Source organism: Calonectris borealis, chromosome 12, assembly GCF_964195595.1.
Source record: "Calonectris borealis chromosome 12, bCalBor7.hap1.2, whole genome shotgun sequence".
NCBI lineage: Eukaryota > Metazoa > Chordata > Aves > Procellariiformes > Procellariidae > Calonectris > Calonectris borealis.
Window position 1 is genome coordinate 1,263,516 of NC_134323.1, and position 266,668 is coordinate 1,530,183.

Below are 266,668 nucleotides of genomic sequence, written 5' to 3' on the forward strand. Positions count from 1 at the left end.
GCTCTGGGGAAGATGTGAGACCAATCTACAAGATCCCAATGCTGTAGAGGCACCTGGGGACCATTCAGGTTGAAGAGGATCTGGCAGGGCTCTACTCCTAGCCCCGTCAGGAGGAGCAGGGTCAGCAATGGTTCCAGATCAGGTTGCCCAGGGCTTGAACCAGACCTCAAAAACCTCCCGGGAACCTGCGGTCTTCCCAGGTCCCCGTTTCAATGCTTGACTGTCCTCACAATCAATTTTTTGTCAATGTGGCACCTCCCCTCTATACGTGCCATGCCCTGTATACTGCATGCCCCCACCCCCACAACTACCCGACTGCGTGACCGGAGCACGGTCGCCATGTAGTGAAAACCTTCCCTGCATCTCTTAGCCATGACCTTGTCCCCTCGGACCCAGGCAAAGGTCTTGCAGCCATTACGTCCCCCAGCAAGGAAGCCGGGGGGGCTTTGGTCACCACTCCAGCAGCCACCTCTCCCACCACCCCCAGCCAGCTCCCTCTCCCCCACACCCCCTTCTTGGCCTGAGCCTTTTGCAGCTCCCTGCTCTCTCCACACCAGCGGCTGAGGTCTCAGGCCCACTTGCAGGGATCAAGGCTGCGCCAGGGGGGCCAAGGCCTCATGGTACTGCAGCACCATTGTGCTACAGTGAGGAGGGGCAGTGAGGGGGGGGCTGGAGGGCCCTTACGGTCCCAGCCCCCTCGGACCCCCCCGCCCGGCCCTGCCCTTCCCTGCCCTGTCCCGGCGCAGGCCTTCCATCCCAGCCCCGCAGCAGGGCTGGCACTCCTAAAATGGCGGCTCCCTGCCCGGCTTCAGCCCGGCCTCGTCACGTGGCCGCCGTGTCCCGTCATTGCATCAGCCGGCGGGTGGCCCTCCCCTAAGGCCGGCCGGGAGGAGGGGGCGGGGCTGATCCGGAGCGACGGCCGTGGCAGCCAATCGAGAGCTGGCGCACGGCGTTGCGCCGGGGAGGGGCGGAGCGGAGCGGAGCGGGCGCTGCGGCGGGGCCGGTGGTGCGGAGCGAGGGGCGGCGGCGGCGGCGGCCGGGGAGGTAGGGCCTGAGGGGCCTCCGCTGGGGCCTGAGGGGCCGCCGGCCTTCGGGGGTTGCCTCCACGGGCCGGCCGCCTCCTCTGGCCCGGCTGGGTCCCCCCGGGCCGAGGGGAGACGGCCCGGCAGGGCAGGGGGCCGGGCCGGGGCGGGAGGGTGGCGGTGCCGCTGGTCTCCTCAGCCAGGGCCGCGGGGGAATGCCTGTCTGCCGGCTCTCCGGCGGCTCTCCACCCGCTGTGCCCTTGCCTCTCCTTGGGCACTTCAGACCGGGTGGTGTCAGGGCAGGGGCCCTGGTGTGCCCGGGAGCCACCGCTGGCCGAGTCCTTCCCTCCTCGGGTCCTTCCCTCCTCCAGCGACTCGCTGGCTTTAGTCGTGTCAGGAATTATCGTCCCTCAGCGCCGGAGCAGGCTGCTGGGAGCTGGGCCCTCCAGGGACCTGCATTGCGCTCCATCGGCAGAGCTTTATGTACCCGTTAGGATATACAGGAGGTGCTGACTTCCAAACTGTCACCTCCAAACCATCGCCTGTCACTGGTATGCGTATGACGATGCGGTTCCTCGCAGGGAAGGTTTCCAGGCATCCCTGGAGCTGACCCTGCTTTGAGCAGGGGCGGTGGATAAGGTGATATTCAGAGGTCATTTCCAAGCTCAGCCATTCTATGATCCTGTGATTTAATCACCCTGAATGATTTTAGGCATTAGCAATCCTCCCCCTCCCCTGTGTCCCTGGCAAGGCAGACATAACCTCTTAATAAATTCAGTATCCAGGTGAACTTGGTATTTTAAAAACCCATGTTTTCAAAGAATAAGTAACTTGAGCTCAAGCTCTAGAAATCAGGGAGGTTGGGGGAGAGGAAGTTTGGGTTTGGGTCAGCACCGTTTGGGGTGGACCGATGGTTAAGCTGAGGAGTCGGTGAGAGGAGTTATCAATGTGGGGAGACCCTTTCGGGAGATGGAGGCAATGACCCTGGTGTTACTGCTTGAGCTGGCACCATGCAAGAGCCTTGTTTGTTGTTGTTTCTTCAGACTGCACCAAGGCCTTGGCGCTTTCCCTTCCGCTTGCTTTGGGCAGCTGTGAGTTGTAGCTTCAAGATGGAAGCGACGCTAACAGCTAGCCAGATCCGGCAACGGTTTATTGACTTCTTCAAGGAAAACAAGCATACTTATGTGCACTCGTCTTCTACAATCCCCCTGGATGACCCCACACTGCTCTTTGCTAATGCTGGTATGAATCAGGTAGGATTCCCACTCTGATATTGTGGTCCTTATGAACATATCCTGTAGCAGTTGAAACCTGTGAAGGTCTTTGCAGAGCTGTTTGTGTGGAAAATTATTGTTGTTTTCTCCATCTTCCTTCACAAAGAGGTGGTTGGTGTGTCTGCTGGAGTCCTCTGCGCTCTGGCAAAAGTGGCAAGAGCACTGGGAGAGGTTCCTGTGTCTGCTGGGCTGACTGTGCAGCGATGGGAGCACTGCCAGTCTTCCTTCCTTGACCCTTTGTATCACAGCTAGTCCTGGCACAAATGACTAATGGTATCTTTAAAGAGTGCTTGGGGCTGGGCTGCTCAAAGGACTCTACTGGAGATCAGCACACAGTTTTCACTGACTTTTTTCTGGTCGGCTGGGAATCTGGCTACTTCCAGTCCCTTTGGAAGTCCTGGGGTTTGGTAGGCTTCAGGAACACGTGCGTGTCTGGGAGCACTAGGTTATAGGCAGTGCTGCAGCCTCCTCGCACGCAGGAGACAGCAGGCTTCTTGTTTCTGAAAGCTGCCTTGGGTATGTCCAGGCTAGTGGTATCGTGACATAGATAACACTGTTGCTTGCAACATTTGGAGACAGGCTTTTAGTGCCTTTCTTGATTGCCCTTTTTTTCTTTCCTCTCAGTTCAAACCCATCTTCCTCAATACTATCGACCCCTCGCACCCACTCGCTAAACTGAACAGAGCTACCAACACTCAGAAGTGCATCCGAGCAGGGGGCAAGCACAATGACCTGGACGACGTCGGGAAAGATGTCTACCACCACACCTTCTTCGAGATGTTGGGGTCCTGGTCCTTTGGGGATTATTTCAAGGTAAAATAGGCTAGGTGCAGCTCTGAATCTCATGCACAAAGTTACCCGTCTCTATGAACTCAGCAGAGCAATTGCCAAGAGGAAGGAGAATGTCGTGGCACAAAGTGGTTCCTAAGGTGTGTGTGGCTCCTTTGGAATAAATGAGCTTGGAAGCTGCCCGGACCCTGCAGAATGTTTTGAGATTAATTACTTAAGGTTTACAAAGCTGATTATATTAACTCTGCCAATTTGGAGTCTTCAGGCAGAGGTTTTAGTGGCTGTCCTGGAGCTGTGGGGAGTTGCATGTGCTGTGCAACTACGATGGACCTCAAACAGGAGTGATTATAAAATTACAACATCCTTTCCGAAGCGTCTTGCTAGTGTAGGGTTCATATTCACAAAGGTGATGTTAAGAATACAGATAACAGCAGAATTCAAAGGCCTTTTTGGGGCATGCTAGGAGTTAACTTGGCTGTGTCTGGAAAGCCATATCAGATGTTTCTTGTGCCCTATTCACAGCATATAGTGGTTTACCTATTTCTTATGCCAAAAGTCTTTTGGCTGTTTCTTTGTAGAGAGCTGCTGATACTTACACTAGCCGGTACTCTGCATGTGCAGGTGCTGCACATTGAAGAGAAACTCTGTTTGCATTCGCTTGCTGACCTCATCTTCCCTTTTGCAGGAACTTGCTTGTAAACTGGCACTGGACCTTCTCACCAAGGAGTTCGGCATCCCTGCTGAAAGACTCTATGTCACTTACTTTGGTGGCAATGAGGCTGCAGGACTGCAACCAGACCTGGAGTGCAAGCAGATATGGTTGAATTTGGGGTAAGGCCTTTAAGTGAGGAAGGTGCATGTTTTGATGAGCAATAGTCATTCAGAGAAGGATAGCAAAGCACATGTAACAGGAGGTTTTAACAAAACTGAAGTGTCACAAATAATGTTTGCAGGGTGGCGGAGCTGCAAAGCCAAAGGGAAGTGCTGGTATTAGATAGAAGAAACTGAGAGCTTTCATTTCAAAATCTCTTGTGTAAGCTTAAGAACATAAGAAGTGCCCTGCCGGGTCGGATCGATGGTGTGTCCAGCCCAGGGTGCTGCCTCTGACAGCAGTTGAGAAGATGCTGTTCAGAGAAAGCAGACATTCCTGATTGTGGCCTGCACTCTGCTTTCCTCCTCCCATCCCAGCATCCACAGTTACTGGGTTAGTTCGTAGAGGGTGATCCATCTGTTCCCCTTAGCCTGTGTTTGGGGCCCTGCTCCTTCAGAGTACGTCTGATTCTGTTTTGAACTGCTTGGACTTTTCTAAATCTCAGTCGTAGTCTCCCACCCAGCCTTGTCCTCTCCAAATTGAAGAGTCCTACTCTTTTCTGTACTCTCTTTGTAAGGCAGATGTTCCACCCCAAGGTAGTTTTAGTTGCCCTCCTCTATACATTTGCTTCTTCTACCTCACCCTCCCTGAGTTGAGGAAGCAAGAACCGCACACAACACTCAAGCTGTGGGTGGGCCAAAGCTTGATGTAGCAGTGAAACGATGCCTTTGGTCTCGTGGCTGTAGTCCCCTCTGAACCCTGCCACTGACCCCGTGTCACTCCTCTACGCTGTGGGGCCAAACCTGCCTCGCGTGCATTAAAGTCGGAGATCCGCCTGTCTTCTTGCTGGTGGCTTTGCTGAGGTGTTATGTAGGCCTCTGCCTCCATCTGGGGCCAGTGCTGGGTGCTGACGCTCGCCTGATCCTCCTCAGCAGGGAACCTGGGTGGCAGGATCTTAGATTGGTCTGGGTCAGGACCCTGACGATTCCTCTGCTCATCCAGGGAATCAGTGAGCTGAGATTTCTCTGGTATAGCCCTTGGTTGGGGGAATTCTTGCCTTTCTGTAAGTCTCTGTTGTTCAAGAAGAGTTTCTTGTTCCAGGCTGGCTGAGGGCAGGATTCTGCCTGGCAATATGAAGGATAACTTCTGGGAAATGGGAGACACAGGCCCCTGTGGCCCTTGCAGTGAGATCCACTATGACCGAATCGGGGACAGAGATGCTTCGCACCTGGTCAATCAGGATGACCCCAACGTCCTGGAGATCTGGAACCTGGTGTTCATACAGTTCAATAGGTGAGCCAGACCTGCTGCCCTCCCCAGGCTGCTCCGGCTCGGCGTGGGAGGTTGCTCGGACTCCGTACTCTCTTAATTACCCCTGGCTTGCTCGCCATTCCCTCTTGCCCAGGAGCTGTGCGCTTTGTGATGCTCTGTCCCCTGACCCACCTGTACAGAAGAGGTTGGTCTCACTGGCTTTGGGGACAGACTGGAAGTATTTTCTCAGTTCATCTGCCAGGAGTTCAGTAGGGAATAAGTGCCATCCTGCTCTGGGTCCAAGTTGTCATTGAGGGTCTTGTTAACTATATTTCATCAAAGTTGTCCTTTGTGTGGCTTGTGTATGGGCCCGTGTCATAAACCTGATGGAGGAAAATCTCTTGGAGATGAGGAGAGAGATGGGGTTTCCTCTGCAGAGCGTAACATCTGTAACAGCTCATCTTTCTTTTTGTGGCTGGGCAGGGAAGCTGATGGGACACTGAAACCTCTTCCTAAGAAAAGTATTGATACTGGGATGGGCCTGGAGAGGCTGGTCTCTGTGCTGCAGAACAAGATGTCCAACTATGACACCGACCTTTTCCTTCCTTACTTTGAAGCCATCCAAAAGGTACAAACTGGGGAGTCTGGGTCTGGGCCTGACCCAGCTGCAGCCATTCCCTGAATCCCAGGGGAGATGCGTGGGGCTGGTCGGACAGGGCAGTTATGTCTGCAGGCCTCTGCTTTCCCAGCTGCTGCGAGCCCCACGGGTTTGTACTTTGCTGAGGGTAGGAATGCAGGCTGGCACAGTAACTGCTGCCATGGGGCATGTTTCCAGGGGAAAACATGGGACAATGAGCGGTGCAGCTTTCCCAGGTGTTTCCTGTGAACTGCCGTGATGGCACACTCCTTGCTTCTCTCCGAGTGGGAGATGCTCTGCTGTCCCGTGGGCCGAGGGCCATCTTTTTGCCATGTGGTGGAGAGCATGTGGTGCTGCTGACCCAGAATCAGGGTTTGTCTTTCAGTCTCCCACCTGGAACATGCTGATCTGTAGAAAATCTGCCATAAACCATGACAGTCACTTGCAGAACCAGTGTGCTGTTGCTGCATCTTACTGGGTGGGGGCCATGTTGCCAGTGCTGGGAACTCTGTGTGCAAGTCCAAGCCTTTTTTTGCTCCATGGAAGGGGCAGAGCTTCCTGGCTGCAGATCGTGTTGGAAAAAAATGCAGGGAAAAGAGCCCAGGCTCCTGCTGCCTCTGAAAGGGATGAGGTGCGGAGCTCCAGAGTTGGAATTAGAGGGCTGCCTTTCTTCGATGTTAAAACCACTGGCTGGACACAGCCCCTGTGTCCTTGTCTGCCTTCCTGCAGTGTGCTGGGAGCCTGGCTGTAGGGACTGTGCCCATGGTGACAGGCTTACACCACGTGCAAGCACTGCTTTGTCATAGTGCTGTCTTTCTCTTGGGTATGGATAAAACACCCCAAAAGAGGGAAGCTGGGACCCTCTCCCATATGACAGAATTTGAAGTTTCTTGGCTGGGCAGGTTATGCCAGGCCGGAGTCTGTGGCTGCGGGCAGTGGGATGGGGCTGGCTTCTGAGACGCTTCCCTGTTGTTCTGCCGTGTTGCTGCTCCCTGCTGTCTGTAATTGTCCCCTTTGCCCACCGCCTTCTCCTCTCTGCGCAGGGCACGGGCGCCAGGCCGTACATGGGGCAGGTTGGTGCTGAGGACGCCGACGGTATAGACATGGCCTACCGCGTGCTGGCTGACCACGCACGGACCATCACGCTGGCCCTTTCTGATGGGGGCAGGCCTGACAACACTGGCAGAGGGTAAGAAGGGAGCTGCCGCAGTGCTCCCATTCTGTTCAGCACGTCTTCCCTGAGGGGTCTGGGATCTCATGTGTCTCTGGGATGTCTTTGGATTCATCATTGAAGCAGCGGATAGCAGTGTTTGCTCAGTATATTTGACACTTGAATCCCTGTAGCAAGGTCTGCCCGATAGGCCAAGACACACAGGTCTGAGGGTTCTTGTGAGTACCAGTCCTGCTGTGTCAGCCCCCAGAAATCATCACTGTGGGCAGACAGCCACAAAACCCTGCTTGGTGCAGTGCTGCTGTCAAAAAAAAAAAAAAACCAATAAAGTTTGGGGCGGGGGGCTGTGCTGTGGGTGCCACTGGACTCACAGGACTGACTCGTAAGCAGACAGTGAGTCTGGGTCACGGAGCTGGGGCCTGGCACCTCACCTCTGGCTTGCTGCTGGTGTGAGCAGCTACCTGAGAGGAAATGTGGGGAGAGAACCCTGGTCCTGGGAGGGGGTGCTGGCAGGTGGATGCTGGTGGGTCCCCTGAGAACGGCTCAGATGTGTAACGTTTGCATGAGGGGCTCTGCTATTCCCTAGGTATGTGCTGAGGCGGATTCTCCGACGGGCTGTGCGCTACTCCCATGAGAAGCTCCATGCCCCCAAGGGTTTCTTTGCTACTCTGGTTGATGTGGTGGTGCAGTCACTGGTAAGTTCTTCCCCAGCTCCACTGTAGCTGCTGAAGACTTCCTCTGCTGCCGTGTGCAGATCTCCATGCTGAAGGACTAATCCTCTTGGGTCTGCAGGGAGATGCCTTTCCTGAGCTGAAGAAGGACCCAGATATGGTGAAGGACATAATCAATGAAGAAGAGGATCAGTTCCTGAAAACACTCAGCAGAGGACGTCGCATCCTGGACAGGAAGATCCAGAGCCTGGGAGACAGTAAAACCATCCCTGGTAAGGCTGTGACTTCTGTCTGGATGCACCAAAAGGCATTTATCATCTGGGACTGAGATGGGGCTCAGCTGGGCTGGGAACTGAGAGATGGTGGAAGGTGTGAGGGACAGAGTTGGAGTCAAAAGACTGTTGCTGAGAGCTGGGCCACCCCTCTCTCCTCTGGCTTGCGTTCCCTTGCTCAGGTTTCTAAGCTGCCCGGACACAACACGATAGTGTGATCCCCGTGCTGTCAGTGAGGAGCCTTTTTGATGGTCACGTTCAGCAGACCTGTTCCCTGACCTGCCATAGCTCTGAGCCAGTTGGGTGGGACAGAGCCAGCTGGAGAGCGGGGAAAGGAGCCGTGTCTCACGGTACAGGACTGCTCTGCTTTTTCTCTGAAGGTGATACTGCCTGGCTGCTGTATGACACCTATGGTTTTCCTGCGGATCTCACTGGGCTGATTGCAGAGGAGAAGGGCCTTGTTGTGGACATGGAGGGCTTTGAAGAAGAGCGGAAAAATGCACAGGTAGGTAACAGCTCCAGGGGGAGCTGGTCTGAGTGAGCAGGGAGAATTCCTTTCCTTGTAGTTTGAGTCATGAGTCTGGTCCTTTCTTACTGGGTCTGCTCACACCCCTTGTGCCCCGGTGGAAGGACCAGGGCACGGCACCGCAGTTGTTGTGGGACATATCTTTTCTGAGCAGCTGGGGCTGGTTCTGTTTGCTAACACTGTGACGCCCGGGGTCTCAAGCTCAGCCTTCAGACAGTTGGTGGAGTGCTGGGAGCACCTCCCCACTGTCCTGTTCTGGATAGGGAAGTTTGGGACTTCCCTGCCCGGGAGCAGTGTCCAGGCAGACCTGCAGCTTGGGTGCCTCTCCCAACAGTTTGCTGCAGCAGCAGGGAGCGGCATCGACCAGCTGGCTGGGTACTTGCCTTGCTCTTGCTGGGCTCAGGCCTGCTTTGTCTGAATGCTGGTAGCGCTGGAACAGCCTGCTCTGAAGTCAGAAAAGTCGGGAGCGCTCCAACTGCTGGCACACAGCTTCCCAGAGCAAACTGAATGAAGGAGCTCTCAGGGATGTGAGTGAGGTGTGCAACTAGGCTGGTGTGCACGGGCCAGTGCTGAGGTGGGTTTTCTCAAACTTTGGTGCTTGTCGTTGGCAGCTCAAATCCCAAGGGAAGGGTGCCGGCGGGGAGGACCTCCTCATGCTGGACATCTATGCCATCGAAGAGCTAAGGGCCCGAGGGCTGGAGGTGACTGATGACTCGCCAAAATACAGCTATGCTTCAGATCAGAGTGGTGCCTATGGTATGAAAAAAACCTTCTCGGCATCATCCTCTGCTGCCAAACCCTTCCTGGCATGTACCCTCAACAAGATCCCCTCTGGGCTCACCTTTCCTGGGACATGGAGGTGGGAGTGGAAACATGCGCAGGTGAATAGCCTGCCTGTAACAAATCGAGCAGGGAAAGAGAAGGGCAGACTGTTCAAGGGCTGCTGTACTCTTTAGGTCCGTTGTTGCCAACTTAAGGGAATTCCTGTTCCCTGCAGCTTTGTGTCTGCACACTCCTATGTTTGTGTTTCCTACTTGCTCCTTTGCCAGTGCCGCAGGAGACTGCAGTTTCTGTTTGGTCTGTTAGAGGGTCCTCGGCCCACTTGCTCTGGCTCTTGCTGCTAATTCTTCAATTTGTTGGAGTTTCAGGAGGTCCCAGGCTTGTAGCAGCACACATGGTTGACTTTTACCGCATAAGTGTGAAAGGAGCTGACAATCCCTGCTCTCCCTTGGAGAGCACTGAATGAAATTCCCTCTTGTCCAACTAACGATTGCCCTAGTTCTTTCTCCTTACCCCCTGCAAATGTGGCTGCCATGAGCTCCTGCAATAGCTGGGAGGTGTTGCTATGAAGTTCTGCTCCCGTGTGGTGTCTGCAAAGTTTTCCTGTTTTACTGACACTGCCTGTCATCCTGGTGACAGATTTTGGGAGCCTCGTGGCCACAGTGAAAGCCATCCGCAGGGAGAAGAAGTTTGTGGAGGAGGTATCCACTGGCCAGGAGTGTGGGATAGTGCTGGACCGGACCTGCTTCTACGCCGAGCAGGGTGGGCAGATCTATGATGAGGGCTACATGGTCAAGGACGATGACGGCAGGGAGGATGTGAGTGGGCCTGAGAGCCTTTCGCTAGACTCGGTCTGACCTGGGGTCTGGGCAGGTGTGTGCAGAGAGGAAGGGGCCAAGCAAGCTCCAGCAATTTCCTGTCCGTGGCAGGTGTCAGGCATGGCACAGGTTTCCTTCTCGGGAGTGCAGCATGGCACAGATGTGCTGGAGTTTTGTTCCCCTTGCTTCTTGGGGAACTGAACTCTGTGCTGCAGCGTCAGGCTGTCGCCAGAACGTGGGTGCCTGCGGTGGTGGTGCTGGGATTGCTGTGCGGAAGGACAGAGCTTTTGAGCCGTGATGGGGAGCTGAAGTGGGGAGCTCTTTCAGCCCTGCTGTGCCCCATAAGCATGCTCCACCTTCATTCTCTTCTCTGCTTTGTGGCTCTGTGTGCTGTGCCTGGGGACACTCGGCTTTCTCCTGTCACACACACCAGTCTGGCTTCTCAGCTGAGACCTTTCCAGTTGCAGCTCAGACCTGTGGCTGGACTGTCTGTCTCCCCTTGGCTCTTGCCCTGCTCACCAGGTGCGTTTCCCCCTTTGTACAGAAAACAGAATTCACGGTGAAGAACGTGCAGGTCCGAGGAGGTTACGTGCTTCACGTAGGAACTCTATATGGAAGCTTGAAAGTAGGAGATCAGGTCCACCTGTTTATTGACGAGGTGAGTTCAGACATGGTATAACAGATGGCCTCATCTCTTTTCCCTGGATTTTGTCTCCTTTGTTGCCATTGGTGCCACTTGGGTGGCCTGGAGTTTGGGGCCTGCTTTCCCTGTGGCACACGATGGAGGCAAGCAGTGCGACCCTTCCAGTCTGGCTGACGCAAGGTCTCTGCTGCCTGGCACCTGGCTTTCTCTTACCACGAGGCAGATAACGCCCCGCTGGCTCAGAGCCAGGCTCGCTGGGTTTTGCTGACCAGCAGCAGAAACACGTTTTGGGTCACGGCTGGGAGGTGGAGCCGATATGGTGCTCCACTGCGTTGTGGATGACAGTGGAGAGCCTGGGCTGTCTGCCCCGCTCCGGACGTTGCTCCAGTGGGCTCAGCCTTGCTGAGTGAGTGCTGGGTTGAGCCTCGTCTGCAAAATGCATTTCCCTTCCCTATAGAGGCCATACCTATGGAGCAGGAGGGAAAGCTCCCATCTTGCAGTGCTTTTCCCTGCTGAGTGTCTGTGACCTGCTCTGTCCTTGGCCTCTCTCCAGACAGGCCTAACAAGGGGACTGCCAGGGAAAAGCCATGTACAAATTTGGTGGGGAACAAGCTGAGGCTCCAAGGCAGCAAGCATGATAAGTTGTTTCTGGTCTCCTGAGCTAGTTTAGGTTTCTGCTGGAGCAGCATGTTAACCTCCACTTCTGCTGCTGGAGGTGGTCTTGGCTCCGCAGTGCGGGACCCCATCTAACAGCGGCTTCCTCCATCAGACCAGGCGGAGGCCAGTCATGAGCAACCACACGGCCACCCACATCCTCAACTTCGCCCTGCGCTCAGTGTTGGGGGAAGCTGACCAGAGAGGGTCGCTGGTCGCGCCGGACAGGCTGCGGTTCGACTTCACAGCCAAGGGAGCCTTATCGACCCAGGAAATCAAGAAGGTCGAAGGGATCGCCAACCAGATGATTGAGGAGGCAAAGGTGGGTGCGGCTGATGGGTTGGATATACTCGGGGGGGGGGAAAAATACCTTGAGTCAAGTTTTTGGATGATCTGGGGTGCTGGATATTTGGCCCAGCAGGAGTCTTCTGAGCTGCTGATGCAGCACTGTGCATCACCTCAGAGGATTTTGAGGGGGAAAACTCCATGTAGACTGTTCTGTTCATTGGTACCGAGCCCTCTCTAGGGTTGAAGCGGTTCCCTGCCTGCTCTAGTGTCACATTAGCTACAAGAGCAAAGAAGTTTGGCAGAGCAGGCCTGGTTGGATTTACAGTGTAAACCCAGACCCTCCAGTGATGTTCTCAACGGTGAGAGAGTTCCTCTGTCTGGTGCCAGCCCTGTGTCAGAACAGACCCTGGAGGACCCTGTGCTCTGCTCAGGAGTCTGTGGTTAGAAAGCATTCGAATGCACAGGAGCACGGTAGGTCTGAGCAGGCAATGGTATCAGGAATTTTGAAGATGGGGCATCTGTCAATGACTTGAGGATCCCTGCAGCTCAACAAACCCCAGCACAGGGGAGGGGTGTAACTTCCCTTTTAGGACGTTTCAGAATAAGTCTGGATTCCCTGGGAACGCAGGCCCTCAGTCACAGCTGACAGGACCGGCTCTTACCTGCATCCCTTTCCTGTCCTGCAGACTGTGTATGCCAAGGACTGCCCTCTCGCAGCAGCCAAAGCTATCCAAGGACTGCGGGCAGTTTTTGACGAGACCTACCCCGATCCTGTCCGTGTGGTCTCGATTGGCATCCCCGTGGAGGAGCTGCTGGCTGACCCCTCTGGCCCCGCAGGCTCCATCGCTTCTATTGAGTTCTGCGGAGGGACGTGAGTATCTGGAGAGGCCGTGGAAGGCGGCGGGGTGGCTGAAAGGGAGTCCCTGGGGAGCCCGAGCTCCTGAGGGCTGTTGTGAGTGCTGTGGGCGTATGCTGGGCACAGCCAGGGCAGAGCTGGAGGTGGTGATGATGATGTGCCTTTGCATTCCCAGTCCTGAGTCAAGCCGCGTTTCAAATCAGCCTTTGCAGGCAGGGAAATTGCCTGTGTGCTCTACCTGCCCACACGCATATTCTTTGGCAGTGCTGGGAACGTAGCCCTTGCCACCCTTTCCTCGCTCATTTGCTTTTAACGGCTAGGTTGGGTTTTCTGCCTGTCCCCACGCTTGCTGTATCTCCGTGGCAGGGTGGTTTTCTTGTTTCCATGCTGATTCCTGCTGAGATGAGAAGTGCACTTCTAACTCTTTCTTGTTGTGGGTCTTTCTGGGTTCTTTCCAAAGGCACTTGCAGAACTCCAGCCATGCTGGCCCCTTTGTGATTGTTTCAGAAGAAGCAATTGCTAAAGGCATCCGGAGGATAGTTGCAGTCACCGGGGCCGAAGCTCGGAAGGTAAGGGGAGGCAGGAGAGATCCTCTGTGAAATCCCACATACTAACCCTGTGCCAAGGTTCCTTTCGTTCAAATTTGCACAGTATCTCTGTTGGGATACTCAGCACCAGGGAGAATTGGCGTGAGTGTCTGAGGGACTTGTGGAGAAGGATGCTGCTGTTAGCGAAGGCTGTGCTACCGTCAGAGGAGAGAGCTGGGAGGGAAGGGGAGAAAGTCTCAGCTGTAGCTGTTGTATTAGTGTGGCAGAAAGGCCTGGGGGGGTCCGTGAGGTGGCTGCAGGCTTAGCTCAGTTCCTTTGCAGAATGGACTGCAGATCTAGAGCCCGCAGCAGCTGGCAAGATTGGCAGAAGAGTTGTGCAGTCTGAGAACCCAGTCCTCTGCTGCAGGAGGCAGGTGGCTTTGGTCCTGGGCTTCCTAGAGTGGGAGAAGGAGCTTGGTGAGGAGATGGTTTTCTCTTTTTGGAGGATCTCGGCATTCCTTCTGGCAAAGAAGAGTCTGGGGGCCTGTCTGCCAACATCACGCCCTGGTTCTGGTCAAGTGCTGCCTGCTTTGGCTCTGCTCCTTCCCAAGGAGTTACTGAACTCCATCCTGGGGCTACAGTATTCTTCACCCCTTCTCATGGTGGTGGCCAAGAGCCCAGCCTGCTAAATCTCCTGCATGACTTAACTCGGATTTTATTCTGCTAGGCCCTCAGGAAAGTCGACAGCCTCAGGAAACTGTTGTCAGCCCTGGAGGCCAAGGTGAAGGTCCAGACCGCTCCCAACAAGGATGTGCAGAAGGAGATCACGGATCTCAGTGAGGTGAGGATGGTAGCAGTGCTCTGCCTTCCCAAAGTGAGTGGGACCCTGATTGCCAGCACTGGGGGGGTGTTAATGAGGCGCAAGTTCAGCTTTCTGCTCCTGTCTGAACAGCGGTCCCAGCCCTGTGTCCTGTGGGTGCTGCAGCCAGCACCTCATGCCTGAGTTGTCGGGCCCTTGGGAGAGGAGGGGAGGTTCATGAGTGTGGTGCAGCATCCCCTGCCTCTGCCATGGTCGCCGATACCTCTAACCCTCTCCACCCACTCCTGTTTTGCAGACACTGGCCACTGCTGTTATCCCACAGTGGCAGAAAGATGAACTGAGAGAGGCTGTTAAAGCGCTGAAGAAAGTTATGGATGACCTGGACCGAGCAAGCAAAGCTGACATCCAGAAACGAGTGAGCTCTGGGCGGGAGTAAAGGACAGTGTGGGAGGGCTGCGGGGGGCTCCCTTGGGAGCTCCACTTGTGTCCAATGTGGAAGGGAGCTGAGCTGTGGGGATGCCCCTCGCTCTGTTCAGCCTTCCAGCCTCTCCTGCGCCCTCCCAGGGCATGGCTGCCTCCACGCCTGTTCCCTGGGCTGAAGCGCCTGCAGCACGTCTCGGAAGTTGGGGTGCTCCTGCCCTAACGGTGCCCCTGGGTGCACGGTATGGGTGGTGCGTGGTTCTTCCTCCTAGATGTGTGTGCTCTAGCATCTAACCGCTGTTGTCCTCAGGTGCTGGAGAAGACCAAGCAAGTCATTGAGAGTCACCCTAACCAGCCGTTGGTCATCATGGAAATGGAAAATGGAGCCTCAGCAAAGGTATGGGGAGGCCTGGTCTCCTCGACAACCTTCCTGGTGCCTGAGGAGCAGTTGGGTGGTCTCTGTTCACTTGAGGAGGTGGTGCCGTGTTGCAGAGCTGTCTCTCTTGCCTCCTGAGCAGCGGCTAGTGAAGAGGGGGAGGACCACTGGGATACTCTCTGCGTCCCACCTCGTGGACTAACACATGGGTTTGCCGGGTTGGGGGGGTCTTGACCATTTGCTGAGCTTCCAGACCTGGGGGTGGATAGGGACCCCAGTAGAAATCACATTGTGTCCCAGGTAAGACCCATCCCGGAGCAGTCACAACACGGAAATGCAGGCTTAAGGAACGCTGGACAGCAGCTCTGCCAAGCCACGGAGGTCGTGATGCTTGTGGCTGTTGCAGATCAGCTCTGGTAACGGTGTCCTGGGCTGCGTGTGTGGACAGGGCCAGGCCAGAGAGCTGCTCCCCAGCTCCTGAGCACTGTCTGCTGCAGCAAGGTTCAATTTTTTCTCTGGCCAGGGCTGAAACTGCTCCTTCCCTCCTCCACGCACAAGTTAAGTTCCTTTCTGAGCGATTTCTGTTGTGAATAAAAGCTCCCTTGTGTGCGCTGTGCCGCAGTGCTGAGCCCAGCAAGTGCCAGGCAGCGGGGGCTGATCGTGCCCTGACGTACACTCAAGTTTTAATGCCCTATTTAAATTTCCGCTCCATGAGTCTTGGAGCTGATCCTGCTTGCAGACGCCTGCTCCCTCTCTGTGGCCGTCCCCATCTCCACAATGCCAGCGCTCCTGCTCACCGCGGGTGCCAACGCAGCGTTCTCCCTGGCAGAAGGGTGTATCCCGGGGGATGGCGGTGCCGGCAGCCCGGGGAGCTGCGTATTCCCTATCCAGCTAGAGCAGCACGGCTTTGCTCGCTGGAGGGCCTGCTCCCAGAGCTCTGTGCTGCTTTGTACTGTCTATGCGAGCAAAGGATGACGATCTCCTTGGGAATAACGGGATGTGTGACAGTCTTCCCGGTTTCTCCAGCGTGCCTGCTGTGTCTGATAACCCTTGCAGCTTCTTCACGCTGCAGTTGAGTCCTCCTGACTCGCTGCAGAACAGCGGCTCCCCCGTGCTGGGAGCTCACGTTGCAGAGCAGAACGTTTTCCCCTCCAGCCCATACACTCGGGCAAAGGTTCACTTGCTTTGGGGCTGCACGGCCACTCATTCTGCCAGTTCCCAGATAACTGAAGGTGGGGAAAAATAAAAGCAGCTCCTCACTCCTGCCTCCTTGTAGCTGTGAGGGGATGCAGCCAGGGCTTGTGTCCCCTGCAAGGCTTCTGCATAGCCGGGGATGTGAAGATCGCTGGTGTTTGGGAGAAGGAGCACTGCAGGGTGGTTTAATGCAAGTCCAGATGTCCGAGGTCTCTCTTGGGGGCTGGAGCAGGGCTGGTTGCGAGCAGGGGGAAGGTGTACTGCAACGACTTTGTCCTCCTACAGGCCCTGAACGAATCTCTGAAGCTCTTCAAGACTTACTCCCCCCAGACCGCCACCATGCTCTTCACTGTAGATAACGAAGCTGGCAGAATCACCTGCCTGTGCCAAGTACCCCAGGTAACGCCCAGACTCTGCCTCTGCCTTTCTCTGAGCCTCAGTGCAGGGTCTGCAGCCTGCAGGCAGGAACTATCTAACACTACACAGCCAGAACTCGTTTGGGCTGGCAAGGGCCGTGACCCTTGTGCCTTGGGTTGTCATCAGGCTGCAGAGGGGTGGAAGAGACGTGCTCTGCAAACGGGGAAGGGGGAAGAGCCAGGACTTAATGCGGTTGTAGGCGTGGGGGCAGGTAGGCTGCCCCTGGGCTGCTGGCCCAGCTCTTCTCCAGGAGATGCACTTGGAAGAGCTTTGTCCTGTTGTACCATGCCCGTGGACCCTCCTCCCTCACTGCCGGCTGGGTTGAGGTCGAGCTGCCTCTTTTTCTGTTTCTTTTCCTACCCAGGAGACCGCAAAGAAGGGCCTGAAGGCCAGCCAGTGGGTGCAGGAGGTGTCTGGCTTGATGGACGGCAAAGGCGGTGGGAAGGACGTCTCTGCGCAGGCTACGGGCAAGAACGTGGGCTGCTTGCAGGAGGCCCTGAAACTGGCCACGGACTTTGCCAGGCTCCGGCTGGGGGAGCTGAAGAACTGACGGGGTGGGGGGGGGTCACCGGCACCCCTCTCCCCTCCCGCCCGTCCCCTGCCTGCTGCTGAGCCGCCACCCCCGCCGTTCCTATGAATAAAGGCCGCCTGCCCTGCGCGCTGCCGCCTCGCCTCTGCTTACGGGGGCGGGCCGGGCCGGGCTCCTCCTCCTCCTGCCTGTCCCTGCCTGCTCCTGCCTGTTTTCTCCGCCGAGCATGCCGCTGGATCACCGCCGCCTGCGGGGCCCGGAGGAGTCGCAGCCGCCGGCGGTGTGGGCAGCGGCCGGGGGGGGTGAGGAGGAGGAGGAGGAGGAGGAGGATGCGGCGCCGCGGGACCCCTGCGCCCTGCGGCCGCTCTTCGCCCGGGCCGGGCTGCTGAGCCAGGCGGAGGGCTCGGCCTACGTGGAGCTGGGCGGCGGCACCAAGGTGCTCTGCGCCGCGTGGGGCCCGCGGGAGGCGGCCGAGCCCGGCGCGGCGGTGGCGGCGGGAGGGGGGCGGCTGCTCTGCGAGTTCCGCCGGGCCCCCTTCGCCGGGCGCGGGGCGCGGTGGCGGCCGGGCTCGGCGGCGGAGCGGGAGGCCGAGCGGGAAGCGGCGGCGGCCTTGCGGGAAGCGCTGGAACCGGCGGTGCGGCTGGCCCGGTACCCGCGGGCTCGCCTGGCCGTCAGCGCCTTGCTGCTGCAGGACGGCGGCTCCGCGCTGGCCGCCGCCATCAGCGCCGCTGCCCTGGCCCTGGCCGATGCCGGGGTGGAGATGTACGATCTGGCGGTGGGCTGCGCCCTGTGCCGGGCCCCCGGCCCCGCCGCCCCTTGGATGCTGCAGCCCGGGGAGCCCGAGGAGCGCCGTGCCGTCGCCCGGCTCACCGTGGCTCTTCTGCCCGCCCTTAACCAGGTGTCGGCGGTGCTGGGCGGCGGGCAGGGCAGCCCTCCCGACGCCTGGGCGCAGGCGCTGCGCCTCGGCCTCGACGGCTGCCACCGCCTCTACCCCGTGCTGCGGCAGAGCCTGCTGCGGGCCGCCCGACGCCGCAATGCCGCCGCTGCCACCACTGCCTGAGCGCCGGTGATGCCCGGGTGTCCCTGTCTGGGGATGGAGTCATCTCCCAGAGCGCATCCAAGCTGTCCTCGGTGCTGCCGGAGACCCCCGGAGCCTGCCTGATCACGCTGCCGCAGGCACCCCGGAGCCTGCCCAAGCCAGCCCTTGCGCTGCCGGGGACCCCCCGGAGCTGCCCGCACAGCTGGAGGCCCAAGAAACCTGCCTGAAGACGCTGTAGCCTGCCTCTCCCCCACCGCCGGAGAGCCCCCAAAGCAGCCCCCACACTGCCCGAGCACCCCAGCGCCTGCCTGAGGAGCCCCCGTGCCGCGGGAGACCCCTCCCAAGTGGCCCTGCGGGAACCACACGCTGCCAGAGCCCCCCAAGAACAGCCTCCATACTGCCTCAGCTGCCAGAGCCTGCCTGCGCCAGCCCCACGCTGCCGGACCCTGCCTGAGACCTCCCTCCAAGGAGCTGCCCGCACTGTGGGACCCCACACCCCACCCCGGGGTGGCCCTGGCACCAGGGCCAAGACCCTCGCACCGAGCTGCCCGCCACGCCCATCCACGCAGGCAGGGTCCAGGCAGCACCGGGCAGGAACCACAGCGTGGCGCAGACTGCACATCCCTTGGACTTCCTGCCCAAGCAGCGCTTCAGGGTGGCAGAATTGTGTTTTGTTGAGGTTTTTTTTATAATAAATCAGGTTTTTCTGGTGAGTCTTCTGCCTGCGTGGCTCTGCTGGGGCCTGTGCCAGCTGCGGGCAGAGGTGGAAGGATGCACTTGCGGTGGCTGGCTGCCAGGCATCGGGGTCACCCCCCTCTGCTCCCACTGTCCTTCCTGGAGGGGTGCGGAGGGAGCCGGGCGCTGCCTTGGGGTCCGGTTATTCCTGGGGATGGAGAGGAGCTGGTCCTGTCTGCTCAGCTGCACCGTGCCGGGCTGGTAGGGAATATTCTGGGTAAAGGCGGTGATTAATGTTTCCATTGAGAAACGGGGGAGAGCTGCGCTCCTCCTGCCTCTGGGTTGAGTTGCGGGGAAGGCAGCATCCTAGAAAGCCCCCAGAGCCTAGGGCTATGTCAGGCAGCACACAAAACTGGGTGCAAAAATTACACGTGCGCTTCAGACGGTTAAAAACTGCATCGGAGTCGAATAACCAGAGAAAAGAAATACAAATTATTTTTCTTTCCAACACAATACACTCTTTTACCAGAGCAAATTAGAAATACAGAACAACTTCCTACCAGCGAGAGAAGGACAACCTAGAAACGAGGGACACCGAACCGAGACGCAACGCTGGGGAGCGCGGGGAGGGGGGACCGTGACTTCCTCGGGCGCAGGCGAGGAGCCCTGGCAAAGCCGCTCACGGGAGCCCTGCTGACTGCAAACGTGATCCGGGGCTGAGAACAGCCCGCGGTAAACCAGTAAGGAAAACCCATTTGTGAGCAGGGGTGGACTGGGAGCAATTGGGTTTGCATCATCCTGCTGCTGGCCCTGCAAGCCGGTGGCGGAGCTGGGTTCAGCACCACCCCTCCATCCCAAAATCCCACGAAAGCCCCTTGGAGCTCTCTCAGGGTGGTCCCTCCTTCCCGTGGCATCACGGTGGGATGCTGAGCAGCTCCGAAAGCTTTCCTGGGCTGTCCCCACGGCTGCTGAACCAATTCCCGGGGCGGGGGGATCTGAAGCATGGAGGCAGCGGGTGGGCTTGCAGGGCAGGGGAGGTTGGGATGCGACCTGTGCCGTAGGAGCTGGGAGCCCCGGGGTGCTTTCTCTGCGCCCCACAGCACCCTATGGGTGGGGGGATGCTGGCACGCAAGGCAGCCGGGATTTGGGATGCTCCTTTGGGATATGGTCCTTTTTATTTTTGCTCCTCCCCTCCCTCCCCCGGCCACGTCTGCTTATCCCTAGGTCTAAAAACAGGAGGAAAAAGAAAACAAGCGCACTCGAACACAAAGACTTCTCTCGCCGCGGCTGGCCGGCGTCTCGCAGGGGTGGGACGTGGGGCTGCCGGCGCCGGCGGCAGGGGATGGCCGTGCCGAGAGCGGGCACCTGGCGTCGTGCGTGGCACTAGCTGGAAGCCTCAAAAGAAATACGAACACAAGACGGGAAGGGTTGGCCACGCGGGGAGGCCACGGCATCCCAGTCCGTCTACTGGCTCCCCTCGGGGTCCGACATGTGGTTTTTCACCTGCAAGGAGAAACGCGCAGGGCGGCCGTCCTCTGGTGTGCCTGGGCAGCAGGATCAAACCCAGCGCCCTGCCTGGCACGGGGCCCCCCCGGGGTCCCGCACCCAGCTGGGGGATGCGGGTGCAGGAGCAGCAGCTTTGATAAAAGGTATTTCTACTCCGAGGGGTTTTTTTTTTTTTTGCAGCCTGTTGCTGCAGTAATGCACACCCAGGGGGTTGCTGCTGGGTGCTGGGGGCTGTCCCGGAGGCTCGGGGGACCCTGATGGAGCATCTCCTCTGCTCCGGGCATCCCCCACCAGGACCAACGCGGGCAGCAAGCGGGGATGAATTTTAGGAAAGCAGAGAGCCCGGCGCAGGATCTGGCCCTCCTCTTACCGTCTCCTCCGTGTCTGTGCTCTCCTCGGCGCTGTCGATGTTGCGCAGGTTGCTGTGCCCGTCAGCTCCCGTCCCCTCCTTCCCCCGCGGCTCCCGTGACCCCTCTCCCGCTGGGGACGGTGACTCTGCCCCCGTCTCTACCCTCTTCTTCTCGCTCTCCTTGGATCCTGCAAGGACAGAGACAGCAGAAATTTGGGGTACAGGGCAAACATCAGCCCTGTCCTCGCAGGGTCCCCTCGTGCCAAAGGGCCGGACTCTGCCCTGCCAGCCCGGGGAAGGGGGAGGACGCAGGGAATTTGCCCAGCTCGAGATGCCCAGCTCCCTCCTGGCCACGCAGGGAGGGATCCCTTACACCCAGCTCGGGGTCCAGCGTGCCCGCAGGCTGCCCGGCATGGACACACGGGTGTCGGAGGGTCTACGCCCGTCCCCTCACCCGCGAGACGCTCTCTCCGCTGGTCCATGCGGTCCAGGCTCTCCAGCAGACTGTCCACCTGCGCCTTGATCTGGCTCAGCTCCCCCTTGATGGAGTGCAGCTCTTCAGCCCGCACTGCGGGGAGAGGAGCCCGTTAAGATCCCACCCTGCCCTACAGCCTGCCCCGAGCCGGGGGAACACGCCATCCCGGGGAGCCGGAGCATCCTCCTCTCCGGAGCATCCTCAGGGAACGGGGACGGGTCCAGGGGACAGCCACCAGCCCAGCGCAGTCCAGGCTGTGTCTGCTGGAGCTGGGTCAGCACCGAGCGGGACCTTCGGGCACCGGCACTGCTCTAACGCACCGAGACGCGAGGGCTGAGCCTCCTCTTCCTCCCAGCCCCATCGCGCTTACACTTTGTCCGTCCCGCCGTGGAGCTGGTGCTGCTCCTCGCCCCGGGCTGGGGGCTGAGGCTGCTTTTGCCTCCCGCTCCCACGTGAGTTCGTCTGGTCTTGACCGGGATGCGGTTAATGAGGGGGGGGATCTTCTGGTACTCGTACACCCTGCAAGGGCACAAAAGCACGGCGGCGTGAGCGCGGCCCCGGAGGCGCAGGAGCAGCCCCTGCCAGCCAGGAGAGCGTCTCTCGTGGTGAAGGACCCCCAAGCTGGGCATTGCCCAGCCCACGCGCTGCCCCTGCCCCATGAACCCCATCCCCAAGGCCCCCAGATCGGGGAAGCTGCGGCAACCGAGCCTCTCCCGGCGGCGAGGGGACGGATGCCTGGGGACACGCTGCTTTTTGCCTTCGGCAGAGGCGCGACCGCACGCCAAACCCCCGTGTGCTCAGCCCACCCCGCTCCCGGGATGCCGCGCTCACCGGTACGGGAAGTCGTCCCTGTAGAGATCGTAGTCCAGGTCGCAGTTACTGCTGCAGGAGGGAGGGAGAGGAGGACAAGTCACCGGCTCTGCGGGGCCACGGACGCCGTGGAGCAGCCACAGCTGGGCGCAGCAGGGCACCCACCTGGCACCCATCCCCAGGGAGCAGGAGACATCCCGGAGGGTGCCGGGGCTGCAGCACATCCCGGGGAGGTGGCTGCGCCCTGGCAGGGGTTTGCCCTGGTGCCAAGCGAGGGGGATGGAGAGAGCCCCCCGGGGTGGCAGCAGCAGGCTCTGCTCTCAGGGAGCCGCATTTAGAGAACCCTGATGTTAAATTTCATGGTCCTGGCTCCGCGCGCACGCTGCCGGCTCGCTCGCCTCCAAATTAAGAAGCGATCTGTCAACTGATCGCCTCCAATGCGGGCAGCCGACGTGCCGGTAATAAATCATGCGCCGTGGACCAGAAGCAGCGGGGAGGAGGAGGAGGAGGAGGAGGAGGAAAGATGCTGAAGCTCATTTTGCTGCTTCAGCTCTTGCGGAGTCAGGGAGCGTAGGATTAAGCCTAACCCGAGGAGAGACAAAGCCGCGCTCAGAGCATCGCTGGGAGCGGACAGCCTTCCCCAGCCACGCCGCCGGGAATGGGGGGACCAGGACGAGGTCCCCCAGGGCTCCACATTTTGCTGCAGATGAGCCTGTTGCCGCGGGACCGATGCTGGAGCTCGGGGGGAGCTGAAGGTCTGCTGGGGGGGCTAATGGGCAACCTGGGCTGTTAGCCCCCGCCCCAGGCTTGCCCAGCCCAGGAGGCAGCTCGGAGCCCGTCACAGGGCAAAGGCACCCCCAGCCCTGCTGCCACCCTGCCTTTGGGTGGGATTAGTCAAGAATAATCCGCACGGGGTGCAGCCCACAAGCGCCAGCCCTCCTGGGAAGGGCGAGCCGGCAGCCCCGGGGTGCCAGGACCCGCCTGCTCCTGTTCTTTGCACCGGGGGATATTTTGGGAGCTTTCGGTCCAGCCTCGCTGCCCTCCCAAGTTTCCATCGCTGTGATGGGGACGGTGAGTCCTTCGCATCCCCACCTCCCGCCAGTCACCCGGGGAAGAAGGTCACAACCTGCCCGGGGGAAGAGGGGAACGGGCAGCCGGAGAGGAGTCCCAGCCCACGCACGGGGCACAGGGAAGGTGTGTGGTGGTGCATTCATACCCCCGCTTTCTTCCCGGAGCCCATGCCGAAAGGGACGGGGATGCCACAGGCCACCCCCCGCCGTGGGACCACCAGTGGCTCCGTGAGACACCCGGTCTTGGGGTCCAGCGCCCAGCCAGGGACACAGCAAGGGTTTTCCCGGCTCAGCTTTTTGCTCAGAGCATCCCCCGGGAAGAGCAAAAGCGGCGGCTGCCACGCTCCAGCGGCCCGAGGGGACCGGCGGTCCCTGCCCTGCCAGCGCTGCATCCCTCCGGTGCCATGGCAACGGGCAGAGCAATTAGTTCAATCAGGGCGTTCGCAAAAAGCTCTCTAACGAGACAGATGGAGCCCGGCTCCGGTCCCCTCCTCACCACGTGCCTGCAGAGCTGGGGAGCCGAAAGCGTGCAGGGATGGGGGGGACCTGCTCTTCTGCTACCATGGGTGCCACCATCACCTACTGCCATCGTCAGGACCATCCCACCCCCGTGTGCCCCTGCAGGGGTGTCGGTCCCCCGAGGACCAGCGTTTAAAGGCCACAACTGCAACCAACACCGACATCTCTGACAGGCGTGGAGACCACGGGGCTCTGCTCTTCTCCCGGCGCCTTCAGATGGGAAGGGGGATCCCTCCACCCCACCGGCAACACGCACCGGGTGGGACCCGGCGAGGACTCCAGCCGCCACCGGTGCAGCCAGGCGATGCTCCGAGAGCCCCATCGGGATGGGGCAGGGACATCGCGCGGACCCACGTCCACCACCGCGGGCAGGCGGCTGGAATAGTCGCAGGAGCGAGCGATGGAGAGCAGGGGGAGGAAGAGGAGCCAGGCGTGGGCCAGTCCCCAGCCCGAACTGGTCCCCCCCGGCGCAGCCCCCGCCCCCCGCGCCGGCACTCACTGGTACAGGCTGCTGCCGTGCTGCCGCTTCTGGCCCAGCCTGGCCCGGCTCGGCTTGGGTTCCCTGGCCATGTCCAGATCTGAGGGGACAGAGAGGAGGGGGATGAGCGCTGGGAAGAAAAGGGGATGCCAACACGCTACCCCACACGGATGCGTCTCCAGCACCGGCTTCCCGGGGGCTCCCGGCCACGCTCCTCTCCTGGCTGGAGGAATCCCACTCCAGAGCATCCACGGGACGAGCCGAGGCCGGCAGCTCTCTCTAGATTTAAGCTTTTGGAGAAGGACAGGAGCAGCCCAGGGTTGTGCTGGGACACGGAGCTGCTCCGCCAGCAGCCTCTTCCCACGGGTGCCCCACGCACAGCGCTGCCCCGTCCCCACGAGCCCGTGCCCGTCTGAGGACAGGCAGGCTCCAATTAAGGTGGCAGAAAGCATCTCTGATGATGAGGGTAATTAATCCCCAGAGACGTTTCCCACCATCGTGGCGAATCCGCCTTTGCTGTCGCTCCTGCCGGGCAGCTTGGCCATTTTTTGGAGAGCCCCAGGCCAAGTGGGATGCCAGCGAGTGCCGCCCACCACGGACGGGTGCCGGGGATGGGGGAAGCCCCGCACCCAGCCGCTTCGTGCTCCCCAAGGCTGCCAAGATGCGCGCGATGCCCAGATGCGGGGCAGAGATGCCTCCGAGGCGCGGCTTGGCGATGCCGCGTTACACCTCCCTGGTGATGCTCTTCACCCCTTCTTTAGGATTTCACAGCCAATGTCCATATAAAGACCGGCTTGAATCTATTTTCTCAGTATATGTTTACAAGCCACGTTTAAAAGCTTTAGTAACATCTCCATATATTTAATTTTGTAATTTGGGGAGCCCCAAAACCTCTCTGGGCCCCGGAGTAGGAGCCGGTGGGTGAGATGTTGAGGTCTCCCTCTTGCACGTTCCCCCTTGGCCATGGTAAGGCCCACGGGTGACACTGTGGATGCCACTGCAAGCCTGAGCTGAAGCTTCCCGAGTCCTCTGGGAACACGCCAGCTCATCGGGGAGGTCTCGACCTCCCCAGGATCACGGACACCGGCCACGGGTCCCCTCCTGCCCCGCATCTGCCGGAGCAAGGTCCCTCCATCCCTGCGGAGGAGAGGGCTTCTGAGCGAGATGCGAGCAGAAGGAACCTGGCCGTTGTTTGCTTTCCAGGCTGTCACCTTGCGTGAGGCAGACTGCGGGCTGGCTCTGATCTGGGGGTGAGCGCCACTCCCCCTGCGCGCCGGGTAACGCTGGCACCCATTTTCTGGGGGTGCAGCCAAGCACCCCTGGGGACGGCCGAGCTCGGGGCCGGAGCCCACCGTTGCCATCCCTCTCTCCAGCCCATCACGCCCGTCTGGCAGAGCCACCCGCTCCCCTCCCTGCCAGCGGGACGCAGACCTCAGCGCCCCGCCAGGGACCCCAGCCATGGCCAGGCACCCTGTCACAGGCCACCTGCAGCGAGGGGACTGTCCTGCTGGGGCAGGGGACCCGGGCCAGCAGGGCTCCATCACCCCGGGGCCATCGGCCCTGAGCCTGGGCTGCCTTCCCTGTAATGGCAGTGGGGGCATCCCAGTACTGGGAGAACACCCTTGTCCTTGGGGGAGGTAATGGTATTGGGGGGTAATGGTATGGGGGGCATCCCAATACTGGGAAGACATCCCTGTCCTGGGGGTGTAATGGTATGGGGGGCATCCCAGTACTGGGAGAACATCCTTGTCCTGGGGGGGGTAATGATATGGGAGGGCAATGGTGTAGGGGCATCCCAGTACCAGGAGGACATCCCTGTCCTGGGGGCAATGGTGTGGGGGCATCCCAGTACTGGGAGGACGTACCTGACCTGGGGGTAATGGTGTGGGGGGCATCCCAGTACCGGGGGGACATCCCAGGCCTGGGGAGGGACCGGTGGGGGTGGGGGGCAGCCCGGCAGCGGGAGGCGGCCCTGCCCGGGGTGGGAGGCCACGGAGCGGGGGCCGTACGGGCGGCAGACGGCTGGCTGCCGGGGGAGCCCTGCCCCGGGCGGGGCTGCCGGTGCCGGGCGAGCATCCCGGTGCCGGAGCATCTCCCGGGAGGGGGGGGCGGTGTGGGAAGAGGGCCGATCCCGGAGGGGAGCCGGGGGGGGGGTGCAGAGGGCCGGGCCTGGGTCGGTACTCACATCTCCAGCCCGCGTCCCCGCTGCCGAAGAGCGTCATCCCCCCGCAGCCCCGGCGGCCCCGGCAGCCCCGGCCCCGCAGCCCCCGCAGCCCCGCCGCTCCGGCCCGAGCGCGCCGCCACCGGGCCCTACCACCGCCGGCCGGGGAGGGGGGGACCGCGGGCCGCACCACTGCCGCACGGCGCGGGGGGGGGAGCCGCCACGCCCCGCCACGCCCGCGCCACGCCCGCGCCACGCCCCCCTCCCCCGGGCGCAGCCCTGCTCTATTGCAGCAGCGCTGCCTGTCCCTGCCTGCACGCACTGCTGCCGGCAGCGCGGGGCCGGGGGCTCGCCCTTCCCCCTGGTTGTGGCTGTACGGACGGGGCTGCCGTGCTGGACCACCCCCATCCTCACCCTCACCCTCACCATCACCACATCCTCATCCGCATCCCCATCCCCATCCCCATCCTCATCCCATCCCCATCCCATCCCCATCCTCATCCCCATCCCCATCCCCATCCCCATCCTCATCCCATCCCCATCCCCATCCTCATCCCATCCCCATCCCCATCCCCATCCCCATCCCCATCCTCATCCCATCCCCATCCTCATCCCCATCCCCATCCTCATCCCCATCCTCATCCCATCCCCATCCCCATCCCCATCCCCATCCCCATCCCCATCCTCATCCCATCCCCATCCTCATCCTCATCCCCATCCCCACCCGCATCCCCACCCCACCCCCATCCTCACGCCCACCCCCGGCTGGGGCGGGCTGTCCGGAAGGGAGGACGGCAGCCGCGGGAGGTGCCTCCCCAGCTCTGCAGCGGGAAGGTCCCCGCAGGGTGCCAGCTTGGGGCCGGCAGTGCCGTGTCCCCTCCAGAGGCACCCAACACCCACCGGCGCTGGGGGCACAGGCTTGCACCCAGCACGTGGGGTGCCACGGCTTGGGGCCGTCCTGGGGCTGGAAGAAGCAACTTTTGGCTAAGGCCACCCCTCCAAAACATCCCCAGGGTGCTGGGGACACGAGCTCGGCCAGGAGCTGGTCCTGCCTCCTCCAACCCCAGCACCTGCTCCAGGGATGGAGCTGGAGGTACCACCCAGCGCGGGCAGGATGCGGGCCATGGCAGAGCGAGAGCCTGGTGGGTCTGGGGGAAGACAAGAAGACAAACGGCTCTTCCCGAGGGAGAGGAGGTCTTTATTAACCCCGGCAGATGGGGAGGGACCGGGTGATGGTGAGGAACCGGGTGATGATGCAGGACCAGGTGATGGTGAGGAACCCGCGGTGCCAGGCTCGGAGCTGAGCCCAGCCCTCACCCTGAGGTCTGCGCCCCCCAGAAGCCCCCCTTGGCTCCCCATCGCATCGGGACCGCAGTCCGGACACAGCCCAGCTGCCAGTTCAGGAGGAGGGTGCTGTTGGACCCGGCTGTTGCGGGGGCACCTCCCTGGGGGCTGTCACAGCGCCACGGTGACAGAGGAAGGTGAGGGGCAGAAGACGACGCTGCGTCGGGGATGCTGACGTAGAGCACGCGCCCTTCTCGCCAGGTCCCAGCGCCAAGGGGTCCCCTCAGCCCCGTCCCCTGTTTGGGGGGGTCCTCCTGAGCCATGGTCCGGGCTTGGCACGGCACCGGCGTCCCCCTGAGCCATGGGCTCGGCACAGCAGCCAGCGCTGGCCGGTGCCCGGGGCTGCCGGCTCAGGGGTCCCGCTGCCACAGGGAGATGTGCTCCTGGGCTGTGACGGGATGCGGAGAGTCAGTGCCCCCCGCGCCAGGAAGGGGTCCGGGCAGGGCTGGCAGCAGGGCACAGACCCGGCAGAGCCAGGAGCCAGCACCACCGGGGCTCAGCACCCCCGGGAAGGTGCGGGAGGGCTCCCGGCCGCTCACTCACCGAACTGGCAGATGTACCGGTTTCGGGTCTTGCAGCGCTGGTCGTTCCAGTTGAAGGCAGCCGACGCTTGCATCTCCACGCAGTTCCCAAACCTGCGCCCCGGCAGGAGGGTGCTGAAGCCAGCCAGCGCGGTGGCACAGCGGTGACGCCGCGCAGAGGTCGGGTGTCCTCTGGATCCAGCGGGCACTTACCCCTGGTTGTCCGGCTGCCCGAAAGCGAAGCTGGTGAAGGAGGACGGCTCGCCCACGTCCCAGCGGAAGGAAGCCTTGGACGTCTTGTAGGTGAGACCTGGCGGAGCAGGAGACGGGGTGGCACATCCACCCGCAGCCTGGGCACCCCGCACCCTGCCCGCTGCCGTCACTCACCGATCCAGAAGTTCCCGGTCTCGAAATCGGTGTCTGTCACCCTGTTACCGGTCTCCAAGCGGCTGAGGTAGAAAGCCAGGATGTCCTGGACCTTCTGGTTTCCGATCTGGGCCAGCATCGCCCCTTTCTCCTGCGGAGTCAGCCCCAAACCCGTGGCCCAGACCCACGCCAGGCAGCGGAGAGATGCCCGGGGGGACAATGAGCACGGGTGGCATTTTTCAGCTGCAAAGAGATGGCCGGAGCGGCCCGGGGGCTCACCTGGCACTTGATTTTGGCCCCGTAGTAGGTGTCGGCCTCGGGGGACACCATGAAGCAGTCGCCGTCTATCCGCACGTCGCAGGCGTGGAAAGGGAACCGAATCTTCGCTGGGGACACAGGCAGGCGCAGGTGGGTCCCTGCGCCGGCAGAGCCGGGCCCACCGGAGGACCCTTAGCCCCGCGCCGGGGGTCCCTGCCTGCAGATCCCCGCTGCCGCCCCGAAGCAGCGCGGGCGGGCGCAGACTCACTGCCGCACTCGGCTCCGCCGTAGCCGACGTCGCAGAGGCAGGAGCACTCCTCCTTCCTGAACTTCCCGTGGAGGCACTGCCCGCTGCACCTCACTGCGGGCAAGGCGCTGCGTTAGCTGGCGGAGGGCTCGGCGGGGGCCTTGCGCTGCACTGCTAACGCATGCGAGGAGCTGACCTGGTGCACGCACGTGCTGCACCACTGCACGCAGGCAGGTACCGAGCAGACCATGAATGCTGTACCCACCATGCCCATGCATGCGCTGCACTGACCCTGTGCCTGCATGCACTGCACGCACATGCACTGCGCCAGCCATGCACTCGCATGCACTGCGCTGGACCTGTGCACACATGCACTGCACCGACACTGCACATGCATGCACTGTACTGTCCATGCACACGCATGCGCTGCACCTACCCTGTGCATGCATGCACTGACCTTGTGCATGCATGCACTACACCAGCCATGCAAACACACGCAGTGCACTGACCCTGCATGTGCATGCACTGTACTGTCCATGCACACACATGCACTGCACCAACCCTATGCATGCCTGCATTGCACTGGCCATGCACATGCATGCACTGCACCAACCCTGTGCACACATGCGCTGCACTGACACTGCACACACATGCACTGCACCCACCCTGTGCACGCATGCATTGCACAGGCCATGCACACGCATGCGCTGCACCAACCCTTTGCACGCATGCACTGCGCTGGCCATGCACATGCATCCCCAGAGGCGAGGGGAGGCAGGGGTTGTGCGGGTGCCCCTCTCACCTTGGCAGTACCTGCCCGTGTAGCCGGGGGGACAGGCGCACTGGCAGCTGCTCATGTCGAGGCGCCCGCTGTTCCTGCAGCTCATGCGACAGGGGTTCCTGGGCACCTCTGGGCGCAGCAGAGAGGCGGCGCGGGCGTCAAGGGCTGCGGCATGGCCGGGGGGCCGCGCAGGGGCCGGGGGGCCGGCGGGGACTCACCGCAGAGCCCGCCACCGTGGTCCCAGGACTTGAAGCAGCCGGAGAGGCCGGCGGTGCAGAGGGAGCACCAGGGCCCCTGCTTGTAGGGCAGGACGGGCGTCCCCGCCACCTCCCAGTTGCCCCTGTGCCCGCAGGCAGCTGGAGGTGGTGGCCCCGCCTGGCCCAGCCCCCTGCCCCGCCCACACAGCCAAGCCACACCCCTTTCTGGGGCAAGGCCCCGCCCACACCGCCGAGCCCCATCCACTTCCAAAGCACAGCCCCGCCTGCATTTCTCAGCCACGCCCACTTCCAGGGCTCAACCCCGCCCACATTTCCCAGCCACGCCCACTTACAGGGCTCAGCCCCGCCCACAGCGCACAGCCCCACCCGCTGCCAGCGCAAGGCCACACCCACATTCCCAGCCTCCACGGCAAGGCTCCGCCCCCACGCCCTCACCATGCACCCACATAGGCCAGCCCCCACCCCCTCGGACACACCCCTGTAGAAACCCCGCCCACACCGGGGGGAGGGCTTCTCCCAGCCCCGCCCACCCCAGGGCCATCAGTTCCCCTTGACACCCCACCCACACTTCCCAGCCCCGCCCACTCATGCCAAAACCCCACCCCCCCGCGCTGAGCCCCACCCCTTCCCGCTCAGGCCCCGCCCCCGGCAGCCCCTTACCCCGGGGAGTAGGCGCAGGCGAAGGCCTCGCGGGGGCCATGGCCGCCGGTGCAGAGGTGCCGGCCGCAGCCCAGCCGCCCCGCCGTGGCCCACACCAGCTGCGAGAGAGTGTCTGTCACCCCGGTCCCCGGACCCCCCCCGGGTCCCCCATGTCCCCCCCCTACCCCCCCGTGTGCCCACCTGGGTGTAATGGCGGCAGGTGGCATTGCTGGCGCAGCGCCCCGTCCCGTAGTCGTAGCGTTGGCCCTCGGCGAACCAGCGCTCCAGCACGGCCCCGAAGCCCCCGGCGCCCGCCGGCAGCAGGGCCTCGCTCCAGCCCAGCTGCGGGGCCGGCGGCGGAGCGGGGCCCTCCAGGCAGCCGGCCGCCCGCGCCCCCGCCAGCCGCCCCAGCTCCTCGCTCCACTCCTGCGGGAGCGCGGCCAGCGCCGTGAGCCACTGAGGGTCCCCAGCTCCGACGGGGGGATGCTGGGGACAGTGGGGAACCGCCCAGGGGGTGTTTGGGGACCATCAAGGGGGTCTGTCCAGGGAATGATTGGGGAACATGGGGGATGCTGCAAGGGACCCCAGGGGACCAGCCCTGCCCTGGGTGTGTGCAGGTGTGGGGTGATCGGGGGACATCGAGGGGCATCACAGGACACGGGGGACACCCCAGGGGACCAGCCCTGCCCTGGGTGTGTGCAGGTGTGGGGTGATCGGGGGACATCAAGGAGCATCACAGGACACAGGGGACACCCCAGGGGACCAGCCCAGCCCTTGGTGTGCACAGGTGGGTGGTGGTTGGGGGTATCCAGGGCTATCATGGGGAATGGGGGACCCCACAGGGGACCCCAAGGGATCAGCCTTGTCCTTGGTGTGCACAGGTGTGGGGTGATCAGGGGGGACATCAAGGAGCATCACAGGACATGGGGGACACTCCAGGGGACCAGCACTGACCTTGGTGTATGCAGCTGTGGGATAACTGGGAGACATCGAGGGCCATCATAGGACGTGGGGGACCCCACACGGGACCCCAGGGAACCAGCCTTGTCTTTGGTGTGTGCGGTGTGGGGCGATCAGGGGACATCAAGGAGCACCACAGGACATGGGGACACCCCAGGGGACCAGCCCAGCCCTTGGTGCGTGCAGGTGTGAGGTGATCGGGGGACATCGAGGGGCATCACAGGATGTGGGGGACACCCCAGGGGACCAGCCCTGCCCTTGGTGTGCACAGGTGTGGGGTCATCAGGGGACACCAAGGGCCATCATGGGGCAGGGAGGACCCCATGGAGAGGTCCCCAAGGGACCAGCCCTGCCCTTGGTGTTTGCTGGGTCTATCAGTGCCGGTGGCACGTCCTTCCCCAGGGGCCCCATGCCGGCCAGCTCTTCTGCTTCATTAGCTTGTTAACGAACTACCGTGTGGCACCCATGGGAGGTGGATGGGACATCCAAGGTGGGGGGGGGGACCCAAGGCGGGGGGACTCACCAGCTTCTGCATGTTGGCGGCAGGGGGCTGCACTTTGCTCCTCAGCTTGTTGTGCAGCGAGAGCACCAGGAAGGTCTCCTTCATGCTGAGAGCTGGGGGGGGACAGCAGGGGATGGGGCCAAGGGGGCCGTGGGGTGTGGGTGCCTTCCCCGTATCCCCGGCAGCGGCCGGACCCTTCCCCCCACGGCCCCCCGAAGGGTCCGGCCGCCGCCGGGGATACGGGGAAGGCACCCGGGTCTCCATGGAGACTCGAGGGGAGAGAAGAAAGCGCTTTTGGGCTGGGAGTACAAAAGGGGCAGGGGCCGGGGGGGGTCCAGCCCACTGAGCCCCCGTCTCGCATGGGTGGGCTGAGACCGCCAGGAATGTAGCCGTCCCCCCACCCCTGCCTCTGTCCTGCCAGCACCCAGACCCCACCGAGCTGGCCCCATCGCTAGCCCCCCCATCACCAGCCCCATGCCCCCCATCCCATCACCAGCCCCAGACTCTCCCCAGCCCCACTGCATCACCAGCTCCATCCCATCACCAGCTTCAGCCCCCCCCAGCCCCATCCCCACCAGCTCCATCCCATCCCCATCCTCGGCCCCTCCATCCCCACCCCATCACCAGCTCCATCCCATCACCAGCTTCAGCCCCCCCCAGTCCCATCCCATCACCAGCTCCATCCCATCCCCATCCTCGGCCCCTCCATCCCCACCCCATCCCCAGCCTCAGCCCCCCCCAGCCCCATCCCATCACCAGCCCCATGCCCCCCCCTCCCAGCCCCATCCCATTCCATCCCCAGCCCCATCCCATCACCAGCCCCATGCCCCCCCTCCCAGTCCCATCCCACCCCATTCCATCCCCAGCCCCCATGACCCACTGAGACCCCCCCCCCCCATTGCCATCCCTGGGTGCTCATCACCCACCCAGCCCCCTGCCTGCCTGGCCTGGCCCCAGGGGACAGCGCTCAGGGTGCACCCACCCTCCAAACCAGCTGCCCCCCAGCCCTGCTGCCAGCAGCAGACCCCCCCCCCAGCCCCTCTTCGAATTACCTCCCGGAGCCAGCACGGAAAACTTCTCCGGAGCATCCGACCCCGTCTCACCCACCCTCCACGCCAGGAGGTTGCAAACCAGCAGCACCAAGAGCTTCATGCCTGGGGTGGGGGGAAACCAGACCCCCACGGCTCCAGAGGGAGAATTCGGGAGAGACGAGCCCTGGCGTCGGGGCGAGCTCGGCCGCGCGCTCCTGCGCGCTTGTGCGTGCTGGTGTGTGTGTCTGGTTGCAGGATTTGATCCTATTCAGGACTCCAGACAGGCACCGCTGGGCAGCTCGAACAAAAGCTTGACGGGTGAGTAATGGCTCTGTCAAAACAGTTGCTCGCTGGCGCGAACACGGCAGACAACTCCCGGGGCCCCGGGCTGCAGACCCGCCGGGATACCCCGCAGCGGGGTCGGCCCCCCGTGCTCTGCTCCAGCCCTGCCGCCGAGCTGGGGTTGGGATGGGAAGGCAGGCAGGAGCGGGGGTCCCAAGCGACACCCACTTTGGGGTGCTGGGAGGTTGGATGCCAAAGGGCTGGGGGCAGCTCAGGCGGCTCCCGCCGCCGGCTTTGCTCCTGCCCCATGAATTAAACATGCCGGGGAGGTAACGCACACCATCACGGGCACCAAGCCAAATACCCGCTCCGGCGAGCTGGGCAGCATGGTTACGGGGTGGGAGGATGCGAGGGCTGGGGGCCGGCGGCGGGAGGGATGGCGGGTTCGGGGGGGGCACGTCTCAGCAGGCGCTCAGGGTCGGGCAGGGGTCCTGGAGCCCACGCTGCTCGGGGGGCTCAGTAGCAACCCCGATGGCTCTGCCCCAGGTGCGTGGGCTTCAGACATCCCCGCTCGGGGGTGGCTGGGGGACAGGCACATGCTGCCATGCCCCCTCCTCTGGGCTGTCAGGGGCGGGAGGGACTGGGAGCATCCCACCCACCAGCTATGGGGGCTGAGCTGGGTGTCAGCAGAAATCCAGCTCTGAATGCCTTCAGTTCCCTCGCCCTAACCCTGGCCTGAACCCCGGCCCTAATGCTAATGCCAACCCCAAGCCCCATCCAAACCCTCCTGTTCATTTGGACCCAAACCCTTGGCACCAGTCCTAAACCTAACCCTATCCCTAGCACAAAACCTGACCTTAGCCCTAACCGTGAATCTAATGCTAATCCCAACCCTAACCCTAATGCTAACCTCAACCTTAATCCTAACCCTAATGTTAACCCGAACTCTAACCCTTACCCTAATGCTAAGCCTAACTCTAACCCTAACTCTAATGCTAACCTCAATCCTAACCCTAATGCTGACCCTAAAATTAACCCTGACCCTAATGTTAATGCCGACCCTAACGCCAACCTGCACCCCAACTCCAGGCTGCAGCAGAGCCCTGGGTCCCGCTTTAAGCTCCCGCCGTGGCTGAGCTCACCCCAGCAAAGCCGTGCCGAGGCCGGTGAGTCCGCGGCGCTGCCGGGCTGCCCTCCTCGGCAGCCCCAGCCCCACCGGAGTCGGACCCCGGCGCCAACCCGAAATCCATCCCTTGTCCCAGGAGACTTTCCCACGCTTAGCAAACACACGGGATTATCCTCGTCCTGCACCCCCGCGTGCCGGGGAGCCCCGGAGCCGTGGCTGGCCATGGGGGGAGCCCGGCACCGCCGGTACCGCGGCAAGTGCCGTGACAGCCACCGCCTGGCCCCGGCATCTGCTGGCCCTGTGACATGAAAGGCCCCAAAGCCTCTGATGTGCGGAGAGGGAAGGGAAGGGAGAGGCTGGCGCCAGTGCCAAGGGGAAATTTTCCTACGGCTCAGCCTCGGCCAGGGGAAAAACCAACAAACACACGGGCACGCGCCGTGGATAAATCCCAGCGAGCAGAGGAGCGCGGCTGCGAGCCAGCAGGGCAGAAACGGCCGGCCGGCGTCTCGTCCCTGCAGCTGCGTGGCCAGAGCCAGCCCCGGCGCGATGCTCCTGGTCCCGCTGCCAGCCTGGCTGGCCCTGGGCATCCTGCAGCTGCCCCTCGGCAGCACCCAGGTGAGGACCCTCACGGCCCCCCCTCCAGCCCCCTTGCAGACCCCTCAGCACCCACCTGGCACACCCCAGCGTGCCGTCACTGCCCTGGGGTGGGGGGTACAGCACGGCCACGGTGCCCGCAGGGCTGCCCAGGGCCAGGGGGGGACGGTGGTGGGGTTTTCCCCTGCAGCAGTGAGATGCTAAACCCACCCGGGGCATCCGAGCCGCTCCTCAGCATCCAAGTGCCAGGGCAGGACCGGGCTGAGGGGCTGAGGCTGGAGCAGACACGGAGGCAGGGGCAGACCCCGCACTGGGATGGGAGGAAGGGGGTCCTGGGCATGCAAACCAACCCCAAATATGCTACCTGTTTAGGAGGGCCCCCCTGGGCTGCGGCAGGGTGGCGGGGGAGCCCGGCGGGTGATGGGGATGTCCTTGCGTCCCCCCAGGAGTGCCTGAGCCAGCAGCAGGCGCTCAGCGCGGTGCGGCAGATGCAGAAGCTGCTGGCGGCACAGGAGGCTGCCCACCTGCGGGGCACGCGCGGTCTCCGGCAGCAGCTCTCCGTCCTCCAGAGCCGCCTCCAGAGACAGGCCACCAAACACAACGGTAACCCTGGCCAGGTCACCGCCACGGGGGTGACATCCCCACGGGGCCAGCTTGGACCCCCGGGCCCCCCAGCGAGCAGCCTGGGCAAGGGACCCCCAGCTCCTCACCGGGGCTGGCGTCGGCTCCAGCCTGGCGATGTCCGTCCTCACCCGTGTCTGTCTGTCCGCAGAGACCTGTCCGCAGCCGGCAGTGCCCCTGAACGGACGGATGCTGGGCCGGAGCGTGCGGGTGGGCCATGACGTTCACTTCGTCTGCGACGCCGGCTTCCGGCTGGTGGGCTCGGAGACGCGCGCCTGCCGGCACGACCGCACGTGGAGCGGCACCCAGCCCTTCTGCAGAAGTGAAGTGGAGTGGGGTCGGGGTGCCGTGGGCTCAGCCCTGCCTGGGGGCTCCTCCGTCAGCCCGAGCCGCGGGGTCCCATCGCTTTGCTCCCCTGGCTGCAGGGAGAGCAGCCCAGAGGCTGCAGCAATGGGCAGCGAGGCTGGGAAGCAGGATGGGGTGGGGATGCGCTTCTCCAGCTGATGTTCATGAGCTCCTTCTCCCTAGGTATTGATGACTGCTCCAGCAACCCGTGTGCCAACAGCGGGACCTGCGTGGATGGCAACCAGAGCTACACGTGCCTCTGTCCCCAGGGCTGGTCAGGCCCCAGCTGCCAGAGCCCCACGTCCGCCTGTAGGTGCTCGGGTTTGGGCTGCGGAGAACGGGGATGCTCATGGGGACAGCACCCAGCCACGCTGCGCCCGTCTCCCCCTTCCCTGGCAGTCCCCCGGGACCTCAGCCCCCACCCATCTCCCCGTGCCCCCCACCCCAGCAGTGACACCCGCTCCCTTCTGCAGACTGGGTGACGCTGAGCAATGCCTCCTTCAGCCGCCAGCCCCGCTGTGCCGAGGGCCGCCCGGGCTCCCGGCGCTGCAGCTGCGATGCCGGCTTCCAGATGCGAGCCGGCGGTGTGTGCCATGGTAAAAGGGTGGTGAGGATGGCGGGGGGGGGGGAAACTGAGGCTTGGCATTGACGGGAGCCTCAGCCATGCCCCGCCTGTCCCCCCAGACATCGACGAGTGCCAGCTCTTCCAGTCCAGCCCCCAGACCCGGCTTTGCCTCCATGACTGCATCAACCTCCCCGGCTCCTACCGCTGCCTCTGCCCCCCCGGCTACCTGCTCCATGCCGACCGCAACGCCTGCGAGGGTAAGAGCGACGGGTGCAGGGCAGGGAGCATCCCACGGGACCAGGGGTGCGGCGGGGAGCAGCAAGGACAGCCCTGCTCACCCCGTGTCACCACCCCAGATGTGAACGAGTGCGCCGGGAAGCAGCACAACTGCACCCAGGGCGACCTTTGCATCAACACCTTCGGGGGCCATCGCTGCGTGCGCCCCAAGTGCCCCCCGCCGCGCCACAACACCAGCTACGTCAAGACCTCTGCCTTGTGAGTACCGTGCATGGCTCGGGCTGCATCGTGCTCTTTACCCCAGGTGATGGGTCCTGCGGTGCCCTGGGGACCATGTCATGTCACCCAGCGGCAGCAAGGAGAGTGCCAGCCAGTGCTGGTAGCAAACTGCCACGCGGGGTGCCCGGGTGTGCTCGGCACGCTCCCCAATGGTCTCAGGATGCCTGTGGCTGGGGGTGCAGGTGGGAGCACCCCAATACATGGTGGCTTTATCCAGGACCCCAACCTCCCAGAGCCTGGGGGGAACGACACCATTTCCCCTCCGCTGCACATCCACGCGGTGCCATCGGCTGCCATCGAGCAGGCAAAACCCCCCTGGTCCCACTCTTGAGACTAAATCGCTTTGTGGCTGAGCTCAAGTGGAGCATCCCTGCTCCGGACAAGTTCCTCTGCGGGAGGCACATCTGAGCCTGGCTCCATCCCTGGCTGGGACTGTAGTACTCCCGGTCCCAGCCTCGGAGCGTGACCCAGAGCTGCGTCCCTGCGAGGCATGGCGTTTGCCTGGCAGAGGCAGGGATGGAACAGAGATCCGATGCCGGGCACACTCGGATGTGGCTGTCTTGGGTTGCTCTGCCACAGGACCGGCAGTGGGGCTGGAGATGCTGCCTGCGGCATGGGCTAGGCTTGTTCGCAAGGATGCGGGCAGCTCCCTGAGAGCCAAACCACGGCACTGAGCGGTCGTACCCCTTCTCTCCCGGCAGCCAGTGCGAGAGGAACCCCTGCCCCATGGAGAGCCGAGCCTGCCGCCTGGCCGCCACCTCCATCTCCTTCCACTACCTGCCACTGCAGGCCAACCGCACTGTGCCCCGCGTCCTCTTCAAGATGTCCACCACCCGCTTCGTGGGCGACAGCCTGCGCTTCACCATCATGGGCGGCCGGGGCCAGGGCGTCTTCGCCGTGCGGCGCTCCGACCGGCAGACGGGAGAGCTGGTGCTCACCAGCCCCGTGGCAGGGCCAGCCACGCTGGAGGTGGAGCTGGAGATGAGCGAGTTCTCCCGCAAGGTCCTCCTGGGCAAGCACATCTTCAAAGTCACAGTCTTTGTGTCCCCATATGAGTTTTGATCCCCTTCGGAGGCGGGTGTGGGGCCAAGCCAGGGTCTCTCCTGGGGAATGATGGAGCGGGTTCAGCTCAGTGGTCCCAGTTCTTGTCCCACTGGAGACACCCCTCTCCCGAAATGCTTGCTCATGGCTGGTAAGGCAAAGCCACCCCAGCAAAAATGGTGCCCGTCGCAAAGGCTGCAAGGAAAACCCTGCGGGCAATGGGGGGACCAGCCTGGGGGTGCCTGCTTCTGGCAGCCCCCCTCCTCTCTGCCTGCACGGCACATGGACGGGCACGGCAGAGCGAGCCGACGGCACGAGTGCAGGTCTGGCTCCTTGTATCTTGTAACTTCTAAATAAAAGAAAAGCGGCTGTAGGAAGGGTGTCCTCCTTGCTCTATGCCTGCAGCGTGGGAGCAGCCCCGTGCTCCTGGGGCAAGGCTCCTGGGGAGAACTGGGGGCTGTGGTAACAGCAGGGTCCCCTTGCAGATCTTGGGGTGCCAGTAGAGCTGTCAAGCCCACCCAGGATCACGCACTGTCCATGTCCCTCCCAGCACCACTGTTCCCGGGGGCCACGCTGAAGAGCCCCCCAGTGCAGGACTGGGAGATGGGCTGAACATGCTGCCCTGCCCGTCCTGCAGAGCCAAGGCTTGTCCCCAGCCCCATTGGCAGGCGCCAAGAAAGCGCAGCGGGGCTCCCTGGCACCAGGTGAGCAGGGGACAGCAACCGGGGGCCGTGCTTCTTCGCGGCCATGAGATTTCCCTCTGCAACAGCTCTGACAGGAGCCAACCGGACGGGCGGTCAAAGCTGCAGCTCGGCAGCTCGCCGAGCGCTTGAGCTGTTCCCCTGCTCCCGACTCGAGGAGGGTGGGCAGCGAGGACAAAAGACGTAGCCCCCCACGCTCCTTCGGCAGCCCTTGCCACCGCCAGCACGGCCAGACCCCTGCGCAAGGAGAGCTGCCAGAGGTTGAAAAGGTGACGAGGGCCTTTGGGGACAGCAAGCGAAGGACATGCTGCCCCCGGGACACCCTTCCCTCCGCACACAGAAGCCTTCTTAGGTGAGTGTCTGGCCGGCCCGTGCCGGTGCCCCTTGCACAAAGCAGCCGCTGTGCACAGACCGCAGGCGGCTCATAAAGACCTCCTTATGCACCCGTGGCCGGCACTGCCACCAGCTCTGCTCGCCAGCTCCTGGGGCTCGGCACGGCCGCTTTGCTGGAGGAGGGGGAAAAGCCTCCCCGGGGGCAGCAGAGCTGTGGGCTGGGCCGTGCTGCGTCACGAAAATCCGCAGCTGGCCTGTGCCAACCGAGGAGAGAGGCTGGGACGCAAAGCAGAGAATTACAAGGGTAAATATTTATTCCTGCACACGAGGCGTCCCAGCCAAACTGGGCACCTCAAATGTGGTTTTGCACAGGTTTCTTATACCCTTCAAACCTACCAAACAGAATCAGATATAGGAAGATCATGTGAGCCAAATATTAAGTTTCTACATTCTGCATATTACCAAATAAATCTAAAAAAACCACCTGCAAAAAACTTTCACATCCATTCCTACATCTATTCTAAGGTGTTCTAGCAATTGATGCTCCAAGTGCAGTTGAAAACGGCCCAGTCACACGTTTACATTGGTAAATCACAGTGACATGAAGGTTTTAGGTTGATTCAAACCTTCAGGTACAACACGACTTGACTGATCACTAACACCCACACGACTGATTACTAATCACAGTAAAACTTTGCAAAACAACAATATTTTTCCAGCATTCTTGCTGCTTGCCTATTGATCCAGACGTCCCCGGAGTTACTGATCTACGATGCCAGACGACGCTGGGAGGGTTTCAAAGCCGTGTCAGGGGGGCTGCCAGGCCAGCGTTGGGTATCCTTTATCCTTCACCTCTACGCTTCCGCGAAGCAAAGTCCTTATTTCCACGGCCGGGCTGCCCTTTCATTTGTTTTACTTAAACACAGACCAAAGCCTCTGGTAAAATTCCACTCCCTCCTTACATCGCAGCGTATAAGCTGATTAATACATTTTCGTGCTATAAAGACCGCTTGATATATTAGTTAGGAAAGGGAATTTTCCTAACAGCTTGCAGCCCCCAGGTGTGGGGTCCTCGCTGGGCCCGCAGGCCCCGGGCCCGGGGCCTGCGGGCCCAGCGAGGGGCCCCACACCCGGGCTCACGTCGGAGCGAGGCCTCGCTCCTTCCCGCCCTGCTCCGCGGAGGGGCCGGATCGCGCCCCGGCGTTTTTTGTCGCTTGCGCCCCGCCGTAGCCCCGTCCGTTACCATGGCGACGGGCCCAGCGGCCTGAGCCCGCGGAGAAGCCGGGAGCTGCCGCATCGGTCTCAGCTGGGGGCCCCGCTACCCGCCCGGGCATGAGGCGGGTACGGGGCCGCTCTCAACCGCCTCTGCGGGGAGAAGGTGAGGAAAAGGAGGTAGCGGAGCCGCGGGAGGGGTCTACCCGGCCCTCCCCAGAGCGGCTGCCCGGGACCCCGCTCTCCCGGCCCGGCCCCCGGTGCCTGCCCGTACGTCCCCGGGAGGTGCCGGTCCTCCAGCGCGGCTGGCTGCATGCTCCCTCCCGCTGCCCAGCGCTGGGCTGACCGGTGGCTGAATATGCGAAGGGGTGAACCTGATAACTCCCGGCTGACTTATAGTTAACTAGTATAGTTAACTACCAGCGTCAACTCAGTTACCTCTCCTCTCTCTACGGTGACGGAGTAAGCCCTGATGGTGACTTCGTGCCCTGTGTTTTATATTCGGTGTTCTCTGTAACTGGGTAGAACAGAGTGCTGGGCATACCCACAGCGTAGGGCACCCTGCCGGGAAGGGGAGATGCTGTATCCTCGAGTCTCTTCACATATAGCTTTGGTTTTCATCAGTATCGGTGGATAATCAGTGCATCAGCTACAGGAGAAGCCGTCGAGTCGTAAGGGAAAGGCAAGAGGAACTTCGCTTCTGAAACGGGACAGACGAAGCGTTACAACGGCTTTCTCCCTTCTCAAGAGTCTGTTACCAGACAGACACTGCTGTGGGATGACGGCAGCCTTACCGATAGTTTAGCCAGCTTTAGTCGCAGTTCACCATGTAAAAAATTCTGTCGAATTGTACCAAAGCTTTTGACATTAAATAACATAACGTTAAAACCATCTGGTGGTATAAAACAGTAAAGTCTTGCAGCAAAACAGGGATTCCAGGGTCTGGGTGGACTTGGCTCCCTGGGCCAGGTTTTTATTAGGAGAAGGGAGAAACGTAGGAGTTTCTTCAAGTAATCTGAGTGTTTTTTGTAACAGGTACTTCAAAGTGATGTGCAAGCAAGCTTTCAACAACCTAATGCGAAGAATATCACATCGTTAGTAACTATTTCTCATCACTGGTGAGCCAGTTGCCATGTGGCAATTTGAAATGTGAATGCAGGCAGATACTGCTAATTTCTTCAAAGACTGAAGTTAGGATTTTTTTTTTCCAGCCTGCTTGTTGCTAAGGCTGTGCTGATGAGCATAAATTACATTCTTTTGTATTCTTACCCACTACTTCTCTACCTGTTGACCCCAAAAAACATTTCCAGCCCTTTGCCGGGAATGATGCAGGACTGTTGGTGTACCAAGACCTGAATCGTTCTGCTCGCTCTTTCAGCACATTGGCATGCTTGCTGTCTTCCAGCCCTTCGGCATTTTTCTGGTACTGGAACCATTATGAAAAATACCGCAAGTGAGCTAGAGACCTCCACCTTTTCTTTCAACACGCTCGTGTGCAAGTTAATCAGACTAACTGAAGTTGCTTACCCTGTTAGATGTTAATTTAACATCGTCTTTGGTTACTAAGGAACAGTGAGCATGGTGCAGAGGTACCTCAAGTCAGCTCAGGTCTGGCAGGGCTTCTTAGTGCCGGTTTTGCGATTCTACCCCTGACCTGCTGCCTGTATTGTACTCCCTAGTATATCTGTTGCACCCGAGTTTTCCGTGAAGCAGAGCAGCCCAACTCTCTGTTGTTAAAAACTCATCCTGGCTCCGTGGCAAGCGAAAAGCAACAGCTAATAACCCAACACAAATTGAAAAAAGGAGAAATCACTTCTGAGCTCGTAGCTGTTGTGCAAACATCAGGAACTTTCCAGGTTATGGTTCGTAACTCATCTTTGCAGTTAAATCTTGCTTTCTTCTGCCAGGAGTCCAGACATTGTAGGACAGCTGAATAATCAAGCTGCTTCCTGCATGGATGTCCTGCATACGTAACTTTCTGTTCTTCTAGCAACAGTCTGCTTTATACTTGTGTTGTGGAGTAACTCCTACTTCTTTTCTCCTTTTTGTCATTAAATTATCAGTTCACTTTTTCAGTTTCTAGTCTTTCCACTTCCTTTGTTGCTGACAAAGGAGTCTCTGTTTTCTTGGATGCTGTGTAGTGCTAAATGGCGGCTCCAGACCACGTGGGGCCACCCGCTCTCACTACACTTCTCTGCACTAGCTGGAAGGAAAACATGGCATATGTGAGACGGGTGAAAGCATTTGTTCTGCCGACATCCATAACAGCGTTCTGACATGAACACATCCCCAGACCACAGCATATCATACTCCATCTCCGGACTGCCACCAAAATACCCTCTTTGCTCTTTTTACTTAATTTAGGTCTAGATCCATTCAAAGAGTGGCAAAACCTGCAAGTTTCTCTTAGCTGAAAGTTTGGGGTGTTGTTGTTTCACGCAGACATCAGCACTTGCTTTTAGAGTGTGTAATTGTTTTTTCCCTTTTGTTACTATCAGTCACAAATCCCCTGTGCAGAGAGAAGTCTCTCCTCAGGCGTGTCGTCATTTTAGTCTCTGCAACTTTCTGTCCACCTTAGAGCATATCTCCAGGACCGGGGCTCAGTCACAATATTCTTGTATCACATATTTTTTGTTTTCCATTTTTGATTTCTGTAGATGAATATCTGCAATAAACCTCCTAATAAGACAGCTCCAGAGAATTTGGGCGAAACTGTTCCGGAGGTGCAGGTCCAACGTGCTCGAAGGAATGGCTGGAGCTGGCCTCTGCACCTTTTCCAGATTATTGCCTGGTTGCTGTACCTCTTCTTTGCGCTGGTTGGCTTTGGAATCCTGGTTCCTCTCCTGCCCCGCCACTGGCTGCCCGCTGGCTATATCGTATCCTTTGGTCAAGAGGAGAACATGGACTGTAATAAACTAGCAGTGGGATTTTTTAAAAACTACCTAAGTTGTTAGGTAGCATAGAAAGCATAGGAGAAAGCAGCTGAGTCAGAATCTTTTTCTGAACTGTAACCATAATCTTGATCTTTTCCTGTCTATAAAAAAACAGTTATTTTGAGATCCTCTCTGCCCTTCAACTTTAGGTAGGTCACTAATGTTCTGCTTGTCTCCTTCATCACTCTCTGTTAAGGTTACTATCTTTGCCTCCGAGGCTCTTCTGCTGTCTACTTCTGCCTATGTGTCTCCTTTGCTTTATATTAGTCTTCTACAAGTGTGCTGCAGGGTTTGAGGGAAGTCGTACTAAAAAAGCCCCTCCGGAAACATCCTTGCCACGATGGGCAGCCACACCTCCCTGTGCTGACTGAATGAGTCTTAAAAGGCAGCTTTATATGTTTATGATTATACGGTGTGGTTGCTTGTGATAGCTGGCAGTTGATCTTCTCCCAGGGCACTCCCCTCTCCTCGGTAGAAAATCTGTGAGTGAAAGACAAGGTGGTGTAGTGTGAACCTCAGAGGAGAGGTCTGCTTGGGACAGTCTTGAGCAGCAGTTTAATACACGTCTAACTGTCCTCTAAATGTGGGTGGTATCAGAAGATGAGGTGCTTATACTGTGAAGGCGTCTTATGTGCTGCCCAGCAAAGCCTAACTCAGCCCAGCCTGATGCGTTTTCCACCTCCTGTCCTCAACCCCCCTCCCTAGAGCTGTGCGCGCTTGCTGCGGGAGAGGGACTGGGAAGGAGAGGGACTAGAGATGGGGTGTGCTGGGGAGCCATCCCAGTGCTCCCAGTGCCACATTGTACTGTCACCTGTGGCCAGGGAAGGCCAGGCCCTGGCTCCTGGTGGACTAGATTGTCTGGGGAGTGGCAGACTGGAAGAGGGTATCCCGAGATTTGAATTTAGTACTTAACAAGCTGGTGAGGGTTTATAATTTGTGAACAAGTGTTTGCTTTTGTCATCTCTCCAGTAACATCTTCCTAGTGAAAATAAAATTGGCTAAGTGGCTCAGTGCCACTTAGTGCTTTCTTAGCAGAACCAGATAACCAAGAAATATTATAGAGAGAATCTTGGGAAAAGTTCTGAAGAGATGGGATATGCACTTACATCATTTATACATCTGATTTATGTATGTCCATGGAGCCTTTGATACGTTTGAGATGCTTTTGCTTATCATTGTTTGAGTTACACCTGTGTGATTTAGGCATTAATGTCATTAGCTCACAGTGGTCTTACGTCTACTTATCTTACCCAAATCCTTGGTATTACCACGGTTCAAACCTCGTGAATTTGTCTACCAAATATCGTCATAACTCAATCTAAAGTCACTCTAATTCAACAGATCAATGTGTCCCAAAGTTTTACTACCAGTTAATAAAGCACTAATGTCTCTTTTGTGTCAAAGGCAAATCCCTTCCCGTTCTGCTACACCAGTCATCAGAGCTCCAGTCAGCTAGACCTCTCAAAGACCTCCTTTTTTTCCTTACTACGCTGCTCTGTTTTCCACAGGCCTTAGTATGATCAATGATGTGCACATCTGGGTGTATAACAAATAAACCAGAAGGTTAATTTTTGCATGCACGCTCATTTAGTTGCAGTATATTGAGAAGCAAACTCTTGAGCACAGTGGTTCTCCAGGCATGCAGGGTTGCTGCTTTGTATTTCTATATTCTTACATATTTGTATATTCTTTCCAAATATCGGCAGTTACTTCAGGCGTCTCATCAAAAGTACTGCTAAGGCATATTTGCTCTCACTTGCTACTGATTTAGAAGTAAGAATCCAAACAGGTAATATTTCAAGAAAGAATGACAAATCCTGGATACCGTCTGTCAGTAAATTGTGTAGGAGCTTACTTTAAAGGGTTGATCCTCTTCCTTGGGATTCTGACTAAGGAAAAGGAAAGCGAAGTGATCAGTACTAATTCCTTGATGTGACTTTTTTTTTTTTTCTTGGAAGTTTGGTCTTGTGAAGGGGCCTGTGCGTGGCCTTAACTGACTGTTCCTTTCCAAGGAGCTTGTATGAAACATGGACCCCCGTCAACAGTCTGCATCTGGGGTCAGATTCTGGTAAGTAAAGGTAATTTTTAAAAACTCCTGTGCTAGGAAGGACATTTTCATGAGGCAGAGTAGTACATAATAAGGAGGGTTGTTCCTGTAGATTTAGTTATCTTTTTCCAGAGGATATGTATTACAGCGCAAATGTGTTTGTTAATAAAGCTCACATTAATGTGCTGCAATCAGTTATATGGTGATTTCTAATTCTAAGCCATATATTTCTCATCTGTGTGGGCTTTGTGTATTAAGGATAAAAATATATGCATTAAATCACTCATAGAATCCTTAACTGTGTACTTCAGTGTCCAGGAGTGTGTTTTATCTACCATTTAGTTGTTCATCTTACTGCAGTCTCCATTGATCCTGCGGATGCAAATGTGCGAGAAAAAAACTATCTAGGGCCTCTGGCCACCTTCAATCGTAATCAACATGCACATGTCATTGAAAACCATCATTGCCATGTCTGTGATGTAGATGTGTAAGTATCTTCTCTTTTCTTTCTACTACTCTGTCTCCTTCACCATTACACTTCACCATTAGTCTTTAACGTTAGACTGTGAGATTGAAACTGAGCCCCTGAAGCTCCATAGCGCGAGTTAAACTTCATCCTGTGGCAGGGTTCAGTTAGTTGGGTAGGTCCCCGCTGTCAAATGTGCGCGTGGTTCTGTGTTTTATTTAATTGCTCACATGTTGTGTGGAGAGGACTGTACCGTTCTGTGTTATCCGGATATTGGTGTTTGACCTGACAACGTGTAACTTGTGCGCGTGTGCTTGTATCTGGCTAGATGCTAATACGGTACCAGGAAATGCTTGGAGGGCAGGCACCAAGATCAAGCTTTGTAGAACTGCTAAAGAGTTTCAAGTAGGAAATCAATGATCTCCAAATTAGAAATCACACAGTGCATTGAAAGGCAAATTTTGCAGTGTTTGGGATTGTGGTCCGGTGATGGCCGATATGGCCAATACGTTTGGGTGTTGAAGTATTCCTGATGTAGAAGGTTTTCTTGCTATTGCCGGGATCTCTACTGCTGTATCCCCATGTATTTGTGTCACTGGAAAGTCATGGTAATAAGCTGGTGCTGCCACGCTAACACCACCCTTTCTTTGGCAGGAGTGCCAAGTCAAAGCACTGTGGAACTTGCAACAAGTGTGTGTGTGGCTTTGATCACCACTGCAAATGGCTCAACAACTGTGTGGGAGAGAGGAATTACTGGTAAGACCCTGGCATTGTGACAGGAGCACAACACTGCATCAATAATGTCGCCCCTTCTCTTCCCAAGATTCTCCTGCATCTCAGTCCTGTCTGTACTCAGCCACACAGAACCACTTTTCTTTCAGACCCTGGCTGAATAAAATCAGTCATGAGAAAACTAGATGGAAAATGCAAGCATGATTATGACCTTCAAATAACCAGGGATAAAACTCCTACACTTAGAATTTTGTAGCTGAACATCTACGAGTGAAAACAGAGACCGTAAATCTTATTATCTGATATCAGGAAAAGCTTATGGGATGTTAAATGGGTGTCCTTAATGCTTCTGAGCGCTGGAGAGGGAATAGAACCATGACCGTGCTTTTCCCTTCTCTGAATCAACCTGCATCCAGATTGCATGCTTTCCCTACGAGACTTGCCAACTGGCAGGAGTTACAGCAGGCACCTCTAATCTGTGCCAGGTTTAAGATAAAGAAGGAGGCTATCACTGATTGTTGCTTCTCAGTTTACTTTCTTGCACTAAAACCACATGGAAAGTAAAGAGTTGTTGCTGCTGGGTGCCTTCAGATTTTGTGCAGGGAGCTCTTTGTCTGTCCTAGATATACTGGACTGTTTTGTAACCACGGTTGCTCTAAAGGGTCACAGTTTAGTCCCTCAGGGTAACAAATCAGAAGTAAGATGTTAACCGGTATCGATCATAAGTGTAAGAAAGCGTCACAGAAATTTGGGATAGCTGTCTATGTCTTTATTAGAGGCTGGGGTTTTGAATTGTATGTGTGATGTTATTGAAGCCACTCAGACTTCTCACCTTCTTGGCAGGCTCTTTTTGAATAGCGTGCTGTCTGCCATTCTGGGCCTTGGGCTTCTGCTGCTCGTCGCTTGCTACGTCTTTGTGGAGTTCTTCATTGACCCCATGATGCTTCGCTCCGACCGGCACTTTGATGGTACTAGCAGTGCTTCCGTTGAGCATCCCGTGAATCAGCCAGCATATCTCCATATGGGATTGGATTCTGTGGGCTCTCCCACTGAGGAGGAACTCCATTCCTTACTCCTTCAATTTTATATTTCTGCAAGAATATCTCTGCTCAGCTGGACGGAATGTCTTTCCTTCCAGAGCTGACTAACTGCTCTTCTTAAAGGCCTTGCAGACACAATTTCTTAGGCCTCCAGTGCATAATGGGTCTGCAGCTACTTTGAGTCAACAATATTTCCAGCTGTAAAGTTTAGTTAGAGGTATTTAATACCTGGACAATGTACTTACCTCCAACTCTTTTTGTTTTACAGCTCTGAAGAACCACACGGACCGCTGGTTTGCGTTTCTTCCTGCAGCTCCTGTTGAGACTCGGGCATCTGCCATTTTGGTCACGGCTGGGATTTTTATTCTTCTGAGCCTAATGACTGTGATCCTTCTAGGCCACCTCTTGACCTTTCACATCTATCTCAGTAGGTATTATGTTCCTGCCATCTGCATCCCCGTTTCTTTTTCACTTAGCTCCTTCTGCTCATTCTGCATTCACTGAGTGTTCACCCGTGTCACAAATATACCCACATTGTGCAAGTTTGCCATTGAAAAGGCAGAAAATTCGGGTTTAACATTATACTTCTGATTTTCCCCCAGTACCAGGTAGGCTTATCAGTGCATGTGCAATGTGGGGCTTGCGTCGGGCCTGTGCGTTCATGTGTCTAAGCTGTGTTATCCTGCAACTGAAAGCACGTGGGAGTGTGGCAGAGAGGCCAGGTGGGATGAACCGCTTAATTCCAGCTCAGTGCCAGCGATGGCAGATTCAGATTGGCTCCGCGTATGGGCTTTTGTGAGTCCCTTCACTGTGCTCCCCAGTACTTCTGTTGTGTGAGAGAGCCTGTTTGTCCGTTACCCCAGAGAAATGTGGATGGTGTTGATCTAAATTTCTAATAAGAGGCCTGACGTCCAAGTCAAGGTCCCTTTACAGAAGTTGTACCGTATCGGCGCAAAAAGACTTGTGGAACTCAGAGGAAGAGGTTTTCAGAAAGGCTCCTCATTAGATCTCCTACTTGTTGTTCTGACAAGAAGGGATATTTATGTTTGTTTATGTACAGATGGGCATCAGAAACCTTTTTTCAGCCATGGTCTAAAATGAAGCCAATGCTATTTGGCTGCCTGACGTAAGTCATGATGAGAAGAGATCTTACGCTTGCAGTAGTCGGTGGTGCCAAAACTAGGGAAGAAGGGATGTGGTGGAAGAGAAATGAGGACGGCGGGTACAGAGGATCCTTGGATGGATTTCTAGGTTGTCAGTTAACAGCGATGCTCGTGCCAACACAAACTAGGTCAGCACAAACCAGTGCAGCTCCAGATGCAAAATAGTTGCACTGCTGTACTGTAGCATTTGATTGGTGAGTGTTCCTCAGCTGGCATTACCCCTACAGTCAGTGAGGTCACTCACCGTCGTTTTCCTATTACAGCCTCTTTGAGCTTAACTCAAATTTGGTCACGCTGTGATCTTGCTTTCTTGGTGGAATTGAAAGTTGACTTTGCTGGGTTAATGGCAATGCCTGGAGATCTCAAAGGTCGATCTAGCACTGTAGGAAGACTAAAAGCATAACAAAGCTGGGGCCGCTCCAGGAAGATTTCTTTTGGATGAAAAAGAAAGGATTATTTGGTTTAGTACTGAGCGGTATTTATCCTGTCTTTGTGTACAACTTCCACAAGAGGGTGCTCCCTCCTTGGGATAAAGACATACTCTCTCGTGTCAAACAGAAACGTGCACGTTACACGAGTTCTGCTCTGGGTTTGGGGGATTTTTTGCTGCTGTTGTCTTGGGGTGATTTTTTTTTCCTCTTTCAGAATAAATTTTGAGCCAAATTAACTTTTATTTCTGGCCCGATTTTAAATCTTGATGACTTACATGGAAACAGAATTTAATTGTTGTTAATTTTTGTTAACATTTTATTACATTAAAATCCACTACCCTGTTGAAACTGCTTCCAGCTGTGCAGAAGTGCAGTGTGTAAGTCCTTCCTTAAAAGGAGTGATGTTACCATATTGAAGCCTATATTGTGTGTTACATATGAGTATGCATTACACTTGCAGCTGGGATTCGGGGAGATAGACAAAGTGTGTCTGGTTTAAGTTCCTCTTATCTCACACCTGTAATTGTCAATAGTCTCATCTGAATGCTTTCAGGTAGACAGTGTTGGAATGAACTGTCTAACCTCTTTTGGGACTAAAAATACAGTTTACCAATTAAAACGTAATTACTGTTCATAAGTATTTCTTCATAAACCTTTTTTTTTTAAATAATTAAATTACAGAAAGAAAATAGCACCCCTGTGAGTGCTATTGCCTTTAGCTTCACATAAAAAAACCTGGCTTAAGTCAGGTATGACTATGAAAATTTTCGAATCTAGTTTTGTTATAAGCACAGTGAAATTTTCAGAATTACTGTCCTGATTTTAATTACTCACTTCTATCACTCAAAAGGAAGAAAGTAGGTTATTCTCAAAATAGTAGGTCCATGTATTCAAAATTACCAGTCTTGACTGAGACTCAGTTCTAGAGGCATTCAGTGAAGCATGGCACTTCAGAAGTTTGGAGGGAGGATATTTTTTTTTTCTTCAACACCAAGAGGCCAATAGTAAGCAGAATAAAAAGAGAAAAATAGTAGGGAATATAGGAAGAGAATATAGGAAAGGATATGGGGCTCTTCACAGGCTATGATTATATATTGCACAGTATGTGCTGCAGTGTTACCTGGCCAGACAAATGCAGTATTTTTTAACTAACTAGCTCTATTAAAATATTTTAAAAGTTACACTGTTAAGTATGCAGAAATCAACAAACTCTAAATTAAAAATGGTTTATAGCCCTTTGCTTATGAAGCAATATTCTGTTTCTCAAATAAAGCATACGGTACCGTTCTAGGAGCATTTGCCAGCACCCTGCACTGTCCCCATTAAATGCATTTACCAATCACTTGGCTGCAGACTCACATTCATTTTTATGCTCTGTCTTCCTGGCCAAATGGATCTTGAATTCTTACTTCTTCATAAGGTCATCGCTTTAACAGGAGGGGCACCTTCTCCTCTGCTCTCCCCCACTTCCCTGTGAAGTAGTCCTGTGTTTAGGGCATGGTTTTGAGAGGTAAGATATTACTGATACAAATGTCTTCAGGCAGAGGAAGGATTTTAGTCTGGATGTCCCATATCCTAGGCATCTGCTTTAACTACCATGCTTCCGTAAAAGGAAGGATGACTACCAGGCTGCGCACTAAAAACCTTCAGCATCCATTTCTGGGTTTTGTGCTCTAAAAATACTTACCGTAACAGGGTCATTGTGGGAGGAATGTCTGAGTTTTGGATCCTTGTAACGTTTTGAGTCTCATGAAGAAACCAAGCTGCTCAGAAACGTCACATGCTTTTGGTCGTTCATGGAAGCAGATGTGTCTGTGTGGTGGACCTTAAGAGCACATAAACTCAGGCACATGTAGACTCTGGGCACATCTGTTTGGCACAAGGCAAGCTGTGCATTTGATGCTCACTGTTTTGGACAGTAAGTGTCTCAATCTCCTCTACGGAACACACTAAAGTGCTGAATTTCTTTTCTCCATTAGCATCCCATACCTTCTGACTACTCACTGAGCTTTCTTTATGATACAGATCTTACTCTTAATGGGTACGAATAATGGATTTGCTCTGAAATGAGCTGAACAATTACTACGGTATAGAAGGCTTTACCCTCTATATGAGGCTTCAGAGGAATAGTGGGACTATGAGGAAGTGTGATGATGACAATAAAGGGTATGGTAAGATATACAATGCAAGGGTAGTTTTGGCTTAGAGTATCAGTCTTTTCGTGTTTATAGTTACTATTTGATTGTGTAGTTATTCAGACTGTTTGTACAAGTGTAATCAGGGAGTGGCCTTTCCTGCACTGACAGCTCTCTTTCTTTCCTCCCAGTGTGGAACAAATTGACTACGTACGAGTACATCCTGCAGCAGCGTCCCCAGCAAGAGGCGAAAGAGGTGGACAAGCAACTGGAGTCTTGTCCCTCCCAAGTGAAACCCAGTCAGGTACTCGTCGTACTTTCAGTCCATTTCTCAAAAACAGCCTCGCTTGTCCACCGTGTAAAATTTGCTTCACTTTTGCGAGCTCCAAATTTCAGAGGCGGTTGCTAAAGATAAGACTTTAGAGGTACTTTGGTGGAGTTGAGAAGGATGTGAGAGAGTGTAATTCGATGAACTCTTCAGGCGTAAGCAAGTCCTGCTTTCAAAGGAATCAATCCCACCCACTCTCTTCCTCCACCACTTGTTTTGGGCCCTGCACTATCTATTCTCTTCTGCCAGCGCAGCTGTTCGTTACAGTCATGCAGTGAACAGGGTGGGGGAACTCATCTGGGTAAGAATAAACTTTATTAAAAAAAATAGTTGAGCTCGTGTTTAGCTGGCCCAGCTCCCTCCCATTTGGTTCACCAAGCAGTCGCATAAATGCCTGTGTCAGCACGAACGAGGGTGGCTGCAGAGTGGGAAGGGTCCTGTCACTGGAAAGGACAGGACCATCTGTTTCGGTGGCAGGGCACGTCTTGCTGGCTTATGGGAGCGGTATCGCAGGTCGTGATTGAAAGTGAGACAGGCTCCAAGGCTGGAGAAACTGGGGCTAATCATCGAGCAGCTAATAATGCCAAATAGTTTAACCATCTTGAAAAGGAAAAGGACACCAATAGTGTTCAGAAAAGACCCAGATATCTGCTTTTCTTTGAATTGAGTCTACGTAGTAATAAAGGTCCTTGTGATTACCATGATGTTGATCTGTATCTCTGTAGAAAGACTTCTACAAGCTGTTTAATGATATTACACTCTGCAGTGGCATATATATTCTGCTATGAATTGAGCTGTTCAGTGTAATTTATTTTGCTGCAAGGCAGCTCTATCCCTGGAGTTACTCAAAATTTGACTGGACAAATTTTGTACGGGCTTTGATGGGGAGTTGGACTAGAAACTTCCAGAAATTCTTCCTAGTCCAAATTATTCTGCGATTCTGTGAACCCATGTAACTCTATTTAGCTTTATGCAAGTAAGCTGCCTACTATACAACCACTTTTATATTTCATAAGAAATTAATTAAATCCAAGCTTCATGCAAGCATTCTGTGTAGAGATACTGGGATCTCTCTGGACTCATTCTTAGTTCTTCCCTATCAAAGCAAAGGGGTAAATGAGCTAATTCCCTTTCGTATAATATGGAGACCCTAGCTTTTTGTATATATTTTTTTACTGCCTTGGAAAAGTTGAACTTTCAGTTTAAACAGAGGTTTCCATAACAACAAAAATATTTGGCACTTTGTCTCATAGAGCTTTGCTTACCAGGAAAATTAAAACAATAATAAAGCATTAGCTCTAATCATTTCCTAGTTACTGAATTTTGATTGATACTGAAAATATATTTGAACAGGGGTGGACTCTGTGTGTGTGCACATTTGGGATGTAGCCATCAATGATGTTCTCCTGTCTGCGCTGGTGCTTATCTAGATATGTGTGAATATGGTTAATTTGAAGCAGCAAGCCTGGAAGAAGCAGGGTGAAAACGAGTGCTGTGTTTCAGGACTGCAGTTAGTACCTCGGGGAACAAGAAAGACTGGATGATGCCCAGTAACATTGTTAAGAAAAATGTTAACCCACCAGATTTTCCTTGTTTCTTACATAGCAACCAGAGATAAACACAAACAAATAGATTGGAGTAGGAGTACACCAAGTGACTTGCCTTTTGTAAGCTGTGTTGATTACAGCCTTCTTTAGCTTGAACACAGAAATCCTTTGTAATTGATCCAAGATGTTGCAAGCATAAAATGGAAATTATCCTCTTCCCACTTTTGTCTTAACTGTTCATTCATTTTAGGGAGTAAGTACATGCATTTCCCCTTTAATCCTTGTTTTTGAGCCTTATTCAGGCTTGGGTGTTGGTTTTGGCTTCAGTTTTCCATGTTTGTCTGTGGTTAAGTCTTTGGCTATGTTCAGGTTAAAGGATTCTTGTTCAGGTTAAAAGATTCTTATGTGTGTGTAGAATCCTTCTCAGAATATGCACAAAGTAAAAGCCCTAATTTTGCACACTTAAGTAGTTCAGATGTCACAAAGAATGCAAAACAGTTGGACATATACAGCCTTTGCCTCTACTACTATACCCAAAGCAGCATATGCAAGTAACAGTTTTTTCTGTAGGCAGTTGCATAGCAGTCCGAAGAAATATAAACTAAACCAAAAACAATGCTTTAATGCATAATTGCTGGCTTTCATAGTGAGGCCAGCTGGGATGTGATTTTTTTCACATTCCTAAAGCTTTGAACTTGCTTTGGACACTGATTCAGGTTGGTGGGGTTTGATTTTAAATAATAAACATGGATTTTACTCAGCTTCCCTCACATTTTCAGTATTGTTGCTCTCTTCCAATGTCTGGTTAAGATGAACCTAGTCTTCACTCTCAGCCTCAACACTTGCAACAGACGCACTTTCCCTGGGACAAGAACCGTTTTTTTCTGTTCGGTTCTGCCTCCCCTCCAGCCAGACAACATTTCAGGGCACTGGCTGTCGCTGAAGTGGATGGTAAGAGCAGCTGCAGCGGGCAAGGGAGCTGAATTCATCCTGAAGTTGTAACCATGGAACTTGGGGTGGGCACAGCTGGTATTCAGCCTCTAGAGGAGGTCTGAGCATGACCAGGATTTACAATGAACTCTGTCGATTGAGCAGTCTGTTTCCAGCAAGAGTAAAAGCTGAATCCTAACAACCCATCTGGAAAGGGTAGGTTTGTCTTGCTGTCGCAGTTGAGGGATGCTGGCTGTCCTGCTAACAACTGTGGGAGCGGAGGGAGGCTGGGACTCTGCGCTGCGGTTGTCGGTTTTGTCACACTGAGAGAACATTGTATTTTCTACTGATCGAGTCTTCTTCCATTTGCTTCTGCTAGTCAGCTCTAATGGTTTACTTTATTTATGTGGCTGATTTGGTTATACATAATTTATAGAAGGCTGAAATGGACAAAATGGATTTTAAAAAGCTCTTTCATTCCCTGCTTGGAAAGAAGTTGTTCATGATATTCTCAAGATGTATCATTTATTCATCTCCTTCGAAATGCCAGTCCTGCAGCCCTGTTTGTATGCTGTGGACATTGAATCCTACTCGTTTTCAGTTACTCTGCGCAGTCTTATGAGGATGTCTCCTGCTGCAGCTCATTTCAGTCACGGCGTGCTTTCCTCTGGAAAGAGGTGACACGAGACTGTGTCTGGTCTCCTTCAGTTGTGACTCAGGTGCATGAGGCTTGAATGTAAATGTTAAGAATTTGGTCCCCACAGAGATTGGAGGAAACATTTATGTACATTTGGTGTTCAGTCGATGATGAGCAATGATCTGACTTGAATTACAAGTTCTATTTGAAATACACGTGGTCAATTTCTGCAGATTATTAATCCTGCACTTGGATAAACCCTGCCTATAATAGCCCCAAATAGCATAATTCTCAAATCAGAAAGTTCTAATGTTTGGGATTGCTAAACCAATTCCCTTCAAATTTGATGTTACCACCTATAAAACAGCTGCAAATTCCTTTCCTTTTTCTTTACAAGACCAGTTAAACTCAGAGCATGTTACAAAAGGCAAAAGGCCTGGAGTCTTTCCAGTTTGGCAACTCTTTTATCTAACAATCACACGAGTACTGAGACTCCAGACGTTGATGCCAAGATGTTCAAAAGCAACTAGTAATTTTGGAAGTATCTCTTCTGGCGTGTACAGAAGGCTGGCCAAAGTTGATCAGACCAGCGTGCTGGCTCTGACGCTGGCCAGCTGTGGATGCTGAGAAAGAGTGCAGGAGCTGTAGTCCCCAGTACCCTCTCCCAGCACTTGGCAATAGGTGTTAGGGGCTTCTGGAGCACAGAGCTTCGAACGGCTTTGTATTTGCTGGCTTCTCACACAAACCTTTATCATTCCTTCTTGAATCCATGTAACGTTTAGCACCTGCAGCATCCTATGGCAGGAGCTTATTTCCATGCTGTGTCAAAATTGCAGCCTTTCTTCTGTTTCTTTTGAAACTGCTACCTGATTTTTTTCATTTGATGCTCCCTAAATGTTGCGTTAGAGAGATGGTAAACAATTATTCCCCATTTGCTTTCTCCACTCATATCTGCCCTGAGTATTTCCTCTCCTGACTGAAGAGCCCTGGCCCATTAAGCTGTTTCTTGTACAGAAACTGCTCCACACCTTTCATTGGTCCTGTCGCTCTTCTCTGTACCTTCTTCCAGGTCTTCTGTGGGGGAAGATGCTGGAACACTGTAGAGAATCCAGTGTCCAGGCTGCCAATTAATTTATTCAGGAACATGAAACTATTTTCTTTTTTTTTTTTTTTTTTATGCCTTTCCTTTTTATGCCTGTCATCTGAAATGATTTCTTGGCTGCCACTGAATGTGCAGCTCCATGAATTCTTTTCTAGTTCAGAGACCATTGCTTTGTATGTAAAGTTTACACTACTGGTCCCACATGCATCACTTTACAACTAGCAATATTGATTTTCATGTACCATTTTATCACCCCATAATTCAACACTGGAATCTTCTCCAACTCTTTGCGGCTGGCATTCATTTTTATTGCCATACATAAGGGAGTATCATCGCCAGACTTCATCTCACTGTTCTGCTCTTTGGTCGATTGCTTATGAATTTGTGGAAGTGCAGAGGCCCTGGGTCTCTCAGGAACCCATTTGTGGGACGTCCAACTTTGACTTCATTTTCTCAAGTTTGCAGATCAGGCTGTTGAGACAAACAGGTCTTCGTGAGCTTGTTTAAGCTTTTTTGGAAGCTAATGCCTATCGCATTTATCATCCCTCCATCTTTAGCACCTAAAAGTTGCCTTAAAATATATGTGTGTCTTTGTTGCGCATTAAAATGTTTAAGAGGAAATTGTCTTGCTAATTATTCAAGTTTAAGAGCAGCTGAAAAGTAGTGTCAAGGTTCTCCTGAGCACGGTTTATCCTTTTTGACAACGCGGCTTCATACCCTGCATCACTTGGTACTCTGACCATCTTAACCGTGTCCTTTTGAGGGAGAACTGGGAGCCCTTTTCTGTAATGCAGACACTCGGATTTGGGAGATTTGTTGAGTCATCTTATATGTTTATGAAAGTATGCAATTTTGAAGTTCAGGATGGCATTACTCATCTATATCTAAGGCAAATGAGCAATATATCACATGCTTTTTTAAAAAACAGCAGTTATTAGCCATACAGATTCACACAAGAAACAGAGAATACTTTACGTTTTGCATGCTTTCATTTTCCTCATCTTCATTTTCAATTTAAAAGAAGTTTTTTGCATTCACTGCTTAGCTTCTATGATTGAACTGTATAACTAATGGAGGCTTTAAGTGATATTTTGAATGTGGTCCCAAGAAATTATTAAGCTGGTCTCCGTAAGTGTGATTTGGTTTTGAGTCAATGAAATACTGGCTGGACTAAATGAATGAATCAGAGACTTCTAATTGTCTCAATCTTGGTTTTCCATCTTAAGCAGCAGATTCCTGCTGAGTTTCAGCTGTGCTAGCTGTAAGGACAGAAAATGTCTGGCATGTGGCTGAGGAAGGAGGAAGAAGACATCTCTGTAGTGAAATCCCTCTTCTCCACTCTGTGTCCATATTGGTCTGAAAATGTTAATTTTTTTTTTTTCCAGGAAGCAGACTTTTTTTCAGGTAACCCTGGCTATACAGACCCTGGTATTCAAGTAGAGGAATTCTCAACAGTAACTTCAGGAAAAGGGTGAGTAAAGTCATAGATAGGAGTCTCCCAGCAGCATGTATGGTGAATGGGAAATTGTCATCAAAGTCACTGATGGACCCTAAGACAAAAGTACTTAGGAGGATAGGGAGCACCAATGTTTTGACCAAGGCATGGAGAAATCTTTGAGTTTCAGGAGTGTAAATACCTGCAGGAGTACTTGCCTCCCGTCCCCTGGGAAAATATCTTTCCTAGAATACTCTGTTTAGTCTGTTTTGTATTAAAATTACTTTAAAGCTGCCTGATTTGTCCTGTAATTCCTATATCGAGCTCATTATAGTTACATGATTTCAGGTTGTCGAGAGATGAATCACAACAGCAAAGTTTATAACACGGGCAAGCACTCGTGGGAAAACAGCATCCTCGTCTCTTAATTAATCCTTGCCTATTAACTCATGTCCCTGGGGAAGGGAGAAAAAACCCTTCATATTTTGCACAGTTGCGCAGGGAAAGTTACCCTGCAGTCCTGCTGGGAATGCTGGGCATGGTGGGGGATGCTTCAGTCAGGCCGATGTGTATGTGCAAGCGAAGTGGGCATCAGAGTTAAGTCATGTCTAAGGGAAGCATCTTGTATACGCGCCGTCTGTTTTAGCTTTTCAAAGCTCTACGTCCGCAATGATGAAGCTGACTCCGAGCAGAACTCCTCCCCTGACCTCCCATCTCTTCACTTTGCGGTCCCTTCTCAGGTAAGCAGGAGACTTGCTGCATGCCATATACTCTCCTGTCTCAGCTCACACGTATATATTCTGTAGCTCCCCCATAAGCTCGCAGCTCAGCTCTAATACAGCTGTAATACAACGTCTTGCTGCTCCAGTGCCATTCGGTGACTGTATCTTTACTGCTTTGTTGATCTAACAAGCTGTGCATGTTTCTGTAGAGCAAAATCCAACAGTTTATACGTTCAAATGTGGAAGTTAAAGCATCTGCCCAGGGGAAGCCTGAGTGTATGAAACAGCCGTCCAAAGTCAAGTTTTCTGTACTCTTGATATTCACGTACCTACGTCCAGATGCTCTGCCCCCTTGCTCAAGTGGCAGGTGGTGGTGCTCTCCCTCTTTCCTCCAGGCTTATTGATCACAGTCTTGTCATCTAGATGATAAGAAAAAATCCTTTTCAACTATACTTGTATTTTGGACCAGAGCTGTCTCTCTCTTGGGATGTCCTGTGCTATGTGACTTTTGGTCCCCCCTTCTAGTTTGACTCTAGAAATGCATTTGTCCAGCTGTCTCTCATACATCCTCCAGCTGTAAAGGTACCTACACACAGAGAATCGCTGTACACAGATAATGTGTGTGTTCATTAAATACCTGTTCTCTATCATTGCTTTAGAGTAACTCAGTCTTAAACTATAAAATATTCTTGGTCTTTGGTCATACCTAATGCTCATTATTAAAAATAGGAGGAATTAAAGAGAGGTAGCAATTAAAAAAACTCTCTCATTACTTTGGGCTGTTGAAGTGACTTCCCTTCTCTTGGGCCACTTGCTTTCACAGCAACAGAAAAAAAGAAGAAAGAAGACGCATAAAGCTTCTTCCTCAGCAACGGATGGCAGATCTAAAACACACGCCAGACCTTGGCCCTCTTTCCCAGATCCCCAGTCAGGTGAGAGTGCACCAGTCAGCTGCTTTGCTTCTGGTTTCTGGTTGCTGGCACACAGAATTGAAGTGCGTCATGAAAACCCAGCACTGGCAGAAAGTTAACTTGCCTAAGAAGGGAAAATGAGTGCTTCTGAGTGCTTGGAGGTACTCTAAAATGATCAGATTTGGGTACACTGCTGAGTGTAGAATTCTGTACATTTTCATATCTAATTTTGCATAAATATATGTATGATTTTCTTTAACACTAGTGGATCAGCCATGTCAGAGTTTCTGGGCTTGTTGATGTCTTTGTGGGGCTGAGGGCTTGCTCTCTCTCAAGCTTTCTTCTCCCTTTCTTTCCATCTGTAGACTTCCCAGCCACGGCTGCTGCCACCTCATCTTCCCACAGCCTTCGCCTCTTAGTTCCAGCTTTTCCTCTGAGACCTGCTGTGCCCCCCAGCAGCATCGGCCTCATCCAGGCGGCGGGACCCCCAGCTGACTATCACTCAGAGTCCGCCGAGTCCATGGATGAGATTCCTGTGGCTCAGACTCGCCTTGGCAGCACGGCCCTTCATGGGCCTCCTAAGAACAGCTCAAGCAACTCTCAAGACTATCCCTTGTCCACAGGCGATCCCAGAGGTAACAGGAACAAGAATCTGTATTCTGGGCACAAGGTAAAAAGGAAAAGCTGCCGGCAAGACAGGCGTGTGGAACAAGACCTGGAACTTTTTTCTAAGATTCCTGCTGTGTTTGTAAGTAAGAGCAGTGGAGAACCTCATGTCTCTCAGCCCCAGCCCAGTGACAGCACATCTGAGCCACACCACAGAAAATGCACCAGCAAGCAGCACGTGGGCAGACATGATCCATCCTTTAAGGACATAAGGACAAACACCACAGCGGCCTAATGATCAGCTTTCTAAAGCCATAGCCTTTCGGGACAAGGCAAGAGGTTCTCTTTCTATTTGTATCTTGCTGTTCAAAAATCTTGACTCCGGTGACTCGTCTTTCTCCCTGGAGGTAGCAGCGTCCCTGTACCTGACGCTCTCCATCTTGCAGCAGAACCAGCTGACAGGCAGTAAAAACCCCGCTGCATCACTGTTTCTGGCTGCTGCCTCTTCCTACGCCAGGAGTGCCCCCGAGCCCAGTTCCACTCTCCTTGTCAAGGGGGAACAGTCTCCCCTGATCGGGCTGTGCCCAGGGCTGCTGCTGGTTAAGGACCGCAGCGTTAGTACCCCGTAGAGTGCTGAGGGACTCGTCCCTGCTCTGTGTGCCTGCCGTCAGACTGCGGTGAGACGTTTCTCATGCGCGACCAAAGGCAAGAGGCAATAAGGCGACAAACCTGAGGTAGGCGTGTTGCTAGAGGGAACTGGCGTGCTTTCAATAGGAAGGGGCCGTACCCTCCTGGCCCCCTGCACGTTTGTACTGCAGCAACTTTCTGGGAGAGTGCGTGGGGAAGAACAAGGCTGCATCTCTGCTCTTCCCTGCACCCTGAAAACGAGATTTCCCATCTGCCTACACCCTGTCAGTGTGCAGGGGCTTCAGCAGGTGGTCAGGGAGTAACCTCAGGATTGCCCTGTCCCTATACCGCTTTCCACTGTGCACCCCCAAGCCAGGTTCACCAGCATGTGTTCTGTACGGCAGCGTAGTTTGACCTGCTCCACCTTCCCCGCAGCCTGGCGTGCCCCACAGTGCAGCTTTCTCATCGGAAGCTCTGGGATACCGCAGGTCCTGAAACCTTTCCATTTCCTGGGCTGCCAGATCCATGTTAGTTCACAGCCAAGCCTGGAGCTTCTGTATTGCAGGAAAATCCCGCACCAGGCACTGGGGCACATAGCCAGTGCCTCGAGTCGCAGCACCCTGTGCTGGTGGTGAGAAGCAGAGAGCTGTCTGGGCTGCCGAGCTACAGCGCCTCGGCTTTCCCTGCCCTCTTGGCTTCCCCAGGCAGCGTGTCCCGTTTCAAATTCCTGGCTGAGCGCTGCGGCCGGGGCTGCCAGCAAGCCCAGATCTGCCCAGCAGCCAGCCAGCCTCAGAGCCCGGGATAGCAGCTACGCAGACATCCCGACGGGCCTTGCCACCAGCATGGATGTGCCTGACACCATTTGTCATTTGGCAGCCGCGGCACCGGCACAGCCCCGGCTTCCCCGGCACAGCCGGCGCCCTGAGCAGCTGGCTTGGCCGGTTGTACCATTTCTGGACAGGCGCCCGGCGCTGCACACTGCCGGCGTGTGTGAACACATAGGTGCACCAGCAGAGAAGAGGAAGCCTGGGAAGTCTTCATCGCCCTACCAAATGTTTTGATGCGCGGAAACCACAAACAACCCTTTCTCCAGACTACAGTGGGCGCAGGTTAGGGAAGGACAAGACAAAGCACGGTCCTACGTGAGTCGAGCTAAGCTGTTCCTCCCCTTGCCTAGCTCAGTCTGCTGGCGTTCATCAGAAATGGTTCAGAACAGGACGGGATGTCTGGGGACAAATGCTCTTTGGCCACAGCCAACACGGGACAGGCAGGCTGGACTCCCAGCTTTGATGTATGCACTTCCCAGCCTGGCTGTTGTCCGTCATCCCAGTGCTCACACTGGCTTCCGTGCTGCTCCGAGGTGCACGCAAAGTCCACTTCCCTGGAGCTTCAGCCCCAGACAGTTTTCCTTCTGGAGAGCTCACTTCAGCAGAGAGAGGCAGGAGGGCACCTACTGTATGTTGAAAGCCTCTGCCCATTCCAGTAGCACCCCTGAATGCGGGCAGCTGGCCCAGCTCCCTTGGGAAGCACCCCAGCACTATCACCTGGCCCCCACCACGCTGTGTGGTGCTTATGCAGTGGACGTTTTGAGTAGCGCTTGCCTTCAAGGAGAAGGCAAAGTGCTGTAGCTGCTCCTGGAAACACCTGATCCTTGCAGAGCTGAAGCTGGAGTAGGGGAGTCCTCCCTTGGCTGAAGGGTTTATGGGGTAAGTGTGGCTCAGAGACAGGACCATCCAGGCCAAGCACTCCCTGGGACAGTCCTTGGGGAATTCTGGCAAGGCAGCATCGATACGATCACTGACCCCGGGCTTCTTTAAAGGGCTGTTTTACCATCCTCCTCTGATTTTTGACTCCTGAAAGAGCTGGAATGAGGAGCCTTGACTCTTCATTGAATTACTCTTCATTGAATGAACCATTGCTCCGCAGAAGTGAAGTCTCATGTAGCTGTTGATGTCATTGTGTCTCAATTTGCCAGGGTTGCCCCTGTGGTCACGCTCCTTGCAGCTCCCCTCGTGCTGTGGCCAGTGGTACCCGCCGGCAGTGTGACCCTCTGGAAAAGCAGGGCGTCTGCTCACTGAGGGATCCAGGTTAGACAAAGTCCTTCCAGTTGTTTCTCCTCATGTCTGCCATCGTCCAAGGAAACTACACCCTGCAGTAATGCTGGGCTCAGGGTTTTCAGAGGCCAGCTGTCCCTCCACCCAGAAAGCGTTGGTAATTTCTCTCCAGCAGGTGCCCCTGAGCAGACCTCATGTGTTTTCTCACCCTTTGTCCGTGCAGAACCTGTCCCAAAGTCATGTACGGAGCTTTTTAGTAGCTCTGTCCACAATAAAATTTTCTATGCCCTTTGCTAAATAGTTTCCTCCTTTTTTGCAGTCGTTCATTTATCTGCCCAGTTGATGGTCCCCCCAACTTTTCCCTGCACCTCTGATGTCCCAGCTGGGCTTAACCTGTCTGGGGGTGACAGTGGTCCCCTCTCCGTAGGGCCCTATGGATGTTAGATGGGACTGCCTTCCCCGAGGGGTAGGGGGTAGACCACCTTCTCCAGGAGGAACGTAACTCCAGCCGGGTTTCTGTGCTGCAGCAGGGGAGCACCACGGGGAGGAGGCCGGTCCGGCTGTGCACCACGCTGCAGGAAGGCTGCTGCGCCCTTTGGGGTGAGTGGAGCTGGGTTTCCTGGTCTATCAGATGTCCAGGGAAAGAAAGGTCCGGCATGTCCCGAGGTGGCAGGTTCTGAGCACAAGCTGGGAAGGAAGGGGATGTCCTACACTTTGCTGGGACGTGACCTCCTCCAGGAGCAGAGGGCTCACCCTCAGGTTCACCATTTAGTTGCCCTCCCCTTCCCAGGCTGTGCTCACCTGCCTGTTGTCCTACTGAGAACAGCCCGTAAACCCCAAATTCTCCTGCCACGCACACAGACACCCACCCGAGAAGGGTCTCTGCCCCAGAGTCCCTGATAACCAGTGCAGAGCCCCACACGCTGCTGGGCTGTACTGGTTCTGTCCTGCCCTGCAGGCTTCTCCACAAGGAGTGGGAGCTCACGCTTTTTGTTGGAGGCCAACAGGATGCCCTGGGCACCCTGATTTGGGGGGTAGGAAAGACATCCTTCTGCTGCCTTCAGCTGAGACATGGAACATTTTCTCCACTACGTCGAGTGCTGGAGGAGACAGAATAAATCAAGGCTGCAAAACGTGCAATGCCTCGTCCGTGCGTTGGGGCAGCTGGATGCTGAGCGAAGAGCCAGGCCCCAGCAGGACGGGCTCCCAGCGCTGCCACCATTGGACTCTGATCTCCTGAACTTCACGGGCGGCAGGCAGGATCATGTGTGCCGCGTGGTGTTAGATTTTGGCTGGGTTTTGTGTTTTCACCACAACCACGTTAAAGGAGGACTGTTGAAGATGCGTATTGGGCACCCAAGAGTGAAAGTGGTGACACAGAGATGGTTTTAGCTCCTGGGCGAACTGCTCTCTGCCCCAGATCAGTTCCCAGCAAGGATGAACCTTGCAAATGCAGTTGAGCATCTCAGCTGAGCTGCTCCATGCCGGGAGGGCCTTTTGCAGATGCTGCTTTGCAATATGCACGTGTTCTTAGGACCCCGGCTTTGGGTGCTGTGTGTGGTGTCCCACAGAGCCCTGGAAGTTTTCCATGGCAGGGAGCTGGCACCTTTCCAGGATGGTGACACCAGAGCCAGGCACAGCCTGGGCTCAACTCTTTCCCCACCTCCTTTCTGTCCTTTTGGGACCCTAATGCTGATACCTGGGGGGTTCAGGTGCCGAGGGTGTTTCTGCTGCCCGGGCGAGGCTCACGGCTGCTGCACTGGCTGAGGAAGCTCCATAGCAGACCTGTGGCAGCAACCAAAAGGAAGAAGTCACATTAGGGTACCGCCACAGAGGCCGGCGTGTGGGCAGAGCGGTCCTGGCCACCACACCAGAGGATCCCAGTGACCGCGAGCTAAGCCCTTGCTACAACCCGAGGCCATCGGAGAGCTGGGTAAGGTGACAGCAGACCTCCTGATGCCTTCAGCTCCCCATCACTGCAGAAACATTGAGGTCCGGCATCCCTGAGCACCTTCTCCAGCACTAAATAAAAGGTTTTTTGCCCGGGCACGGACTCTCCCATCAGCAGGAGGCAGCGCCCTGGACTGGCCATTCCCACCATGAGCCGCTGCGGCTTTTCATCAGGAACAAGCAGTGCATTTGCAGGATGGTGACAGCTTTCTGGAGTCCTCTAAAATCATAAATCCTGGACCCTGGCCACTTGCCAGCGGCTGTGCCAGGCCTCGCAGCGCGTTCCTCTCTCAGCCTTGGCGTGGGACGTACGCCCTGCTTGCTTTCATCTTCAGGTGTGACTCAAGTTTCTTAGTTTTCTCTTTGAAGTCAAGGGGACTTTCCTTTGGGAAATGATTTTTGGTGAGTCTGTTCCTGGGCTCTGTTTTCCACACGTCCTGAGAGCATCTCAAGGGGCTCCCTTGAATTGCAGGGAGGGAGAAGGAAGCTCCTGCCTTTCCCCCCTCCTCTCTGCCCTGTGCTGTGCATGGCAGCCGGGACCCCCGCTCGAGCAGCAGACCCCCCTCGGCTCTGCGCGCCGCTGGCACACCCGGGCACGCACACACGCACGCCGCGATCGCGCCGCTCGTCAGCCGCAGCTAAGCCCCCGTTAATGCCTTGTGGACACGCTGTTGCTGGGGTTACCGTATACATATTGCACAACCTCCGAAACACTTCCCTCTGTTTTGTAGCAACTTGCGCTAGAGAAGCAGCGTTCCCGCATAACCTCATCCCACCCCAGATGCGGCCGAGCCAGCGACTCATTCCTGAAACAAGATGACTCCGGGGAGCCTGCGGTGCCCAGCCCCCAGGGAGGCGAGAGGCAAAGAGGACGGAGGGTGAGCGCAGAGGGTGCTCCAGGTTGCGCTTGTGCTCCTGTGCAAGCTCTGAGCTGCACCCTGGAGCAGTCACAGCACTCCAGGACTCTGTGTGAAGGTAGGGAGACGGGCATGGTCCTAGCAGGAACAAGCCCGGCATCTGAAGCCATGTCTCGGTGACACCTCAGTGTGTCTCGGGTAAGTGCTGGAGTTAAGCGGCTCAGTAACCTCTGAGACAGCCTGGGAACATCCTGAGCTTCATTGGAAATTGCAAGAAGGGAAATGTCCCCGGGGAGCTGAGCACTGAGCCGTGTCCCTGCTCCTCCACCACCCCACAGGACCTGTGCAACCTCCTCCTCAGCTCCTGCCCGCGCCACGGGCTCCGGACCAAGTCACAGCCTCCTCCCGGGCTTCCTTTTCCGGGCTGCAGGAGGAACAGCAAGAGCTGGCCAAGGCCTGTGCTCCGTCCCAACAGGGCTGTCATGGTGACAACAAATGCACAACAAACCCCGGCCCTTAGGAACCGAAACCTGACCTGCTCAACCCGACCCCGTGGGGCAACTCGCCAGCCCTGGCTTGGTGCCCCCCGCTCGCCCAGCTCTCCCCACGGGCCGCCTCTTGGCTCTTCGGGCTCTGCGGCCCCCGGGGCCGGCTGGAGCTCCAGCAGAAGAGCTGCCGACGTGCCCAGCCGCAGCTCAGCCCCTGCCTGCTGCCAGCTCGGTGAATCTGGGCTCTTGTGCTGCCTGCTGCTGCCAAGCCCTGCCAGAGCGGCTGCGGGCTGCGTGCTCCGGCCGGCGTTACCTGGGCTCCTCTCCCGGAGCCGTCAGCTGGAAGCAGAGCCAAAGACAGCTGCTTCGGTGGGGAGCTGCAGGGCAAGCTAAGGACAAGGCTGTACCTTCAGCAAGACTTAACCACCCTCCTCGATATGGCAGCCCCAATTATTGCCCTCTCCTTAAAGCAGAGAGCAGGCGAGCAGCTCTTCCCCACTTTCTGCGGGGTGGGCCGACAGCCCTAGGTCCTTGCTGGCCTGGGTGGAGACTGGATTAAATTCCCACTTCACAACCAGCCACTGTAACCTCTGAGCCTCTGCACTATGGGACCTGGTTTCATATTTTATGAAGAGCTGGAAGCACGCGTCTTCAGGACAGAGTCCTCCTGGTGCCACCTCCTCCGTGCAGCTCTCTGGCCATGTCTGAGCTCTACCAGGACAAGCTGGATGGAGGAGAAAGACTCGTTGGTGAAGTCTGCCCGGACGCTGGCATCAGGCTGGTCCAACCCTACTAGTTGAGCCTCCACACCTGTCCTGCCCACCCGTGACTGTCCCCTCTGGGATGTCCTTGCCACCTGGCAGCCATGGGTTGACACCCTGCCTCTGGCTGGGCTGTGAAACAGCAGCTCCTGACAATGGAGGGGTCACAACGCTGCTTGGGGGACACGACAAAGTGGGGTCCTTCGTGTGGCTGTGACCATCTGGGGCTACCCAAAGCAGCCAAGTCCTGTGGCATGCCTGCATCCTCTGACACCAGCCCTGGCACTCACCCCCGAGGCGGGAGGTAAAGTTAGTGATCCCAAATCACAGACTCGCAGAGTTGGCTGGTGGTCGCCTCTGGAGGTCTCCAGACCCTGCTCCAAGCCAGGGCCAGTACGAGCGCATTGCTCAGGGCTTTGTCCAGTCAACGGTTGGCAGCAAGGTCCCAGCAGAGGACACGTGCCCCTCAGCCAAGAGGGGGGAGATTGCCACAGGGGCCGTACCCCAAAGCAAAGGGCTCTGGGTGCAAGAGCAGAACTGATACCCCTGGGGCAGCTCAGCCATGGGGACACCCGTGTTTGTCCTTGCCCTGCAGCTCCTCTGCACAGGGACCAGGGCAGACAGAGACCGCAGGCTGCCAAAGGCTGCCTGTGGTGTTCGAGCTGCTGCCCAGCTGCTGATTTACCTGCAGGGCCCTGCAGCAAACGGCACGCTGCATCCCCTCGGTGCGAACAACTCCTGGTGATGCTGCCGCTGGCTGTGCACGGTGCCCTGCGCCCGCCGGAGCGAGGCCGGGGAGTGCCAGGAGAGCGCCGAGGTGGGAGCGGGTTCTGGGCGAACAGCTGAGGTGGGGCCGTGAGTAAGTGATGTGGGTTGTGCCGGGACTCCATGGCAACCACAATATTTGGGTGCTGCTTCAGCCCACAGCACCCGCCGGGAGCCTCACGTGGTCGGGCTCCAGGAAGCCAGCAGCCGCGATGGGCAGCGCTGGCATGTGGCTGGCTGCCCGCAGGGTTGCTCCATGGGTGTCCCCCTGGGCTGTGCAGAGGGGACAGGTGCCCGTCGCCATGCCTGGCATGCCAGGACAGTTGGCATCTGTCCCCACAGCCTGGGCAGTGGCCTTTGGTCCATGGTGTTACCCACTGAGAGGGGCTGGTTCCTCTACGGAGGGGCACGCTGGCCATGTGGGGCAGGGGACAGGGCTGTGGGGCAGAGCATAGGGGAGGTGCCAGGGGGGAGCCTGCGGTGGCAGGGTGGTGGAGGAACCTCCTGGGGTGATGGAGGGGCCTCCTGGTGCGATGGAGAGACCTCAGGGGGTGACGGAGGGGCTTCGTGGGGTGATGGAGGGGCCTCCTGGCGTGATGGAGGGACTCAAGGGGTGGTGGAGGGGCTTCACGGGGTGGTGCAGGGGCTTTGTGGGGTAATAGAGGGGCCTCGTGGGGTGCCGGTAGGGCCTCGTGGGGTGATGGAGGGGCTTCGTGGGGTGATGGAGGGGCCTCATGTGGTGAAGGAGGGGCTTCGTGGGGTGGCGGAGGGCGTCCCAGAGGTGGTCCGTGACGGCGGCCCGGGCTCCGTCTCCCCGCCCCGAGGGCGCTCCCCGGCCGTGCGCGGCCCGGGGGAGGCGGGAGGGGGCGGCCCGCGGCCCCTCCCGTCGCCATGGCGGTGCCTTAAACAGGCGGCGGCGGCCGCCCCCCCCGCCTCAGAGCGCGGCGCCGGAGGTGAGTGACTGAGCCAGCCAGGGCGGCCGCGGCGGAGCCGGGACCCCCCCGCCCCGGGGCGCGGCGGCAGCGGGACCCCCCGGACCCCCGGCTCCCGCCGCTGCCCGTCTCAGGGCCGGTGCGCGGGGGCGGGGGGGGGGACCGAGGGGCTGCGCGGGGCGGGGGCCGCCCTGCCCCGGCACCCCCCAGCTCCTGGGCGGGGACGGTCCCGGCTCCGTGCTGCGGGGCCGGGCAGGGCGGTGCGGGGCCGCCCCTCCGGGGCCCGGGGCGGTGGGTGCCCCGCGGGAGCCCCGGGACAGGCGGGGGCGAGCGGGGACCAGCGGCTTCCCCGCCCCGCCGCTCCTCCTTAGCGACGGTCGCCAAGCAACGCCGCTCCTCCTTAGCGACGGTTGCCAGGCAACGCCGCTCCTCCCTAGCGACGGTCGCCAGGCAGCGCGAAGGCCGGCGGCGCAGCAGCCGAGCCCGTTGCTCCTTCGTGCCCGCTCTCTGGCTCTTGCCAAGGCCCCGGGGGGCCCATCCCGGCCCCCGCCGCCCGGGCACCGGGCGAGGTACGCGCTCTGCACCTCGGGGTGCTGGAGCCACACCCGGGTACCGCTGCGCCCGGTCCTGGCCGAGGTGCTGTGGGTGCTCAGCGCGTGGCGAGGGATGCTGAGCTGGCAGGGCGAGGCTGGCGAGGCGACGGCAGGCGAGGAGCCGGGATGGGGCAGCGGCCACAGTGCTGTGCCAGGGCGCAGAGGACCGTCTGCGACTTGTCACCCCAGGGCCACTGGCTGCGGGGCACCATGTTTGGCCCAGCCCTGGGGGGCAGGTCGCAGAGCTGGGGTGCTGCCAGCTCCACGCAGGGGGATGCGGTCGTTGGCAGAGCCAGCGGGCAGGGGAGAGGTGGGCTGGACGCAGGCAGCGGTGCCGTTTCTCATCATCAGCGAGCAGGAGGAAGGCGGCCGCATTGCGTCATTCCCAGAGAGTGCTCCCGAGGGGACGGGCCGATGCGCTCACTCCTCGCCAGCCCCTGGAGCCGACAGCCTCACCGGGAACCTCCATCCCCCAAGACACATCTCGGCTGTTGGCCTCGGGGCTTGTCAGCCTGCCCGCACCCCACGCCCGCAGGCTCTGCCAACGCCCCGCTTCTGCCGCAGTCCCTCTGCCCTCACTGGCCCTCCTCCTCCTGCCCTCGCGGAGCTGAGAGCAGAGCCGGCTGAGCTCCGCCGGTGCTGCCAGCCAGAGCCCGGGCAGTAACGGGCCCCTCTGCCCCGCGTCCTGCAGCCCCATGGCCGGGAGCGCTGAGATGGCGTCCCTGGAAGAGAGCTTCCGCAAATTCGCCATCTACGGTGACACCAAGGCTACGGGGCAAGAAATGAACGGGAAGAACTGGGCCAAGCTGTGCAAAGACTGCAAAGTCACTGACGGCAAAAGCGTCACCAGCACCGACGTGGACATCGTCTTCTCCAAGGTGAAGTAAGTGACTTGGTTTTTCGGGGCCTCCAGTCGCTCGGAGGCTGGGGACACCCTTGCGGTGTGGGCAGGGTGGCGGTGCCTGGGAGCGGTGGTCCCCGGGGAGGTGTGGTACCCCGGCTGCGTGCCCAGGCCGTCCATTCCCATGTTGCGCTCGGCGGGTGCTGCCCTGCGGCGTCCTGCCTTCAGGGAGTTTGAGGGACTGCTTTTGCAAGACCTGATAATAAATTAATCCAAATTTGGGGCGGGGGGGAGGCTCAGATTTTGGTGCAGAGGCTGTGCCCCTGCTCCCGCTCCCAGGTGTCAGGGTGGGCCTGGCCAGTCCTGCCAGGTTCCCGTCTAGCAAGAAGGTGCCGCAGGGAGCAGAGGAGGGTGCTCAGGGGTGTCCTGCGTGACGTGGCACAGCCCATCCCTGGGCCTGGCCAGCCCACACCGGAGCTTGGCAAGGACTCTGGTCTTTGCTCCTCAGAGGTCACAGGGGCAACTGAAGAGATAAAGGCACCTGGGGCTGTTTTCAGGGCCCCTGAGGACACGCTGACACCCAATGCTCCGCACCAGGGTGCAGGAGCAAGGATGGGTGGAGAACCTGCTCCCTCTGCACCCTCTGTCCAGGCATCCCCTTGTTCCCTGGTGGGGCCAGGAGGGTCTGAGCTCCGGGCGGTTTTCCGCACGTAAAAGGGTGGGTTGCTGTGCTGCCCCGGAGACAAGGAACGGGTGCTTGTGGGAGAGACGCTCTGTGCACCTCCTTCCGAATTTGACCAGAGAGGGACTGATGCCTGCCAGGGGAGAGAGGGTGCTGGGCATCCCGTGCAGGCTGGGAGCAGTGGGAGTGGATGCATGTCCCCTCCTGTCACCAGCACCCAAGTCCCAGGTCACTTCCATGCAGGGGTGAGGTTTTTAGCATCAACGACTTTAACAGCATGGGGCTGAAAAGCTCCTGGAGCTCAGCACCGGCTGTGCCCAGCCCAACCCATTCAGCCAGGGATTGCCCTGGCCGTAGCTGCGTTTCGGAGGCGGGCGAGGGGCCCGAGGCTGCTGGAGGACAAATCCGGGGTCTCCCTGACGCAGCTCATCCCACTGCAGCCCCGTTTGGAGGCGCAACCTGAAGAGGTGCTGATGGCAGCCTGGGTTTTGTGCTTGCAGGGGGAAGACAGCTCGCGTCATCAACTACGAGGAGTTCAAGAAGGCGCTGGAGGAGCTGGCCTCCAAGAGATTTAAGGACAAGAGCAAAGAGGAGGCGTACGAAGCCATCTGCCAGCTGGTGGCAGGGAAGGAGCCCATTAACGTGGGCGTCACGGTGAGTGAAAAGCCCCTCGACCGCTGGGAACAGGAGGGATGGTCAGGAGGGGAGGATGAAGTTTCCAGGGGACCACATGGTCCTGGGTGGGCTGGGGGGTCTGGAGGTTGGACGGGGGGCACGGCAGGGTCTTCAGTGGGTGTCAGGAGCTTGCGTGGGGCAAGGGATGAAGGGGATGGGGCATGTTCTTGACTCCCGTGTCCCATCTCCCCACTGCAGAAAGCCAAGACGGTGGGGGCCGTGGAGAGGCTGACGGACACCTCCAAGTACACGGGCTCCCACAAGGAGCGCTTTGACGAGAGCGGCAAGGGCAAGGGCAAGAGCGGGCGGGAGAACATTGTGGACACCAGCGGCTACGTCAGTGCCTACAAGAACGCAGGCACCTACGATGCCAAAGTGAAAAAGTAGGGACGGGTGCCCATGGCACCCACCGCCCCGGTCCCTGCACGTCGGCCAGTGCTCACGTCAGCCTTGGGACATGCCCGCGTGACGTGGGGCCCGGGACGCTGCGCTGGGGCCAGCCTCAGGCTGGCGGGATGTCGGCCGCCCAGCGCTGATGTGATTGGGAAGTTGCCGGGCTGCATGCTCTGCCCCAGCGTTCTGTCTGTCCCCCCTGTGCTGTGAACCCCTCAGACCCTCCTGTCCCCCCATGCTGTCACCCCTAGCCCCCCGCCACCGGCAGCGCCTGCCGTACTAACAGCACTGCTCCTCAGGGCTCCCCTGCCCCGCTGGCACCCAGACCTTCCCTACCTCAGCCCCGGCTTTCGGGGCACCCTCCCTGCCAGTCCCACCGGTGACCGCAGCCTGTCTTCCCTGCAGACCTCCCGGGGACCTGCCTTAACCCCGCACCAGTTACACCACAGCCGCCTCCTTCCTTCCACACCGGTGCCTGCCTGTGCAGTGCCCTCGCCACGGGGCTGCCCGGCTTTGCCGCTTGCCTGGCACCGCAGGAGGTGCCGTTAGTGCCGGTGCTGCCGGGATGCTCCCAGCCTGGCCCCGGGATGCACCCAGGGAGAGCTTGGTGTTGCCCGGCCGTTGGCAAAGGTCTCTGACCTGAACCCCCGTGGCCTCCCACTGCCTTCGTGAAGCCCAAACCAAAGGATGCTGCAGACCCACGCTGTAACCCGGCTCTGCAATAAAACCCCGTCCGCACTGATGCCCCCGGTCTGGTTGTGTTCAGCGGGATCGAGCAGCGAGACCCCCTTTGCCCGCTCGCCCACCCGGCCGGTGGGAGGCTCGGCTGGCCGTGCCACCCCAGGGCAGCTGTGCCGTGGGCTCGGCCCTGGCCGCCAGCGCTTTTGGCAGCTCCTGGCTGGCCCCGAGTTGCCTGAGCAACTGCAGGCACACAAACACGAGCGCCTGGCTCCCGCTCCTGCTCTGTTTGCAACCAAACACACGAGCTCCTGGTAACGATTCCTGGGAACAGGCTGGGCTCCGGGATGGGACGGCGGCTCCGGGATGGGGTGGCTACTGCTGCGGGTGCTTGGGTGCACAAGGCTGGGTGCAAGTGCTGCCATCCTGATCCCAGGCACGGGCAGAGCCTGCTGCAGTGCTACCTGGGTGGCAGTGCCAGGTTTTCCAGCCAGATTCCCACCTCTGCGGTCATCTGTTCGGAGCCGGGCTCCCTCAATAACCCACGGGGGTTATTTCACAGGTGCCTCAGCTGTGGCGCTGGCACTGCCCACGCCGCGAGGGATGTGCTGGGGGCACGTGTGTGGCTTGGGTGGGCTTTCTCCCTGCCATTGCACAGCCCTGCACCTTCTGCATCCTAGTCACCTGCTTTTTAAAACACAGGAGAAGGAAGACGTTGTATTCTTCTGGGCTGGTTTCAGCCTTGCCCTCAGTGAGGGTCTACCAGTAAGTGTCTACCAGTGGCAGCTGGGGGTGAGGGCAGGGGGGATATTAGCCCTCCTTTGAGCAGGTCCGAGGGAGTTCGTGGCTGTCTGGAGCGTGGAAACGCTCTTTCCAAGATCCAACGTTCCTCCTTCGAAAAGTTGTGGCTGATAGGGGCTTTAACCCTTTCTGACTCCATTGCCCAGCTGCAAAAATAAGGTGCAAAATTCCCAGGGCAAGGCTGTCCTGCATTGCCTCGTGCTCCGTGGAGGTGCCATCCACAGCCCCACCCTTGTGCGCAGACTTGGAGGCCTTGCAAAGGAAGAACATTTTGTGAAGGGTGAGCAGGCCAGGCCCGGTGGGACTCATCCCCTGCCTGTACGTGGCACCGGTCAGGGCCTGGTGGTGGAGCAAAGGGGGGTACCCGTGTCAGGGCAGCTCTGAAGGGGAGCTGTGGGTGCTGACATGCTTTTGATACCAGGAAATCAAGCCCAGGAAGGAGATTTCTGCCTGGTTTTAAGCTTGCATGTGGCAAGAGCAGCAGCTCTGGCATCCCCGTGTTCAGCAGCAGAGCACGGCATTCGGGACCAGCAGTCGTTCCTTCCCCAGCTGCTCACCCCACCTCTGCCTCTGAGGCTGGGGACCTCAGCAGCTGCACTGTCCACCTAACAGCTGCTGAACGCCCACGGTTTGCGAGCCAGCAAGGAGGGTGGATGGGTCCTCACTTGGAGTTACCTCCGTAAGTTCATCTAGAAGCAAGGGGAGGTGCCACCGCTCAGGTGATGGAGCAGCCAGGGCAGGGACTGCGGGACCTCGCCCCAAACAGTCAGCTCGGCCGAGCCTTACCATCAGTCGGTTGCATCCTGCGCTGAATCCTGAACAGAAGCAGCTTCTTTGCAGCCTGTGAAGCCATGGCAGGGGTCACGCAGCGGCTAGCAGTTCCCACGCACTGCCAAACCACCCAGCCTAAAGGTGGTTTACCTGCTCCAGCTCCTTTTCAAGTTCTCCACTGCTCACTCCACAGCTTACACGGGACTTTCCCCCTCCGACCTTCTCCTTGTTCGCAAGGAGGCAGCTCCAGCGCGTGCTGTTCCCTGCATGGGGACAGGGCTGGGTGGTGAGGGTAGCAATGGTCAGACCACTCTGGCCAGACTGGTTGGTACCTCCTAGTCTGGTATCTTGGTCCTCCCAAACCAGCCTCAGGAGAATTAGTGCTGGCAAAGACCCAGCAGGATCTAATGGCTGCAAAATGCCTAAGATCAACCTGAAAAGAAGTCAGTCTTCCCCTGAAGTGATGGGAACAGCTTCCTGGGAACAAGAAGACATTGGTTCGGGTCTTCATCAAAAATGGAAAACTTTCTTTCTGTGCGTGTGTACAAGGCTCGCCCTGTTCATCCTTGCAGGAGGGTGTGAAGGCCCTTTAGAAAAAGCATCTGAAGTACCGTGGCTGTGAGCTGCATTACAGGTACGTCACGCAGTCCCTATGCATGGGCGAAGCCAGGTGGAGACATGGCTTCGAGGGGAGGTAAGTGCAAGGAACATGGCCTTTAAACGTCAGTCTTCATGACTATGTGGACAGGAAAGCAGAGGTCCCCAGGACGTTGGCACTGGAGCACAAGACGGATCAGGAGAGGCCAAGCTGGGGTGCTCAGCCCTCGAGAAGACCATAGCCTGAAGGAACTTCAGGGGACCAGCAGCTCCGGCTGTTTTCCCAGTGAAGCGTGAAGTGGTGCCACAGGCTGCTGAGACAGAAGAGACCTTAAAATATTAGTTGCAGAACTACTTTCTGTGATGAAAAGTGACACAGCCCCGAAAAAAAGGGCTTGCAGCCATTTCCCCTGTGCTAATGAGTTTGCTCTGGCCAGGCATTGCTCTGAGGCTGGCTCCACACCAGCTCAGGAAAGACATTTTGCAGCCAGCGTGTAATTCTCTCACAGTGGAGGAGCCAGCGGCGGAAGGTGTCTCAGCCAGTATTTATGTTGTTTGCATTGATCCAAGCCCCAGACGTGAAGTTTTTTCTCCTTCCCATTTGTTTCTTCCCCTTGGTCACTCTCCGGCTCCGCTCCCGCAGTAGAGGGGCACATCAGACCTTGCCCCCAACCCTGCCACCACAAACATTCACCTGCTCCACCATTTTGGACAAACCCAGACCCTCTTACAGGCTGATGTCCCAGTTTGCCAGTGAGACGTGCAGCCCAGAAGGCTCAGATGCGCGGTTATGATGAATTTAGCTGTAAAATGTGTTCTCTGCCCCCAAGGTCACTTCCCTAGAGAGTTTCTAAAATCGTCTGGGGTCACATCTGATGTGCTTCACACTTGGACAGCAAGTTGCGTGCCTGGGATGAGGGATCTGGCTCCTCTGAGAGGTCATTTTTCTCTGGGATGAGTGGTTTGACCAGACATACTGATGAGGACTGATCACTGTTCCTCAAGGACGTAGATGCATTCCTAGAAGAGCGAGGCAGTGGATGCCAATAAGCCCAGCGAGGTCTTATCCTTTCTGTCCCTGTGTAGGAGTGCCAGGAAGTGCTTATAGATGTTGTTGTTCCAAAAAACTGCTCCCCCAGCGAGCATCCCTCTGCAGAGCGTATTGTGCTGGTACAGTGCAGATCCTTGGTCTCACGCCAGGCAAAACAGCTTCCCTATCGAGCTGTACCTGCGCTGCCTTCCCCAGTACTTTTCCATTTCACTGCTAGTCTGATGGACAACGTTTTCCAAAATACACAGCCTAGGCTGTAAATCGTGTTCAGACGAGATTCAGAGAGCAGCCTGTATCCCGCTGGGTCAGGCACTTTCTCAGAGGTATACATCTACACCTGGGGCTAGAATTTCAAATCCTTGCGTCAGCGCCCTGAGATATTGGTTTGACTGTGAATGTTACATGCAATACTTCATCGCCAGCTACGTGTTGCCAGTGCTGTGCTGGAGTATTGATTCAGTACCATTTTAGAGGGAATTCAATTAACTAAATTACCATCTTCCCAGCATGGCATGGTTTCAGATAAAATGTTATTATACAGGAGCCATCCCCTCTTTTTGTTAATATAACAACTGCAGCAGAAGTGTAAGAACACAGGGGAGGATAGAAGCAGGAAGATGCAGAGAAATAAAAAAAAAAAAGCAAGGATTAGATTCACCAGGTTTAAATACAGCATGAGATTTCATATAAGATAAAACCGAACACAATCCATATTTAATGTCTATTTTGTTCCCTGTACAGAGGACAATTGCATAATTGCTCTGAACTGCAGCACTGACCAGAGCCGTGTGCTGATGGTACCGATGCAGTTCTTCCTGGTGGGGATGATGTCTCATGACTGGTGCATTTCTCAGCTGGAAGAGGTGTTTTGTGAACAGTGTGGCTGCTCTCTTTAGTCAACTGCTGCAGGAGGTCGGTTTGTGGACACTAAAGACCTGGGTGAGATTGTTGCGGAAAAAAAATTAAATGGTGAGCATGCATTCAGGAGAGTGAACCCGCTATAAAGGTTTTTTTCCAAAACTGATACACTGATTTCCATTCATTCAAAATCACATTTCAAAATGTTTGTACTTAGAGCTCTAAGCTTTGAGCTCTGTATTTCAAGATGACTACAACTACAGCTATGATTCATTTTAAGATTTCATGCATAGCTGGCTTACAATGGTTAATAACTGATAGAAACCGTTCAAAGAGATTGATAGCATGTGCTAAGACAGCTGGAAGCACATCAGTGGAGTGCTGTGATTGCAAAAGGCAAGTCTCGCGCGCGTTTTGACCTGAGATACTTTTTCTAAAAAAAGCAGTTTCATCAGACCCAGAATATTCCTGACTTTCCGCTCACCGAACTGGCATTTTCATAACTTGGCTTGAAAGTCTGTAACCAGTTCCAGCCTCCTGAAGCGTACAATGTGCGCTAATGATCACCAAAATAGCTCGCTCATGTGTCCAAGCCCTGAATTCATCCTTTTGCCACCAGTGCCGGGGTATTAGAAGAATTACACGACTTAGGTGGGGGACAGGCAAGCTCTGTACCCTACCTGAGACTGGCCCATACCTCTGGCTGTCCTGCAGAAGAGCCCCAGTCTCCTGAAATCTGGTAAGTTGTTTCACTTCCAGTCTTAGAAATTCCACCTGGGAACTCAGCCGGTCATTTTTCCAAAGCAACTCATCTAAAGGAAACGCAGGGAGAAGGTTGAGCTTACAAGTACTGCCGTACCGAGCATCTTTCTAACAGGCAGGGCTGTTCTGAGAGACAAAAGGGGACTGTGGGATCCAGCGGCTGGAGGTTATGCTCAACAAAAAATCTCCAGAGCAGCCTGTGAGGGGGTGGAACAGTCTTTGTTACCCAAAGTCTTTAAAACTCAGGGCTGTAGGAGTGGCTAAAGCCCATCCCGCAGTTCAGTGCTTCCTGACCCTGCAGCATCCAGGGCACAGAACCGCGTGGCCTCTGCTCCAGGGCAGGTCAGAGGAGATGCTCGAACCTCCTTGGCCACCCAACCTGTGAGGCTATCTCAGATTACATCGCTCCTGTTACCTTTTATACCGGCCATTGAAGTGTGCTGGACAAATGGGGATGAAGGTTTGGACCGCTGTCAGTTTGCCTGTCTGAGGGCAAGGACAGACTGAAAATAATGATAATCACATAATAATGATAATCACATTCAGTTTGTAGGAAAGCTTGGTTTGGTCCTTCAGCAATCCAGGTATCCATCCTATGATGTTCCCAGTTCTTATTACCTTACAGTAATCTTGTTCTCGCTGTACAGTGAATCAAAGCTCCTAGAAAAGGCATATATGGCATAGTTGGCACTGGCATAACACGACTATCGTTGCATTGTGTCAGTCCTTGTGAGCCTTATAAAGCCACATCAGCCACCATTTACTTGAGGCCCAGGGGGCTATAAAGGAATCCTTCTGTTTTGCCCTACTGTATGCGGGTGTTTGATTTCTTGAGATGCGATATCTAGAAGCAGCAGCCCGATCCATCTCCTGTAACGTGGAAGCTGATACGCAGCTCTCCTCCAGCCCTTCACCCAGCTGCTGCATCAGATAATCTGTTTGTGATGAGACAAGACAAAAGAAAACAAATCAAAAATCCCCAAAATCACAAATCAAAGGGTCACAAATGTTAAGAGAAATGAATCACACTTCTACAGCTTTGCCAGTGCCTGGTAAGTCCCTGAGAGCCTTTCCAGCGATGCTGGTGAGCCCTCTGAAGAGTGATAAATGACAATGAGCGTAACATGGTGTGAGTTTAAGTGAACCCTTATGTCACTGCTTTGAAGTATTTCTTTGAAACACACTTCTAAATAAAAAAAGACATTTTCAAAGCATTTCCTGCATAGGTGTGCAAAAAAAAAACAACCCTAAACAAACAGTAAAATCTGAAACACAAAAAGATTTTCATGCATTTTGGCAGGGAGCTTAGGTGAGGTCAGAAAACAAATCTAAACAGAAATGTTTCTATGGAATTTTTTTTTCTTCTGAGACCTAATTGGAAGCAGATTTTAGCTTTGGATTTAAACATTTCCCTGCAGCATCTGCAATGCTATCCCTACATTACGCATTTTAGTCTCAAGGACCACGAGTTTGAGGCTGTTGAGCAGAGGAGGGAAAAAGCCAGCATCCTCCTGCTCATGTCATTGCCACAGGTTTAGCCAGTGGTCTTGGGAAAGTCATGCGGCCGGAATCTCCTCGGGTTTTTACCCAGTAGACTTCAAGATAAATTACAATATCAAGAAACCCCCATCCATTGATTTCCAGCTTTCTGCCCTCATAAATCCAGCGTTTCTTGCTCCACTGAGACAGAGCTTTGAGAAGAGTGTGGAGCTCGGGGGGGTTAACACCACAACTGGATGAGCTTGGGTTCTTCTCTAGGTGGACCGTGTAGACTTTGAACTCCTGTCAGGGTGGGTATCTCATTCAGGCCAGACATCTCATTTCCTGACTCAGTGCGTTAGAGTAAAGCAAGATCCACCGAGAAAAAGATGACCGGTTTTCCACTGGATCAAGAGTCCGGTTTGATGTGAAGCACCCCGCAGCCATGAGTTTGTTAAATCCAACCTGAGGAAGGGAGCAGGAGCACAGCTGGAGGCAGCCTAGGGGACCAGGACCTGTGGCAGGCTGCAGTGCGATCATATTGAGTAAAACATAAAACAGCAGCCCAAACGCATGTGCAACATCTGGGACACGCAGAAATTTGAACAACTATGGCACTTGGCCCTGAAGATGGCCCTGAAGATCATCCAGAGGATGACAAATGTTGCTAGAAGTCTTGCTATGGAGTGGACGGACCCAGATCTTTCCAGGGTTGGACAGGAGACAAAATCGGTATGAACAGGTCGGCGGAGGGCGGCAGATGAGTGTTTGCCGTTTGCTTCTTTTCCCGGGAACCAGGAGGGGCCAGCTGACAGCTGAACAGCTCCTCTGCGCGGCAGCTGCCTGGCCAGCACGGACGGCGGCGGGGGGTTTCAATGCGAAACGCTTAGCTGAATATCCATAAAAATCCATAGGCACCGTCTAAAGACGGGACCCGTCCGACAGCAAAGCTTTTGAACTGTCAATGGATTCACGTTGCACAGGCTGGAGAGGACAACGGTGACCAGCCATTTGTTTACACAGTATTTATTTATGGATGGCATAATAAAATTATCCTTATTTTATGTTTTATTTTTCAGAAAACAAACTCTCCCCTTTTCCCCCTTACGCCAAAATATAGTCTGGCAGCCCTTCCTTCACCCTCCCTAATAGATCTGTCATCTAAAAACACCCAACAGTGCTGCAATACTGTTGTGAATTTTTTTGCAGGCAAGTCTACCAGGAGAGGACGGCAGAGAAACCGGCAACTCCGAAATCAAAAACCTGACACAAAAACCTGCCTCAGTAGCAGCCTCCAAACTGCTGTCTGGGGAGATTATTAATAAAGCAATTAAATAAAGTTGTCTTCATGCCACCTGAGACTTCCATTAATAACACGCAGAGCTGATAATGGGTGAACCTAAGTACATGCTAAAGATGTATAATCCCGTTGGTGAGAAGTGACACAGTCCCAGGATGCAGTTATTATTTCACACATTTATTTATATATTAACATTTACTATATAAATTATTAATCATAGAATCATAGAACAGTTTGGGTTGGAAGGGACCTGTAAAGGTCATCAGGTCCAACCCCCCTGCCATGGGCAGGGACATCTTCAACCAGATCAGGTTGCTCAGAGCCCCGTCCAACCTGACCTTGAATGTTGCCAGGGATGGGGCATCTACCACCTCTCTGGGCAACCTGTGCCAGTGTCTCACCACACTCATCGTAAAAAATTTCTTCCATATGTCTAGTCTAAATCTACCCTCTTTTAGTTTAAAACCATTCTCCCTTGTCCTGTCCTTGCTAAAAAGTCTGTCCCCATCTTTCTTATAAGCCCCCTTTAAGTACTGAAAGGTCTTCCCAGAGCCTTCTCTTCTCCAGGCTGAACAACCCCAACTCTCTCAGCCTTTCTTCACAGCAGAGATGTTCCATCCCCCTGATCATCTTTGTGGCCTCCTCTGGACCCGCTCCCACAGGTCCATGTCTGTCCTGTGCTGAGGACCCCAGAGCTGGACGCAGCACTGCAGGGGGGGGTCTCACCAGAGCAGAGCAGAGGGGCAGAATCCCCCCCGTCGCCCTGCTGGCCACGCTGCTGGTGATGCAGCCCAGGATAGGGTTGGCCTTCTGGGCTGTGAGCGCACATTGCCGGCTCATGTCCAGCTTTTCCTCCACCAGTACCCCCAAGTCCTTCTCGGCAGGGCTGCTCTCCATCCCTTCATCCCCCAGCCTGTGTTGATACCAGGGGTTGCCCCGACCCAGGTGCAGGACCTTGCACTTGGCCTTGTTGAATCTGAGGTTCACACAGGCCCACTTCTCCAGCTTGTCCAGGTCCCTCTGGATGGCATCCTGTTCCTCAGGCATGTCGACCACACCACTCAGCCTGGTGTCATCTGCAAACTTGCTGAGGGTGCACCTGATCCCACTGTCTACGTCATTGATGAAATATTAAGCAGTACTGGTCCCGATACGGACCCCTGTGGGACACCACTCATCACCGATCTCCATCAGGACATTGAGCCATTGACCACTACCCTCTGGATGTGACCATCCAGCCAATTCCTCACCCACCAGACAGTCCACCCATCAAATCCATACCTCTCCAATTTAGAGAGAAGGATGCTATGGGGAACCGTGTCAAAGGCCTTACAGAGGTCCGGATAGACGACATCTGTAGCCTTTCCCATGTCCACTGATGTAGTCACTCCATCATAGAAGGCCACTAGATTGGTCAGGCAGGACTTGCCCTTGGTGAAGCCATGCTGGCTGTCTCGAATCACCTCCCTGTCCTCCATGTGCCTTAGCATAGCTTCCAGGAGGATCTGTTCCATGATCTTCCCAGGCACAGAGGTGAGACTAATATATATATAATTCATATATTAACATGTGGAGTTAGCCTGCATTCATATTGATGCTCTTTTAATGCTGACCTTGTCCCCAGAGAAAGCTTAAAAATACTGATGAGCACTCCTGTATTTTTATCTAAAGCCCTCCTTAAATTATTTAAAAAAAAAAACCCTAAAAATCCTGCGTGTTAACAATGATTAGTCAAGTAATGAGCTGTCATAGTCCAGATTTCCTTGGCTTTTTTTATTCCTTGGGTCTTGCTTCTCACCTGTTTCCTATTTTATCTAAGAGAAACGACACAAACAGCATCTAATTAACATAGTCTGTCACATTACCATTGTGTTAATTGGCTTCTAAGATAAATTGCAGCCCTGCCCCTTCTTCTGGGGCTTTGGGAGGCTTGGCCCTTGCAGTAGGATGGTGCCTTCCTTGTAGGGATCCTTGTTTGGGAGCTCCCTGGTTCTGGGGCTGTCATGGAGGTCACAAAACCTTTAAGTGCAGGTAAAATAGACAGTGAAGTACCTCGTGGTGACGGATTTTAAAACCGAGCCTGTCCACAGCACTGTCAGCTTTATATTAAAAGAGCAGCAGTATGCTGTTTATAACTAAAGCACTGAATTTAAATGGGTCTGATCACCAAGTGTACAAACAACTTTGGGTGCTACGCTTTCACTGACTGGTATAAAATTGAGCATCTTTGTTCCTGAATCACTTCTGAAACTGGAATTTGCTTGGCTTTGGGGGTTTTTTTTGTGGTTTTTGTTTTGGGTTTGGGTTTGTTTGTTTGTTTGTTTTAAAGAGCCCTGAAGTCTGCCTTGGTCACTGCGGTCCAGGACGTGCTCGTCCTTCTTCTGCCTGTGGGTGCTCACCCGGTCCAGCACCCAGGATGGGAAGGCGAGCCAAAACCAGCCGTGCTTGCCCATACACCCACTTCATGCCATCAACTTGCAAATTCAAGCACGACGAGAAGTTGTGACCCCCTTTTACCTTCCGTCATGCCCACAGGACCAGACTGCAAAGCAATAAGCTCAGCAGGAAGGCTTAATTATAAAGCCACCAGAAAAAACACTGATGTTCGAATCACTATTTTCAGCAATAACGGAAGAAATGCAAAGCCAAACCGAGCTGCAGCTCCCTCGAGATCCCTTCTTTGTATTTCACAGAGTTCTCCTGTTGACTTTTGTGTTGGGTCGTCTCATTTACTGGGTCAAATACCACGTTAACCCTTTCGCTGCTGCTGCTTCTGCAGAACTGCGGCAGCTCGGAGAGACGCAGCGGCAACCGATCCTGGCACATGTTTTAATTAATCTTCATAGCTGTAACTCGTGTTTGATCAGAAGTCACTGAGACAGTAAAAAAAGAATCCCTTTGGTGTTACATTGTATTTTCTGTTGTGGGTTTTATTGTGGTTTGTAGTACAAGTGGTGCTTGAGTTCTTTGAGCCAATACTCCTAGCAATGGCGCACGCTCGTATTTTGCGGTGAGTCGTTCAGTAGCGGTAACTACAGGATTACCACCGTTTTTTAGTTGACTTGCTGGCTCAATTAATCTTTGTCCTAACGACGGGAAGTTTACGAAGCTTAAACTGTGAGAACTGGAACTGGGAGGAATTCACCTTCTCCGGCCTCAACCGCCAAGGTGGGCGTCGCGACCCTGCAAACGAACGCAGCTAACGACCCCCCCGTGGGGAGAGAGAGGCCTTCCCACAGCAGGTAGGCGGCAAAAGGTTGTAATTATAATTCGTTAATCACGCTATCGCGGCATCCTTGGGGTGCGTGAGCTGCCTCCGCTCCGGCTTTAAACATGGCTCTGCAGGGACGGGTAACCTTGGCCTGCTCGTCTGCCCCCCCATCACCCCAAGCCCCTCAGCTGCACCCCCTACCCCAATTACCAGGTTCCTGTCACCCACCACCCCACCTTGTCCCCCAGCCCTGTCACCCTCATCACGCCCAGGGAGTCCCCCATGGGTCTCTCGCCCGTTGCCTAGCAACGCCGCCATGCACTGCGGCCTAGGCCGCCATGTTAGGACCGGCCTGGGGACCTGCGGCCTGCTGAGGGGAGGCAGGAGGGAACGGGCCTCCCCTCACAGACCCTCCCTGGGCCCGGGGGAGCGGGCAGGCCCGGCAAGGGGGGCCCCCCACGCCGGGCCTGCCCGCTCCCCCGGGCCCAGGTGTCCATTGTGGGTTGCCTGGAAGAAGCTGCCCTCTCTCCCCAAGGAAAGCCGGCAGCCTGTGTTTCACAACCCTCCCCATGAAGGTTGCAAATAAAAAAACTATAGCAAAACCCCCCCCCCCCAAAAAAAAAAAACCACCCGGACCATTTCTTCCTATTTTAAGTGAGTTAGACCAAGTCCTGATGTGATGGAGAGGCACGAGACGTGGCTGGGAGCAGGGGATGGGAGAAGGATGCGAGCTTGGCGCTGATGCCCATAAAATGGCAGCCTGAGATGAGTGAATTGCCTTGTCTGGAAGTCGTTTTCTTGGAGCAATGGTACGGATGAGTGGGTTTTGGTGGTGCTGGCCCTCTTCCCCTGGCCCCCAACATTGGAAAGGAGCTTTAGAAATATCAAGATTTTAGTATGCTGTTGTTTTTCTCTTAAACATCTTAATCTTTCTTGCTTGAACAGGTGGTGGGTTTTTTTATGTGTTATATTCAAATATTTAATTTGTTTTGAAATTGCTGGGTAGTATCAGTGTTAAGAAGTTGATGATATCTATGAAAAAGTCTCGGCTAAGCATTCTTCGAGGGCAAGGTAATTGTGGTTCTCCATCACTGTCAAGAGTGACCAGCAGCACCTTCATCATGATTATGAGCTCTCTCTAGAAGCTACAAAGTTCAATTCTTGCATTCATTAAGAGCGGGGTTTTTTTTCCCATCCCTTTCCAGATTTCCTTTTGACTCCCTTTTCTGTAGCCACTGGTATGAGAAATAGCCTAAAAACATTCCAGACATCAGGTATCGTTTTCTACCATGGTTCTTCCTGCTGCAAGAATGGTGTTCTCCATCGCCAGTACAAACCCTGCCTCCTTGGCTTTGGAGGCTAGCTGCTGTGGCAAAGGCAGGCAGGCTTTTTTGTTTTTCAGCCTTGAATTGACTTTTCCATCCGTTTTAGTAGGCCACAGACTAATGCACATCTCAGTGTGATACAATAACATGAAAAAATTGGCTACAGACCTTAACTGTGTGTTCTTGTCCCACTTGAGGTGAATTTTCTCTGCTTAGCTGACAGCCACCTATGTGCTTACCAAGCATCCTTTCACCATGGACAATTATTTTCTTTCCTGTCTCGTCAAGAGGATTGTGACCTACATAGTAATAAATATCTGCATCTTAAAATAGTAACTAACTGTATAGAATGGTGTGTCCATAGGCACACAGGTTGTGTGGAAAGGTATACGATATTTATTTGCATTTTATTACTTTTATTTGAATATTTAAGGAGGACGTTCGTCATATTTCATTTGCTGTTCTGTGTAACAAATTCAGTATACATGTAGACCGGGTTGTTCGAAGGTTTAACTGTAAGTATTACATTATGTAAAACCTTGCAATTTGCTGACTTGTCATGACCCATGACCATAAACATCTATTAACTAAGAAATGTGCGTGCACAAGTGAATGGGAAGGTAATGCTCTGGGCCATTTGCCCCATGCTTTATTTTTTGTCAAGCTATCATGGAATGGAAAATAAAATGCAAAGCCCAATGGAGTTTTAAAATAAATTGTCACATTTTTTCAGAGTTTACAGGTTCATTCTTGACTCTTGATATGTTTTCCTCTTCTGTTTGAAGGAACTGAGAGCATTATGGAATCTGCAGAAGAAGAGTTAATTAATTTTAATGTCGGTGGCTGGTATTTCTCAATTCCCAAAAGTAAAGTCGCTCAGTTTCCGGAATCTTTGTTGTGGAAAGAAGCTTCTCTACAAGATCAGTCTGAAAATCTAAGATTATTTATTGACCAAGATGGTTTTATATTTAGGCACCTTCATTATTACATGCAGACTTCAAAATTATCTTTTTTCAGCTGTGCTGAATTGAACTTACTGTATGAGCAAGCATTAATTTTGCAGCTGACACCTTTATTACAGGTAAAGTGGGATATTCTATGTGGCTTTTCTACAACTTTTTCATTCTTAGATAATATTGTCTGTAGAAGGATATCAAGGAGTTTGCTTATATCACTTTATCAATGCTTGCGATAGGTATCCAAACAAATAATTGCCACGTTCAACAAATCTGCCTCAGCTGGCGAGTACAGAAAATGTTACAAATTTGATGCTTGACCTTTCTGTAAGAGCTCATTCAACAGTCATTACTTGCTTTTTAAACCAAATTTAAAGAAAGCAGAGACTTTTATCTGCCAGCTGTTGTGCTTTATGACAATTATACTGATTGATCTTGCTGAATATTAATAAGAAGAAGGTGAGTCTGCCCAAAAACAAATTCATCCCAGTGGGACACCGCTGAATTCACTACCCTGTCAATGGGCAAATGACGATTCTTCCTCTCCTCCTATTCTGTAGCTGCATAAACAGAAATGTTAAATGGATGTTTGTAAAGAATATTTAATTTATTATTTAGCTACAAGTATTTTTTGTTATAATTGCAGTGTAGTTTTGCATTGTGCCAGTGAAGGCTGAGTCCTGGCTGGATGAAATGTGCGTTTTTGTACATTAATATTTGCGTTTCCCCTAAGTTTAGTCTAAACTCTGCATTTCTTTTGGTTTCTAATACTTTTTTGTGGAATTGTCTCAAAGATGCTATTATGCTTGATATTTTTAGCCCAAAATATTAATATTTTGTGTTTAACATGAACACTTTCGGATTTTCTTTTAGGACTGTGTTTAAAGATGTAACATCTCCAAATAGGTTGGGAGAGGAACCAAACCTCAGTAGTCTGTTGTATTAACAAACCGTATATGATCACGTTTAACATGGATCTGTTGTGGTATGGCCAGGAACACATTCCACTGAACTAGAATTCTTGTATTTTCGGGCTTTTAAGTGCTTGTCAGTCTAACCGTATTAATTCATGAAGGTATTTTACGCATGTGCTTTAGAAGTCATAATTGTGGCTCTAAAGTTACTTTGTACTTAATATCCTACAACAGTATGTAACCATTTGTTCCAAGTTTAAATTAATTTCTTTATCATTCAGTAAAAGATTAGGAAATACAGACTGTTAAACATTCCTATCACTGAGCCAAACATCGATTTCCCTTTCTAATAATTGAATTTGTACAGCTTATCATAAACATAAAGATGTTACTAAGAAGAGCACAAAAGGTCTTTCAGGCTTTGGGTCAGGTTCTTGACTATTTCTGTTGTTGTACACTCTTACACATGCCAGTGTGCTGTCTTGAATTCCAGAGCTAGAATACAAGGAAGTGCCATTAAAACTCAAATGTTGAAAAATAGTTGGCTTTTTTGAAATACATGAATGGCACTAATTATGTTACAAGTTCTAATAAATGTTCTCTACAAGTTCATTCCATTTACCTTGAGGTACCTAAAACTTAGGAATGTATTTGTTCTTGTCTGTGTACAATATTCCATGGCATATTTTAGTAGATGTGAAGTACAGCATGGCATGCATTAGACTCTTTCCCTTAGCTGCTTTTGATTTTTGGATTAATTATTTGAATTGAAGTAGTAAATAGAAAAACTTTACGTATCTTGACAGATTTTAGATAATTTGAGGGAGGAGAAATATAATTTACATGTCCAGCCTGCAGATACACCAGCAGCTGAAAGAACATCTCTGAATTACTGGAGAACACGAAAATGTACCAGCAAGCCATCAGAGATTCCTCCTAACAGCCCAGCATTCACAGGTAAGTGTCCCAACTGACAAATTCTTTTGCATCCTTAGGAATGCCTAGAGAATGTTGTCAGTTGTTGTCAGCCAGGAACATTTGAGAGTCTTGCAAAGTTTATTTTTTGTGATTTTTTTTTTTTTTATTAGTTACCTTTATTTTAAAAAAAGGAAACCCCATGCAAATGTTTATTTATTTGTGCTGGGCTGTAAGTCTTCATCCTTTGGTGAACATTAAATGTTGCACAAGATTAATGCACTTTCATTGGCTTTGCTATACCAGTCAGATCGCCAAAGTGTATATCCGAGTTCCGTTTTTCTTATGTCTTGATTTTTCTCTGATTTTCTTTGCCTAGGGTTACATGAAAGAGCTCCCCTAGGGCTAGTGGATACACCTTTACTAGATACGGAAGATGAAGTGAACTACTGTTTTTTGCCACTAGATTTGGTGGCAAAATATCCTGTACTAGTTAAGGACGACAATTTGCTGTGGCTGCTTGAGAATGCAGCCCTGATCGAGTGCGAGTGCAGTGAGTTCCGCTTCATAGGTAACTGTTCTTTCTTATTATTATTCTGACATGTTTAAATAATTTTTTACATTAAACTGTTTCTGTCTATCTTCAATAATACTTCTTTAGAGATCAGAGTCTTGTAATCTTTCAGTTTTGGTTTGGTTTTGCTGTGTGCCAGTTATACTGCCCTGTTTATCAATCAATAACCAAAGCCTCTACCAGGTGCCTCTCAGAGTTCATGTACCTAAATTTACCCACTTATGGCTCTACTTATTTGGGTTTTATTAATCCAGCAGTTTTCTGAACTAAAATGCATTAATAGCATCAGGTACCAGAACTGCTGTTAACACTTGGTAATTAAGGTAGACAAAATTTATGTGGTTACTCTAAATCCCTACTTGATCTTGTATCATCTTTTCACTAGTAAAAAATCATGTTTCATTCATTAAATAATCTTCCAGCTTCAAAAAAAGACAAGTACTTCTCAAAAGTATGGCAGAATCACACACCTCCTCCATCAACATAGTATTTCATCCTCTGTGAACTCAGTTAAGATGAGATAGATAAGAAATTGCTGCAGTTTTGCTCTGCCAGTCCTCTGACGTTAGCATAGAGGAAAACACATGATTAAATGCACAGTGGGATGGGACTGTGCCTAGGGGGGGAAAAGCAGCCAAACAAACAGAAAACCTCTTACATGAATCTCTCAGGCTGCTGCGATAAACAAAACTAATGAAATTCTGTGCTTCCCCTGTCGTTTATACTGCGTCTGATCTCCTCTGCTATAAACCTTGGTTTTAGGATTGTGTTTTCAAAGACAAAGTGTTCCCTGCTGTCCATTTACCTGCTGTGTAAATGTGCGTATGTGAACAGTAATACTGACGGAAATGATAAGAACCTATTTTTGCTAGATATGAGCAGTGGACAGAAGATGTCAACACACACTTTCTATGCTTTATTTTTATTTTCAAGTTAATTTTCTTCGCTCAGAGAAGATGTTGTTGCCTGATGACTTCTCTAACATAGATGTCTTGGAGGAAGAAGTTTTAATTCTGGGAATTCCTGAGCTTATAGATGCTGTGAAGATCTACAGAGGTAATATAATACACATAGCTATATATTTTCTTCCTTATATGCATTGGGTTTAATGTTATCTTGTGAAATTGGGTGTTTGAAATGGAAATTATATTGAGATGATCAACACTGAGATACCATAAATTGTTGAAAACAGTGGAAAATACAGTGGTGATTATTAACCGCTGACCTTCTGCAGCGCAGTCTTGACCTCCTTTCCTTGCAGGCAGCTGCTCCGCGGTGTCCCCCACCACGGCGGGGTACAGGGGACGGCGGGGGACGGCTGTGGCAGAGGGGTCCCCGCCGCGGTCCCCGCTCTATGCCATGGCGCTGGGGCTGCTGGCCAACTACCCCGATTCGGCTCTGGGACAGCTCCGCGTGGGCAGCAACCTGGGCAGGAGCCGCCTGCACCTCTCCGGCGACGGCGTCCTCTTCCAGCACGCCAGGTACCCACCCTGCCTTCATATAGGCAATAGCAACATAACTTAAGGTTCTTTCAAAAGGCTGTCTAACGAGTTTTGTAATTGAAAAGGAGTCCTGTTCTCGGCAGCTTGTCTTTTCGAATTTGTATTCATTTTCAGTTAAACTTGCAGGTGACTATAATTATGCGAGTTGGCATTCTTCTGTTCTATTGTAGGCTGGTAAACCTAAAATTCCAAAGTAGTGTACGTAAATTCTTTAGTGATCCCATGTTCTTAAAATGTAAGATTTACCATTCATTCAGAAAACTTTGTACGGGATTTTCAAAAGCATCTGAATGCCCGTGGGTACAGGCTTTTCTGAAGCCACAGAAAAACTCGTACTGCTGTGTCTAGTCCAACAAAGAAAGTAAACTTCTGAATGCTGTGGTTTAACTTGATCCTTTGAGACATACTTCTCCATATTGTTAGCATTATTGCTCAGACTTACCACACCAATATACTGGTTTAATAAAATCCCTATTGTATAGGAAAATGGCTCCTTAGTGAAGCATTAGCACCTCCTTCCTGAAATCGGTGAAAATGTAAATGTAGAGATCAGACATCTTTGCTGTGACAGAGGGATTTTTTTTTTTTTAAATGCGGACACTCACTAGGTGAGTCATAAAGCTAGCCATTAAAATACACTTTTTAATACTCTATTAAAAAGCCGGTACCATTTTCTTTCACCTGCTTGTTGTGATTTGAATTAAGAAAAGAAAACCAAAAGAAATCACAATGAATCCAGTTGGTTGTGATTCGAACCTGCCACGCAATTAGACGCTCAGCCACACATATTTCCATCAACTATAGCTTGAAGAACTTCCTGCACCTTTTAACCATCTTTAAACGTAACACGAACAGATAATCCCCAGCCTGTAAAGAGCGACAGAAAGACAACAGGAAGGTCAAACACACGGTCAGCTCATCTCTGCCCCTCGCATCTTGTCTGCACTTGCTGTTGGCACTAGTGTAGGAGAAATACCGTATTAAAAGCTTTATTCAAAACTATTGCAGATCATTATTTGATGGCTCCATTGCGATAGCTTTATTTGTTGATGTTGGATTGCTCTCAATATAAAAATGATGTGGAAAGTTACGAGTAAAGCTCAGTAGGTGCAAAAAAAAATTTTAGGAGAATTCATATTTCCTGACTTGTACTCATTAAAAATAAGGAGTAAAAATATAAAGCAAGGAGAAAAAGTTTAATGATTTCCTCTTCTTTTGGATAGGAATTGGCTGGGAACTTGCCGACTTCCTCTCACTGAAAATATTTCTGAAATCCAAGAGCTCTGTATTTATTTGGACAAAAGAGACACCACATACGAGCCAATGAAAGATGCTTTAAAGCGCTATCTGAAACAACAGGTGCCAGCAGAGAGCAGGGATTATAGTAAGTCAAGATTTCTCAAGAACTCTTTCATTTTAAAGTAGAATGAGCAGTGTTGCCTGAATACAATTGATCAGTCAATGATTTACATCTCCTTTTGAGGGACTGTTACAGTACAAAAATAACCTGAAGGTCTCACTGACTGACAATGTTGTTATTGTGTAGCCTGTTGGATAACACCTGCTAGAAAAAATAACTCTGTGACACAAATGTCTTAGCAGTAAATGATGGTCCAGTTGTACAGATGCTACGGAAGATGGATAGTCCCATTATAGTAGCTACATCAGACAAGCATATGCTAGTTTGCTCATTGTTTAGAGATAGTAGAATCTATTTTTATAATTATCCATAGCCCTATAAATAATTTCTTTAAGAGCATGACTTGCCTGTATCTTCTGTAAAGGCCTGGGCTATTGTAAGAAACAAAATTCTTCATGTTGGAGCCCTTTTCAAAGTTAGGGTTTTTTTTTTTAACAATTTCTTTTGAATGCAAATGTATTTTGATTTTCCTAAAACAGTATCCCAGGACTGACTTACTATCAATAGTAATGTGAACCATATTGTTAATTATTTCAACAGAAACTTTCCCAGATTTTTGTTGCCACACTAAGGTAAGATGTGGGCTGAACCCAGACTGAAATCTATCCAAAGCCGTTACATTATTTCTGCTCTCTGTGCATAATTGCTCTTTGAGGCTTGTACCTGTCCTGATACTGTCACCTTCAAAGGAAATAACGAAGTGGGGCTCTTGCAAGGATGGAAAATGGTGCAGTAGCTCTGTTACAGGTTGCCCTGGACTTCCACTAGCTTTACATTTCCTGACAAGCTGAGTCTTCATTTTCAAAGACCTTTCAGATTTCCCCCTGATTTCCAATACTTTACAAGTAAATTATTTCTTTCTGTGGCAATGTAACAGTATACTTAGATTCACCCACCTTAGGTGACATAAATGTGCCTGCTCAGTAGAGCAAGCATCACTATGCTAATGCGTATAGCCTTCTTGCTATTATCATTTTTTAACCTATGGAGGAGAGGCGGGTTGGCTGCAGCGTGGATGGACCAAGTTGCCTGCTATTGGGACATTACATCCTGACTTGCCTTTGGCTTGCGGTTGCGTATGACCCCTAAACAAAACATGAGAGTTCCAGCTCTGTGTGCATAGAGTACACTCTATTACTTCACTATTTCAAGGAGTTATTATCTGCAATATTTTGATGTAAAATCTCATCTCATATTAACTTGGTATTATCTATAACAAAGTAATTACTACTTGCAGTTATTTTAGTTGTGACCTTTCCATCTGTTACTCCATCTCTAGACACAGACTGGACAGCGGAAGTATCCGTATGCTCGCTCCATCAGATTGTGAAAGTTTATGTAGGAAGTAACTGGTATGAAACTTACTTCCAGACTTTATTGAAGGTATGGATAATTAATTGTCTTTGCATTGCCTTCACATGAATCTTCCTAGAGAGAATTTATAATTCTACAGACTAGAATCTATATTTCTAGTCATAATAATTATTAGAATGGTTTTGACTTGAAAACTTGGCATTATCAGAGCTTCACATGTAGACTGGGCATTTTATACTAAGGGAAGTATGTTCAAGTACCTGAGGGAAATAAATCTTGGACTTCCCAAGAAAGTACTTTCTGGGCTAATAATACAAGTATTTTGATTAATAATATAAATAGGCTTGGTGGAACTGGTTTAATTCTTTTACTGAGAAAGGAAAAATCCTGTGTGGATTTCTTTCTCTCTATAACACCAGAAATCTGGTCTTAATGTATTTTTATTTCTGTAGTACCCAGAGCTGCTGTCAAATGACAAGAAAGTCTGTTGGATCACGTATGGTCAAAGTCTTCTAATCCATGGAGATGGGCAAATGTTTCGGCACGTTCTCAACTTTCTAAGACTTGGGAAATTGTTTTTGCCAGCTGAATTTAAGTAAGTGGAGTGAATTCTTGTGCTTCTTTTAGATGGCTGTAGGGGAAGCAAGCATGGAGATTTGTCTTCTGATTTTCATAGAAATATTATCCAAAAGAATTAAAACTTTTCTTTTTAGTCCTGAAGTAAACTATTCTATCTAAACATAAATTATTGGGATTTAAAGATTGTGAGGTATGTTTTTGTTTCAGTATGTATGCCTTTATTTTAATGATTGATATGCCAAACACTTGTACTGCAGGGTATGTTACAGATCGGTGCATTATGTGCACACCTTCAGCAAAAAGGAAAATGTTTTTGTTGACGAGATCATTGCATCCCTCTTCAGATTTTTGCCTTTTTATATGGCAGGGACAGCGAAGTCTGCCTAGCCCAGCTGAAAAATACTCCACCTGCTCCCTCTACTGGTGTCTCTGTTCTAATGCTGAAAAATATATCTTCCAAAACTGCAGTGGTACAGGAATGGAGGAACACGGGGTGCCTAAAGAGGAGAGGGCACTCTCCCTCCACACACGCGTCAATCTATTAGGTCTCTAAATCTTATCAATCATCAGAAATTGAGGTGGCTTAAAACACCAGTCTCCTAAGGATATTCCTTCAACGTGTTTCGCTCAGAACCGACCCTTTGGTGCCATGGCTTCTTGTAGCAGTTTCCCTGCTTCTGCCACCACTACGTTACAATTTTTTGCATTCAGCAGTGAAGGTCTGCCTGGCATCAGAAGACCTTTTGATCTCTTCAGTTCTCGAAGCCCTTGTCTGTTGGATCGTTTCTAGTAGGCAGAATATCTTCACTACAGATCACCAGCTGATGTGGTCATTTTTAGCACATGTAGCTGTTTCCACCAGAAGTATGTATTTTCATTCTTTTCCCCAAAGTCAATAGAACAGTGGCTTCTTTGATAGAATAACCACTGGTCGCTTTCATGTCTGTCATCAAAGGCATAGGCAGCCAGATGTCAGACCCTACAGTTATATCTATAGAAGCAAGCTAAGTATGTCTGGGAAGTTTCTGGTCTTTCTGCCAGTGATCTGCTTTAACCTCCTGGAGATGGTGGCTTCACTCCCCCTCTCCACTGCAAACATCATCCGAATGGCCAAACCAAGCCATTGGTGTAAATTGGGTAGGACCAAGCGCAATGCTAATAGCTTCCTAGCAGAGATGATCATCGAACCCATGAACCCTCTTTATGGGATTCCCTATGGAAAATGCCATGGTGAATTTTCCACAAGAGAAAAGTGTCGTGAGTGTCACAGAGCAGAGTAGGATTCCCGCTTCTCAGAATAAGGTTTTATCATCAATACCCATGGTTAATTAAAGAAAAAACAGGAGAAAAAAAAAAAAAGAGGGGACAGAGGTTTTCACTTAACTCGTAGAAGGGCAATAACTGGAAAAAGTATTGAAAATAGCAAGTTCCACAAAGATTCAGAGGGGTGCTGCTGAACACCTCTGGTATAGGAGCTCATTTATTTTGGTTGCACCTTTTCAAAAGTGTACCATCTATTTTGGGGTTCCTGACACAAAATTAAGATTCCATGGAAGTCAATGAAAAGATTTCTATCAATTTCAATAAAACCAGATTTTTTTTTCTCATTGTTTGGATGCCAGACGTCAAACAGAAAAAAAAAATGGTTTGGGTACTTTTCAGTATTTAAAATGATAGGCTATTTGTCCATCTGCTAAAAGAAAAATCACTTGTGTGAATGCATCTTTCATTTTGTGTAGTGACTGCCTAAGCTTCCAAAATTAATATATATTTGGAAAGGTTAATCTGGTAAGATTGTTTTTTAGCAATTTTACAGTTCAGTTTATTTACAACTTACAGAGAATGGCCTCTCTTTTGTCAAGAAGCAGAGGAGTACCAGATCCCTTCTCTTTTAGAGGCACTTTATCACTCTGATGCATACAGGTAGATAAAAATTCTCTTCTTTTTCTTTTCTGTCGTATAATGTCCTTTCATCTGATCTAGCAGTGTTTGTCCTTTGAAAGGAGCACAATTTTCTCCTTTCCTTCTGAAACACAGCCACTGGAGGATGAGCAATTCCACTATCTTTTGGGCTACATTTTTTCCCATCAGCTATTTGGGTACTGGAACAGCAACAGAATAGTCCCCAGTCAGGCAACTGAGAGACCTCCCTAAGTCCAGATATTGAGAATATTGCAGTGCACGCTGAAAACCATTGTACAGAGACACCAGACTGAGCAGAGACAGTCTGATTTATTAGCTTTGGCTCAGCCCTGGCTTTGCCAAGCCCCAGCTGGTTTCTGCAGACCCACTGGAGGATTTGCCAGCACTGCAGAGTGTAGAACGGCGTATCTTTGGTGCAGCATCACAGAAAAGGATTGAGACCAGCTGGAATTTAAATCTAGACAAATTAATGTTGAAAATAAGCCATAACTTTTTGTATATTAATTCATCATTGAACATTTTCTCAGAGACTTATTTCTCCATTGCTGACAACTTTAAAAATAAGATTGGATTTTTTCTGAAAGATATTTTGCTATTAAAACAGGAATTAGCATTTGGTGTTACTTGGAGACCAGGCCTCATAATCGCAGTGGTCTTCTCTGGCCTCATAAAATCTGTGAATCTGCAAACACTAGTGTTTTTTTCTCTAGTGTGCTCATTAGAGGGATGGACAAAATGTTAAAATGTAGGCCTGTTGGAAAGTCCACAGAACTGAGACATTTCAACTCCTGAATGCAGAGTACTTTAGAAGGCGACCTAGCATGGCCCTTCTCTTCAGTGTTTTTCTGAGAGCTCTAGAAGTTAGTGGATTCTTACTTAGGCCACTCACATTTAGGCATTTTAAAATCAAAATATATCCATTAAAATCCTCCCAGAAGATCATGAGTCACTATGGCAGGTTCTGAAATACCAATGCTATGGGCTGTTTGCATCAGGATTTCCAACCTCACTCTACTGCCACGAGCAGTAGTAGGACACACTAGTGGTAGCTACCAGCATCCCACCAGTGGTGACAGCAGGTCCTGGATTTTATCGTAGATCTCTATGAAGCAGAAATCCTAAATGTTGTTCTCCCACTTCCTCATCCCAGTGCAGGAGCCTAACCTCACATTCCTATACCCGCAGAGCAAGAGGAGGATGTCAGAGGAACTCTACATGTGAATGACAAAATTTTACATTCCCTGGGAGGTTTTAGCTAAGGACTAGTGCCACTCTAACATAGACTCTTCCACTGCTCTTTGGTGCTTTCCCATCAGGGATCGTGCCAGCATCTCTATCATATACACCAAAGGCCTCTAACAAAGTAAAACAACTGGGGATTGGTCTCTAGAATTCTTTGCTGGATCATTGGTCAGCTCCATAGGCAATCTTACCAAATCTCTGCCTATAGGAGACAGAGAGCAGCAGCTACCCTGTGCTTCCAGAGTTGTTTCACCTTTTCAGAAGCTGCTGTGCAGCTCAGGCCGTCACTGTCAGGAGCTGAGTTTCTTAAGTGGACTCAAAATTCAATTTTGAAATCACGAATGTAGAGGGTAGACCTGAATCTGAATAGCTTGCTCCCCAAAGTGCCTAGAACCTCTTCACAAAAAAAACAAAAGAAAAACTCCAAATCTGACGTCAGGTAGACACGGCTTACATAAACCCATTGGTCAAGGTTTTGTGAATGCTGGAGGAGAGACGAGAAATCATTTTTGTCTCCTGTGTATCTGCAGCATCACATTTCAGAAATTCTCATCACAGGTGGGCGATGAAAACTCCTGGTCCTTTGCTGCCCCTGTGTTGTGTAGAGTGACAAGTGCGAACTCCTTCCATTCCCCCGTAGTTTAGAAGTAACTCATAACAACGAATGTGATACACACAGATCCACTGGTGACTGGAAGTCCTGGCAGCTCCTTTTACAGATTGACTGGTTTTTGCCCCTGGACAAAGTTCTTTAATAATTGTAAATATTCATTTTCTAGATTATGGATCCAAAACAATGAATTGCACAATGAAATTTATTTTCCATGCAGAAGATTAAGTATTGTATCTTGGAATGAAGAACATGAGTTCAGCAAAGACCCAAAAGAAGTAAGATTTGATTTTCAGAATATGTTGCCATAAAGCACTTCTAAAAGCAATCTGAACTAGAAAAGTGCCAAATTTAAATTCCCCAGTACCATTTTGCTTTTTTTCCTCTCCGAAATCACCTACAAAATGAGTCTTGGAAATCTCTCTCTATAAAAAAAGAACATCTTCATTTTAAAGAGCCAGGCTTTGAGCATCAAGACATCAGCAATAGACATTCTGTTTGCATACCACAAAAACATGAGAGAGCTCCTTCTATAAAGAGATAATTTAGGTGGAGATCCACACTTAATTCCCCAGTAGGTTTCAAGGCAGGGTGCTTTAGCACTGCCTGAATGCTGGGCTTTTACTTCTGTTTTTATCCAATGGCCGCATGCTGTAAAGTCATACTGTCCAAAGCATAAGGTCAAGATCCTCTGGTCTGTGTTATCTTGGCCTACACCCCACAAGCCCACGCTCTTTTAGATTCTGCTTTTGGTCTTGTGATTCGCATTCCTGGTTACTTAGGGAGCCCCTGTCCCCAAGGGTGGGAAGCGTTTTCATGCAGACTTAAGTGTGGCTTGGAAACTGGGGCACTTCGCTGGGTCCTGACCCCTCTGGGCAAGGAGCACCCAGAAGCCGAATCTCCTGGTTCCTCGGTAGCAGAGACAGGAGCAGCAAGCTTAAGCAGCGCACTCAGGCAAGATAGCATCCTACAGAAACTTTGTAGTCCTTGAAGTCAGTGGAAGGGGGAAAAGGACCTTCTGCTCAAGTCTTTGAATACTTTTAGTCCTTAGTTGGACACCAGCAGCTGGAAGTTGCCTTCAGTCTACTAGAGAAAGGCAAAATGCAGGTGCTGCCTCTGTAGCATTTACCTCCTGATCTCAAACTGTTCCACCCTGTCGCTTAACACTGGTGTTAACGTGCTAGAGGGGTTGCACAGCTTGCTTTAACTTGCCAAACGATCTTTCTTGTACAGAATGTGCTGCTGTCAGGTCAGATAATCAAAATTGTCTTAGTTGTAGCAGTAGCAGGGGTGTTGAGGTGCTGCTTGTGTGCCTTGGCCACTCCAGTGTCTATCTCCAGGTTTAGCAAAATTCAGTGATAGGATCTGAGGTGATTCAGGACAGCGTAACATCAGCGCTGAGTTATCAGGGCAGGGTTTGGAGAGCCTTAAGGCACTGTATTCCCCCAGAAGTAAGAATGCATTTTCCAGGATTAAGAACTCAATCCTTAAATGCTTGTCTTATAATAAGTAAAATACATCAGTTATTAGGAAAGGCAAAACTTACACTTCGTTCCATGTCAATTAGAAATAACAACATTTCATTGTATTTTTAGGTGTATTCATGTGCACCTGTGGATTCCAGTAAATCCTATATTAATACATGGAGTAATATAAAAGATCTGAAGGGAAAGCAAGGTACCAGTGGGGATAAGACAAAGTATTCCAGAGTGATTTCACAGGTGAGAGGGACAAAGCGGAGGAATACACTTGGAGGATACGATGCATCCTCAGACAGCCTGGTAAACTCCAGCTATTACAAACATTTGTTAAGCCCTCCGAGGAAGAGAGGAATGAGAAGCAATTTAACAAAGAAAGTAGAAAGTAAAGACTCAGCAAGTCACATCCAGAAATTAATTTCCCTGGTAAAGGAATGGGACGCGGTGAGCTCCACGAGGTGTGATTTTCAGCACGTGAGAACGTCTGACGGTTGTATCACGGCGAGTGTATCTCAGTGCAACACTCCTGAAAAGGAGAGGGGTGTCAAAGCTCCTATTGCCTCTTCTCCTGGGAAAATAGGCTTTACAGTTCAAGGAAACAATCGCTTTACCCAACACGAAGTCGGGGCTGAAAGAAAGCAGCCGGAGCAATATGCGTTCACACAGAGTTTGCCAGTTGCTCCAAGTGCTGGAACGTATCGATTCAGCACCATAAAAACTACTCCCGCAGTAGGAAACAATGCAGAGGATATAAACAGGGAGCAACCAGAAGGTAAATGACTGGTTTGTGATTGTTGTTTTCAAAAATGATGGAAGTAATTAACTAAATGACTTGTATAAATAAGATACTTCGATCATGCTGATGAATTCGGAGTGACAGTTTCAACCTTTTCTTGTTCTCCTGCTCATAGAAAGTGTTTCCAGCGAAGGAAGAGGCAAGACCTTGCAAATGAAACTCATCCCTATGAAAGACAGTGAGTTGGTCGCCAGCTGCTAAGGAAGGGCTGGATTTTACTGCTTGTTTATGCAGAGTTTAATACTAAAAGTGTGTTTGCCAGAAAGGCGGAGCTGCTTTTAGATTCACAGGCATTAATGAGTTGTTCTTTAATTGGCTCCTTGTGCCTCTGCCTTTAGAGCTGTGCAAGGAACAGTGAAGCTGGTTTAATGTGCTTAAGTTATCCAGTCAGTTACAGAAATCTGTAATTTAGCATAAAGACTGAAAGATTTTTATGCTGAACCCAGAAGTTTCCACAGAAAGGTGTAGGACTTAAAAAGATTTACATGATTAGCCAAGACACTAAACGCAAACTCAAGAAAGCTCAGTGGAAAGTCTCAGTTCTGACACCCCGAGAAGGATGTGATTTACCCTGTAGCGCTTCCACCGTGGGTAACGCGGCAGGCTTTCACAGAACTGTTGGCAAAGCAAAATGCATTAATAATGATTGTGGATGTTTTTGTTACTATAGCAGTGCAAGCCAGGTTATTATTTTCATAGAAAAAACCCTCTTTCATACCCCATGAAAGCCTCCCAGACTGAATCATGCTCGGGTTCCGTTAAGCTGTACGTAATGGTTACTCTGTCTGAATTTTCCACGTGAAAGAGGGAAGTAGAGAAGACCTGTAATGTTATACCTAAGATTGCAAATTATTTGGTGTAAAAGTTGTCATTTACTGTCTAGTGATGTATCGCCTTACCTGGCAAAACATCACGACAGAATAAAGACAGAACAAGGCGTAACTTTAAGGAGAAGATGACAATATTGTGGTCATACTTACAAATGTGTTTATCCCGTTACTACCGATCCAGGCTTTGCTGTAAAACTCAACCTGTGTTCATCCACAGAAACAAGGGACAGCAAACAAACGGACGCGGTTCTGGCAGACCACAGAAATGTGGGATTGATTCTTAAAGTTGAACACCCTCCGGTTTTAGGCAGTGATGGCTTTTGTACAAGCAATGAAGAGAGTGTTGTTTATGGCGCTCTGCCGGATGGCAGCCAGCTGGATACTCCAAACACTCGTGCATCCAAAGGTAAGGACTGTAAACAGCTCTAGGATCTTGCCGCAGACTTTTTAGTATGAAAACCATTCTCTCCGTCATGGTTTGTGTCAGTTCTGACTAGCTGAGAAGCTAAGGTTATCGCAGCCGAACCGCTGCTTACATTTAATTCTTCAGAACAGCTGGGCAGCAGCTGCCTAACCTAGCAGTGCCTTGAATATTCACCAATGAAGCTCTTTAATGCGTCAGGAAAGGTCTGAAATGGTCTGCAGACCATGCAATGGTCTGAAATCTACTGTTTTTATTCAGGCAAACTCTTACACTGAGCTCAGGTTTGAACACTGGCTGCTAGGACTCAGTTGCCGTAAAACCTTCGACAGGAAAGGCGCTAAAGAAGCCAAAGGCTGGATAACGGACATGGCGACTGCTGAAACCGCAGCCTTTTTTTCCCTAATGCATTTGTGTTCTTTCAACTGTTCCTTGTAGATACAGTTTTTGTTAGCTTTGCTCTCTCACGTGAGGAGATATTTTACGCCAGGAAGTGTCACTTTTTCCTGACCGATGTCATCCTGGACTCCATAAGGCAGAAGGATCCCAAAGAAATCACAGCCAAAGTCGGGACCCTCGTGAACAGGCTTTGGGTGGGTACAAGTCCCTGACAGCCCGGGTGAGCCGTGCTTGCTCAGCTTCCCCAGGCCGTCGGTGGGCTGGCAGGAGTCAGAAACTTGGCTCTTCACCTTCGGACCAGCTGCCCGGCTGCCGCGGGAGCCACGGCGCTGAGCGGGGGGATGGTTTCAGGCAGAATCGCGAAGGCCGGAAGGGGAGCGCGGGGCTGCTCAGCGCGAGGGCAGTGGCGGGGTGCCGGGAGTCTCTCCAGGTCCCTTTTTTAAAACCAAGGGTCACCCCCTCCCCGAAGCAGAGGGCTGGAGAGCCAGGCTGGGGCAGGCTAGCGGCTAAGGCACCCCTGGAGCCGTGAAGAGGTTCAGTCGCTCCTGCAGCGATTAAGAAATAAACAGCAGTGTGTCCTGCCCCCAGCGTCACGGCAGCCTCCCGCTGTCTGTGCACTGCGGCGCGCTGCGGGGTTGTGGCAGAAATAAAGGCCCGCCCTGCAGGGACCAGGAATTTCTGGGGTTTTTTTAATTTGCATTGGAAGTAGCGGGTCTCACCCGCACCCCACACCCCCTCCCCAGCAGTCCTGCTTTAAGAGCACCCACCAGAAGCACTTTTCTTCTCCCCTGGAGAGGGGGGAAGGTGCAAGGAGAGGGACTTGGGAGAGCGTGCCCTCTGTGCATGGTGTCTGCAACTGATTCCAGCCCTGCTACCTCCCACCAGTCCTTTTTAACCTTACTAATAATTAACCCTGGCCAAGGCCGGCCTGGGAACTTCTCCCTCCAAGGGGTAATTTCACTAACACGGGGAGTGCTGCTCCCTGGCAGAAGCTGGGCACTCGTCGGCGCTCCCGCCTGTTGATCTGACCGTGTCGTGTTCTGTCTTTTAGACTCAGCAGATCACACCCAGGGAGTTTGTTGCTGATTTGCTGAACACAGAGTATTTTAAAGGGGACAGAAATGTTCACGAAGAGCTACTTCAGTGGGTGGACGTAAGTAGCGTTTGCCACCAGGTGATGCTGTACGGCTGAGCATTTTTTCTTCCAAACGCTGTTGGCTTTCTCTTTAAACTCGTTCACCGTTCCCAGTTGTTTGCACTGCGAGGTAAGGGGGAGGGGGGACATTTTAGAGGACAAATTGACTAATGTCATGTATAGTCTTAATAAATTGGGCTGCTAATTTAGATTGCCCACAAAAAGCGGGCAAAGGCATTCTAGGTCTGTTAAGAACTGGAAAGAGCTGGTGATGCTGCTGTTCTGCCATGATTTAACGGTGGCCTCGGTTTTGTGCTTTTTCAGTTTACCCTGCCATTTGCATGGAAGTACAGCCGCTGCCTCAACTTACTGATCCGGAGAGGGTTTGCTAGATCGGTCTCATACTTTGCCTTGGCAATGTAAGTTCACAGAACGTTAATAAAAATTTGACCCAGCTGCTTTTTGAAACGTTTTTATTTTCTTGTGGCAGGCGAGGAGGGTACGCACCTCATCCGCTGCTTAAGAAAAAGCCTTTTTGCTCAGCTGCCTTTTAACTTTGAACAGTGACTTTGTTCGGTCAGGAATCGTTGTAGCTGCCTTCTGCTTTAGGTAACGGAGGAGGAGATGTCTGACGTCTTTATTAGTGACGTGTGGGGTTTATTTAACAGAAGACAATGCTTTCACAAGAGGGGGGGCAGCAGTTGGGCAAAAGCTTTTCACCTCCCCGGGGCCTTATGTAGCCAAATGAACAAAAGAATCCCCTCTTTCTGCTAACATATTTGTTAATATTATTTGCCCAATAAAATCAGAATAATAATCAGAGGTCTAGAGCAGTTACTTCATGTTTTAAGCACGTTGTGCAGACGTGGCACTTCGCTCTTCCCCTTTTAAAAGCTCTGCAGCTCTGGGGAGGAGAGCTGATGCTCCTCATCACATGAACTCGAGCGAGTCACCCTCACTTTCATCCTAAAAAACATTTCAATCTCCCACCAGTTTTTGAGAGTATTTAGATGCCCCAGGGAAAACCGCTCTTCTCAACGCACACCTGCTGCTTCTTCTGCAGCCCAGGTTCCTGTGCTGAAATCAGGACACAATGCAAACAAGATTCATATAAAGAAAATAACCTTTATTAGACAAATCAATTAAACCCTGAAAAAATAGTGTCAGGTAAACATTACTAAAGGTTTTTCCAGCAATGCAGAAACCTTTGAAACTGAGAAATTCAGGAAGTTTCATGTTCCTCTTGTTGCATTAGTAAATTCTCTCCCTCTTGTGACATGAGCTATTGCTGTCTTGACAGCCCAAAAATCTTGCATTAACTTAGCAATTGTTTTAAAATAGTAACTTCTAAAATCTTCCCTGTGCAAGTTTCCCGCACAATTTTATACAAAGGTGTCAAACTGTGTTCTCTTTGCAGTCTAAAAAAAGAACAGGGTTTAAAAAACATCCAGCTTATTAAAAATAAACAAGTGTTTTATGTACAGTACAGGAATTTCCAAACTTGCAGGAGCACGGTGTGTGTACGCAGAGGGGAACTCTGAGGCTGAACATCCCAGACCACAGCACCGCACTGCCGAGGGCCAGGCAGCTCCCCCCGCAGCAGCTACGGGGAGAAAACTGCGGTTCAATAAATTACTGCTCCATCATCTTCCTCAGGCTAAACGTGAGACCACCGCCCCCCATCTGGGGGAGCCTGATTTACAGCACCTCATGAACCAGGAGTAAACAGGAGCTTGGCAGCAAGTAACTATGGTTTCCAAAAATGCTAATTTTCATTTCCTCAGGAACACAGAGAGCGTGTCACAGCCACGGCGTGAGCTTTGACGTCACTCACGAATAGGCAACCTTGGAACACAGGGCACGTTTGTCCTCCAGTTACGTCGCGCTACTTCAGACCATATGCGTTCAAGGTTCGGCATTATAATCAACCCATTACACTCAAAACCTGTTGGTCTCAGATGCCACCACTATCCAAAGCTCCTCAAACAAGCCACTACAGTGGGACTGAAGTACCTGGAGAGGGGCCGAGTCAGAGGCAAAGCAAGCAGCCAGTCCCTGTCACCCCAAAACCCGGGGCACGCTGGAGTTTGAACTTTGCCACCCGCACCCTGCCCCAACGGAGAGAGAGAGAGAGAGACTGGCCGCTGGGACAGCAGCTACACGGGTAAGTGGCTTCAATTAGAGCCAGGAAATGTGGCGATTTGTGCCTTCTGCCCTCCGCCAGACAGCTGCCTCGCCGTCACGCCTCTGCTGGCTGCTCTGAACTCCCTGCTCTGTCTCGGCCTTCCCACCGGCACCGGGGAAGTCTCCACTTGCTGGTGCCTGGGATCTTCCCCCTCCCCTGGGGAACACGCGCAGGTTTACGTGGTTCAGCTGGCGGTTGGTTAGTGCAGAAATTGCACAGGGAGAGGCTGACAGATGGTTAAGACAGAGAGAAGCTCAGCACTGAGGCACTGGAAGAATCATCTGAAGAAACAATTCACTGTAACAATGAAATTGCTTTTATTAAAACAGAAGTGTTAAGCCAAGAAAATAAATTATTGCTATGATAGACATATTTAGAACATAAGGAAGGACGTTAAATCTTGAGCTCCAGGTCAATATAACCCTGATACAGAAAGTTACACTACTTTTCTTAAATACCTCGGTTTCTCTTCATGCCCTTCCAAAAACTTTATAAAATGTGCAGCTTACAGAACAAATAGTAACAGAGTCACTTGTAACAAAAATCTGTACAGCTCATAGCTTTAAAAATAATACATTTTTTTTTTCCAAACTGCTATTTTACTTATTACTCATAAATATAGGGCTAACAAGTTTTGAATGCCCAAGGTCCCATCCAACACCAAAGCTATTACGTGTAGTTGACAGAAACCTTCTTGGGACTTCCCCCCAGCCAGAGGTCAGGTTTTGGACTGTTTGAAAGAGCCTGATTATGTATTTAAAAAAAAAAAAAAAATCTTCATAGGTGAAGACTGTCTCCTTCTGCTGGTCAGAGGCCTGGGGTCTTCAGTGAGTTTGAAATGGCAATCAAACCTGGAACACAGCACCGCGCAATGGGTTAGACTGGCTGCACTCCCGTGAGGTGGCAGGATCCCACAGGTCCCTCTGCCCGGCCAGCAGTGGTTTTGCAAAACATTTGAAAACCACCGTTTGTCAGAGCTGCGTTTTGGTGGGGAAAGAACATTTTACTGGAAGAGCCTTGCAGGAGAAGTGCGGCTCTTCCCCCACGTGGAGGGCTGCCTCTGCACCTCAGGACTCGCCCACAGGTTACGTGTTGCTGTCCCAGCAGCAGCGGGCCAGCAAATCCCGCTGCTTCTGTGGCCACTTCAAAGATCTCATCTGTGACCCCCCCAAGAAGGGGCTCTGGCTCTTAAATTTTAACCTTGGCTGGTTCTGTTTAGCTGGTTATGAACTCCCGCACCTGCAGATCACAAGCCGTGGGCCTGCGTGCTTGTAACACCCCCACGGTGCCAACCCTACGAGTCATCTACCACCCTGTGCCTTGGCCACTGAAGCCCTAATCCTGCCTCTCCCGTGTTCATACCCCTCTGCTCCCTGTGAAAAGGGAGGCTCAGGCAGAGAGGAAAAAGCTGAGCCAGAGGCAGGCTAGTTTGAGGGGGGCGCGAGATGACTTTCCGAGGGCTGCCACCCACACGTAGAAGCCCTGCTTGGCTGCCTGTCTTGCCAGGGCTCATCCCTCCTCAGATCAGCAGCGACTTCCTCGCAGACAAGGCACCCTCCAGAAATCGCTAAGTACAGGAGCAACATCTGGCAGCTCCCTCAGGACATCCTGACCATAACCTAGCAGGTTCTTCCGCCTGGTGATGTGCAGTTTCCTTTGGAGGTTCAAAGGAAACTGTGGGATAAATCTAGCTTGGGGAGAATACCGTGGATTCCCCAAGGCAGTTCAGAGGGCTAACGAAGAGCAGGATTTCAGCAAACAGCCACAAGAAACAGATTAGTGGTTAGACAGCTGGGCAGCATTCAGAGGAAAGAAGCTCATCTGAACACTGATGACTAGGTGGTGCTCAAGCCTCTACTACCTGAAAGTGATTTTGCTTGTTTTGCTTCTGCTCCTTCAAACCCAGGAGGCATCAGACAGGTCTTCTCTAAGCGGATGAATCAGAGCCTCAGAGACCCGTCAGGAATGTGTGTGGAAAACTTCTCATCGAGAAGTGGAGGGTGAGGTTCTCCTGACTCAGAGCTACTGACAAACCTGACCAGCACTCAGAGCTGCTGGAAAATCCCCTTCAGGGGCTACTTACAACAACTCCACTTCCTTAGGCGGTATACGTGTGCAGAGGGGCTCACACTATTGTCGAGGGACTTATGGTGACCTGGCCTGCTTTCTGCAGAGGAGAGAAGCCAGCATTAGTACAGGGTTAGAGGACAACAGCATCAGGACACGATCTAGTGGGAAGGGAAGCAGCTGAGAACTCTCAGGAACGTAAGAGGAGACACATCGACATCTCAGAGCGACAGGCTCCCGCTCCTCCATCTCATCGCTCCCCGAAAAAGGCCCAAACCTCCCAGGAAAGGAGCTTAGCAGCCTCTGCCACAGAGCTCCCTCCATCCCAGGAGGTTACGTATGTACCCCAGCCCATGAGAGCGTTAAAGCTCCTCTGTGCGCAGCATCCCCTCCTGGTGCAGCCTCCAGCACTGCAGCTCCTTTCCAGTGCATCTCCTCGGGGATCTTGGCCACCGCAGGGGAGGCTCTCGCAATAGAGGGGCTTTCGCCTGCCCCAGAGGAGGCGAGTCTCTGCAAGAGGAAAGGTCACTTCCCCACAGTGACTCCTAGCCCAAAAGCAGCATCTTCAGCCCCCCCCGGAGAGGCAGTGGCTTGAACCGGGGAGGCAGTTGCAGGAACAGGCAAAGTGAAGAGAGTATTTTGGCTGCTTGCACTTACTGCAGAAATGTACTGGCTGTTTGTGAACCTGGGTTTCTCCTCCATCGCAGAGCTGTGTTGTGAGCCTAGGGGCATGTAGGCGGGCGAGCCCATGTCTTCACAGAAGCTTTCTTGTGGGATGCTGGAGACACAGCCACTGTCGGAGCCGCTGGAGCCGCTGCCTGACATGCAGTGCGATGACTCCGAGCTCTCTGTTGCTGGGGAAAGAGAGGAAGGTCACTCTGATGACCACAAATTTGGCCTACATGACCTGTGCCACATACACCAGGTAAGTTATCTGTTTGCAGAGGCACTGGCCACACAAGCCCACAGATAAGCCACACTCTTGTCCGGGCCTCTTTAAAGCCATAGGCAACAAAATAACCCAAGGAAGCAGAGCAAATGATGCCGGAGATTGGTATAGACCGGCCAGGGACTGCCATGACCCCAGTGAGCCTGGTCTGACCGCACAGCGCAGAGCAAGGTGTGGGGACGAGCCCGCACGTCCCGGGGCGCATCGCGGAGCAGCGGGCTCGTACGTACTCAGTGACGGCTGGCTGCTCGTCTCGTGCTCCAGCTCATCTTCCTCGATGCAGGTGCCGATGTCAAAGGGGCGGCTGGGGGCCAGGACGCCTGGCAGCAGAGCCTGGTCCAGGTACATGTGGAGGTTGAGGGGCCCCAGCAGGGAGGAGGAAGAGGAAGGGCTGTATGCAGCGGGGGTGCTGCCAGCGGAGAGCTGCGCCTGTGTCCTCTTGTACGGGTTGGAATGGTCAAACAGAGACACGGCGATTGATGCTCTGGTCCTGGCGCCTGCCAGAAAACATACCAAAAAAGCCCTGAGCACCAGTCCTGCCTAGCTCACACGGAGCAAGGGGGCAGGCACAGCTGGCACTCACCTCTGCCTTTCATGATGTAATCAATGGCACGGTCATTGATAGCTGCCTCGCTGGGTTTGATATCCAGGAACGGCTTGTTGCCCACACCCATGGACACCATCTCCTGCATACGGATTTCTGGAGGGGAAGAGACCCGCAGCCGCATCGTGAGGTCGCTCCAACCCGCCCCACGAGCGCTATGCAGCCCCAGGCCAGAGCACTCCTGGGCCAGGCTGCTCCCGAACTACTGAAATTAGATCCGTTCTCTCCTCACTCCCCAGTCCTGAGGAGTCTCCACAGACAAGCAACCATGCCCTGCTCTGGCCAAGCAGTTCAGTGCCATGCCACCTACGAGAGTCCTGCCAAGCGGAAAGCCTGGGGCGGAGAGGAGGGACTCAGCCAGACAGCTGCCACTCCAGTAGTGGGCTGGATCATGGGGAGAGCAGTGAGCCTTTCAGGAGCACAGCCCACACTCGCAGGGCAGGGAACCCTGTGCTAGTATCTCCCGTTTCTCTCATGGAGTCACAGAGCTTGGACTGGTCAAGCTCCCTGGGGCTGAGGGGCAGGGAAGGGACATGCCCAGCCAAGCCCAGCACATGCTCCTGAGGCTGCATGCCAGAGCTGCCTGCTAACAGGCTCCAAACCTACTCAGGACAGCACGAGCTGAACAGGGCTCCCGCACCTTTTGCGGCACAGACGCCCCGGGAAGGAATCACACCTTTATTGCGGGCTGCCTGCTGCCACAGGATCTTGGCAATGTCACTGGTCCAGGCCTGCTTAGTCTCAGCTGAGCTGGCCTGGAGGATGTAGGTGTCGCTGGACTTTCGCCTTCGGAACCAGATCTCAAAGCGCAGGCCGCTGTCTCCAGAGTTCTCCGTCAGACCGATGTCTGCAGTCTGCCAGAAAAAGGAAGAGCAAAGCATCAACTGGGGCTCCACTAGGAGCAGAAAGAGTAAACTGGGCCTGCACCCTGTGCCAGAGCCACCCCCAGCTCGACAGACCCAAGGGGAAGGAGCCTGAGGGTCCGGACAGGAGCAGGTATGATATGGACCCAGCTGAGCAGAGACAGCCCAGGCAACTCCCGGTGCTTCATCCAGAGTCAGCACCATGCCCTGCCACACACACACACTGCCTTTCCCTCACACTGCATCCCTCAGGAGACCTTGGCCCCACATCTCACAGCAGGAGGGGGCCCAGGCATTAATGTGTGAAGTATTCCCTTCTTCATGGCTTCACTGCATGGCTTGGAGAAGGCTTAGCACTCTTCTGCTGAAGGTGCTCCTGTGCCCGCTCCCCATTTCGGAGCCATGCGTCCATGAGGAAACCAGCCATGGACACCTCCTGCACAAGAGGGAGCTGCAGGGCTGCCCTTACCTTGAAGGAGCGCTTGTAGATATACACATCAAAGCCACCCTCAATCCTCTTGGGCTTGCTGAACAGGATCAGGTCCTCAAAGAGGAAGACGTGTCGCTGGCACTTCCTACGGCCCAGCCAGATGGTGAACTCGTCCTGCCGCACCAGCTGCCCCTGCTCCTTCAGGTTCACCTGGACAGAGGGAACATCCTGGTAAGACCCCAGCAGGATCAGCTCCAGGCAACCCCAGGCCTGGACGTGGAGAGCAGGGTCCCATATGGCTGTGGCCCAGGTGGTGAAGAAGTGGGAGCTACCTGTCATGTTAGGAGGGCTCTTAAAGAGGTAGGGCTGCATGGCACTGCTAGAGGCAACATCAGGCTGAAACAACTGGCCCAGAGCTCAGGGGAGAGCTGCACCTCTCTCCTAGGCATGGCACACAGATGACCCTCTGCTGTCACCCTGTGCAGATCTGTGACAAACCTCTGGGGTGGCAACTGGAGGCAGCAGCCAGAGCGTTATCTTAGGGGAAGAAGAGAGCTGAAGAGGAAAGGAGTCCCATCAAACTGCCAGGAGCACATCTGGGTCAGGCCAGTCCCTCAGATTCTTCCTGTCCCAGATCCATCTTCCTCCACCCTGAGCCCTGTGGCTTCTCCTCCTCCAGTGCTGCACTTTGCATGCCTCTCCTTCGAGTCCCACCTAGCTGATTTTGGCCTACCCCTGGCATCAGTTTGAATTCCTTCTTGCAAATTGCCTGACCTTCTTATCACCAGCTCAAAAGAGACGGAAGGGCTCAAGGCAGCCTGCAGGACACCATCTGCAAGGGCTGCCAGGCTGCCTCACGTCACCAGTAAGCACCTGGGAGCGTGACAAGCAGCTCACCCAGCTCAAGTAACGGCATCCAGGCTGTCTGTCCTAGCGGATCAAAGAGACCTCCAAGCCCCGCCGTTCCCTTGCCCTGTACCTCAGTAGTCCTGCTATGCTGTACTGGCAGACGGCACCCTGATCACTGTGGGAATTTGAGGGGAGGCTCACCATACGATCCAAAGACCCCAAGTCTAGAGAAGGGGAAGAAGTGTGGCTCTGCCCCCCCGGGCAGGGGAGGACACTGGAACGTACGTCACAGTCACGGATGGCATCCATGGCCAGCAGGTCATTTCCGTGCCGGAGCTGAAACTTCACCATCTCCTCAGCCGCACGGAGGTAGCCCAGCTCCTGCTCTTGTGCCTCGCTGCACTCCTTGATCAGGTCTTTCAGCAGCAGGGCGTATTTGCTCATCCGCTGGATGGGTTTCAGCAGGTAGGAGGCCAGGTCCATCTTATCCCCAAGCTGCACCTGCTTGAACTGAGAAATGCAGCAGAGAGTGAAGGCAGCAGCTTCCCGTGGAGAGCCCTGGGCCCCCCGGCAGGCACTGACACTCCCACAGCTTTCCTGACTGGGGTACTCTGATCGCTCTCCAGGGAATGCAAGGCCATAGGACCAATGCTGCTGTGTGCTGGGCTCCTTTCCAAAGCCCTCGCTGCATCTCTGCCCCTGTCCCCCCACATGCACTTGTGCAGAGAGCTGTGCCAGGAAAGCAGAGGTAGTGCTGAGCGTGCCTCAGGCAGGAAAGTTGGGCTTGTTTAAACAGATCAGTGACCCAAACACCAAGAGCAATCGTGGTGTAGGCAGTGGAATTTACCTTGAAGAAGGTATTCCCGTGGCTGGCCAGCAGCGAGTCCGACTTTGGCTTGTTCTTGCTATACAATGCATACATCCCAAACTGGTCTTTCTGCAAAAGAGATCCCTGGGTGAGACCAATGCACACCCAGGACACAGTGACAGCCATACCCTGGGTTGGTTACTGTAGCACTTCTGCCTCTCCCAGGCTGCACCAGAGCCTCCTATGGCATCAGGAATGACTTTGCTTCAAGTTCATTGAGAGCCAGGGAATGCTCTTGTCTTCCCACTCCTAGTAGCTAGGACTTTTTAATCCATTGTCCTGTCACCCCTTGCCCCTTACATACCCCAACAGATACCATTCACCTGGTAGCAGCAAACATGCGTGGGGAGGCTGAGCTTAAGACCGATGCCCCATGTTTCTCCCTAGGAGCCCTCTTCAACAAGAGCAGCAGGTCTGTACCCCTCCACTCGTTAAAGCCCCTCCGCACTGACACCACAGGCAGAAGACAGGGTAAGGGATGGCCCTGCAGAAGCAGGTGGGTTTTAAGGAGCAGACATTTTGCTTCCCTGGCAGTGTCTCTTGGCAGCAAAGAGCAACAGGAAAGGCAAAGAGCATCTGCTGCTGCCTGGGCTCAGCCTCGCAGAGCCATCCCAGTCCAACCTAGTATTTGAGCTGGCAGGGGACAAACCAACCCAGCACAGGGTAGTCCTCCCGCTCCCAAAGAGCCACGGCCCACTAACACGCAGATGAGCAGCCAAACTGCTGGGCATAGGAGCCAAGCACATGTCTGGAGGAGCCCGAACCCAGGGGGAAGGTGCTGGTGCCTTACGTGTCGGAGGAAGCAGTGGCTGACCCGCAGCGGGTGGTTGCAGCAGCTCTCGAGCTCTCGCAGGAAGTACTGGCTGTGGAAGTCGTAGAGTTTCTCCAGGTTCCCAAAAATGACACTGCGCTTCCCACGCAGGTCCTGGGGGAGGTCGAGGCGCTCCATCTCAGGGAAGTAGCTATCGATGATGTAGCAAAGCGACCTCACATATTCCCGCTCCGTGGTTACCATCTCATCAATGATGTGCCGCAGCTTGCTGCAACAGGAAACACTCAGCGTTGAAGGGACCCAGACTGCAGCAGGGCTGCAGCAGTCTAGGAGTGCCTGCAAAGCACTGGACTATCCTTAGAGAAGCTCTCCCTAAGACCCAACACGGAGATGAGATGATCCCTTAGCACCATCCAAGCACCATCCAGATTCAGAACTCCTGTGGTAGCTCTGACCTCGAGCACTGACAAAGCTCATGGCTGATCCAGGGGACTCTGTCAGCTTTTCTGTTCAGGAAGGGCGAGCCCCAGGTTGGCTGTGGTCCTGACCCAGCCTCAGCAGGAGTCACACCCCTGGGCCCACCCAGTCCCTGCTCTGGACACAACAGGCTGCTCCGCAAACAGCTGCGCTCCTGGAACAACAGGGACAGAAGTCCTATAACTTCTGTGAAGAAGAGTCAGCCTGATGACTGGATGCGCTGGGGGGCAATGTTAACCCTGGGAGAACACAAGCTGTGGACCCAGGTCCTGTTGGACTTGTCCCAGTAAAAATGAGAGTGGAAACTTCATCAGCAAACAGCAGTTCCTAGTACGGGTTGCTCCACACGTCTCTGAAAGGATCGCTCTTAGGTACTCGAGGTTTCCACTGCGAGGCAGTGCAGCACCAAACGTAACTACTCCAACGCGTGCCTGCCTTCTCTGCTTCTCAGCTTTCGCCCAAGCCAACTCCTCTGGCTGTTCAGAAGACCGAACAGCGGGACTGCCTCAGCGCCCGCGGGCAGGAGGGCTGCTGCATTGCTCCCTTGAGAAGCAAAGCAGTTAGCCTCCTCTCTGCTGGTGTTCATCCCCTCCCGTGAGCTATCCACGCTAGGATATCAGAGGCCCCTTCCAGAAGACTTCACTGTCCCCAGCCATCTCACCCAGAGCAGAAGCAGTGGAGGAGCTCTGTGGTCCCCCTGCATCCAGCACTCATTTCTATCTCTGTCACCAATTTTTTACTTTTTTTTTTTTTTTAAAAAAAAAAAAAATCTTTTCCAGTGAGAGCCGCTGAGAGACCTGCCTGGTGACCCCTTTCAAGAACAGCTTGCATCCCTGGGCTCTCCATAGCCTAGGCACGTTGCAGTATGACAACAAAGTTAAGTTGAGATCCTCAAGGACAGAGAAGGGAAAGAAGAGAACAAAAGCCAGATGTTGGTCACTCATGGTCACCCAAACAGATCTCGGCCCCAAAGGGCAAATACAAACACCCTCTTACCTGTGAAGCTGCTGTCACAGGGTACTGGAAGTGTCTCCCTACCACTCTGGGTACAGCACCCCCCAAAAGTGTGCAGGACAATGCACTATGCTTCTGCTCTCCCACTGCACCCGTGCCACTGGTTTGCTAGGTCCCCAAATACCACGTTTCTGCAAACCCTCGTCCTCCAATGCCAGCAATGTTCAGACTCCCTCTCCTGCCTGGGAACTGCTCCTTCCCCTCTTAGGGAGGAACCGTGCTGTGGGGGAAGAGCAACAGATCCCATTTCCCTGCCTCCCCCCAGAAGCAGGTGCCAGGCGATGTGGGGACATCCCTGTGGGCCCGCTCAGCGCCGCACACGCGTGTGCAGGGAAGCTGGAGCTACATCTCCATCTGTCTGCCCTGTACCATTGCCAAAGCAACTGTCACCGCAGAGCTCTTCGTGTCTTTGCTGGCCTTCCTTTTCACCACCCGGAGGACTGGAGCACCGAGTGTCACAGCCACTTACCTGCCCCAGCTCTTGGCTTCTGACACGGAGAGGCAGCCCCTCTGTCCCTCCAGCAGGCAGTCCGCAGCCCAGCTGTGAGAAGCTTGCTGCCGCAGCGCAAAAGTCCTGTCCACCAGCTCAGTGCTGCTCACCTCCAGCCCCTTAATAAAGACACCGGTGTTGCCGTATCTGGCCGGCTCGCTCAGCGTCCTCTGGCAGCCTGACCACAGGCTCTCACCGCAGGGGAGGTCAAAGCTTTGGGCCTTCCGGAGCATCCTCCTGGGAGGCAGCTTCCCAGAAGCTGGAGTGGAGGTGCAGGATGGCTTCACCTCCAGGGTTTCTAATATGCTCTCCAGGTTTGGCTTTTCTTCAGGCAGCTTTGGAGACTTGGAGGCCCCGCTGGCAAAAGAAACTCTGCTCGAGTGAGGACCAGGGCTGAGAGCAGCTTGGCAGGCAAATTCTTCCCCAGCACTGACATCGCCAGGGCAGCTCAGGGAGGGCGAGGGAGCTTTCTCCTTAGTCCACCCCGGAGAGCAGCTGGGCCTGTTGTAGCAGTGGGACGCGCTGTAAGTCCTGTCCCAGTGGGACCCGGAGGTGGCCCCCTCGGAGTGCCTCCGGTGGGACAGACCGCCAGCCTCGCTGCCAGCCCGGGGCTGCTCCCCTGCAGCTGGTTTACGGTCTGACAGCAGAGACCTCCTTGTTCTCAAGGCTGCTTCGAGTTTCTTTTCAAAAACCAGCTTGGTCTCCTGGCATTTGGACCATGCAAATTTCCACTGCTTGAGTCCCTTGTCGCTCTTCAGCTCACAGGCCAGCTCCTTCATCTCCTGGAACCGGGCATCGCTGATGTCCGGGTGCTGCCCCTTGTAACTCTCCAGGCACTTGATCACACCTGCACAGTGTTCGGCGGAGCTGCAGTCCTCCATGCTGATGCAGGCAAGGTGTCGCATCCCTTCCAAGGCCCACTCGTACGCCTGCAGAGAGCAAGAACAAAAGGCAACAGCCAGTCAGAGGGATTCGGGGAAGAATAACCCTAATTCGGTGCCTAAAGCGCAAGACAAGAGAAACGATCAGTGTGTGGCCACGACAGTTCCTCGAATGTGAGAGGAGGGGGGGCTGCTATTGTCAATGGGGCTTAACAATTCAGCAAAACAAACAGCTCCTTATGCAGAGGGCTTCAGCTGTGCTGGCTGCTCTGCCACGGCTCCACCTCCCCGCCAGGTCCCTGTGACGCTGGGCACCCACGCTGCCGGGCACGCTTGTCTTCTCTGGGCAGGGGGGCCCAGGGGAAGCTGTTGCCAAGACTTCAGGAATTCACACCTCAATGTGGCCCTGCTCAATATAAAACCTGGAACTCTCCCTCCTCCTTTGCCCAGCCATTCTCACCACTATTCACGAAGGACGAGGTCAAGGGGGCATCGGTAAGCTGCAGGGAATGGGATTGCTGCTCCCCATGCTGTTTCCCCAGAGCTGACGGCACGCAAAGGCCTGGAGCTTGATCAGAGCTGGGCTCTGTAGATCACCCCGGGTGCTCTAACCCATCCTTGCAGCAAGTAGGAATCCAAGACCGTGCAAGCCCAGTTGCAGCTTGTGCATTTTCCGCGCCTGCTGGCACCTGCGTGGTGTGCTGTGCCCTGCCTACCTGCCTGGCTCTGCTCGCTGCTGCACTACATGCTTGTGCTGGCTAGTCGAATACCAAGCTCAGCAGTTTATTTCTAATGCTCCAGGAATGCTGGAAGCAGTTTCATGGGGCTTAACTCTAGCAGCAGTGCATACGCTGGCCTGGCTAAAACAGCTCTGCCGTACCAGTCAAACAAGAGGAGCGGGACAAAACGTGGTCCAATGTGACAGGCGCAAGAGTGCCTTACCACCATCGCAGGAAAGGGGCTAATGAAGCACCATGCACTCAGACCTGTCTGTCATCGATAAAATGAGAGGAAAAAGGCAAACATCTGAATTAGCCAGGCTCACAAGCCACTACTTTCTCTATCAAGCAGGGATGATGACAAGGTGTAACTATAGAGTGGATAAGATGTGACCAGCTGCCATAGGCCTGGCCAGGGAACTTTACTGCTCATCAGTGAAAACACAGACTTATTTGTTAAAATCAGATGCACAAGGCAGGGAAAATGTCCAGGACAGGCCTGCCTGGCATCTTCCACCAACTGCCCAAGACCAGTGGATACACAGAAACACCACAGGCTGCCCTTGAAGTGAGACAGACCATCTCTAGCGCTTGAAGTGAGCAGCCTTAGACCATTTTCCACCTGCTGAAGAGCCTTACTGTGACAGCCTTCACTCAGAGAGCTTAAAGCACTTATTTTTATGCAGAATAGAGCCTTAGACACCAAGAAAATCCACCCAAGCTTTACGCAGACATGGAGCAGACACTGCATCCCCATCAGGGACATCGCGGTCAAACAGATGAGGTGTCAGGCTCACTCTCTCTTGGTGACAGAGGTAGGCAGGGCAGGAGGTGCTTCATTCACATGGTGCCTACCCCCTGGAAGGGGACGGCGATGAAAGCCAAGCGCTGCTGTTTGTATGAGAGCTGAATGCCAGCATGTGAGGGGCAGCCTGCAGACTGAGCAGAGTGACTCCAGGGACAGATGCCACAGGAGCTCCCACAGCCGTCCACATTGCTCTTTTGAGCTGCAGCTGCACAGCGTGCGTGCAGCCAGCCCCATTACTCATGAGGAGCAAGGAGCTGCTTCAGAAACACCAGCAGCTGCTCAGGGAAAACGCTTCTCGAACAGCCCCACGCAACCGCAGCACAGGACAATCAAAAGAGCAGCAGCCCCCTCTCCTCCCGTCACCCTGCCTAGCGCAGCAACAGGCCCCTGACCTGCCTCTCTCTTGATCCAGGCTTTATGCTCCAGACTCGCCCGCTGCTGGGGGCTGGGAGGGGCGTGCAGCGGCAGAGGATGTGACAGACCCTGGTGAGAATCTGCATTTATCCGTGATGCGGAGGGTTTTTTAATTCCCTGGAGGCAGAAGCACATCAAGGTGAGGTGAAACGCCGAGTGCAGCGGAGCCCAGCAGATCCGCACAGCAGTGACAGATGGCTTGTTTTGTTGTGTTTTTTTGAGCTGCTCCCTCCAGCTGTACGCAAACCAACACCAGCCCCTTCCAGCTCTGCCCTCAGCAAGGGCTGGCCGTCAGTGTGGGCTAAGGGCACATCTCACCTTCCTGGCTGTGGAGGTTAATGGGTGATCCTGACCGAAGGCTGCATGCTGGCTCCCTTTTCACTCACCGATGGGAAAGGCTGAACTCAAAAAGCACACAGGGCTCTGAAAGAGGGTGCTGAGAGCAATGTGCAGGAGAGGCACAGCCAGCAGGCCAGCCTGGCCTTTACAGCAACGCGTTAGGAAGACAGCTGCCCTGTGAAGGCCTTCTCTGAGGCTGGGGACCTCACTTCCGTGCACAGATGGGAGAGAGAGAGAAAAGAGGCTTCTTTTATTTCTAGAAAAGTCTGCAGATCAGCATGGGGCCACAGCGAGGAGGAATCAGGGCTGCAAACCACACAGGGAGGCAGCCCCGCCACCTCTCATCTTCATATGGTATCTGTCTGTTCTTGGCGAGGACTCCAAGGGCTGCGCAGAAATGACTCTAAATCTCGATGGCATTTCTCCCATCCCCAGAGCCTGTCGCAGGCCAGTGAATAGCTCAGCTTTGTTCCCTGCACAATGGGAGCAGCCCTCCACACCCTGCAGCTTGCTTGGTAACATGCTAAGCGGCCACCAAAGCTTTCTCCAGTCACATCATCCGCTTCAACTGCCCCTTTTAGCATGCGAAATGGCAGCCCTCTCCGGGGACCAAGTGTGCCCAGGCACCCAGGAGGGAACACCCTCATGCAGGCAGGGGTATTGCCATCATCTGGGTCCAGGTAAGGTTACAAACCACACTCAGCCAAGCCAGGATACTGCCCTCCAGCCGTGGGGCTTTTGGGGAACAGGCAGCCCTACAGCTTCTCTGCCAAGCTGCAAGAGCTGCTCGTATATAAGAGGAGGCACCTGTATGCAGGGAAGCTGAATCTTCCCAACCATGTCTGGAACCAGGCAGGAAGGAGCCTGTACCTCGGCTTTTGATCTTTACAGACAAGTCGTTACTGAAACTCTCAATTACAGGATTAAAGACAAACGTGCTTCCTGCATACACAGGGCTGACCTATCCAGCAGCTGCGTGAGGAGTCAGCAACAGGTTGGTCCTGCCAGGCTGCCCGGAGCAGGCAGGGGCTCTCGGCAACCTGCCGTGCTGTAAGGAAGAGCCAGGGACTTCACTGGAGCACGGTGCAACCCCCAAGCCCATCCCCCTGTGTTGGTCCCTGCTCATTTCACCACGGGCAAGGCTTGCAGTGCATCGAGGACAGAAGCTCCTGTTGTCTGTTGTCTTTGGCACCACTGAAGTGCCATCTGCAAATACAGGCCAACAGAAGCTGCTCGGCCCTGGCTCAGGGCACATGGCAGCACTGCACAGAAAGCCTTCCAGGGGTCCCAGATCCTCACCTGAGCCAGAACTCGGATATTACATCTCCCCAACCCAAACCTATCACAAACCCACCAGATTCCTCTCATACTCAAGGTCCAGTGATCTCTAAGACACCTTCTGGGTAGCCAAGACAGGAGACAGATACTGTGCATCTGCAGACATATGCCAGAAGGGGCAATTTCAAAGGGGCCTGCCTTTGTCCAAACCTTCTCTTTCACCTCTTCCTGTGGGGAGACAATGATTATAACTGTATTTTTCTTGTCACATAGGAAACTGGGTGTTTGAATAGGCAGAGGTAGGCGGATCACAAAGCCTCCAACTTTCTGCAGAAGAAAAATGCACCTAGGTGGGTGACTAACTCTGCTGCAAGAAGGTTTCCTTCTGAATCTGAAGTGACTGCACAGGGGCGCTGAGACGGGGTGATGAAAAGCCAAGGCTAATCCTGATGGCAGCAACAATACAGGCAGGGATGCGATACAGCTGCGGGTATGATGACTGAAGCACAGCAACAAGACAGACCAAGCCCCCCATCCTTATGCAGCGATGTCCCAGGACTGCAAGCCCCCCACTCCCTTGCTTTCTACAACACAGAGAGAGGGAAGCAGCACAACAGCTGGGAACATTGCCAAGGACAGCGAAAAAGAAACCAACATAATCAAACAAGCCCTGATCCAGCTTGTGTGCAGCTCCTGTATGCAAGCTGTGCTCACTCTGTTGGTGAGACACAACTAATCACGTCTTTGTGGCAAGAAACAACTGCACAAACCCCCTATTTAACAAGGCCTCCTCTCACCACCTCTGTGTTCACTCTAAGTGCACTTAACTTCAGCCGTGAGTCTGGAGAGCACGATGAGGTTGGCTTGCAGCAAAGGAGACAGAACTGGTGCAGCCAGAAAAGGTCAAAGCATCACAGGTACCGCTGCGAACTGAGCCAAGCACTTCCCAACAGCTATACATGGTGCCACGTAGGCACTGACTCCCGCAGCTGCCCTGCTCTGCCGGCAGCCCAAGGTCTTGGCACTGAACCCTGCAGAGCTGAGACGCCGGTCGCAGCACTCGCAGCACAAGAGTAAAGAGTGACAGGGCACTTACCAGAAGACAAGTCCAAAGTAAATGCTGCTCTCTTGCATGAAAATGCTTGCTCCCAGGTCTGTTCCTCTCATTACAGATGCTCATTTGGGCTTATTCCCTCTAAAGTCCAACACGGCGTTAGGCTGCTTTGAGAACCGCCTCCTGCTCACAACACTGATATGTCCCTTGTCACAGGCTGCCGCACGCACACTATTAGCAGGGACCTGTGGCTGGAGACTGCCTTGTATGCTGACAGTTCAGAAGGACCACAATTAAAAAGCCATTTTACATCAACATATATCGAAAGCAAAATTATCCAGGCTAAAACCTTACTGTCACAAGAGCTGTCAGCTGGCAAACAGTGACAAGCCTGTTTCTCTGCTAACCCAGAGACCAAGTAGCTTTAGCAGAAAGTGGCCGGCTCAGCACTCGCTTGGATCTGCTTCGGGCTTTCCTCAGGCTCCCCCCCACTGATACTAATAGCACCCATGAAGGAAGGAGCAGGGAAAGAACAAGACTTCAGGACCTGCAGATGTCCCCCTGGCAAGTCAATTAATCAGTTAAAAATAGACCTCATCCTACCTTCCCACCTGTACAGAGGGGGTCCATATCCTGGCTGCGCCCAGCTCTGTGCTGTACATTACCATCCCCTATGGCCGGACTGAGGCAGGGCCACTGCTTCAGTGCATCATCTCAGCTCCGGCTATTCACAAGCAAATGCTGCTAGCCTAAATACCAGATTGAGGAGCCCTGGTAACCGGAGACAAGGCGGAGGGGGAAGGGGCCGCGCTTCACATGAGAACTACTGAAGTGTGCGGAGAACACCCCGACTGGGCGCAGGCCGGATCCCCTTTCTTTCACAGTGCAAAAAACAGGGAAAGAAAACATGCCAACCGACCCCAAATTCAAGCAAAATTCAAAGCAAGCCGTTACCCGACACACAAGAGGTTTGGAGAAAACAGTGATCCCTCCTAGACACTGCGATGCTTTTTCCACGTCTCTAAAAGCCAAAGCCCCTGCTCACTTCTAGCAAGATTTGCGGCTCTGCAAGCAGGCAGCTGCACTTGGAGGTACAAGAAACCATGTAATGTCAGAGCGTAAGCATTTCAGCAAAGCCACCGAGTTAGAAGTAATCTCCTCTCTACGCAGAGGTTCGCTGTTACTCTTTTCCCCACTCCGTAGCACTCAACTTTTCCAAACTGCATTTGAAGCCCTGCCTGGGATTCATTAGCAGCAGAAACCAAATTAATCAAAACCGTGTCCTACATGGGATGTAGCTGGTAAAAGCTCAGCTTTACAGCAAGGAAAGGACTCACCCTCTTGAAATGAAAAGTTAAACCATTTCTGAGTTGCTGTGTAGCTCACGGTGCCTCCCCTCCCCTCTCCAAAGGAGGAGAGACCACTAAAATCACCAGTTCACCTAAAACCAGCTGCTAAGGAAAACAAACTTTAAATCCTGTATTTGCATTTCTGCCTGTTACCAAGTGCTAGATGCTGTACAAACACTGCGGGAGGGCAAAAGATGAGACAAGTGCTGATTACAAACTCCTGCGATTTAAGCATAAAACAGGAAAACAGGTAGATACCCACAGCTGGGCAAGAAAGAAGAACAAGGGGTCAGGGAAGCAACACTGGTCAGGGTTGGTCTGGGCACGCCACAGCCCAAACACCATCAAAGGGCGCTCGTTAGAGTAACGTGCTTGGAAAACCTTTTGCAGCAGCACTCTGGGTGAACACGAACAGAGCTCAAAAATCCCTTCGTTTCCCCTCTGGGCAGCCAGGCCTGACAAGTCCAGGAGAGTCTAATTACAGGAGAATATAATTGGATAAAATAGGATTGCACATGATTTCTGCTCTCTTGACGACAGCACGAGGACCCAAAGGGCAAATGTGGCTCGTTATGCTGGAGTCGGCGTGCAGGACGCGTGCTTGCCCTTCTTTTCTCTAACTGCTGCAACTGCCAAGCAACACCTAAGGTAGCTCCATTAGGAACAGGCTGACTCAACGGATGAATCACAACAAGCCATAATAATCCCTGCTTCGGTACAATTCAGAGCTTCCATAGAGCAGCTTGTGCCAGTTTCATTATGTATCTATATAGAGGCACACAGGTATGTATATATCACACACATATGTATATATTTGTATGTGTATGTATGTCTATGTATAAATTTACTCCCTAGGAAGCTGGGCAGCAAGTGTCTGAGATTTGCCCTCCCCACAGCTTCCACTGCTCTGCAGCTGCAGAAAACCTCCCAACAGCCAACGATGTGCAATTTTCCCTCAGTTTTTCCTTTTTGCTCCACAGTCACTCATGACTTTGCATCCTTGGGTAGATTCTGCACTGATTTTTCTCCCCCCTGTTTTCCTGTCCCACCAAGGGGATTTTCTCAACCTTTAAAAGCTCTTGAGTCCAGAGGACCAGGGAGTGAGTTTCCTCCCAATAAAATCAGAACCTTTAATGTTTGCCTTTGCTGCAAACCAGCCTTCTCACATTTGAGGCACTGCCCATCTTTTCATCAGCTTTGTGCCCTCATTGCAAAGCTTTGCTTGTCAATGAAATTCTGCTCACAATCCCTTCTTACCAGAAGAAGAGTAGATGCTGTTTCCCTGCCTCGGTGAATATTATCCTCCCTCCTTTCTGATGCTTCCCCAGTTACAAAACCAAACTGCATGCTGAAATCTGCTTTGGCCGCTGTCCTTCTCTCCGGCTGCCCCTAACAACTGGGATCTGGTAGCTGGTCCTTCATTTGCCTACAGCCTACACCAGTCACTACAGAGTCCTGAAACCATCTAAAGATTGAAAGAAGTTACACAGTTGAGTGTAACTCACTGATGGCTGAGAAAACGGAAGGCATGAAGGAGCGAGCGTGTGTATTTGTGGATGTACGACCACTGCCTAGAGGAGGAGGAGGAAGAAAAGGGCAGCATGTTTTCAAGCTTCTTTTAGTGAAGGGGAGAACTCCCTCTTCGGAGAGCACCGAGAGCCTCACGTTACCAGTCAGATTCAAGACCAAGCCACAGCGAGATGCATGAGTCACCGAAGCTGACAACTTGCACAACAGCAACAAATCACTCTGTTCAGAGACTGATGGCACCTCCAGAGGTTTTTTTGCATGCTTCGCTTTTATATCTGTCTCGACAGCCACATCATTACGCTGTACAAATATCCTGCTGTAAGAGTACACCGCAGGCCAGTGAGGACAGACTGGACTGAGGTAGGTGTCTCCCATCTGCTCTGCGCTGGCTCCCTTCTAATGAGGTCCTCCATGCCCAGCTGGGGATTGCGAAACCTCCAGTATGCCCTTGGGCCTGGATGGGGGAGTGCAGATGCTTTCTCTGTAGTCTTCAATTCACATCCTTTCCCCTGTGACAAATAAAACCAAACTCTGTTTAATTACTCAATGATGTGCTGGGATCTCTCTGCACTGAATTGTAGGCGCTTGTGCCTTGGGAGGTGTGGAGCTGAAACTGAGCCCAGACACCCAGGGCCTCCCTTCTTCAGGGTAGCTGACAAGGATAGAAACAGCTCCCCGGTTTAAGAGCGCACCAAGATGTACTCATAGGATGCAAGCCCCTGTGAAGCAGCCGAAGGAGCCTGGTCAGAGGCAGCGGGTGCTCGGGAGAACCCTGTCCATATGTCCAGGGCTTTGATATGCAGATGGGAGCCATTGTGAGCTTCAGCCCCATCTGTACACCGAGGGGAGCTTCATGTCCAGATTGCTTGAACAGATCTATTTAACTCCCGTGACTAAAGGGAATTCCAGCCTTCAGGAGGATCCAAGCATCCAGATGGATGCCAGCACACAAACATTCAGAAAATCTGTCACCCTGCGCAGCTCCTGTCCCAAGATCAGAGTGAAAAAAGTACCCAAACCCAACATTTTGCACGCATGCACAAGCCTGGGGTCAGTTAAGGAAAGATCTCTGCTAGCATCAGATCAAGCGCAATGCACTCCCCTTGCAGCTCAGCAGCAACGCGAGCTGGGAAATCCCTAAACCTGCTGGGAGGAAATGCTGCTTCCCTGCCACGAGTGACTGGCTACCAGTGTCACGGCCTTGCAGGAGATCTGATTCCACCTGACTTGGAGAAGGGGAGTCCCAAACTTTCAGACAACTGTCCGTTTATGCTCATGAACAGCCAAGGACACCAAGGAATGTTTACACAGAAGTGCTCTGACAATCAAGGATGAAGGCAGCAGATGCTTTCAGCACATCAAGCATCGCCCCCCTGCATACACAGCAGAGGCAGAACATGTTGGCACTCCTGGGATCAGGGAAGGCAGCTGAGGGGTGAGCAGCCTACATCCCAAAAAGATGCTGTGCACTGGCTGGCTCCTCCAGCCTCTTCTTCCTGCTGTGCCCTCCAGCGAGGGGGAGGATTCAGCCAGCACAGGAGGAAGGAGAAGGACCCCAGACAGACAGATCAAGGCTTTGTCCCCCTGCGCATGCCACAAACACATCACACAGACCCCATACTGCCCTAAAGCAGAGCCTGAGGTGCTGGGGGAGGTGCTCAAAAGCATCTCAACCCAAGAACCCCTCACCTTCAACTGCAAATCGTGCTTGGATTTAGCACATGAAAAACCCTAATTAGTTCACTGCTGCCCCGTAACACTGACGGCCAACCTCATGCACCAGTGTCACACCCGTATTGTGCAACCAGAAAGGAGCACTGAGTGCTGGTGCTAACTACCATTTAGCATTCACCTACTGTCACAGAGCTTGTGGGAGCTAGAGGCCCTGCTGTGATGCCAATTTGGCAATAAAGTCATTGATGAAACACAGGAGAAAATAGCCTGGGCACCAGTAGATCCAGCAGTGACTTACTGGAGAATTCATACAACAGAACAATTTCCAAAACACTAATTTTGCAAGACAGAAAAACATGGGGGAGCTGTAAGCTGTAGCAGATCAGATCTAAATGGTCAGGATCTCTTGTTTGTGCAAGAGGGCTATCTCAAACTCCAAGGCAAAGCAGAAACTTTCTGATACATGAAAACCTTTTGATGGGAAAGTAAACATTAGAGGCTTATTAACCTTGCAAGACGACTTCTCCAGCAAAAACCTGGCTGGAAGGAGAAGGGAAAGATTTCACACATTAACCTTGCACGAACTCTGCCAGCGGATCGATTTTCCAACCTCGAGGCTCATTCCCCCAATTGCTTCAGGCTGCGCATGAAAAAGGACACCCCTGAAATGGGAGAGCAAATCAGACTAGATGTCTGTCTAGGGGCACGACTTTACAAGCGTAATTGAGGAAGGAGGGAGAGAAGAGGGCAAGAGAGATGAGACAGCTACTGTCAGACAATGCTGAAGCCAGACAACACTGGCTTTCCCCTAAAACAGTTTCACAGCATCAGGAAGGCACGGTATCCATTCCTCTGTTGTACTACTCGGATATTCCTTCATCATCCTCAGTACTTGCACCAGTAACCAGATGAAAGCTGTTATTTGGGAATTTCATGCAGCCCGTCCCCAGAAAAGTAAAGCCAGTTTGCGGAGAGGTAGAGAGAGAACAGTGCGTGTGAAGCCTCTCCCAGAGACTTTATTATAAGGCACAGCAAAAAACTCATTTGCTCAGAGGTGCTGGGGGGCAAAGCCATGTTCTGACCTGCACAGGACTGCTAGGAAGAGGCAAGCATCATGGCACGGCGACCTGTGTCTGTCCATAATAAGTACGCTACAGCAAGGACACATCAAATGCCTTTTTTTCCACTTAGGTGCTAAGTTCTACTCTCCAAATCTCCTCCAAGCACATTCCCAGAGCAGGGAATCATAACGCCCTTTCAGTAAAATTAAGTCTCAACCTGGGTTAAACAGCCCAAGACAGAAAGAAGGAAAAAAAAAAAAAAAAAAAATAATCACACTTTTGGGTCCCAGCTACCGGGATCCTTTCCAGCTTCCCACAGACCAGCGTTCACAAATCCTTCTTTCCTCATCAAAGGCTAAGCAAAAAGAAACATCAATAATTTATTGCCTGAAGGGGACTTGATTTTTTTTTTTTCCCCTCAAAACCGTCATCTGCGACATTATATCTGGTACATCAGAAACCAAGCCCAGCAGAAAACAAGATATCAGCAGGTCACTGTTCTGAATCTTTGGGGAGAAGTGGGAGGTAATGACATCTGCGGAAGTCAGCTAATTTATCGTGCTCTGGATTTCTGCTGTCTAAGACCAGATCTATCTCTTGGAGCTGGGAACACTGTGCCAGCAGTTCTCAGTCCCTCACGGGACGGGAGCCCAGCAAACCTTGGAGCAGTCAAAGACAGCAGCCCCCTCTTGTGCTGTCCACAACCTTTAACAGAAGTCCCGGCAGATCAAAAGGAACCACTTGCCCTGTGCGTACATCCAGCTAGTCTGGAGGCATGCAATCCCAGCAACAACTTCTGGCTGCAGTTAAATTATGCCCACTGAAGTGATCATGCAATAACCTCTAATAAAGAGAAAGAGGGACAGGCACCGCTGTGTTACAGACAGCGCAACCCTGGGATTCGGAGGGACCATGCAAAGATGCACACAGCCCACGGGGCTCCGTCTGAGCGCACAAAAGCCTCACACAAAGCACTCTGATTCATGCTGGATGCATACAGACGCGCACAAGCAAGCGAGTGAAAAGCCTTCTCTACATTGTTTGGAAACAATCTCAATACAACTCACACGTCAGCCGGGGCGCCGGACACTTGGTACTTACAAGAGGGTTCGCTGTGTCTGTCTGCTGCTGGAGTCAGGACGGGTGTATTCGACTGAGAGGGAAGGTGCATGGAGATGTGCAGAGAGGCTCTCTCCTGCCAGCGCGGCCTGGATGGATGGGAAGAAGGGCCCCAGCCCCTCTTTGGGCCCCAGAGGCAGCAACACTTGTTCAGGGGATGGAGCGCAAAAAGGCTGGCATTCCTACAGCAGCAAGGACAATGGGGAGGGATGAGGAGACGCTGCCATAATCAAATGCAGTCCAGCTGGCCCTCCCCCAGGAAGGGCAGGCACCTCCTTCACTTGCCAAAGGCTTTGTTTTCTAAGCCACAAAGAACAAAGTGGCTGAGGAGGAGAGGGAGAGGAGGAGGAGAGCAGAGGAGAACCCGCCGTGGGGGTAGATCCACACGTGAGCGCAGGTAACCCACTCTTCGAGAGATGTCAACACAGATGGAGAGGGGTTGGGCAACACTCTGCCCCTCCAAGCACAGCTCAGAAGCAGCAGCTCCTTGCACGCAGCAGAAAGAACCCGGGGATGGCTGGAGTGGGCTACTGAGAAACCAGAATCAGCACAGGCTGATGGCCAGGGGTCCTTTGAGGGAAGGGGTGGCAGACAGAGAACGCCACTGAAGGAACGGCTCATGGAGAAGAGCCCAAAGAAATCCCAACAACGGAAATGCCAGCATTTCTTGACCAGCCTCACCCCAACAATCCTGAGCACTGGGGCTCTGAATGGCTTTCCTCGGAAAGCAAATGCAAGGCAAGGTCCCAAGCTGCAACAGTCTCCCAGACCACAGCAGAGCAATGCCCACACTTTCCCTGAGCACCGAAAGAGGCAGCATCTTGCACAACACCCTGACAAGCAGGAAAAAGCCCCTAGGGCTGCCTCAGGCCATCCTGTAATGATACAGGCAGTTCAGCTGTGGGGCTCTGGGCACCACACCACCGCACAGCTGCGGGGTATGCAGGTGCTGAGCTGGTGTGATGGGACTCTGCCCTTTCCTGTTGGGTCAGTGCTTTCTTCCAACAGAGTGACTTTTGCCAGCAAGCATCATGCACCTTCGCTACTGACCTTCTGCAGGACTGGTTGTCATCCCAGGGCTGGCAGAGACCGTGCTGTGTGCTCTGGCTCATTAGACATGCCATGGCGAGTTAAGTAGCTGCAGTCCTGACAGGGCACACAGCTCTCACGTGGGCCCATTTCAAGCCTCTGGTCCAGACAGCTGGGCACTTTGCTTATGGTAAAGTCAAGAGCATGCAGAGACCTGGGATATAAGAGCGACCTGGGAAATAATTTCACCCAAAGAAAGCTTGAGAAAGGAAAAAATACAAAGGCTAACAAGGTAAGCAAGGAGAGGTAGCTCTAGCTCCTTGCTCTAGCTCCTCCTGGTAATGTGCCTACGGCAGTGTTACTGTGAAGCCAGGATAGCAGCGAGAGTGAAGGGTTCTGGAGACCACCCTTGCAGGCACCCCAGAACAAAGCAGACATGAGTGCTTTCGGTACAACATACACACCCTTGCTTGCTCAGCTTCCCATTTCTCCCCCAAAGCACCATGTGGTGCCAGATCCCATCACAGCCTTGGAATTGAGTAAACAAGGGACAGCAGCCAGAAGAGGCTTGAAGCCACAGGAAGATGGCAGGTCCCCGAGTATGCCCGCACTGGGTCTGCGGTACTGAAAAACAATCCTCCACCCGCAGTCAGAGATGGGGAAGGCAGCTTCCTTCACCGCTCCTCCTGCCTCAGCCCAGCCACCGTCCAGCCCTTGTCAGGCACCAAGAGCTCCTGCCACAAAGGAAGCGGGGACAAATGGAAACATCCAGCTTGGCACCAGTCATGGCTTTGGGGAGGGAACCCTGCCAGCCCATGTGCAAACTCCATGCGGTCTGGCCCAGCTCAGCCTGCCTCATCGCAGGGAGCTCAGACAGTCCATCAGGAACTGCCAAGCAGTGAAAAAACACAGTACGGCATCTTGATGGACCATATGGGGTCATGCTGTCCTGTCCCATGGCCTGTCCAGCAGCCACAGTCAGCGCCCTACGAAGCACCTGTCCACCACATGCAGAAGGGCCAGCGGAACGGAACCTCCCATTCCTAGTAGGCAGCGAGGTGCGTGAGGGATGAATACCATGATCCCGGTGGTGGGCGCTCCACTCCCTTGGCGCATGCTGAGATGTTTGGAGAGATCTGAGCTTGCCAGCTCATTACCATAGTGTACATTGCTTACGCATCCTCAGGCTCCTTCCCCAAATCCTGGGGTCTGGCACACTGCAGGCTCTTTACAAGAAGGAAAATGAAGGGACATTGCTTAGTTTAGACTCCTGCTGTTGATATCCCCTCAGATATTAGGGAAGAGAGAAGGGAGTTAGGCAGGCACTGACAAGATCACTGCAGTCAGGTCAAAGCAGCTCAGCATCAGAAGAGCGTGAAATCAGTTTAGATAAAATCTGCTTTCCCCTCACCTCCCAGACCACACCACTGACTTTGCTTTGGGAAGGCAGAAAGCATTCCGGAGATCAAGATCAAAATAAGCACTGAAAGAACTTTCATGCTGCACGGCGATTTCTGCACTCATCCTCCAGCTGCAGGATGTATCCCCTCCACACCCCTGGTTTCAGTTGGCCACCGGTTCACAATACACACGTGTTGTATTTACAACACCAGCATTGTTTATAGTTCTACTGAAACCAGTGAGATCAAAATCCTCTTCCCTCACTAAGCGAGATACCTCTCCTCCACTCCAAAGCGGTGCGCAAACACCCTGTGCCGCTATCATTCAGCTCTCACTGGGGCTGTGCAGCATGAAAGGCACAACCAAGAGGGATGATGCTGCTGCCGCCACCAAGGACTGTATCCCCCAGTTGTCATCCACCAAAAAGAAGCTGTATGAACAGTGCTTTGAAGCCCTAAGAAAAGAAATGGTCCGTTTTTGGGGTCTGTGTAACATTTGTGCCCCTGGGAATGGCCCAGGCTTTGAAAGGCTTTGAAGCTGTGGAGGAACACCCATTGCTGTTGAGTCATGTCTGACGACCCTGGCAGCCCAAGAGCTAGTACCGCGATGTAGTTTCCATGCCTGAACGGAGAACGGAGCGGCCATCATGTGCCACAGTCCACATCTGCGCTCCAGAGATCTCCAACTTTGGCTGGGTAGGTCTGACATTTGGCTTGGCCACAGACTTGCCAAGATGGCGAGCAACACCTGGCACCTTTGTGTGTCTCAGTTTATCAGAAGAAATATGACAACGACCATGCTTACCAGGATCCTTGCCAGGATCCCCCATGATGGCAACGGGTGTTCAGGGACCAGAGCAGCCCCTGAACGTCTGTGCTCAATGAGCAGAGCACAGGTTCTTGCCATTCTCCTACGGCACAGAAGGCACTTTTCTCTTCACTGGGGAAAAAAATAATTACACATTCCCACAGCAAGAGGGTCCCCTACCTGCACAGCAAACTGCATAGACGAGCTAGAGCAGACCTGCAGAGCATCACCAAACTCACTCAATCCTCACATGTCCCGACAGCAGTGTTCTGGGCTGCCTTCTCCACTCTCCTCCCTCGCACAGGATGTTCTCGATGTTTTCATGTTTAGCTGAATTTCCTGCCCCCCTCCCCGAGCACTTCTGGGCTGCCAAGGCAGTTCAGAGACAGCAACTAAGTGGCACCTACATCTGGTACAGCTTAACTTCTAGTGTCTATTCTTTCTGGAATTTGAGAACTTCAATACCCCATGTTTGTACAAGTCTGGAATAAATGGAGCACAGGCTCCCCGGCCTTCTGCGCTTGCCAAAGCTGTATTTTAAAATGCACTTAGAAAATCCTACTGTTTATTCATCTGCAACTTTAGAAATTAAAGGACACCAAATCCAACTGCAGATCTGCTGAATGGGTGCATTTGCATTAAACCAAACCGGTGAGAAGGCCAGGCACTCAGCACAGTCACCACACGCATCCTCTCTTCCTGCATCCCAGATGCCTGGGCCAACCCAGTCCCCTTGGGCCCCTCAGCCGCACTGCCCAGCACCCCGTTCTGGTGCTCCGTTTCCTCACACAGGCCTCCACAAGAGAGGGGCTGGGCTATATTTAGCAGTGAATAGTAGGGTCCTACTCCTGACGTGTCAACAGGTTGACTTTACCAGCACGTAAGGATACCAACTGAACAAAAAGCAGGCAGACTACCCTGGCCTGGTGGCCAAGACTGGACACAAGTAGCCAATCTTTTGGCCCTTGGTCCAAGCCAGCACTATTCTTCTGTCCACTGCGGCCACGAGAGGGGCGTACAAGCTACAGCCCAGACAGCAGAAGACCTCTCTTCTTAACAGATGCAGACATTTTCTTGAATACACACCCGCCCCTTTTTTCACAGACCAACTTAAAAAAGTCACTGCAGACACATGAGCATGAAGCGGCTTTTGCAGATCATAGATCTGGCTCCTTGTTGGTGCACACACTATGTTTCACATCTTTCATAAACAGCCAAGCTCTGGACTGAGTCCGAGAAGGCTTTTTACACCCTCCTCCATGCAGCAGATGCCTCGTCTTACCTTGTCAAAGAATTCATACAGCCTGACCGTCTCGCAGATTCGATGCCTGTTTTCATCCAGTTGAGTGCAGAACTCTTCCAGTTGATCTTTATAGGACTGCAGCTTTACCTTGTAAGAATGTACATCCACAGAGGAAAAGTCTTCCCATCGATCTGTCTTCTTTAGTGCTTCCTGCCCTCTTCTGCAATATTCCTGAAAACAAAATGCAATTGTGTATGAGGATAGAGACCTGACATGGACAGTAGATAGTCTTCAAGGTCATTAACAGCTAGGACTAATTAGACTATTTTTTAAGGTTCAGATCACATGAGCAGGTGTGTACTTGTTTACAGCAGAATTCTGGAGAGTCCTGACCTCTCTTATGATTTACATGAGCCACACAGCAGCTTGTAAAGGCCTACACAGTAAGGCCACAGGTCAATTAGGATCAAAAAAAGACAACGTTACAAGCACATCAAAGGATTAACAAAAAAAAAAAATCCATCTTCCACCACAGTAGTTATTTTCCTCAAGACTGGCAAATACCATCTATTGAGGGGTTGAGCTGGTGGCTTTGTCTACAAGAGGAGAGCAGGGAAGCCAAGTAGTGTAAAGGAATGACAAATACCTTAGTGATGAACCCTCTACCGATGCCATCTTAGCATCATGGGTTCAGCTGAGCCCGTACGAGGCACATATGCTGCCAGATCAGACTCTGGAGAATATGTTTTTCCAATCAGACAACACTTACGCTGGCAATAAGATCAAACTCCCTGAACTGCTTCTGTGCTTGAAGCAGCATCTCCAAAGAATCGTCCAGGATGATCGTTTCCTTTAGCCGTTTTCTGCCAACATTCTCGATCCAACTGCTGACCTAGGAGAAAAGGGAAAAGCTTCACTATTAGTCACTCTGTGCTACTCAAGGTAGGCCTTTATGTGGAAAGAGCAAGGAATTGCTCTCATAATGCTGGTCATTTCATTACTGGAAAGAACGTGCATGTACACTTCTCCCCCCCATGCTGGCATTTCAGCCTAAGCCTCCTGCTAGGAGTTTTTCCACTTCAGGTTACTGAGTAATTGCAAAACTCTGCTATTGCTCACTAGCCTTAGGCATAAACAGGGCAAGGAGCTGCTTGAGCTCTGTTTCTGGGTGAGCCATGGTCTAATGCAAGCCCTGCAACCTGCAGGCTGGCCTGATATTCCTATTATTGTTACCCCCAAGTGGGATAAAATCTCCCTGCTACCAGATTTCCTACACCACTTCCCTTTTCTGACCAGCAGGACACGAACTACGTCAGTGTGAACGTACTGATGGATTCTCCCCATCTGCAATGTTTCACAGTTCTCTGGGACTCTCAGCTACTGGTTTTCTAAAGGCAGCTTGCCACAAAGCCATGCAGTAACTGCAGGTTCCTCAGCAGAGCCCAGCCACTGCCGCAGTTATAAGCCTATATCCTCAAACATGGGTAGAGAACTGACTAACAAGAGTGTCCTAAAAGTAAAGCAGACACAGGAGACCAGGCAGGATAACACAGCATCTCTATCAACAGTTGGTTTTAAAAACAGGCTAGTAAACTTGTCTGCAATGCTTCAGGCATAGCTGCACCTGGGGGAAGGGACAGACTGAATGTTTCCTAATGCCCACACATCCTGTTTTCCTGTATCATCTAAATCCATATCCCAACTCAACCCCACAGTCAAGGACAAACTCCTAGTCTTCTGGACTGAGAGAGGGTCCATGCCCATGCAACAAGCCTACCGGCAAGAGGAGGAGATCGGGTGGGCCCCCAGGTTGTGACCCATACTGCAAAGGGGCACAGCACTGCTGCTGCCTAGAGCTCCTAGAGCTTAAAAGCAGGAACAGCTGCTGCCAGCAATGCTGCCATCATCGGTGATCCGCAAGCAAAGTAAGTTGGGAGCAGTCAGTTTTGCTCAATTCAATCAAAAAAAGTTCAGCTTAAGGCAGGGACAGGTTGCAGAGTCTGCCTTTTTGCCTTTTTTCAGGTATTAAGAACCTGTGTGTTTAAGGGAGTCTTTACTAGGTTCTTGCATCACACTTCTTGTCCTGAACACATAGTGCAGGGCGTCCGAGTGTCTACCTCCAAATGGGAGGTCATTAAAACTCTTGGATCCAGCTTGGCCTGTGAAAACAACACGTAGGCTACAGCCTCCTCTGCAAATCCAGTTCTCTCCAGAGAAGAGCCCAGAATCCTAGAAGAGCAAAGGTGAAACTGGTCCTAGTACTGATCTTCAAGGATGCAGGTTCCTAAGGCGAGCTCCAAACAGCACACAACCTTTCACACACACAGGGTAGTAAGTGATACAAAAAACTTCTCACTGGTGACGAGTTACAGCAAAGGAGACTATGCGACTCCATAATTTCAAGGTAGAGTTCAGGCTTAAGGAGCACATCTGGGATCTGCAACACTGAAAGAACTGACCAGGTCTTGTAGGACGCTCAGACAGCCTGAGCTACTTTATGACTTTTTAAGGTTCTCTATCTACACAATTCACAATTACACATTTCAAAGGTCCTTCTGAAAAGCAGTGCCTGTTTGCTTCAGTTATCCCACAGCTGTAAAGAGTTTCAATGAGCACCACATGAAGGGGAATTTTAAGCTCCCACAGAAGTGCAGGGGGGTGAGGGGGTCGAGCATGGCTCTTGGGCTAAGGACAAGAGGCTGTTCCCCTCCCTGGAGATTTAATATAGGGCTGCACCCAGAGGGAAAAGGAGCGTGCCTGGGGCTGCACCCAGAGGGGAAGGAGTGTGCCTGGGGCTTATCAGATAGCAGGGACCGGAGCACTGCACAGGAATCTAAACAGAGCGCGCAGCAGGAATGGGCAGCTAGTATGGGGTACGCGATGTGTGGCTCATTCAGCAGCAGGATGTAAGCAAACCCTGAAGGATCTACAGCCCAGAGGGGACACGCAGACTCATCATCAGCTTGTTGCCATCGCTCTGCTGCTTCTTGAGGTGGAGCATGAAGAATGGCTCCCCAACAGACTTGCTGGGGGGTGCTTTTGTTGACCTTTGTGAAAAGACACCCCACCTCCAAGTGTACTGCCAACCAACGAGGCACTATACTGTGGTCTTTAGGTATGGAAAAACATCACAGATGTTTATGGGGTTTGACAGATCCACACCTAGAGAGCAGCCAGGAGACTTTTACTTGGCATCAAGAGATACCAGGCAAACAGTGGCTTGGTTCTCAGCACATCTGAAAATGTATCCCAAATTCTAATGTTCAGTTGTTCAGGTGTTCTTTTTAATGGGACTACAGGCATCATTCTACACCTTCACACAAGAGATCAACAGGCCCGGTACCTGCTGTAGGATGTACAGTCAGAGGGTGGCAGCAGGCAGTCACTGGAACTGACAAACAGGCCTTACCTCCTTAAAACATTCTTCGACTTTCTCGAACTCCATCACCAGCTCCAGTTCCTGGATGCGTTTGTTCGACAGCATCACCAGTCGGTGAACGCCCTCATCAACTCGATTATAAAGCACACTGGCAGCATCAAGCGCGTCTCTGGAAGGGGACACAAGTCTGGTCAGAGGTTTTGCATTAGGTCCTTCCCCCAGCACTTCATGCAAACACGACCTGGCTAACAGCAGTGCTTTGGTCATCCTCCCCGTGGGACCCACAACGGCCATTTCCCTATGGAGAACAGAAGGAGAATAATGCTGCTCCCTGCACGTTCCCGTGATTCACCACTCTCTGATCCCAATGCGGACAACCTGGCTGGAAGGACAAGAGCATCTCCTCCCAGCCAGGCTCCTTGCAAAACTTAGTGTACTTGTCACACTTTCAGGGAGGATACTCAGCTTTTCATAAACACAGATTATTGCATCAGTGGGCTTTCACAAAACACAGGCTCAGGCAGTCTCGGTGTCTAAAACCACCATTTGAATTTAATTTAAATAAGTAAATAAGCAATCACTAGAAAGCAAATCTCTCCTAAACAAAACCAACAACAATATAAAGCACTTGATGCCCCACTCACTCTCAGGAATTTCCACCAGCCAAACAAATATGCAAAGCGTACAGCACCCCAGAGCCAAGAGAAATCAGATTTTACAATGTTGGGCTGGAAAGATTTAAAGACAGAGCTCCCCATCTTCCACAGGCAGCTGTGCTGACCAAAGCCCACCAGGCAATGCCAGGCGGCACTCTCCTCGCCAGCCTGGCCACAGCAGAAGTTAACCTCCTCTGTGCACAGGCAGGAATGGAGGGGTTCAGCCTGGAGCCCAGTGCCCTTGGATGCTGCAGTCACGGACTGAGCACACCATTTAACCCTGACACGATGATGAATATTAGCAGGTTTCTTTCAGATGTGTGCAGCACCTCTCCAGCACAGGTTTGACCAAATTAGAGCCAGGATTTAGAATAGCATTCAAGCTTATTCTTTCTTTGTGTCCCTGAACTTCTCATATTTCTTCTCTTCTCCTTTTACAAGTATGGACTCAACAGACACCTTCAACAAAAATACTACAGCCTTCTTCAGCTGTGCTCTGCACCAGCATGTTTAGCTGCCTGAGCATCTCCTGTGCTCACCCTAAACCAGCTTTCGTTCTCCAATTGTCTTACAACCTTCTGGCTTATGAGAGCATGGCTTTTTTATCATATTATTAAAATTATCCAAAGCACTTGTGAAATAGATAGCTAATAAACTCTGAAAGCTTTGCTAATGGAAATTCATAGAAGCAATTCAGCATTCACATTTATTTCTGTCTTAGGTTATAGGCATCTTGAACCTATGAAATGCAACTGAATACGAGCATTTAGTGGCAACCACCCTGTAGTTTTTAGATAGTACTTAATTGACATGAAGTAGTACAATAGGTCTGGACAACTAGCTCTGCATAGCAGAAATCCACAGGATTTTTCCATTCAGAATTCCACCCAGTGTGCAACAGCCAAATTCTCAAACCTCAGGCTCTTAGATACTTTTGTTTTTCCTCTTCAAAATGCCATTAGACTGAATGAATTTCTCCAAAGTGCAGCCAAAAAAACCCGATTTGTTTCTGGACTAAGATCAGTGCTACTGCAGTGCAGAGGAGACAGGTTCTCTACAGAGAATCTGCAAGCTTCAATGGAAAGATCCGAGCTGTAACACTGCTCCCGCATTTCCCGAAACCACGATAAAAAAAACCAGTGATGATATGAGCCTGTAATCCTTTCCCAGGGACGGACCCAGGTCCAACCCAGGAGACTTGCAGCAGCAGAGCCATTACCACTGTCCAAGCTGAGCTCTGGAAAGCGTGCTTACAGAGCAGGTTGTGAAGGCCAGTTCCTGTCAGCGGCAGTGACAGAGCTAGGACAGCTAATGAGAAACAGTTCAGAAGATCGCTGGAAGTTATATTTGGCAACAACATTAGTACTGTTGGGTTTTGTGCAGCAGAGCATATCTGTCAGGTCCTAGTTTCTGAATAAGGCTCCAGCGTACTGATGGCCAGACAGGCAGACATACTTCAGTCTTACTCCCACGTGTCTGAAGTCTCTGCTGGCATGAATGGTCTCATCCACTCAGGAAAGCACACCGATACAGCAAATGCTTTTCCTCCCACCGGCACAGACAAGCAAGCACCTATAACTTTAGACATTACAGGCTGTTATATGCAAACATTTGCAATTATCCTCTCGTGAGGCAAAATATTTTTCCAACCTTTCTCTGAGCTTCCATGGAAATCACTTTGGTGTTGATACTACTTCTTTGATGGCACTCATCAACAAGCTAGATTGACCTGCTAGACCTTTCTGTAATGGGAGTCCTTATATCCACCCAAGCCCATGATAAAGAAAGCATGCATGGTTTCAACCCTTAACAAGGTATCACAGGATGGTAACCTTATGGCATAGCAACTTGAAACAATAGTTCCAGCTCTTGCGTTGGCCTACCTAGCACAGAGTGTGATCTGATATAGGGAAAGAGAGCTAGGGAGTCCCACTCCACTCCCTTCCGTACCTGATGGAGGAAACAGGACTCCAGTTGTCTCAAATTTGAGTAGTTTTCCTTGACAGGAGTCAGTCACAACCTGAGCTGCAAGGCTCTAAATACTAAAGATTCCCACATAGACAGCACATTTCCCGAAGTCACAAAACATAGGCTCCTCTGAAGCCAACACTGCAACTATGGGAAAAATCACCCTCAGGGTAGAGGGACAGGAAGTGATTACAAAACAAACATGTCTGAAATATTTTTTTAATAAACAGAAATAGGCCTATCACCAGCTCACTGTGTAAAGAGGCGAATTCACTTGTGCCACCGTGGACAAGACAAGTCTCTTGGAGCACACTTGAGACCAGTATTGGCCTTATGACCAGCCAACCACTCCAGGGAAAGTAAGGTTCAAAAATGCAGTAATAAAATACTGCTGGCCCACCCACCAAACTCTCTTTCAGGAGAAGGGGCTCTGGTGAACTGCTTGCTGCTGAGCTGAAGGACTGAAAAAAATCCACCCCAAACAGTGCTCTTCCGGCCCCACACATGTTTCTTCCACAGAAGGAATTATCCCAGATTATTGGCAACACTAGAAAAATAAAGAGCCAGACTCTGAAGATCTCAGTAAGAGCAAGCCTTCATTGCATTTGCAGAAAGTGGTAGGGAAGAACCAAGCTAGAGCCCCCAGTTTAGAAGGGAGCTCAGCCCTCTGCGCCATCGGATGCGATCCATATCCCGGCAAATAACACGGCAGCTACATATGTCTACAGATACTCAGTCATCTTCCCTCCCTCTCAGCTGATTCAACGGTACTAAAAGTGACATCCTGTTACTGAATGCATACATGGAAAACCTTTGTGTTACTGACCCACAGGTATCTCAAACTTACCTAGAGTCAGTCTAGGATGCATTTGGGAGTTTATACGATAAGCAGGGACCGGACAGAGAATTCATTTCAGGTAAGAGGGCTGGAAACAAGCTCTTGTTTTCATTTTAGGTTGGGTTGTTTAGAGCATATATCATTACCTAAGATCCCTTACTCTTGTCATGTAAGTAATTTTGTTTTCTTTCTTGTTGTCTGCTTGCAGCAGGCTATTGATACACTTATCAGGGCACAACCCAACACCCTAAGGCTGCCCCTTCTCTTGGTCCTGCCAATGGTTTGCTGAGTGACTGCACACAAGCCACCCAGGGAAGAAAAAAAAAAAAAAGGTTTCCAAATGGCTCCTCTGGGCTCAGAGCCCCAGAGGGACTTCAGGTGTGGCCTTACACCGTCCCTCCTCCTCTTCCTCAGCCGAGTTCCTCTAGCATCCCAGCACCTCAGTCCTTTGTTTCAAGGTCCAGCCACGCTGTTTTCACACGTTCTGCCTCGCTTGGCAGGCATTCATTAAAATCTCTACATCTAGTTGTTGGTCTTCCGTTGCATCTCCAAGGTAACTCCATTCATATGTTGTCAGCTCTTGACAGTTCACTTTTACCAGCTTGACAGGCTCTGACTAACATCCATCTTTTACTCTTACGCAGAGGAAAATATAACCCTTTCCACCCTGTAGTATAAAGTAGGTAGGCAAACTGACCCAAAAGAAATTGCTCACAGTCCACAGGAACGTTTGGTTTTTTGATTCACTTCAGCACTTCCAGTGCTCACAGAAAGTGTCTGTTGGGTATTAAGTGCGTTCTCCCAAACCTCTGCACATCTGTTTACCTATCTACACATCCATCCATTTGCTGATACACATCTTAAAAACTTCTTCCTAAATAATTTCTAGTATACTAGTAAACTCAACGATATCCTGCAACAGGGAGTTTCCTGGGAAAATGATACCTTGCATAAACAACTATTTCTTTTTCAGAGTCAGACTTGGGAGCTTTTCATTCCTGTCCTTCATTGCTTTCAAGGCAGCTTGGAGTGAACAAACCAAATTTTGAAAATTGGTCGAAGAAGAAAAAGTGACTTCTGTCCTGCCACACAAAGGGAAACACCTGGCTGTTAAGTACCTTAAAGATATTTTAATAGAGGCCTGAGCAACTCTGAGGAAGAAAAGCAGAGAGTTGTTTGAAGTCAGTGGAAAGTCTTGTCTAAGCTTAGATCTGTTTGGATGCATTGCAATTTCCCTGCACATGTGAGTGTGGTAATAAGAGTCTTTCACTACATTCTTCCATGGTCAAATCATCCAAAGTAATTTTGCAATAGTGCAGAGTCAATATAATTTATAGCAAAAAGGAGTAGCTTGATGTCAGTTTATGTTTCCCCAAATCCTGTTTTCATTGGGCAATTATCGTTTCAGTGGAAAAGGTTCCAAACGTCTTCAGTTTTCTGGAGAAGTGCCAAGCAGTTGTATAATGGTAGGGTAATTTTAAACCTATAATTTAGAAAGACCATTTCTGTCTGAATCCATCCTTCAGAAAAGCTAGCCTTGGAGAGTTACACTTTAGTTTTCAAAGCAAAATACCTGATTTGTTTTCGAAAATAGATGGCCCAAGAAGAGGCACCCAGCAGGCTTGCAAAAGCAGGTGCTGCACGAGGCAATGCCTGCCGATGCCAGTGAGACGCAAATAGAAAAGCACAGGGAGAGAAGCAGCAGAACCATTACTATTCTGCAAGTTACTGTCTGCCCCTTGAAAATTTTCTCTAGCCAACAGCAAGAGGAACAGCTAAAGTGAAGGCTAAAACCAGAGCTCATCCTCTGACTAACCTGGGTCAATTTTAAAATAGCAAAAATTTGTGGATGGAAGAAACACAGGACACATGGCCTTTTGCCATAGTGTATTTGATGGGTTTTAGGCAAATATATTCCAGGGAATTTGCCCTGGAAAACCAGATATCCCTGATCATTCAGTAATTTAGAAGAAACACGGTCAGATGTTACAACATTAGCCTCATCTAGTCTTCCACTCCTGGTGCTGAACCTCCCTTGTGGATGTCTCAGGTTTTGGCAGAAAAGAAACAGGATCTGGCAACTAAGAGATTTAAAGGACGTCTTGGTCCGAGGACACCACCCAGATCATTTGTGTTGATGCCTTGGCTACAAATCATTTACACATCCTGAGCAATGCTGCACAAAGAAAGCCTTCCAGCTTTGCAGGGAACGTCCTGTGTGCCTGAGGGTTGTTTTGCAGGAAGAGAAATGCATTAGAGCCTCCCTTGGTCATTAATGCATTTTGGTAGCAACCTACCTGTCTGCCATATTTGTAATGATCCCATAAAATGAGGTCAACCTCAAACACATGCTCCTGCTCTTCAAGCTGAAAACTTTACATGCAGTTGAGGTTAAAATTCAGACTGGCCATGGTGAAGCTAATGCAGATATTGTTAAATAAACTGTAATTATTCTCTGCAGCACAAATAGCCACGGTGGTTTTAATTACCTAATAAAAGTATTTGATGAACTGGGTACAGTTTTTAGAACCCCGGAGTGTCTTTAGAAAGGCATAGAGGTCAAACACCAAGTTTGGGGCTGCCTGTGGGATTTCTGCCATTCCTGATGGGAACAGTGGATCTAGCTGAGACCACAGACCTGACTGAATCCCTCCTCACTAAGTTACCTGACAAGCACACGCACTGGGAGCAACCCATCCAATTAATACAACACACCGCAGACCATAATTGCTGAGAGAACTTTCTTCTGGAGCACAGTTCATTTAAACATGTTTTTAGCAGAAATATACTCTAAAGCCCCTTTAAAAGCAAAGGGATTGATCCATACAGTTAAACAAGTGTCCAAGTGTGGTCCCAAGCTGCGACCTTTGATTCTTTCCCCAGCCTGGCCTGCATTCAGTTTCAATAAAACTGTGTTCAGACTCTGGCTGATTTTAAACCCAGTAAGATCCATAACACTGACTGGAAAAAAAAAAAATTCTAAGAAATCCCAAACCAACAAGTAGCCTACTTATGGGGAAAGCTCACCCCGCAGGGGAGCCTGAGATAGGATGTGGAAACACCGTTCTGGGAACACCAAGCATCAAGCTGTGACTTTCTACCAGCTGTAAAAAACTCCTACCTCCAAACCTCGTCCCATGTACATTAACCTATTTATACTTGTTATCTAGGTCGACTGCACTAGTCTAACAGCTGTGTTCTTGGAGTTAGGACCACCAGGTGTTCAGGATGCCCTGCTCAAATATATACCCACTGTCATTTAAAGCCACATACCTATTTCCCTGATACATCCGCCTTTTGCACACTCCCAGTGTTTATGATGCATATAATAGCAGTGACTGTGCTATTAACTACCCCAGTAACAGAAACATTTACCCCAACTCAGCCATATAAAAAACGGTGCTTGTGGGATGGTCTGGGCTGAGCCAGGAACTTCAGGCGGTTCAGCTAACATCCTACACTGGAAACTTTCTGCAATTTTTTCCGTAATATTTCTAAACAGATAAAACACACAGTGTGTCATTAATTACCTAATGCCCTGTTGGCATGACAAACATTGCAAACAACAACAAGCCAAACTGGAGTCTTATGGCTAAATTCCCACTGAATCCAGGAAGATTTAGGACATAAGACAGCAGAAAATAAACAGCAGAAAGGGAGCTGAGGGGGATCACCTCCTGAAAAGCCTAAAAGAACAATGAAAACTTACCTAGACAGACCTCTGCAATCTTTCACCTCTCTGCAAATGCCACAGCTGGCTCCACACAGCACATCATACACTCAGAATGACAAAGCTCCACGCTCCTTTATGTGCGGAGCAACGAGGTTTGTTTAATGCGAGCATAAGTGCTTTTTACCAGGCTAAAACCACCACGCAAACGGAGGGAACAGGTTAGACTGTAACGAAAATGAATACCAAGCAGCATGGTATGTGTTTGGATAGAAATGTCGCCATGCGCTCCTCCCTCCACCTGACACAAACAAATAAGACCATGGAAGAGCACTTCCACCCATGCACTGCTAAAGGCCAAAGGTTGGTCAGCATCTTCTGTGTCACTGGCAACAGCGCAGCGGCATCTCATGGCAGAAAGCTGCCAATCTTTGAGGCAAGGATTTAAGCACGGTTTTTCATCTCGCTTCAAGGTATACTGAGAGCTTGTCCTAACCAAGAGATGAAGGTTTTAGGATTAGGTCCCCAGGAGAAACATGCAAAGGACACCTATTAATGGAAGATGCATCTTGCAGACCATGTCAGGAGCGTGCACTATGGAAAGTGGTAGCATGAGAGGTTTCCAAAGCTCCCAGAGGCAGGAAGATGAGCAAGCACTGGTTAAGCAAACCAGGAAAGTGGCATCAATGAAAGAGACACAAGCACTGCTGTCTTTTGAAGCACATGTAAATGCACAGAGTAGCGACCATCAAACTGGCCACAGCACAGACAGAAACAAACACATCTCTAAAGCAGAAAGGGGATGGCAGAAGACAGTAATACTCCAGGAAGGATTTCCCCTCATAGGTTGCCTGGCCATGACCACCAGCATATGGCAGCAGCTGTCAGCTTGCAGGCGCACACCTTTTACCTTCCAAACCAAGAATGCCAGCCATCCCAGTCCCCCCAGACTGGGATATACACACCAGACACCTGTCTCCCCTCTACCCTTGCCCCCAGTTTGCCCCATGTTTTGGATGACTAGCTTAGTCTCTCTGCCTCGACCCCAGACAGACAGAGTTTCAAATGGTGCTTCTGCAGGAGAGAGCTTGTGTTCTCCTGGACCCCCCGAGAGCTTGTACATTATCCAAGTTTTCTTCTGCCAAAAGTACACCACTTTGCAGAGTGGTACATACCTGCCTTGGAGCATCCCAGGAGTTGCTACTAACAGGAGTCTTGCTAAAGACCCACAAACATGAGCTCCTACAGCACCACACAGCTATAACCCACTGCATCATTAACTGGCCACAGCTTCAAGCAGACCTAGTGCCTCACTACTGCGTGTGGAAGCCAGACACAAGAGCTGTGAGGCTGTTAGCCATTAAGATCACCCTCTTTGTTGCTGCAATTGAGTCAGGTCCAGCATCAGGAACCTGGCAGCTGCTGCTCAGGAAGTCTGCTCCGCACTGCCCATTACCTCTGCTCAGCTCAGGTCCCCACCCACGGCTTCCAACCAGATCACCAAGCCACACTAAAAATAGCCAGCTCACAAAACCAGCTCTTGGCTCTAGCCGCTCCACCCTCGAAGTACAGAGACTAACTATACTGCCTTCTGCAAACAAAAGGAGAATTCACTCCTCCATCTATTTATAAGCTGCTTATTCACAGCTTGCATGCACAAATTCTTTTCAGATGAGGAGCTTGGGGGAAGAGATTATGCTTTTTCTGGTTGCATGTTGCACAGAGCCCAGCACCCAACCTGGTCATTCCTTCACTGTCTGAGGTTTTTCTCTTTCTTTCAGCTCTCACAGCTAGTCTTGCGGCTATCTTGCCTGCCACATGCAGAACATGATGCAATCCCATTCCCGTACCACACTGAGAACGCAGGTTCGCTGGTAGAGCCAGGCATGCGCCAGGTGTATTCTGGTCCGACTAGTATAAGGCACCTTTATATTAATATAAAATGTTTGTATCTTCTTTACTCCACTTCTGACTCATAGCATATCTAGAGGACGAAAGGCATCACTGGACACTTTGTCCAGACAAGCGTTCCCAGCTCTTGGCTATGCTGGAAGAGCAGCAATAATGAGAACAACAGTGGAAAATGTCGGGCTAAAGACCATGTTAAGCCTCCCTGTCTTGCTGCCCAGCCCCATGCAACTGCCTCACTTTAGTAAGAGCTCCCACTGCTGCTTCCTGGCTCCTGGCAGCTTTTCCAGGCTTATGATGGAAATGCCAGAGAAGTCTTTGAAATCCACCACAAAATAAGCAGTACATTAGTCCACCTTCCACAACTGGCTTGGTGAGTTGCCTGCAAGCCACAAGTTGGTTGATCAATACACTGGTATCCAGAAGCCAAAAGATACACTTGCTAGCCAACTCTATGTAACTTATTAAAAAGACTGTGTTTATTAAAGATTTCCTCTCCAAAAGTGCAAAAATAAGTATTAGTAACATTAAAGTAATGGATGTCTCCATGGCATTCGTCCACACTTACATGAACTTCAGCTAGGCTAATAGCTTTGCATTTCAACCCCCAGAAAGACTGGAACAGCAAAGCCTGGAAGCTTTCAGCTAACAGACCTGAAGAAGCACCGAGCCTTCGGCGCAGCAGATGGCGTGAAGGCAAATATGCTGGCTTTAAACCCAGCCAGCTCCACCAACAATGAATAAGTGGCAATGCCGCCTTCAGCGGTCCACCTGCACCTTTGGGTGGCCAGCCTGTGCTGAAGCTATCATTACAGCACTTACAGAGGCACCACAAAGATACTGGCTCGTCAGTACCACACCCACACCAACTCTAGGCCAAATTCAGGCTGGTCTTCCTGGAGGTGGGAGAGCGGTGTGGGAGCAGCTGAGCACACCGCATCCCCTTAGCCAACTCCGTGTGACGGGCTGCCTGCAGGACTCATATTCTGGTAACAGAGCTCCTCCTTTCTAAGCTGGGAAAAGGCTGAGATCCAGAAAGACTGCTTGGAGAAGTCTGTCTTCCCCTTGGTGGATAAGCGGCTGGATGGGCAAGGCTATCTTTTACAGCAGTTCTTGGTGGAGAAAGGAGTATGGAGACTCTTGGTCAGCTCACGTTGGGAACAGAGAGGGAGTAGAGTTACTGGTCAAAGCCACTGCTGTGCTGCTACAGCATCTCTCAGGATGGGACCATCCAGGAAGGATCCTGGAGGCTCTTAAAGCATCTGTCAGAGAAACAAAGGGACGTACCACAATGCATCTCTCCTGCATGACCACATCTCTGATGGGATGAGTTCAATTTCTGCAGGAAGGGAGCTGTATCACTGGCTTAGCAAACTCTCGCAAAGCCTGGGTCAGACCTGAGCAGCAATGAAATTCCACTGCTCTGTGTCATGAAACACTCCAAAGGGCATCTCGACTCTCCAGGAGGGCAGAGCAGAGAAACATGCCAAAACCAACCCCAAGGGAAGAGTTTCATTACTAAAGAAAGACTAAAGCAAGTCTTGTTTGCTGTGTGCTCCGGAAAGGCATCTGGCAGATAACATCTGACTGCACAGAACACAAGCCTGCTTCCTTGCCTGTTTTAGCATATTATCTCTAACCTGCAGTCAAGCATTTTCAGATGGGTTTGTCCATCTCTATTCTTACCACCTCTTGGTATTCTTTTTGCCACATGAAGCCACAAACTAGCAAGAAAGTCAGCTGTGAAAGCTGGCAAAACATATCCCCTGCAAAAACAGCAAGTCAATCTCTTGCTTGTTTAATCCCAAGGCGACAGTGTAGCTGGGCTTGTCTTCTTTATGCCTCTTAAGAAAAATCACCGTTTTTACCTTTAGTTCTGCACTTTTGGTTGGCATATTTTAATTAAGTGGAGCTAAGAGTCCAGAAAACTGCTCTTAAAATTTTTTCCTCTATTTATATGTAATTCTTGCACATTTTGACACCTGTTCACAGTTGGCCTCAACTTTGACTAAGAAGTCTTGGCATGAGACTCTTTGCTTGATCAGGCTTTTGCACCACAAGAGAGAAGAAAAAAACTAAAACAATGATACGTGATTAACACAAGAGCCAAAAGGTGGCTCAGAAGGGTAAAGCCATTTGACTTGCTTTTGTAAATAATTTGATTTCAAGTATTGGGGGAGTGGGTGTGGAATTAAAGACTGATAAGCATTGATCAAGATTTTACAATTCAAAGTTCAGAAAAACAGTACAACAGGCCCTGCTGAGTGCACAGAGACAACCAGTCCTGTTCCATTTTCACATATTTTCACGTTACATCACCAGTCAAAAATCTAATATTGGACCCACATACATCAATAGCCACTCCATGCTAGCTGGCTAGTTGGCTAGTAGGCCAACTACAATGTTTTGTCCCTACCCTGCTTTGATCCTACCTGTTAAAGAAGCCTTTGAAAATCATAACCATAGGGGCCTTTACAGGGTTAGCAGAGCTCAGAACCTTTAATACCTGCACACCAGTTTGGAGAGAAGGAGCAAGTACAGAGCCATGGAGGATCTAAAACCAACAGTGTCTTATACAGAGTTCTCTGGCCGAGTGATAGAGCTTTTTCCCCATTTAAAAGGATCCTGGAACATGGAAGAGTGGACTTCTTTAGTCCTCTACCCCAAGTTACATGACAAGCAGGCATTTCCTCAAATTAAAATACTGCGTGGATTTTAGTTTCTGCAACTGGTCCACAGGCTAGAAGAGGACTAACTTTCTCCCACTACATTCATTTATGCTCCTCAGGCTGGAGAGAGCTACATATATTTGACCTGTAGCATACACTCTCCATTCATACTGACAGGCAACAAATACAACCTGAATTAAACAGAGAACATGTTACACAGCCTCGGCATGCACTCAAACACCGTGCAATCAAAGAATTATGTGTGTATTCCCCTCCCCTCCCCTTCCTAAGGTAATCAAAGCAGTAAATTATCCTTAGGGGCTCTGTCAGATCAGATTTCAAAGTTGATAATTTCCCTGCACAAGAACACAGGCTTAGCTTAAAACCAAACCAAAACATAAAAAGTATGCACATTCTCCCCATTCTCCGAAGACTCTAAAGTTGCTGTGTGTTGCTTAAAATAAAACAAAAAAAAACCCAAAGCCAAAACAAAACAACCCACATTATCTGTGCTTCTCACATCGTGTCAGAATGATACTGTACTAATCCTACCCAAAATTGTATCAAGAGTACTTCACCAGTTCCACAAGAAAATTCTGTCTGCATGGCCTGCCAGAGCTGCTGACAGGAGTCACAGAAAGCAGGGAAAAGAAATGGTTACACCTGTCCCCATGCTCCCCTCTCACTTAGCACCAAAATGCCAACCCCCGTCTCCCACTGACAGGTAGCAACTTGCACTGTCATCCACTTGCTGAATTTTCAAAGAGAAATGTTGTTCTTTTCTCAGTGTTTGGGTGAGATACCCTGCAAGCTATTTTCTTATCTTTTCTCCATTCCCTCCCTTAAAACCTCCCAGCTTGCAATGGCAACAGAGAGTTTAACCAGAGCAAGGCTGCAGATGCACGGAGCCATTCCACGCTGCCCTGCCATCCGCTACACCCCCATCTGTACCCACACACCAGCATTTATCTTGCACTCAGGTTGGAAGCTCCTGGGTGCAAGGGCTGTCCTTCCACCTTGCTGTTTGCACAGCACATAGCACAGAGGCCTTCTCACGCTGATAGGCTTCAGGTGTTTTAACAGTACAAACAGGAGTTGTGCAATGCCCTGGGGATTTCTAACAGCTGGCCTCTCTCAGTCCCTGCTTCTCATAGCAATTCTGCAAACGGGCAGTGAATATTTGTTTGTGCGAGGAGATCAGAGCTTCTTCAGCCAGAAAGCATTCCTCGCAGTTAAGGTCCTTGGAAATCCCCTTGCATAAGGAGTGCCTTGGTAAATCACACAGCGATAATGCCTTGGACCTAAACATTCATCACTGGCATCATCAATTAAAACTTGTCTTTTAGAAGTGCACAAAATATCCAGCCCTCTCTCCACTACAGAAGATAAGTCTGATTTGGCTTGGAAAAGGAACTTTAACCATTTAAGTGAATCCACCCAGACAGTTTTTGGACTGAGGAAGGAGTCAGGACAAGAGGGAAATTCATTACACTTTTCACCTTTGCTGTTTTCAACAAAAGTCCTTGCTACACAAAGCTGCTCTCTAGCCTGTATCTCACAGAGACTCCCAGTGCCTGCTTTCTGCTCATCTCCATCTCCTCTTCTCCCACTCTTGGGGCTCACCTGTAGTCGTGGGTGAGGGTGACACAAGACTCCTCCTTCCTCAGTCTGGCCAGGAGTGCTCCACCCTCCAGCTGCAGCCTGACCAGCCGTGCGTCTTCAAGAACGTTCTTCATCAACTGCCTGTAATTCCTCAGCAGCACAGCTGCCTCCTGGAGGGATCGCAAGAGTGAGATGAGCAGTTACTGCAACCTACAGGCAACGAAGGAACAGGCAAAAACCAGCGCCCAACCCAAAACACACACAAACCACATCTCACCTTGGCCCACCCTAGGAAAGAGGGAGGTTGGTTCCCACAGCTGTTTTTCTCAAGCCTGCCAAGTCCAAAGTGATAAACAGCACTCCTTACGCTCTCGATACTTTCCCCGCCAGGCTAAAATTGAAACCCAATTCCTACCGTTGCCCATACTCCATTTGCTGGGCATAGAAAGACTAAGCTTTCCAGCCTCATTTTCCACTCACAGCTAGCTCCTACTGTTCTTAGAGCCTGGACCTGACTGGCTCCAAGCTGTGGGACAAGATGCACGTGAAGGGCTTGTGAATAAACATGTGTATGCAGGAAGGCCCAGAGAGGCCACTATGATATATTCCATTGCTTTACGTTTGGGACCCTCGCTGCAGAGCTGGCAGCGATCTCCTACCGTGTCAGGGGTACAGCAGCTTCTCAAGAGTGGGGGAATATAACGTCTGCAACAACACAGGCTCGGTCTTTGTACTTTCCTCTTCTTGCCCACTTTCAGACTTCTGTTCTGGAGGCAGCAAAGCTGGAACCACAGCACAGCCTTGGCCTGGTGAACGCTGTCTGTGTTGTCACCTAACTTTATTCCAGGCCATTCAAGCCAATCTGGTGTGGCACAGCCCGAGGCAGCTGCTCAGTACCAGTACACCAAAGCTAGTACAGCTACAGAGCTGGGGAGCTGCTAAGAATGCACTCCAACGCTGGAGCAAGCACCCATCAGCAACAAGCACAGCTGGAGAGGAGATCTCCTGGGTGACACTGAGGGATCAGAGAACCAGCTTCTACACCCAGTGGAGCCTCTATCACTTCATTTGGATTAGCTTCCTGTAGTCCCGCTGTCCTGACAGCTCCGCAGTGACACACAGCGCTCCGAATACCCTGCTACTACAGCTTGCAAATACAAAGCTACAGCTTTTCTGCAGCTGTCCAGCCTCCTGCTCTCTTCTGTCTCAGGCCCACCTCTGATATGAGGTGAGGGACATGTTTACCTCAGCTCTTTCTGGTAGTTTTCCAGGTTCCACTTTATGAATAGCTCCCTGGAGGAAGGCACAAGCACCTTGGCATCCTTGTAGCAAATGTTCCAGCTTCTACAAGAAGAAAGGACCAAGGCAAAGATTATTGTCTCACAGCTGACAGGAAAGCTGTCTTTTCAGCTTGCAGAAGGTTAAAAGCACAGAAATCAGGAAAGGATCAAACACATTAACCCAAGGGTTCAATTATACCATTCGGTGAGGCTATCTCAGCAAAGAGAGGCCCATCAGAGGCTTCAGATGCATCGTGCCATACCAAGGCCTCTATGCAGACCTGATAAATTTGCACACTCATGGCTTGTATGGGTCATGTTTTACAGAAAATAAAATCAGTCCACTTATGTCCCACATTCTTCTACTATTAGTATTTCTGGTAACTTCCCACTAAGATGAATCACTATGCATGAATTTTGGAGGAACAAAACACAGAACGAGTATTTGGAATTTCTCTGCTTCAAATAATTCTCTTCATATTAAAAGTAGTGTAAATTAAAGATTAGGAAACTGGAAAGCTTCCACAATTAAGCACCTTAAACTACTGACAAATCTGAAATCCCTTCTCTTCAGGAGGACACACCAAGAAAAACCCCAAACATTTCACAGGGGTTCATGAGACAGTACTTCTTAGAGAAGTCAGCCTGTCAGATGCCACCCTCTAGCCACTACAATCAGAGAAGGGAGAAACAGCTATTCCAAAACAACCGCACTCAAAACAAAACAACATAAAAAAAGCAGCTGTTTGAATCTTTACTGAATTGAACTCCCTCCTCCCTGGAGTGCTGGAACAGCCCCAGCAGTGACAGATTAGCAGGCAGGATGCAGGTGAGATCACTGAGACAGGAAATAAATGCTGTTTGCCACATAGCTGCAGATCTAAAGGGGTTAAGCATATGGGTCATTATCACACACAGTACATCGTATAAATAGGCAACCCATACAGATTGATTCCTACACTAACTTCCTTTGGTAACATTTTGCATGTTAAGATGCAAGACACAAACAAGTAATCTGATATCATGCTCCTTCCTTCAAGAAGCAGCACAGACAGAGCACCTCAGCTCTCAAGCTTTTCTCAACTCTGTCCAGCAAACTAATCCATAACCTCTTGCAAAGAGGTTCTCTTCTCTGCTTCCTCACTGCCAAATAAACCTTAAATTCTCAAATTCAATCCTAAGCACCAAGATTAGGCTTCTGTACCTCTACTCATCAGCACGGGTTCATAGTAGTACTTTTAGATGCAAGTTTAAAAAATGGGTTCTAAAATAAGCTGGAAAAGATAAAATTTGGCACGTGCTAAGCCTAACTGCTGAAGCTTGCCACCAGCAGCAGAGTGGTATTATCAATGGTATCTTAACCTGCTCCAAATGCTGCAGTGTGCCATACAGCACTCTGGGCAGTGAGGTCAGAACCAAAAGACCACTGAATCTTTTGGAAGCAGAGGTGATGGTTCTGTCATCCACCAGGATGAGCAAGTCAAACTCAACGTGAAGACAACCAACTTGTGTGCAGATTTACAGAGATTTAATCCTGTCTAGTCTCAGCATGCCAAGTATCTCAATCCAGCTTTTAAAGATTCAACAAGCACATGAGCTGCAGGACTTACGCTCCCTCCACAGCATAAGTGTACACAGCGCTGGGTATCGGTGCCACAGATGCTACTTTTGCAGACTTCTGGCAGTCTGCACATAACCTGCTGCATGGCCAGCAACACCTGCAGTCCTGCCACAGATCATCAGTGTGTGCTGCATTGGTGGCTGCAGCACCCTTTGCCAGGGCTACCTTCTTTATAAACTGTGGCTGGGTGCTGCAGTTTCAGCCATTCTATCTCAAAGATTTCCACAGGGTGGTCAGCCTCCCTACATCTTGGGCTGGTTCTAATCCGCACCTGGGTACAGTTCACTGTAGACCTCTTGATCCACGAGTCTTCTGGGGAAGAGCGCAAAGGTCAAACAGGATCACAGTACCGTGGCAGTCAAACAACAGGGAGAAGGAATGGATTGCTGGTACTGCCTCCTACTGTTCTCTTGGTCCTAAGACTCACTGAATGGAATCTGCGTGTTTGTTCCTTTTGTTTCCTCGCCTCACGTGGCCAGCTCTCAAAGAGGAACACAATGCTCGCCTGGGCTGAAACTTCACTGTATTTTTAATTCAGATGCTTTCTAAAGAGTTCAAATTTGATAACAACTTTGCTAAGTAAGTGATTTATATCTAAAGGAGGAAAAAGATGTTCCTAGAAGGATCTGAACTGATTATCAGGAACTTCCAACTCCTGCCAGGATTGCAGTTTTTACTAAGGAGCTCTTAGCCTGGTCTGGGGAACTGGCTCCAAAACCGACAGGATTTAACTATTTTTATTATGCTCAAGTTCTTGATTGTTAGTTCAAAGGCAATATGATACTAACACCATCTCCTGAGATTAGCACAAGAAGCATCTGCCCTTAAGCCTCAGAGTATAACCGAAGAGAAGTGCCACTGTCTGTCACAACAAAACAGGATTCTGTTTCTTCCTTCCCTTCAAAATATGGTCAAATCTGAATTAATGCAGTTCAAGCAGATGAGTTAAAAACTAAAATTTTAGTTCCTGCAGTCATGCCAATAGGTCGCAGTGTGCATCCACTTTATGAAGACAGTATTAGTACTCCTTTGGTAACAGAGATTCATTTGCCTACATAGCTATTACAGGAACCATTGTCTTTCAATGCTTGTAGGTTCAGCTGTTGACAAGCTCCTCTTGCTTCAGCTCTGTTACCATGCCATTTCTTCTCTCAGACACCAAAGAACACAAGACATCCTACTCACCATGCGGAAGCTTAACCAGTCCCGGTGGCAATAAGGGAAGGTCCCATCCAGTTCTAGAGGCAACTGTGAGCTGTCTATGTGCTTATGGAGGGATTTCATGGAAGTGAGAACTTCAAACTGCACAGGAATAGAAGAAAGAAAAGCACATTTGCATTAGGGTGTGAGTATTGGAGGAGGAGTGGAAGGTTAACGAAAGACAGCATCCTTTATTTCTTTATCTATCTTGCATAGAAACAAGGCACACAGCATATATCTGCAATATAACTACAGTATGAAGGAAAAAAAAAATCAATTCAATGTTAGAGCAGCTTGCTGTACAGCTTAGTGGGCGAACCTTGAGGGAATGCAGGCCACAACACGCTGTTTCACCAAGCAGAACATCTGTGATGGAAGTCTGGCAGCAGCAAGCCTTCTCCAGAGCCAGTACCTCCTAGTATAAGCCGAGCAACTCCCTCATATGTTCCCACATTGTGCTGCGATTTGCATTTGTTTGGAGAGTCTGAGAGGTTAAATCCAGCCCCCAGCTTCCCCATCTCACTTCCTGGAAAAACAGTCTAACAGAGCAGCCTCTGCCCTGCCCTCAACTCTCCACTCATCACGGCAGCTATTTGCTCCAAGTGTTTCCTGGATCTTGACACAGATAACTTGCCTCCTGTGAGTCTGTAGGACCTCAGAGCATTTTTATACTCACCAGAGAAAGAGACAAGTGCTCCTGCAGGTACATGGAAGCCAGCCCAGACACCAGGAACTCAGGTGCAGACATTTAACCCCCCCACACACACACTGTGAAGTTTCCACCTCCTTACAAAATAGCGATGATGCTTCCCATTCCTCCTGCATGCCCGTGTCTTTATTAGCCTTTGCTCTGTTCCCGCCTACGCACTTTGGATTTGTTCAATGTGTTTAATGTCTTCTGTAGCTCTCCCTGCGTGCGCACGCCTGCAGCCCCCTTTCTCACTGCAAATTCCTCCACATGGGGGCAATGAGGAAATGGACTAATAGCATTTGTTATTCTTTAGCCTTTCAGAGCAGCACACCACACACACAGCGAACAGTAGCAGTCTTACAGCAGAGAGATGACTAAGAAACAGTCTGATGCTCTATTCATTCACCACAGACAAAGAGTGGCTGAGAGCCCACGTGTCTTATACAGCTATAGAATACCTAGGCAGATGTATAGGCAGCTATAGAATACCTAGGCAGTGGGGGTGTTCAGTGATGTTGTGATGATTTTCCCTCCTCCATTAGCACCTCCTGTTAGTCTTCCCAGACATTTCAGCTGCAAAGGGAACCTCACACACATACACATCTCCTCTTCCCCCTCTTGCAGAAGTCTTAGCCACTGACAGCAGCAGCTATGAGGAGAGGAAACACGAGATATGCAAAATCCAGGAAGGCAACAAGTACCTTCAAAGGATGGAGTTCAGGATTTAGTCTAACGTGATCTCTTCCTGACCAAGGACTTCCCCCCCTTGTTAACAGAGGAACATGAAAAGCATCTTTATTACTGTTAATTGTGCAGGTCTCCTCCATACAGCTATCCACGCTCCCAACAAACCCCCTGTGTCTTGAGGGCCCCAGCAGACTGACATAATAATGGCGCAAATGTTACCGATGGACTTGGCAATAAACACAGCATGACAGAGATATGTTCAGCTTGCATAAACTTTACAACCCTATAAATACCACACCCATAAGAGACCACAACCATAAAATACAGAGAACAACTGCAGAGATTTCATGTGAGAATAAACATACATCAGTGGACAGAGAACTCGCTGTTCGGAAAGTTAAATAGAGGATAACAAGAGCACCCCAGCAACCCTTGGATGAATCGTTCCATTACCTGTCCTGCTGGTGGCTTCTCCATCCGAAAAGTCAGATCTCTTTCAACCAGAAGCAGTACTCCATGAATACAATGGGGATCCATGTCCTACAACAGAACAGAGCGCAAATCCATTACCTATCTGCCTGGGATGCTAAGGAGAACGTACCACACCAGGTTTGCACAAGAGATTGCAATTTATACTTCAAAGGCATTTACAAAGCCTGGAAGGCAGTCATCAGGTATAGGAAAGGCCATTCTACAGAGCACCAAGGCTATGTCCTTAAGGTAGTTTGCTTCAGATCAACTAGTCCTGCAGTATTTGAGGAAGCAATGAAAGAGGTCAGGTCTTGGCTGTACTAAAAAAAAACTCTGCCTTCTACACAGGGAAATGTGTCAGGTGGAAAAAAAAGAACCATATTCAATGTCTAAGATTTTTCTTGATAACTTTCCTGGTCACTTCTAACTGCAAGGAAGTTTTTTTCCCCACAGTGCCAAAAACATCATCTTGTCTTTACTTACTGCCAACTCACAATCAAGGACTTGCATCCTGTTGCTACTGTTAAACTGACAGAAATTCCAAATACAATGGATGTCTGGCAGCTGTAGTTCAAACTCTGTGATCCAGGAGCAGCTCTCCAATTATAGAAGCACTCTGCAGGGAAGTGAGAAACAGGGACAGAGAGGACAGCAGGAAGAGGGAAACGCAGTAGAAAGATCCAGATCATGGAGACACGGCCTGCTAAATACATGATGCCTGCATCTGGATAGCAAGGAGAATGGCCATTTGAGCTGTCATTCCACATGGTTAAATAAGAGCCATCCCACCGAGATGTCTCCTAGATGGTCTTTGCCTCTGCAAATATCTTGGAAACTGTCAAGCAACAAATCCTTTCCGGTAGTGCTTGAGCTGCAAGGAACCTGCCACGCAGCAGGCCACGACAGCAAGGGAACCCTGTTTAAATAAATAGCTCCAGCAGTGGTTAAGTTTAAATATCCAACACGAGCGGCAGATCCAGAGTCCAGAGGCAAGTGCACCAGCTGAGACTGAGCCGCCTAACCTGACTCTGGGCCCAGTACAGCAGTTAAGAAACAACGCCAACACAAGGAGACCCAATTCTGCAAGTGAAAGCAGCAGCAGATATTCCAGAGCAGAGGAAAAGACCTTTCTCTCAACTAGTCCTAAAACAGGATCCTTTTGAACTGGAAGGAAAAAACCCCAACTGAAACACTTCCCAAAACAGTGAGAGGTTTCTCAGTCTTCACAAACCCCTTTCTCCAAAGCAAATTATTCACACTTTCACTGTTATTTGAACACTAATCAAAAAGCCAAAAAGAATTTATTGCATAATTAGGCTGTATTAGGTAAATACTAAAGCTCATCAGAAGAGACGATGGGTAGGTATTACAGCTGTAGCAGCAGCTCTGAAGTTGTCTGCCAGAAAGTACTGAAGGATGAAGACTAGCCACAGTTTCAAGACAGTTCATGGCACTAAATAAACCTATTCTTTCACAACCCCTCTTCTACTCCAACAGTCATGAGACAGGCAATCTGAGTGACGGATAAAGGTAGTGATGGTGTAACACGAGGTTACAACAACAGCCAAAACACTCATTTGCTTGTTTGTTACTGCTGAAAATAGACTGAAAAACCATTCACAAATAAAGCTGTCGAGAGAGAAGTTCAGGGTTTTCCAATCCATGAAGTAGTCATATTTCCAGAGAAATAAAGTATTTTTCACCATATTTTTTTCTTTAAACAGCTGAAAATAAGCCAGTCTCATCCAGCACTGATGGAGCAATCCAAATGGACTAAAGAGTTTACAGGAGTGCCTCGGGAGATAGCATCCTGCTGCTTCCAGCCCTGCCTACCTGAGGAAGCTTTCCTGCAGCTTTCCGCACAATCTCTTACCACCTTTACTAAGAAAACCAGCTACTGGAAGCAAAGAAACAGAGTCCCACACATGTAAGTGAACTCCCTCACCTCCCAAAACAGGCACAGTGTGGACAGTGTAGAATAGAGGGGCATCAACAGGTAAATAGCCCTCCGTTTATTATAATCTTTAAAAAGAGAATTAGGTACTTTCTTCCACCTTTATCAGACTGAAGTTTCAGTCAGTCTTTTGGCTTCCTGACCCAAATGGAAGCCCATGGCCAGACTTAACATCACTGGCACAGTTTGAAGCACAGGCTGCCAGGAATGCCTGTGCAGATGGGACAGTCTCCAAATACCACATTCAATCTCAAAGTGACCACTTCTAATGGAATAGTAGGAGGTCCCTGGTCTTTAACGTCAGACCAAGGTCCTCTGTACTTCTGCAGTTACAGGGCATATAAATATACCCCTTGAACAGAAAGATCTGCACAGAAGTTTTCTGCTTTGAACGGCTACTGTATCTCTGTCTTCATAAACAGACTCTTCACTTCGCAATCCAACACACGGATGCAGCAGATTACAGGATTAAGCTTTCGCCCTGATATGCGAAATTCAAAAGAATCTCACTCTATAAAGACTCGGGCAGAGAGAAATCCCACAGGTATCTGTTCACTGAAGGCCAGTGCACACATTCCACTGTCCATGACCTGCCTGCTCACTGACCAAGGGATCGGCCCAGCACTATTGATCAGCAAAGTTCCTCTGAACAGGCCCCCCAGCACAGAGCTTACTGGTGACAACCTGTGAACAAACATCACAGCAGCGTTTACCTCTGCAAAAATCCTTGCTGCAAAGCATCATTATGCAGCTTCCCACAGGAACATGCATGATCTATTCTTGCAGCATGTACGCACTGCACATTTTCCTTCACCTCCGTACAGAGCTGCCAGTGTTCCTCCTTGCTCCTTCCTGAGTTAGCTCTGCTATAATGCTTTATTCTGTCCCTGCTCCCAGTGCTGTCTGGAACAGAAGGATTTTCCAGCCACCCATATTCTAAAAAGGAAGGGGAATGAAAGTCTTGCAGAACACAACTCCCCCATCCTCAAGGTAGAGAGGATGAGAAGCTTTCACCAGTTTACAAGGTGACTCTAGACAGAGCAACTGGCAGTCTCCCAATGCTGTAGAGAAAGCTACCTGCAAGCACCAAAAGTTGTCTATTAGCACTTAAAAAGTCCATTCACACATTTATTCTGGAAAGATGGAAAAGTGGAGCAAGTATTTCCTCAGATCTTGACCCAGAAACTTGTGGGATCAAAGTCTTCCCTCCCCAGGGAGGTTCTCTAGGGTTAACAGATCCGAGCACTGCAGCAGGAAGGGACTCTGCATTAGGGCATCCGATCTGTGCTTACCCACAGTGAAGCAGTGCTCCTCACTGCTCAAGAGGAAAACATCCCTTCAAAATTGAACAAGCAACACTGGATCTCAACATTCAACAGATTCCACACACGCTGTCATAGTAGGCTTCACAAAAGCCATGTAAATAAAATCCTGTTGAAGTGGAGAGCAGAACAGCAGAGAAATGAGTTCCAGAGACAGTCTGCCAGAGATAAGAGAACCTGGGAGATGCATCAGGGATTTCAGAAAGAAGATGATCTGTTTTGTGACTTTACAGGCACAACATACAGTCTGTGCTTCTGTATCCACTGGCCAGCAAACCTTCTGCGCTCTAGAAAGCCTAGCTTGCCTCACTGTAGTTACAGTCCGTTTTCTGTATTTCTCTATCCTTGTTTCAGAGCGGATGAGAGCACTGCCGTGAGGTCGCAGAGGTAAATGCTAAGGATCTCCAAAAGGCTCAGAGGAGCCAGGGGATTATTCCTGTGCCGTAACCAGATGATGAACTAGCTGAACAGGTCTTGTTTACGGAGTCTGCAGAACAGTCAGAGTAAGGACCGAAAAACCACAAGCAGAGTAATCAGCCTCTGTCAGTCACTGTTACCTGGAGCACACACTCAGCTCCAGCAATCTGTCTTGCAGCACATTAATCCCTGTTAACTAACTGTTGCACCACCCTGATAACGAGGTGCTCGGAGCCAAACAGCCATCACAGCAGGATACTACAGGAGCACTGCAAAAAGCTTCCCCCCCCCCCCACAACGCCTCTTTTCAGAGGGTAGGAAACTTAAGGTTAGAATGGCTTTATTTCTACCATGCTTATATGAGATGGGGACCCAAAAAGCACATTGTGTCTCAACATGTTGCCGATTTCCAAATCATCCCACTAAGACACGACCACGCAACCATGGGCAACGAAATGCTCAAAAGCTTTAGCAAGCCCACTGCCATGTGGGCACAGCATAAAAGAGAAGATAACTTGCTTGTTACCTCTGCAGAACTGAGCAGGGCACCAGATTACTCCCTCACCACGGAGAATGAGCACACTGATAGAGCTCCCAGCTCCACCCAGCCCAGGCAGCAGGAGGACAGACCTCTGACTCAGCCCCAACTCTCAGATGTGGCACTGAAGCACATAAACCACAGAGACACCAGCCTCATTAAAACATTGCCCTGTTCCAGTTTGCAGAGTTTGAATCCTAAGAGACCTAAGCTCCGATTTAAAAGGAACACCTGCTTAAACAAGATTAGTCATAGCTACAACCCAGCATCTCCTTGGCTTTCTAACAGCAGCAGATAGCTTCTATCTGGGAGCGGGGGCAACACAACCCACTTGCTTTCCAAGTGACTGATATGAAGCCTTTGACCTGAAGCAATATAGAGTTACAGCATGTCCGATTCCAATCATTCACCGACAGCCACATCAACAGCTGCATGTGCTCTTCCACCTGGCATGACAAGCAGTGTCCTTTCCTTCCCTTCCCTCCGCAGCAGGCAGAGGCCTCTCTTCCTCCTTTCTCCATGGTGGGCAAAAATCCCTGCATACTTCACACAGCCTCTCCACGCATGGGACAACATCTCCAAGCATGATAATTCATGACAGCATTTAGACTTGGGTACAGGCTGTTCTCAGCACAGAGAGAGAAGCAAATTTGGAGGGGTGGGGAGGGGTGTTCTCCCCTAACTCAGACTTGCTTAGGTGTTCTGCTTTGTCTGCAGTCTGGCAAGTCCAGGTCATCCTCCTAAAACAGGGCTGGGTGCATAACCCCACCTCCCAAAGCCAACTGAAAACCAGGTGGCAGATGGAGGCATAAGCAGCAGATGGAGATGTAACATCCAACCAAGACTTTCCTTTGCCCACGCTCAAGGCTCACCTGCAATATGCTGAACGCCTTGAAGAGAGCAGGAACTGGTGAACAGCGACGAGCATCCACAAGAACAGTTAGACCCAAAGCCTGACATTCTGGTCTGCAAGGACAAAGAAAAAGAGGTCACATTTGTCATCAATGAAAATCAACAAGACTATGGAAACAGAACCCATAGTCATGACAGAGTGAAAAACCCAGTACATTATGGCTCTGTAAGGACAGGGAACTAACTGGCCACCTTCTCCTAACCTAAAATATATACATGGAAACCACCACCTGGATTGCTCAGTTTTTACCTTTGCTATTTCCACCTGAACTTCCCATGTCTCCAATTAGGAATTGGATACATCTCACTCATGGCAAAGGTGCTGATACCGACTCCGGGTAATCCACAAAGGAAAACCAGTCCTTCCTAATTGCGTTCAGGGACAAGCTTGGCCTTAGCCACACTGCTTCACAAGAACAGCCATTCTGGATCAGACCCAGTATCTATCTTGCCAAGAATCAGCTTTCTCATGGGTTAAGCCTGCTCCCTTTATCAATGGTTTAAAGGCTTTGGGAAAAAAAAAAAAATCACTAACAGAGAATTAGCTTTACCTCTTATTAGTTTAATCATCTACAAGTGAAATAAAGTCTCAGTAGAGCCTGAGATGAGCTGCAGGGAGAGTCTGTCATAGTGAAAGGAAGAGTAGCTGCAGCAAACTCCAGCCTGCAGACTCCAAAACCAATTGTCGGCCAGACATCAAGGCAGATTTTTTCAACCCTTGCAGATCCTCCCTCCCTCACAGGTTGAAAGCCTGGCCCTAAAATATCATGTCATAACACTGTATCACAGATCTGCTGCATGACTGCCCCATCATAGCTCCCAAATCCCATTTTCTGAGCTAATGAAGGATAGCAAGAATGGCTTGGATTCATGGCAATGCATGAAAACATTCAGTACATACCTAATTCTAACACACCATGTGCACAAGGCACATACAGAATAGCCAAAGTGCTTACTGAACACGAGCCAGATCACCCTAGCAGGAGATCCCAATCTGTACAATTTCAGGACTGTCTGGACCAGGTTCCTAGGCCAATAAAGTCAACCTGTTCCACTCACTGCCTCAGCTTCCACCCCCCGAAAGGCAAAGCGGCCACGGCAGCAGCTGTCCACCCTGTCAGCCCAAGAGTGTCACAAACCTTGGGATGCTATGCAAGTACAGAAGAAGGCGTACGAGCTCAGTGGTATTGCAGTGGGGGTTTAACCAGGCTGTGTTCCTTGTTGTTATTATGGCCACTGCACGTCCTGATTTATCTCTGGTACCTGTGAAAAGAGGGGGGGGGAACAAATCACACAAGGAAGTCAACAGAGCCTGGTTCCAGGTGCGTATGCCTCATATTCCCCTACTACCACCCTGTCACCTTCCTAGAAATGCTCCACAGAACTCAATATAGTGTATGTTGCAGGTTGCGGTAGGCTATAAACACACTTCCAAAGTACCCAAATGCTGCCCCAGAGTGAAGTAGCTGAGCTCTGCTTGTCTTTCTCTCAAGATAGTTAAATTTGGACTGCTCTCTTCTACCCAAACACACATTCTTCATAAAATATGGCTGAAGTTGGCTAATGATAACCCAACCTTGTGAGAAAAGCAAGAATCTCAAACTCAAGATAAATAATCTCCCTTATGTTACAATATTCACATTGCTGTCAGACGAGACAACGCAGACAGGTTTGCAGAATGCGCTACCTAATGAGCCTGAGCACACACACTGCAGGCTGAGCCTACCACTTAACCAGACATCTCCGCCTGGGAGCAAAGCCCTGGAGCAGGAGCCTGGAGCTCCTCCTCAGAGGCTGCAGAGTGGACAGCCAAGGAGCACACTCTCACCTGCCTGCAGCTCTGACAAGGGCAGAGTCGGTGCCAGGCTTTCATTAGTTTCAGGGCTGGCTCAGTGCCTAGGGAACAGATAAGGCACAGTATGGGCAACACAGCTGAGCTGCGATATGTTGAGGAAGGAGAAACCCCTCTGCTTCAGTTACCCATGAGAAGAGTTCTCTGCCCCCACTTTCCCAAAGCCCAAAGACACAGCTTATCACAGGAACCGAGCCTGCTCTATGAGCTCCCAAAACTAAATGACAGTCTGGCTTTGGGCGTTAGCCACAACATGCACCAAGAACTATGAAGGAAAGGACATAACAGTGCCATTTCTGGAATTATGTCCAGCCTCTTCTCCAGATGCAAAGGAGGGGTAAAGAGCAGGGCACATACCACTCCGGAGACCCAGAGCTGCCGCTCAAAAGTAGGCAGTGCCTGTGGAGTGAGAGCCTGCTCAAGCGACCAGTGCTCTGCACTCGCGCACGTCACCAGGAAGGTAAGCGATTTGGAGAACAGTAGGGACTACACCTCTATTGTGGGAAAAGCAATTCACAAGAACAGGAGCTATTTCCTGTCATACAAATTGTATGAGAGGGGAAAAAAAAAATCCCAAGCACAAGACAAAACCAGAGGCTTAGAGAAAGCTATGTCCGTCTCTTCTGAACTTTATTGCTACCGCAGGAGATGCTGTCATGGCCCACCTCCCTCCCCATCCCAGGGGCAAGCATGTGAGTTGACAGATAAAACAGATAGAAACCGACAGCTCCAAGCACAGAAAACTGCCCTGGTGTGATTTCAATCTGTCACTAGGACGTGACTTCAGTGAGGGCCACAGACACAGATGGGCATCATTTAGAAGCAGGGCTTTCTCCCTCCCAGGGACCAGAACTGACACAGGCTTTCTCCTGCTAAGAGCAGGGACAAAATCTTACATCGTCTGTGTGATTCAGGAGTTTTATTACTCCTGAAATACTGTATTCTGGACACTGTATAATCAAAGAGCTGGAGAGAAATTAGAAAAAGCTTATTAATATACCTTGTTTCATAAACTAAGGGGATCATCAGAAAATAATAAAAAAAAGCAAAGCACTCAATTACTGGAAAAATGGCTTGATAACCAGGCTCAGTAAAAACTTTCTTACTCTGAAGCAACATCTTTTGTCCATCAGGGAGGTTCGGCATCACCAAAACTTTAAACCTTGAACTTCCATATAGGAACCTGGGAATTGCCTGACCAGGTCAAAAAAGCAACTGCAGCCACCAGGGCTAGGTCTCCAACAGTGGCATAACCAGATGATTCAAGAGCAGAATGCAGAATTGAAACTCTCCCGAAAGGAAAATTTCTTCCTAACTCCATCAGCTACTAGTTTATTAATTAGCTCTTATTCATTATAAAAGTTATCCTTTATAATGTAATTATTATATCACTACCAATGTCTAACATAAAGCATTTAACTGAGTGGTGAGTGCATTCCCTCAGATGTGAGGATTGCCCACTGAAATCGAAAAGGAGACACGTGAGAGAAGAGATGTCAGTCAAATCCGATACTGCTACAGAAAACGTGATTCCTCCCTTAGACGAAAACCTCCTTGGAAGCGGTATCAAACCCAAACCTTGTTTCTTCAATGCATTTCAAGGGCACATCCCTTCATCCCATATTCAAATGCATTTGCCTCCTTTAGTAGTTGTACGTTATGATAGGAATCTGTGACAAAGGAAACAACTGGAGCATTAGATCACATAGTCAGGCTTCTACAACAGCATGGACTATGAGCTTCTCTTAAAGACCCCTCTCTCAAACCTTGTAATTTTTTTAGGATGTGTGCAACAGCCAAATGTCCAACCTGATCAGCAGATCAGATTAGAAATCCTCCTTTGGACTTTGTTCTTAACAGTTTACCTACAGATGCAAAGTTACATGTTTGCATGTACCATAACTCTGCCCTGCACTTGGTTTCTCATTTCACCTTTTTCCGGAAGACTGGAAAAATCTTATTTCCCTTTCCTCCTTCCCTGCACAAAGGTGTTTTCACCTCATTCTCAATCATCTTATGAGATAAACAACCCTCCAGTCTCTTGCCATAAGACATCCAATACAGTTACAAGAAAGGGCTATCACCCTTTTCTGCGCCATCTCCAATACTCAACATTTCCTTTTAGAACATAGGCATCAAAACAGCCCAAACTATTTGGGAGGCATCACCAACAAGTACACAGAGGTAAAAATCACTTTCTTAATCTGGCTAGTCATCCCCTCTCCTTTACACACCTGACGTCAAAATTGGTCTTGCAGCCCCAGCACTGAGTGTGCTGCCTTTCTGCTCTCCTTCCCAATTTCTCCACACTGCACCGCCAGACCTCTTCTCTGCTCTCTGGCCAATCTGCAGCTCATACATGGCTCCTGAGCAGATCCAATGTAGCTATCTTCCTGCCCTGCACTGGACAGCCCTCTCACTGGCTGTGGAAGGAAGCAAAGCCCACAGGGGCTGCTTACGCAGACGCTGCCAAACGGCTGTTTCACACCGGAGAGGTAGATCTCGCTTCCTCTGCTTTACTTCACATTTGGTTAAACACAAAGACCTCTTGTGTGGGCCCTGCACACCAAGCAATCCTGGCTGCTCTGTCCAACAGCCTCAGCTTTGTTTACCACTCTGCCAATATTTGTCCCATGCAGAAGTTTTATCTGCAGCAATTTGATACTTGCTGCCATATCAGATGCAAACATTGAATAACGTTTGACCTACAACTGATCTCAGCAGAACAATTCTGGGAAGTCCTCCCTTGATAGCTAGTTTTGTCATCTGCTATGTAGCTACGCTATCGTTGATCCCACACATTGCTCATCCACACTTCATTGGGATATTCCTTTCAACGCTATGTGTCATGAAATCAAATGTTTTCTAAAAATCTATTATATCTGGGCAGTTACACTTAATCAACCAAACTTCTAATTACCAAGAATAAAACTGGTTTTACAAGAGCACTGTCAAACAGCATCTTCTACACTCCTATCCTTTAATTATCTACCAAGTGAATCAAGCTCCTATTGTTTCGACCAGGTCTGATGTCAGGCCCACCAGCCCATCATTAGCTGCATCCTCACTCTTCTCTTTTTGAACTACTGGTATGAGCCCACAGATTTGGCATTTCTGACTCATACGCGCTTGGTTAACATTTTGAGACTCCTGGGAGCAAGTTAACATTACTTTCATGAGAGGGAAGTTCTACTTCCCATCCTTCCCATCCAGAAACTTTGGAGGATTCAAGAAGTGTTGCTTCTGGAGAGGCTTGGAGTGAAAGAAATGGAATTGGCACCCATCCGCAGCGCTGCAAACAAAGGCTCATCTCCCTTGCCCTCCTACAAGCCACGCTTCCCAGACACATTCTGGCTCAGCTACTCACCAGGCAGGCAGGCAACTCCGCTCCTGAGCACTTCTGGGTTCACATCCTTGACTATGGTAGGTGCAGACCGACCACCCCAGGCAGCCCCAGAAGCTGGGGGTGTCGGGGGAGTAATAGCTGTTGAGGTTTCCTCCAGGGCACTGACTTTACCCACTGGTTTTAACACATCTGCGCCAGATGCTTCTTTTCTCGTCTCTGCCCCTTCTGACACCATCCCTGTAAGACAAGCAGCAGTGAGAAGCTAGAGCAGAGCTCCACCCAGAAGGTCCCAGGTAAGTCCCAGACTGGGGAGGGACGTGCCCCCAGCCCCAGCACTCCGCAGCTCCTCCTGTCCTCGTGCCAGTAGCATGCATGTTCCAAAATTGGTTATAACATTAATACTACTGTAATTCTAAAAAAATAAACCACTTTATTGCGAAGTTTGCAAGTTACAAAAACTCAATTCAGATCAGGATTACTGTAGTCAAGCTCATTTTTAAAGGTAACGTATCAAGCAGTACGTGTCTGCTCACAGCCTGAAAGTCTGGCGCGGTGCAAGTCCCTGGCTAAGCTCCAGCAGCTTGAGCAGCCTGAAGTGATAAACCAGCTCCTGACAGGGAGAGCTGCTTCATCAGAGCACAATTACTCCCCCAACACCACTTTCAGATTAGTTCCTGAAAATATGAAGTTAACTTGAGGCTGACAAATCAGCTGGAAATTAGCCAAAGAGACCTTGTTCTGCTTGTCCAGACTTTTTTAATTAACAGTTAATGTGAAAGTCAGAAACCTCTTTTAAAACCCTGAAGAACAGGATGATTACACCAATCAGCTCTGTTTGAGAACTGGAGAAAATGCTTCCTTTGCCTGACACCTCAGCTCTAAAGTCCAAGTTATCAGAATCAGTTAATTCTAAAATAAAATATCTCAGCTACTACATGGAAACTAATGCTAGTTTTATCAAGTTTCAATTTTCATGTAAAAGTAGCTGGAGAGAAGAAAAAAAAAAATATACCTACTGTTTAAGAAGTATTATTCCCCATTTCCCAACATTATAAGAATTAGAAGCCAACAATACGTCTTCAACAATACGTCTTTAGCATCCTAAGTACGCAGCTAGGCTATCCCACTGTGTGGCAGAAAAATATACTAAAGAAGAGGCTATATTTCGCTGCAAATCCTGATCCTTCAATATCTACCAACAGAAAAATCAACCTCTCTTTAGGAAAATAAAAGAGTGGAGCATTTATTTGCTTGCTATGAAGTCAGACGTTTTAATTGCTATTTAAAATTGACTTCAACTATCCTACCTTCCTGCTGCATCAACAATGCTGACACTTGACTCAGTTTATTTACTAACAGATTCCAATACTTCATTAAAGAGCAGGACCAGGAACAAAGCAGTCCTTGAAGTGGCTTTCAATACAAGTTTTAGCAGTGAAGGAGACTTACAGGTTGAGGCTCAGCCCAAACTGCTTTCAAAATTGCTAAAGTGGGCGAGAGAAGTGCCCTGAGCAGCATGGCTCACTGCGCTAAATTATCCGACAGTGGGGGGAAACTAGGAGGGGCTCCAGAGCTCCGCACCATCGAGGCCATGATGGAGCAGCTGCTCATTACTCTTTGGTAACACCCCTCTTGAGGGAGCATCCCTGGGACCCAGCTCGGCATCTGCTGCATTTGACCACGTAAGCTGCTGCGATGGCTTCAGGGCTCTGCACAGTTCTGGGACACGTCAGAGCTCAGTTCTGTTCATAGTACTACCTCAGCCTCCACCTTCCAGTGATACAAGAGGTCATTCACTTTGGACAATGCTGCTAGATCTTCCTGAAGCAGCATTTTAGAGGGGCACTGATCTCCCGTAGATGGGGTATCTTGAAGATCAGAGTCATGTAAGTCATGGCCCAATGGTGTCACATTAAGGGCTGATAGACATTCTAGGAGAACATAGAATCATCTTCTCAAGGAGCTGTAAGGCCTGGCGATAAGCAGAACCACACAGTTTGTAGCAAAGCAATCCACATTAAATGAAGAAAGCCTGCAAAGAGGACTAAAAGGTGGCATTTAAAGAAGACAAGAAAGGGAACATAGCTATATTGAAGGTACCATACCAGGGCAAGAGAAAGACAAATGTACATGGCAGCCCTGCCTTGGATATCTCCTAGGAATGAGGTAGCAGCTCCCAAAAGCTAGAAGAGAGAAGCATTTTGCTCAGCCCACCAGACATGGTCCTGGTACTGGGGCTTTTCAGCCCCAGAGAAACCTCACTGGAGTTGTGCAGTCTCCAGACTACATACACCTTGCCCAAACAAACCTCTTCCCTAAGCTTCTGGGGCTCAGTTCAGATCTGCAGACCCCACCTCTCTCCGAACAGGCCCAAGCACACTGTTTGTTATTTGCAATCTGGGGCGGAGGCACTTACTAAAGCGGAAATTGTAGAATGCGGAGGATTACATCAAAAAGTAAATGGAGAACTGGGACATCTGAATTTGCCATGTTTGCAGGTTCCACCTTTCCCCGAGGTTAAGGAAGTGGTAGAGGAGGATTTGCTTGTGTGCATTTCAAAGAGACATTAGCATTTTTCTGCAAACTGCGCCGGCACCAGTATCATCTATGCTAACATCACGCAGTAAGAGGGAACGGAACGCCCTAACAGGTGCTACTGAATATGCCCCAGCATGGCTTTTCAGCCAATTTCTTGAGTATCAAGACATTTTCCACCCCCAAAATATAGGGATTCTTCCCAGAGCTGCAAAGTTTCAAAATTCACTTTCACTTAAAGTTAGTCATTAGGGAAAAAACAGCAGTTAGATTTTCTGTGAATGAAACCAGTGTAAATTTTAAGCCACCAACTCAAAACAGCTCACATTTGACCATATTTGTGTAGAAAACAAGCTCAGTTTGTGACTGGGAGTGGGAGGAAGGGGAGAGAGTTAAGGGACAAGGAAAAATCTGCAGACACAGCAAACTCAGATGCCCCAGTTCTGAATGTATATTTTGATATAATCTACAGTGTTTGCTATAACAAGAAAGCTCCTCCACCTCACATAGAGCAAATTGTGTGTCTGCCCACTACTATCAAGGTGTGAACTGTAGATCTGAATCGTCCCAGTAAAGCTTATGCTTTGCTGTTATTTATAGTTTAGGCAAGATACCCACGGTTTCCAATCATAGTAGCAAAATGACCCCAACAAGAGACAGTTACAGAGAATTTAACTTGCCTACAGAGTGACTGGCTGGGAGAGAAAAGTCCGTTTGTAGCACTGAGAGTAGGACATTTGCTTAACTTTGTAATTTTATCTCTGAATTATCTTATTATTATATCTCTGAGGGTTTAATGGGGCTAGATAAGGGGATGGCTTGTTTGGATCTCAAAGCAATCAAATGTAATTGAATGGATTAACCTTATTACAGTTCCAGCTATAGTGTTTAAGAAATACTCCCAGCATTAACAGATATCTGAGCTGTCCTATGCCTTAAAGTTTAGTTCGTCGGTTTAGGGAGTTTTCTAGTGATTTAGGTTGTTTCTTTTCCTTTACAAACTCTGAGATAACAGGTGGGGGTTTTTTTAAACTGCAATGCCGAAGTTTAACATCATCAGAATTGCGCCATGAATATGTCACTTATTTCAGCCAAATCCCCAGAAACATTTAAATTGTCTTTCATTAAAACCGAACTCCACACATACCCTAGAGGGGTCTGTCATTGCTGAAATCCACAGCAGCGGCCAAGACTCGTCCTGTGGAGCAGCAAGAACATCACACTTATCTCATACACGAGCTGGACCTGGCTAATTTTAGACAGAAGAGATGGGAACACCAAAAAAGCAGCCACTAGAGTCACGAGGAAAGTGTACACCCAGCACTCAGTGCAGCCCAGGTTTTCTGAGGTCCGGTCCTGTGCAAACATGAAGTCAAGCCAAGTTCAGCTTGGTCAAGGGAATGGACACCCTGGTATAATGGTTATTTATTGGCATACATCCCCCAAGAGCTACAGATAGGCAGAAGGTGACCTCTTTTTTTCCTGCTCACAGTGGTAGATGCTCAGAGACATGCACACTTCAGAAATAGAAACTTTTGAGCTGACCCCTCCATTTCACAGACGAGAAATGCTTGTCACTCCAGAAGTATCAGAAATGCCTGGCAACCGTGAAGTTGCCTAATTATGGAATTAAAATATTTTGGTGCAGGTGTCAATGAAATTTCATTTTAATCCATGGACACTTTAGCTCCATTAGGAGGTCACACTAAGGCATCAGGTACTTGACAAAGTAGCTGTGTTTGCAGCCAAATAGAGTAGTGCTGCAGCAGCGATGTAGGCTCTTATCCACACAGTTTAGGACCGGTGCAAGCGTTATACTGGCAGCCCGTCCCAAGACGACCAGCTCTCGATCTGTTCCTCCACAGGGTCAGACATGCTTTAGCAGTGCGGGTCTGTACCTCCAACCCTTTCAAGAGTCCTCACTCTAATATGGCAAGCCAGGTAATTTTCCTAGCCAGGGGTCTCGGGGAATGAGAGCTGTTGAACTGGAATGGCATGTTTCACCCGCCCCCGCCACACACACGCTTCTCGATGTGATCTGCATATCTAGCTACAGCTTTCCAGACTCAGCAGAGCTTGGCAAAGCCAACATCGTGTCCATGCGGTTACACACTGCCTGCCTACAGTCTGGTGCAAAAGGCAGAGAGACCTGGATTGCCTGTTCAATTCCTTCAAGCACAGGAACCCAGGCATCAAGAAGTCTGGGCAACACCTGCTTGAACATATCGTTTGAGTTGAAGTTAGATGCTTAATTTCTCTGTGCTCTCCCACTCAAGTTAAACAGCTCCTACCTGAACCATAACCAAGCCGAAGAAAGCACGCTGGAGGGGAAGCGAGGGAAGAGCAGGGAATCCCTCAACTCTGCAGTTTGCTGCTTACATCAGTCACCAGCACACATATTTGTTGATCTTCAGGTCATGTTACACAGCTAGTATTTTACTGTGGCATCCACTGCTGCTTCCTCTTGCCACAACTATCTTCCTAAAGCCAATTTTCAGCTATGAAAGACTTGTACAGTTAGACATTCTCTTCTCACGCATTCCTATTGCATGCATCCATAATATGCACATGATGAATGTAACGGGTGGAGGTCACCAGCAATCAGATTAACTGAAATTAAGTTTCTTACACTGGAACTTTGTTCTGTACCGATGTAAATTTGCAAAGAACTATTAAACAAAATACCTACAATAAACCCACCTGTGAAGAGAAAGCTAATTTCAAGCACAAAAATGACAACTTAATCACTTCCCTGTACTTTATGCTATTACCCCAAAGCCTCCCAACAGACATAGTTGTCAGTGGTACCTCCTGAGGACTTTCTTTTCGATCCATGTTATCGAGCAGAGAAACACACAAACATCCAATTGCTGTACCTTTAGGAGATGATGCCCCAGAAGCTGCTTCTTGGTGGGAGTGCAGAGTGGTGGGCTCTGTATGCCCCTCAGCGGGTCCCGAGGACAGTGGTCCAACCTCCAGTTCCTCTTCAATGGATTCCAGTGTTTTTAAGGCTATAGTCTTTGACTTTTCCCCATAAGAAAAACTTCCCTGGTTCTCCTCCCCTCCCTGCAAGTCCTGTACTGCAACACGCTCTGGGTTCAGCACAGAGTTCTCACCACTTTTACAGCCCTGGTTTTCTGCCTGTCTTTGTGGTTCCTCACACCTCTCTCCAGACCTCTGGGTTCTGAATTGACTTGAGCATTCTGCTTGTGCATCAGGGCCCATCAAAGAATCACTGTTATTTAATTGTTCTGCCGTCTGATCACCCTCTGCTGACAGAGCAGTCTGGAGTAGTATGGCTTCTTCAGTTTTCTTATGCTGACATGCAGAGACCTCTTGCTCTTCACCATCTGACAAGAGTCCATCTGTAGGAGCTTTGACAGAACAGTGACTATGACTAGTCTGAGTCTCATTTACAGTCAATATTTGTTCAATCTCTTTGACTTCCTCAGGGCTGTCCCTTCTTCCCAGCTCGAATTCATCCACTTCTCCTTGGTTCTGTTCTGCAGGATTTAATGGAGAACTAAGATTTGCTTCCTGATCGCTGCAGCAAGCACCAACTGCTCCTACATCTGCCATGTTCTCTGAAGAAGGAGAGCCTCTCTCCACACCTACATCTGAACTCTTAGGCACAATAAGCAATGTAGTGGCCTGGACTGGCACAACATTTTCACTGGCACTCTGGCAAGAAACATCAGAACCCTCCTTCAGTGTGCAATGTGGTCCCGAAGGTCCCAGGACAGACACAGGAGAGGGATCCACCTGTGTCACCTCATTTTGACCCTCGGTCAGTGGTTCTCCATGCCCTCTCAGTATCACCTCCTCTTTAGCAGGAGCAGCAGCAGCATCTAGATTTGTTTCTGGGCTCTGCTCTGATGTTTCAACACCAGGGTTTCCACTAGGACCATCACTTTTTCCTTCCACATTTCCAGGAGCACCAGGCATTTGAGCTTTACAGTTGACACCATCACCAGCACACACATCGCTGTAGCTGCACAGTGCATATCGCCAATCAATTGAGTGTTCGCTGCGGGTCTCCTGCTCTGCAGATGAATCTTCTGCACTGCAGGCAGGAGACTCGGCCACAGGAAAGCTATTCCCCATGTTTCCAGGACTACCTGATATCAGCTGACCTTCTGGAGACAGTTCTCCACGTGCCATCATTTTGTTGCTTTCCAACGGAATTACATTTTTGAGAACTTCTGTAGCAGAAGTCCTCAGAGTGTCCGTTTGACAGTGCTCCTTCTGCATAAGTGCTGACTGAATTAAGTTCTTGGAGTAGGTACTGTCTTGAATGACAATAAACCTGTGCTTGCCTTTAGACGCATTCACTCGTGTTCTGGGCTGAGTTAGATAATTTAAAGCTAGCGATTGGGTTAAAGAGCCTGTTTGTGGCCCAAACCTGGGCAGTGAAACTTCTGTCAGCTCAACGTACTCCCCTTCAAGGTCACTTTTCAAGTTCTCTTGAAGCATAGGACTTGTACACACACCATTGACAAGAGCTTCACTCAACTGGGGAGCTGTGCTAACAACCAGGTTGTCTCGATTTGGATTTTGTTCCTGTAGATACTGAGATCCTAGGTCTGGTGAACTGCACTCAGCATGGTCCATGGGGAGGCACAAAATTGAAGGTTCCTCTGTTATTTCTGGAGAGATGATATTGTTTTCAATTATTTTTGGTTTATTTATAAATTCAGGATTAACCACTTTATCCCAGGGGACACGAAATATTTTCTCATCAGTGGTTAGTAAACAATTTTCCAGTGCTATACCCATCCGCTCTCCATTGATAGTACTCAACCATTCCAGAGTAAAAATAGAGGTATAGGAAACTTCTGGAATCACGACTTCCTCTACATTATGCTTGTCTTTTGCCAAACATTTCAGTACAATCCGTGGAGACTTCTTGAGATAGGGGACCACCTGCAGGTAGAAGTCACCAGGCTTCAAGATTCGCCAGTCAACGGAAGCCAGCTGGACTACAATCTTCTCGTGAATACACAGGGGCCAGCCCTCATGGCGAAACAGCAAGCCACAGTACTGAACCTATGGAGAAAAGAAAAAGCATTTTCAGCATCAGGAACACATCTCAGCTCAAGCTTTTGCACAGGAGAGGTCCATGTTTCTCTTTCAGAGCTGTAGCAATAGAACAGTTGAATTTAGGGTCTTTGGTTATTAGTGTAAGGAAGTTTTCCATACTAAGGTCTTCTCTTTAAAAAGCAGAAACAAGAAAAGCTACCAACACAAACCACTAGCATCTCAGGATCTGAACATGAACCAACCGGCTGCCAGAAGCGTCAGCCCTGTTTTAAAGCTGGGTCAGCACAGACAGGCAGAGGTCTAAGCCCCAGAACCCCAGGGTACAGAAATCAGTTCTCACCTCTCGGTGCTCAAGCCGTGAGACCCTGTCTCTACCTCATTTCTGATTCATTAGGACCAACTGGATTGACCAAGAAAGTGAAAATTCAGATCATTCAGCATCCCCAACTGAGTGCCATTAGAGAAACGCAGGCAGACAGCAGTCTGCTTACAACACACGGACAAAACCCGCTGTCCTCAACTAAAGACCATCCACAGCCTTAACAGAGAAGGTGGCCAAATACTACGCATCATTTCCAGAGCATCCACAGTGAGCTCTAGGTTGTAGCAGGCACACTTGATATCAACCTGCCAGAAAGAGGTTGTAGATGCAGAAACCTCATTGCACAGGATGCTGCTAGTCAGCCTCGCAAAATGTCTTTTGTCTGGTGAAGCAGTGTTGGGTTCTTAGACTGAGGTCTGCTGGCAGGGAGGTAATGAAGAGCTTTGCTGATGAGGGAAGGCAGAATAAAATGCCAAGGTCGGTCTGAGGAATTGTTTTTATTCCCTAATGTGCTCTGCTGGAGTATGCAGCATGTCCTATCTAATTTTGGTTAAGCCAAATTGAAGAGCATGGAGCCAGGTAAAAAGCATCACTCACCTGTTGCTATCAAGAGCCTATACAAGACAGGTGGAGACGCGTCACATGGATGCAGCAGCAAGGGATGGCTGCAACCTACCAGCGAACGGAAGGAGATACAGCTAAGACAAAGCAGGAGAAAGGAGGCAGCAAATGAGGAAAGCATAGCAAGATCACAGAGAAAGAAGGCAGCAAGTCCCATCAGCAAGCTGCGAGGAACTACACTTAGCATAACAGGGACACTCAGGACAAGTCTCAGACAAATCCCAATCAAGTGAAAGAACTGAAGTTTCATGGCTGAGCCGACTTGACTCAATTATTTACAGCTTTATCACAACTTCAAAAAATAAAGTCACTGCTTTGAACTTGATTCTGTTGGGGTAAAGTAAGATTTAAATTGAGCCATGACACAAGCCATCAGTTTCATGATTAATTTCATCTTTCTCTGTCACAACAAGGGTTTAGATGGTATTCACCTGTATTAGATGCAATACTTAAATTAGAAAGCTGTCATCTGGAAGTCCAAAGACTTTAGTATTGGCAGCATTAGACTTCAAGTATTTTATCGTGTTTCCCTTACCTGGTCACATGGAAGTCTTGACAGAGAAAGCAATTTATAAAAATGCTGTATTCTGCAGGCCAGACAGATGAAAGAAAAAAATACTTTAATTCAAATATTTTGCCATATAGCAGAGAAACCACAGAACTGGAAGGGACCTCCTGGATCCTCACACACCTTGAAACAACAGGTAATGGCATTAAGTAATTTCTTTCCTATGTTCATCAAGCTTTACCTTCAGCCCAGACAGGTTTCTTATCCTCACTGTACCTGATGCAAAGTTACTCAGAGGCTTGGAAGCTCAAAACATCCTTCAGATTCAATAATTCCTCCTCCTCAGCTTATTCTCTGGATGTGTTCCCATTACTTAAAATTATTAAGCCATGTCACATCACCTTAACACATCTCCCTTGATCATCTCTTAGGCCTGCCTGAAAAGCCTCCTTGGTGAAGCCTTTTTTTTTTTTTAAAAAAAAAAACAACCAAACAAAAAACCAAAACCAAAAAACAAAACACATTTCCTTGTTCCACTTTTTCAATGTGCAAAGCATTGCAAAACACTGTGTATAATGGCACCAATACTTCCCAACTGTGCCAGAAGCATCTCTTAAAGTTAAGATCACACTTGTCTTCCAGTCATGCCCCGACAGTAACCCAGTCACCTGCTAGTTTTTCTTTCCAAACTGATGAACCCCAGTTCACAACAGAAATTCTGCCTATTACTTTGTCGAGGCACGTGCTTGCCCTTTGAATCTACCATTATAAAAACTTAAGTACAAAGTTTTAGAGCTCATCTTGTGCAATACACTTATCACCCTCTTCCTCCTCCTCCTCCATGTTATTGCTGGTTTCATCACAAATATCTGTCATATGCATACTCTTACTTTTTATGCCAAGGTCACGGATGAGAAGTAATGTGTGTCTCATGACTCCTGCCTCCAACTCAGCTTTCACTGCAGTACAGACACCCTCCCTTTCACCAGTTTGTTACCCATCTTGCAATACTTGCATAAACCTCCATCCCTTTGACACAGTAATTAATTTTCCATATGACTCCATAATAAATCCTTTACGGAAGAGATTAGACGACATAACTTTTCTCTCCAGAGAGAGCTGGTTTATGAAAAAGGCTAGTCTTACAATACCTGCTATGGCGCAAACCACATGAAAAAACATTATCCAATTTTTAATGGGTCAGTTAATTCAGTCCTTGCTCAGTGCATGTTGTGGTACGGTCAGCTTGTTCTCTGTATTTTGTTACTAGCCCTGACTTAACAGATTCAATAAAAATCCCCGTTATCAGGCATTGAGCATTACATGGTAACTTCTTCCATATTCCAGGATGGAGACCAGCCAGTCCCTTCCCTTCAACATAGTCGATTCCGTATCTATTTCGGTCACAGCAGTTTTATTTCTGTTCGCTCAGTGCAACTGCCTTACTGTTGTACCTACATACTGTATCACTACTAAACTGAATCTTACTTTAGTTGTCATTTGTTTGAAAGATCATATTAATATTACCTTTATATTCTAACCTTGAACGCAGAGCAACTGCCCCCTCCCTTTCTTTCTTTAATAATTTAGAATTAAAAACACACAGTTGCCTGTACCTCCCTGAAAGGCACAGGGAGCTAAGCTTTGCAGTCTTATGTTCTCATGCTTTCTGATCTCTGAGACACAGATGCCTCTACACCAACTATTCCCGTTCTTGAACAGCATGGCTGAATTCAGCAAGCCAAGACCTCCTCTCACAGCACACAGTTTGCAGAAGTTGCCACTGGCTTCAGCAAGTGTCAGGCCATACGTACTTCACTGACTTCTCCATCAAGCTCAAGACCCACACAGCACCTCGGTCAATACAGCTTATATCTCTTACAGTAAGTGCCCAAGCCAAATATTTTGTACACAAGGTTTTAAACAAAAACAACGTGCTATTTTCCAGAAGAGACTATACAATTGCACCTACACTAGACCACATCAACCCTTCTTCTGCCATTAGAATATTTCCTAGTAGGTACATTAAGGCCATCTGTACCAAGGGCCTTTGGGGGGAAGAAGAGGCAGACAAAAAAAAAAAAAAAAAAATCAGTTCCCAAACTACTACAAATACTTTGTATGACTGAAAAGTGAGAGACACCACCAGCAGTAGCATAAACATAAAGCTGAATTCCATCTGCACCTACTTGACACAGTTTCTGTTAAAACCTGGATGCAGAGTAACCTATTTGGGGGCCATTCGTACTTTAAGAAATCCAAAACCCAACCTCACTGCTTAGATGACCTGCCTGCCTACTGACTGACCGACAGACAAGTGGAAGAAAACTCAGCAATAAAATCACCAAAACCAAAATGCAGAACGCATTGAAGTTCCTGAAAAACCCTACAAAGCCACAGTCTAAACTGCAGCAAGAGCTAGAGTAATGTCCAAGCAGAATGTAAGTCCTTCCATAGCCTAAATATTTCAGAGTTTTAGAACTTCAGAAGTGAAGCATCCTCATGCTGCTCCCGCTCCACAAAGCACCTTCAAGGGAAGATTATGTGAAGAGGCTTATTTCAGTTGTTTTAACATTTCACTTTGAGGCTCAAGTATTTGTTCTTCTCATGTCCAATCACTAACGAGCCAAACCAGGCTCATCAGAGGAGTGCCAGGAACAGACTCTACGCCCGGCGGTTGCAGCCAGGAATAAAGCTGCCTCTAAAGAAAGAGCTGGGCACCAACGACAAAGATGGCACAGAGGTAGTAGCTCCTAGAGCTACTGGGATGGCTGGGCTGGAACAGACCAACAGTCCATTTAGCTCAGGATGTTATCCGAAGGCCAAGGGCAAAATCAGGTTTCTTACTCTGTGCTGAGCAGAGACAGACCCCTTGGCACAGCCCTCCACATACCCCTCTCCAGCCCCTGCAGATCACGTACAGGCTATTGGTTTTAATATGCCAAGCTGAAGCCTATGATCTTGTCTAATACTTCACAAAGCCACTTACACATTTGTCACTGCAGAGGCTGGGTGGGGAGGGCAGAATATAGCTCTCAAGATTTCCTACAGTAGTCATTCAGACAGGAGCTACTTCTTTTCCCTTTAGTGTGTTTAGGAAATGCTTACATGGACCAGCTGAACTACAAACTAGGGAGGAAACATTGCTTTTGTTTAGACTTTCTAAAAAGCAGACGAAACTTTTAAAGAACAAGTAACAAGAAATAGTCCCGTGATTTCAGAGAGTGAAGAGAAAAGAAGGGGCACACAGTGCGGGTTTGGGGGAAGAGGAGTCGTCCACAACAAATGAAAGAAAGAACTTGAGCAATGAAGATTCAAACAAGCAGACTTCTAAATGAAATATGGAATAACCTGGGCCCACTCTAAAGGTAGTACAAAGTACCTAGAGCTTCTCCCTTGATCTCCCTGTATTGCTACTCTGAAAGCGCAAAAATCACGAGTCAAGGCCGCAAAGCAAGGAGGAAAGGCTCAAGGCATCCAGCTGTGCTCTTTGAGAGGCCTGTGCCTGCACTCTGCCTCTTGCTGCCCACTCTCCCAGACATTTCACACCTCAGCAAAAGCCCCTGATACCTAATGCCAAGCCCTGGGCAGCCCCTCACTGGAGGTGGCTGCCCCACCACCCCCACCAGCCCTGCACCTTGTGGCTCCTGGGCAGGCCAGGGAGTGCCAGGCAGGCCCCCAGCCCTCCCATATTTCTGGGCCTGTGACAGGAGGGTGGTTCCAAGCACGGCACCTGCCCCTGCACCACCTCCCTGAACAGTGCTGCACGCATAGGACTGCCCCACCATACTGGTTTCCCCTTCCAACAGGCCACCTCAGCCACCACCAGCCCCCTTGCCTCCATGTCCCCCAGCCCCGTGGTCCAGGCCAGCACCCATGGGGGGCCATCAACACACTGAGCCCCTCCAGGGCCCCCTACTCTCACCTCTCCCACCTGAGGGCCCCTCGCCCTCACCTCTCCCCGCCTCAGGGCCCCCCAGGGCCCCCCGCCCTCACCTCTCCCCGCCTCAGGGCCCCCCGCCCTCACCTCTCCCCGCCTCAGGGACCCCCAGGGCCCCCCGCCCTCACCTCTCCCCGCCTCAGGGCCCCCCGCCCTCACCTCTCTCCGCCTCAGGGACCCCCAGGGCCCCCCGCCCTCACCTGTCCCCGCCTCAGGGCCCCCCGCCTCAGGGCCCCCCAGGGCCCACCGCCCTCACCTCTCCCCGCCTCAGGGACCCCCAGGGCCCCCCACCCTCACCTCTCCCCGCCTCAGGGCCCCCCAGGGCCCCCCGCCCTCACCTCTCCCCGCCTCAGGGCCCACCACCTCAGCACCTCCTGCTCCAACAGCCCCTGGCTCAGCCAAGACCACCATGCCCATCGAGGCAGCCCCATGCTCCTATTGGCTGCTGCAGCCTCAACTGACCTCCCATTGGCTGCCGGGCAGCACAAGGCCCTCCCTGCCACCACACCCCTGTCCCACAGGGGCCTCGGCCCGAGGGCAGCCACGGCCTGTGGTGGGTGCGTGGCCTCACCAGCCCCTGCCCGGCCGCCCCAGGAACAGCCCCCCTCACAGCCCAGCAGACCCCCTCGCTGGCACCCTTCCTGCGGGTCGCCCCGTCCCTGCCCCGAATGTCTTCCCTTGGGAGAGCAGCACTGCGGGCCCAGCGAGCCGTGGGGGCAGAGGGCCGCACCGAGTGGCGGGCTCCGCTCGCCAGCCAGGCTGCTGTCCTTCCCTCCCCTCCACCACCTCACCTGCCCAGGGCACTGCCGGGCGCCTGGAAGCTGCCGAGATCTCGGGGAGTGGGGAAATTGCTACCTCGCCTCCTTCGGTGAGGGAGGCGGTTTGGGGAAAGCCGTGAAACGTCTTGCAATAATTGCCGGTTTGTACAAACTAAAAGCCTTTTGTTTCTTTAAAGGGGAAAACCACGCTATGCACCATCGCATTAGAAACTGCAGCTAGCTAAACCGATGGAATAATTCCTATTTGAGTGTCCAGGGTGAGAGACAGCAGCCCCCCAAAATCCTTACGCACAACCTTGGATCCTCCTGTATGGGCTCGCAAAGACATGGCCGGCACCAAGCTGGAGGCTGTGACAACGCAGCGGGACAAACACTGCACCAAAACACTTTCAAGGTGACCAGCTCCCAAGGGTTGTTACATGGATCTATTGTATGTGACGGGTGTTCCCCCCCAGAATTTCACCTCCTTGAGACAAACGAGTAACTGACTATTTCAGCTTCTCTTTAATATTTTTCCTCCTCCCAGAAGTCCCTTACCCTCCACCATGAGGACTTCTATTGAAAGCCTGGCCACACACACCCTCTAGGTTTAGAAACAAAAAGACTAGAACAAACCCTAGATTTAGGTTGTTGGGGTTGGTTGGGTTTTTTTTTTCCATATTGCAAACTTTGAGCCAAGTTTGTGATGGAGGCATTTGACTCATCGTTTCTAACATTTTAGACTCCCAACAGTAAAGCACGTTAATCTTGGACTCGTTCTGGCAGTAAATGTAACGTGACTCCTTGGGGCTACTGAGCCTTGCGACCGTTCCAGCAACCATCAAAGGGGAGCCGGAGTTCTGGGAAAAACACCGACTGGCAGCACTTCACCACGCACGTCCTCCTGCCAGCGGCAGGAGCCCGACAGCTTCATCCACAGGGCCAGGGAAGGGAAGGGCTGGGGTTAGAAGCCACCCGAGTCAGCCATATCCAGCAAAAGCTTCGCTAAGCCTCTTCCTCCGAACCCCTTAACCTTCTGTTTGGTGTTCCTGGTTACGGAAGGCGAGGGCACCGCTCCACATCTGATCTCTGCACAGTTAAACTTCGATAACAATTTCTCAACTGTTTCCTAATTGTCTGCCTGCCCTCCCACCTAGGCTGCCGTACACATGGCACTTTTTGCCAGCTGTTTTACACACGAGAGTAGAAAGTAGAAAGAAAGCTCTCCAAGACAGCCTTCGCAGGCCTTAGAGAGCATGATGTACTCACACAGGCATCCTGCTGAATGCACTGCAGGATGTGCTTGGCTGGAATCAGGAAGTCTATGAGGTAGCGCAGTCCATCCCCACGGTACGTCTTCTCCACCACATCAAAAACTTGGCACAGAACAGTGGCTGCGGTAGCCTCAAACGGAGGGTAGAGTACTGATAACGTACTCTGAATGCAACCGTCCAGCGACTCCGAGTCCTGCCAAGAGAGAAAGCATTAGCGGTACCACGGCACGATACGCCCCGGTGCCCTGACGAGCCCTACACCCAGGAGCGCAGCCATCTCCGAATGCAGGAGGAGAGAAGATCAAAGGAGCAAACTGCTGTCCTTTCTAGTTTCTTTTGGCACTGGCGATTTCAGGTAAACAAAAAAAAGCTCTCCCAAAACGCGAGTGGAGCGCTCGCAGAGCGCTGTGCACAGCGGCGAGATTTCCCAGCTTTTGCTTACGCAGCAAGTCCTTCTCCTGACTGCGCTGGGTGGGGCTGCTATTAAACCATTACCGCAGCACGTGAGTGCGTGCGCGCGAGCGAGAGTATCATGGGGTGGACGGATCTGCAGGCCCTGTGTTTCGGATACCCAGGGCTGGAGATGCCGGCCCATTACATTAAAGCCCAGCGTTATGCTCCCCAGTGGGCTAAGGGGACTTGCAGGGGCAACAGTTGGGCTGAAGCTCCTCAGCCTGCCGCGCTCTGAAGACCCTGCACAAGTTAAGCTGCCGGAGCTGTTTGGTACTGGGGAAAGCCGCTCACCAGTGCAATTCCTCATTATTCAAAGCTGTTTGCCTCTCATGAAAGGCTCACTCTGGCAGCCAGGAATTTTCTGCAGTGAGAGATGCCTCACAAGAAGATCGGCTGACTGCGTGTGAACAGCGTTGCCTTCGGTGCCTGAGCACACACATCGATACGTAGGATGGCCGTTTCCTGCCCGGGGATCAGGCGATGAATTCCCTACTTCCACCTTCATTCGGGAGAGCCTGCCAACCAGAGCCTGCCCACGGACCAATTCCAGTGCAGAGGCCAAATTCTGATCTATCGCATGGGTGTAAATCAAGAGAGCTTGCAATAAACAAAAAAAACCCAAAAAAACCACACCAATCTGTACACATCTGGAGAGAGGACCAGGATCCCTCCTTTCCTTTCTATTTTAGAGGGGACCCCTCTGGCTAACTTACAGCCAGTGGGAGTGAGTTTTGCTATAAAACCAAATGAAAGTTTACTCAGGTGTCTGGCCAGATCCTCATCTGATCTAAATCCACCTCCCTTCACCAGAGACAAGAAAAGCATTTCAGCCGCTGGCCCAGAAGCCCTACAGCCTCCTGCAGAACAGGAACAGCTGCATGGACATGCCTGAAAACATACCTCAGTCCCACAGCAAGATTGGGAGAGAAACTTAAACAAACCAGTGCCACAGCAGCTTATGTTGCCACCGGGGAACAGCAGGATGAAGGGATCAGGAAGCAGCAAACCGTTTCACTGCTTCCACTCTGAGGGAGCACATGTTCATCGCTCCAGATACCTCCGCTGGCTTGAGAAAATGCAAGCGTCTCAGAGGAAGTCTAAATCAACCTGCAGAGATGATGCTCCTCACACAAGCTGTCCCACCTCTCGCAGCTACCCAGCTCAACGATCTTTAAATTCCTCCTTTAGAGGGTTGGGTGTTTTAAGCACAATATAAACTCCCTGCTCTGTTGTAAAGCCTTCCTGTAGGACAGCCTGCGGGTTTGCACAGGAGAGATGAGGTCGCCCAGGCAATGCCTCCACAATCCCTGCCTGCACCGAGCTGGGAGAACGCGGGTGACAGGCAAACCACACACTGCCCGTGGCACGGCACCGCTTCATTACTTTTTCTGCTGTTTCTCCTGATGTCAGCAACACGCAAGGCGAAATGGCAGCAGGCTCCTGAAGTGTCTGCAACTCTTCTGAGAGACCAGCTGCCTCCTGCAATACCCCTCAAGGTCAATGCAAGCAGATAAACAGAGGTTAAGGAGCTATTTTTCATATTCTTAACCCAAGGACTCAAAAAGCAGGAGGCCTGTGTGCACACTTCCGAGTGTTGAATGCCAGGACCAAGTATTTAACCCTAATCCTAAATAGGCTGTTTTAAACAAGCTTCTTTCCACCCAGAAAAGAATGATCTAAAACCCCAACTTTTATTCCATTAATTGAAACGGAAAGCCTGGAGATTCCCAGGCACTTCCGTCTCTGCAGGAACAGGTCTTCAGAGAAAAACTTCCAGATTGTGGAGGTCAAGAAAAAACTGCTGAGAGCTGACAGCCTGCAGCACAGTTCTGGTCAAGACCACCCCCACGCAGGGTGCGAGGGGAGGACTCAGCAGAGTTCAGGAAATATAAGAAGAGAAAGTAAACCAATAGGAACTGTGCGTTGTACAGACCCAAAAGGACAGCCTAAATAAGAAGTCTTCCCTTTACATGGTATCCTGGACCTGCTAAAAAAGGCATGGAGAGGGCTGTAGGGTAGAGAAATGGGTACCAAGCCCAACATGAAGCCTCTCACAATTGGACATATTAATGATATTGCTAAATATTGATAAAACACGCTGAACATTACACATCGTTCCTCTCCAGTGCTCTTGTGAAATGACAGAGAGGCCAAGCGCAGCCAACTGAAGGCGAGCGCAGCTCCAGTAACCTCTGTTGACACCAACCTGTCCCAGCAAGCGTCTGTGCCCTCGTCAGATAAAACTGGCCTTCACGCAGGTGCTCTCCCACCCGGCACCAGCTGCCACAGAGAGCCCAGCCAAGTGCTTGGACACACCATCACAGAGCGTTACTGCTAGTAGTGTTTGACATCAATTTCCCTCTGACCCGCCACAGGTTCAAAATCTCAGTCAAAACCAGCTGGGGGGGTTCTGTCCTGTCTTCTGTCCTCATACCTCTTCCCCTGCTTAAGCAAAATTCTTTCAGATATCAATCGCCCCCGAAATGAAATTAGTTACGTTTACTATTGCAAATAAAACAAAGAAGTCAAAATATTTGCACGAGTCAGTGCATCGCTTTAAGGTTCTCACACCATTCCTGCTGCCTTAGCAAAGCCTTCACAAGACAATTATTAACATTGGCACCGAATCAAAAATCCTTTATATGGTTAAAATAAACCAAGTCATATATTATCCTTCCTTTAGTAAAATACAGACTAACCATAGCCTGTAGCCATTGCAGAGTTCAGCCTTAGCACAGAGGCTCTCTCTCTCTCTGGCTAGACTATACCACAGAGCCATGATAGCTGTGCGGGCTTTGAAGGGACAGAGAAAAGCTTTCAACCCCTAGAAAGAGGAGATGTTTTCACCAATCTCTGCTAATTCCACATGAAAAGCCCCAAACAGAGGAGCAAATTCCCACATCCCATCGTGCTGCACATGATTGTAGCACCAGTGTCCTTGGGCAGCTACAGAACAAGGACGGATGCAGCCTCCGTGTGCTACAGATGAACACGGAGGCCACACCACTTTTCAGTGCTCCCACCCACCCAGGATGGTCTCCCAGGAATAGGTCCTCCCCGGGTGGAGGGTGAAACGTGGCAGAGCCTCAGAAGTCACCTTGAAACACAGAGGGTGAAACATGGCAGAGCTTGGAGCCTGCAACAGCAGCAGATTCACCTCCGATCATGGAGTCATTAAACCAATTCACAATCCTAGGGATGGGGCTGCTTATTTGTACTAATTAACTTCTCAGATTGCAGAGTGGCCTGAGGAAAGGGCCTCACTAAGGGCTGCAAGAGGCCGCATGGTCCTGCTGTTTAATGCCGGAGTGCCAACGGCCAGCCTCACACATCTAGCCTGCGGGCAGTGCCTGCTGCCACACACGTGGAGGAGCCGTGGTTTGGAGGCACAGGGAACTCGTACGAACCAGCTCGAGACAGCAAGAGAGGGAGATAGCATCCTGCGCTCCACAGGCTGATAAACCTGAAGTTCTACCTACAAACCACATCTCTTATCTCAAACAGGCGATGCAACCCCCAGCAGGCATGAGGAGAAACCTCTGCGTCCCAGGATGAGGGGACAGTGCCTAGAGAGGAAGAGAACAAGCTAAACCAACAAGGATCCAAGGAGAGGGCGCTCCTGCCCCGGCACACTTCCACTTCAGCCAACACACAGCAGCCCCCGAGAGCTGGCAGAGCCCAGCACAGGAGCCTCCTGGAAAAAGCAGCCTCCTCCAGGGACTGCAAATTTCAGGCTTCCCTGTCTCCAACAGTATTGCCACATCCCCCCCACGGGAAAGGTCCTGGACACTTGCTCTTTTTCAGCCACCCAGCACAAGGGCAAACAGGAGTGCTTTCCAACCGAGCCAGAGAGCATCTCCCCAAGCAAAATGTGTCTTGGGACTCGAATGCTTCTTTGTCAACAAGCACGGGAGGACCTATGAACTCCAGCTCACTGCCGTCGCTCTGCCACACACTCACCACACCTCCCAAAAGAGAAACACGCTTTTAAAATAACTCCTCTATAAATCAAGGCGCTAAATAAAGCCCAGGTTAAGGTCACGTCCGGCCATACCGGCTTTCACTGCTCCTCAACTGGGAGCCGGCTGCCAGTGCAGGGGCTGGAGCACAGAGAGGGAAGAGGAAAGCAGCACGTGGGGGACGGGATGGGCTCTGTGTGCAGAGCTGTGTGATGGAAACAACCCAGCGTAGTCCCACCCAGGAGGGCAGGGGAGCAGGGAAAGCCCAGGAGGGCTTCACAACTGGCAGAAGGCTTGGGTCTGAGTGGGGGCAGAAATGAGCGGGGTGCTCCCCCCGCCCCCACCAATATAATGGGAGCCACAGATGCTGTGAAGTGAATAGAGGGATAAAGATTGTGGTGGCAAAGCTCTGCTGCTCAGCCCTAAGTGCCCTTCTCCCCATCACAAAGTGCAGCAAGAACCGGGAGTCAGGGAGAGATGAGGTTACGAGTGCCTGGGCAGAAGCCCCAAGCCAGGACTAACAAGCAGGCAGCAGGAGGAGGAGCCCAGGATCAGTTACAACCCTGCTCAGGGGACATGTCTACCTCTCCTGGTGCAAGGAGCCACTGCAGGATGGGAGAGGAGCCTGCCAAGAGGCATCTAGAGTAACCAGGAGCTTCTTGGGCTTTTCTAGGTGCACCAATTGAATTTTCTGCCTACCTTTGTGGGCCTGGAGAGAGCTATGTAGCAGCTGCAGCCACTGGGAACTCCTGCCATGCTACATTTCTTTCTGACTCAGGACTCAACTTCTTCCTCTTTGGGACCTGCTGCTCATCAATTAAGACTGAACCCTGGAGAGCCTCCTACGGGTTTGGAGAACAAGAAGTCAGCCTGCCCAGGGAGCAGAGAGAAGATCCCCAGGGCTACACACCTTGCGCAGCATCAGAATACCTGCGCTGTCCCAGCAAGCGCCTGGGACAGCAACTCAAGTAGCTTGGGACAACACAAGTCGGTGCAGGAAGGGCTGCAACGCTGCTGGACCCACCTGGGCCCACAAAACCTTGGCAGCATTTTCCCTACAACTCAGCCAAGCACCTTGCTGAGAAGTCAGTGTCTTGCTCAAAAGAATTTTGTCTACAAAAAGTTGAGTCTTGGTCAAGAAGAACATGAAGAAGAGGCACAGATCTTCCCTGCTGACAGCCCAGATGCTGTCTGAAGACTCCTAAAGACCATCAGCGTGGTGAGGCCAGACTAACTGTTTGACTAACCCATGGCAGACAACACTCCTTTCTAGTGGGCTGGACTGGCCCATGTAACATGCTGAGGATTCATCTTGCAGGAGGAATTTAGCTAAAGGATCTGCAGTTCTGCTCTGAGAAACCTAGACCTCCGAAGTAGGAAACTACATATCCCAACGTGCCCCAGTTAAATCCAGCGCTTGCTGTGGCTTGGCAGAGCAAGGAGCATAGCTGGGCGGTGGCGCAGAGCTCGGAGAGGCTGCGAGCACAGCGAGCGGTGCCCGTGGTACGCCCAGCTCTGAGTCACCGAGCGTCTCGGCTCCCGCTCAGCAGGGAGGTCTTGCCAGGAGCTCCCACAACTTTCCCCTCTTTCTGCCGGCTGCCCAGAGCCTGGCCACATCCTGCATGCACCCATTTTCTCCCCGCTTGCCCAGGTACTGACAGACAGTGTGAAGGCAGGACAGAGGAGACCAGACTCTGCAAAGCTGGGGGGGAAGAGATGACCCAACCCTCCCACACCCCAGAACTGGGAAGTAGAAATAAGAGAGAAACTGGGAAGAGGCAGAGCTCCAAGCAGCGCAGCGCCTGCCCGAGGCCCCCAGCCAGCTTTGGGACTGGGGGAAAAGGAGCACACAGCAGGCACTGAGCAAGGCCGGGTTAGCTGGTCCCTCGGCCAGCAAAGGCTGCCGTGCTGTGCCGCTTGGCTGGGGCCGCTCAGCTCTCAGCTGACGTGAGAAACCTCATTTCCAGTAAAAACAGACCTCTGGGCTTTCCATGAAGCCTTTCCACTTTCTGACACAAAGCTGAAAGCCAGGCCACTTTGCCTTTAAAAACGAGACATTTCTCCATTCAAAAGGTCCTTGGCTAAAATCAAGGCTTGTTTTTCTGACAAAATTTGAGATTTCCCACTCCATTTCTGCAGGGAGGAGAACCCTCCCAGCCCCATTTCCTGAGCCGCTCTAATCACAGCGGCAATGAGTTCAAGAGAGAAAAATCTTCCCAGAGCAAGTGCCAGCTCCCCCCTCTGCTGCTCGCTCCGAGGCTCAGGGGGAGGCTGGGAGGAGGGCGCCTGCCTTCGGCACCCTGCCTGCCTCTGGGTGTTTTTGCTAAAATAATGTACTATTAAGTGGTGCGGCTATAGAGGTAGGCATTCACACTGCTGTAATTACACCACCTTCCTGTGAGATAACCAGGAACGGCCCTACCTGCTCTTTGGGCTATTGTTTCAGGCTTTTCAGGGAGAAAAGCACAGCACCCAGTTCCACTTGGGAGGAAAGTGTTTGCAGTCTCACCCAGGCCAGCTTCACTCACGGGCTGTACCTCCGAAAGCAAGCTGCCTTCTGCATGCCACTGTGGGATCCCTTGCACGGGGCACGGCTGTAGCCCAGCTCGGCTCCCCAGCCGCTGGGGCAGGCAGGACGGCTCCGCAGCCTGTGGATAAACCAGCTCCTACAGCCTTGCAGGGAGTGGTGCTCTGCAGACGGAGCTCGGAGAATCATTTCCAGATGCCTCCCCCTGTTCCCCTGGCCCTTCTCCGGGTTGACGCGGCTGCGGCAGCCAAAGCAGCTCCTACTGGGCAGCGTGCGGGATTATCATTCCAGGCACTGCAGGAAAACAAGCGCTTGGAAGCGATTAACTCATGATCTCTCATTTAATTAAACAAAGGGAAAAATGATGTATTTGCTTTTCAGCTCTGAAGTCCCGCTTCTGCGCATGCTGTAGGTCTGGGCATGCTCAGCCGGAGAAAGGCAGGCCTAAAGCTGCGTGATCCCCCCGCCAGTCCAGGGCTGGTTTGTTTTCACTCAAGGGGGACATCCCAGATTGTTTTGAAAGCAAAGCGTGACCTCCTGCGAGCCTCGAGCTTTGCAGCTAGTGCGCAGCTGCATCAACGCCGTCCTCATGCCAGGGCAAAATGCAGGCAGCAGTAGAGGGCGGAGGCAGCCTGGTGCAGGCAGCCACGTCCGCGCTTTGCACAACACTTCAGGTGGTTGGGCGTTGGCATATGGCAACATGACCAGCAACAGTCACCTGGGCCTGCTCCCCTGCCCGAGAGCCCTGCAGCCCAGCGGGATGTTTACGTGGGTCTGATACAGCAACACAAGAAGCAAACCTGCCCTTAACGTACTCAAACCCCGATATTCACCCTTGCCAAAGACATATCCTGGTCCTTCGGGGAGGAAAGCCTGTGCACCTGGAGAAGCAGGGCCTTCCCCAGCCCTTCGCTCACCCGTGCCCCCAAGGGAAGCCGACGCACGGGGCAGCTTGCACAGCAAGCTCTCTGCTGTTCGGCCATCGCCTGACCAAAGCTGCTCCCCGAAGGAAACGGCATCACGTGCATTCGGACACAGCAGTCCGGCACCTTTTCCCACCAGACCTCTATATTAACGTTACTCCTCTCTACCCTTTCCTTTAGGTTTTCATACTCCAGGTTCTCTGGAGCAGGGCCTGTGGCTTTCTCCTTTGCCTGTGCAACACCCAACACATCAGAAAAGCTACTGACAACTGCGGAACAGATTAGAGAGGTCAAATTGGGGATGAAACACTGACCCACAATCCAAGAAAGTCCTCTTATAGCCAGAGAGGAGCAAAACTGGGAAATGGAGATTTCCCAGCCTTTCCTTGCAGGGAGGTGTCCCGCTCGTAACTGAGCTCTCAATGAACAGAGCAGAAGGTAGGTCTTACCCAGAGCAAGGAATGAGCCCTGCTTCCAAAGGCCTCTTACTTTCCATTAGCAACAGATCAGGGAGATGATATAGGTGTTTAAAGGGCATGTGAGAGAACAAACCAAAGCCCTGTCCTTAAACAGACATCTTCCAGCTGAAACGAGGGCCTGCAAGTGGATGAGGAGAGCTGTGTATAAAACACTGTCCTACAGCTGGAGACCAGCTTGGTTTTGTTTAGTTTAATCAAGGGATTAAGTCCTTAATCTGAAATAACTGTCTAAGCACCGATTTTTTTAAAAATATCATTGGCACAGATCTAACCATGCAATTAATTAACAAAGCTGTACTTAACGTGATGCAAAGCTCTGGGCACTTTTAAAACACCCTTTGCAAGCAACAGACTCATGCTGGAAGCGCGTAAGCCCAGCGTTAGCTGCATATACTTCCCCACCTCCTTGAGACCCCCCCAGGGCAGAGCTGCACCCTCTTCACTCCCACCACCAGACTGCACGGGCTGCCCTGGCTTGGGCATCAATAGTCTGGCCATGGCACCATACTCCATGGTCCAAGCCAGGGATCTCCACGTTCAAAGTATCATGTTCCTACAACAGGCTTGGACAAGGCTTGCTAAAGCCTGTTAGATATCACGGACAGAGCCAAGAATTTCCCAGGCCACTTCTACACAAGGCAAGTCCTGGGACATTACAGCAGACTCCCTTTTTTTACAGGGCTTTTCTTGCAAATGCACTGAAAAAAAAAAAATCTTTCTCTTTGCTCAGAAATTGCCTGAGCTCATTCATCTTATTATTAGTTACAGTATTTGCTCCACTCTCAATTTCAGGCATTGGCATCCATCTCACAAACCGACCTGAGCAGCAGCATCTTCTAGCCCTTACCATTTGTGCCTAACACCTACCAAACAACAGGGCACTCTAGGCAGATGAAAGATTTGTTTATATCAGCCAGCTATAAAATACCTTGGGTAACTTCTTAGCCAAAGAGGTCAGCCCATTTTAACACCTTCTCATCAGAGGCATTAGGCCATAGCCAACACCTTGTGTTCAGACACCCATCTGGGGGCATCTTACAACAGATGGGCAGCCTCCTGTGCTCAAAGAGAAAATTATAATCCTTCAGCAGGACAGCTGACGAGTGCCAGAAACGATCTTCACAGGGTCAGCATTTAGATTATTACTTATGGGCCAGCTTTGCACACGTTCTGAGCTCAAGGCTGCGGCTGGATCACGTTCAGATCCCACCCCTTCCTCTGCAAGGTGCACGAGCTGCCGGACAGAGTCCCTTGGGGCCTGGTGAAGTCTCCATCTCTTGCAACCTCCGTAATTGAGTGTGGACGCCACTAAGAAAAGATCGTATTGTAGTTAAAAGAGAGCTCAGATGCCTCCTCTGAGGAAGAGGCTGTGAGGAAGGATGAGCCAGAAGGACAAAGCAGGCAGCCCAGAGATGGCCATGGCTATGCCAGCTCAGCCCTGGGCCACCACAAGAAGCATCAGTCTTCTGATGTGCCCCCCAGGGAGAAGTGCTCCTGGTCAGAGGGACCCAGATTTGCTCCAAGAGTCTCCAGGCTCGCTGGGGAACACACACACGCTCTCCCGCCCCTGAGCAGCCAAGCCTGGGACTTGCAGTCGGATGAAGACATTTCCCCTATATTCAGATAGAGTGCTAAATGCATGCCTCCTGGAAAGCTAAGTAAATCAGTCATAAATTCAGGGCATTGCTTTTACTAAACTCCCGAGTTAGAAAGGAGTAAACACAGGCTTTTAAAGCTACTCCCTTTATAGCTTTTTTTTCAAACAGAAAACAGTCTCACGTGTCCCATTATTTCCATACATATCACAGGAGGGTGGAGATTTAACTAGCGATTTCTAAAAGACATCTTTGTGCACAGAAGGGATGTATGCCAAAACGTGGGTGGTTATAAGCCCAAATACAAAGGAGAATACATCCACAGGCATTTTTCCCCTTGATCCATTAACGGGTCTGCATACCAGCCTCCTGAGCGTATGAGAAGGACCTTGTTCAGAAGGTAAATGTATTCAGAAAGATGACAACAGGCAGCAAATAATCCACATCCATTAACCATGTTGGAGACTCAGCAGCGCTAGGTTTTTGTTGAGAGTCACTGAGATTTGACAAGCAGCCTCAGGGAAGGTATCCTCCTGATGGAACCTGCTCAGGAAGCCTCGCAACACGGTCTCCTGCGAACACTGCCACACCTAACCCAGGCTGCGAAGCTCAAGGTGGACACCTAGCTCAGATCATCAGAACTCCTGCAGCTTTTCTTCCCTGCACCATGCAAACCACCATCCACCCACGGCATCGCATCCCATTGCAGGTCACCATAAGGCCCCATGGAGCCTCCCCTCTACCACATCCACTGATGCCCAGCAGGAGCCCATGCAAGTCTTTGCCTGGTCCCCATTGGTCTTCAGCTGAGCCATTTGATTCCATTCAAATCAATGGCTGGTTGCACCAGCTGGAGCAAGGGTTCATCCCGGGCACCCCAGACTGATGGCAGGATGGTAAATTTGAGCAGACAGAAAGACTTTCAGATTCATTCTGTGCTCCTTTGATCTTGGAAGTTTCAACTTGGTGTCCAGCAATGCAAAAAATGGGATACGTACGAAACCAGCCAGGAGCACTTACCACAAGAAAGGCCCCATTTTTTTGTTCATTTTATAATGAAAGACTAGGCCAGCCAACAGAGATGAGGCACTCTGTGCAGCAGAGAGGTATTAGCATGGTCAAACCTTCAGAGTCAACAAGGGCACGTCCATTTGCTTCTCCGAGTTGCAAGCCAGGTATCACGAGTGGTGTAGAAAGCATGGCACAGAGCATCCCACCACCAGAAGCGGGCAGCTTACCCCAGCAGGCTACCCTTGCTTTTTATTGCTCCTCAGTCAGCAACACGTCCGATCCTGGTGCTACTAGTTGCTTTTTCAGACCTTGGCTACATTGAGCTCTGCAGGACAGGAACAGGGGCGTCCCACATGGGTAGAGAGCCAGGAATAGGAACAAAAGGTGCTCTGATATTGAGTGCCCACAGGTGGGTTGAGTTTATAGCCTCTGCAGAAGACACCTTGACTTTTTTTAACAGAGATTTTTCAGCTCTTTGTTACTAAAAGGGCCTGTAGCCCCTGTGACTGTGACTTCCACCCACACTCAGCACCGATGCTCAGTTTTAGGCGGCGCTCACAGTCTATAGGACGGTTCAGTTTTGCACAGTTTGGTCACAGACAGGGTTATGTTTGAGGTGAAGCTGGAGAATTAGGCTCTGGGAGCTGAGAGGCCATGACTCTGCTATAGTATTTAGAGGCAGACATGCTGGCTGGCTATCTTTTCTGAAGCGATGAGCAGCAAGACGCTCACAAGGCTCCCACGTGATGTCTTCTGCTAACTTCCCACCAAGGAGCAGGGCTGACTGCACGCGGGGGCAGATGGCCAGCAGCACGGCCAGAGGTGGTTATGCTGTGGGATGCCGATTTTCAGAAAATAAGTGCCAACACTCAGCGTACAGTCCTCCTTGGACACCTGCGGCATCTCGCCATAAACACTTGCTGTTTGCATTCCCACCTGGTACTAGAACACATTTCGTGAATGCTGGGCAGAGATGCATGGATGCAGCTGGCCTGTCACCTGCATTTAGCCATTATTTTCATTGCTACAATGAACAGCATGTTCACCTGCCCAGCGTTTTTTGAAAGAAACTGGGCATTAAGCACAAGTTGTCATCCTTGTTACCCCAGAGAAGATGCTTTCAAACCACGTCCATGTGCTCAAGATTACGTCTGTGGGCTTTGTCTGTGTTCCAACATCTTGCTCATGGCTTTGGCACAGAAATAAAGAAAGAAGATCCCCAATGCTCAAAGCTCTTTGTAATTCCCAGACTCATTTCCTTCCCGCCCCAGGAGAAGACATAACCGGAGGATAAAAGAAAGACTATATTTTCTGCTGAAACCTCTCTCCTGCCAGCACAGAGGTGCCACCTGAATTTCTCTGCAGGAAGACACCAGCGTTTGCACATCTTGTGATACACACAGGCCCCGCTCTACATGTCTGCGTGATGACTAGAGACTTGAAGCATGCCACCATATGAGAGGAGCAGCCCAGGCAAGTCCAAGACGCACAGTTGCAGGAGCCTTGCTGAATTCATGTGCTGGGTCCACAGTGCCCCAGCTACCATGGAAGAGCAGCAGCAACCACCCTAGCAAGGGTGGAAAAGCAGCCCTGGGCTCCCTGGCCAGCTGCTGCAGCTTGAGCAACTTCCCAGAGAGGAAGCTATCCCTCACAAACTGGGGATGGAGGCTGGGAACCAGACCCCCGCACAGTGCAGTGGAGGAGCGGGGCTATTCCTCGCTTTGCCTCCAGCCAACCCACCCAAGAGCACAGGGTTTTGCACCTGCTTGGATGAAAACTACTCCTCAAGTGGGGCGGACTATGGTCTTTTGTACGCCTTGACCATCTCCTGTGCCCCGTCCAGCAGCAGGTACCAGGCAAGGTGAAGCCCACTCCTTCTCCCACAGAGGAGAAATCCCTACCGGGGAAGAAGGGCAGACCCCAGCCACAAAAGCCACGATGGGATGAGGAGGATAGACAGAGCCCAGCCAGGCTCCTGCCTTGCTCGCACCATGGGGTTTTCACAGCTGCAAAAGTCAGTTCTAGCGGAAGTGGGCTACTTTGGCCTAAAGTACCTTACACATTTGGTGCTTTAGGCGTCCTCCAGCTGCACTAACCCTATGTACCCATACACACACCGCATCATTCATAACACTGAAGCATGACAGACACCCCGTGAAGAGGAATCACCTGCTTCATACAGAACAGGGCAGCCAGCAGTCGCACCGTGCCAGACTCCCATCAGGAGCCAAGGCTCTGAGAGCCCTGCGGACTGCCAGAGGCCATGGGGAAGTCTCATGCAGGCCAATAGACTGACCCATATTTACTTAGATCCAAATCTTCTGCCTGCAGGGTTTGGTTGATTCACCAGGACACCAAAAACTCAAGTCAAACAGAACAGCTTGGAGCTACAGTCACAACTCAACCGCTCATGGATCACACCTCCCAAAATGCAGACTGGTCTACCACGACGTTGAGAATGGACACCTGCGACAGACTGCAGGTAACTGCGGTGTGGCCAGTGCCCATTGCTGGCTCTGTGGCAGCTTGGCCTCTGGTTCCTGCTCCTTGCAGCTGCCTAGCCTGAACTCAGCACCCGAGGCACACGATCCCTCCTCCGCAGTGATGCACGGTCCTTGCATGCCCACAACCCAACCGTGGCACCCGGGCTTGCCATGACACTGCTCCACACAAAGGCCCTTGCTTCAGACAGCTTTTGCATCACACATTAGAACAAGGTGAAGGACCCAAACTGGGGATGAAGCACTTGGGAATCAGAAAGTCACCTCCAGCTTGCAGAAGCAGAGTAGCAGCAGACAGTTTCTGCCCCAGGTCTCCCAGAGCAGAGCTTCACAAGCACTGCTCCAGCCCCCATGGCAAAATGCAGCCCATGGGACTGCAAGGGATGGCACCCACCCTGCACAGCCCCAAACAGCGCACTCCTTTTATTTCAACCTTATGCAATAACCAGCATAGACCAAAAATTGCCAGGAACACACTAGGCATGGGGTGAAGGAAAGAGCTCTCCTGACTGGGGAAGTAGAAGAAGTGAGATGCCTGCAGGCCTCCACAGCAGGATGGGAGAGGAGAGCACACCACAGCTCTGACATAGGCACGTGAGGGTACAGAGAACCACGGGGTCCTCAACAGAAGAGCTGGAGGGTGGCAAAGGGAAGAGACATGGGTCCATGGGCTTAGCTCAGGCTGGAGAAGCCAAAAGTTAGGCAACTCTTCCTTCAATGAAAGCCGAGCTTCTCCAAGCCCAGAAGCTGAACTTTTAAGAAGGAGCTGAACTACTGGCAGGCACAGCAGCAACGCTTGTCCACCTCACGGACTTTGTTCCTTCTGCTGTGAAGAAGCAGCCCGTCACACAGCAGGACATGTCCAGGAGATTTAGGGCTGCTGGGCACACGGATCCCAGCCTGAGCCCAGGAACAAACCATCAGAAGCCAGACTGGTGCTCAGTGGGATCTCACCACAGGCCTAGCGATCCCTCAAGCCTTTGCCACCCCAGGGCTGGGCACCTCTGTTTGCAGGGCAATGCCAGCGGGGCTGGGCAGTGGACTGCCCGGCAGCCACTCCCAAGGAGACAGGGTGCTCTGCTGCCCGGCTGGGCTCGCCGGTCTCTTCCCTCCCCAAACAAGAATCCCCACGTGCAGAACTTGACACTGAAAGGGAGAAACCCCCACCCAGCTCCAGGGGTTTCTCTGAATGCCTGGCTGCCCACCCTGGGCAGGAGAAAAGCCGCCGATGCTCTCCCCTTCCCTGGGCTCTGCAAGGGGACAGTGCCCACAGCCCCGGAGCAGGATTGGCAAAGAGCGAGGGCAGGAGGGGAGCCCAGCATCTGGGCAGCCTGAAAGACAGGGCCCTGCCTGACCTGCCCCATCCCAGCCCCTTGCTCCAGGGCTGTGCCCCCACTAGGGACCCCACAGGGGACCAGTGCCAACAAGAGCCCCATGCCCCTGCAGCCACCGTCCAGGGCTGGCACCCCAGGGTACAGCGTGCCATCCGAGTAACGGGAAGTGCCAGAAGAGCAGTTTCCCACTCCCGGCATTAGCGCCGTGCACTGGCTCCAGGCAGGCTGTCCCGATAGCGGCTCCATCCCGCGCAGCCCTGCTCATGCCCAGGACGAGAGCCCTTCGCAGAGATTTCCTTACCATGTTCCCGGCCTCCTTTATTCCCCCTCAATTCCAAAGGCAGCGTTTTTTCTCTTTTGCCTCCATGTGTGCGACGGGGCGTCTCCTCTCCCCTCCGACGTGAACCACCGAAGCACTTTGAGTTCTGGACTGTAATCCAAGCCCTCACCGCCCCCAGCACAGCTCCAACTAATCTAACTCATGACACTACCGGGGCTGAGCAGGGGACCTCGAAGGTTTCTCTGACAGCCAACTCCAGTGCTAGACGGCGCAGGGGCATAGTGAGCGCAGGGTGCCGTGTTCCCCAGCCCTGCAGGGACCTTACGGACACAGGCAGAGCCAGCAACGTTCGCAGGCTGCTTGTTACAGCATCGCTGCTATCTGCGTCCCTCAGAGCGCGCTTGGCCCTCCGCACAGACCTGCTTAATGCAGATGCTCCGTGGCAGGGAGCTGCCTTCGCCCGTGAAGATCTAAATAGCTGCTAGAGGAGAACAAGCCCACGGCAGGCATCCTGAGAAGGTCTCCAGCTTCCCAAAGAGGTTTCCAGCAAAATTCTCCCCCCGCCTCCTCTTGGCTTGGTTTTCTCTAAGTCCAGAGAAGTTTCTCCGCTCCGCGAGATCCTGAGGCAGCGCTGCAGGTTAAGCAAAATGCCGAGAAATACAAAAAGAGTGCTCTGAAATATTGTTTTTCTAACTTCCAGAAGGAAAACAGAGAGGCAGTGACCGCTTCAGGCAAAAGCAACAAACTGCATTGGTATCAGGCAAGAGATGTGGAGACCTCACCCCCTCCCAAAGGAGGAAGTAATTTAACATGGCAAGTTTCTCCACCCCTCCATTAATTGTTTAAGATGGCCAGGGGCCAAAATACTGCCCGAGCAGTGGGGAAGGTCACCGAACAGGCAGGCAGCAGCCTACAGAAGTGACAACGGGAAAGGGCAGAGCCACAGAGGCGGAGAGGGAGGGGAGAGGCAGGTGCCGCGGGGCATCCCAGGATCTGCTGACACACAAAGGCTTTGTGTAACGGAAGCGGGGCGGGAAGTGACACACAGGCGAAGCCCCGGAGCCCTGGACATGAGGTGCAGGGCCTGGCAGAAGGACTTTGGAATGGGAACTGCCTCCCCAGCCTTGGCCGAGCAGCGCGTGGTCTCGGCAGCCTCGGTGAGGACTGACCCTCCATCAAGGAGGCCGCGGTGCTGCTACCTGGCTGGCCTCGCTTCTGGGAGAGGTCACACAAACCAACCCATCCCAAGAGGAAGGGTGACTCAGGCAGGACATGAGGACCTACAGCAGGAGGGAAGACGTCACCTGCATGGACAAGCTCAGTAGAGAAGCACAGGGTACTTGCCTGCTGAAGCTGGAGCAACTGCTACCAAACCCCTCTGCTGCCTTGGCTCAGGGGGCAGGCTCCCACAGCCTTCCCAAGCCCTGCTCCACAGGGCCAGCACCATAGCCCACATGGGCTGGTCCAGCTTAAAAACACTTTCAGATACTCCTCTCCCAGGGAGGACTGCCAACAATTGGCCCTAAAACCCATTGCACATCATGGCCTCATGGCGTGTTTTCAGACATAACCAGCAAACAAGGCTTCGAGCAGTCCCAAAGCCAACCATTCAATACACCAGCTGCTTGATGTGCTGTTGAGTTTCCTAAGGGCAGCAAGGATGGATGACAGTCACTGCGGGGACGCAGTTTGCTTTCCTTAAGCGGAAAGAGATATCCTCCTAAAAGGAGATGCGACACTGACAGTGGACCAGAGCTGAGCATCTGCTTCGCTGTTCAGCGCTTGTCTTTCAAGCAGTCCTTGCTTGCAGAGGCTTCTCCATGGCTTCTGACAGCTAGTTGCCTTCTCCCTACAGCAGGGCACTACCTGCAGTGCACCATAGCAGTGAGGACCTCCAGCCCATGTCAGGTGAGATCAGTTGATAATCCCAAGCTGGGTGAAGGAGGGCATCCCTGCCAATGCAAAGGGTATTAACAATCCAGCACAGGCACTACCTTGTTGTTGTCATCCACAACAACTAAAGGAATTTGTGATCTTGTCTGTGGATGCAGGAGAGCCTTTCTTTCCCCCTCATATTCATAGCAGGAGGATGAGGAACCCGGCATGCTTCCCCAGCACAGCCTCTGGCCACAGATTTCACTGTCTGCACAAAGCCACGTTTGCAAAGTAGCTTTGCCCTTCATCTTTTCTCCAAACACATCACCCAGCCCACAAACATGGCTACACCTTTGCAACATCCTCCTGCGGGTGCTGGGAGTCTCCCTACGGACTGCCGCGGCTCCGAGAACGGGAGCACAGACAGCAGTGTCCCTCCAGCGCATGGCACGCAGCTGGCCATGACAAACCTCACGCTATCAGAGGTGCTGAGCTATTTCTGTTGGAGGCACGGCCCTCACCGCAGAGTAAAAGGAGATAGAAGAGATCCACCATGCCTCTCATGCTTTATGGAAATTTCCTTGCTGTTTCTTCAGGAGGCCACGGCTGCCCAGGGCTAACCCAACCCCTCGCACACGACTACTTTTATGCAGCAAATAGGTCTCTGCAGTTACCGTAGGGTCTGCAGGGGACCAGCCTCTGAGCAGAGATCTGATGCCTCCAAGCAATCTGGCTGCCAGCAGCCTGGGTACCAAGACTGGGCTCTTCAGGGCTACTCCCGCAGCGGGCCAAAGCCCCAAGCAGTTGTATACAGCCTGTTTGAAAGCCTGCTGCAGGGCTGAAAGGGGCCCCACAGGCTCCTGCAGGAAAGCTACTGCACAAGGGCACAAGCCAGGAGCTACCCCACCTTTTGAAACAGAAACGTGTGTTCCGCAGGCACAAAGGACAATGCAGAGCCAGGTGGGGCTGGGGCACCCTGAGAGCCCATGGGGATGAAGCGGATGGAGCAGAGAACCTGCTCCCATGCTGTTACTGAACCAGTCGGGTCTCCTGCACCCAGCCTCTGGCAGCAGCTCCAGGACAAGAGCAGCTTTTGGCTTTCCTTACCCCTTCAGGTGGCTTGCACGGGCCTGGGAGCACAAGGTTGCCTTCTCCTTTAGTTCTGAGTTAGCACGTAAGACACTGTCAAGTCACCATCTCCGAGGGTCAGAAAGAGAAAAGCGGCACTTTCAGGGCTGGTGTAGGAGTTTGCAGCATCCCCATAAACAGATGAGGAGGATACCATGTAAGCACACAGAGCCCATATCTGGTTCCTATCCCATTTTCCACCTCTGTGACCAGGGACAGATCCAGGTGCTCCCCAGAGCATACAGCCAACACTTGCTAACCAGGTCCTACTCAAACCATATAACCATTAGCACACACTTTTTGCAATGCGGCGGCCACTGAAACTGAAAGCTCTCCACAAGTTCCCAAGCCAACACCACACAGGACGATGCAGGAAAGTGAACGGCTGTAGGTAGACATTTATAGATGCAGAGGGGGAGTGGGTCATCTAACACAGGAGCAGCTTAGAGCCCAACCTCGCACCTCCTCCCTTTTCTACACTGCCCTCAAAGCTCAGGAGCGCCTTCCCCCATCAAGGACTTCCAGGCTGAGGAGCCCGAGTTCAGCTCACCCCCATCCCAGCCGGAGGCAGTGACGTGATTTCCTGTGCCGTGGCACTGCGCTAAGGGGAACATCGCACTGCTATTTACTCATGGCTGGATCCTCATATAGCTTTTTTTTTTTTTTTTAAAAATCACAAAGTGGCCTTTCCCTCCTCTCCTGCATTGTAGATCCATTTCCCACACAAGCACATGGGAGACAGCTGTAGCCAGCACTTCAGTGGGTGTTAAAAAGCCCCTCTTGACTAAGGCTGACAACAATGCCGCGCTTGTTCCCCAACACAGTCTCGCACTGTCTCCTTGCAGGAGCAGCTCCTCGCTCTTGCACGAGGCCTGCGCTTTCCTCGGGGTTGGTTTAATTGCTGAAGCCAGCGCAAAAGGCTGCTGTCATCCAGCTCTGCCAGCAGAGATCAGGGTGCTCCAGGTTCCCATCCAGCAGACCCAGGTCCTTTCCGTGGACCGATGGGCAATTTTACCCTCAGGGAACCGCTTTGGTACCCGCCTGCAGCAGCAGCTGAGTACTGCTAAGCACAACCTGTCCCAGAGGTGAAATATAGCAAAAGGCAGCAAACACTGAGATCAGGAAGGATGCGGAACCAAACTTTGAAGGCTGTGGGGCCTCCCCAGAGTTGAAAGAGGCTGGAGTGGGAGAGGGGTCAGTACACCAACTATTCTGAAAAACTTCAGGGGTCGTAACTTCAGACCCACATCTCTTTTGCCCCCCGCCCCCTTCCCCTTTGTTGGATCTGGTTTCTGGAGCTGCAGTATTTCTCAAGTGCCTGCTGAAGCAGTACCACAACCTAGAGCACCACGAGAGCTGGGAGAGAGCGCAGGCAGAAGTAGGAAGCAGGCAAGGGACCTCTGCCTTTGAGTCACCGCTAGCAGCGTTCTGCTTATTTTCAGTTGTGCAAATCAGGGAAAGCTCAATGCTTTTATGAATAGGACTCAGCTCTGCTAGAAGAAACACAGGACAGATGTTTTAGATGCCAGATAAGGACATCTTCTGACCTAGGGGAAGTTGTGCAATATGCATGCTAGCTAGACGATTGCAATACAGCAGCCAACAGCTCTTAGGAAAACACCCCCACGCACTTCACATTAGCTTAGCATGATCACTGGTCTGGTCCTCGGCACAGCACAGGGAACTTCCTATGTCCATAGGGGCTTCCGAGGGAAAGGAGAGCCCGGGAGCAGGCTGTACTCCAGGACCTACGGCCCCTGCTAACCCACTGATCAGTGGATGCCTCTGAATCTACTTCTAGGCATCTCCTCATCACCAGACTGGGGCTCTCCGCCAGCTCCCACGTCCACGCACATGGCCATGCAGATGTCCCATGGATAAAGCTGTGCCCTGAAAGTACAGGTTCAAGAAAGGTACATCACAATCCCACCAAGCTACCCACTGTGAACCCCATTCCCCTTCCACTTGGCAGCCTATAAAAACATGGGAAGCCACCAAGAAGCAGCATTAGACCCCACTCAGCACAAGCAGGTGCCTTAAGACCAGTGATAGATGTTTGCTTGAAACAGGTTTTGTCAAATAAAAGCAACAAGTGCTGCAGCAAGAAGAGCTGCAAGCAGCCCTTTGTACCAACAACGTTTCAGGAAAGAACTAGTTCTCTCCCCATTAGGGAGACAAGAGCGGGTTGTACGCAGTTTAATAATATTTAAACCTTTATTTCAGATCACAAGTAAAGCAGGCCTTGGCTTCACAAAAGCACATCTTGGTTTAACTAATTAATTTGATAATCCCCTATTTGCAATCCTCAGGAGACATTCAGCTTCTAAAGCAAGTAATTACCACTAAGTGGCAACCTCTTTGTGAGGCCCAGTCTGATTAGGGAAAAAATTTCTTAAGCCAGAAATATAATCGTGGTGTGATTTCCCAGAAGGACTGGAGGAGAGACGACATAACAACAGCTGGTCACGCTCACCATTTGAAGGAACACGAGCAACTCAATTACTAGGTCTCCAGCTACGCTTCAAGATGTTGTACAGTGCCACGTGCAAACCTGGTGTGCAGTTAACCATCAGGAGGCTTTACAGGAGATGTTTTATAGGTACACAAGTCAGGAAGGTCCCACTGAGAGCTCTCAAACACCACAGGGTGGGGGGGGGAAATAAAAATAAAATTAAAAAAAAAAAATCGCACATCAGGCTTGCTGCAGATGTGCAAGCAAGATTGCTTGCACATGTGCAAGCTCATAGTGTGCAGTCCCACAGGGGAGCAACCCAAGCAGGGGAATGCCAGCCTTAAAGCCTCTCCACACGGACAGGAAGGCACACCTCGATGGCACACAGTGTCTTCCCAGACAAGCCAGTTGGACTCAATACATGCAGAGCACTTGCTAGTCTAACGCCTGCTCCAGGCATTCCCAAGTGCCCAGGGTCTCGGCTCAGCAACAGCCACAGCCCAGCGCTAGCTGATCACTGCCAGAGCCCACAGGACAAAGTCCTGCTTCTGCATACACCCAAGACATTTGTCTCAAGCTGAGCAGCTTTGGGCTCCTTTAACTTTGAGCTGTTCTTGTGGGGGGACGCAGGTGCCCCCAGACCTTGTCAAGTGGCCACGCTGCATGCCGCTTTTGGGTTAACACCTCTACAACAGTGTCCTCCAGAGACTTCTCCTCATGCTAAAGTCATAAACGCACTGATGCAGGTAAGAGAAAGGGTTGGATGGAAACCAGGCCTCCTGCCCCGATCAGGCACCTTCCCAATAGGCACATTTTCTCTACAGCACACACACCCCGAGATGTTTCCCCACTGTGGTGGACTCCCTTGCTTGGGTGCTGGGTCTCAGCATCCCAGTACTCTGACCACTAGGCAGGTGCACTGGTTGGCAGGTCGCAACCACCCTGGAGAGAAGATCCCAAACCCCCCCAAGAGCCTGGAACAGAAACCTGTAGGATACAGAGCCTGGCAGGGGCACACCTCTGTGGATGCAGACCCAATTAGAAGAGCTTAAATCTTTTAAAAGGAGCTGCTTGTTTGTCTCACTGGAGTTCAGGCACTGCCTCCCTTTCCTGAGGACAAAGTGCTCTTGGCTTAGAAATCCACCTGTGGTTTCATGACTGCTGCTCCAAAACTCACCACCGTCTCTGGTTAGAGAAGGACAGATTGGCTTTCTCTGAAGAGCAGCTTAAAACTGACCCGTCTCTCTCCAGATCCCACGTATTTAATGGCATAAGACAGTCATCTGTTTACCTTCCCTGCTGGCAGTCATGTTGCATGCTATTTAGTCCCCGCAGCACATGTTTACTGTGCTCTCCAAGACAGCACGCTCACCTCCGAGCTAGACATGCCAGCGGGCACCTACGCCCTTCCTTCCCCAGCCTGGCAGCCACCTCCCCAGTTGCTCTCCCACAGACACAGGAGACGTGGAGCACAGGGTCTCACAGCTACTGCAAATGCCATCCTCAGTCGCAGCTGCCAGGGCCTGCTCCTCTTTCCAGGTCTGCTTGACAGAGCAAGGGTTGCAAGGACAGACAGACACCCCCCCTTCATGCCTCTGCATCACCAGGAGGCCCCCTCTTGTGTCCCTGCTCTGTGCCCAGCTCACACCTGAGCAACCAGCAGCCACGAGATACCTGCCCAGCCCACACCAAGAGAAGCACATACAGCCCTCAGTGGACGCCCCAAGTGGGTACTAAGCACCAACTGTTACCAGACAAGGGCTGGCATACACTTCTGAGCTGGAGACCCATCCCTTCTCTTCCCAAAAGCAACCTAAATCCAACTATGCCCTGCCAGGAGGGAGGGCTGCCAGCTAAAACCACCCCGCTCCAGCAGGGACCCCCCTCTGACCACTGGCTGCAGCCTCTGCCCCACAGTTTGTGGAGCCAGGGCCAGTACCCAGGTCCTCCCTGGGGTGGCAGCCAGGGACCGCAGCACCTCCTTCACTCTGCTCCAGGAGCTCTGACCCCCAGGATTGCCATTCCCCCTGGGTGCACACTCTGCCAAGCCCCCATCCAGCCCCCCCCAGCCCTTCGCAAACCCCACACTTACAGCCAGCGCTTGCAGAGCCTGCACCCAGCAGATCCCAGCAGATCCTGCAAACCATTCTCCCATGGCAGAGTCTCTCCAGAAAGAAGGAAAGCTTTCACCTGCCTGCAGTTTGCTTCTCCAGATCAGGCAGGCAGAGAAGCAGCTGGGTTAGCTCAGCACTCACTGGGGCAGAGCAATAGCCCCGAGGTGCAGCTCCAGCTGTGGGCATGCAATCAGTGCTTTATACAGCCGCATGGGCGTTCCCTGGGACCAGCTCTCATGTTGCCTGTAGCAGCTGGGCTGTGTTGCCCACTGAACTCAGGCAGTCCCACTGTGGGTTCTCCAGGTGCTTCTCAAAGTACTCTTAATCCTGTCGGTATTTCCAGCAGGGGAACGGCAACCTGCTCAGAGCTGAGCGATGGTCTCCCCTGGTACAGGCATGGGCTTTGCTCCCATCCAGCCTTGCCCAGCTGGTAGTGAAGGGGAAAGATCTGGTTCCTCCATCTCAGTCTCAACAGAGTAACGGCACAAGGCTGAGGTTCGAGTCACTCTGCAGCAGGCAAACAGCAGTTTGGGGTAAGGGTCTTCTCCCCAGGGGAATCTGGAGCCAACTCTGCTGACTGCAGATCCAGAGCACAGGAGGTGATGGGAAGGCTCCTCAGATGCCACTGGGAAGGACTGGTTTGACGGGGATAGGAGCAGTCTGCCATGGGACATCCATAGCTGGCAATCAGAGGAGTGAACCTCAGGGAATGCCTACAGCGGGGATTTCAGGCAGGAAGGCAGAGCGGGTGGGACACAGGGCACAGCGGGTTCCTGGAGGAGGTGGTGTGATGGAGATCGTGGGTCCTACACCAAGGACCCTTCGTTCACAGTGCGGGTCTGAGGGAGAGGACCCCGTGCTGGGTATGAGTATGTAACAAGCACACTGATTGTGGTGCCAGCCCTTCTCTCCATGGCACCAGGGCTGGAGAGCACCAGCAGGAAATGGTGGGATTTAATCCCATCAACAGCAATAACGTGTCTCCTACAGGAGACGAGCAGCTTCCTCTTCAGACAGGCATGCCTCCTGCCATCGGTCTCTCCTGCTTTCTTCTCACTCGCCCTTCTTCCATCACCGCTGCCAGATCAAGATGTGGTAAGGCCAGCTACGGAGCAAGCGTGGCAAGGGACCGGGAGGCGTAGACCTCTCTAGCGTTCGTATAGGATCTGTGCTGGCCCTGTTGTTACACTGGGGCCACGTGCCTCCGGAGGAGCCCGGCAGTAAGGGGGACGAGCAGGTGGGATTGGTATTCCAGCTATCCCTGGAATATCCTCTCCAGGTACCCTACTCCAGATATTCCTGGAGTGTTCCTTTGGTTTGGGGTCGACAGGGCAGCCCCTGCCTGCGTTTGCCGCTGGGTGAGGCGATGGTGTCCGAGGAAGAGCGCAAGCTCACGGAGAGCACCGGCCACCCGCAGCCGCGCGGCGGGCTCAGCGCAGAGTGGGGGTCTTCCAACAGGCAGGGGCAGGCAGCTGCCCGCACCTCACAAGCAACGGTCAGGAGGGCAGCGGGATGCTAAAGGGAGCAGCTCACCCGCGCACGGCTGATCCGCAGGCACACCGAAGGAGACCTGGAACTACCACGTACGTGTTATTTTTCCCCCTTAAGATCACCCCTTCGTGGCAACGCGGGGCCTTCGGCACGCCTCGCTGAGCTCAGCCGCACCAGCCCCCCCGGCGGGGCGGGCAGCGGCGCGGGAGGCCCGTGTGGGGAGCGCGGCCGCCATCTTGGCGGCGGGCGGGGCGAGGCGAGGCCTCGGCGCGGGGCGACACCTGCCGGCCGCGCTGGGCAGCGCGGGTGCGGCCTCCCCGCTCTCCCCCTCCCCGCCTCCCTCGGGCGCCCGGCGGGGCCCGGCCCGCCCCGGCCCGGGGTAACGGGCTCCCTGCGGGGGGGCTCCTCCAGCACAGCCCGGCTCCAGCCCCGCAGGGGCACAGCCAGCGCCGGGAACTCTTCCACCTCATAAACCCTGGGTGTGTCACCCTGGGAGATGCTCCCCTCGCACCCCTGCCTCCAGGGCAACAGGCCTCTGGCTCCCCAGGGCCGAGGGGGGCACGGGTCCCCCCATTTCTAGCAGTTTCGGGGCAGTCTGGGTGCCTTTGGTCAAGCGACACCCCCACGTGGAGCTGGATTTATAGACAAATCCAGGCACGGCGAGGTAGCTGCTAGACTTTCTTCACTTTTTTAGTCTCTATAATTTCTTGTTTGCTTCAAAAGCTATTTTTGCTAAGGGGAAAAAAAAAAAAACCCTGAACATTTATAACAATTCTGTCTGTTCTCCCCCTAGGAGAAAACAAAGATCGGAGGGAGCCTAGCAGGGGTCACCGGTTAACTGCCCGGCAGCAGCCCGGCTAACCTGCTCGCTCAACAGGCCTGCGGTCCCGGCAAACACAAGCGCGTGCTCCTTCACCGGCCGGCTGCCATCAGCCAGCCCTGCACCACGACATGTGAAAACATAATCGTTCTGGGCCTTCACAGTTGTTTTCTTTTTTTTTTTTTTTCCCCCAATCTTTCCGGGGTACCTTTCCGAAGCTTTTGCCAGCTTTCTCCGTAAATGGGAGAGGGAAGGGATGTCTGCTGAAAATATTGTATCTACACGCACGTATGTGGTAGACAAGAGAATATCCTGGCCCTGGGAGGTGAGGCTTTCTGAGAAAGCAGGCAGGACCCTAAGTGTCCGGGAGAAATCTGGAGGGGGTGACCCCTGCATGAGTGATGCTCGCGTGGTCCCGGCACCAGCCGTACCTCTCGGGGCAGCTCTGAGCCCACGCTTCATCCGGCTGCCTGTGAGAGCCTCGGAGCCCCAAAAACCGCCAGGGATCCGCACACGGTGAGGCCCCAGGTGCATGCACAGCCCAGAAGCCAGCTTCCCCCCAGCCAGCCAAGGAACCAAAGCAAAGCTTTAACTGGCTCTCTGACTTTAACACCGTGGGCTTGGCTGGGCTCCGGGAGGCAAAGCTTGTGTATGAGCAGGATCGCCCTGCATCACTGCGGGAGAGCAAAGCACAAATACAGCAGACCTTCCGCAGAGTCTGGGCTCTACCAGTACCCTGTGGCCTTTCCAAGCCCTTCTTCATGGACAGGCTCGGGACAACTTGTGGTCTGATGCAGACCAGACCAACTGGGCTGGTGGCCACCTCCCCAGAGTGTCCTCGGCACCCTCCCTCTCCAACTAACCCGCCACAGGTTTCATTTACCTTCGGGGCAACCTGGCTGCGCAGCACTGGATGCCAGGAGAAGGTGAGGCGAGAGGAGCTCAGGTGGCTTCTTCACGGATCTTTGCCTTCCCCACGTCTGCCCGGAACAGCTCTGTCCAGCTGCGGATCACAACTCTAGGATCTGGGGTACTTGTAAAATCAAAGCCCCCGCCATGTCGACATCCATCCTGGCTGTTCTGCAAGCGTCCCCGGGAGCAGCAGCCTGGCCACGCAGTCCTCCAGAGAGTCCCACAGCCGCGTTTGCTCCTCCAGGCAAAAGCAGGGAAATCTGAACCACGAAGGGGGGGTGTGGATCACCCCACCCAGCTCCTGCTAACCTAAAGATCCCACTGATCTTCTCTATCCTCAGCCACTCCACGCTGCAGCTTGTTCCCCCGCGCAGCCGGGGTGCAGGGAAAGCCTCCTGGCCAGCCCTGCAGCCTGGCGGGTGGCACAGCCACTGGAGAGGGTCCCCAGCTCTGCGGGGAGCCCGGAGACGCTCACCGCCGGCAGACAGCAAGGAGACACGGGCAAGCCAAGGGGCTGGCTTGACACACGCCAGAGAGGTGCAGCGCAAAGCACAAAGGCTCTCCCATCCTGGCCGCTCTGCCCTGGAACGCAGCATGGGAACCGCTGCCCAGCACAAATCTGTTCCTCATTATCCTCCCCGGCTGCTGACTGATCCCGGCTCCGTCACCAGCCACTCGCCGCACGGCCCCGGCCGGCTTGCATCCCATCAACCGAGCAACTTCTGCACGACTTCACCGGCCAGTGCAGCGGGGCAGACCAGGACCAGGGCTGGCATCCGCCCCTCCGGAGGTAATTCCGGAGTGAAAATGAATTGTTCTCTCCACCAACAGGCAGAGGAGGATTCCAGTGAAAGCAGGGAGCAGGGATGGCTGCTTCACGTGCCAAGAGCAGGAAGGCAAACGCAGGAGAATTCAGGAGAGGTGTTCAGTCTGATCAAATCTAGGTGAGATGAATGCCTGGACAGTCGGACAGGAGCAGGAAGGAGCAAAGAACGGACTGATGTGTCTCCAAAATGTGTGTACCCAGATACGATCAGACTGAACTTCTGAATCCTCCTGCATTTGCCTTCCCACTGTTCTCTGTGAAAACGTGAGCGTGGCCGAAGCCTCTGCCATGCTTTGTGCTTGCTGGGGCCAAGTGGGAGGTGAGAAGCTGGGCTCCCATTCACTAGCTTCCCACCGCTTGTGCCGGTATAGGCCGTCGTGAAAACATCACACGAGGGCGTCAGAAGTGCTCCAGAAATAGAGCAGAATGAAAAATCATGCAAGGTTGCCCATGAGTCAACAGTGCCCTTGCTGCAATGGAAAACGTGAAGCTGGCAGGTTTAAGGAAATGATTATTCCTCTTGACTTGGTACCTGTGAGGCACAACCGGGTACTAGCTCCAATTTGGGGCTCCCCAGAACCAGATAGATAGATATATGTAGCAGAGAGAGCCAGCTTTAAGAAGACAAGGCAAAGAGGGGAGCTTCCTACAAGGGGGCACAGAGAAACCAGAGCCCAACTCTTCTCAGAGACACAACTGGAAGGACAAGAGGCAACGGGGACAAGCTGCACCAGGGGAAATTCTTGCTGGGCATAAGGAGAAAATTATTCTGCACAAGAGTGGTGTAGCTGTGGTGTGGCTCTGGGACAGGGTGACATCTCCATCCTCAGGGACTTTCCAAGCCCAACTAGACAAGGCTCTGAGCTACTTGCTGTAGCTTTGCCACCAGCCCTGCATGGAGCTGGGGTTGGACCGCAGACCTCCCGAGCCCCTTCCAGCCTAAAATTTACCTGATGCTCCAACATGCATTGTGCAATGGGGAGGGGATGATTTTAAGACAACTACGCAATGCTGCTGCTTAGCTGACTTGGGAGATGGCCAAAACCAGCCCATCGCCCACAGCTTGGCTCTTCCATCCAGCTGATGCCCCTGTTACCAGAGCTGCCTTACATCCTCTGCTGACTTCACAAGTTCTGGTACCACGGAGAAACTGGACGAGCTGAGCATTGGAGAAAGTAAATCACTGTGGAAAAAATGTGCAGATCTAATGGCAGGCTCTAAGGAGAAGCCTGCATGCAAAATGAATGGTCTGCGATAGTCAGGCAGCTCCGGAATGGGGTTGCTTATAATAACAGTCAGAGGGTTGTACGTTCTGGGTTACAGTCTGACAAGCAGCTCCTTTGGTTATGCCTTACTCGGTCCTGGAGAAGCAGAGGTTTGGGCACATGTGTTCATGGTTTGGCCCGGTTCTTGTGTTTTTCCACTGAAGCACTTTAGTATTTTTAGGCTGAAAGAGACGGCTCTGCGCTATGCTGGAAGGATCAGAGCGGTCCTGTGCAGGAAGGACGCTGCCTGCTCTCTCTTCATGTAAAGTGAAATACAGAGAGTGGAGTATGAGAATAAAAACTGATAAAACTCTGTGGGGAAGGGTGTAGAAGGAGCCACCATCCCTGGTCACAACATGGCTGGGGTCAAGGGTGGGAAGAGTGGGCTCCAAGCTCGCCAGCTGCTGGCTGGTGGCATGGAGAGCCTGCACACACAGCGTCTAGGCTCAGATAACCGTGTGAGACAGCAGCAACCAGCCCCAGTGTTTCCCAAAGCCGAGACGTCTGCTTTTCCTCCTCTGAGGACCTGAATGCTGCAGACCCGCCGCTTCCAGGAAGACAACCTGGCCCGCACAACCTGGTGCGCTGCCAAAGCGATTGTGTTTGCAGGAAACGCTGGCACTGAGGTCCGGCACGCAGAGCACGGCTCAGCCAGCATCTCTGGTTGGTGGGATGTGAGGCAGATGGGAAACGTCAGGAGGAGCAAGAGCTTCCAGAGGGACCAGTACAAAGCTCTCGGGACTAGGAGCTGTATAGGGACCCTGCCAAAAAGGACCTGGCGGTGACGGTAGATGCCAGGTTGAATACAAGCCAAACATCGATCTTGTGAATCACATTTACCCTCCTTTAGGAGAAGTGGAGCCAGCAGATCAAGGGAAGAACAAAGCCAGCACGCACTGATGCAGGGAGGTTCCTGTGATCCAGAATACCCTGAATCAGACCCATCTGAACCGTATTTTTGGCAAAGAGAGAGGAAGCATGGACATGGGAAGATCTGGGCTCCCAGCACTCTGCTGCTGTGCAGGCAGCCACGACACTGGGCAGCAAGGGCCCGGCTGCCTGCTGGCCTCTTGCTGGCTGCTCCCCGACACACGGCCTAATGACGGCTGCAGGCAAGCTTCTGTTCGGAAAGAATTTCACATTTTCCACAAACATTATCGAAACTAGGAAATCCAGTTAGGCACATCGAGTCTGAGGGGGGGGCTGTGGCCTCAAGTGGAAAAGAGCAGAGAGGCACAGGGACACGGTGCCTGCGAGGGAGAACCAAACGAGGAGCTGCAGGAACCAGGACGTGCTGAGGTTCTCAGACAGCAGAGAAACCAGACCACAACGCCTGCTCCAACTCTGATTTATTGAACATTACAAAATACTCTGCATATATTTTCACATTAAAACAATATTCTTGCAAATAAGATATTAAGTCTTGAGTCATTTGTGGTGCCCATGGCTACAGAAAACACTGACCCAGCTAGAGATTTAGTATGGCCCAATATCAGAAATCAAAACGAGAATAAGGCAGACCAGAAATGCAAAACTATATAAAAACCTTTTAAAAACCTCATGCTCATCTGGTGGGACAGGTACAGAGCAGAACAGCCTTTGCTGAGCCTTGCTAACAGTAGCAGAGGGTACCGCCAGCTCGCTTGCCCACGTTGGGCTCACTCACCCAGTGCATCTACGTGTCCCCTTGACACCTACTGGCTCAGCACGCCCACATAGCTGGAACAGGCAGTTATTTACCTGCTTTGGGGCGTTAACAGCCCAAGTCCCCATTTGTCCCTAGGAGGAGCATCCCCAACCCTCCCGCGTTGCCGGTGCCTGGCTGCTGTGCTGAGCTTTTGCATGCTGAGCTGTTCTTGGGGAGCAATTCTTGGCCCTCACACCAGGAATAATTCACTGTGTGGGCCATCGCCACCGGGTCCCACCACCCTCTCAGCAGGGACCAGGGGCAGCTGGGAGGAAGGTGGTGGGGACAGACCTCTGAAGATGCACTCAGCTCTTGCCCATCACCCCTGTTCCTGATGTACGTTCATACCTGCTGCTTGCTCCACTCCTCGCACCATGACCAGCCCTCCCAGCTGACAGGCTCCAGGCAACTGGAGGGACTGGGACATAGGCAGGATGAATGCCAAGGATGCTGTGCAGGGCAGCTGCCTCCTAGCAAAGCCAGAAAGCTGAACACCACAGCTATTGGGAACACATCCAGGCAACAGGCATGAGGCTGAAGCAGGTTGGGTGCTAGAGGAGTCCCTGTGCATACAGGTTCACTAGTCCGGCTCTTGGTGGAGCCAAACCCCAGGAGCACTGCTCCCAGTCCTGAGAAGGTCATGGCCTTGCCCTTGCAGTACCTCCATAACCCAGGGAACACAGAGCTGCCGTCGCAAGGAGCCCATCTCTGGCCTCCTGGCTGAGCTCCATGCATGCTGTGAGGAACCAGCACTGCAGACACCTTGAAGTCAACGCCTCGGTCGCTGGGTGTGGATGGGTTCTCGTGCACAGGCTGCCGCTCCCAGCCCTCTCCCTGGAGGTCTCCTACTCACAGCCCGGCTGGGGATCAGCTCATGCAGTCACAGCCCATAAGCCAGCACCCCTACACCTCAGGGCAGCACAGCCACGACAGGATCGAGTCCGTCTGGGATCCCAGCCCTGGGGGGAACTTCTCTGGCCTCCCAGCGCTGCGAAGATGTGTAGGGACCAGAGAGGAAGAAAGAGGTTTGGGGTCTGTGCCTCCCTGTGTGGACGGGGGCTGGTACCTGCTGATGCAGCCCAATTATTGACCAGTTTTGCATCAGTAGGTGCTCGGGCAAAGCCCACCTTGGAGTGCAGCTCCGGGAGGAGTACTGGGCTCTCCTGCCACTCCTGGAGTTCAGGGAGACATACACAAGCTTTACAATGCAAGACAGCAGCCCGTCCGCAGCCCCCAGCCCCTTCCCCATCTGCAGTCTGCCTCAGAGGTGGCTCGCTCTGTTGAACATCAGCCATCTGGGCTCCGCGGCGGGCAGCATCCTGCCCTGCTCCTCCGTGGCCATCAAAGGCTGCAGCTCCTGCTGCTCAGCGCCGTCCGGGCTGCTGTCGCTCTGCGACCGGCCGCTCTTAGAGATGTGGCTGGGGAACTGGAAGCAGGAGCTCTGCTCCGGCATCGCCTGGCTCGCAGACTGGGGTTGTTCCTCCAGCACAGGGCAGGCGAATCTCCTATGCTGAGGTCCGCTCTCGATGCCTGGGGGGGAAGCAATGCTCTCCAGGGAGGAGATGCTTTGGTTCCACGCCTTCTGCATATCCACTGGCACAATTTTGGTGGTCTCCGAGGAGATGTAAACAGCCAAATCAGCCTGGTCTCCTTTCCACGGCAGCTCCTTCTCTGCCAAGGTGGGCGATGGCGGGATGATGCAGGGGCTGGGGCAGACATCCAGGCTACCTGGGGATACAGAAGGAGGGACAGTGAGAAGGATCTTGCACAGCTCTTGCTCTCAACCTGGGCCCTGCAAACATTGCAGAAGCAACCACTACGGAATGGCCAGCTGGCCCAGGTATGCAGGAGCCACCAGGAGGCTCTGCCGTGCCTCCAGAGCCACAGAGAAGAGCGATTCTCCCATTCATGCTCTGCTGAGTTTGGTTTTGCCCAGGCCAAGGCAACTTTGCTCCTCAGGTGGAGGAAGGACAAGCCACCCAACAGCAGCTGCCCTGGTGCGGGGAGCATTGGTGCCTACCAGGAGTTGTCTTTCCCTGCAGGACCTCATCGGTGGCTCGAGCGATGAATACAATTCCTTCATCGTCCTCTCTCTCTGTCTCCGAGCTATCGCTCTCCTCCTCCTCTGAGCTGACCATCACCAGGACAGGAGCTGCAGCCAGATGGAGGGAGTTGGTTTGGAGGATGGGGCACCCTGTGGGGGAAGGACTGCACCCATGGGAGAAGGACTTGGTGCCAGCGCAACCCCGGGTGCCACCGAGCTGACCGTGGGCAGGCACAGCGGGCTGCTCCCATCCCACCCCAACAGGTTCCCTTGCCAGGACCTGCAAACCTCGCCTGCCACCGGCCTTACCTCCCTCCTGCCAGGGGACGTTTCTGTGCGTCTTCCCATTGGGTGCGTCGCTGGTCAGAGAGATGTTCTTCTGCGAAGGAAGAGGGACCGGCTGGGACCTGCCCTGTGCAAACCTCTAACCCCGACCCAGGCGGCCCTGCAAGCCAGGGTAACCCCGGGGACACAGATTCCCACCCCGGCTAGATGGCAGCTGGCAGTCAGTGGTTCCTAGTCCTTAGGCGTTGCATCTTCATGGCCCTACAATAAACAGCTCAGCTGCAATGGCTTCAAGAGCCTCCAAACGAGAGAAGACACCTAAGGCCCAGTTCAAGGCGCAGTGCCACACTTCTGAGCCTGGATCTGCACTGACGTTCAGGCTACTTCATGCTGAATCCTCTTGGAAAACAAACGTGGGGCTCCTCCAGGGCTCGGGACCATTTTGCCCAGGGAAGAGCCACCCTGTGGCAGCACTGGCGTGGTGGGGACACGTGGACATGCGAGACCCGTGTGCTCACACGCAGGACTGAGATGAGGTGAGCCGCTCTCCACGCTGGCCCTGGAGCTGCCAATGCCCTGCAGCACCTCAACTAACTCCCAAAGGACCTCACTGTCTGCAGCCTGGGGGAGGCCAAATCTCAGAGCTGGTAACGGAGCCGGAGGTTGGGGAGCGCTTGCCTTTTTCCTGCCCTTTTCCTTCAGCCTGGCCTTGCTCTTGGAGGAGCAGACGTTGTGCTTTGTGGACTTGAAGGTCTCCAGCCGCCTTTTCATGTTCTGCCGGAAGATTTCTTTATCTTGGCGCTCTTGTTTATCTGGAGAGATGAAGTGACGGCTGTAGCTGGCCTTGTACTGGCCGAGGGAGAGGCAAAGAGACACAGGGTGAGCAGCTGGCCCCACGGAGCATCCTCCATCCCCGCTCCTCTTGCGGGTGCTGCTACCCTCAGGGTGAGCCGCACACCACGGCCGGGGAGCGCTCACCCGCCGACGGGGCTTGTAGAGGCTCCCTCGCAGCACGTGGTGCATGGCAGCGTCCTCCTTGTCCCGGCGGCTCCGCACCGTGTCGATCACCTGCAGGTCCAGGCACGCACCGCTCCCGCTCTCTCTCCTGGCGGGGAGATGGAGATGGAGATGCTGGGCTCCATGCCTGCATCCTGCCAGCCCCCTGCCAGCCCTGGCACAACCCACCCCCGGGGAAGGGGGCGGCTGCAGGGGTCCAGCGAGGTCTGCCCAGGGGCTCGGAGGGATGTTCGTACTCACAGGAGGTTTGTGACCGATGACTCCGACATGGACGTGCGGCTGGGCATGGAGGGCAGCGCCAGCTTGGCTGCCGAGAGCACGTGGCCACCCTGGGAGGTGGGAGGGCAAGGCTGGCATCGGGGCAGTGGGGACCCAGCCAGGCTGGGGGGGTCCCCACTGCCTGGCCAGAGGGGACACGCATGGCTATGCACGGGGTGGACCACCACCCCAGGCCAGCCGGCTCCTGTCGGGGCCATCCCACCGCCCGGCCCCCATCGCATGCCCCTACCTGGTCGACGAAGCTGATAGCATCACGGATGTTCAGCTTGTAGTAAACATCCCAGATCTCATCCCGCAGCCTGTAGGCAGATTTCCGCATCAGGAGCTGGCTCAGATACTTCTTGTCGAACTGTTCCCACCTGCCACGAGATGAAGACACGGGCGGTTTAGCTCCCACGGGCCACGGACCCGCTGCCCAAGCAAGGTTGAGAGCGTCCAAAGCATGGTGAAAGTGGGCTGGGCACGCAGGACCTGGCTGTGCCCAGGGACACGCTGCCAGGGAGGGAGGGGACACGCTGACCCTTCGTCCCTGCCCAAGGGGAAGCCGGAGACCAGTGGGACTGCGGGAGGCGATGGGAGCGGGACTGGGGCCGGCGCGGTTGCCCCGCGGGAGGGCTTCCCCTCCAGGAAACAGGCTTCTCGCATCCTTTTCCTGTCGCTCTGCTGCACATAAACACTGCCCAGGCTTTAACAGGGCTGTTCCCTCCTCAGTGCCCAGCGCAGCTCCATCCGTGGGGAAGCACAGGGCCATCGTCATCACCACGGACACCCCACAGCCCCCCAGCAGCTCCGGCATGGGCGAGCAATGCCAGCTCTTGCAGCATCCCCAGCCACAGCTGCCCGACCTTTCTCTGGGATGCTTTTGGGAGCTTGGTCTGCTGCACAACAGCAGCCAGACGGTCCCCTTCCAGATGGACTGATGGACAGACATACAGCCTTCCTGGTCCTGCTGCCCTGCCTACAGCAGGGGTGTGCTGCAGCGGGGACCCTGCGATGTCCCCATGGCTGGCATGCATCCACCATCCACTTGATGGCTGATGGAGGATCCTGGCTAAGACACTCACTTGTCCCGCCAGTAATGGTAGCCGTGGTGGCCCACGATGTCCTCCACTGCTGCCAGGATGTGGTCAAAGGCCTTGAGCGAGGAGAAGAGGGTGAGAGGGGTGGCGAGGCTGCAGGTGCCCCGGGGGTGCCGAGGCCGTGCATCACCCTCGCCCAGCCCCGGCAGTGCGGGGTGCCGGGCAGCCTCCGGCACCAGCACCTACGTGCTCATGCAGCTCCTCGTTTAGCGTGGGCTTGTGGTGGTCGCTGCGCTTGACCTTCAACCACGTCACCAGGGGTTTGATGGTGAGGCCCTGGAACGGCAGGAGAAGGCAAGGGAAAGACTGGGAGGGCGAGAGGGTGCGTGGCTGGGGCATGGGGAGCAGAAGCAGCACGAAGTGACTGAGGACAGCAGCAGTGCTGGCCACGCGTGCCCCTACCAACCCAACAACCTGCACCCGGGACCTGGGTGATGGTCCTGTGTCCCAGCAGGCAGCGACCATGTCGTACCCCCCCAGTCCCTCTTCCCCTAGGCTCGCATCCATCCGCTGTACGGCTCCCCGTCCCGGGGCGCAGGAACCCCAGAGCCATGGGCCATCGGCAGCTTTGTAAAGAGAAGAGCCTGGCCAGGCATATGCTGCTGCTGCTGCTCTTGGAGCGAGTCCCGGAACAAGAGGCCAACGGGGAAACAACTTGGGCCATGGCCCCACCATCACAACAGCCGCCGGGGCGGTCCTGCATGCCAGCCTCGTGATGGATGGGGTGCCAGGAGGCACCTAGGACCAAAGGTGACTTGAAAAGAGGTACTTGCCCCAAGCACATGTCCCCAAGTGCCCGCCTGGCCCCCCAGGACAGCTCTGGGCAAGAAAGCAGCACTGAAGGAGGGCACGGTGCCCATCCTCACCTGCACAATGACAGTGAAGAACACCACCACAATGGTCGTTGCCACAAAGTAGTCCTTGGCTTTCACCTTTGCCCTGTCCAGCAGGATGACCAGGGCGAAGGCCACGGCTCCGCGGAGGCCACCATATGACATGACCACCTGGTCGATCCTGTCCAGGGGGATGAGGCGGAAGCGGTTGAGCACGTAGGTCTGGAGGACAACGCCTAGGGAAGAAGGAGAAGGAGAGCCTGGGATGCCAGCAGAGCCCTGCCTGCTCCTGGAGACGGGGCAAAGCCCAGGCCAGGAGCTGTCGCTGGTCCCATGCCCCAGCCTTTCTTGGGGGATACCATATTTTGACATGAAAAGGGCTGGGTCAGAAGCACAGTGGGGCAGACTGACCCACTGCTCTGAAGAGCAGGATAAAGAACAGGGTGCCCAGCACCAGCGCTGTGTCCCATGCCCACTTGGAGGTGTCCACAGCCGAGATGCCCAGAAACATGAAGATGATGGTCTCTGAGCTGCTGGCCAGTGTCTTCATGGTGTACTTGACCGTGGTGCGGGATTTCTGGGAGATGTTGGCTTCCACATATTTCTTGCAGCAGATCCCACAGAAGGTGACTCTGCAGAGGGGCAGAAGGAGCCAGCATGACCCCTGGCGGGATGAGGAATGGGTCTGCTCGCCACCTCTTGCTGCTCAGCACTGCACCCCTGATTTCCTGGACCCCCCCAGGGGACGCCCCGGTACTCACGCCAGGATGGAGGAGAGCGAGACCATCTCAGCAGCAAGATACGCGACGTAGGCCAGGAGGAAGACGAAGAGCGGCTCGATGATGCGCACGCGCTTGGTGAACCGCGTGATCAGGGCCAGGAGAAAGGCGAAGAGCAGCCCCACGGCCGTGCCCCCCAGGCTCACCAGGAAGAAGGAGGCTGGTGGGGGGAGAAGACTCATATGCACCATAAGCAAGCGAGCCCGGCTCCTGTGTCCCACGGCCATGCCACGCTAGGCTGGCCAAGCCCCACGTTCCCACCTGGTTCCCCACCAAAGCATCCCATGATGACAGCCGGCGTGTGACCACTGGGATGGAGATGATAGAGCGGTGGTGCTAAGTGCCCACCCCAGGGTACGACAGCACCCATGCTTGCCCCTCACACTTCCACCCCAGAGGAAGAGTCGGAGGGGCTGGTGGGGCACATACTCACCTACCCCCTTCACGTAGTCCGTGGCATGGATGTGTGCTGGGCCCAGCTCCACAAAAGAGTTGAAGACTTTGTACAGCACCTGCAGGCAAGGCAAATCCCTTGGGGAAGGCAGGGTATTGCCCTGCCTTGAGAGGGGCAGCGCCGGCGGGCAGGATGGACCCTGCGGAAGAGGCATCGCCTGCCTCAAATCTGCCAGGCAACACAGCTCATCTCGGCAGGTAAAGTCCCCAGGGCCAGGAGAGAGGAGAAACCCAGAGAGCGTGGCATGGGTCTGCCCCCGGCTTGGGGTTGTCACCTGCATCCTCTATCCACCTCGGGGGACTTCAGTGCCCTGGCACACATTGGGCTCCACTTTTGGGATCCCCAAACTCCAACTCACCACGGTGACAGCGTCGTTCAGGAGAGACTCGCCGAACACGATGATGAAGAGGGTCTCGTTTACATGGACCTCTTCGAAGACGGCCAGCACTGCCACAGGGTCCACAGCTGAAATGAGGCTGCCGAAGAGCAGGAAATCCATCAGCCCAGCTTCGACGCCCGGATCTGCTAGGACAGAAGGACCAAGCTCAGGCAGACCATCTGCCCCAGAGCCCCTTTCACCAGGCTGAAACAAGCCTGTCCCTCATCTGCTCCCGGTCACTTGGCCGCAGCACCCCAACTTGGAGTGCAGTGGGCTGAGCCAGGGAATGCTCCCAGACCTCCGGGGTCCCCCGGGCAAAGCACATCCTTGCTGCAGCATGAAGGGAGCAGGGCTTGGACATCCCCCCTGGCACCCAGGTGCATCGCTGCCCCTCCGGCAGATAGGCACCGAAGGAGGCTCAGCAGCCCCACCTCAGGTCCAGGCATCAAGCAGTTCCTCGGGGCTCAGGAGACTCAAAACACGGCCCAGGCCAGCCAGGGCCAGTGGCTACAGCCGAGGACAAGGAACACGGCAGCAAGCCAGCAAAGCTAGCCAGAACACGGCAGCGAGCCAGCAAAGCTAGCCAAGGTCGGCGACAAAAATAGCAAAGACATGAGTCAGCTCGGAGCCGAGCAGGGCTCGTTTGTCCTGCACGCTTGTCGGTCCTGCCAGAGCACCATTCCCAGGATGCCAGGACCCTGCTCCTGCACCGCTTCCTGGGAATCCACGGCAGGGCTGAGCAGTGGGCTCTGAACTTGGGGGTGCTTTGCACCCTCCGACCCATCTTTTGGGGATGTGGTCCAAGCTGGGCAGCTCTGTGCACCCACCCATGAGCCCAGCCCGGTGCAGCCCCCAGAGTGCAGTGCCGGTGGTGAAGGAGTTCCAGAGCGTGCCCACCACCGCATAGGTGAGGATGGCGCCGATGTTGTCGAAGAACAGCCGGCTGGGCATGAAGTAGCCTGAGTCTAGGACAATGGGGGGCAGAAGGAAGAGGAAGAACATGTTGGGCTCCAGCTGGAACTCGGCTTTCTTCGCCACGGCCAACACAATGCCCCCCAGGCCCAGCCCCAGCAGGATGAGGAGGCAGCTCTCCGGGACGATGGATGTCACCTTCCTTGACAGGTGGAAAACTAGAAGGAAAAGAAGAATGAGAGCATCAGCCAAACAGGCACATGGACACAGCATCCCAGATCCACAAGCTCCACAGAAGGGTTGGCTGATGCATGATGGACCCCGAGCACCTAAGGCTGCACCTAAGGTCTTCTTCTACAGAAGACCTTCCAGTTAGCTCCCAGGTCAGGATTTCAGGTCCCTGACTCTTTGGGATCTCCCTCTCCTCCTCAGCCACTGTCTAATAAGCCAAGCAGCTGGGCATTTTGCTTTTCTGGGCCGCTGGTATCTGCACTTAAAGGATAAAAGCAGCCAGCAACCACAGTGTCTCAAACAATGCCGGCTGCTGTTCGAGCGAAGGCATCCTGGTTCACCGGGACACGTTACCCCACTCAGAGATGAGGATGACGGGGTGACCTTGTTTGCAGCCGTCTGAGCAAGCAGACGGAGCAGCATGCAAACCACTGCAGCACAAGCCAGTCGGCCGGTCTCCGTGCCAGAGCACAACCTTCCTCAGCACCGGCTAACCTACCTGCATGCAAAAAACAGGCGCACGGGAGCTGCAGATTTAGAGATGCTTTGAATAATCAGTTTATTCCATGCGAGGTTTGGAGCAAATCTTAAACTGCCATGGAACAGGATTTATTTTTTAAAGCAAGCAGTGTGCGCGCTGGTATTCATCCATCAGCAATGTGGCAATGAGCCTGCAGCTCAGGAACAAGCCAGCGGGACGTCACGCCAGCCAGCACAGGGGACTCGCTCTTCCAGGCAGCCCTGTCCCCAAGGCCAGGGCATCCTGTGTAATCCCAAATCGTTCCAGCTTCCAGGTGGGCAACCCCCATCGCTGCAGATTTCCCCTCCCTAGCGCAGGGTGCTGTGGTTTTGCTACCCCCAAAGGGCAGTGCTTGGGGAAAGGCTGTCGAGGGTCACAGCAGTTTTGCCCCCTCGTCGTTCTGCCATCACTCGTGACATCCAGCCCAGCTCTGTAGCATGACTTGGCCATCAGATGAAGAAACCTTCTCCTGGGGAGTAGGTTCCTCCAGGCACTTCCAGAGCCACCTCTGTCCTTGAGCACCCAGCAGGTACAAGGGACATCAGAGCAGCCTCTGAGCTGTCACTTAGCTGCAAGCCCAGCCCTGCTGCCAACCCAAACTCCAGTCCCTAAAGCTCTCTTTAGCTGGATTAAAAGTGCCCATTGCTTGTGCCAAGTCATCCTACCAGAAAGAAAGCTCTGCTGTGGTCACATGCCGACCCTAGGCTTCTTCCCTCCTTGGGAATCCCCATGGACAGACCATAAGGTCTGCCTAGCCCAGAGTCCTGTCTCCAGTGGCATAGACCTGGAGAGGAGCCCAGGAACAGGCAGTGCTTCATCAGTAGGTTTCCATGTCTCTACGCCCTTGTCATTCGCCTCTGAACCTATCCCAGTCCTGCTCTATCCTTTCTGGGACGGGTCCCAGTGTCCCTAAGATGCGGACACCCTGAGCACCGAGGTCGTGGCCTCCTGATGTTCTTCCTTTCTCCTTTCCTAACACCTCTTACTCGATTTGCTTTCCTTCGCTGCAGCTGAGCACTGAATTAGAGGAGATAACTCAATGTCAAAGATCTGGTTCCTAAGCAGAGACAAGATTGGGGAGCCCACCACCAGACATGCAGGCTAAGGGCCGCTTTTCCTCTCGTTGAGACCTTTGCAGCGACCTGCGCTGCTCTTTGGCATGGTAAGTCCTGCCCGTGCCATCCTGGCGAGCCCCGGCACTGCTCCCCTGCCATAACGCCCCAGGAACCCTGCCACAGCCGGCAAGGGCCGAGTGGCGAGCACCAGGGCGGCGTGATCTACAGCTCCATCACCAACCACCTCAAGAGGAAAGAGCCGCAGAGCACCCGGGCCAAGCCTCTGCCATAGCTCTGCAGCCGAGCACCCCATCCGCAGAGCCCGGGGCATCCACCCTCACCCCCAGCCGCCTCCGCTCGCTGCCAGGGGCTGCGATTCAGCCATGGAGGCAGCGGCGATACGGACACTACAGCCCTCCAGCCCGGAGAAGGGCTGGCTGAGCTCCAGCCCAGCCGAATTCCTGCTAAATGACCACACAAGCCACGGTAGAGCCCTGTTCACCCCACGCGAGCCCAGCGAAGGCAGCACTGGTGGGCGAACGGCGCTCGCTCAGCGCCTGCGGCAGGCTGCGAAACCGCTTCCCACCCACAGGAACAAAGCTCTGAAGTTTTCAAGAAGGGAACGAGGCGTCCAGCCCCTTTCTGCACGCTTGGGAGCATTGCCAAGATCCCCACTCCCCACTCCAGCAACCCATCTGAACTCCCTGTGCTGTGGAGATGTGTCCTGGCTGGCTGGAGAGACCCAGGAGAGCCCCCACAGAGATGCTATGGGGACATGGGGACATGGCTCCTGGCTGTCACCCGTCCTTCTTTCCCCCGAGCCAAAAACTTGGGCAAAGAAGGGAGCAGCATCAGTGGGAAAGACCCTGCTTGTCCAAAAATGCCCTGGCTGAGGGGGGATGCTGCCGCCCTCCCGAGCAAATGACAGCACACGAGCTCCTCTGCACCGCGGGGATGGGTGGAACGAGCTCTAATTTTACACGCGCTAGTCAAGAATTTCAGCATTAAAGGTTCCCACAGCAACGGTAACTTAGCCACATGTGATTTAACTTCAGAGCCATAATCCACGCTCAGGCATCCATAATACAGGATTTGGCATTAGGAGGACTTGGGGTCAAAACCTGCTCCGCTCCTTGGGTGCTTGGGAAATGGCGAAACCTAAACCAGGACAGAAGCAGCCGGGGACAGAGGTGATGGTGCAAGGAGAGAGGGTTGCAACCCATGGGGATGCTGCTGGGTCTGCTGGCAAACCCCTGTCCACGGGGCAGCCCTGGGTGAGGAGCAGGTTTGGGGCAATGCTCCTCACCGGACCTTAATTTCCCTCTTGCCCACATCCTGTTCAAGCAGATCTGTGCTCTGACCAAGTACGGAAAAGGCAGCAAAGCCCGGATGATGCCTCGCTGTGCAGGAAGGCAACACCCAAGCAAGTTTTTCCCCGCCCCGGGTGTTTGCTGGCTCGGGGCACCCCGGCATCGTGACCGCCTCCAAGAACAGAGCCCGCAGTGTCAGTTCCCCATCACCCAGGCACGGGGCCGCTTCCTCCCCTGCAGTCACAGGGCTGTGAGCTGGCAGCCCAGCGCCGCAACCGCAACGGCTCCTCTGCGCCAGCCTACGCCCGGCGTCCACGGCCGCCGCAGCCGGTGCTGCCCCCTCCGCTGCCCGACGTCCTCCACCCCCGGCTCCATCTCCTCCATGGGCTCCTGTGCACCCTGGGGACCGTACATGCGTGGGATCACGTGCCACCTCCAGGGACACCCCTGCCAGGGTGCTGCCTGCAGCCCTGCCTCCAGGAGCTCCTTGCTCCGGGCTGTGAGTATCCATCGGACCCATCGGATGTGCTGAGCCAGGCAGCCCAGAGCTACCCACCATCGGAGCTGTGTCTCCCAGATGGAGAGGGAGAGCGGCCATCAGCTCACCTCAGGCCTGGAACAGCGTGGCGGGGCTGGGGGCTTGGGAATGAGCCTGGCTCAGGTCCCCCCACACCCAGCGGCACTGCCGGGGCAAAGGGAAACCTGCACAGGGAGCAGCTCCGGAGAGACGTTTGAGAGAAGAAGATAAGAGCCAGGGCAAGGGATCGTCTCTCTGATCTCCTGCAGGTAGGAGGGACGCGCTCGGCAGCTGGAGGTGGCACAGCTGCAGGCAGAGGGTTGTACTTTTAAGCTCACGACGCCCGTTAATTCATTCCTCGCGATGCTTTAGGTCTCCCTTGTGAGAAAGCCGAGGAAGGAGAGGAGCGCGAGGTCCACAGCAGCGTATTCGATGATGCTTGGGACAGGCAGAGGCCAGCTGGTGGTGACAGCTGTAGTTGTCCCCTGCGTACTGGGAGCTGCTGCTGGTCCCCGGCTGCTCGGAGACTCCTCTGCCTAACTCCGAACCCGCATTTCTTGAGCCGGCTCCAAACTAAGAGGGTGCTTGTGCCCCCGCCACGGGTGCTGTGCCCGCAGCGGGGCGCCCAAGGAGGAAACCTGCCTCAAGGTCACGGTCTCGTCCCCTGGGGCACCACGGGGGACCACCCCTGGGGACCCTGCTCGGCACCCACACGCGGGCATCCCCTCCCCAGCACCCAGGGCCGCTGGCAGGGGGCACAGCCCTGCGGCAGCTCACGCACATCCTCCTTGCACCTTCCCACACAGCCTCTTGCGGCAGAGCCTCCCCCCGGCTGCGTGGTCCTGTGCTGGGGAGCACGAGAGCCCGAGGCGATGCAGATCTGGAGTGACCCACCGGAGGGGACCGCAGGCACGGACCCATCCCCAGGCTGCTGGGGACACATCTTGCCCAACACCGGCACCACCGAACCCTTCCCGGGGCTGGGGGGGTTCAAACAGCTTCCAGCCCTGCCAGCGGCACGTGCTGTGCCAGCCTCCGGGGCATGGGACATCCTTGCTGGACATCTCTGCTCAGCTCTTCTCCTCCTGAACCGTCCCTCCTCTGTGCCCACCCGTCCATCCCTCGCGGAGAAAAGGGGACCAGGCCCCCGCGTTGTCCCTTGGGCTGTACCTTGTCACTGCTTGCCAGCCCAGGGAAGGGGATGGGGGACGCGGCGCGGGGTTGTGCCAGGCCATCACCGCAGCCCAGCTGAGGACGGTGACCAGCCGGGCTCTGGTCATTTGTCCCCATGACCCGTGTCTTGGTGTGCAGTGGCACCCCTCGCCCCCGCGCCCACCGGGGATGCCGCATCCCACCCTGCCTGCCCCGCGGGTGGGCGCAGCTGCGCCCGGAGCCCCGGGGGACCGGGGAAGGGGGGGTGTGGGGGGGGTGTGGGGGGACACTCACCGATCTTGGCCAGGCTGGCCACCAGGATCCAGGCGGCCACCAGGCAGGGCGCCTGCACCTCCCGCCACTGCCACCGCAGCAGCTCGGCTCCCGCCGGGGCGGCGGGGCCGGGGGATGCCGCCGGGGGCTGCATGGCCCCGCGCCGCTCCCCGCCGCTCCCCGCCGCTCCGCCGGCTCCCGGCCCCCGCCCGCGTCACGCGCACGTGGGGCCGCGCCGGCCCGGCCCCCCCCCCCGCCCCACGCCACGGGCTCCGCCCGCCGCTCCTCGCCCCGCCCGGGCCGGTCCGCCCCGACCCCCCTCGGTACTGCCCCGTCCCCCCGGTACCGCCCCGGGCTCCCCTGCACCTGCCCCGGTGCCCGGCACCGCCCTGCTCTCCCTGTGCATCCCCCTCCATCCCAGGGCACCCGCACCTTCCCGGTGCCCCCTGCCCCACCTCGGTCCCCCCCGCACCTTCCCGGTGCCCCCTGCCCCACCTCGGTCTCCCCGCGCCTGCCCGGTGCCCCCTGCCCCACCTCGGTCCCCCCCGCACCTTCCCGGGGCCCCCTGCCCCACCTCGGTCCCCCCACGCCTGCCCAGGTGCTCCCTGCTGCCGGCCGAGACCACCCATCCCTGCCCCAGCCGCTGCCTGAGCACCAGCCTGGGAGCACCCCAGGGGGGCCCCCATGGTTCCTGGATCCCCCTCAGCTCCCCAGCCCCTCTCAGACACCCCTAAAAGCTCCCACTTGCCCACCGACCCTGGGCCATCCCCCCTGCTCCGGGAGGTGCCCCGTTTCCCACGTCCCATCCCTGTGGCTCCCAGATCCAGGGCCCCATGTCCTGGGAGGGCAGTGAGGGATGCCCAGGCAGCCTGGGGAGCGGGGATGCCGCCTGGCAGGGGGCAAGAAGGGACGCTGGCAGAGTGATTCATGGAGAGCCAGCTCTGAGCTGTGTCCGTGTGTCCCCAGAGCCAGGACAGAAGGACACCTTGGCTGGGCCGAGCCCTCTGCCTGATACTGCCTATGGCATGGGCACCCTCAGACGCCGAGTGCCAGGCAGAGCCCGCTGGCCAGAGGGGAATTGGCTGCAGGATGCCTTCCCGGCGGTGTCGCCTCTTCCCTTTCTTCTCTGACCCGGCACAAATCTGCTGCAAACATTTGCCAGCGGAAGAAAACGGCTGGGGAAAGCAGCCTGCTGCTGCCACCCCCTGCCAGCCGGCTCCTTCCAGGAAAGGCAGTGCAGGAATGGCCTCGCAACGGCTGCCGCTGGGAAAAGGCTGCCTCCTGCTCCCCTTTTAAGTTGTCAAAGGCATAATTAAATCCCCCCCTTTGCTTTGCCTCCCCCAGGCTGGTTGTGCCCCACCGCACCGGCCTCGTGGACCCGGCCCGTGCCGCTAACCTGGGCGTCTGCTGAGTTCCCCCCAGTCTGCTCATGCCTCGCTCCTACTGGGAGCCAGGGCTGGAGCCAGGAGCGAGGGGAAGGTTCCCTGCCCACCGCTCCATCGCATCGGCCATCGTCACGGCCCAGGTAATCAGTCAAAAAGAAAGTAAAATCGCCTTTGCCTTGCTGGGTTGCGCTCAGCGTGCCCGGCGACACTTTGTGCCGAGTTCAAGAGCGATGAGACCTTCCCGTGTCCCCAGTCCTATCCCCGGTGCAGCCGCGGTCCCCCCTGGGTTCTCCCGGGGGTCCTGGCTCTCCTTTGCGTGCTCATTTCCAAGCCCGCCTTAGCCACCGTGGTGAACACTACATGATCCAGCTTGGACGCCCTCGTTAGCATCAACACCTTGGATGTGTGAGGCCCTCGTTAGCATCAACACCTTGGATGTGTGAGGCCCTCGTTAGCATCAACACCGGCTTCGGAGGCTGCCCCGCTGCCGGGGTGGTACCGCTGCACCCCTGGCTCCGGGCTGCCCGGGGCAGGGCGGCTCCTGCCTCCGCCGCTTTCTTCCCTGCCCCAGAATGGGGAGGTTCGGCCCAGCCGCCCACCCGTGCCCCAGTTCACCCGGGACGAGCAGCCCGACCCGGCACCCCGGGGCAGCCCGGAGCATCCCCGCGCACCCGGAGCCCCCCCCGCGGCCCGGAGCATCCCTGCCGCCGGAGCATCCCGCCGGAGCATCCCTCCGGGGCGGGAGGCAGCTGCGGGCGGGCACCCCCCGCCGGGACGCCCGCGGGAGGGCGCGCCGAGCTCCGAGCGGCCGCTACCGGGGCGGGGCGGGGCCGGGCGGGGCGGGGCAGGGGGCGTGGCCTCCCCACCCCCGGCGGAGCGGAGCGGAGCGGCGGCAGCGGCGGTGCCGCCATGGCGGAGGCGGCGGTGCCGTGCCGGCTGCAGTACCTGGAGGACGCGGACCCCTTCGGCTGCGGCAGCTTCCCGGAGCCGCGGCGAGCCCCGGTTTACGCCGTGGCGGAGGCGCTGGCCCTGGGGGCGCAGCTGCCGTCCCTGCACCGCCTGCTCGCGGCCCCGCTGCCGGTGAGGGGGAGCCGGGGGCGGGCGGGGAAGGCACCGGGCAGGAACCGGGCAGGGACCGGGCAGGGGGGGATTGCCGGCTGGGAGGAGCGGGGAGGCGAGGGACGGGGCGGTGTGTCCCTGCCGGAGCCCGGGCAGCGCTCCCGGTGTGAGTCACGGCGGGATCCGTGAGCCCCTGCGGGAGATGCCAGTTCTCGGCCGGCCCCGGATGAGTCGGCGGGGAGGAAGAGGATGTGCTTGCTCAGAGCAGGCAGGAACCCGGGCAGGGGGAAGCAGGATGAGGGCAGGCGTCCATCCCCGTGTCGTCAGGGCTGAGCCAGGCAGCGTGCTTCCACCCCAGCAGCCCCTTTCCACGCCGGCTACCGGCAGCGGAGCTGAGCCTCGACGGGAGCCCGCCGGCTCCCTAACGCCGGGGACCCGGCCAGCATCCCCACTCGCTGCAGCGCATGGGTCTTGGGGAGACCACGATGGAACCTGGGGGGCCACCAGCCTCTCGCCTCTCCGGTCCGGCGGCAGCTTTGCCGCCAAAGAGCGGCACGGAAATTCATGCTGAGCAATTTCCTCCGGCCGGGGCGGGCGAGCGGAGGGCCTGCGCCCCGCACGCACCCCTCACCACGCTGCGGGAGGGAGCAGGGGCTGGCCGGGAGGAAGGCAGGCGGCTGAAGCGAGGCGTCATGTCTTGTTTGCGTGCCCTCGGGCCTGATCCAGGCTGGGGAGCGGAGGAGACGGGGGACCCTCCCTCCTGGGTACCTTCTGCTGGCATGATGCTTTCAGAGCATCCTTTACAGGATGGGGACAGGCTCGTTTTCCTCCTTACAAATGCAGCACCAGCAGAGCTTTGGCAATGGCTGAGCATCTCTTGTCTTGCAGCACGGCAGGAGTGCAGGCAAGGGAGGCAGGAACCCAGGCAGGCAGGGGGAGTGTGCCCTGCCCGGAGCCGGACAGGAGGGGGAAATGGGCTCGGTGTGCCTGGCACCGAGTTTGCTGGCCTGCCAGGGGAGAGGGGATCGCTGTGAGACCTTTGCCTGCACCAAAAAAAACCTCCCTTTTATCTCCCTTTTCATTTTTCTTGGAGCAAAGCAGCGGCGTCTTATGTCGTCGCCATCATGGGATTTTTAGGCGGTGACTAAACAGAGTTTGTTTGGGAACAAACAGCCCTGAGACATGACGAATGGAGCAAACTCAAATTTCAAGCATGTGCTCTCCTCCCCGGGCAGGAGCTGGCTGTAACGGGATCGCCAGCCCTGGGTGCTGCCGTGGTGGCACGGGGGGGCTGGACGCGGCGTTCCCGAGGGCAGGAGCATTGCAAGGAGGTCCTGTGCCCGGCAGAGGCGTGTTCATCCTGGGATTTTGGGCTTGTTCTCTGCCTAAGCCAAGCTCTGGATGTTTTTTTTTTTCTGTAGTTTCCCTGCATCACTCCGTGACCCTTGATAAAATCACAGGTGAGCAGCTAGGACCCTGCTCTGGGCTTATAAGCCAGGTTCCTGGTTTATATAGGTTATATAGGTTATAAACCATGCTGCCTTTATTACATGGAGCTTTCCGAGCCAGCAAGGGCTGCGTTACGTCCTGGCCTGACAAGCTGGGATGCTGGCTGGGGTTTGCATGAGCTGATGTCTTCATCGGGAGCCTCCTGCAGCAGGATTTATACCCTGCGGAGCAAGGTCGGTCTCCCGAACCACCCAGTTCAGTCCAAATTCAGACCTGGCACCCTGGAGCCACGCAGATGTCGTTACCCTGGCACGACCAGCCAAAACCTCCCTTGGTGCCCTTTGTGCAAGGTAGCGCTCAGCTCCATTACTCGCTGCCCTAAAATTAGTAAATGAACAGTCGGATTTTTCCCAAGAAACTGGCTGTAAAAAAGTTCAGCTGGGGTTGCCCGGTGCCAGGCTTGTCCCGCTGGGCAGCGTTCCTGGAGCTGCAAAGCACCGATAGGAGGATGCAACGGCCGGGAGGGAGCTGGGCTGGGGGTCCCTGCATCGTCATCGTCGGACAAACCGCAGGCACCCAGGGGATGAGCTGCCATGGGGGACCAGCCGGGTCTTGCCCTCCCTGGGCACAGCAAAGCTGCTCCCTGAGCTGGGAACAGCCTCGAGATGATGAACTGGAGGTTTCTCGTGCCGACATCGCTGCCTTGAACAGCCTGTCCTGCCCCGTGACACCCTCGGTGCTTCCTCTCTCCGAGCGCGACCCGCCACTGATGACTTTTTCATGCTGTCCGGAAAGCATGTTTGTGCTTGAAAATACCTTCCCGCTTTGTTTGCCGCCGCCGCATTGTTCGGCTCCAGGCCGATACTATCTTCTCCTGCTTTCCAGCATTTTTCTAGTACCCTTGGGTGATGCTCGCGCTGGGTGTGGGGGTTTTCTGAACCTCGCAGGCAGGTTTTTGGCAGGGCAGATTTTTTTGGCTGTCCCTTCGGTCCCCAAAGGCCACTGCGCTCCCTTGCCCCCGGCACTATCTCACCTCTGAATCTAGGGTTTTTTCCAAAAAATTGCAAAACCCAATGGGCTGGAGCTTTGCTTTCCCTTTCCTCCCCCGGAAACCTGGGGAAGAGCAAACAGCTCGCCGGCCTCGGAGCCATAAGCTCGCCCTTCCACTCGCTGCGAGCTCCTGGGCTCAATAGAGGAGAGCTGCTGGGGCGAGCTCGGTGCACGCATGAAGTGCACAAGCCCTGTCCCACCAGCCCTGCTTCTCCTCTGTTTCCTAACCGGCTCGAGGGGGGCTTCACCGAGGGTCTTTGCCCCTCTTAACATCTGGCAGGCACAAAAGCGGTGAGACGGGGTCATCGGCAGGCTTTGAAACTCTGCCGTCTGCTTCTTGCCGAATGCTTAGAGCCGAGTGTCGGTGCTCAGCAGCCTCCGGAGCTCACCGGCTCCCGATACGGTCCTTGTGTGGGTCCTGGGACAGGAGCTGTGGCCCGGCACTCGTGCCATGGCTTTACCGGTTCACCGGCTGCTTGCCAGGACTGGGGTCCTCCCGCTGTTGATAAGAAACGAGGGATCTGTTAATGAGCAACAAGCCTGGCTGGAGGAGCTTCGAGAGGGACTCGCGTGCGAGCGAGTGTGCAGTTCTGGGCCAACTCTGGGTGACCTCCAGAGATCCCTCCTGGCCTGGCTATTTTTTTTTGTCCGTCCCCCCCCCCCGATAAGGCAATGGCAGCGTTCCCATCCACTTGCTGCCATCTGTCAGGCAGGAGCGGGTCGGAGGCAGCGACCGAGTGCCCTGGCAATAAACACTTAGCCCTGAAACCAAATCGCAGTGGCTGCGTTTGGTTGCCGGCCGGGGTTGCCCCTGCGGCGTAGCCTTGTACCCCATCAGTCCCCAGGTATTTTGGGAGGGTGAGCAGAGGCTTGAGATGCCGGGTGCTTCTGACCCACTGGTGCCTTGTGCTTAAATGCTGCCTTGAGCTCGAGTGCTGCCTCAGCTGGAGCAAATAACGTGTTTTTGCCGTAAATTCCCCATAACCTTCCTAGAAGAGCCGCGGCAATGCTGGGAAATTATGGTTGCCGCAAAAAGAAAGTATTTAGAGAGGAGAGGAAAGGTGTTTCCTCTGCTGGCAGATAAAGAGGATATTCACTGCCCGGCCGCCGAGCATCCTCCCGCGTGGGGACGTTGTGATGGGGTGAGCCGGAAGATGGGATGCCGTGGTGGGCGGCGTGAGCGCAGCTGTGGGCGGCGGATGTCTCCATCTCAGAGATGGAGATGTCTCCATCACATCCCCGTAGTTCGGGGGGGGACAGTCCCGCTCCCGGGGGGGCAGCCGGTTTTCCCTGGGGACTCGCTTGCCTGGCACGTGTGTCCTTGCTGAGCTTCGAAACCGAGCTGCTGGGTGTTGGTAGAATCGGGGATATCCATGTGTTTCCACCTTCCCCGTGTCTCAGATTTGAGGCACAGGGTGGATGGAAGACGTCGGTGCCGTTGCGGGGTGGCTGGGGCTCCCAGGAGCCACGGGCCGGAGGTGTGAGCGTGGGACGCTCTCCTCCTCCCCCAGCTCCGCTTTGCCTGCAAGTCCCGGTGATCCTCAAAGCCCAGCTCATTCTAAAATGGTTTTACAGGCAGGAGACGGATGGATCGCAGCTGCCCTGCGCCGGGAGCTGTCGGTACCCCGTGGCCTCAACGTGCCGTCCCCAGCAGCACAGCCCCGAGGTCCCAGCTCAGATCCTGCATGGTTCAAAGCCTCATCCGAGGGCGCGGGAGTAACCCCGGCCCTGGGGCAGTCGGTGCTCCCTGGCGCGGAAGTGCCGCCCCGGGGATTTTTGGCAGGGCAGCGTGAGCCTGGGACAGCCCATCTCCGTCCCCGTCCCTGGGGGCTGGTGCTCGCCGGGGGGGTCGTGGCCAAATCCGGGCCCAGCGGTCAGAGCATCCCTCGTGGAGAGCGCTGCCAAGCTCGCATGGGAAACATGTGAGGTCGGGTCCCAGGGGCTTGGCCTCCTCCGCCAGCTGGGACATGTCACCGGCCCCGGTAGGAGCTGGGGACGTTAACTCCGGCTTGCCGGGGCTCTGGTAGCCCAGAGAAGGCAAAGCTTTTCTGCTGGAGCTGTGAGTTGCTCTTCACTGTGTTTGAGTGCCCCAGGAGGATGCAGGGATGCCCGGGGGGATGCCCAGGAGGATGCAGGGGTGCCTGAGAGGATGCAGGAGGGGTCTCCTGTGCCCAGGAGGATGCAGGGATGCACAGGGGGATGCCCAGGAGGATGCAGAGATGCCCAGGGGGATGCCCAGGAGGATACAGAGATGCCCAGGGGGATGCCCAGGAGGATGCAGGGGTGGCCAAGAGGATGCAGGAGGGGTCTCCTGTGCCCAGGAAGATGCAGAGATGGCCAGGCGGATGCCCAGGAGGATGCAGGGGTGCCCAGGGGGATGCCCAGGAGGATGCAGGAGGGGTCTCCCATGCCCGGGAGGATGAAGGGATGCCTGAGGGGATGCAGGGGTGCCCAGGAGAGCCCTTCCCCCGTGCAGGAATTGAAGCTTTCCCCAGCAAGCAAACCCTGCGTGGGGTCAGCGTTAGCGATATGCGCCACGGAGGCAGAGCTGGCAGCCAGGAGCGCTTGCCCGGTGCCAGCAGCCTGTGTTTGGTGCATGTTGCCATGGCCGGCTGGTGTGGCCAGCAACCGCAGGAGGTGGAGCGGGAACACTAACAACATAACAACTGTGTCCAGCCCAACAGCAGTGCGCTGCCAAATTGCCCGTTATCCCAAGGCTTAGTCAAGGTCATTAATTATTTTAACGCACGTGGCATTTTTTTCTTTGCCCTCTGGTTTTAACGTCACACTCGCGGTGAAGTCATATGTGTGCAATCTTGTGACTCGAGGAGACGGGGCTTTCATGAAGAGCAACCTCAGTGAGATGCTGGAGCCGTACCCAGTGTTGCTGTGGGTCGCCAGCCTGCCCGAGGGTGACCAGGGTGGGGTTTTATATAAAACCCAATAATAGGGTTTTATTGCCGGCCCTCAGCTCCCCGAGTAGGGAGCGCAGATTTGGAAAGGAGCATCAGTTCCTCGGAGGTGGGGCGAGGTAGGAGAGGGGGGGCTGCAAATGCTTTCGGAACAGGACCAGATGCGCTGGGGCGGCAGGGGTGCTGCCCTCCCCCTGCCTGGAGGGCAAACTGCCCTGTCCCATCGGGAGCTCACCCAGGAGCCCTGCCTGGGTGCTGTGGGGTGCTGCTGGGTCCCAGGTGGCTCAGGGGCTTTGTGGGTGCCGTGCCCGCTGGCTGGGGTGCACTGTGGGTGCTGTATGTGGGACTTTTTGGGGGAGATGCCCTCACCCCAGCCTTGCCTTGGGCTGTGCTTTTCGCTGTCCCGCTGGAAGATGCCGGGCTGTGTCAGCCGGGGGCCATCCCTGTGGGATTTGCCCTGGTTTGGGGTGTCCCTGGCCGGGCCGGGTGCCTTGGCAGTTCCCGCAGAGCCAGTCCCCGCAGGTGGGGCGATTCTTCTGCCCGGGCGAAGGCACCAGCCCAGGGAGGAGACGGATCCTGCCCTGGTCGCACCCCAGCTGACTAAGGGGAGCCCCAGGGAGCGGATCAGCCTCTTGCCGTGGCTCCCGCCCAAGGGATTGCCAAGGAGCCCGGCGGCAGCGGGGCCGCCCTCGCTCTGCCTTTTCCCAGCCTGGGGCTCCATGTTTCTCCCCAGTCTGTCACCGGGCTGGGGCAGGGGGTGCCGAGGCATCTCCCTGCGGGGACAGGGTGGGACCTGCCACCCCGGTCCGGGATGCGGCTGTCTGGTGGGTTCGGCGCGGGCAGGAGGGTGACCCGGGGATGCTGCAGGAGGGTGACCCCGGGAGCAGGGGGGCCCGGGGGCTCAGCCGGGCTGTCTGCTTCCCCAGCTGGAGGACTGCACGCTGCAGGTCTCGCCCTCCGGACACTACCTGGACCTCGACTTGTCCCTGCTGGAGCAGAAGGATGATCTGGAGGGTTTCTACGAGGAGGTCAGGTGAGGCATACGGGGTGCCCGAGCCCTCCGGGGATGGGACACGGGGACCCCACGTGCGTGCGAGCGCCAGGGGTTGCGGGTGGGGGGCTGGAGGCGGCGGTGGTCCCGCTGCAGGTGCTCACGCAGCGTTTCCCCCCGCCCTAGGAAGGGGAGACGGCCGACTCTGATCCTGCGCACGCAGCTCTCCGTCCGAGTCCACGCTATCATCGGTGAGTCGGGGATGCTCCTTCCTCTGGGCTGGCGCGGGTCCGGCAGCCCGGCCCCGCCGGACGGTGGGGGTTTGGTCTCCGCAGTGAGTTTTGGCCGGGCTTTTTGCGATGGAGAGAGGGAGCGATACAGCCCAGGGCTGCTCCCACCCCATGACCCCCCCAGAGGTGCAGGGGACATGGTCCCCATGAGGCTTGTGGGACCCACTGGGTTAATCCCCTCCGTCCTCAGAGATTGGGACTTTTTGCCTCTTCGGCTGGGAGCCCACCGCCCGCTGCAGATATTCCGGGTCATGAGATTCCAGGAGAGCTCTAAACTTGGCTTTGCAGGATACAAACAAATAGCTCGAGCGCAGCAGAAAGCGCTGCCGCGGCTTTGGGCAGCCCGCTCGGAGGTCCTGTAAAATATTTGGGAGTCTCCAGCCTTTTTTCTCCTTAGCAAGGGGGGTAAACAAGCTCCGAGCAGAGCAACGCTGGCCGGGCATCAGCTTCCCGAGCGGCGCGGGAAGGGGCACAGCTCGGAGCCCTCTCCCTGCAGGAAGGCCGGGGTCGGGGTCGTGCTCTTTGCCGACGGTTCCCAGGCTCCGGCTGAGCCCTGGGCTGCTCTGCTTTCCCTCTCGGCTGCTCTGCTTTCCCTCTCGGCTGCTCTGCTTTCCCTCTCGGCTGCTCTGCTTTCCCTCTCGGCTGCTCCGACAAGCCGATAAGTGAGCGGAGGAGGCTGCTGGGACCTCATGGTTTACAGAGCCCTGATCGGCATGTCTGGAGGGCTCCTTGGACGGCTTGGTTTTGGCTTGTTACAGCTCTAAAGCTGACCCAAATAACTCCGAATGCTTCGACAACTCAATTTTTGGATGCGGAAAGCACTGGCTCCGATGCTTTTGGTCTCCGCTAGTTTAAGCGGGGCTTTCCGGCTTCCCGTTGCCCTGGCTGCTCCATGCTGGCTCCTGCCCACAGGCACCGTCCCCGTGAGCACGTAGTCTCCGTCCAGCCTCCAGCCTGGTGACCGTCCTTTTGTCCCCAAGCTTCCATCCTTCCCGTCCCCATCCTGCGGCTCTTCCCAAGCCACGGGGCTGCTGGGGGCTCCGAGACCGTGCCAGGGCTGTGCCCGGGGAGGGACGGCTAAAAGTAGCTCTGCCTCCTGCCCATGTTCCTGTTTCGGTTCTGCACAGGAAACCAGAGGGGATATTTATGTCATTGCTGGGCAGAAAAAAAAAAGGAAATAGGGAGGTGGCAGGGCTGAAATAAGTGCTTGTGGAGCTGCAGCTGCTTCCACCCTGCGTGTCCGACAGCCAGGCAGTGCCGGCATCCTGGGGTGACGGCACGGGGGTTGAGCCGGGATGCGGGGCTTTCCCAGGCAGCCGGGAGCGTTTTGGAGCCCCGGTTCAGCCGCGGGGTCAGGCCATCACGCCGCGTCTCTCCTTTCCTTCCAGAGAAGCTGTACAACTCGCAGGGGCCGGAGCTGCGGCGATCCCTCTTCTCCCTCAAGCAGCTTTTTCAGGTAGGGTGATGGGGGCACGGGGGGGGGCTCCCCTGGGGCTGGCTGCCCGCCCCTGCCTCCCCACGCTGCGGTGACGCCTGACCCTCGCCCCGCAGGAGGACAAGGACCTGGTGCCGGAGTTCGTGAACCTGGATGGGTTGACGTGCCTGATCAAAGTGGGGGCAGAGGCCGACCAGAACTACCAGAATTACATCCTCCGGGGTTGGTATTTGGGTACAGGGCATCTCCCGTCCCCGGGGAGGAAGGCTGGCACTCACGGGGGGGAAGCGAGCAAGCAAGTTTGCCTGGGCTACATTGCAGGCAGCTGCCAGACCTTGCCCTTGTCGTGGCGATGCTGCGCGGGGCTGGGAAAGCCCTACCCCTGCCCGCCGCGCCGTGACCCTGCCCACTCTCTGCCTTGCAGCCTTGAGCCAGATCATGCTCTTCGTGGACGGCATGCAGGGTGTCATCAACCACAACGAGACCGTCCAGTGGCTGTACACGCTCTCGGGAAGCCCGGTAAGCCCCTGCTGCCCTTGAGGGGCTGCCTGTGCCCCCCCCCTCCCCCGCTGCACCCCTGCCTGCACCGTCCCTCGGGGGCTTTACCCCACCCTCTGCCTTCGGGCTTGGTGCCCTGGTACCTTTGGGTGTGTTGGGTCCTGCTCCCACCCATCTGGAAGTCACCCAGGGTCCCCAGAGCTCCCCGTCCTGATGTGACCATGCTCCTGGGCAGAGAGCTTGAGCCAGAGGGTCCGGGTCCCTCCCTGGTGCCCCTTGGCCATCAGCATCACAGCTGCAGGCTGGTCCCTGGCCCCACGGCAAAGCCCCCAGCCCCCTGCCACCGCCACCATCCTAGCCACCGTCCCTTGTCCCAGTTTCGCCTGGTGGTGAAGATGGCGCTGAAGCTGCTGCTGGTGTTCGTGGAGTACACGGAGCCCAACGCCCTGCTCCTCATCCGCGCCGTCAACGCCGTGGACCAGGCGAGAGGTGGGTGCAGCCCCAGCCGCCCGTGAGGTCCCCACTGGGGGACGGTGTGTGTCCCCCCCGGCCCGCGTGTCACCTGCACGTGCCGTTTTTCCCAGGCACGTGTCCGTGGTCCAACTTGATGGCCATCCTGGAGCAACGCAATGGGGCTGACACGGAGCTGCTGGTGTTTGCCATGACGCTGATCAACAAGGTCCAGGGGGGGTGGCAGGGCGTCCCCGTGATGCCACACTGCTGGGGCTTGGCGTGGGTCACACCGGTCCCAGCGGTGTCCCTCTGGTCCTGCTCAGACGCTGGCGGCCCTCCCAGACCAGGACACCTTCTACGACGTGACGGACTGCCTGGAGCAGCAGGGCATGGAGCGGGTGGTGCAGCAGTACCTGGGCAGCAAGGGCACCGACCTCGACTTGAAGCAGCAGTTCACGCTTTACGAAGTGAGCGGGGCTCCCTCGGGCGATGCCCGTGCGCGGGATCTGGCCACGCGCCGCGTCCCGTAGCAGGGCATCACCCAGCGCCAGCCGAGGCTCCGCGTGGGGACGCGGGGAGGGCGGGCGCGTGGGGTGGCAGGGGTGCCGTGCCTGGTGCCATGCCCCTCCGGCCCCTCCGCAGAGCGCTCTCAAGCTGGAGGATGGGGTGGAGGAGCCGTCCCCGGGGGGACGCAAGGAGCGGAGGAGGACGGACGAGGGCCGGCGTGGGTGGCGATCCCAGGGCGGCTGCCCAGAGCCCAGCCCCGATGCCCAGCCACTGCTGGGATCCCCTGGCACCCCAAAGGAGCCCCCCACCGAGGACACCCCGGCTGTCCCCACACCAAGCAGCCCTGCAGAGTAAGTACAGCTGGAGGTGACCCACGGCGGGGATGCTCCCGGGATGGGGAAGATGCTGGGATGCAGCGCGAGCAGCTCTCGGGTCCGTTCTGGGTGGCAGGGTGGAGGGCAGCCCTGCGGGACCTGCTCAGTCCCTGTCACCTCTTCTTCCAGACCTTGTCCCGGCAGCGTCTACAACAGCGCGTCCAGCGTGCGGCTGGCCCTGGCCTCCCCCCCGGCCGAGAAGGAGCAGCCCCCCGGCCCGGGCGAGCGCAGCGTCTACAAGTAAGCAGTCAGGGGGGGCTGGGTGTATGGGGGGGGCCCCCCTGGGGCTGCGGGGGGGAAACAGGGTCGGGGCAGGGGCTGGAGAGAAGCGTGATGGGGGAGTGGGCATCTGAGAGGGTCCGGCCAGGGGCTCCAGGGCATCCTTCAGGCGCGCACGGCTCTGCTCCAGCTCCTCCTCGCTGCTCCTCTCTGCCCACGCTTGCCCTCTCCTCTGCCCACTCTTTCTATCTTTCCTTTTGCAGGCTGCGCCAAACTGCCCCTGTCTGGTAAGTGCCCGGGCTCTGCCCGCGTGTGCTCCCTCCCGGCGTCATGCTCCGGCGGGAGCGGGCACTGCCCTGCCCCGCTCGCTGCCCCTTGCACCCACCTCGCTGTCCCCGTCCCTCGCCTCTCCCCTCTGAGCCCTGCCTGCGGGACCCCAGCCCACTCCCTCCATTGCCAGCATCCCCCACGGGGTGATGGCACCCTCTGATCCCCACCTTGGGTGATGGCACCCTCTGAGCCCCCTCTTCTGGGGTGAGATGTCCCTGCTGGAGGTGGCACGGCCGTCCCTGGGGCTGGCAGGGAGCTGGCATCGCCATCCTGGTGGCAAACTGGGTGGCTCTGATGGGGGGGACGGTGCCCTGTCTCGCCAGCACCCAATGCCACGCAGTGCCTGGGCAGGAGGGGACTCGCTGGGGCTCTCCCCCGGCACCCAGGGCCATGGGGTGACGGTGGGGCGAGGGTCCCACGCTGGAGGGCTGCCAGGCGGGTGCGTGCAGGAGGCACGAGTCCCGGGGGGCTGCCGGCAGTGGGGGCTAACCCCTGTTTTCCCTCAGGCGGGAGGATGCCCCCTCCTTGCGTGGGGACAAGCCTATTTTGAGGAAGTTTGAGTAAGTAGAGGCATGCGTGTGTCTCCAGGCATGCGCTTCCTCGGCCGGCACCCGGCCGGAGGTGTCTGGGTCCAGCCATGCAGGGCATGAGGAGCAGGAGGGTCCCCCCGAGCCTCTGCCCGGGCACCCTCCTGGGTTTTGCAGCTTTTGGACGAGGGTCGCAGTGAGCACCAGGTCCGTTGGGACCAACAGGTGATGGTGGCACCCTTCGGCTCCCATGGGGCTGCAACATCCCTGTCCCCGAGCAGTGGTGGCATCGCCTGTCTCTCTGCAGGGCTCGGAGGAGGTTGAATCCTCCGGGTCCCCGATGCGGCGTGGCCAGCGCAGGGGGGTTTCTGTGTTGCGGGGCTGGCTGCGCAGTGTGGCATGGCGTGGTTTGCCCGTCCTCCCCATCCCTGCCTTGCTCCCGGCCAACATCCACCCCTGTCTCGCAGAGCTCGCTTCTTGGAGAACCTGGCCGCAGCCCAGAAGGAGAAGATCTCTTCCATGGCCAAGGGACGGCTCGATGTCCTCGGCGATGCTGCGTTGGAGCATCCCACTGCTCTCGCCTGGGACAGGGACAGCGGCACCCCTGAGCCTGGGATGGAGCCACCCAGCATAAGTAGGTGCTGCCGGGGTGTGCGTTCCCGGCTCTGGGCTCATCAGGGTCCCTGGGGTGGGTGTTAGTGGCCCCTCTGCCCCCAGCCCACGCCTGTGATACCCAGAGCCATGGAGGAGCTGGGTGGTACCTCCCCGTCCTGCTCCGAACGCCGGCATCCGAGCAGGGGAGCAGGACCCCAACTCTAGGTGCAGCCCAGCAGCACCTGCCCCTCCAAGCGGGGGGTCCCAGCCTCTCCCCCTCTCCCTGCAGGGTCTCGCCTGCCTCGGCTGGACACCACCGACTCCTGCAGCACCATCTCCTCCGACACCAAGTTTATGCTGGACATGCTCTACGCCAAGGGCTCCTCAGAGCCGGGGAGGGAGAAGGTCTTCCCCGAGGTCCTGTCGTCCCCCCTGGTCCAGGGTGAGGTGGTGATGGACGCTGAGGGAGGTGGCAGCCGGGAGCAGGAGGGCACCTGGCTCCATGGCAGGGCTCCAGACGGGCCAGTGGCCAGCGCCCACGCCAAGCTGGCGCGTGCCATGTCCGGCGTAGATGCCGAGACCCACACGCAGAAGCTGGAGAACACCGGGATGATGCCCATCAAGAAGGACATGGAGCTGACGTGGGAGCGCCTGGAGGCCAGCCCCGTGCAGCTGAAGATCAAGGACTTGGACTTCACTGATTTGGGGGAAGAAGAAGACTTTGATATCCTTGACATGGGGCCTATGGCCAACGGCTCCTTCCTCCCTCCTGGCATCGAAGCGACGAATGCTGGAGCTCTCATGGTTCCCCCTCCGCCTCCACCTCCTGCCGTCCCTGGCTGCCCACCACCTCCACCTCCACCTCCTGCCATCCCTGGCTGCCCACCACCTCCACCTCCACCTCCTGCCATCCCTGGCTGCCCACCACCTCCACCTCCACCTCCTGCGGTCCCCGGCTGCCCGCCACCCCTAGGGCTGCCAGGCCCCTCAGCAACAGATGGCCCCTCCCAGGCCAAGAAGAAGAGGACAGTGAAGCTCTTCTGGAAGGAACTGAAGCAGCTTGATGGCACTGCGGGGCCGGGCAGGTTCGGCCAGGCGACACTGTGGGCGTCCCTGCAGAACGTCGAGGTCAATGCTGCCAAACTGGAGCATCTCTTTGAGACACGCTCAAAGGAAGTGCCAACTTCAAAGGTACCAGCCGGCTGGCACCCATCAGCCAAGGGGACTTGAGGGGTGGGAGGAAGGCTGTTAGTTCCTGTGGGGACCCTAGGCATGCAGTGTCACCCCTACCCTATGCTGAGGATGGGTACCCGCAGCCCAGAGAATCGGTGGGGACGGTGATGGGCTGTGCGCAGATTTGGCTCACCGACGGGTCCCTGATCCATGGTGTTTTCATGGTGTCCATGGTGTTTTCATGAAGGTGAGCCCTTTGCCTGGCTGTCCCATCCATCCTGTCCTCTTTGCAGAAGGCCATCGATGGGAAGAAGGTGGTGGTGGTGCTGGACCCCAAGAGGAGCAACGCCATCAATATTGGCCTGACGGTGCTGCCACCCGTGCACATCATCAAGACGGCCGTGCTCAACTTTGATGAGTTTGCAGTCAATAAGGAAGGGATTGAGGTGAGCACGAGAGAAGCTTGGCCCCTCTGAGGTCCTCATGCGGGTCGTTTCCCCTGGCCAGGACACCTCCATGCCTCGATGCCTGCACTGCCAGCCCTGGGGTGACACGTCCCATGGTGACACGTCTGGAGTCTGACACATCTCTCTTTGCCTGCTCTAGAAAATCCTGACCATGGTTCCGACCGAAGAGGAGAAGCAGAAGATCCAGGAGGCCCAGTTGGCCAACCCTGATGTGCCCTTGGGCTCTGCGGAGCAGTTCCTTCTCGCCTTGTCTTCCATCAGTGACCTCACGGCCAGGCTCCAGCTTTGGGCCTTCAAGCTGGACTACGAGAGCCTGGAGCAGGTACAGAGCCATGTACCCCACCTGCCCTCCGCCCTCCCACCACTGCCAGCCCCAGCAGCGCTGAGCCAAGCGTGTTCCTGGTGGGGACCAGCCATGTCCAAGTATGGGAGGTGCCGTCCTGGCTGGGGACAGGCTGCAGGTCCCCAAGGCAAGCATGGGCTTGGGTTGACCATGAGGTGGTTGTCCTCAAGGGCAAGGGTGAATGCTGAAGGGAGAGGGTGGCCAAGGGGTCTCACCTGCCTGTCTCCTTACCCAGGAGATTGCAGAGCCGCTCTTTGATCTGAAGGTGGGCATGGAGCAGCTGGCCAGAAATCACACCTTCAAGTGCATCCTGGCCACGCTGCTGGCCATGGGCAACTTCTTGAATGGCTCTCAGGTGAGGAGCAGGGTGCGGAGGGACGTGGCCTGGCTTGAGTGCTGCAGGGGCAGGACCAGCCATGGTGCATGGGTGCCCAAGAGGGACCATGGGAAGCCTGGGATGGCGCCTGAGGCTGGGTGGTACTGGTGGGGACCCAGTGGGTCTGCAGACTGGAGGAGGAATGGAGAGGCCCTGCTGAGTCCATTGGGGTTTCAGAGCAGAGGCTTTGAGCTGGGCTACCTGGAGAAGGTGTCGGAAGTGAAGGACACGGTGCACCGGCAGTCCCTGCTCCACCATCTCTGCCAGATGGTGGTAGAGAAGTTCCCAGAAACCACTGACCTCTACTCAGAGATTGCCTCCATCACCCGCTCCGCCAAGGTGAGGCAAGGCAGATGACACCCGGGCAAGGCAAGGGTGTGGGACCCATGGCTGCCCAGCTCCACCAGCACAGCCGAGGGCTGACATCTCGCTCTTCCAGGTTGACTTTGATGAGTTGGCCAACAGCCTGGTGCAGCTGGAGCGGAGGTGCAGGGCCTCCTGGGACAACTTGAAGGTGATTGCCAAGCATGAGACCAAGCCAGTACTGAAGAGCAAGCTGACGGACTTCCTCAAGGACAGCACCCAGCGCATTGTTGTCTTAAAGGTGGTGCACAGGCGGGTCCTCAACAGGTTGGTGGCTGGAGGTCCTCGGGACACGGCGGGAACCCCGCGCTCCTGTCGGTGGCCCATCGTGACCCACGTCCCCGCAGGTTTCACTCCTTCCTGCTGTACCTGGGGTACCCGGCGAGCGCGGCGCGGGATGTGAAGGTGACACCCATCTGCAAGCTGCTGCGGGAGTTCGCCCTGGAGTACCGCACCTGCCGGGAGCGCGTCCTACAGCAGCAGAAGAAACGGGCCGCCCATCGCGAGCGCAACAAGACCCGGGGACGGCTCATCACCGAGGTACGGTGACGCTCGGCTGGCCGCCACCACCAGGTGATGCCCCTCAGGTCCCCGACACCCGTCTCTCCTCCCGCTGCAGACCGAGAAGTTCTCCGGCATCGCCGAGGCTGCTTCTCCGCCCGCCGTGGTGTCCAGCGGCCCCGAGGAGCAGATGGAAGCGGGTCACGAGAGCATGAAGACCCTGCTGACCTCCCCCACGGACGCCCCTGCCCGCCGCAGCCGGGCCAGCCGGGGTAGGAGCGGGGTGGCAGAGGCACTGAAGGCATGCCCGGCTGGCTGGGCACGGCTGATGCCAGCATCCCCGTTGTCCCCGTGCAGGGACAGGGCACATCACCCCGACCCAGGGCTCTCCAGCCCAGGAGGATGTTCCCAGCTCCCCAGACGATGCTTCGGATGAAATCATGGACCGGCTGGTGAAATCGGTGACTCACAACGCCAACCCCCGGCCCTGCGCCAACAAGGAGCGCAGGAGGTCCCGCGGCAATAGGAAGTCCTGTAAGTCCCATCCCTGTCCCCGTGCCCTGTCCTATCTCTGTCCCTATGCTCTGCCTCTGTCCCATCTCCGTGTCTCTGCCCAGATGCTTTTTCTCATCTCTGTGTCCCTGTCCCCTTGCCCTATCCCATCTTTGTATCTCTGTCCCACCTCCGTGTCCCCGTCCCTGTGCCCTGTCCCACCTCCGTGTCCCCGTCCCTGTGCCCTGTCCCACCTCCGTGTCCCCGTCCCTGTGCCCTGTCCCATCTCTCTGTCTCTCTTCCCGTGCTCTGCCCAGTCCCCATACCCTGTCCCACCTCTGTGGCCCTGTCCCTGTACTCTGTCCTGTGGCCCTGCCCAGATGCTCTTTCCCATCTTTGTGGCCCTGTCCCATCTCTGTGTCCTTGTCCCCATGCCCTGCCTGGCTCCCTTCCCCACAGGCCACCCCTGACCTCCCATGTTGAGCCCATGGTGAGCTCAGAGACCACCCACTGCACCCCATTGCCACCCCTCCCCAGCATGCCAGGGCCACCATGTCCGGGCAGGCACCCAGTGCGTGGGGACCCTGGCAGCCAGCGCTGCTCATGCTGCCAGTGCCACCTCTCCTCTTCCCCCAGTGAGACGGACACTGAAGAGCGGGCTCAGCGATGACCTGGTGCAGGCGCTGGGCCTGGGGCGGGCGCCCGGCATGGAGGTTTGAGGGGACTGAGGGGGCTCGTGCTGCTCCCCACCACCGGCAGGACGTGGTGGCAGTCCCTGCTGCTCCAGGACTGGCCCAGTCCCGCACCCTTGGTCTCACCTCACTTTTCCCTGCTGGCCTCCAGCTCCCGGCGGTGCAGGCAGCAGGATGGGAGTGATGCCCTGGAGCCGCTCCATGGTGGCCGGGATGGAGGATGCTCAGTGCCCGTGCGTGGGCGTGGAGGCTCGGGGTTCATCTTCTCAACAGTATTAGAGGAGTCAAGGGGCTGGACCCAGACCCTCTCTGGGAACTGGGTCTGGCCCGTGGCCGCTGTGGCAATAAAGTGGTCTGACACGCTGCCAGCACCCCTCGTCCCTGCGCCTGGGTCACCCCGCTGCTGGGCTGGGATGCTGGAGGCTCTTGATGCTGCGGGCTGGAGCAGGCGGTGGCAGGAGAGAAGGGGTGATGCTCCCTCCAGCATTCCTGGGGAAGCCATCGCCATGGTCCTGAGCAGGACCTGGGTGCTGCCAGAGATGTCCCAGGGTTGGCCCTGCCTGGGGAGCCCGGTGTCCCCATCCCCTGCGGAGCCCCGAGGGGCCGGGGTGCTGTGGTCCTCCCCCCTGGGCCAAGCCAGCATCCCTCCTGCTGCATCCCCAGCCCTGCTGCCCAGGGCAAGCACTCGGCCCCCGGCCGCCAGCCCTGTGGCTTGCAGGCACCATCGTCCCTCCCAGGGACAGCGTGATCCCCCCTGTACCGGGACACCGGGAGGGGACCCTGCCAGGAGCAGCGAGGGCTGCTGCCAGGCTCAAGGCTGCACGCTCAAGGGCAGGAGCAGCGGCTCGAACGCAAGGCCATGGCGCAGTAAAATCAAGAGTATTCAAACCTCACCTCTCCCTTCCAAACCTCTCCTGGGGGATTTTAGCCAGACCAGGACCTGGGTCCGAGGCAGGGTTGTTCCCCTCCCCTCCCGGTTGTTCCCCCCTGGCTGGACCCAGACCCCCTGCAAACCTGGCCCTGGCCAAGCTGCAAACCTCGGAAACATCTCCCTGTGCTTGGCAGAAACGGGCTGCCTCGTGATGTAAATGCAGCCAGGGCAGCATCTGCCCATCCCTGTGGGACCTGGGAGATGTCCAGGCAGGAACATGCCACCTCCTTGGCTCGTGCCATCCCAGGCATGGATTAAAACCCAGGCTGGATGCTGGCCGTGATGCTCCCTGCGGGTGCTAGGTGGTGGGTGGGTGCCATTTCTGAGCATCCCCCCCTGCCAGCTGCAGTGCTTTGGGCACCGTCGCCCGTGGCAGAGGCATTTGGGAATGATGTCACATCATCCATCATGGCAGCTCCACCTCGGCGCAGCCTCCAGCCCTGAATCCCGCGCAGCAGGTCTCTGCGGCTTTCAAGGAATGAAGAAAAACTCCACCGGGCAGGGCAGCTTCTTCCTCCCGGCCATCCTCTGCCCAGGGTTGTCCCTCTCCTGCAAGGCTGGACCCGCTGGTGGCCTCGGAGGGGCTGGGCAGTGCCAGCCCGCCCCAGCTTGCGAGGTGCCTGCGGTTGTCCCGGGTGGCTTTGGGGACAGTGGGTTGCCTTGCCAAGAGCTACAGGTGTCCCAGAGGTGCCCCAAGATGTGGTCTGGCTCTCCTCCCCTCCAGGCGCTTGACTTGGGTACCCAAAGAGAGGATGAAGAGGTCACGAAGGGCGACATTGAGCCGCTCAGATGCACGGTGGGAAGGAGAAAGGGGTACAAAAGCATCTCCCTGACCCCCTGCACCTGCCCCAGGTACCCAAAGTGACATTACACGTGATAACCCCAGGACTGTCACTCCCAAGGGCTCACTGGGGGAAACTGAGGCAGGGTGCTGCTGAATCCTGCCCCCCGCGCGGTTCGGCGGTGCTTGGGGTGGCTGTGTCCTCAGCGAAGGCCTCCACCAACCTGTTTATTTTTTTCCAGCTGGGTTTTTTTGCAGCCTTGCTGATATTTCCAGGATGCCCAGCCCGGCCCCGGGCACACGCTGCCCTTGAGCGGCGCCTGAAGTGCTTGGCTTGGCCGCGGCGCAAGTGGCTTATGCCAAAAAACCACCAGGCAGGCACGGCCCCCCCGGGAAGGAGAGGGCTTGGCGGGATGCCGCAGACTCCTTTGCGAGCGGAGGCAGGTTCATAGGCTGCCGTATGAGGCTTGGTGGGGACCCAGGGCACGTGTGGCCTCGGGCAGCATCAGCAGAGCTGGGGTTGGGGTGCTGCACCCCCAGGAGGATGCTCCGGGTGGGATGAGGTGACCCTGCCGGGGCACCTCACGGCACCCAGCAGCTCCATCCCTGCCTGCGCCCGGGCTCAGCCCCTGCATGGCTCCTGCCCACGCCAGCCCCGGGCCACCAGCTGTGTCCTGCTGCCACGAGGGGGCACGGCGGCCACGCACACGGCGAGGCCACCCGAAACGACGCTTCAGTGTCCCGCCGCTCTTCGGGCGCTCACCCGCTGGCCTTCGGTTTGCTGTTCTCCTCTCCCTGGCACCCAGGGGGGCTGTGCCCTGCTCCCCGCCTCGGCGAAACGTCCTGCCGCTCCCGTGTCCCCGGTGGAATGACAGCCACGGCCTTGGTCCCGGCCATTCATCTGGCTGGCGGGGACAGGCTCCCGTCCCCCTGGGCTCGGCCGTCCCTCCAGCGCTCGGCCCTGGCCCCCATCTCACCCTGGTCCCCTTCCAGGCAGTGGGGAGGAGCAGGGGACAGCGGGGACGAGCCCAGCTCCGCTTGCTGTCGCATTTACCCTCTTCTGTAGCAGTTTGTCGGCAGAGACCTGCTCCCACCCCTTACAGAGCCTGTGCTGGAAGATGTCCCCTGCCTCCTCCGTCCCACCCTGCCACGGGACTGTCCCAGCGCGGGGTCCTCTTCGCTGCCACGCTCCGAGGTCGGCTCCAGCCTCGTGCTATGCGGGCACATCCCCGCTGCCTTCCTCGAACTTGAGGGGGGACCACCCGCAGTCCTGGGCTCGTGGCTGCCACAAAGCCCCACCACCTCGCATGAGAAGCACCATTCCCACCAGGGACAGCACAACCTCACCTAAGTTCATGGGTTGGAGCCATCCAGAGCGCTTCTTGCAAGCGTCGGTGCGCCCTGGCCACCTTCCAGGAGCATCATGATCATCTCCCCCCCCACCCCCCAAATTCCTCCTACTGTCTCAGCTGGAGGACTCCTCCTCTACCTCCTGACTCCAACCCTCTTAAGCAACCCCGGGCTGGAAACATGCTGCGTTCCGCAACCACCTTCCCCAGCAGGATGGAGGCGTGGGACGGGAACCAGGTCACAGCTGCGGTGACCTACTGCCCTCTCCCCTGCGGGCAGAGGCGGCAGGATGTCACCTGGAGCGTGGCCCAGCCGGATTCCCCTGGGATCTGTCTCGTGGCCAAGGGGGAGCCACATTTGCCCTGTCCCCATCACCCTAATATCGAGGTAGATGCCCCATGATGAGCACGGGAGAGATGGGAGGGTGATGCTGGGCTGGCAAAGCAAGCCTGGCACGGGTACCACACGTGCCCAAGGAGATGGGGGATGCAGAATACCAAGCATTAGCGGACCTGGGAGCACTTCGGAGTGTCACCGACGATTCCCAGCCACACCGAAGGAGCAAGGTCCCTGCAGCCCAAAAGCAGCTCTTGTTTGAAGAACCATGGTGCAGAAAGCCCGGCTGGCGAAGGGGCTGCCAAGGCCACGTGGGCAAGCAGGCATGGTGACACAGGGTCCTCACCGGGGCGGAAAAGCTCGAGGTCAGGCTGGGGAGCGGCTTCCCAGAAGGTGAAACCTCTCCCAGAGCCATGAATGCGGCTGGAAGCGGAGCTGTGTTTTGTAAATACCTGGGGATCCTGCACAACCTGAAAAAAACAAGTTGGAAGCAGGAATTTTCCGAAGATGAGAGGATTTGCAAAGAGCCAGATCCGGGGTCAGCGCTTGGCTGGATGCTCCATGCTGCCAGCAACGCTGTCCTGGGGAGCAGCCCTGGTACTCCCTGAAGGAGCTGCTCCAGCCGCAGCACCCCGGGAGTGGAGAGGTGCTGGGGAGAGGTTTGGGCTGTGCCCACCATCCAGCCGAGGTGCATGGAAACCCCCCGTAGATGGAGGATCAAAGCCTGGGACTCAGGCTGATCCCACCAACGTGGCATCAGATACATGGGATGATGGGCACAAATGGTTGCCCATGTTTTACACCAGCAAAACATAAGGAACCCCCCAAAAAAAGTCCTCGGTCATGGCCCGAAGTAAGTTGGAAACCAGGGATGGAAAATCCTGGGGGGAGAAGGGGGAGAAGATCCCCGCACAAGGAGTTAAGGTGGCTCCTTAGGTGGCTGTGGCTCAGGTTGGCCACGCCGTGGGAAATGCCCTCCAGGTTGGGCTTTGGTAGACCCGGGTTCCGTGCCCTGGGCTTGGGGAAGGATCATGGGGATGTTAAAGTGGGGTGCAGGAAAGGCTTCCTGGAGCTGAGCCTGGCTTAGCTGAATCACAGCCACCCGAAGATCTGCCCTCCCCGGGGAAGAAAGCCACGGTAACAGAGAGCTCCCGCTCCGGCAGCAAAGTCCAACCAGAACCAGTAGAACAGCGCAAGTTCAGTGGTAGGACACAAATATTTGCTGCTGGGAGTAATTAATCACTGTCCTCTGCAAGACGCTTTGGGTTCAAAATGAAAGTTAATTCCAGGCAGTGCAATGGCCTTTGTCACCCCTGAACTGTCTCCGGCCCCAGACGCCAACGGGCTCCAGTGTCCCACATCTTCACCGCAAAGACGGATGGACCCACGTCCATCCCAAGGGCTCTTTGAGGACATGGTGTGGGGGAGAAGGAGCCCCATCTGCTTGAGTTATCGAGGGACATTTCCAGCATCCCCTTTCCTGTGGGCTTGATGGTCCATGGTAGGTAACCCAACCCACAAGTGACATCCAAGGGGGTCCCAGCCCCATGGTCCCCTCTCCTGATACAACTGCTCCCAGGGAAGGACTATACCCCGTGACCTGTGCGAGGAAGCAAGCGCTGGCACAAGTCTCCATCTGCACTGAACAGACAAAAGTGCCCTGTTAGGCGCTCTCCTGGGTGGTGTTTCCTAAGGAGATAATAGCCGTGGAAGAAGGACTTGCTGTTTTGGAGAAGATTAAGTACCTGTGGGAGCAGTGTGGATGAATCACATCCCTCATGGGCTTAGAGCCCCTGGAAATGGCTCATGACACTTTGAAAACAATGTCATGAATCTTCTGCAGATGAGATTAGGGAGTGGAACAATTGTCTCAAAACCTGTTAGTCATGGGAGGCTCCACCGAGCTGGAGGAACAGCCTAGGGCAAGGGGAGCACTAGGAAGATGTGGTGTGTCCCCCCCACCCCGGGGACCTGCGTGAGCAGCCCCAGGAAGGGTGTGGGAGGTGGCTGCGGTCGAACCAGCCCCGCTTCCCCTGAAAAAGGTGAGCTGTAATTAGCAGAACGGGTACGGAAGAGCTCAAGTAGGTCAAAAGGTAATGGGGCTACCACCAGCGTTTCCTAACAGCGCAGCGTGGCTGGGAGGCACCCTCCGGTGTTGAGCAATGGGAAGATGAACAAGGCCAGGCACTGTCTTCAAGGGAATAGCCACCAAGGTCACCCTAACCGCACAACAGCCTCTTCGGGGTGAGCTGGGGAATAGCCAAGGCTAGCAAAGGGTGCTGGTGGTCCGACCCCACCCCACCCGACCTCTTGGTGAGAACATCCATGGAAAGCCCTGACTGTGGCCAACAGAGCACACCATGGCTGTCTACAACTCACCTTGAGGTGTCCCACAAGAAGGGCATTCCAAGACCATGCATGAGGAGCTCTGGAAGGGATGGATGAACGGACACCCAACCCAGCTCTGAAGGAGATGCGTGAATTCACGTTGCAATTTGGGAATGGCCACATCTGCCCTTGCTGAAACACCGTCATCAGTATGGACTCGACCTTCTGGCTGTCTCCGTAAAGCTCCGTATCCCTGACCCCGCTCCCTTGCATGCCCCAGCAGCTCTGGCTTGGCCGGTGCAGCGAGGGATGCTCTCGCTGGAGACCACGTCTTTGGAAAACAACCTTTCTCCAACAGGATTTTTCAAGCCCTGAAGTGATGGGTGGGGATGTTTGACAGGGTCCTCTTCAGAGCCCAAATTCCCCGAGGCTCTGCTTTGTGGCCACCTCCATCATTTTCACCGAGTTCAGTAGCCCAGTGCCGCAAGTGAGCGGATTCCTGTGGGAGAGCCCGCGGCCATGCTGTTGGGAACATCCCTCCTCCTCCTCTACCTCGCTGGCATTCCCGGCATTCCCGGCATTCCTCCGCCTGGAAGAGCAGGGCTGCGAACCCAGCCGGGTCCCACCACCACACCCCAGCAAAACCACCCCAGCCTGTTTTGACGCTGCACTTCTGCAGCGCCGCCGCCACCGTCGCCGCTGATGAAATGTGTTTTTCCACCCGTACCGGGGGGGGTTGTTTCCAAGAGGGATGGCACAGGCGTCCGCTGCCATTGCCACCACCACGCCAGGGCTCGCGGGGTCTGGCAGGGGTGGCCGGCATCGACGGCAGCCCCGCTGGCAAAGCCCGGCTCCACCAGGATCGGAGACCAGTGTTGGTGCTGGCACGCGAAAGCCTCTCCCCCTCCACGCGGAGGGCACCGAGGCCCACGCCCACGGCAGGGACGCACGAAGGATCACCGAGTATGGAGACTTGGTCAAATATTAAAGCGGGTGCTTAATAAAGCGAGCCCAGCGGCGGTAATTACCCTGTGTAATAAACCTGGAAAGGAGAGGACTTTGTCCCCCCGGCCGGGGCGGTGCAGGGAGCTCCTGCCGGCACTCGCCGGAGGTGGCACGGACCTGGCGCCCGGCGCTGCGCGGCAGGGCTTCCCTCGAGCCTCGCGGCACCAGGAGCAAGCCAGGAGCCGACCTTCCAGCATGGCTGGCCGTGCCGCAGCCCCAGAATAACGCTGGGTAGCCGGCTGGCAGGGTGCTGCCCGCGCCGGGTGGCGAACAAACAGCGGGGTGCTGAGAAATGGTTTGGGATCGCCCAGGGGTCATTAGCCCCACAGCGTCGGGAGCCGCTGGGAAGGGATCCACACCTTACCTGCCCGCTCCGGGCACCGGGGGAAACCCGAGCGCGGCTGGCCGAGGCACCGGGACCCGGGTGGCACGTGGCCCAGCGCCCGTATGGCCAAGCAGGTCCTGGGGGCACCACCCTGCGAGGGGAGACACCGATGGAGGGGTGGCCCTGGGGGGAGGCTGTGTCCTGTGCTCCCCCATCCCAGCAGGACGTGGGTGCTGGTGGCACTGGTCCTGGCCCCGAGCGGGGCTGAACGCACTGCTGCTTCCTGCCGGGAAGCTCTGCCCGGCACAGGCGCCGAGCCAAGCCATGCCGGGCCGAACCAAGCTGAGCTGAGCTGTGCCGAGCCATGCCGTGTCAAGCTGTGTTGAACTGAGCCGAGCTGAGTTGAACCGAGCTGAGCTGAGCTGTGCCTACCTAGGTGGCATGATGCCCCAAGCTGTGCTGAACCGAGCCGAGCTGAGCTCTGCTGCAGGTGGCATGACGTCTCGAGCCGTGCTAAACCAAGTCAAGCCGTGCTGTCGAGCCGAGCTGTGTCAAGCTGTGCTGAACCGAGCTGAGCCGAGCTGAGCCATGCCTACCTAGGTGGCATGATGGCCTGAGCCGTGCTGAGCCGAGCTGAGCTGAACTCAGCTGTGGTGAGCTGAGCCACGCTGAGCCAAGCCGTGCCTACCTAGGTGGTATGATGTCCTGCACCATGCTGAACTGAGTAGAGCTGAGCCATGCCAAGCCCTGCTGAGCTGAGACGTGCCTACCTAGGTGGCACGATGTCCTGAGCCGTGCTGAGCTGAGCCAAGTCGAGCCATGCCAAGCTGAACTGTGCCTACCTAGGTGGCATCATGTCCTGAGCCATCCTGAACCAAGCTGAGCTGAGGTGAGCCGTGCTGTAGGTGGCATGATGTCCCGAGCTGTGCTGAACTGAGCTGAGCTAGGCTGTGCTGAGCTGAGCTGAGCTGAGCTGGGCCTACCTATGTGGCACAATGTCCCGGGCTGGGCTGGGCTGAGCTGAGCTGAGCTGTGCCTACCTATGTGACACGATGTCCTGAGCTGGGCTGGGCTGAGCCTGGCCAAGCTGAGATGAGCTGAGCTGAGCTGTGCTGAGCTGAGCTGAGCCCACCTATGTGGCACGATGTCCCGAGCCGTGCTGACCTGAGCCGTGCTGAGCTGAGCCGAGCCTACCTAGGTGGCACGATGTCCTGAGCTGGGCTGTGCTGAGCTGAGCTGTGCTGACCTGACCCTAGCCTACCTAGGTAGCACAATGTCCCAAGCTGGGCTCAGCTGAGCTAAGCAGTGCTGAGCCGAGCTGTGCCTACCTAGGTGGCACGATGTCCTGAGCTGGGCTGGGCTGAGCCTGGCCAAGCTGAGATGAGCTGTGCTGAGCTGAGCTGAGCCTACATAGGTGGTATGACGTCCCGAGCTGGGACGAGCTGAGATGAGCTGAGCTGAGCTGTGCTGACCTGACCCTAGCCTACCTAGGTGGTATGATGTCCCGAGCCAGGATGTGCTGAGCTGAGGCGTGCTGAGTTGAGCTGTGCCTACCTATGTGGCACGATGTCCCGAGCTCGGCTGGGCTGAGCTGAGCTGAGCTGTGCTGGGCTGAGCTGAGCTGTGCTGAGCCAAGCCATGCCTACCTAGGTGGCATGATGTCCCAAACCGGGCTGAGCTGAGTTGTGCTGAACTGGGCTGAGCTGAGCTATGCCTACCTAGATGGCACGATGTCCCGAGCCATGCTGGGCTGAGCTGAGCCGTGCTGAGCTGAGCTGCGCCTGCCTAGGTGGCACGGTGTCCTGAGCCATGCTGAGCTGAGCCAAGCCTACCTAGGTGGCATGATGTCCCGAGCCGGGCTGTGCTGAGCTACGCCATGCTGAGCCGAGCCGAGCCTACCTAGGTGGCACAATGTCCCGAGCCTGGCTGAGCTGAGATGAGCTGAGCTAAGCTGAGCTGTGCTGTGCTGAGCCGAGCCATGCCTACCTAGGTAGCACGATGTCCCGAGCTGGGTTGAGCTGAGCTGAGCTGTGCTGAGCCGAGCCGGGCTGAGCTGAGCCGAGCCTACCTAGGTGGCACGGTGTATGGAGCTGTGCTGAGCTGAGCTGAGCCTACCTAGGTGGCACAATGTCCCAAGCTGTGCTGAGTTGAGCCGTGCTGAGCTGAGCCAAGCTTACCTAGCTGGCATGCTGTCCTGAGCTGAGCTGTGCTGAGCTAACCTGTGCTGAGCTGAGCCAAGCCTACCTAGGTGGCATGATGTCCCTAACTGAGCTGAGCTGAGCCGAGCCGTGGTGAGCTGAGCCGAGCCTATCTAGGTGGCATGATGCATGGAGCTGTGCTGAGATGAGCTGAGCTACCTAGGTGGCACAATGTCCCGAGCTGAGCTGAGCTGAGCCAAGCCATGCTGACCTGAGCCGAGCCTACCTAGGAGGCACGATGTCCTGAGCGGAGCTGAGCTGAGCCAAGCCGTGCTGAGCTGAGCCGAGCCTACCTAAGTGGAACGTTGTCCCGAGCTGAGCTGAGCTGAGCTGAGCCGAGCCGTGCCTACCTAGGTGGCACGATGTCCCGAGCTGAGCTGAGCTGAGCCGTGCTTACCTAGGTGGCATGATGTCCCGAGCTGAGCTGAGCCGAGCCGAGCCGTGCTTACCTAGGTGGCACGATGTCCTGAGCTGAGCTGAGCTGAGCCGTGCCTCCGTAGGTGGCACGATGTCCTGAGCTGAGCTGAGCTAAGCCGTGCCTACCTAGGTGGCACGCTGTCCCGAGCTGAGCCGAGTTGTGCTGAGCTGAGCTGAGCCTACCTAGGTGGCACGATGTCCTGAGCTGAGCTGAGCTGAGTCGTGCCTACCTAGGGGGCACGCTGTCCCGAGCTGAGCTGAGATGTGCTGAGCCGAGCTGAGCTGAGCTGTGCTGAGCTGAGCTGAGCCTACATAGGTGGCACGATGTCCCGAGCTGAGCTGAGCCGAGCCGAGCTGAGCCAAGCCTACCTAGGTGGCACGATGTCCTGAGCTGAGCTGAGCCGAGCTGAGCCTACCTAGGTGGCACAATGTCCTGAGCTGAGCTGAGCCGAGCTGAGCCTACCTAGGTGGCACAATGTCCCGAGCTGAGCTGAGGTGAGCCGAGCCGTGCTTACCTAGGTGGCACGATGTCCTGAGCTGAGCTGAGCTGAGCCGTGCCTACCTAGGTGGCACAATGTCCTGAGCTGAGCTGAGTTGAGCTGTGCCTACCTAGGTGGCACGCTGTCCCGAGCTGAGCCGAGCTGTGCTGAGCTGAGCTGAGCCTACCTAGGTGGCATGACGTCCTGAGCTGAGCTGAGCTGAGCAGAGCCGTGCTGAGCTGAGCCGTGCCTACCTAGGTGGCACGACGTCCTGAGCTGAGCTGAGCTGAGCTGAGCTGAGCCCTGCTGAGCTGAGCCATGCCTACCTAAGTGGCACGATGTCCCGAGCTGAGCTGAGCTGAGCCGAGCCTACCTAGGTGGCACGACGTCCTGAGCTGAGCTGAGCTGAGCTGAGCCCTGCTGAGCTGAGCCGTGCCTACCTAGGTGGCACGATGTCCCGAGCTGAGCTGAGCTGAGCCGAGCCTACCTAGGTGGCACGATGTCCCGAGCTGAGCTGAGCTGAGCCGAGCCTACCTAGGTGGCACGATGTGCTGAGCTGAGCTGAGCTGAGTTGAGCCGTGCTGAGCTGAGCCGAGCCTACCTAGATGGCACGATGTCCCGAGCCGCGCCGAGCCCGGCCGTAGCGTCACGCTGTCCCGCCGGGCTCCGCGCCGCCGGCCCCGGCCCCGCTCCCCGGGGGGTGCCGGTGGGGCTCCGGGCCGATCCGGCGGAGCCCGGTGCCCCGGCGCGGGCCCGATCGTCTCCCATTGGCGGGGGCGGGAGCGGCCCCGCCCCTTTCCCACCGCCTGGGCGGTTATAAACGGGCGCGGCGGGGCCGGGCGCGGCGGCAGCGGCGGGGCCGGGGCCCGGGATGGAGCCGGGGCTGGAGCGCTGGGCGTACGGCGCGCTGTGGGCGGCGCTGGCCGGCAGCCTGGCGCTGCGGGCGGCTCGGCGGGCCCTGGGGCCGGGCCGGGGGCTGGTGCTGCCCCTGGCGCTGCTGGCCGGGCTGCAGAGCCTGTGCCGCGCCTGCCTGCCGCTGCCCCTGGGGCTCGCCCTGGCCGCCGCCGCCGCCTGCCTGCTGCTGTGGCGGGCATCGCCCCGCAGGCTGCTGCCGGTGGCGGGCAGAGCCGTCCTGGTCACAGGTGAGTGCGGGGACACGGCCTCGACGCCCCGACGGCCCCGGCGTGGGGTGAGCGGGACGTCCCACAGCCACCGGTGCGGCAAGCGGGGTGCCGCCTGGGTGCCACCCCGTGCCCGGGGCAGAGCGGTGGCATCGGCGCCAGCTTGCCTGCCAGTCCCTCCTCCTCCTCCACGTCCAAGCAGAACTGGCCGGGCTGTGCCTGCTGTTGCCCTTGCCCTGAAGTGAGGAGGCTTTAGGGAGTCGCGTTGGCCCCCGCGAGCGGCTCCTCGACTCGAGCATCGACCACCGCTCGCAGCGCGATGCCGGGAGCTGCTTCCCCTGAAAGCTGGGAGATTGGATGGGACACGTGGTGGGGCTGGCGCAGAGCCGGACCACTGGTTTGGGAGCACCTCGGCTGGCCGGAGGGATGTCCTCACCTCCCCTCTGGAGCCATGCTTGTTCTTAGAAAGCGTCTCGTGGCATCTCTAGAGGCTACAACAGAGCCGGCTAGCCGGGACTGAGCACCGCTGCTTCATCCAGAGCTCTGTCCTGGGAGCTGCTGGGGGCAAACGCGGCTGTTCCCCCTCTTTGCGGGGGCATCCTTGGGAGGTGCTGCTCTCCGGGCTGCCTGGCACAGAGCTCCTCCGTCCGTGGGGAAGGTGGCTCTGCAGGGGATGTGCTGGGCTCCCAGCCCAGGCTTTGCACAGCTCTGGCTTGGCGGCTGAATCTCTTTAGGATATCTTGGTATAGAAGTGCTTTCCACTCTCCTTCCTCCTGGTGGTGGGACAGGAGGATGATGAAGGCAGCTGGGGCCAACACGTGCTTTGCTGTGAGATGATGACAGCAGATGCGGGGTGAGGAGGAAGCGCTGGAGCCAGGGTGGGTGCTGCCGGCTCCACATGGATGCAGAAGGGAGGGAGACCCATGGGCATGACCTTGGCAAGTGCTCCTGAGGATGGGAACCCGCATCCTGGTGGGAATGTCTGGGCTGGGTTTGGAGACCCCCAAGTTGGAGAAGGCGGTTTGAGTCTTTCCTAGAAAATTGGGTCTTGTGATGGGGACTTGCTTTGAGAAGGAGAGGTGGGAGCCGGGTGCCCCGTCCAACTCAAAGGGCTCTGCGGCACCGGTGGGAAGCAGAGGGAAGCCTCTCCGGCGGAGGAAGCTCGGAGGAGCAAGGCAGCAGATGAATGAATGATTCGACCGAGTGAAGGTCAAAGCCGCAGCGGGGCAGGGCTGCCCGGGGAGGACACGTCTGACAGCCGCGCGCTTGCAGGTGCCTTGTGGCACGCCAGGTCAAGCCAGCCCTGGCTGTGTGGCATTGCCTGTATAATTAGTGAGTCAGTGGCTGGAACAAGGTGTTCTTGCCCTGGTGCATTGAGGTGACACCTCTGCAGCTCTGGTGTGTTTGCTCTCGGCTGTAAATACTTTGTGGTTTTACAGGTTCGAGGTGCTGCCTGCGGTGCGGGATCAGCGTTTCCGTGCTGCTGCTCCAGCAGGTGCCTGCCAAGGGGCAGATGCGAGGGCTGCTCTGCCTGGGACGGCATCCCTCGCTTGAGTATTTGCATAGTAATTAGCCTGATTCTCTTGCGGATTAATTCTGGACACCTCCTGGCAACTGGGTGTTGAGTGTCTCCAGTGGGAGCAGCCAGGGAGGATCAGCAACCTCCTCTTGGAGAAAGGCAGCCTGGCCTTCCTCTTCTTGCCCGTGGGAAGCAAAGCACAGCAGAGGGAGAAGCACGGAGTCGGGTGCCTGGCGATGCTGGGCATCCCTGAAAGTCTGTGATGGGTTTCTCCTAGCATGACATATTCTGGACCTTGCAGGTCAACTGAGAAATGCAACGAAGTCCCCTCCTGATGGGGGGGAGCAGCACAGGTCCCAGCCCAAAAAACTTCGGGCATCGTTTCCTCTTATATACTTCTTGGCTGCTGGCTTAATCCTGCAGCAGGGAGTTGCACAGGTTCAGTGATGCTTACCTGGAGCAAGGGAATGTGGCCACGGTGCTGTTGTATCTCCTGGTCAAGGTGTCCCAGCTCTTCCAGCTGCCCACTGTCCCAGACCCCCTGGGAGCAACCCCAGGTTGAGCTCTCCGTGTGATGCTCCAGCCCCATGTGCTAGTCTGGACACCGCAGGCTCATCAAAACTTAGTTTATGGGAGAGGTTGAAGAAAAACTAACTGTGCAGCTCGGTGGGGAAAGTAGCAGAGCAGATGTGGAGCTCTGCAGAGCAAAGCTGCTGGCCCTGCGGTAGCAGCAGGGACTAGAAAGTTGTGGTGGTTCCTATCTGTTGTGGGTTTGCATTTCAGGTGTTGCACATGGGGCTGGGGTTTGGCCGGAGCAAAAACGGGCAGCAAAAAGGATGGGCAGCTGCCTGCTGCCGGAGGGAAGCGAGGAATGCTGCGGTTTCCATGATGCATCCCCTGGGCTAGCAAAGTAGGTGGCCACTAGTCCCTGCGGTGCTGTGTTTATCCGTGACTGTGACCTTGGGGCTTTTGCTCTGCATCCCTATGGTCCGGCTCCTCCGGGAGCACGGCTCTGGTGTGTGCAGCCTGGCTGGGGGCCGGGGGGGGGGGAGGAAAGCGTTAATCCTGCCTTCCTAGGGGAGGTCACAGCTGTTTGCAGTGGGGAGGAGAATGCCCTCCTGTGCAGCGTGGGCTGGGAGAGGTCAGCCCTGGGCAGGATGAGGAGGGGAGCGGAGATCGGCTGCTCCAGGGCTGGGAGGGAGATGGCAGCCATCTCCACGCTGCCCTTGACGTGTTGTCCTGAGCCTGCCCGTGAGCCCAAGTCTGCCTCGAAGGCAAGCCCACGGTCGGGTGCAGGCTTCGGCTGCAGGGACCCCAGCATGCCTGGGGTGTGGGCAGGCTGGGTGCGGGCAGCTGCCTGGCCCAAGGCTGATCCGGCACCGGCAAGCTGTGGGGTAGCCGATACCTGGCATCCCTCACTGCCGGCGTGCGGTCAGGGCACCCCGGGGTGCTGATGCTGGTGGTTGGCACCTGTGGGCCAGCGGTGCAGGCGTGTGCCGGTGGCTCACCGGGAGCAGCCTTGCTCCGAGCACCGAAGGGCTCATTTCTGTGTGTGCGTGTCCCTTCCCGAATCTGAAAACGGCACTATTGGGTGTCCTTGGGTGCGTTGGAGTCCTCTGAGCTTGTATCCCCTATCTCCTTCCTATCGGGAATCGATATAAAAAATGCTCCAGCCTGTGCAAGGTCTGCAAGAGCAGCCTCAGAGGGAGGTGATGAGCTTCCGTCTCCAGATCCAGGCTCACAGCACTTCATACAAGGTTTGGTTTTGACCTGGCTCAGTTTAGACATGAGCCTAGATCATCCTCTGGTCTTAGCGGATGCGTGGGAGATTCGGTGATTCCACGGAAACCACCCAACACAGCTGGGTTCAGGGTTTGGAGGTGGTGGCAGGACGGCTGTGAGCATCCCGGGGCTCCCCTGCGCAGCTGGAGCAGTGGCGAGCCCCGTGCTGTTGTGTCGCTCTGCCCTCTGAGACTGCTTGGGGTGGTTTTTTGGACAGTAGCCAATTGCCCAATTTACTGCAGATCCTTAAAAAGGACCAAAAGCAAACGAACCCCTAGACCCTGCCTGCAGGGTTTTGCCAGAGCGGAGGGAAGACGCGAGCTGTGTAGCAAGGTATTGGTTCTTACACTTCGGCTTGGATGATAAGTTGAAAATGGTGAATTGTTGCCCTGTGAAGGTTGCACCTGAATTACACAGCTCTGAAATAACCCAAAGCCACAGGACTGCTGCCTGGGGGAGGCGATTTGGGTCCCTTGCACCCTTGTTCCTCCTCGGTGTTGCCTACAAAGCCAGGAGGCACCTGCAGACCGCTCTGTCCCCCAAGAAATCATCTTGGCAGGTCAGGCTGCTCCAGACCCAAACCTGCCATGTTCTCCTCTCTTCTCCTCCTTCCTCGCTGCAGGGAAAACTCGGTTTTCCCGATGAGGCTCTCTTGTTGCAATTGCATGCCCCATTAACAATCTGAAACGGGTCAGGGCTTCAGATCGTGTTCAAGGTTAACAGAGGTTTTGCAACTTGACTGTAGTCAAGCGGAGCTTCAACATTTCCCATGGACTGAACAGATGTTGAAGCATCTGGTGACTGCGGCGGAATGGAGTGATTCAATCCAGATGTCGGGATTCTCACTGTTCTGCTGTGAAGGTAAATCGCTTTCCTTGGTAAGAGAGCAGCATTGCTCCCGTCTGGAGTTTGATGCTGTCTCTTAGCCCTGTTTCCCAGCTAAACTGGGTGATTGGGAGATGTCAGGGGTCCAGACTTTGGGGCTGTGGAGTAATGGACGTGGCTTGAGGTGGGCACCTCTGCTGCAGGGCATGGCTGGAGCACCGGCCCGGCGCGCTCGCAGCCTGGGTCTGGTGCTGAGCCTGCCAGCAGCCCCGCGATGAGTAAAGCTCCGTGCCGTGACAGTATAGCTCTCCATAGGCCACTTCTGCTCTGCTGCTGGAGCCAGCGAGACAGCTCAGAGATACCCGAGGTCTTCCCTAGGCTAAGTGCAGGCTGAAAATCAGCTCGTTCCCTGGAACTGCTCTGGTTTTCCAGGATCTATTAAAAATTAACAGCAGAGACAACTGCTCCTCCAAGCTGAGAGGGGGGGACAGGACCAAAACCAAACACCCAAACTCCAACCCTGGTGTCCAAGCAATCCCTTGCATATTGAAAGAAAAAAAATAAATGCAACATTGAAGTCTCTAGTTAGGGGGTTTGCTGCCGGTTTCTGGGAGCAGAGCAGAAAACCTGCTTTCTCTGCCTCTCTTTGCAGGGCTGAAGCTCTCCCCCCGCTTTGTCAGCAGCCCTCCGTGGTTTTAGGATTTCTCTTCCCCTCGCTAGGTTTCTTCAGAAATAGATACCTACCCCTGCTCACCGCAGATGTTTAGATATATACGCTCAGCTTTTTCTCACTTATCTATTAAATAAGCACTTTCAAAGCCCGCTAACGACACAGACCTGTTGGGGTGGTTTTTGTAGCACCGTTAACCAAAAATGATAAGCACAGCTAATGAGGAGGAAAAGCGCAGAGAAGTTGCACGCTGTGGGAGAACCGAGTTGGTAGAGAAACCCAAGCTGGCTTGATTAGCGCTCGGGGTTACGCGGGGACATGAGAGCAACAAAGCGGAGGCTTCCCTGCAGAAATGAGATTGTCAGATGGGAACGGATGCTTCGGAAGGAGAAGTGTAGGCAGTTGCTGCCCTCTAGTCCAATGAGCAGCACATCTTTAATGAGGTCTGGGATTGTGTTACCCACTGTTGAGTCTAGCTCCGCTCAAGCCAGGATCTGCTTACGGAAGAGCCGTGCTGTTTTACTACTGGTAGCAGAGGGGTGGTGGACCTGGCCAGCTGGGGTTTGGCTTGAGCGGGGGTGGGGTGGGGTGGGGGGGTCTTCAAGGTGTCTTCACCAAGCCTGGGCAAGCGTTTGCCTTCTCCCCATAGTCATCTTTCAATGCTGGTCCAAAACCCCAGCTGGGGACCTCTGCTTGCCCAGGAAAGGCTGCAGGGCTTTCACACCTCTTCACCTCCCTCCTGCGATCTCAGATCCGAGATACTGCTGTGGAGCCTGCAAGAAAACGCCCAAGACCGTTGCTGTCATATTGACAGTGTGTTGCTCTAGGTATGGTTTGGGACTTCTGGTTTTTAAACCTTGCCCAGCATATGCCTGTTCTTCTCCAGTTCCCCCTGGCTCTAGGGTGTACCCACCATCTCCAGTCCTCGTTCTTCTGTCCCAGCCCGTGCGTGCTTCCACATCGCTTCTGCTTCCTTCTCCCCGGAGAGCTGCCAGCCCCTGAGCTTTATCAACTTTTCTGTTGGGAGCTGGTGTCCCTGTCACACATGGCGCTGTCCTGGGATTTGCTGGCTCTAAGGCTGTAATCTTGAAAAGCAGTTTTGGGCTTTACAGGCTTTGCGGCGGCGCAGCCTCTTGCTGGGCAGGTGACCCTGGGGAGCCAGATGGTGGGTGCTCCCCAGGCAGGCTGGGGATGGAGAGGAGGGATGGGCTGGTGAGCCGAGGTCCCGGAGGAGGTACCTGCCCTGATGTCTTCTGCAGAGGCTTTGAATGTCTGGCCTCTTCTAAGCCTTTCTCTTTCTTCTGGTGGTGGTGATCTTCTCGTGCTGGGTCTCTTGGCTTCCACCAGACATGCCCTTGAGCAGATTGGTGATCCCTCCCACCCTGTTTCTCCACTCCAGTGGTCATCCTCCAATTTGGCATAAACTTCATGCCATGCACATCTGCTTCTCATGACCCTGTCCAAAGACAGCGTGACCAATGCTTGCTCCTCTACAGGGTCCCAGTTACCAGGTGGGGACAAGCTCTATAATCTGGGGTGTGCAGCCATCCCATGGTGACTTCTTTTCCCCCTTCAGCTGGTGTGCTGGGCTCTGCCTGTGCTGTCCCAGGCTGAAGGGCACGTGTGGGTGCTGCCCTGTGCATCGCCCTTCAGCCCGGTTCAGCACGACTACGTCCCAGCACGTCAGCCTGGAGGGCCACCTTCATGTATTTGGGGAAAATGCACCAAAATAGTCTTGTGGTACTCAAACTCTGACTCTGATGAGCTGGCAGGAGCTGCAGGTGGAGGGTGAGGAGGGGACAACTTAAATCAGGTACAGAAGGGGCTGGTGTGGCTTGAGGTGGCCATGGGGGTACGGCTCTTAGCCTGGAGGTCTAAACAGCTCTATGTATTTCAAAAGCTGTCTTGGCTGAAGCTCAACTGGTGCTCACTTAAGGGTTTTGCTCAGTTTCTGAAAAAAGAAAAAAAAAAAAACCAAAACCAAACCTGAGCTCCACATGGATCTGCAAGAGAAAATACAGTTGGTGCCACTGCAGAGCCCATCGTGACGTGGGGACGGGCAGGACTTGCACCTATTTTTCTGCTTGCCTGGGCTTGTGACGTGTAGCAAGAGATTATTTGTGTGACAAGGGGCGCGATGAGATGGCACCTTACAAGCAAAGTAGAATTTCGTCACCAAAATACCCCTGAACGGTTGCAACTCCATTGGAACCGCCGTAGCTTTATTGTGGTGCTGCAAACTCTGAGCTACTTAAGATCACGATCCCTTGGGCTCGCTCTGGAGCGCCTGCTTTGGTTGGCACTGCCCTAGCCTGGCACTGTGTGTCCCAGCCCCCTGTGACTTGTCCACCTCCATGGTTGCGGTGGCACCCTGTCCTGCGTGGCAGTTGTGGGTGACCTTCCACGGCTGACCTGACCCACCACATGGCCAGAGGTTCTCCTGGTGCTGCGGCAGCTGTGGTGCTTTGCTGTCCTGCCTAGAAATACCTTCCCTGAGATGTCCCAGGGTGGTGGTGGATCATGGTGGTCCACGTAGAAGAGCTGGTCTTCCCTTCTGCTGCTTATGGATGGCTTAGCCCTGCCCATAGCAGACCTTAGGCGTGACCTTCTGCCTCTCCCTGCTGGCTCCTGGGGCCTGATGTGTTATCGCCTGTGAGAGGTGGATATGGGGCTTGGTTGGTGTTTCTCCAGCCTGCTGGGAGTCGCTGGGGAGCCCTTTTGCAGCCCGGGGATGCTCCCCAGCAGGTGCCCCAGCCGTGGCTTTGCTGCCACCACCTCGTTCCCCAGGAGCATCTTCAGTGTCGCATCCCGGCCGTGGCTGGTGGAGCTTTCTGGCTTCCCAGCCTGGCTCCCACCCGGCCTCTCCCTCTCCAGGAGCCCGGGCGGACGTGTTACCGGCTTGGCATCGGCACCGATCCGGTCGAGCCGTCCCTGGGCCATGGGTGTCCTTCCCAGCGACAGCTCGTGCTGATGGATGGCTTTCGCGGCTCGCCGGCGCCGTGTTCCCGGTTCGCCGTGTTCCCTCCGAAGGTGATTATTAACCCGGTTATTGCCGCAGCTCTTCACAGCTTCCTCCTCTCGAGGGGACATCCATCCATCCCGGATTAGTTCTGATGTACAGGCTGTGCCCTTTCCCAGGTGACGTCCACGCTGTCGTCTTCTCCCGCTCATCCCTGCCCACGGGAAGCTCAAATCCTTGACTGCGAGAGTCCGGCTGCTCCTTTCGGGGAGTCAATCTCCCCTCGGTGGAGACGGTGTCTGCTGGAAGATCCCGTCCGGCCCCGGGATGCAGCGAGTGGCTGCTGCTAGGAAATTCCCTGCGCTCTTTTTCTGCGAAACCCCGAAGCGTCGCAGTGTCGCTGGGAGAGGCGCTTCCTCCGCCCGCCTGTTTGCCAGCCCTGCCTTGGTCCTCGCCGGCATCGCTGCCCTGCCGGGGCTGGGCTACCTCCCGGGCTGTCCTCTGCCCCTTCCTCCTGCATCTGAGGAAGACTCTGGTGCTTTTGCAACTGCTGACCCTGCTGGGGCAAGCCCTTAGGCTGAGCTTAGCAGGTCTGGGTGCCAAGCCACCCTCCTGAGAGGTTAAATCCTGCGCCGAGGCTGACGGCGAGCTCGTGGGTGGATCCTGACCTCCTTGAGCAGCTCGCCAGGCGTGCAGGGGAAGGTGGCTGGGCCCATTTCTATCCCAGCTGCACCAGGGCCGCATGCAATGTAACGAGCTCCTGGCTTCGTTAGCCCCACCGGTTGCAAGCAGCATCTGCCGCCCAGCTTCGGCGGAGGGGATAAGGCATCTGGGTGGCTTTTAGTGACAGCGGCAGGGAGGGCTGCGACTCCCCGCGCTGATTTATCTCGCGGCTGCTCTTGTGCCATTGAGTCCCCAATACTGATGCACCGGAGCCGGCGCCTGCTCCTGAGAATGGGCTTTAATTCAGGAGCCGTGGGCGCATCCGCGCCGGCCTCGGGGCTCCTCGTCATCTCTGCCCGGCTGCTTCGGGTTGTCTAGGCAGAAAATCAGATTTTCCCCCTTCTCTTCGGTTTGTTAAGGGAAAGATATCTTCCTGGGTGGAGGTGACGGCGTGTGAGGCTTCACTTGGCTAAGCTGTTGTAATTCATACCATCTGGCCCGTGTCCCCGGGGGGTCAGGTCACCCCCGTACCCCCAGCAGTGACGGGCACCCCCAGCTCTGCCTTCTGCCCCCCTCCCTGGGGGGCTGCCTGGCCCCCACCCCATAGGACCCGCTGGAGGGACGGGGATGTGGCTCTTCACCCTGCGGGAGCTGTCAGCACCCCGGCCGGTAATCCCCCTCCAGCTGCCCGTGCCGGCTGTGCCGCGCGGGGGGTCCCCGGGGGAGCGGCGCGTGCCCCCCTTGGCTCGGGTCCTGCCCGGGGAAGGAGGCTGAGGCTTTGCAGGGACGCCCACCCAGGCTGCTTGGGTGGGGGGGGGCTCATGCATTGTCCCCTCTCTGGGGGTCTGGGTCATCCCTGAAGGCATCTCCCTGGGTTTAATTTAATTTTATTGGGCTCGTGGCTTCCTGAAACCGGGCGCTGAGGACCAGCAGCAGCAGCAGCAGCAGCAGGGCTGCTGCCACCTCCTGCCACCCTGGCCCCATCCGCCAGCGCCCGGGCACGGGGGCTGCTCCGAGGGGGCTCCGTGGGGAGCGGGGACACCCCGCTGCCGGCACAGCACGCTGCCGCGCCAGCCGCCGGCTGGGGTGCGGTTTCCTGTTGACGGTGATGCCGCCGGCTGCAGTGGGGTGGGGTGGGGGCTGCTGGTGCCCCTGCCCGGCCCCGCTCCCCCGGCAGGACCTCGGGTGCGGGCAGGCGGTGGGCGATGGCTGGCCGGGGAGGAGGGAGCCGGCGGGCGGCCGGGGCGGCTCAGCTGCTGCAGGCACAGGTGCTCCTGCCGTCCCCTCCCTCCCCAGCACCCTGCCAAGAATTTGTTCCCTCTTGCCGGGGCTGACATCACCCCTTTATCGCTTCTCGCTCCGAACGTGCGCGGCATCCGGGAGGTGTTGGCCGCAGGGCCCTGCCCTGCCCACGAGGACTTTTGCTGGGCGCTTGGTCCTACCTCACACAGGGACCCTCTCCGCGAACTCATTTTGGGGTGTCCCATCCCCTCCGGTGGCACCATCCCCGCTGCACCCTGCTCCGGCTGCCCCGCTCGGTGCCACCTCACCCTGGGCTTCCTCACCCGCAGGGTCCCCATGGTGCTCCCAGGATGGAGCCGGGATGACCGTCCCCAAGCAGCCGAGCCAGGATCAGTCCCCGCCGCGCCCGCTCGGGCGCTCGGCTGAGCCTCCCCGCAGTGCGGCCAGGCTTGACCCTGTCCTGCGCCTGGAGGAGCTGGATCCGAGGTGGCGGCGGTGAATCCTGCCGGGGCCAGAAGGCAACACCTCCGAGCAAAATGTCAGCCGTGTTTAGCTTGGCATCCCAGGCAGGATTTGAGCTTGAGCCTATGGAAACAAGCAGCTCAGCGTGTTAATCTGCTCGGCCTCGGCGCCCCGACTCCCCTCCGGCTGATGGTGTCCTTGAGCCCGGCGCCGTCCCCGGGCTGGGAGGCTGATGACAGCGGTGACAGCCCCTTCTTGGTGAGGTGTCTCAGGCAGGATGGTGGGACACGCAGCCCAAAAGCTCTGTGCAGGAGGTGGGATTGATAGCCTGGGGTCTGGGGAGCGGTGCCGGGGCTGCGGGGGGGCACCTGGGGCACCCGGGGCACCCGTGGCTCTGCAGCCTGCAGAGCTGGGAAAGGGATGATGCTGCTCCGGGTGTCCGACCCAGCTGACAGGCACCCACCCACCTCCGGGCTTGGTGAGAGGTGGAATGTCCCCAAAGGATGTCCCACAGCCCATCCTTGCCAGGTCCCTGGGTACCCCTGGGGCTGCCGGGGCTAACCCTGGGGGAGCTGCTCCGTCGGAGGGATGCGCAGTCCTGGGGCACCCCCTCTCCAGCTTCCACGTCGGGGTCCCAGGCCGGGGTGGCCGTGGAGGGAGCAGCTCCTGGGGAGCTGCCGCTGTGCCCAGGCACCCACCGGGCTCTGGGCAGCTTTGCAGCCGCACGGGGCTTCTTCAGCCGAGCTGCGCTTCTGACGGCTGAGGTTTTGCAGGTCCGTGCTGGTCCTCTCCCATCGCGCGTGGCTCAGGGATGAGGACGCACGGCTCATGGTTGAGGATGAGGATGCACAGATCAGCTGGGAAAGCCGCTCTTTGCATCGCATCGGGGTGAGCGCTGTGGACCAGTGCCACCATCACGTACCATGCTGGCGGTGGGCGCGGGGGCGGTGGGGCAGTTGTGGTTCGGCAGCTCCCGGGTGGTAGCCGTGTTATTGCCCGTCTCGGCTCCGCTCAGCAAACTGCGGCGTTGATTTTGAGCACGTGTCCGTGCGGGGCAGCCTCAGTGCCGGCTGCAGGAGCAGCGCGAATAAGTGAGACAGCAAAAAAGCCAGTGCCGTGCCACGCCTGACTCACCTGAAAGAAATGTGCCTGCACCAAACCGGGAATACGGCTTCAGCCGGCAGCACGAGAGCCCGTGCCGTAGCCGGGCCCGGCAGCGAGGAAGCGTGAGTGGTGCCCACCCCCTGCCACGGCCGGGCAGCGGAGGCTGCGGGCAGGCTGGCCGGGAGCTGCCGGGCTGCTTCATCTCACGCTGGCACGGCTCAGCCCCTCCGGTGTCTCTGGTTTTGCCGGTGAGGGGCATCTCTGGGCAGTGGGCACGCCGTGCCGCGAGGTCGGTCCTCTTCGCCCTTTCCGAGCGGGCAGGAGGGCAACCCAACAGCGATGCTGGAGGCCAACGCTATTTGCTTGGTCGAGATGGGTAAAGCCGGGACTCCTCGTGCCAAAATCCCAGCGGAGGCCGGCATGCCCCGCTCCTGGGGAGCCACTGCAGCGGCTGGAGCTTCTGCAAAGTCCCCGGGGAACTGCTGCCGACCCCCTGCTCCGGCAGAAGGCCAGCTGGCCCCTGGGGCGGGCGTTTGCCCCCCGCTTGCCGAGCCTGCGGAGCTCTGCCGCATTTTGCAACCCGGGCTCGGGCTCTGCTCCCGCTGCAGCAAAAGCCTCTGGCTGCTGGCCCGGGGCCCGTGGGGGGGTTGCGATGGGGGCTTCGAGCCGCCTGCCCTCTTCTGCCGCGCTCCCTATGCCGCGCTTCTCCTGTTCTCGGTCCGACCGCGGTCCCTCCCGCCGGCACGGATGCAAAATCGGTTGGCAAGCGGGGAGCCCGGGCGGGGGGGAGCTGGCGCCGGCATCTCCTCGTGATGCAGCATCCTCGGAGGGCGGCGTGCCCAGCGCCAGCCTCGCCGGGGCCGTGCAGACTGGCCGGCTCCGGCGCTCCCAGCGGGGCCGAGCCAGTGGCGGCGGCTCCCGCGCCAACCCCAGTGTGGCCGGTGGCTCGTGCGCCGGTCGCCATGGGGAGCGAGCGTGGCCCCGGCTGAGCTGCCGTGCTTTGGGGGCCACGTGTTATGGTCCCAGGGGGTTTAATTCTCCCTCCCTGCGCTCTTGGCCATGCCTGACCGTGGCGGCTGGGAAGCTGAGCAGCTCCAGAGACCTTAAATAACACCAGAGCATCCTCGCCCTCCTGGCCCCGGGCCTCCCGCCAGCCTCCCAGAAGGGTTTGGGAGTTTGGGGTTTTTTTTGTGTTGGTTTTTTTTGTGTGTGTGTGTGAATAAATTAAAACTTCCGAAACAAACCCTCCGACCGCCCCGCTCCTCTAAGGCAAAACAAACCCTGCCTGGCTCAGACGGCACGTGGCCGTGTTTGCTCCCTCCTTGCCAGGCTTGCCCGAAACAAGCCGGCAAGCCTGGCACTCTCAGGTTTTTGGGCTGTTTCCCAGTGTTTTGAGGCTCGGGAGGTGATGGGGAGCTTCGCGTTTGGTCTGGAAGCTTTTCTTGCCGGCTGGGGCGGGAGCAGCGCAGGTAACCATGTCCCGGCGGCGGCGGCGGGCAGGGTGCTGGCTGCGGAACGGTGAGGCCGTGGCCGCGAGCACTTTTATTTTTAAACCTTATCTTTATTGCAGTTTTCTCCTGCCCTGTTGGGAAAGGCGAAATGCACCTTATCTGGCCGGCTGCTGGCAGCACGACCTGTTCCCGGGGAAGGGAGAGGCGGGTGATGCCCCGCAGCGCGTTCAGCATCCCCTGCGGCACCGGGGGCGATGCCGGGGCGATGCCGGGGCGATGCCGAGCCAGCCTGGCATACACCCATGATGGGTGCTGGGTGTTGGGTGGCTCCGCCGGGAAAGGGGGGGGGTCCCTGCAGCCCCTTCCTGCCAGCTGAGCACCTCCGGGGTGTGTTACTGCTCTGGCCTCTGGCCAGGGGCTTTATTATGGGTTTCTGACGCAGCAGTAAAGTAAAGCTGAGCTGGGGACCGGCCCGCGGACGCTGAGCCGAGGATGGCTTAGCTGGCACCCTGAGAGCTGGAGCTGGCAGCGCCCTGATCCCAGCCTGGGGGTGCAGGAGCAGGGAGCCGAGGGGGCAGCCGGTGCCTGTGCCCTCCCTGGGGCTGGCGGGAAGGGTGCTGGGAGGGGGCTGGGGTCTCGTGGGGGCCCGTGGAGCGAGTGGCAGTGCCCGGGGCCACCATTGCGTCCATCCCGGGGTGGCTCCAGGCGCCGGATAGTGTCCTTTCTCAGGGATGTCCTAAGGAGCACCCAAGGGTGCCAGGCGGAGGGGTGCAGGGGCCATGGGGCTGCCCCTCCAGCGTTCCCCTGTTAATGGTTAATGTGGCCGGGCAGTGGCGGCGGCACGGGCTCCCCCCGAGCTATCAGCACTGCCATCGCCCCCGGGAACAGGGGCCGATGTACCTTGCTGCCGCTGTTTGTTTGCATCCCAGCCGCTCTGCCCCGGCCACCGGCCCCGCGACACCCAGCTCCCACCCGGGCTGTCCCCCAGCCACCCCGACGGTGGCTTTGCGGGTGACAGTGTCACCTGCAGTGCCCCTGCTCGAGCTGAGATGGAGGTGATGAGGCTGGGACCGGGCATGGCAGCACCCAGTGCTCCCCACCGTGGGACATTCCCACCGGATGCTCCCTAGAAGGATGCGGGGTGGCAGGAGCAGACCAGGACTCCTCTTTTTTTCCTCCCCCTTTTTTAATCCTCTCGGCACCCCAGCCGGGCAGGGGGGTGCTGTGCCTCTTGGCCACCATTTCTGGGAGACAAAAAGCATTCAGGGAAAGGCAGCATCTCCCACGGAGCTTTGTGCCAGCTCCCAGCGGTGCCAGATGGAGCTTTTGGAGGACATTTCGGTGGTGACAGCTCCCGCCCCGCATCGCTGCAGGGCTCTGGGCTGTCCCCATGCCTCGCCGTGCCCGCGCTTTTAACCTGCACCTCGCATCAGAGAGGGACTTGGGGCGATGGGGTTGCAGATAAGGGAGTGTTTTCTTCCTCCCGTGTGCGATAGGAGAGAAAACAGCAGCTCCGCGACCTGCGAATGCCCCAGGGCAAGGTCACGTCCCCGGGGACGTGAGAGTGGGACCGGAGCCGGAGTGGGGCGGCAAGCCCCGAGCAGGGGACCGGTGCCGGGGGGATTGGTCCCTGGGGATGGAGCGGCAGAGCTGGGGGTTCCCTGGGGGCTGGGGAGAGCTGGCTGGCGGCTGTCACTGGCCACTGCAGGGCTCCTCTTGGCTCTTGCAGGCTGCGACTCGGGCTTCGGGCAGGCGACGGCGCGGCACTTGGACGCCATGGGCTTTCGGGTGTTCGCCAGCGTGCTGGACCCACAGGGTCCTGGTGCTCAGGAGCTGCGCAGGAGCTGCTCGCCGAGGTTGACGCTGCTGCAGATGGACCTGACCAAGCCAGAGGACATCCAGCGCGTCCTGCAGCACATCCAGGCCCACACCAACAGCACAGGTAGGAGCCCTTGGCACCCCCCCGGGACCCCACGCAGCTCCCCAGGACCTCAGCTTGCAGCTAGCGTGGCAGTGCCAAGCCTCCATGTGCCCCCCATTGTGAGCTGCACCCCTGCAGGCACCCGTGCTGACAGCCTCTGCTAACGGGGCTTGTCCCGGGACACCCCACAGTTCCCCTGCAGGATCCCCATGAGCCGGGGAGCAGCTGGGATCCCCAGGGTGGGGGGTCCCCTATTCGGGTCACCTCTTCAAGCATCCCATCCCCGCAGGGCTCTGGGGCCTGGTGAACAACGCCGGCTTCAACGACACCATCGCCGACGCCGAGCTCTCGCCGCTGGGCAAGTTTCGCACCTGCATGGAGGTGAACTTCTTCGGTTCGCTGGAGCTCACCAAGGGGCTGCTGCCCCTGCTCCGCTCCGCCGGCGGCCGCATTGTCACCGTGAGCAGCCCCGCGGGTGAGCAGCCTGCCTTCAGCATGGCCGGCCAGACCCCTGGCACCCTGAGCTTGGGTGCGGGTCAAGCATCCCCGCGGCTCCCACCCCACCCTGGGCACTTCCACTTCCCCGGCCAGCCGCATCAGGCTGGCACCCTAAGCCCTTTCCTTGTGCCGTGGCCGGGAGCGCAACCCTACGTGAGCCCTCCCGGTCCCTGCCTGCTCCCGGCCACGTGGGCAGCTGCCTGAGAACCCGCCCGCTCGTCCTTTCTCTCCTGCAAGGTGACCTGCCCTTCCCCTGCCTGGCAGCCTACGGGGCCTCGAAGGCAGCCCTCAGCCTGCTCATGGACACCTTCCGCAGCGAGCTCCAGCCCTGGGGCATCAAAGTCAGCCTCGTCCTGCCTGGCTACTACAAAACAGGTAAGAGGGTCGGCACCCGCTGGCTGCCTGCGCCCGCAGGCAAAGGGCAGGTACCCCAGGGAGGCATTAGAGACGGTGATGGAGCAATGGCAGGAGCAGCCCGTGGTCAGGATGCAGCTTCTGAGCATCTCCCTGGGGATGGTGGTCATCCTGCGGGCTCCGGTTGGTGAGAAGCAGGGTCAGGACCAAGCCCTGCCAGCAGATCCTCTGCCACCGGGGCTGGCTGAACCAGCTCAGCCATGTTTACGGTAGCACCATCCCCACTGCAGGCAGGGTCTGAGACCTCTGGTCCAGTCCCGGGCTATGAAGAGCCACCATGGTCCTCTCACTGCGCTTCCCCCGTGGCAGATCTCTGCAGGGTTTCAGCAGGACCTTCCCGGGAGGCTGGGAGGGGACTGGGGGCTGCTGGCACCCATGCCGGCGGGGCTGGAGGAGGGAAGCCATGCAGCTCACGGGGGGGCTACGTCCTTGCAGGGACGACATGCGACCCTGCCTTCTGGAACATGCAGAAGCAGCGGCTGGTGGCCAGCCTGCCCCGGGAGCTGCTGCAGGCCTACGGCGAGGACTACGTGGAGGAGATCAACCGCCAGTTCATCCAGTTCATGAAGGTGGCGGTGGAGGACCTCAGCGCGGTGGTGAACAGCATCACGGACGGGCTCCTGGCTGCCAACCCAGCCGTGCGCTACTACCCAGGGCAGGGCCTTGGGCTCATGTATTTCATACACCGCTACCTGCCCTATTTTGTCCGAGACTTGTTCTTGAAAGGATTCTTCATCAACCCCAAGCTGCCCCAAGCGCTGCGGCGAGAGCACCACAACGATGTGAAGAAGGCCTGACCTTGGCCCGCATGCGGTCACGGGGCAGGAGCAAGCCTTCTCCCGGGATTTTCAGGCACACCAGCCCCCGAGCGCGTGCGCAGCCGCCGGGATCGCCCTCCTGCGCTGCGGGGGAACAAGCAGCACTAGATGTTAAAAACCAAATTGCTTTCCAAAATCAGGCAGATCTATTTTCTATTGTGCGAGAATCAACATTTTCTAGAGACCTTGTTTTTGTATTTTTTCTAACCGTGCATCCTCCAAGGGGCCCTGACTCTCCGGCTCTGCACCACGGGCTGGGATGTACGTCGGGCGTTTCTCAGCTACCCGACATCTTCCTCGCTGCTGTCGGAGCTGCAAGCGTTTGTCTCCGTCATCTCTTGGCTGGGTCAGGCCCAGGACCCCGTAGCTGCTGCCGTGCCAGCCCCTGCCTCCCCGCCGTTCATTACACACTCCACGTGCTCCTGGCGAGCGCAGGGGCCGAGGCCGGGCTGCAGAGCTCTTCACGAGATGAACTACGTGACTGTCACTTTTTAAATAAATCTGTTCTTGATATGCCACTGGGCTCTGGCAGTCTCCTTCCGCGGTGCAGCACTGCGATGCTTGGTCAGGAGCTGGGTCACTGCACTGAGCACCGTGGCAGGAGCCTTGCGTGGGGCAGCCCCGGAAAAGGGGTGTACATAGGCAGAGAAGCAGCCCCTGGGCAGCAGGGGAAGAGCTTGCACTCTCTCCCCCCTGTTCCCCATGGCGTCCTTTTGCTTTGCTCTGACTCCATGGCCCTGCTGGGGCAAGGATGGAAGGGGTGATGGTGCCACGCACAGCCCCATGCAGGAAGCACAGGGGGACAAGCTAACAAAGCCAGGGGATGTGTCACGCAGCTCCCTAACCGCATGGCTCGCTGCCACAGGGCTGCAGGAGCAGTGAGGGGTACAGCTCCCAGGCACCCACCAGCTCGGCACCCAGCTGCAGCCA

General features: G+C 54.3%; 12 protein-coding genes and 1 long non-coding RNA gene across 18 annotated transcripts; 8 read left to right on the plus strand and 5 right to left on the minus strand.

Annotated features, from left to right (window-relative positions):
- Positions 1-974: 974 nt before the first annotated feature.
- Positions 975-16,875, plus strand: AARS1 (alanyl-tRNA synthetase 1). The gene is made up of 21 exons (XM_075160892.1): positions 975-1,044; positions 2,066-2,275; positions 2,921-3,109; positions 3,771-3,916; positions 4,998-5,189; positions 5,631-5,775; positions 6,828-6,973; positions 7,542-7,650; positions 7,748-7,898; positions 8,279-8,403; positions 9,036-9,180; positions 9,844-10,022; positions 10,567-10,680; positions 11,435-11,641; positions 12,294-12,478; positions 12,924-13,032; positions 13,718-13,831; positions 14,106-14,225; positions 14,541-14,627; positions 16,086-16,199; positions 16,582-16,875. Exons 2-21 carry the CDS (start codon positions 2,132-2,134, stop codon positions 16,765-16,767), a joined length of 2,907 nt encoding a protein of 968 aa, XP_075016993.1. The 5' UTR covers positions 975-1,044; positions 2,066-2,131; the 3' UTR covers positions 16,768-16,875.
- Positions 16,876-16,962: 87 nt separating this feature from the next.
- EXOSC6 (exosome component 6) lies at positions 16,963-18,498 on the plus strand. Its single transcript, XM_075160895.1, has one exon. It carries the CDS (start codon positions 16,973-16,975, stop codon positions 17,804-17,806), a length of 834 nt encoding a protein of 277 aa, XP_075016996.1. The 5' UTR covers positions 16,963-16,972; the 3' UTR covers positions 17,807-18,498.
- A 431-nt stretch (positions 18,499-18,929) lies between these two features.
- On the minus strand, positions 18,930-25,930 carry LOC142087108 (RNA-binding Raly-like protein). Its single transcript, XM_075160896.1, has 7 exons — positions 25,853-25,930; positions 23,689-23,767; positions 21,622-21,672; positions 21,161-21,309; positions 20,770-20,883; positions 20,337-20,503; positions 18,930-19,963 (listed from the first exon to the last, which is right to left on the minus strand). The coding sequence occupies exons 1-7, from the start codon at positions 25,887-25,889 to the stop codon at positions 19,925-19,927; spliced, it is 636 nt and encodes a 211-aa protein (XP_075016997.1). The 5' UTR covers positions 25,890-25,930; the 3' UTR covers positions 18,930-19,924.
- A 1,170-nt stretch (positions 25,931-27,100) lies between these two features.
- On the minus strand, positions 27,101-32,831 carry LOC142087109 (C-type lectin domain family 18 member A-like). The gene is made up of 12 exons (XM_075160897.1): positions 32,717-32,831; positions 31,686-31,777; positions 30,404-30,628; positions 30,224-30,321; positions 29,564-29,685; positions 29,367-29,474; positions 28,586-28,678; positions 28,339-28,445; positions 28,081-28,210; positions 27,907-28,003; positions 27,716-27,807; positions 27,101-27,560 (listed from the first exon to the last, which is right to left on the minus strand). Exons 1-12 carry the CDS (start codon positions 32,814-32,816, stop codon positions 27,523-27,525), a joined length of 1,302 nt encoding a protein of 433 aa, XP_075016998.1. The 5' UTR covers positions 32,817-32,831; the 3' UTR covers positions 27,101-27,522.
- Positions 32,832-34,442: 1,611 nt separating this feature from the next.
- On the plus strand, positions 34,443-39,624 carry LOC142087106 (fibulin-7-like). Its single transcript, XM_075160894.1, has 8 exons — positions 34,443-34,718; positions 35,144-35,300; positions 35,470-35,640; positions 35,847-35,972; positions 36,137-36,259; positions 36,348-36,485; positions 36,585-36,723; positions 37,446-39,624. The coding sequence occupies exons 1-8, from the start codon at positions 34,650-34,652 to the stop codon at positions 37,804-37,806; spliced, it is 1,284 nt and encodes a 427-aa protein (XP_075016995.1). The 5' UTR covers positions 34,443-34,649; the 3' UTR covers positions 37,807-39,624.
- A 433-nt stretch (positions 39,625-40,057) lies between these two features.
- ZDHHC1 (zDHHC palmitoyltransferase 1) lies at positions 40,058-62,172 on the plus strand. The gene is made up of 11 exons (XM_075160898.1): positions 40,058-40,197; positions 42,689-42,907; positions 45,323-45,498; positions 46,132-46,233; positions 47,053-47,177; positions 47,518-47,676; positions 51,170-51,282; positions 56,908-56,993; positions 57,604-57,697; positions 58,503-58,611; positions 58,956-62,172. Exons 2-11 carry the CDS (start codon positions 42,689-42,691, stop codon positions 59,489-59,491), a joined length of 1,719 nt encoding a protein of 572 aa, XP_075016999.1. The 5' UTR covers positions 40,058-40,197; the 3' UTR covers positions 59,492-62,172.
- A 5,389-nt stretch (positions 62,173-67,561) lies between these two features.
- TPPP3 (tubulin polymerization promoting protein family member 3) lies at positions 67,562-71,556 on the plus strand. The gene is made up of 4 exons (XM_075160899.1): positions 67,562-67,651; positions 68,915-69,106; positions 70,247-70,400; positions 70,620-71,556. The coding sequence occupies exons 2-4, from the start codon at positions 68,919-68,921 to the stop codon at positions 70,806-70,808; spliced, it is 531 nt and encodes a 176-aa protein (XP_075017000.1). The 5' UTR covers positions 67,562-67,651; positions 68,915-68,918; the 3' UTR covers positions 70,809-71,556.
- A 10,542-nt stretch (positions 71,557-82,098) lies between these two features.
- KCTD19 (potassium channel tetramerization domain containing 19) lies at positions 82,099-101,080 on the plus strand. Its single transcript, XM_075161213.1, has 18 exons — positions 82,099-82,121; positions 82,212-82,279; positions 84,433-84,728; positions 86,324-86,474; positions 86,812-87,003; positions 87,940-88,070; positions 88,297-88,487; positions 89,732-89,892; positions 91,208-91,311; positions 91,695-91,837; positions 93,661-93,744; positions 95,766-95,874; positions 97,192-97,846; positions 97,986-98,048; positions 98,918-99,106; positions 99,560-99,714; positions 100,572-100,673; positions 100,980-101,080. The coding sequence occupies exons 1-18, from the start codon at positions 82,099-82,101 to the stop codon at positions 101,076-101,078; spliced, it is 2,916 nt and encodes a 971-aa protein (XP_075017314.1). The 3' UTR covers positions 101,079-101,080.
- A 680-nt stretch (positions 101,081-101,760) lies between these two features.
- Positions 101,761-105,220, minus strand: LOC142087112 (uncharacterized). Its single transcript, XR_012675331.1, has 2 exons — positions 104,924-105,220; positions 101,761-103,691 (listed from the first exon to the last, which is right to left on the minus strand). It is a non-coding gene; the product is annotated as an uncharacterized LOC142087112 (long non-coding RNA).
- Positions 105,221-105,330: 110 nt separating this feature from the next.
- Positions 105,331-188,758, minus strand: PLEKHG4 (pleckstrin homology and RhoGEF domain containing G4). Its single transcript, XM_075161214.1, has 23 exons — positions 188,734-188,758; positions 184,939-185,039; positions 176,904-177,101; positions 167,322-169,491; positions 161,932-162,147; positions 157,852-157,975; positions 156,673-156,766; positions 151,552-151,638; positions 149,706-149,822; positions 146,865-146,963; positions 145,641-145,789; positions 132,339-132,477; positions 129,699-129,821; positions 128,969-129,160; positions 112,203-113,152; positions 110,261-110,510; positions 109,450-109,539; positions 108,888-109,112; positions 107,793-107,963; positions 107,137-107,314; positions 106,440-106,556; positions 106,087-106,353; positions 105,331-105,761 (listed from the first exon to the last, which is right to left on the minus strand). The coding sequence occupies exons 1-23, from the start codon at positions 188,756-188,758 to the stop codon at positions 105,433-105,435; spliced, it is 6,411 nt and encodes a 2,136-aa protein (XP_075017315.1). The 3' UTR covers positions 105,331-105,432.
- A 17,427-nt stretch (positions 188,759-206,185) lies between these two features.
- On the minus strand, positions 206,186-219,862 carry SLC9A5 (solute carrier family 9 member A5). Of its 4 annotated transcripts, none has more exons than XM_075160904.1 (16): positions 219,681-219,862; positions 214,517-214,819; positions 213,669-213,832; positions 213,294-213,368; positions 212,839-213,016; positions 212,489-212,709; positions 212,111-212,313; positions 211,431-211,520; positions 211,230-211,300; positions 210,395-210,524; positions 210,127-210,215; positions 209,848-209,974; positions 209,548-209,718; positions 208,894-208,963; positions 208,561-208,692; positions 206,186-208,268 (listed from the first exon to the last, which is right to left on the minus strand). In XM_075160904.1, the coding sequence occupies exons 5-16, from the start codon at positions 212,862-212,864 to the stop codon at positions 207,802-207,804; spliced, it is 1,797 nt and encodes a 598-aa protein (XP_075017005.1). In that variant the 5' UTR covers positions 212,865-213,016; positions 213,294-213,368; positions 213,669-213,832; positions 214,517-214,819; positions 219,681-219,862; the 3' UTR covers positions 206,186-207,801. The 4 variants fall into 4 exon arrangements, with proteins under 4 accessions (XP_075017005.1, XP_075017003.1, XP_075017004.1 ...); XM_075160902.1 differs by having other exon boundaries at positions 213,290-213,368; XM_075160903.1 differs by having other exon boundaries at positions 213,669-213,835.
- A 361-nt stretch (positions 219,863-220,223) lies between these two features.
- Positions 220,224-238,502, plus strand: FHOD1 (formin homology 2 domain containing 1). Of its 3 annotated transcripts, XM_075160907.1 has the most exons (23): positions 221,922-222,124; positions 228,441-228,547; positions 228,692-228,756; positions 230,184-230,251; positions 230,347-230,452; positions 230,655-230,749; positions 231,106-231,217; positions 231,313-231,407; positions 231,505-231,648; positions 231,824-232,038; positions 232,192-232,302; positions 233,606-233,772; positions 234,022-234,174; positions 234,304-234,923; positions 235,199-235,351; positions 235,512-235,694; positions 235,951-236,070; positions 236,269-236,430; positions 236,531-236,721; positions 236,802-236,994; positions 237,074-237,227; positions 237,313-237,489; positions 238,084-238,502. In XM_075160907.1, the coding sequence occupies exons 1-23, from the start codon at positions 221,954-221,956 to the stop codon at positions 238,164-238,166; spliced, it is 3,645 nt and encodes a 1,214-aa protein (XP_075017008.1). In that variant the 5' UTR covers positions 221,922-221,953; the 3' UTR covers positions 238,167-238,502. The 3 variants fall into 3 exon arrangements, with proteins under 3 accessions (XP_075017007.1, XP_075017008.1, XP_075017006.1); XM_075160906.1 differs by lacking the exon at positions 221,922-222,124 and adding an exon at positions 220,224-221,184 and having other exon boundaries at positions 234,022-234,923; XM_075160905.1 differs by having other exon boundaries at positions 234,022-234,923.
- A 23,240-nt stretch (positions 238,503-261,742) lies between these two features.
- HSD11B2 (hydroxysteroid 11-beta dehydrogenase 2) lies at positions 261,743-266,240 on the plus strand. Its single transcript, XM_075160913.1, has 4 exons — positions 261,743-264,029; positions 264,298-264,483; positions 264,744-264,881; positions 265,356-266,240. The coding sequence occupies exons 1-4, from the start codon at positions 263,537-263,539 to the stop codon at positions 265,715-265,717; spliced, it is 1,179 nt and encodes a 392-aa protein (XP_075017014.1). The 5' UTR covers positions 261,743-263,536; the 3' UTR covers positions 265,718-266,240.
- The last annotated feature ends 428 nt before the right edge of the window (positions 266,241-266,668 follow it).

Excerpts from the sequence above, each read along its gene's own strand:
- AARS1 (XM_075160892.1), top strand. The coding sequence starts at position 2,132 with ATGGAAGCGACGCTAACAGCTAGCCAGATCCGGCAACGGTTTATTGAC. Across the intron at positions 6,974-7,541 it reads CCTGACAACACTGGCAGAGG|GTATGTGCTGAGGCGGATTC; the intron begins GTAAGAAGGGAG and ends GCTATTCCCTAG. Across the intron at positions 7,899-8,278 it reads AGACAGTAAAACCATCCCTG|GTGATACTGCCTGGCTGCTG; the intron begins GTAAGGCTGTGA and ends TTTTCTCTGAAG.
- EXOSC6 (XM_075160895.1), top strand. The coding sequence starts at position 16,973 with ATGCCGCTGGATCACCGCCGCCTGCGGGGCCCGGAGGAGTCGCAGCCG.
- LOC142087108 (XM_075160896.1), bottom strand. The coding sequence starts at position 25,889 with ATGACGCTCTTCGGCAGCGGGGACGCGGGCTGGAGAT. Across the intron at positions 21,310-21,621 it reads AGGGACGACTTCCCGTACCG|GGTGTACGAGTACCAGAAGA; the intron begins GTGAGCGCGGCA and ends GTGCCCTTGCAG. Across the intron at positions 20,504-20,769 it reads GCGGAGAGAGCGTCTCGCGG|GATCCAAGGAGAGCGAGAAG; the intron begins GTGAGGGGACGG and ends CTGTCCTTGCAG.
- LOC142087109 (XM_075160897.1), bottom strand. The coding sequence starts at position 32,816 with ATGAAGCTCTTGGTGCTGCTGGTTTGCAACCTCCTGGCGTGGAGGGTG. Across the intron at positions 30,629-31,685 it reads CCGCCAACATGCAGAAGCTG|GAGTGGAGCGAGGAGCTGGG; the intron begins GTGAGTCCCCCC and ends GCGCTCCCGCAG. Across the intron at positions 27,808-27,906 it reads GGGCAGCCGGACAACCAGGG|GTTTGGGAACTGCGTGGAGA; the intron begins GTAAGTGCCCGC and ends GCCGGGGCGCAG.
- LOC142087106 (XM_075160894.1), top strand. The coding sequence starts at position 34,650 with ATGCTCCTGGTCCCGCTGCCAGCCTGGCTGGCCCTGGGCATCCTGCAG. Across the intron at positions 35,301-35,469 it reads ACAGGCCACCAAACACAACG|AGACCTGTCCGCAGCCGGCA; the intron begins GTAACCCTGGCC and ends GTCTGTCCGCAG. Across the intron at positions 35,641-35,846 it reads CACCCAGCCCTTCTGCAGAA|GTATTGATGACTGCTCCAGC; the intron begins GTGAAGTGGAGT and ends CCTTCTCCCTAG.
- ZDHHC1 (XM_075160898.1), top strand. The coding sequence starts at position 42,689 with ATGAATATCTGCAATAAACCTCCTAATAAGACAGCTCCAGAGAATTTG. Across the intron at positions 42,908-45,322 it reads GGCTGCCCGCTGGCTATATC|TGTCCAGGAGTGTGTTTTAT; the intron begins GTATCCTTTGGT and ends TGTGTACTTCAG. Across the intron at positions 56,994-57,603 it reads ACAGTAACTTCAGGAAAAGG|CTTTTCAAAGCTCTACGTCC; the intron begins GTGAGTAAAGTC and ends CGTCTGTTTTAG.
- TPPP3 (XM_075160899.1), top strand. The coding sequence starts at position 68,919 with ATGGCCGGGAGCGCTGAGATGGCGTCCCTGGAAGAGAGCTTCCGCAAA. Across the intron at positions 69,107-70,246 it reads ATCGTCTTCTCCAAGGTGAA|GGGGAAGACAGCTCGCGTCA; the intron begins GTAAGTGACTTG and ends TTGTGCTTGCAG. Across the intron at positions 70,401-70,619 it reads CCATTAACGTGGGCGTCACG|AAAGCCAAGACGGTGGGGGC; the intron begins GTGAGTGAAAAG and ends TCCCCACTGCAG.
- KCTD19 (XM_075161213.1), top strand. The coding sequence starts at position 82,099 with ATGGCGCACGCTCGTATTTTGCG. Across the intron at positions 86,475-86,811 it reads TAACAGCCCAGCATTCACAG|GGTTACATGAAAGAGCTCCC; the intron begins GTAAGTGTCCCA and ends TTCTTTGCCTAG. Across the intron at positions 91,838-93,660 it reads TTTTTGCCAGCTGAATTTAA|AGAATGGCCTCTCTTTTGTC; the intron begins GTAAGTGGAGTG and ends TACAACTTACAG.
- PLEKHG4 (XM_075161214.1), bottom strand. The coding sequence starts at position 188,758 with ATGCCGCAGGTGTCCAAGGAGGACT. Across the intron at positions 132,478-145,640 it reads ACCCTCACCCACGACTACAG|AGACGCGCTTGATGCTGCCA; the intron begins GTGAGCCCCAAG and ends GTCCCCTTCCAG. Across the intron at positions 113,153-128,968 it reads TGTATGAATTCTTTGACAAG|GCGTACGAGTGGGCCTTGGA; the intron begins GTAAGACGAGGC and ends TGCTCTCTGCAG.
- SLC9A5 (XM_075160901.1), bottom strand. The coding sequence starts at position 219,813 with ATGCAGCCCCCGGCGGCATCCCCCGGCCCCGCCGCCCCGGCGGGAGCC. Across the intron at positions 214,820-219,680 it reads GGCCAGCCTGGCCAAGATCG|TTTTCCACCTGTCAAGGAAG; the intron begins GTGAGTGTCCCC and ends TTTTCCTTCTAG. Across the intron at positions 209,719-209,847 it reads TCTACAAGCCCCGTCGGCGG|TACAAGGCCAGCTACAGCCG; the intron begins GTGAGCGCTCCC and ends TCCCTCGGCCAG.
- FHOD1 (XM_075160905.1), top strand. The coding sequence starts at position 221,954 with ATGGCGGAGGCGGCGGTGCCGTGCCGGCTGCAGTACCTGGAGGACGCG. Across the intron at positions 230,252-230,346 it reads CCCTCAAGCAGCTTTTTCAG|GAGGACAAGGACCTGGTGCC; the intron begins GTAGGGTGATGG and ends CTCGCCCCGCAG. Across the intron at positions 231,408-231,504 it reads CCATGACGCTGATCAACAAG|ACGCTGGCGGCCCTCCCAGA; the intron begins GTCCAGGGGGGG and ends GGTCCTGCTCAG.
- HSD11B2 (XM_075160913.1), top strand. The coding sequence starts at position 263,537 with ATGGGGTTGCAGATAAGGGAGTGTTTTCTTCCTCCCGTGTGCGATAGG. Across the intron at positions 264,030-264,297 it reads GGCCCACACCAACAGCACAG|GGCTCTGGGGCCTGGTGAAC; the intron begins GTAGGAGCCCTT and ends CCATCCCCGCAG. Across the intron at positions 264,484-264,743 it reads CACCGTGAGCAGCCCCGCGG|GTGACCTGCCCTTCCCCTGC; the intron begins GTGAGCAGCCTG and ends CTCTCCTGCAAG.